At 45.0% G+C, this 288,358-nt stretch overlaps 4 protein-coding genes across 9 annotated transcripts; 3 read left to right on the top strand and 1 right to left on the bottom strand.

Annotated features, from left to right (window-relative positions):
* The first annotated feature begins 46,662 nt into the window (after positions 1-46,662).
* On the top strand, positions 46,663-50,940 carry LOC148442953 (natterin-4-like). The gene is made up of 2 exons (XM_088463476.1): positions 46,663-46,774; positions 49,844-50,940. Exons 1-2 carry the CDS (start codon positions 46,663-46,665, stop codon positions 50,938-50,940), a joined length of 1,209 nt encoding a protein of 402 aa, XP_088319602.1.
* A 33,244-nt stretch (positions 50,941-84,184) lies between these two features.
* LOC148442951 (protein transport protein Sec23A) lies at positions 84,185-225,395 on the bottom strand. Of its 3 annotated transcripts, none has more exons than XM_088463468.1 (20): positions 225,199-225,395; positions 207,014-207,255; positions 200,474-200,531; positions 198,700-198,786; positions 180,822-181,058; positions 180,046-180,125; positions 177,052-177,196; positions 169,434-169,592; positions 160,532-160,647; positions 156,345-156,468; positions 155,647-155,727; positions 147,974-148,063; positions 111,429-111,535; positions 109,785-109,938; positions 107,782-107,859; positions 106,047-106,208; positions 98,069-98,155; positions 97,785-97,940; positions 86,195-86,260; positions 84,185-85,371 (listed from the first exon to the last, which is right to left on the bottom strand). In XM_088463468.1, the coding sequence occupies exons 2-20, from the start codon at positions 207,232-207,234 to the stop codon at positions 85,282-85,284; spliced, it is 2,298 nt and encodes a 765-aa protein (XP_088319594.1). In that variant the 5' UTR covers positions 207,235-207,255; positions 225,199-225,395; the 3' UTR covers positions 84,185-85,281. The 3 variants fall into 3 exon arrangements, with proteins under 3 accessions (XP_088319594.1, XP_088319595.1, XP_088319596.1); XM_088463469.1 differs by lacking the exon at positions 225,199-225,395 and adding an exon at positions 225,057-225,077; XM_088463470.1 differs by lacking the exon at positions 225,199-225,395 and adding an exon at positions 220,654-220,672.
* LOC148442952 (adenosine receptor A3-like) lies at positions 128,487-144,389 on the top strand. 2 transcript variants are annotated; one of them, XR_015875769.1, is made up of 4 exons: positions 128,487-129,225; positions 137,051-137,204; positions 142,348-142,790; positions 143,804-144,389. XR_015875769.1 is itself a non-coding variant. In XM_088463475.1 (3 exons), exons 1-3 carry the CDS (start codon positions 128,532-128,534, stop codon positions 142,508-142,510), a joined length of 1,011 nt encoding a protein of 336 aa, XP_088319601.1. In that variant the 5' UTR covers positions 128,487-128,531; the 3' UTR covers positions 142,511-144,389. The 2 variants fall into 2 exon arrangements, 1 of the variants encoding a protein (XP_088319601.1); XM_088463475.1 differs by having other exon boundaries at positions 142,348-144,389.
* An 8,627-nt stretch (positions 225,396-234,022) lies between the features above and the next one.
* On the top strand, positions 234,023-266,710 carry LOC148442950 (gem-associated protein 2). 3 transcript variants are annotated; one of them, XM_088463471.1, is made up of 11 exons: positions 234,023-234,218; positions 234,728-234,812; positions 237,412-237,501; positions 238,753-238,812; positions 240,476-240,592; positions 241,027-241,071; positions 241,153-241,221; positions 241,312-241,422; positions 242,260-242,318; positions 242,789-242,878; positions 243,166-244,078. In XM_088463471.1, exons 1-11 carry the CDS (start codon positions 234,097-234,099, stop codon positions 243,209-243,211), a joined length of 894 nt encoding a protein of 297 aa, XP_088319597.1. In that variant the 5' UTR covers positions 234,023-234,096; the 3' UTR covers positions 243,212-244,078. The 3 variants fall into 3 exon arrangements, with proteins under 3 accessions (XP_088319597.1, XP_088319599.1, XP_088319598.1); XM_088463473.1 differs by lacking the exons at positions 242,789-242,878; positions 243,166-244,078 and adding an exon at positions 265,277-266,710; XM_088463472.1 differs by lacking the exon at positions 242,789-242,878 and having other exon boundaries at positions 234,024-234,218.
* Positions 266,711-288,358: the final 21,648 nt, after the last annotated feature.

Here is a 288,358-nt window from a genome sequence, read left to right as displayed (position 1 = left end):
AAGTGGAACATTATCCTTTAACAAAGTCCACAGAGGTTACTATTCGGCCATTGCTTACCAAGCATTCTTTTCTTTTGGCGGCTGCTGCTCCTACTAACCTGCTGGGTAGAGGCTTATTATGTAAGATGGGATGTGTTATATATTGCACCCCTGATGGTGTATTTTTAGATATCCCTGAGAGAGTTGCGCACGAGGTGCGGGATATGTTGGACACTCCCCAAAGGATAATGTATCACTCTACCCGTTTAAATGAAAATCCATCCCAGGTAGATCTAATGATGTCCCAAATTCCAGATTCCCTTTGGACTAAGGATGGACAGGACACTGGATTAATGGCAAACGTAAGCTCCAAAAATTCCCCAGTACCCACTAAAACAGGAGGTAGAATTAGGGGTTTTTCCAATAATTGAACGATTATTGCAACAGGGAATTTTAGTCCGTACAGCTAGTGTAGCCAACAGTCCCCCCTTTCCAGTGAAAAAGAGTGGTGGGAGGGGTTATAGGCTGGTACAAGACCTTAGAGGTGTTAATAAGGTCGTAGAGAGCCAATTCCCAGTAGTGCCAAATCCAGCTGTCATCCTGATGCAGATCCCACCAAATGCAACCCATTTCACTGTCATTGTCCTCTGTTCTGCTTTCTTCTCTGTGCCTTTCCACCCTGACTGTCAGTATCTATTTGCATTTACATACAGAGGTGTGCAATATACATTGCACACCTCTGTATGTAAATGCGAATAGATACTGACACGGTTGCCCCAAGGATTCATAGACAGCCCCAGTATCTTTTCCCAGGCATTGCACGACTGTGTACAATCTTTTCAACCTGCAAATGGATCTGTTCTAATTCAATATGTGGATGATTTATTGCTGTGTTCTGATTCGTTTATGTCATGTTTGAATGATACTAAACTTTTGTTGCTTCATCTCTCGCATACAGGACACAAGGTGGCTAAGGACAAACTACAGCCGTGCCAATCCAGAGTAAAATATTTGGGACACTGCCTAACCCAGGGGTTAAGACATCTCACAAATGATAGAATCCAGGCCATACAGAACATGACACTGCCACAGAATCAACAGCAAATTCGTACCTTCTTGGGAATGTGTGGATACTGTAGAATGTGGATCCCAGATTTTTCTATTTTGGCCTTCCCTTTGCAGGACTTAGGACCTCATTCAGAGTCGGTCGAAGCGGCCGCACGATCGTACGGGAAAAGGGGCCGGATATGCAAATAATTCTCTCGCAAGTTGCGTCCCTAAGTTTGGATCGGTAGCTGGCCGACCAAGGGGAGGAAGAGGCCGGAATTAAAAAAAATACGCCCCCTTCTCGTACGTATTGCACGTCATCTCCGGGCATATAAGGATTAATCGAGACCATCGGGAACCATCGGAACTGGTCGTAGAGCTTAAGGTTGACTATACCCTCTCTTAAGCTCTACGATCATGTCAGTGTTAAAACCTCCCATGTCACATATGCCATGATGCTACTTTGTTAATTATGCACTCCCATAAACCGTATGCACCCCATAAAACGCCGTTCGCATAATTAGGCATGCCTGCGTTCGGATCTCCACTCCCCCGTTTTCAAGCACCTTCCCCTGTTACCACCCACAAACGCCTCAATCTGTCACTCAAACTACCGACCTGGCTGTGTTCAAGGAGAGAGAAATTTATGATCGTAGCGGATAGTTTGCGCACGCGCATTGCGAACTTTACGCATGCGCAGTATAGCGAACATCGGTGGCGTACGACCGTGCGGCCGCTTCGACCAACTCTGAATGAGGTCCTTTAGGGCCTGATTCAGAGCCGGACGCTATTTGCGGTCATTCGTTCTGAAAAAGGGGCTGGCTATTCAAATGAACCGTTTGCTCTTTGCGGTCTGTTCACGCCTCTATGTCTGAACGAGCGAACAAAACTTGCGGTCGTTTTTTGGAAAAATACGCCCCCTGGCCGCTCGTATCCTACGTCATGTCCGCTATTTATTAGATTAATCGAGTACATCGACCAGCGTATGAACTGCTCGCTATTCTTGTGGTTGGTTTTTCCTATCACAATCTTGCGAGCAGTTCTGACTATAAAATAACCCAGTGACGTGGTCAATGACGCTGCTGTATTAATTATGCACACCCTTAAAACGCCCGTTTTGACCTTTAAGCATGCCTGCGTTCTGATCTCCACTCCCCGTTTTCAAGCACCTTCCCCTGTTACCACCGACATACGCCTCATTCTATCACTCAAAATAGCAGGCATTCGCTATTTAGCGAACACACGATTTTCGGCCGCACTGACTGGTTCGCGCATGCGTATTACGATACATACGCATGCGCAGTTGGGCAAACATCGCTCAGAACGAACGAGCGGCCGCTTACGAGTGGCTCTGAATCAGGCCTTTAGTCTCTTCCTCAAAGCCTGATCGTGTAATACACACAGAGGAATCAGAACACTTTCCTTAATCTTAAAGATAGTCTGACCAAAGCACCTGCATTGGGAATACATGATTATGAGAAACCTTTTGATTTGTATGGTACGGAAGCCGATGGTTGTGCTGCAGGTGTCCTTACACAAAAACATGGTGATGCCAGTAGGCCCGTAGCATACTACAATGCCCAATTGGACACTGTGGCGAGATCACTCCCCACCTGTTTGAGAAGTGTAGCAGCTACCGCTCTATTGGTGAGTAAAAGTGAGGACGTAGTATTGGGTCATGATATGATTGTCTATACTCCCCACGCTGTATCTGCTCTGCTGAACTCTGCTCAAACCAGACACGTCTCTTCGGCTAGGTTTACCAAATGGGAACTAGCTCTAATCACACCTGCCAACATCACTGTTAAACATTGCAGCACGCTGAATCCAGCAACATATTTACCATATGTACAACATGATGTACAAAGGGTGGAAGGAGATGAGTTGCTGGCGGAGGGTGAGTTGAGCGGACATAATGATACACACGATTGTATGGAATATCTGAATCAGACCTTTACTGCTAGACCTGACATACACGACAAACCTTTAGAGAATGCAGACTTTTTACATGGATGGAAGTTGTCATAGACAAACAGACACAGGTGAATTATGTACAGGTTATGCTGTTGTAAATGACACAGACATCATAGAAGCCAAACCTCTTGGTTCTCCTCACTAAGCCAAGGTGGCAGAGTTAGTAGCACTATCTAGAGCATGTGAACTGGCAGCAGGCAATTCTGCTAACATTTACACTGACTCGAGGTACGCGTTCGGGGTGGTGCACGATTTCGGGGCTCTATGGCATCTGAGACATTTTATGACAGCAGCAGGCACACCAGTTGCACATTCCCGACACATAAAACATCTTTTAGAAGCAATCCAACTGCCCAAAGCGGTGGCAGTAATCAAGTGTAAAGCCCATACATGTGAGGATGACCCGGTGTCACTGGGTAACAACAGAGCCGATGAAGCTGCAAAATGTTTTCTCACACTGAAAAAATTATGTCTTTCTAAACAATTGATATGTTGAAATTAATTGAGATGCAAAATTTGTGTTCAATTCAGGAAAAGTCCATTTGGAAGTCCAAGAGATGTTGGCAAGAGTCCTCCGGGCTCTGGAGGGACAAGGTAAGCCAGTAGCCCCCAAGGCATATTACCCCAGCCTGGCTGAGGCAGCACACGGTCTGACTCATCTGGGAAAACAAGGTATGTGCAAGTTGGTGAGAGCATACTGGTGTGCACCAGGTTTTTCTTCACAAGCAGAAAAGATTGCAATGTCCTGTCTGACCTGCTTGAGGAAGAACATAGGGAAAGCGATCCCTACCAAACCGTCCCACATTCCACCGACTGATGGACCTTTCTAGGTGATACAAATTGATTTAATCCAATTACCACCCTGCAGGAAGTATGTATTAGTGTGCACTGATGTATTTTCTAATTGGTTGAGGCCTTCCCAGCGGCCACTAATACTGCTGCGTTTACTGACAAGAAAATAGTTCAGGAATTTGTATGCAGATATGGTATCCCTAAAATCATCGAGCGTGACAGGGGTACTCATTTCACAGGTGATGTTTTTCAAAATATGTGTAAGCTGATGGGTATTAATAACCAACTTCACACCCGCTACCGACCGCAAACCAGTGCCAAGGTAGAGAGGATGAACGGGACTATTAAAAATAAGTTAAGGAAAATCATGGCAGAGACTGGACTAGGTTGGCCAGAAGCATTACCGTTGGTCCTGCATAGTATAAGGACCACTCCCAGACCCCCTCTAAATCTGTCTCCCTTTGAAATACTGTTTGGTAGACAACCTCATTTGATTATAAGTCCACAGGAAGACTTGAAAGGTAACAACGAGGCAACGGTAAAGTATCTTATATCAATGAGTAAGCAGTTAAAACAACAGCAGCAGAAACTGAAATTGTTGTCCAATGATATGCCTGAAACTAACTGTCATGATGTTGAACCAGGAGAATATGTTATGATCAGAAATTTCTTGCGTTCAGGTTGTTTGACTGATCGGTGGGAAGGTCCGTACCAGGTGCTGCTGACAAGTACTACTTCATTGAAGGTGGCTGAGAGAGATACCTGGGTCCATTCCACTCACTGCAAAAAGGTCAATCAACCGGTGGAGAAACAAGTCGGAGACAAGGCTGATAGCGTGGACCTGTCACTCGCGAATTTGTTCCGGGAGGATTGAAAAGATTGTAGTGAGATACCTGAACTAAAAGAAATCTGCAGGTCTTGTTGTGACAATGGACGGGCCTGCTGTGTTCATTTTCATGTTCTCTTTTAGAGTGTTCATCATCCTGATCGGTTCGGGAATGTCCGGTTTCTGTGAAGGGGGACCGATTGTGGAGAGGGGAGTTGATGGCAGTGCTGATGGAGTGGAGTCAGAAGGAGTGCAATGCCAATCAGGGGAGTGTCTGACCAATCTTAGTACTGTTATTGTTAAGAGAGCTGTTATTCCGGATACTCGGGGATGGTGTGGAGGTTTATCGTCTGAAGATTCCTGTATTTGTGAGCTTTGTGGTTCCCTAGTTGATGAGAATTGTATCCAGCGGTGCCAGCCTAAATATAACCCGTACTGGGGTGGGTATCCTTTAGAGGATTATCATAGCATGGTAGGCAAAGTGTTAAATCAAACTGATTGCTGGGTGTGTTCACATGTGCCACAGGGACAGCATAATGTAGGGTTGGTGCCATTTCCGCTGAATATCACAGAAATTTTAGAATTACAGAAAGGGAAAACATGGGATGGAAAATTCCTGTCATCCAAACCACCTCATTTCAAACTCTATCAATTCCAAGTAGATAGATCACTTTTGTGTTTAAACATAACCAACCCTAATAAACCCGGGAGTTGGGAAGTGACCGGGAATAATCAGACAATGACCTTCTCACAAAGAGCTGATAATGAGTCCATAAACCATGATCTGTTACGCTCAATTAAATCTAGTAGAAAGAAAGTATGTGCAAACACTTCTGCGCTCCTATTTCCACATGTACATAACAATAAGCGTGGATTAAATGTACTAGTGAAGCCAAACAATAAAATGACATACACCATATGACAAATAACAATTAAAAGTAGTCCAATTTGAGTCTTTCTTTGTAAGATCAGGCCACCTTAATTAGAAGATGATCTACAGGTAATAATTCTTAACCTGAAATAACAGGTGTATTTCCCATATATGCAACATGTGCAGTACAATGGATAGACACAAGTAAAAGAAAGAAAAAATAGTGCAAAACCTTAAGCTAAAAGGTATGTTTTAATGAAAAAAACGCACTTACAAAAAAAGGTAAATAACCAGCATATAACAACGATCTTTGGTGGTAATGTGGCGCCAGCTCCAAAGTCCTCCTTGGATCCCCTGGATGGAATGAGGGCAGAAGATACTGGATACAGGTCCGGACTGTGTGTCTCCAATTCCAAGGTGGCAAAGAGCGATACCCACAGATACCACAACAAGCAGAGCCAAAGCTTAACGTGTATCCGACCTCAATAGGTCCATCATCAGAAGCATGGCTTACATTAACAAATTCTATCTTTAAATACCCCCTAGGTAATTACAAATCAGACTCACCTGGCGTTTTGAAACCCCGCCTTATTCCTCTGCTGTCGCAGTAGGATCAACATCACGCGGGCGTCTCGGGTCACATGACCCAACCTTCCGCGTTCCATATCATGCATTCCACCTTTAGCCCATTATCAGACTAACCACCGCTGCTGTCGCGGCGGAAGTGACGTCACATATGCGACGCAGGTCACGCAGTTTATACATCTCCTTCAGAGCCAAATTATATCAACCACCACCGCCATCGCGGGGGAAGTGACATCACATGGATACCAAAGGCCACATAATCACTATATGCGTTCCACATCCCGACATCCCCGATGTTACTGAGGCAATACAGGCAAACACTTTGCGTTCCAATGATAGGAAGTTAAATATAAAAACAGATGACGTGGGTCACACCATCAATGCGTGCGCTCCACATAATAGGTTCCCTGATCTTAGGAGTACATAGCTAGTGCAAATATACACTTCCATGTTCCAGCACTAGGAAATCAACATTTAAATAAAACAATCATAAAAATAAACAATAAAAGGTGAGTACTGTGGGTAAAAGAGAGAAAATCTTAAAAAATAAGGCACAACATAAAATATCAAAAAATGACATCAAGTGAAAAAGCAGGATTTCTTCAAGTTAAAAAACATTTTAGTTCGCACTCACTATTCAAACCTCTTAGCATTAAAGTTTTTAGTTCATAAATCCATCGCATTTCATTTCTAGAGAGCCTCCGTTCTAAATCTCTGGTCCTATTATTGGGTAAAATTAATTGGATGCCCCTAAATTTTTTAATAAAACATTCTTTACCTTTATGAAACTTTTTAAAATGAGCTGATACTGTATGAGTTTCTAGGCCTTTTCTGATGTTATATATGTGTTCTGCTAACTGAATTTTCATACACCTAGTTGTTTTACCTACATAAATGAGGCCGCATGCACATTCCAATGTGTATACCGCGTTTCTTGAATTGTAGATAATAAATTGATTAATGGTGTAATTTTTTCCACTAACAGTGAATTCTTTCAATTTACTATTTTCACTTTTAACAGTCCTACACATTAAACGCATACCACATCTCTTGGAATGCTCTGACTAATTTCAGTATCAATAATACTTCGTTCTAGATGATTTTTTAAAGATGGGGCTCTCTCATAAATAAAAATGGGGTTAGGCGGTAATTCTTTAGACAAAATAGGGTCCTGTAACAGGAGTTTCCAATTAGCTTTAAAAATCTTTTCCATATCTTTGTGGTTACTGCTATATTGGCTGATAAAGGCCCATTGAAATTTCTCACACCCATTTGGGTTTTTTTCTTTATCTTTTTCCTTCAAAAGCTTCATTCTATCTATTTTATCTATTTTTTGTCTTGCTTTCTCTAATAGTGAGGGTCTATAGCCCTTCCTCAGAAATCGTTCAGAAACCTCCTCCAATTGTTCATTACAGGTATTTGCATCAGTGCAATTCCTCTTAATCCTAGAGAACTGTCCATAAGGAATCCCATCTAACCAATTTGTATGATGCAAGCTGGAACGTTCAATAAAGCTGTTGGAATCTATTGACTTCCTCTAATTTTTCGTTTTAAAAGACCCATCTAACACATAGATACATAAATCTAAAAAATTTACTTTGGTTTTACTATAATTAAAAGTCAGCTTGATAGACATATTATTAGTATTTAAAACGTAAAAAAACTGGAGGAGGGAATGTCGTCAATAAATCTGTGCCAGGAAACCAGGTTTGCCCAATGACCAGCCTCTGGCCAAATTTGATGATCCTCCCAGTACGCCATAAATAAATTTGCGTAGCTGGGGGTGAACCTGGTACCCATAGCAGTACCGACAGTTTGTAAATAAAATGTGTCATCAAAGTAAAAATAATTATTTAGAAGAATAAATTTAATACCTTCTATAATAAAATCTTTAAGTGATTCACTCAGGTTACTAGTGCTTAAGAAGAAGGAAACAGCTGTAAGGCCTTTATCCATATCAATAATAGTATAAAGTGTACTGACGTATGCACTACATAAAAACATATCTTCCTCCCGTTTTAAGGCAGCTACTTTTTGTAAAACATCTTTAGTATCTTTCAAGTAGGCTTGAGTTTTTTGTACTAAAGGCTGCAAATGATAATCTATAAAAGATGAGAGATTAGATATCAAACTATTACAGCCAGAGATTATGGGTCGTCCGGGAGGATTATTAATATCCTTGTGGACCTTTGGTAATACTGTATGTAGATAGTGGGAACTGAAGGATTAGAAATATTAAGAAAATCAAATTATTTTTGTGTAATTGTTCCTTCTACCAAAGCTTTATCTAAAAAGACCAACAATGCTTTTTCAATTCTACTTGTAGGGTCACTTTTAAGCTTTTGATACGTGACACCATCATTTAGCTGTCTTTGAATCTCTTCTATATATTTATCTTTATCTAGCAAAACAACCCCACCGCCCTTATCGCCGGGCTTTATTACTAAATCAGAGTCTTCTTTTAAAGACTTCATAGCCAAGAACTCATTTTTAGTGAAGTTGGGGCGAATTTTACTATAATGATGTTTTCTTTTAAGCATTTCTTCCATTTCACTACATACTGTTTTATTAAAGCATTCTATGTAGCTACCTTTACAATGTACAGGATAGAATGTAGATGGAGCTCTAAATTTAGTTTCATCATTTTTTTATGGAGCTTCTATTGAAATTTCATCCTGATTCAAAAAGAAACATTTTACTGTTAGTTTCCTAACATATTTTTGAACATCTAAGAAAACATCAAAAGCATTTGGTTGGAAAGAAGGTGCAAACTTTAAACCTTTTTTCAAGATAGACTCTTCATTCTCATTTAAAACTCTCTTACTGAGATTAAAAAATTTAACATCATACACCATAATCTCCTTCACCTGAGGGATTTTTTTGGGCCGTGTATGTTTGTATTTTATACCACCTCTTTTTCCCCTACAAGTCTTTTTAAGATCTTTTTGATTTTTCTGGGGACTACTTATTAAAATCTGTATCTCTTTAGGGTTCTCGGGTCCCAATCTAAAAAATCAGAATGAGAAGTTGACGGATACTCAGTGTTTTCTTCAGATAAAGGGAGGAATTTATTTCTAGTATTTATTCCTAGAAAATTTGTACTGGGGGCAGTCTTCCATTTATCCTGTCTCCTACCACTTGCATCAGTTGAATAATTAATACCAGGATTATTCCACCTAGTGGGAGGTCGTTTATATTTATACTGAACCTTTTGAAATCTATTCATATTCGGAGTTCTCTCATAGCCCTTTTGATTCTTTTCAGAATTAAACGTTCTCTTTCTCCATGGCAACATACTGTTATTTGTATCCACATTTTTTACCTTAATTTTCTTTTCCGGTGTTTCCATTAGGCCAGTAACCTGATTCAATGGTTTAGTGAAGAGGCCAGTATCTCTTAAGTATTTTTTATGTTTATTCACCCTTAACTCCTTTGTATTCTTATAAATTTTTCTTAGAAGTTCTTTTTCTGCTATTCTAAAGTCCTCCAATTCCTTAAAAGGGCTCACTAAAGTGTGCAAAACATTTATTTCCTCATTAAGTTTAGACATAGTGTTCCTTCTCTCCTTTATAATTAAATTAACTAGGGATAATGAACATGAGTCCAAAATAAGATTCCACTCTTTTTTAAAAGATTCATCTGCAGTAAATGAGGGGGGGTTTAATTATTTTTAACCCTTTAGGAATAATTTGATCAGCATGATATCGCTCTAAGGTGATTAGTTCCCAGCACAATCTGTTCTCCTTTATCATCACAGTTTCTAGTTTTCTAAAAATACTATCTAGATCTTCATCACAAATTTCTAATGATTCATCATTTCTTGAGAAGGTTGATGATATCAAATCCTTCCTTGTTTCTCTAAATAAAAATATGTCTGCAGCACAATTTAAAAGACGGATGTAAACAAATAACTATATAGATAAAAAATGCTAATAAACAGTGCGCTGTAAAGAAATAGGTGTGCCGCTGACAGTTTGCACAACGGGATGTACATCCACAAACCCAAAGAATTGCACTAGCAAGAAAGTATGTGCAAACACTTCTGCGCTTCTATTTCCACATGTACATAACAATAAGCGTGGATTAAATGTACTAGTGAAGCCAAACAATAAAATGACATACACCATATTACAAATAACAATTAAAAGTAGTCCAATTTGAGTCTTTCTTTGTAAGATCAGTCCACCTTAATTAGAAGATGATCTACAGGTAATAATTCTTAACCTGAAACAACAGGTGTATCTCCCATATATGCAACATGTGCAGTACAATGGGTAGACACAAGAAAAAGAAAGAAAAAATAGTGCAAAACCTTAAGCTAAAAGGTATGTTTTAATGAAAAAAAGGCACTTACAAAATAAAGGTAAATAACCAGCATATAACAACAATCTTTGGTGGTAATGTGGCGCCAGCTCCAAAGTCCTCCTTGGATCCCCTGGATGGAATGAGGGCAGAAGATACTGGATACAGGTCCGGACTGTGCGTCTCCAATTCCAAGGTGGCAAAGAGCGATACCCACAGATACCACAACAAGCAAACAGAGCCAAAGCTTAGATCGTTGTTATATGCACATGTTATGCAGTACAATGGGAGATACACCTGTTGTTTCAGGTTAAGAATTATTACCTGTGGATCATCTTCTAATTAAGGTGGCCTGATCTTACAACGAAAGACTCAAATTGGACTACTTTTAATTATTATTTGTCATATGGTGAATGTCATTTTATTGTTTGGCTTCACTAGTACATTTAATCCACGCTTATTGTTATGTACATGTGAAAATAGAAGTGCAGAAGTGTTTGCACATACTTTCTTTCTACTGCAATTCTTTGGGTTTGTGGATGTACATCCCGTTGTGCAAACTGTCAGGGGCACACCTATTTCTTTACAGCGCACTGTTTATTAGCATTTTTTATCTATATAGTTATTTGTTTACATCCATCTTTTAAATTGTGCTGCAGACATGTTTTCATTTAGAGAAACAAGGAAGGATTTGATATCATCAACCTTCTCAAGAAATGATGAATCATTAGAAATTTGTGATGAAGATCTAGATAGTATTTTTAGAAAACTAGAAACTGTGATGATAAAGGAGAACAGATTGTGCTGGGAACTAATCACCTTAGAGAGATCATGCTGATCAAATTATTCCTAAAGGGTTAAAAATAATTAAACCCCCCTCATTTACTGAAGATGAATCTTTTAAAAAAGAGTGGAATCTTATTTTGGACTCATGTTCATTATCCTTAGTTAATTTAATTATAAAGGAGAGAAGGAACACTATGTCTAAACTTAATGAGGAAATAAATGTTTTGCACACTTTAGTGAGCCCTTTTAAGGAATTGGAGGACTTTAGAATAGCAGAAAAAGAACTTCTAAGAAAAATTTATAAAAATACAAAGGAGTTAAGAGAGAAAAAACATAAAAAATACTTAAGAGATACTGGCCTCTTGACTAAACCATTGAATCAGATTACTGGCCTAATGGAAACACCGGAAAAGAAAATTAAGGCCAAAAATGTGGATACAAATAACAGTATGTTGCCATGGAGAAAGAGAACGTTTAATTCTGAAAAGAATCAAAAGGGCTATGAGAGAACTCCGAATATGAATAGATTTCAAAAGGTTCAGTATAAATATAAACGACCTCCCACTAGGTGGAATAATCCTGGTATTAATTATTCAACTAATGCAAGTGGTAGGAGACAGGATAAATGGAAGACTGCCCCCAGTACACATTTTCTAGGAATAAATACTAGAAATAAATTCCTCCCTTTATCTGAAGAAAACACTGAGTATCCGTCAACTTCTCATTCTGATTTTTTAGATTGGGACCCGAGAACCCTAAAGAGATACAGATTTTAATAAGTAGTCCCCAGAAAAGTCAAAAAGATCTTAAAAAGACTTGTAGGGGAAAAAGAGGTTGTATAAAAAAAGAAACATACACACCCCGAAAAAATCCCTCAGGTGAAGGAGATTATGGTGGATGATGTTAAACTTTTTAATCTTAGTAAGAGAGTTTTAAATGAGAATGAAGATTCTATCTTGAAAAAAGGTTTAAAGTTTGCACCTTCTTTCTAACCAAATGCTTTTGATGTTTTCTTAGATATTCAATAATATGTTAGGAAACTAACAGTAAAATGTTTCTTTTTGAATCAGGATGAAATTTCAATAGAAGCTCCATAAAAAAATGATGAAACTAAATTTAGAGCTCCATCTACATTCTATCCTGTACATTGTAAAGGTAGCTACATAGAATGCTTTAATAAAACAGTATGTAGTGAAATGGAAGAAATGCTTAAAAGAAAACATCATTATAGTAAAATTCGCCCCAACCTCACTAAAAATGAGTTCTTGGCTATGAAGTCTTTAAAAGAAGACTCTGATTTAGTAATAAAGCCTGCCGATAAGGACGGTGGGGTTGTTTTGCTAGATAAAGATAAATATATAGAAGAGATTCAAAGACAGCTAAATGATGGTGTCACGTATCAAAAGCTTAAAAGTGACCCTACAAGTAGAATTGAAAAAGCATTGTTGGTCTTTTTAGATAAAGCTTTGGTAGAAGGAACAATTACACAAAAAGAATTTGATTTTCTTAATATTTCTAATCCTTCAGTTCTCACTATCTACATATTACTGAAGGTCTACAAGAATATTAATAATCCTCCCGGACGACCCATAATCTCTGGCTGTAATAGTTTGACATCTAATCTTTCATCTTTTATAGATTATCATTTGCAGCCTTTAGTACAAAAAACTCAAGCTTACTTGAAAGATACTAAAGATGTTTTACAAAAAGTAGCTGCCTTAAAATGGGAGGAAGATATGTTTTTATGTAGTGCAGACGTCAGTACACTTTATATTATTATTGATATGGATAAAGGCCTTACAGCTGTTTCCTTCTTCTTAAGCACTTGTAACCTGAGTGAATCACTTAAAGATTTTATTATAGAAGGTATTAAATTTATTCTTCTAAATAATTATTTTTACTTTGATGGCACATTTTATTTACAAACTGTCGGTACTGCTATGGGTACCAGGTTCACCCTCAGTTACGCAAATTTATTTATGGCGTACTGGGAGGATCATTAAATTTGGCCAGAGGCTGGTCATTGGGCGAACCCGGTATCCTGGCACAGATTTATTGACGACATTTTATTTGTATGGAGAGGAGATGAGAATTCCCTCCTCCAGTTTTTTAACATTTTAAATACTAATAATATGTCTATCAAGCTGACTTTTAATTATTGTAAAACCGAAGTAAATTTTTTAGATTTATGTATCTATGTGTTAGATGGGTCTTTTAAAACGAAAAATTACAGGAAGTCAATAGATTCCAACAGCTTTATTGAACGTTCCAGCTTGCATCATACAAATTGGTTAGATGGGATTCCTTATGGACAGTTCTCTAGGATTAAGAGGAATTGCACTGATGCAAGTACCTATAATGAACAATTGGAGGAGGTTTCTGAACGATTTCTGAGGAAGGGCTATAAACCCTCACTATTACAGAAAGCAAGACATAAAATAGATAGAATGGAGCTTTTGAAGGAAAAAGATAAAGAAAAAAACCCAAATGGGTGTGAGAAATTTCAGTGGGCCTTTATCAGCCAATATAGCAGTAACCATAAAGATATGGAAAAGATTTTTAAAGCTAATTGGAAACTCCTGTTACAGGACCCTATTTTGTCTAAAGAATTATCGCCTAACCCCGTTTTTATTTATAAGAGAGCTCCATCTTTAAAAAATCATCTGGTAAGAAGTAGCCTTGATACTGAAATTAGACAGAGCATTCGAACTAAAGGCTTCCACAGATGTGGTATGTGTATAATGTGTAGGACTGTTAAAAGTGAAAATAGTAAATTGAAAGAATTCACTGTTAATGGAAAAAATGACACAATTATACCATTAATCAATCATTATCAAATGATTATTATTAATCATTAATCAATTTATTACCTGCAATTCAAGTAACGTGGTATACTCATTGGAATGTGCATGTGGCTTCATTTATGTAGGTAAAACAACTAGGTGTATGAAAATTCGGTTAGCAGAACACATACATAACATCAGAAAAGGCCTAGAAACTCATACAATATCAGCTCATTTATTAAAAATTTTGGGGCATCCAATTAATTTTACCGAAAAATAGGGCCAGAGATTTAGAACGGAGGCTCTCTAGAAATGAAATGCGATGGATTTATGAACTAAAAACTTTAATGCCAAGAGGTTTGAATAGTGAGTGCGAACTAAAATGTTTTTTAACTTGATGAAATCCTACTTTTTCACTTGATGTCATTTTATGATATTTTATGTTGTGCCTTATTTTTTAAGATTTTCTCTCTTTTACCCACAGTACTCACCTTTTATTGTTTATTTTTATGATTGTTTTATTTAAATGTTGATTTCCTAGTGCTGGAACGCGGAAGTGTATATTTGCACTAGCTATGTACTCCTAAGATCAGGGAACCCATTATATGGAGCGCACGCATTGATGGTGTGACCCACGTCATCTATTTCTTATATTTTTATATTTAACTGCCTATCGTTGGAACGCGGAAGTGTTTGCCTGTATTGCCTCAGTAACATCGGGGATGTCGGGATGTGGAACGCATATAGTGATTATGTGGCCTTTGGTATCCATGTGATGTCACTTCTGCCATGACAGCGGTGGTGGTTGATATAATTTGGCTCTGAAGGAGATGTATAAACTGCGTGACCTGCATCGCATATGTGATGTCACTTCCGCCGCGACAGCAGCGGTGGTTAGTCTGATAATGGGCTAAAGGTGGAACTTATGATATGGAACGTGGAAGGTCGGGTCATGTGACCCGAGACGCCCGCATGATGTTGATCCTACTGCGACAGCAGAGGAATAAGGCGGGGTTTCAAAATGCCGGGTGAGTCTGATTTGTAATTACCTAGGGGGTATTTAAAGATAGAATTTGTTAATGTAAGCCATGCTTCTGATGAAGGACCTATTGAGATCAGAAACACGTTAAGCTTTGGCTCTGTTTGCTTGTTGTGGTATCTGTGGGTATCGCTCTTTGCCACCTTGGAATTGGAGACACACTGTCCGGACCTGTATCCAGTATTTTCTGCCCTCATTCCATCCAGGGGATCCAAGGAGGACTTTGGAGCTGGCGCCACATAACCACCAAAGATTGTTGTTATATGCTGGTTATTTACCTTTATTTTGTAAGTGCGTTTTTTTCATTAAAACATTCCTTTTAGCTTAAGGTTTTGCACTATTTTTTCTTTCTTTTTCTTGTGTCTACCCATTGTACTGCACATGTTATGCAGTACAATGGGAGATACACGTGTTATGGGAGATACACCTGTTGTTTCAGGTTAAGAATTATTACCTGTGGATCATCTTCTAATTAAGGTGGACTGATCTTAGAAAGAAAGACTCAAATTGGACTACTTTTAATTGTTATTTGTCATATGGTGTATGTCATTTTATTGTTTGGCTTCACTAGTACATTTAATCCATGCTTATTATTATGTACATGTGGAAATAGGAGCGTAGAAGTGTTTGCACATACTTTCTTTCTACTGCAATTCTTTGGGTTTGTGGATGCATATCCCGTTGTGCAAACTGTCAGCGGCACACCTATTTCTTTACAGCGCACTGTTTATTAGTATTTTTTATCTATATAGCTCAATTAAATCTACTGGGAGACATTTTAGGTACCGGTATGCATTGAGTTCCACCAAAGAAATTATTGGTAAGGTGCCAGATGGTTATTGTGCTAAAATAATACAGCCAGAAACTTGCATGTACCAGATGGAAGACCCAGAAATAGGATTGTTTGCAAGGGAAATGTGCTTAATGATAATGATGCATACCATTCCTTATGTTCTCCCTGATAATGTATATTTTATATGTGGAAGAAAAGTGTATATATGGCTCTCCCCGAATTCCGAAGGTTTGTGTTACCGGGGAAGAGTAGTCCCAGAAGTTATGACCCTCACACATGTTGAAATGCTTGGTATACATAAAAACACACTGTCACCATATCTTCACACACAATATGAACACAGAGGCAAACAAAATATGATACATGGTGACGTGCACAAAGCCACTCAGTTAATTAGTGAGACAACTGGCTTTCAAGTTTTAGTCGCATTGGATCCCACCAGGATCGCTCGGGGTACATTAAACTTTAGATATATTCAGGAACTTGCTAAATTGATAGATAATATCACCGAGATGTACGATGACACATTCAGGTATACAGGGAGAGAATTGCAAGCGTACAAGAAAGAACTGGTGCAACACAGGCTAGTGTTAAATTATTTAACTGCTGTTACTGGAAGGTATTGCATAATGTTGGCCACCCAATTTGGAGTAAAATGTTGCACCTATGTCACCAATGATACCAGCGACCCTAAGGAAGTGATAGACCGGAAGATGGATGAAATTCTGCAGCTAAAATGGGAATTTCGTAAGAACCACAATGCTTCAGTGGCTGAAGTAGAGGAGAAGATAGAAGGATGGGTTTCATGGCTGAACCCAGTGAAATGGTTCTCAGGTCTAGGGGAATGGGTCCAGGAAGTGATCGCCAGCATCGGCAAATTCTTAATCCTTATACTGATTGTCATCATAATAATTGGCATATGTGTCTGGTGTGTTCCTATTGTGTTGAAGTGTGGAAAATGTAAAAATAGAGTAAAACGAAAGACCGAAATTATGATGGTGGTCAGTATGAATATTGAGGTAAATACAGAACTGCATTACAACCCTGAACTAGGAAATACCATCATTTAATGGATTATATTTAGACATACATAGAATGTATTATTGAAATGTTATTTTAAAACACCTCAGATAATGTAAAGTCTCAAATTTCCCCTTCAAGACTGCCTTTATAGGACTGGTGTATCCCCACACCTTTCACTTGATCTTCCAAGATCCGCGGTGTGCGTATAATAGTAGTTTTATGTCCTCACTCAGAGACACATTATTGATGGATTAAGAACCACCTTATGCCATCCCATAATAACACTAAATAGTACATAAATGGAAGCCTAAATTATATATTAAAATCAGATTGTGATAGCATATTGTTCGCTATCAAAGGGTGGACTGTCAAAGCTGGATAATTGGCTGAGACAAGATCAGTTTAAAATTGGATCGCAGCGATGCCATGTTGCGACTGGCCGCAAGACGCCATCTTGGAAATGAGATCACAAGACGCCATTTTGTGAATGGCCGCCCAAGCGCCATTTTAGATAAACTCACACTTTAGTACATGTGGCGATATTACTATTAACATCATGCGATTGCATCTTTCACCATTTCTCATACACACATTAATATGCACAATTGCGCTGTTAACTAGTCGCATATTAGCAAATGCATAAGATCTTGTATGAAAACTCTGAATATTAGCTTCATGCACACGCATCTGCCCCAAGTTAACTAGCATCTTTACATCAAACCCCACATACTCACACATTACATATTCACATACAAGGTTCCATAAGCTTTAAGGTATAAGATTCAAGTATGTGCATTTATTATAATTGCTAGGAAATAAAGATTATTTCGTTATTAAGGCTTTATACGTGATAAGTAAGCCATGTTTAGTATTGTACCGATGCGTACTCTCTCAACAGCATTCCGGTAATATCGATGGAGAGATCGCAACATGCATTCTCAACTTATGGACCACAGAGACTTCAAGCAACAAAATGTACATTATATGAACAACTGTTAGGATTTGCATGAGGCGGGAAACCAGAGACCACCAGTTGTTAGAGGCTGGACTGTGTCTATTTGAACCAACCTGTTAAATGCCTTGTAACATATGCCCTCTCCTTTAGGACCAATGGTATTAGCAACAAACTTGTCTATTGTGTTGTTTATTCCTGGGGGTATAAATATGTGTGCTCTGACCCTGGGTTCCTAGTCTTCATGCTGAATGCTGAATGACGGGGGTTTCTTGCTGATCCCTACATCTGGACCAGAGAGCGCTGCGTATGTATAATTGTACTTGGATCTGTATAATTTCTCTGCACTAAGATTACATGAGGATCATAGCGTGTAATTGCTGTACTTTTACTTGAATAATACTTTGTGCTTTGGAACCACAGGTTCTAGGTCTGGAGTCTTTATTTACAGTATGACTGCGTACGCAAATTAGCGTCATCCTTAGAGGTTTATTGGCATGATATTAGAAGGTATAAGCAGGGGTATATAGAGGTTCAAAGGCAGTATCGTTATCCTTGTCCAATGAAGTGTCTATTTATTTGCCAACAAACAAGTTATTGAATTTTCCAAAGAAATTTTGTTGTCCCTAAATGTGTTATGTACAGGTTGTCTTTAGCCATATTAACCTCTTTTAATCCAGAAAATAAAGGGTTAAAGGATCTCGATGTCGGTTATTGAGTTGGGAGTAAGTAAGCTTTGCCAGTACTATTGCCTCTCTGTCACTTATATTCATTCTCATATCAGCTGAATCTACATTGCAAGGAAAGAGGAAGAACCACTTGAAGAACAGAAGTAAGTCTTGGCATTGTAGTCACTCCCTTCCTCCAGGGTGTTACACTGCTATTATTCTGGCATCACGAACAGGATAGCTGCAGAAACAAAAGCGAGGTATTGGCGGCTTTCCCTACTCCAAGATGGCCGATGAACAGCAAAATGTGATGGACAATACCCTGAAGAGCCAGTCGCAGCAGCAAGGAACCCCATGCCATTAACTATGCCATACTATTTTGGAGTACCATGGGTACCCACGTATTTAGGATACAGTTGTCATCCTGGTAGCAGTTCCCTCTGTGACTTCAAAACCAAGATGAGGTCAATGTTCAAACTTTACTACTTAGAAGAAACCCAGAAGGTAGAAGTACTCCAGGGCCAGTTACAAGGATCTGCCCTGAGAGAAGTCAATTCTTGGGTTGATGACAAGAAGGAAATGGTAGATCAAATCTTCGAGATATGATCTTCACCATATTTGAAACAAAAAAACTCTCTGAGTTAAAGATTTGCTTTTATGCCAGGAGGCAGCATATTGGTGGAACCCTATGAGATTTTGCTCTAAGCCTGCAAAAAGCTGTGAAAGCAATTCAGAATATAGACAGCTCCGAGTTCCATGAGGCTGACAAGTCGCTAATAGATCAGTTTACAGAAGGAGTGCATGGTAAAACCATTAAGACACAGCCGAAGATGCTCCGCCTTCAGAAACCCACAGACACCTTTCTGCAGTCAAAGAGATTGCCATACAAGTACTAGGGACAATCTCGCCAACAACCCCATCTAGTGGTGAGTCAAGTCCCTTGAAGCAGTGCACTCAACAGTCCAAGACAGATCCGTTAGAAGAGCTCAGCCACCAACTAACAAAGCTTACTCAAGAATTTCAGAGCTGAAAGGAGAAACAAAATGAAACCCGCAAAGGCCAGGATTATGGTCGGAGGTCTTAACAGGATTACCGCCATAGATCACCACTAATGGGATGCAGAGAAACTGACCAGTTCAACTCCCAGGGGAGACGCATTTGTTGCAGGTGTCACAAGAGTGGACACATTGAGAGGAATTGTAGAGAAGGGGAGCCTTTAAACTAAGAAGTCCCGTGGACCCAGACCAGTCCTCGGGAGACCCCACTAAACTAGGTCCAGACAAGGAGGGGTGACAGCCACGCTATGTTGGGCAGTGTCCCATGCTAAAAATCAAGATCAATGATGTATAAGTGACAGCACTACTAGACACGGGATCCCAGGTCACCACCATACAAGCCAGATTCTTCCATAGATATTGGGGTGAAGAAGAAGTCACTCCTCCACCTCCATGTTGGATGCAGCTGTTGGCCAGCGATGGCATGAGCATCCCTTGTCGGGGATATTGGGAGCCTAACATGCACATCAGAGAAGCTGTGCTTTTGCAGCAAGGGTGCATCATTACCAATGTCAGCAAAACTCAGGTTTCATCAGTGATTTTGGGAATGAACTTCCTGCAACACTCTCCAGAGGAGTTGATTGCTGCACTGAGAAGAGAGTCAGCAACATCAAGATGTCCAGAGAGGCAGAAGCTGCAGAGGATGATTAAAGTCTTGCAATCCCATCAGAGGTTCGCTGACCCACAGGAAAAAGTTGGAAAGGGCAGAGTAGCGGATCAGCACTCCATCCTCCTAAAGCCTAATTCAGAGACCATTGTGATTTGTAAGACCAAGGTTGGGTCAAATGGAGAAGATGACCATGCTCTGACAGAGGCCAACTTTAGTGCAGGATCCCCATTTGCTATCGTCACCAGAAGTGTTGTCAGGGTGAAGGTTACCATTATGAATTATTAACCCCCATGATCACCCCGTCTGATTGTATCGAAATCAGCCCATGGCCAACTTAACTTAGATCACTTTTCAAGACGTTGCTCCACTGCCGGCAACCACGAACATGAAGTTGGTGATTCCCTCAGACGATACAGGACAGCCAATTACCCCCACCTGGTGGGAAGAAATTCAAATGGGAGGTCAAAGTATCCCAACAGAACAGAAAATGGGAGCGCTTGGGGTGGTCAAAGATAATCAACAGACTTTCAATCAGCACCAAGGAGATTTTGGGTGTGTCCAAAATATCAAGCATCATATACCTACAGGGGATCATCCTCCAGTGAGAGAAAGATATTGTCCTCTAGCCCTTGCACTCCACCAGCCAGTGAAGAAGATGCTGGAAGAGATGAAGTTGACAGGAGTGATTCAAGAGAGCCATAGTCTATGGGCAGCACCGATGGTACTAGTAAAAAAGAAGGATGGCAGTCTGCGGTTTTGTGTCGATTACCGGCGACTCAATCAGATCACCCATAAGGATGCATACCCACTCCCAAGAATCGAGGAAACTAACCGCCCTGGGGGCTTATGCTTTTTTCTCCACATTAGATCTCACGAGTGGATATTGGTAGGTGCAAGTAGCCCCAGAGGACAGAGAAGACGGCCTTCACTACACCTATGGGCCTCTTTGAATTCAACCGCATGCCCTTCGGTCTGACCAATGCTCCAGGCACCTTCCAGCGTAATATGGAATACTGCTTAGGAAGTTGGAGCTACAACATGGTCTTACTGTACCTTGATGACATCATTGTTTTCTCTAAGACATATGAAGAAAATCTGAAATACCTGGATGATGCAGTTGGCAAAGTATGGCCTGAAGGTAAAACCATCAAAGTGTCATCTGCTCAAGCCAGAAGTGAAATCATTGGGTCATGTGGTGAGCACCTACGAAATAGTCCCAGACAAGGATAAAGTGAGTGCAGTAGAAGATTGGCCTTTGGGCTTTGCAGGATACTACTGTCATTTTGTTAGAGATTTTGCAAAGATTGCCAGCCCCCTTTATGAGCTGCTACGAGGGATGCCAAAGTGCCGGCGGAGCACAAATGTCCTTATAGAGTGGGGAGAACCACAGCAATTAGCCTTTGACCGATTGCGACAGGCGTTGATCGAGGCACCCCTGTTGGCCTACCCAGACTACCGACAAATGTTAATTTTGTACATAGATGCTAGTCTTGAAGGACTGGGAGCTGTGCTGGCCCAGAAGCAAGATGGACAGGAAAGAGTAATTGCTTATGCCAGCCGAGGGTTGTCACGCACAGAGATGAATGATAGCAACTACAGTGTCTTTAAGTTATAGTTCCTGGCCCTGGTCTGGACAGTGACTGAGAAGTACCGGCACTATTTAGCTGCTATGCCCATATACACTTACAGTAACCCTCTGGCACACTTGCAGACACCAAAACTGGGAGCGCTAGATCAAAGGTGGGCTTCCAGATTGCAAATTTTGACTATATAATCAAGTACCGAAGTGGTTGAGTGAACGTAAACGTGGATGCTCTATCCTGATGTCCAAATGTCATAGAAAATGAGGCAAAAGATCAATGGGAGACAGTGGAACTGGGAGGGGCTGGGCTGCACATCCTAATATTAAACATGATAATAGGTGCTACCATGCTGAGACCAGTAGTTCTACAGCAAAAAGGAGAGGGGGGGGAGGAGCAGATGCACACTATAAGCACTAAGAATACAAATGATCAAAATATCTATAATAGACTGCAATAATTAACATGGTTTTAAATGTAAGGTTTCTTAGTACATGTTTGGCGAAAGATGTTTGCCCACCTACCATGTCATGGTGAACCTTATACAGGTGGGTCCCTAACATCTCTAATACTGACACACTAATTAATTTATCAAGGACTTACCTATCATAGAGCCCATTATATGTATGTACTGCAATGCAAGGACCCATACCAGTTAAAATCACCTGGGGCAAGCAGGAAGAGTGCTAGCCCAAAGAAGGGGTCTCACCTTCAGAATGTACCTTAAATACACACACACAGGAAATGGGAGGGGCTGGGCTGCACATCCTAATATTAAACATGATAATAGGTGCTACCATGCTGAGACCAGTAGTTCTACAGCAAAAAGGAGAGGGGGGGAGGAGCAGGTGCACACTATAAGCACTAAGAATACAAATGATCAAAATATCTATAATAGACTGCAATAATTAACATGGTTTTAAATGTAAGGTTTCTTAGTACATGTTTGGCCAAAGATGTTTGCCCACCTACCACGTCACGGTGAACCTTATACAGGTGGGTCCCTAACATCTCTAATACTGACACAATTAATTTATCAAGGACTTACCTATAATAGAGCCCATTAGATGTGTGTACTGCAATGCAAGGACCCATACCAGTTAAAATCACCTGGGGCAGGCAGGAAGAGTCCTAGCCCAAAGAAGGAGTCTCACCTTCAGAATGTACCTTAAATACACACACACAGGAAATGGGAGGGGCTGGGCTGCACATCCTAATATTAAACATGATAATAGGTGCTACCATGCTGAGACCAGTAGTTCTACAGCAAAAAGGAGAGGGGGGGGAGCAGGTGCACACTATAAGCACTAAGAACTGCCCACCTTCCTCGCGGAAACTGCCAGGCAATACACTACTGCCTACCGAGTGCCCTCATTTAACAATTCTGATGGTGAACAATCCGAAGAAGAGAAAAAGATGGATTGGCTAAAGTGCCAGCGAGAGAACCCCATTCTCAGCCAACTCGCCAGGCTACTGACAGGAAAGGAATTCCTACCTCAAGCTACTAGACTCCAGGCGAAACCAGAATTGATTTAGTTGTGGCGGCAGAGGAGCCGTTTGAGGTTTGAAAGGGGGATGATAGTATGGCGAAACATACATCCTAAAACTCACACCACCATCACGCAAGTGGTTGTTCCGAGGGAACACGCAAAGCAATTGTTTGCGGCCTATCACGGGCGATCAGGACACTTCGGTGTCTTCAAGATCGAAAGTACATTACGACGGTGATACTACTGGGTAGGCATGAGACCAGATATCGAGAGATGGTATGAGGAGTGCCGAATCTGCAGCATCAAAAGGCAAGTGGACCCTACGCAAAAGGCACCGCTGCACCCTACCAAGAGCAGCCGACCATTGGAGCTAGTGACGCTGGATCATGTGAAGCTGGAGTACAGCAGAACTGGGAATCAGTATGCCCTAACAATCATCGACCACTATTCCAAGTATGCAGTAGTGACGCCTGTCACTGACTTGACTGCTAAAACTACAGCAGAAGGCTTGCTCAAAACATTCGTAAGACCTTATGGCTTTCCAGAGAAGATATTGACCAACAGGGGGTCAGCAATTGAATCCAAACTCTCTACCGAATTCTGGCAAATGTATCAGTGCCGAAAAGTAAAGACTACTGCATATCACCCACAAGGAAACGGATTATGCAAGAAGATTAACAAAACCATCATTGGTATGTTGAGAGCTTTTCCACTTCCTCAGAGGCTAATTTGGCTTAAGCTATTGCCTGAACTCGTGTCTCTCTACAATAACACGGAACAATGCTCTACAGGGTATACCCCCTACTACCTAATGTTCGGAAGATAGGGCAAGCTGCCCGCAGATTTACAGTATAGAGTAACATCTGAACAATTAGGAGAAGATAATCACCACAACAGTTGGGTGATTGAACATTAGCGGAGAATTCAAGAGGCCCGACAGATTGTAGAGGAGAATATGCAAATAGCTCACAGTCGTCAAGAGAACTACTATAATTGAAACGCTGGTGCAGAACCCTTGGAAATTGGAGATAGAGTGTGGCTCAAAACGAACCACCGAAGAAGTAAACTAGATGCTCAATGGGAATACACTCCATTTCTAGTTGTTGAAGCCTCACCATGGGACACTCCGAAATATGTGATCCAGCATGAAGATGGAACAGGACGAATGTTGGTCCACTGAAATCAGCTGAAAATCTGTGTCTCTGAGCCAGACGATGAAACTCTTACAGTTGTGCCTAAGCCGAGTGCAGCAGTGTCAAACTTTCTGGCGCATCCTATTGACCAATGGATATATTCATGCTCTTAAACTGGCCAGCAACTATATGCACTGCAAGCCGAACAGAACCAGCTCCTGAACTAGAAAGGGAAGAGGAGGCTGAAGTAACAGTGAGAAGGTCGGAGAGAAGCACAAGGGGCATACTCCCAGCTCGACACCGACAATAGCTAATCTGATGCAAATGTTGATCAATGTATAGAATATATTTCCTGAGTAATATGTGTATGTAATGTTTTGAAATGTTACAAGTAAGATTATGTAGGGACACATTATATTCAGAAGGCGAGAACATGTAGTACCCCAGAGCTTGAGAAATGTGTATGGGTCCCTTTAATGATCATGCAAGTTTAGCAAGCCCTTAAAACAAGACTTTTCCTGCCCCTGCTGCTCACTGATTCATGCAACTGTCAGTCAAGGAGGGATAGGCTGAGAGAGATTTGCCAGCTGAAATCTTGTGAGATCTGGAGAGAACTCCCAGGAAGCCTTTGCTGAGGAGAGCATGTGCAGAGATGTGTGAGACATGTGGTGTTGGTTATGACTAGAATAGGGGGCTGCAGGGGACCTGTGACGTCACACCCACGTGACTCGGCATGAAAGGGGGAGGGGCGGGGATACTAACGGGGGACCAAAGGTATCCCCTCTCGGGCTCGCTGCGCTCGCCACGGTTCGGACTCGGTGGCTCGCTATGCTCGCCACAAGTATTTATTCCCCCTCTATGCCCTAGTGGATGGTAACAGAGGAGTGGTCCAGCCTCCTGCAGCGGTCACGTGGTTGATACGTCACAGAGGTCCTTTAGCCATACTTGCCGACAATCTGGCTGCTCCTTCCGGGAGGGAGCAGCCAGATCGGCAGAACAGGGGGCGTGGCCGGCAAAAGGGTGCGGGTCCACACAAGCTGAGGTCGGTTTGCGGGTGTGACAGGGGCGGGGCCACGCGATCGCATCAATTTAGCCCCGCCCCCGCTACACAATGCAGAAAAAAGGCATTGCGAAGCAGGGGGCGTGGCCAAAATGACGCGAATCACGTCAGCACCCCCCTCCCGCTGCAGGGGTTTATCAGGTAATGGGGAGGGGGGTTCGGGGGATCGTCGGCAGGCGGGAGGCTTGCCTGCCTTTCCGGGGGGGCGGGAGCTGCACCCGTTTATCGGGAGGCTCCCGCCCGAATCGGGAGGGTAGGCAACCTTGCCTTTAGCCACAAAGGATCTAGCATCAACCATGTGGTGTTGGAGACAGGGGTTGTTTCTGAGGAAAAGACAAACAGGAGGCTAATTGGGAATTCCAGAGCAGTGTACTGAAAAGTTTCCCATGAGAATAAGGCATAAATGGAGGTGTTAGCTGCACTGAGGCACCTGTGATGAGTCTAACTACTAATTCCTAGATATTGTCAGAGCTCATGCAGCAGTGTGGCACTACATGCCCCAGCCAGCAAGAGGACATAAAAGCACAAGGTGTGTAGCACCAGTATGAAGATATCTCTGTTCCAGAACTGTACTTTAGACTGCACCAGACAAAAATTATGTTGTTGTTAACCCCAGCCATTTGGCGACAGTGAAGGCGAGATCAAGGATGAGCCATTTTGTTTGATGCAGATACTGTCAGAACCTTACTGTGATTTGGAAGGATAACAAAACTCAGACTGTATTAAAGTGCTATTTAACTACAAAGCAGTCATAGGGTCTCATTCAGACCCGGTCGCAAGCGGTGAGCGCTCGCAACCGGGTCAATGTTAAGGCCCTGTGCACGCTCCGGAGCTCACTACTACATTTTGTTGGCAGGGTGGCTACACAAACGGAGGCGTTCCTGACGGAACGCTTGCCGTTTTGTGGGCGGCCGCACTGACATCAGCAGTGATGTCAGTGGGGAGCTTCCTGCTCGATCAGAGCAGGAAGCTCCCTGGGGCTTGCGGCTGCCGAGACTCAACCTTAGGGTCTCGTCGCTAGCCCCGATGGTCTTGACCATCGCGACCATCAACCTGGTCGGTCGCTAAAGCTGTAGGTGGTAACCCACAGCTTAGCTAGCGACCAGTAGGCCGCACTTAAAAATAGAAGTGGCCGTCCTCATTCAGAACGAGCGCGCGCTTCTTGTGAGTGCCTCTGAATGAGGGCCATAGTGTGCAAAAGCAGTATACAGTCTTCTTCCTGCAAACCAACAAGAGTCAAGCATGTACATTCTGCCTCCTATTTAAGCAGTAAGTCAGTTAAGAAAACTTTGTGACTATTAAATATTGTCAGTTCTGTGGAACCACAGATCCCATACTGCCTGGATTGACATTTGTTTTTATATCAAAGTATTAAACCACAAAACTAATGCTGTCACAGAGAGTGTTATTCAGTGCAACTATTGTGCAATTAGTGTTCACTCTAGCTCCGGCAGCAGGCAGGGCGCTAGAGCTACAGAGGGCACTTCCATACGCGTGCCCGAAAAGGGGGCGCGGTCAATGAAAAGGGGGCATGTCTATAAGACGCGTCCCCTTTTTGTCACTCTTGGGGACGTGCCCGGCACTTGCGGACATGCCAGGCAGCCCCCAAGCGCTGCCGACAGGAAGAATATATGCCGGGCACATGCGCCCGGCGTCTATTCTCCGGCAGTGTCCGGGTCACCGCGCATTTCCCCACCCGCGGGACACTGCGAACCGCAGGCTGTGAGTGCAGGGCGCTTTTTACCCTCCTTCTGGAGGGCAGGGTGCTTTTTGCCCTCCAGAAGGAGGACAGGACACCGCACCCCGCTAAAACAGCCTAGCGGGAACACTATGCAACTTTTGTGCAGATATAGGAACATAATTTTAGGAGAAATAAGCTTTCTGCGGGATCTGCTTATTTCACCTGTTCATTAAAGGAGCTATTGTCTGTCGCCACTTAACCTTAAACCTCCAGTGAGAGACTGAGATATTGTGCGGGACTTTATTGCTACTATTGGAAAGGATACACCACAGTGACTTCCATCTTCCTAAAGGGTATTGTACCTCTACGATACAAAACTATTTGCGCACCAGGATACACTTTACCACATTGCTATTGTTTTCAGGGTTTTAACTAAGCCACGTCTGTGCTGGAAAGTAGTTCTGGAACCTGGTTGAGACACCATTGTGAGATAGCTGAAGAAATTTGCCTCTATCTAATTTAATTGCTAGGTTAGTCATTTATTGAAGTGTCAAAGTACTTGTATGTTTTAAATATATATTTCCTTGTCCATTGAAGTGTCTATTTATTTGCCAATAAACAAGTTATTGAATTGGCCAAAGAAATTTCATTGTCCATAAATGTGTTATGTACAGGTTGTCTTTAGCCATATTAACCTCTTTTGATCCAGAAAATAAAAGGTTAAAGGATCTCGATGTCGGTTTTTGAGTTGGGAGTAAGTAAGCTTTGCCAGTATTATTGCCTCTCTGTCACTTATATTCATTCTCATATCAGCTGAATCTACATTGTGAGGAAGGAGGAAGAACCGCTTGAAGAACGGAAGTAATGGAGCATACACATGGTCAGATTTGTCAGATCTGTCAGATGAACATTTGAACGATTTTACCAAAGATTTGAACGATTGAACGATTTTTGACTGCATTAAAATGAATGGAATCATCCAAGTCTGACTGCAAACACATTAGATGTCAGATATCGTTATCTGACCATCAGGAACGCGCATCGTTCATCGTCCATCGTTCAGGCATGTCAGATATGTCAGATTTTCCTTCAGATATGAACAATTGAATGATTTTTTTAAATTGTTATCGTTCAGATCTGAAGAAAAATCTGACCGTGTGACTGTGTATGCACCATAAGTCTTGGCATTGTAGTCACTCACTTCCTCCAGGGTGTTACATATGTACAGCCCAGGGTCCCAGATAAACTTAATTTACCAGTGACCACTATACCAATTGCAGTTATACTCACCAAGGGCTCTATTTATTAACATTATTTTTACTAAAATAAAGTGAAAAAGTGTGTTCTCACACCCTTTTCACATTATTTTAGTATCACCTAAAGTTACTACAGGGCAGTTGGAGTAGAATTCGTAAAATTCTACTCCAAGCCCTAATTATCACTTATTTTTAGTAAGCAGAACACATTTCCCATAATTGTAATGGGAAATGTGATCTGGCCAAGTTACTAAAAATAAATTGTTAAAAAATACCAGGGAAAGCTTTGTGATAATAATGCCACCTGGAGGTGACGTTATCCAGGGTCTTCCCCGGTTACCAGACTCCTGCTCTGCTCTAATGGCCCCAGTGATCAGCTGATACACGCTGATATACTGTAAAAAAAAGAAAAAAAATTAGTAAAAAAATAATAACTTACTGGAGTCCAGGGACCAGTGATCGGGGCTTCGGTGATGTCCTCCCTCCGGTCAGATGGTCTCCCATCCTGCACTGGGGCCCAGTCGTCGCCTGACCGGGTCCCAGTGCAGGATGGGATGTTAGCTGACCGGAGCCATAGAAGACTTCTCCGGAGCACCGATCACTGCAGGTAAGTGTGATTAAGGGAGGGGGGTCCGCGATTGCGGGGGCAGGGCTTAGCGATGGCCGGGCGGTGTATGCGCGAGCACTTCTGACTGTATATTTAGCAAAACTACCGTGATAAGTGTGCGGAGGGAATTCGCAGGGACATAGCTTTATCGCAAGCTCTGTTCCTGCAAGGGATTTTTAGTAAATCCCTGTGATATTGGCTGAATTCGCAATGCGAGTTCAGTCGGTAATATCACACTACAATCTGCATTACCAATGCGGATTGTAGTAAATAGAGCCTCAAGTGAGCATCTCACAATGCTCATCCTCTGTTGACATGAATAATATTTATGACATTGATTTGATAAGGATTGTATTTCTAGGGTAGATTTTTATCTCACGTAGATGCATTCATGTTTTCAAATAGCAGGAAGTTTTGATTATTTACAGCATTGTCATTGACTTTAAACATCTTCATTTTACAGTTCACAATTAAACCATAAACATAGGAGTAGTTGCCTACGGTGTGCAAAGTAGCTATAATTTACCCATGGTTGCACCTCACAGGCCAGTACTGTTGGGCGGCCCACAGTTCCATAGAGCAAAAACACTTATAACCACAGTTGGACTGGCCCACAGTGGTACAGGGGAAATCCCCGGTTAGCCCCACTGCTGGGGGCCCACCCCCTCCTCTAAGTGTAATGTTGCAGACTGGACACTGAATTGTACATTGTTACTGTATTAGAGGGTCAGTTACCTTGTGGAACAGAACCACTGATAAACATTATTTCTTAATTTGCTTCTATAGAAACTGCACCAAGATTTGCCTAACACAGTGATTTTCAACCTTTTTCAACCCAGGGCACACTACACAAGTTTTTAAAATTGCGAGGCACACCATCCTTTTTTTTTTGTGCTCCCCACAGGAAACAAAGGCCACATTGCCCCCCACAGAAAAAGTAACCCATGGCTAGCCCCCACAGAAACAAAAAAAGTCAACACATTGCTCCCCACTAAAAAATAAAACATGGCTGGCCCCCACAGAAACAAACAAAAAAATACACATTGCTCAACATTAAAAAATAAAACATGGCTGGCCCCCACAGAAACAAAAAAGCCATCTCATTGCTCCCCACTAAAACATGGTTGGCCCCCACAGAAAAAAACATAACACATTGCTCCCCACTAAAAAATAATATATGGCTGGCCCCCACAGAGACAAACAAAAAAATACACATTGCTCAACATTAAAAAATAAAACATGGCTGGCCCCCACAGAGACAAACAAAAAAAACCACATTGCTCACGACTAAAACATAAAACATGGCTGGTCCTCACAGACAAAGAAAAAAAAAATACACATTGCTCCCCACTAAAAAAAATAATCATTGGCTGACCCCCACAGAAAATTATCATGCACATTGGTCAACCTTGTCATTCACACATTACAGCAGGCTAATGTGCAGAAGGGTTTCCAGGCAGGCGGGAGATAGAGAGAGAGAGCAAGCTAGCTGGCTGGTGGAGTGGGCGGGAGGGCAGTGGCCAATGTGGCATGCATGACCTGCGATGTCACGCCACCGCGTCTTGGTAGCTCACGGCCCAGGCATGCCTGAGTCTCCCAGAGGAGCTCAGCGGCCTGGGTTGCAGTACTGTAAAATGTGGGCGGCGGCTCTGACCGCCGCGGCACACTTCACGACCGGCCGTGGCACACTAGTGTGCAGCGGCACAATGGTTGAAAACCTCTGACCTAATAGTTAGGCAGGCAACTGTGGTGGCTGGCCACACCCTCTCTGGTGGATGGCCAAAACCTTTATGCATAGGTCCCTATCACTGCATTCCCCCGGTGGGCAGCGCTTGTTCCCCTTCTGGACCTCTTACCTCAGTCCGCAGCGGTCCAGAGGCAGGGAGTTCGGGTGGGGTGAGCTGCTCTGTGCTGGTTGGCCCGGGCGTGGTTGCAGTGGATGCTGCTTGGAGATGTCATTTCCGAACGCCACTGAAGCCGGCCAATCTGATGCATGCGGCACGATCCAGGTCAACCCTGCAAACTACCTGAGTTGGATCCTTGCGGCCCTGGACTCGGGTGGATCCATTTACACTGACGAAAATCCTGGGTTGATGCACGTGAACGCGCATCAACCCAGGATTTTCAGGTCAGTGTAAAAGGGATATTACTTAAGATGGGTACACACTATGCCATGTGACAAGTGATGCAACGGTCGTCCCACTTTCACTAAGTCCCAGAATACATGATATAGAGCCAGGCCCGGCTCCTGACACTGTCAGTGCAGCCGCACAGGGGCGCCGGGACCGGCTGATGAATATCCCGCCCTCCACCCACCTGATGCAGGTATAATTTTATGGTCAGGGAAGGACGTAGGGACACCTAGCGCCGGCCCTGTATAGAGCGTATATACTATGTCGGGTGATCGTACCTAATTAATTATTTCTCCTGTACACATTATGCAATCATTATGTAGATCACTGGCAAACATGGCTTAAATGAAATAATTGGCAGTATTAGGGCACAGGCAGGGGAAATAGTGAAAACACCATTTGTTTTCTTTGCAGTATTGCTTTGTGTCGGCTGAGTTTTGGTTATACCTGCTATACCTACATTGCTTTGCTTTGCTTACAAAATGATTTCATCGCTATGGATGCTTATCACTTTCAAGCTGTGGCTTCATGCTTCTTGATAGTCTGAAGGCTCCAAAGAGAAGGACTCGTAGGAGGATCTGCTGGACCAAAGAGTGACTGCTGCAGACAGATTTATCACACATTCCCCAGGAGATTCATAATAACAATTTTGATGACTACCGGAATTTTCTGAGAATGGATGATGCCACCTGCCAGGAGTTGCTTCATCTGGTCACTCCACATGTTGAGAGGCAAGATACCTTTATAAGAAGAGGCATTCCTGCTGAGGAGAGACTGGAGGCAACGCTAAGCTTTCTGACTATAGGGAAGTCTTTGGCTGATCTAAACTTTGTTTTCCTAATCTCACCGCAAGCTTTGGGACACATCATTCCAAAGACTTGCAAAGCCATTGTACATGCTTAAATAACAATACTTAAAGAAAAGTAAAAAGGAGTCTGTTTTGTCATTGCAAACATCTTTTTTTATTACAAATAGATAATAAAGTGCAAAATATTAAAAAGGACATTAAAAAAGTGCAAAATATAAATTTATATGAACAGCATTTCTAAAAACATACATGAAAAATGCAGAACAATATAAACCAAAAATAAATTCCATCAGATTACGGGTTAGATACATAATGCATCATGCCACAGTAGATGGCACTGTGAGTGGGTGTTGAGGCACTATTTATAAAAGGTGTAGACTGGTTAGGTTACCAAAGCTCAGTGCTGTGCGGTGAGGTCAATGACTGGGGACTCGGCACACATGGAGATGGGTCTAAGTGCTGGGAGCCTGTCTCACCCCCTACTCACTGTAACTCTCCCCTTACAACACTACGCTTCAGTGTCCATTGATTGTCCTACCTGTATCACTGTGTCTTCTCTTTCTGTTGCTGACTGAACTCCGATCTCTATACACTGCAGTGCACTTCCTTGTCACATGACACATCCAAGGTGCCCATCAGTGCTCAAGGCACGCCCCCCACACAAAGGCATGCCTCTGTTAGCTCTCTTTCTGTGCAGCTTAATGCCTGTGGTGTGGCCCCGCCCCCAGCTCTGCAAGCAGTTTGTGACTATACAGAAGCGAGGCTCAGCTGTTGCTGCTTCATCTCCTATCTCCCTCCAGTCCCAGGGAGCTCCACAAAGCTGGTGAATGTTTACTATAAAAATGATTACTATAAACAAAGAAGATGTTTATAAGTTATAAGTATTTTTGTTGTATTATTCTAATCATTTTATATCAAATCTCAGCCTACCCTGACTGCACGTCCCTGCCAAAGCTGTATTGGGTATGCAGCTGTTGTTGGCGTTCTGAGGGAGGGTGTGTTGGCTTAATTGTATGTTGCGTAGACCTCAAAGATATTTGTAACATCTCCTGACTGAACTTGTCAAGCAGCCCACCTATACCCTTTGCTATTGTGCCACTTAGCGTGCCCCCCTCTGCTCCATACACAGCATTTTAAAAGAGATGTTAGTACCAAAAGTATCCCACACATCTGGAGCCCTGCGCAATACATCATAAGCCGTGGTTAGGACTTGGCCTGTGAATGCGTAAATTGCATCTGTACGCAGACATTGGCATTTTGGTGTCTTCCATAGTGGCACTGGCACCTCTGCTGCTGGACTTTCGCAATCCACCTGCTGGCTAGACACATTAGGTTCTGTAGAAGCTTCGATAGGTGGTTCAGATGTTGCATTAAAATAGGTGGATGATAAATAAATATGACATTAATATATTTTGTAAAGTATAATTGATATGTTGATGTGATGCTTAAAAAATAAATGAAATTTTTTTCCCTTGTTGCCTTTTTTCCCTAGTATGAGGCTTTTGCTAAAGCCATACCCCCAAAGGACACTCACCAAAGAAATTGTTAATTATCGGGTATCAAGAGCAAGGCAGGTTGTAGAGAACGCTTTTGGAATTTTGAGCAATAGATTCTGCATATTTCATACTGCTGCCATCAATCTGCGTACGTACAAAACTGATTGGTTGGTAAAGACATGCTGTGTTTTGCACAACTTCCTACGTCATAAAAGCCCAAGCCAAAGGACTACTTCCACAGTTAGGTCAGATCTGTAGGAGCATGAAGAGAAAATGGACAGATGGACACCATCTGCAAGTGTAAAGCAGTCTCGGGAGCAAAACCTGACCTATTTTAATGGTATGGGGGCACTGTCATGGCAAGATGACTGTGTTCAATAATTATATAGTTATTTATTTGTTTCTCCAACTAATTGGTGTTTTAGTTTGATGATGTTTTGTGTTTTTCCCTTATGGTATCAGTGATGCTACTGTCTTCCTCCTGATCATCATCCTGATCTTCTCCCAGTCCATCTAGTGAGCTTATAGATGGCCTCTGTGCAGGGGCATATCTATAATGGGTGCAGGGTGTGCGGTGCACGCGGGCCCCTAGGTCTAAGGGGGTTCCAACACTGCACACCCTGCACCCAAATATTCAATACTTACCTCTGCAGAGTCCCACATTAGCGGTAGCAGCGCTTTACAAATCAATGGAAAAATGGAGCAGTGGCCATTTTTCTGGCGTTTTGCACATGCGCAGTAGGGAAATCACTGGAAATTGACTACCCTGTCATTTCCCCGGTGTCCTGCGCATGCATAGTAGACTCTGGTACAGCACTAGAATCTACTAGTGCCCGGAGTCTGCTGATGAGCTCAGTGTGCTGCTGGCCGCCGGCTAGAAATGACACACACTGAACATGGGCCCCCTCCTCTTATAATACGCCCATGCCTCTGAGCCTCCTTGTCCAGTATAACAGTCAGCAAATCATAGTAACATAGACTTGGCACATAGATGTTAACAGCTCCCACACTGGCTCTCCTGGATGCCTTGACTTAAATTTTGGATCTTCTGCATTGGCCACACTGTTCAAGGGTTTGCTGGTGGTAACCAGGTCCCCATAGCTGCAGTACTTTTATTTGTTTATTGGAATATTCCTTTGAATGTACCCCTCACAAACATACATTCTGCCTGTACACATGAAGAAACTTCTTCACAAATCCATTATTCCTTTTCATGGACGTTAACAACTGATTCAATAGTGCACGCAGGTGCCTTACCCATTCTGCGCACGTGCAGAATGATTATGCGATCCCGCTCGCAGACTGGCAGCAGACTATCAGTGATTAACAGTCTGCTGCCGTTGTGGGCGGAGGGGTGGCGATGGCCTCTGTTTCCTGAAAACAGAGGTGTATCACCACCATTGGGGGGGAGGGAAGAGGTCAGGATCTCCGTCGGCTGATGGAGATTTCCTGGCCTCTTCCTCTCAACTGCAGCGGCTGGCTGCGTGACCCCATGGGTCACCTTGGCCAGTCCAAGTTAAGCAGATTATCCGATGCTGCATTGGACAACACAGCTCGGATGTAATGCACAGGAGGCATGATGCCTTCTGCTGCGTTACCATATCTGCAAAGATCGTAATTGCAATGCTGCCTTCGTGCCGTTTTGCAATTGCGATCCTTGCAGAGAGGCCCAATGTACATAAAAAAACTGAATATTACACATTTTAACACAACCAACAGATCATAATGATAAAAATTGTTGATGTTGTATTAGCTGTGGTTTCTTATTGTTTTATTTCATATAATTTATCTAGATAGCTTCAACATATTGCCAAACAGTGTAAAATACAGTATTACAACCAGTAGCGCCTACCTTTAGAATTAAGGGGGGCTGCAATAGCCTATCTACTGCTGGTTGCACATGGTATCAATCACCTTAAGCTATGGCATAAAGTTTACGGGCGGGATGTACTAAGTATTGCTTCTGCAATGCGGTACATACCCCCTGTCTTCGGGTATATATCACGGTTCATTACTGTGGTATGTACCAAGACTATTGCAAAGGACAGCTGTCCTTTGCGATGGTTCCGTTCAGAGGGACTTCCGGGTTTAACACCTAGAAGTCCTTCTGGCATCTTTCTGCGCAAATGCAGAAGGAAGTGGGCCACGGTGGGTGATGGGAGGGATCCGATCGAACCCCTCCCAAGGGGGAGCATCCCGATAAGAAGCCCATAGGCTTCTATTGGATAACACCACCTTGCATCTTCTGATCTGCTGTATATGCACGGCAGATGAGAAGATATCTTTAGCGATTCTTTAGCAATTTCGTACAAATTAAGTAGTATGTATGCCCAACCCAGTATGTACGCCCATATATTGTTAACAACTTAATGACTAAACGATGTAAGATATATCGTTGCGTCATTTGGAGGATTGTATAGTCTGTACACACTATATCATTTGTTTTGGGGATGAAGGGAAATCAGGACGATCATCTCGTCATTTGCACATCATCTAGTGTGTACCCAGCCTTAAGCTGGGTACACACTGGAGAGATGTGTACCCGGATGATATGGTGGCCAACAGGCCGACATACCGTATCTACGGTACACATCAGAATTATGTAATGAATGTCGGAATGATCCCTCGTTCCGACCTTCATTACCTTGCACGTTGCAGCACGTCCGACCATGCATGGTTAACGACTATGGGAGCACGAAGATTGGCCGTACACGCTGAACAATCTGCCGATATGACGTTCCGATGCACCCAGAAATTACATATTGGGCCGATATCGCTCAAGTGTGTACCCAACTTAAGCCTTTAAAGGGTATCATGTTATTTCCACTTTTTTTCTAACTTTTCTTGAAATTTTGCAGCTGCTAAATTCAGCGTCAAATATGCACTTTTAGTAATATAACCCCAACACTAAATACATTTTATAGGTTAAAAAAAAGTGGCTTAACAAAAACTAAAATATTTATTTTCATAGATCCATTTATTTAGAGCTTTCACCAGCTTTTAGAAGATGACACCCACCAATTTAGTAATGTCACCAAGATGGCAAAATATTCTGGGGGAGTAGATTACATACAGGATACAGTATGATTGTCATTTCAGTAAAAACACAAATATAATAAATAATCTGGAGTGTACGGAGATCAGAAGCAGTGTCCAGATGCCTCCAAAACAACTCAAAGCATGACATTACCCACAATTGGTAGTACATTTTATAAGTAAATAACTTTCTAAGCATTAACGATGTTCTGGAGTGAAACCAAATCACTGACATTCACTGAAAACTGCTGCAACTGAAGACACTGCCCACAACAAGCTACAAGAGGGAGAGGAGTGCAGGTGATGTCTTCACAGGAAAGTTTGGCCCAATATATTTTGTGGTTGTGTGTATAAACCACACGTTGCGCATCACATCGTTCATTGCATCGTCCCAATTGACATGCAGCACAGCAGATGTTATATCGTGATGAACGATGCCCAGGAAGAGTGGATTGGGCATACACTCTATACAATGAGTACAACATATCGTTCCAATTCCCATCAGTGCATAGGACAGTGGTTCCCAAACTGTGCACTACGGCAACCTGGGGTGCCTCGGGACACTTGCAGGGGTGCCTCAGGTTGGTGGTCCAGCAACAAATCAAATTATTTATGGTCAATGTAATGTACAGTAAATATGTGGACAAACAGAAGCTGAAACCTGTCCACCACCACATAAATGAACCTAACGATGACAGGTAAGCACAATTTACTTCACTTTACTACTTTATTACACTTTTTTCTGAATTTCTCAGTAACAAACTATTGGCCTAGGGGTTCCATGAAAACAATGCTGATACTCTAGGGCGCTGTGATTCAAAAAAGTTTGGGAACCACTGGCATAGGAGTATGTGTAACTGGTGTAGGGAAATGTTTATATAGTTTTTCTCTCTACTCTTAGTCCTCTTAGACAAAAAAATAAACAAATATATATAATCAATAACCTTAATTAGAACAAATTTCAGAGGTAATTTTGACTGTGGTTAGATGTGTTGCTGGATAATAATAGCATTAGAGGAATAATCATTATATTATTATTATTTATTATACAACATACCCAATAAACAGAAAGATTTTATTGTTACAGTTTTCCTTCCATACACTCTTCACTATCTCTTTTCAAAAAATATTTTGCTGCTTGGTTTTAGGTATAATTGTTATACTGTACACTTTATTTAACTAATAAAAGTTATATTTTAATAAGTATTGCATCACTTACAGACATATTTTTGTTTGCTGGTTTTCTAAAATCAAGGAGCCAGGATGAAAGTGTAGGAGCCAGACCACCGTCCCCCCCAAAAAAAAAACAGGAGTGAGGAGCACAGCTCTATGTGTTATGCAATTGTTATACATACTATACTAGTCCACAAAATGGTCACAGTTGAATGGATACAGTAAAATGGAGGCCCCCTCACTGCTCTGCACAGCTCCCCTGCTCCACCCCCACCCTCCAGTAATAATGAACCACATTTCACATAAAATAATGATGCCAGAAAGCACAACAAAACCTCCTCCCCTCATGGTCACACCATAGACCCTACTACCGGAGAGCTCTATGCAGCCGGAAAAAGGAGACAGCAGACAGCCGGGAAGTACAGGAGGATCAGCGTAGACTGGGACAGACAGCAGGGATCAGATCAGGCCGGGACGGACACAGGCACAGCAGTCACCACAGACGACACTCAGCACATGCACTCCTGTGCATGATCTGAACACTGCAATTCTATAGGCACAAATCTCCGCCGGAGCTAATGAGGATCTTCTTCCTCCCTCACTGCAAAATCTTGTAGCCAGCCAGCAAAATCTGGTAGCCATGGCGACCTGGCCCCTGGGAGTTGTCGAGCCCTGATATAGGGGTTAATTTGAAAAGAGTGATATCAAGGAAAACTACTAGTGCGATAGATCTCTTTTTCTCCTATGATACCAAAACAAGCTGCCTGTATTAAACTCTTTTCTACCCTGTAACCAAATTGTAGCAAAGATAAAATAGAAAGGACCATTGCTTGGCGCTAATGGGAAATATGTATAATAACAAACATATTGTCATAACCAGGTGTTCCTTACCGGTAAGTCTGCGGTCTTTGCCCATTAGGGCGCTCTGGTGTGGGCCTTCCGGTGCTGGAGTATGGAGACTGGCACGGGGTACATTTGGTGGCTCCTTGTTGGTAGGCCGTGCCAGCATGGGAGTGATGCGCAGCGTTTCCACGCTGCAGTTCTATGGGCGCCTCCATCTTGTATTGGGCCATGTTTCCTAGGGAACCAATCCCCTAAAGGTCAGCTGTTCTGTCCGGCCAATCGCGCTCTGCTGCTGGGGATTTTGGGGAGTTCACAGATCCCTTACTTTGCCAGTGCAACGTGTATCAGCCGAGTCTGTTCACATTTATCTGAGCTCCTCTATGCAGCTGACTTCGGTTCTGCCTAGCTCCCTGACAGTTTCAGGTACCCTCAGGATTCCCAGCACCTACCAGCAACTCCTCCTCCCGCTACTGTTGTATTCCCACTCACCAGCCAGACTACCTTCTTACCGCATCGATGCCTGTCTAGTTTGTTTCCCTCTGGACATACCTAAACATTATCACTCCACTCCAGTTACCTTCATTCCGGATTTTATTATTTGCTGTTGGACTTATTATTTGACTTTGACCCATCTCCACTTTTGCCCTGGACTTGGTTCATTCATGTCTACCATTCCATTCATTAAACAACCCAAGTTTTTCTACAGTTCTGATTCTGTGTCCCCTCCTGTATCCATCCCAGGTCCACAAGAAAACCAACCCCTAACACATATACAGTATAAACATAAGTAAAAATAAAATGTCTGCCTTATATACAGGGGCGTCTTAAGAGAGGAGGGGGCCCATGTGCACTCCCCGTGCAGGGCTCGTCCTCTCTCCCGACTGACTGGCCAGCCACCGGAGCATTTGTAGACTCCGGGACCTAGAGTGTGCCCGAAGTCTACTGCGCATGCGCAGAACACTGGAAAAATGGCCGCGGTGGCCATTTTCTGGTGTTCTGAGCAGCGCTGACACCGGACGCGGGACCACGGACAGGTAAGTTTAAAATAATATGGGTGCACGGTGTGCGGTGTGAGCCCCCTGGACCCGGGTTCCCGTGTTCCCCCGCACACACTGCACCCATTATAGATACGCCACTGCTTATATAGTTCTAAGACGGAGGCAGATATAAGTTTGATGCAGAATGTTCATATCACTGGCAAATGCAGAATTCCTAGACGGGAGTTTCAAAATACTTGATTTTAAAGCAAGTGTGTCCAGTCCGCTATATTATACGTCATAGAAGAGACATGCAGTCAGGGTCAGCAGGGGAGGCAGAGCCTCCTGAGATTTGATATAAAAATGATTAGAATAATACAAAGAAGATACTTAGAACTTATAAACATCTTCTTTGATTATTGTAATCATTTTTATAGTTAACAACACTCACCAGCTTTGTGGAGCTCTCTGGGACTGCAGGGAGACGAGAGATGAGGCAGCAACAGCTCAGCCTCACTTCTGTATTTATCTTGTTGTTCCTAGACTATACAGTCTCTATGGTTCTCATACCAGCCTATTGATTCTCTCATTAATTGTCCAATATCTTGAGGCAAGACAAATAAAAGCAGAAATTAGGGCTTATGAAGGGAACCATAGTTGACTGTTGTTTCGAGGGTGACTGCTAGATATATCACTCTTTCTCCTCAACAATTGGTAGTAGAATGAGCAGCAGAGTTTGTATGCAGCATCTGTTATCCCCTACTGTTTCCTTTCTCTTCACCTTCTCATTGAATTCAGTGCTTTGAATCAGAAATAATTATCATAAGGTGCGCTGTTTACTTTATCTTGCATCTCAGTAGACTCTGGTGCTGTTATTCTACATGTTTTATGTTGTATTGTGTGACATGTCTTATGCTGCCCATCGACTAGGCGATTATACCTAGCGATAGAGCGATAACGACTGTCGTTATCGCTCCACCGCTTGGTAATCGCCCGCAAATCAGGCAGTAAAAGGTTAAAAACGACCAGCGATGCGTGCGCCCGCTGGTCGTTTTTAACATCAATCATCGCCCGAACATGACGATCAACCTGACGACCGCCGTCAGGTTGCCATGTTCGGGGATGATTGAGCTGCATACGCTGAACGTCTGAACATTCAGTGTATGCAGTTCACCCCGCGGGTGACAACGGCGTCGTAATCGTGCCGCACCCCCCGCATCATTAAATGGATGGGCAGCATTAGTCTTTATATTTCGCCATTAAGTAATCTGGGTTATTGTAATCTTGATTCCTTATATAAATATATATATATGTAGTATGACACTGTCCTTTTACCCTTTGTCATAGGACTATGGGGCCTATTCATCATACCAAAACTTTCTCTGGAGGTAATTAGGTTTAGAACTCGCATGGAGTTCTATCTAATTTACCAGAGGAATTCATCATTCCTCCATAACTATCTATTTAGAAAAGCTGTCATTTTTGCGATGACCGCTTTTCGGGAAATAGATAGTTATCCCTCTCTACACTAACTTACCGCAGCTGGAAACAGTGCTGCGCATGCACCGTTACATCTGTAAAACCAGCGCATGCGCAGCACTGCCTAAAGCTGTAGTCATTTAGTGTCCCCCCCCTCCGCTCACCTGCCCCCATCCCCCCCGCTCACCCCCCTCCACCCCGTCCAGCACTTATCTGCCTGCGCAGCAGCCTCCGGCTCTGTCTGCTATGCTGTCACGTGTTCTCCCAGCAGAGCACAGTACTGTTTAGAAGATTTAAAAGAAAAAAGACCATCGCGGCCATCTTTTTGGACGCTCGTATATGCTGTGGGTGGTCACCCACAGCTATACGAGCGTCCAGGAGGACACTCCATTTTAATGGAGGAGGGCCCTGATTCAAAGCGAGCGCTCTGGTCAGAGCGTCCGGCTCTGAATCAGGCCCAATGTCAGCATAGCAGACGGAGCCAGAGGAGAGACCAGAGCGCCGGAGGGAGACGCCGCGGACCTGCCCAGCTGGAAGCAGGTGTTACCTACTATACGCCACCTCACAGTGGCGGATAGTAACACCATCAAATTTCCGAAAATACATAATTTTCGGAATTTGATGAATACCATAATTTACATATCCCCATACTAATGTACTAATGTATGGGGAGTGTGGAAAATAACCCAGAGGGACTTAGCAAGGAGATTTCTGTGACATCACCTGTGCTAAGTGTGTTCATGAATACTAAAATAACGTTAATTAAGGAAAATGGACCCTGAGGCATTTGTGTAAGTTAATTTTAAGTGGTTATTTCTATATATTAAAAGTTATGTTTTAACCTACATATTTCTGAACTGAACTATAAATGCGTGCATCCACTAGCCGATAAAATGAACGATTGAATGATAACGATATCGTTCAGTGCTGACACCCTCCCTCATCCCCGAACCTGCACAACCTGACGATATTGTCAGGTTGGACAGCAGGTTCGGGCGATGAGCGACGTCTTAAACGACCAGTGGGAGTGTGTATTGCTGGTCATTGACAGCATATCCATTGGCCGATATAATGAACGATAACGATATTGTTCAGTCGTTCATTTTATCTGCTAGTAGATATGCATCTTAAGAGTGCACCCTTCAAGAGTTCTTGTGTTTGGTCCCTCTTTAAACCAACACCCCTTTTTACCTCAACATGTTCTTTGGTCTCATGTTAATGTTTTGTAGGGGGATTACATTTATAATGGTCAATACTAAGCTCAGAAATAAATCACAGTGCACATAAAAACAGAGAGCTGTAAAATACTAAATATGTATTTATGTGTATTACACAATATTGTGTAAAAAAATAAAACACTGTAATGTAATTCTGCCTGGTATACAATAAAATGGTAATAAAATAATACAGGAAGTCATATAATCATTTTATTATCAATATCAATAAGATAAGAGTATCAGGAAGTTCAATATGATTCAACATCATAAATCAGCAATTTTTGATTGGTTAATAATGGACAATTTTGAATATATAAGGAACACAGATTACAGCAGATTAGGACTAAGAAAAGGCATCAGAATCTGTTGTAACTGTCAGTGGAAAGGTAAGATGTTATTATATGTCATTTACAGTATTTGTACAGTTATTTCTTGAGTGGCAAATCTTAGTACATCAGACTTTCATTTACTCCTTGTCTTTCATAAAAGTTTTTTATTTTCATTCATTTAATTCCATTATATAAACTACCAGCAAAGTTTTAGAACATCCCAGTTTTTCCAAATATATGTCTCAAAAGAGTCATAGAATTGTTTTGTTTAACAGAATTTTATCTACATTTTTGACTTCTCAAAGTAGCCACTTTATGTAGATATAATCCCTCAACACATTTCTCGTATTCTTTCTACAATGGAAATCAAATATTGTTTGGGAAGTTCCTAGAAATGTGTTGAACTTGTTGGTAGCTTTGCTTTTATCCTTTTGTCAAGTTCATCCCAAACCTGCTTGGTGGGATGCAGGTCTGGGGACGGTGCTGGCCATGTTCTATTATTCGAAGGTAGTCCACATATTGCCTGGGGGTATGTTTTTGGTCATTATCTTGCTTTAGGATTAATTTTTGACAAGCTAGTCGTAGATCAGAGTGTATTGTATGATGCTGCCAGTCATTCAGGAACCAGCAGAAGAGCCTTAGACCATCACACTTCCTTCTCCATGTTTGACAGTTGATGTTATAGGAGTTTATTTAGTAAGCTTATTGAGTGTTTTACTATTAAAAGCATTGCCCTTTTAAATGTTGGGTTGAAAGAAGCTGAGAAGTGGCGGCTTGTAAAATAGTAACCATTCTTTCACCTACCCAACGGTGTACAAAGATTTTAAAATAATATTCATCGTTCCATAAGACCATCTTCCAGTCTTCAGCAGACCAATGGCGGTGTTGCTTTTTCATTGCTGCAGAACAACTCCATTACTGAAGGAGGCCACTTTATTATAACTCTAAAAAAAATAATTTTTCAGTTTCTCCTCACCTAAACTTTTTTTTTTAAACCTCTAACAGTTACCTTTGTATCATTATCAGTTATTCACTCGACTTGCTTAAATTTCGATAAAAACTGGAAAAATTGGGGTGTGTATAGTGTATATTCAGGGCTAATAAAAAACAGGGAGAGCTTGTGGCAGCTTTATACAAATAGTAACTTGTTTTCAATAAGCCACAGGTCTAAAGGCCCCTACACACTACAAGATATTGTTAACTATTAGGCCGATTCTGATACATTGGAACAACAAATCGTTCAAATCGTGCAGTGTGTATGCACTACATTGTGCAGTGTGCGATCCTGTGCGGTCGTCAGTCGCATCGTCTGATCTTTTGTACATGCAGTCCAATCAGACAATGTGGCTGATGACCCCATGCAGTGCTATTCAGCAGGTGCCGGGATATCGGGTGGTCGGGCACCGGATCGTCCAGTGTGTATGGACCGCCGGATATGTCGGCCCGTCGGCGGAGAGGTCATGTATTGCATCGCTGAGTAGTAGGTCATTTAGTGTGTACCCAGCTTAAGACATAACTTATTTATTGATATACAATGGTTTACAAAATTATTCAACCCATTAAAAGTCAACAGGTCTCTATTGTTTTACAAATGACACACAGATTGTTCCAGACAGTATTTTTATATTGAACCTCTAGCCTATTAAAGTAAATTTTCAAACTCATAATTAATTATTTGTCTGCAGATTTTATTTTAATAAATAAAAACTGAAAAATGCAGCTTGTTTAAGTATTAAACCCCTGTGCTGTGGAAGCACCAAGTTTACACAGATGAAAGATATTGCCCTAACAATTGGCTGTCATTTAGCCTCTACTTGTGAATCATTCTAAGAAACTTAAAGACACAGGGTATTGAGATCATCTCTTCACCTTGACAAAGGGGCATCTGAGCCCTGAAACGTCGGAAGTCATGTTTTTGATGTAACAATACAAGTTTGGTTCATTGGAAGTACACCGAGTGCCGCTGCTTGCTTGGGGATAAGTGGTATATATATATATATATATATATATGTGTGTGTGTGTGTGTCCTATGTAATATATGAATATGCTATACTATAACAGTATTTGTGTGTGTGCCAGGATAGGAGAGAGGAGGAATCAGGGTTATCATTAAACCAACCCCCCTAAATGAAAAGTCTAGGTCTGCCACTGGCAGCAGCCCCAACCCTCATATAAGAGGGTAGGAGCCACTGCTGATCCTAGCAGTGAAGTACAGGGTGGCAGCATCATATTTCGAGAATGGTTTTCATCATTGGGGACTTGGCATTTTGTTATAATTGAAAGCCCCATGGATAGTGCAAAATACAGGCAGATACTGTAAGGCAACCTGCTTAAGTCTGCTAGAGAACTACTGTTCGGGAGAAAGTTAAACTTTCAGCATGATCCCAAGCATATGGTCAAAGCAACGCTAGTGTGGTTGAACAACAAAAAGGTGAATGTTTTACAATGGCCAGACCACAGCCCAGATCTCAAACCAAATGAGAATGTGCAGCACTGTTTGAAAACTGCAGTCCACAAATGTCATCCAACCATCTTAGCACTGTATAGCGGGGGAGGGGAGGCATCATGAAGAGATTCCATCACTACGACCCCCCTTACCTCCGTACAGCCCACCTATGCCGGAGGAGGGGACAGGAAAGTGGGCAAGTATGATGTATACACAACTCTTGTACAGTATATTCTCATCCTTTTATAATGAATTTAAGTAAAAAAATGAATTGTGCACAGCAGACTTAAGTTTATATCTACTATATTATTATCATCATTTATTTATGTGGTGCCACAAGTGTTCCGCAGTGCCTTACAAAGTAACCAGCGGCTTACAATACAATACAAAACGAAGCAGGACACGGACATGGATATTAAACACAGCTATATTAGCGACCTTTACTCCCACAAAAGCAGCCAAGTGTTAGTTGCCCTAGTGGGGAGTAACAGATAAATGAAAATACAGTAGGGAGAAGCACAAAAGGGGAGAGGGCCCTGCTCAAAAGAGCTTACATTCTAAAAGGACATTACGCCGGCCTCTGTGTGTGAAGGACATTATGCCAGCCTCTGTGTGTGAAGAACATTACGCCGGCCTCTGTGTGTGAAGGACTTTATGCCAGCCTCTGTGTATGAAGGACATTATGCCAGCCTCTGTGTGTGAAGAACATTACGCTAGCCTCTGTGTGTGAAGGACATTACGCCAGCCTCTGTGTGTGAAGGACATTACGCCAGCCTCTGTGTGTGAAGGACATTACGCCAGCCTCTGTGTGTGAAGGACATTACGCCAGCCTCTGTGTGTGAAGGACATTACGCCAGCCTCTGTGTGTGAAGGACATTATGCCGGCCTCTGTGTGTGAAGGACATTACCCCGGCCTCTGTGTGTGAAGAATATTACGCCGGCCTCTGTGTGTGAAGAATATTACACCAGCCTCTGTGTGTGAAGGACATTACGCCGGCCTCTGTGTCTGAAGGACATTATGCCAGCCTCTGTGTGTGAAGGACATTATGCCAGCATCTGTGTTTGAAGGGCATTATGCCAGCCTCTGTGTGTGAAATAGTTTGTTGTTCAGCTACATACTGTAGAAAATGCATACCATATCAACAATCTCACTTGCTGTCAGTGTACTGTGGGCCTGATTCAGACCCGCTCGCAAGCGCATTGCGCTCGAAAGCGCATTGCACTCGCAAGCGGGGCGATTGTGGGCCAGAGCGCATGCGCGGTGTGCGCAAGCCCTGGAGCGAGTGCAAAAAGCACTCGCTCCGGTGCTCACAACAAACGGGGCGGCTGTCGATGTTGATCGACAGCTCGTCCCGTTTTGTAAGCAGGGAGGGGGGTGGCTGGGCAAACGGAGGCGTTCCTGCAGGAACGCCTGCAGTTTGTGGGCGGCCCTACTGACATCACTCGTGATGTCAGTAGGTGGACTTCCTGCTCTGTTAGAGCAGGAAGTCCACTGGGGCTTGCGGCAACGAGACCCTACCACAAGGGTCTCGTCGCAATCTCGATGATCGCGATGGTCTTGACCATCGCGACCATCACCTGGCCGCTCGCATGAGCAACTAAACAACAAGCGGCCACCCTGATTCAGAGCGAGCGCTTGCTTTTTGCGAGCGGCTCTGAATCAGGCCCTGTATTCCTTATTTTATGGATCAACTTGTATTTTAGGTTTAGTGGCCCTCTATTTTTCAAAGTTTCACCACATGTCTGATTGTGATTTCCATTCAAACCATCCAGGTATTGAAATAATATATCTATTTCTCACACATACTGTATGTCCTATGTTTTCTCCCTACAGATGAAGGTCACCTGGGTGTGTCTCTTTTTATCTATCATCTGGACACTGGGGTTGGTTAATGCAATGGATTTTCCACCAAGTAATGCCAAAGAGGAAGAAAAAACACCTCCAGGTATCTAATAATATATGTTGTTCTCCTTGCAGGTGAATCTATTGTTTTCTGGGTGCCCAATAAAGCAAATCAATTGTTGTTCCATTTGGGCCCCTGTGCTGTGTGTGCGTGCCCAAAAGCCCGTATAGCAGCTAATCCCATCTGAAGTCCTGCTTTGGATGACCAAACTCCCGTTGATCTCTATGTTGACCAGGCCCAGCTCCAGACACATTCTGTCAATGCGGCTGCACAGGGGCGCCTGATCTGTCAGAACAAAATCCCTGCCCTCCACCTACCTGCTGTAGGTATAATTTTATGGTCAGGGGGAGGACGCAGGGAAGGAGCATGCGGAGACACCTAGCACTGGCCCTGATGTTGACCTCTGTTCACCACTTGCTTACCTGCTTCTGTGGTGTGTAGGGTGTGTCCGGTCTTCTTGCCCTCGCTCTCTACCAGGTACCAGGAGTGTTGGTGGCTTCGCTAGGGACTTTGGGCCTGATTCAGACCCGCTCGCTAAGATGCATATTCTTGCTGCTGCCGATGGTATGCATTGTGCGCATGCATTGTATCTCAGTGCGCGTGCGCATACATTAGCAATAGTTTACAATGCATTAGCTCGCTGCGCATTGACAGCCCAGCAGAGTGAGTGACAGGGGAAGCCGCTTGTAGGTGGTAACAGGGGATGGCCATTAAAAATGGAGTGGAGGTGCAAACGCAGGTGTACCTGAGTATCTCAACAGCGTTTTAGAGGTGTGTATAATTAAAAGACAGCATCATAGTACATGTCACTTGGCTTGTTTTTACACTGAAGTGCACGCATCGCTTGCTGCAGGGTATGGTCATCCTCAAGCGGTGTGATCGCATCCGATGTACCGATGGTTGCATACACTTCCTGAAAATGACATGCACATGTGGGCGTCTTAAAACAGGCTGGTGGGTGTCTGCATACACTATGTGATCTCTTTCTAAGAAATACTGGGCGTGCTAATGCATTGCTGTGCGGTAGCAATGCCTATGCAATTTGCATACACATCGTGCGAGCGATCGCATCTAGCCAGCGGCTCTGAATCAGCCCCTTTGATCTTACCTGTTGTTAGGTCTCAGTTCAAGTATTCAAGTATTCCGGTGTGTGCAGCCGCACAAGCCGGCGTGGTGCCACAGTGACCTGCCGATGTTCACAAGACGTCTCAGTCTCGTAGGATTTTGCTTGTGTGTTTAATTCCGACGCCCATCTGTATGTGTACCGCTTTAAAGAGTTTATTTTGAGATTCTTAAGTATATTACAATGAATTTGACGCACCTCCTGGCCTTCCTCAGGGAGCAAAGCCGTAACTCTTTTTAGTGTCTTGCGCCAGAGAGAGCTTTGCCCCCCGCCCCATTTTTTAAGTAGGGACACAAGATAGTGCACCTGAAAAAGGACCTTGGCTTCATGGAGAAGGGCCAGGGAAGAGATAGGGGAGGCCAGGAGATGCTGGGGATGAAAGAAGAGGAAGCTACAAGTGAGAATGATAATAAACAGGAAAATTGGAAGGGCCAAACAGCGCCCCCTGCCTTGTGGTGTCCTGTGCCATGACACAGGTCGCACTACCCTAGTTACGGCCCTGTCAGAGAGTCACATACAGATAGCCGTCCGAATTGAACCACCGAGCCAAATCCAGTGAGTTTGAGATCCAGAAGTCTCGTGAACATTGGCAAGTCACTGTGACACCACGCCTGTATATGCAGCGGCTACACACGGGAGTCACAATATTTTTCCAAGCAGCTGCAGCATTAGCAAATTATCACACAGCAGCTGCGTATGGGTTTCAAAGATTGACAGTTAAAGTGATTTGTTGGTACATTATCTCTCACTACATTATTTCTCTCCAATGCTTGTTACATCTCCCCCTTGGTATATAGACATCAATCAACTAATAAGATCATATCTGATTGTAAAAAGTTCGTAAGTTAAAATTGGTTGTTTCAGAGATAATGGCTTTTCTTCTTCTCTGCTTGGATTATGAAAGAATATTGGTTCTTTCATCACATTTTAATAGTTGTGTATGAAGGGTCAATATTACAGTATTGGATTGTGCGTATGTAGCTAGCCTATATCCCAAATAATGAAAGCATTTGTTTTAAAACTCAGGCTCTGATTCAGACCCGGACGCTCTGAAGCAGGGCTGTCCTTCCTACTTTTTGGAGCGGCCTCCTGGCCGCTCGTATAGCTGTGGGTGACCACCTACAGCTATAGCAAGCATCCAAAATGATGGTCGCGATGGTCAAGACCATCGCGACCATCTGGCTTGCGACGAGACCCTTGCAGTAGGGTCTCGCTGCCGTAAGCCCTGGAGTGCTTTTGGCTCTATCATAGCCAAAAGCACTCCCACTGACATCACTAGTGATGTCAGTGGGGCCGCTCCCAGACGGTAGGCGTTCCCATGGGAACCACGCCCCCGGCACGTCCACCAAAGGGGGCGTGCTGTCTGGGCAGCCACGCCCCCGGCACGTCCACCAAAGGGGGCGTGCTGTCAATCACCATCGACAGCACGCCCCCTTTGGTGTGAGACCCATAACGACGGCTTGGCCTGGGCAGCCACGCCCCTGGCACGTCCACCAAAGGGGGCGTGCTGCCAATCACCATCGACAGCACGCCCCCTTTGGTGCGAGACCCATAACGACGGCTTGGCCGTCGTTATTCGGGTCTCGCGCATGCGCGCGACTGAGCCGCCTCCGTCGTGCGCATGCGCATTTGGGCAACATCAACCCGCTCGCGAGCGGGTCTGAATCAGGCCCTCAGTTCAAAAGGCATCTATTTGTACTTATAAATCTGGTCACCCACAGGGCTGATTTAGGGAAATGTTCTATATCCAAACGTGTGACATATACAGATAGCCAAATTGTTCAGGGAATTATCATCTATGAAGAATTGTTTTTTTTCAGCCATAGTAAAAGACGTGCTATGTAGAGACTATTGTAGCAATAGCACAATCTCCATAAGTTAGTTTGATATGTTCTACTACCAAGATGTTGTGCTAATATATCATACTATCAATCTTATTAGATGTCTTGAGAAAATTTAATTAATTTGGTTTTTGTTTCCATGTACAGATGCCACTGAAAAAAACAATAATGTGCTACCAGCTGATCCGAAACAACATAATGTTGATTTGTCCAAAATCACACCTGACAAACAAGAAGCTGAAACGGTGGAGAGACCTTTTCTTATGGACACTCGTCAGCTTATATTTAATGACTATGTGAGTCTTAAGTGGGTGGACTGGATGGGTTCCATCCCCAGTGGTGCTGTCTCCATATACAATGAGTATGCACGACGCACTGATTATGTTTGTTCTGTACAGGCGTGTGCCACAGGATTCTATAGCTCTAGTAAGAGCTCCTATTGTTACTATTCTGATGAGGGAAAAGAATACCGCACATCCTCCTTTAAAATCCTTGTAAATGTTGGAAACTTTGAGGTCCTACAGTGGCTGCCTGGTTCTTATGGCTCTATCCCTCCTAACCCAGTTTTCAGGTGCTCAGGAATGTATGTTGGGAAAAACAAATATGGCCTAGGAAAAGTAATCCCATCTTATAGCGTTCTCTCTTTGCCTTTTAATGGTTATGAGTACACTTATGATTATTATGATGCTCTTAACTTGTATACAAACTACCCCACTCAAACAATAACCGGTGTATCATACACTACTAGCCAGGCTTCCTACTATCGTGAGGCGGTTCAGGTCTTGGCATCATTGAAGGTGATTAATAATGTATGTAGTAAATTATCTAAATCTGTGAGCTTGAGCAAGACAACACTACTTGAGAAATATTGGAACATTGACCGCCCAACATACGGAGGTGTGTCTACTACATTCACAGGCAGCATACCCTCATTATCAGGGACTTCTATAAGTTTACCGGGTTCTAGGGAAATTGAGTGGCAAGAAGGATCTCCCTTTACAGAATCCCGCATACATTCATTGAGTTTATTAGTGACTGTAAACCCAAATGAAGAGTGCGAGGTAGTGCTGCAGGGCAGAACCATACATACAACAATGCCATTCACAAGTTCTCTCACCCGCTATTACCAGAATGGAGAGAAACGTTCAATCAGCATCACAGGTATATTTTCTAATATACAAACCGATGAAGTGTCTATTGCCCTAGGGCAGTGTAAGCGTATCCCCAATGCTGCACCTTGTTAGTGTAATAGTGTTTGCCCATCCATCACATCAAGGTGAACCCCATCAGATGGGTCCCTAAAATCCCTAATTACTAACATATTATATCAATTTATCTAGGACTTACCTATAATAGTGCTCATTCTAATGTGTAGACATTAAAATCATCTAAGGGCAGCTGAGTGGGGTGCTATTACCAAACAGAATGAGTCTCAACTTTCAAGTGTTCTTTATATTCATAAATACAGAGGAAATTGTGGTGCTGGTGGTGAAGGAGGGGGGGGAGGGTGTACTACACACCTTGATTTTAAACATAATAAGAGGAGCTACCATGCTGACACTTGTAGTCAGCATGGTAGCTCCTCTTATTATAACCATTACCAACCATTATGGTAAACTCTACAATCAACATGGAGTCCATGTTAATTGTAGTGCTTATCATAATTGTTTTAACTATCAGTGTTCTTAATGCTTAGAATGTGCACCTGCATTTTGTTTTTCTTGCATGGCACTACAAGTCACAGCATGGTAGCACCCATGGGTGGTTCAAGAGAGTAGAGGCCGTACTAACCCTCCGTGTGGGTCATATCCCCTCTCTTGCCAGCACATGTCTTCAGTAGACATACATTAGTATGTAGTCCAAGCCCCCTCCCCCCCCTTTCCTAGTGTAATAATTTGCAATTACATGCACTTTTTCACAATCATACACTTTTAATTCTCTGTATATTCATTAGGTCTCTTTCCTGTGCTAAGAATCCTACAAGCTATGTGGCTAACTCCATGGGCCATATTCAATTAGCAAGAAAGACTGCCCATGGCTTCACGGGATGTTTCTCTGTTTATTTCTGCTTGCATGGAGGTTTGATTCGAATTAACTTCAGACTGCGCTAATATAGCTCTTATTGTGAGAAAGCAGAATCTACATACATACAAAGAACAGTCATGGCTCTGTTAGCTAAAAATATATATATAAATTTTTATTATATAATTATAAATCAAGTTAATCTGCATGGAGGTTTCAGCAGAAACCAGCTCTCCCTAACTGCACAAATGAGCACAGAAGGAGCTACGGCCTCTAATTGAATCTGGCCCTGTATCTGTTTCAGTGGCAGCTCCAGAGGTGGGGCTGCATGCAGTACAAAATTTAAATAGGGGATCCACACCAACTGCCTTCCAAATGCTGCCAAACATCGCCGGCCAGAAGTCACTGGCAGTTGGTGCGGTTCCCCCTATTTGAATTTTGAACTGCTGCAGCCCCACCTCTGGAGCCACCACTAACCTGTTTTGTCTCCTGTTGAATCTAAACATATGATGGTCTTTTTCTAACTACTGGCTATAGCCATAATGATGTATTTGTTGAATCATTATATTATTACGTTGTTTTCAAACATCTAGGAGGAGCTGTATCGAACCTTCTGAAGATGTTAAGTGGAGAAGTTATCCATAGTAGCCAGATACCGCACTATGGGGGAGATGTATTAACGGCAAAAATGCGGTAAAACCCCCGAAAATTCAGTTTTCGGGGGTTTTACCGCATTTCCCGTATGTATTAAGCAGGAGAATGCGCTGCATTCTGCTGCTTCACGTTGCTAGGTAACGCCACCTTCAGGTGGCGTTACCCAATAGAAGCCTATGGGCTTCTTAGCGCAACGCTCGGGGCTGGGAGGGATCCGGACGGATCCCTCCCATGAGCCCCCGCGGCCTGCGTCCTTCTGCGCATGCGCAGAAGGACTTCTGGGTGTTAAACCCGGAAGTCCCTCTGCCCGGCAGCATCGCAAAGGACAGCTCTCATCGAGAGAGCTGTTCTTTGCGATATTCTTGGTACATGCCGCGGTAATTAACCGCGGTATGTACGCGAAGTCGGGGGAGATGTACCGCATCGGCGATGTCACCGATGATACATCTCCCCCTATAGGTCTACATGAAAAAGGTCAACAATGTCTAGATAGATACCAGATTTTAGACAGACAGTAGGTCGACAGGAACAAAAGGTCAACAAGGACAAAAGGTCGAAACACTAAATGTCGACATGGAAGAAGGTTGACAGATACAACTGGTCGGCAGGGTCAACAGGTCGACAAGGTCAAAATATCTACATGAAAATGGTTGACACACAAATGGTCAACACTTTTTTTTAGGGTTACATTTAGGCACTTACCGGAGGGTTAGGGTTAGGCACTTAACCTTAGGCACCAGGAGGGAGGGTTAGTATTAGACACTTACCCCAACGGTTAGGCACCAGGAGGGAGGGTTAGTATTAGATATTTACTGGAGGGTTAGGCACTAGAAGGGACGGTTAGGGTCAGGCACCTACCCCGATGGTAGGGTTAGGCACCAGGTGATGGGATAGGGTTAAGCACCAAGAGGAGGGTTAGGGTGAAGATTAGGGAAAACGAAAAAATCATGTGTTGACCATTTCTGTGTCGACTGTTTTCATGTCGACCTCTTGACACTGTTGACCATTTGTACTTAACAAACTTTAATGTGTCGACCTTTTGTTCCTGTCTACCTTTTGTCCCTGTCTGTCTAACATCTGGTATCTATCTAGACATTGTCAACCTTTTTCATGTAGATCCACACCCATTGCAGCCAATCAGCTTCTAGTAATCATTTTATAGAATGTACTACATAAAATATTATCTGGAAGCTGATTGGTTGCTATGGGGATCTTCTCCACTTGTGCTCTTCAGAAAATTAGAAACATCTCCCCCTTTGACTTGCAATCATATGACTATATTAACTATATGATGGTTTAATCAGAGAGAACTTTTTTGACTGTCAAATTACACTCTGTCAGTGAAATAATTCCCAGCATATGCTGTGCTATAATAAAGATGCTTCCTGATCATTTACAAGGTATGGTGTACATTCTTACTCATGTGTGTGTGTAGGTTGACACAATGAGGTAACTCGTTCATAAATGAGGCCCTATGTTACATAGCAGCACATAGAGGCCCCACCACCACCTCTAATTCCATTTTGCTGCTCAGCCAGTGACTCCCCCTCTGCTATCTTCCACTGGCTGGACTGAATATGTATGAGCATCAATGTGACTGACTTCCACTTATCTGCCTGCCTGCTCTGCATTTTGCACAGACAGGGGCCATGTAGTACAGGAGTAGTAGCGACTAGCAAGTAAAGAGATAAGTGATCAGATGTCCAGATCTTCATCTGCCGTGACTCATTCCTCATTTTGTGCAACCAGCCCACACCTTGTTTCATAAAAATACCCTTAAATGGGGGGGCGTGGCCTGACAAGCGTGGAGAGTGGACGCACTTTGGAGCAACTCCTGCCTGACACTCAGAAATACACCCTTTCTGACCACCTGGAAGCCTGCTGATGCTCCTGAACTATACCCTTGTTTATACACAACTGGGGGGCTTAGTCCATGGAGTCGGGGGGCACTTTTAAGTGCCTTTGTGGACTGTGGCCTAATCACCCCTCTCAAGCCGGGACCTCGATTTGAGACTGCATGTGGCGGGGGCCCTTCACTAGCCCACGACATGGAGTGCACTGGGACTGGATTCCTGCCCTCCCCTCCCATCCTGTGAGTACCTGCTTACCTGCACTCCTGCGGGAGCTGTGCACACTGGCTGCTTCCACATGTGCTGGTCATTCCTGTAACAGCTGCCTCACCCCCAGTGGCATCCTCCTCCTGGGTCTGACCACACAAGTGGCTGACCTCCTGTGGCTTCACTGCTGCTCCACTGCTGCCTGGTGCAGGGGTGGATTTACCACTAGGCAACCTAAGCGGTTGCCTAGGGCCCAGCAGGTCCCATGGGGCCCTTGGACAGGCTCCCCTGAAATCTGGCCCTGGAGAGAACCTGGCCCTGCTGCACTGCAGCAGGCAGTATAGTAGTAGCCACTAGCCACCGAACAGGGGAGGAGGAAGGAGGAGATGGGGAAGAGGAGGCGGAGTTACAGGCCAGGGCAGGGTATGAGTAAATTGGACTCACATTATTGTGGCGGGGCCGGGTGCCACGATCGGAGCTTAGCTTCTGTGTTCGGAGGAGCAGGAGCCCGCTGTGACATCTTTTACCCACATGCGGCAATAAAGTTTTTTTAAAGTTTTTTATATATATTGGCACAGCGCATGTGACTTCATGACGTCACATGCCCTGATGCCTTGCAGAGACTGCTGGAGAGAGGAACTGTGGAAGAGGAGCATCAGGAAGACCCTGAGTATGGTAAGTGAGGCTGCTGCTGCACGGGGTGGAACAGGAGCTGCAGTGTTAAATAGCAGGGGAATATAGGGAGTCAGGCAGATAGGAAGTGAAGGGAGCAAGGAGGAGCACAGCTTGAAGAAGGACAAGGAAGCAGCCACTTTCCTCCCAGCACTAGCGGGTGTTGCAGGGGCCAGCCGCCATTTGACTGCAGCCAGTAGCAGCTGAGGGAAACTCCAGCGGGGTCACAAGACCGCAGAGACAGACAAGATAATAGGAAAAAGCACCGCCGGGTCACTCCACACCCTGAATTTGGAAGCTAAACTGTCTCAACAGGTTCACCACAGGTAAGGGCACTTAACCAGAAAAGTAGCTGGCATAGAAGTGTGTGTGTGTGTGCTGTGGGGGGTCTCAAAGGCTCAGGCATGCCCTCTGTGCAGGAATCACATACAACAATAACCGAATACTCTATCCTGTGTTCTATTACTGTTGTATATGACTATCTAGTTACCATGGTGATTGCTGGGCCAGATTAAGAGGAAGGGGGAGGGGGGGTGGTGGTACACAGGAATTTCCCCAGAGGTTAGATGATGTCAAAGATATTGAAGTTCGCAAGCTGGGCTGAAGGACTTCTGATGTCACAAACATTTGACCCACGATGGCAAGGGGAGGGGTAATGTCAGTGGGCTAGCAGTTTTACTATGGTAGTGGATAGATCCCTTTCAGTATTTGTACCCTGACGTCATCAGTTACTGTCCAACGTCATTCCCTACTATCTACGTGGACATAGCGTGGTGAGTGAACAAATTTCTTCTTTTGGTGGCCTTTATGGGCCCTCGCTCCACGTCACTTCCAAGTACAAATACTGAAGGGTATCTATATACTACCATTTTACTATCCACCTGTTACCTCTGTCCTGTCCCTGTCATATCTCTCTCCTGTCCCCTCTGTTCTATCCTGGCCCTGCCCCCCCGTCCTTTCCCAGTCCCCTCTGTCATGGCCCTTTCTATCCTGGCCCTATTGCCTCTTTCCTGGCCCTGTCACACCTATCTCATGTCCTCTCTGTTCTATCCTGGCCCTGTCACCCCTGTTCTTTCCATGTCCCCATTGTCCTAGATCTGTCATCTCTGTCCTGGCCCTGTCCCCTTTGTCCTGTCCCTGTCACCTCTATCCTGTCCTATCAGGGGCGTAACTAGGTATTTAAAGGCCCCATAGCAATAGTTTGTAAGGGCCCCTATGTACCACCCAATAGTGAAAAATTTATATAACACCTGTAATTTTGACAAGGAAGATGGGCCCCCCTCAGCTTTGGGCCCCATAGCAGCTGCACCCCTATGGTAGTTACACTCATGCTCTCCCTGTCAATGCTGTCCTGGACCTGTCACATCTGCCTTGCCCCTCTGTCCTGGTCCTATCACCTCTGTCCTGGCCCTATCACCTCTTTCATGTCCCTCTCACCTCTGTCCTGAACCTGCACCCCTCTCTACTGTCCCTCTGTTCTGTCCTGGTCCTGTCTCCCCTGCCCCCACTATCCCGTTCCTGTCACCTCTGTCCTGTCCCTTTCACTTCTGTCCTGTCCCTGTCAGCTCTGTGCTGTGGGTTAGAAAGTTAGGGGGTATCTAGAGAATAGCAAAGTACTTGGGGGTCATTCAGAGATGTACACAAACCGGATGGTTTGCATACATCCCCGATGGTAGGTCGCTTATGCATGTTTCAAACCCGTTCCCTGATATGCCAGTGTTGCAGCTGCATTAGCATAAAGTCAGATGCAACTGCAGCAAAAGATGCAAGGAAGGTCTTTGCTGCCTCCTACTCAGAATCAGGCCATATGAGAAGGCAGTATCCCACCCCCTCAACAGACTCTCTCCATTTAGGGCTGCTTCCAAAAATTTCCCAGGCTGGTTTTCCATCCCAATCCACCCTGAGAATTATGCCAATAACCTGCATTTCCTCTTCTACTAAATCTATTTTCAGTGTGTATCTGGGAGCTACTATCCTTTTTTTATCTGCATCCCTCTACTCATGCTGCCTATCTATGTACTGCTAATGCCAGCAGATGTACTGTAAGGGGAGAAAGATGCTGTGCTGTGAGGGGAGGGGGATCTGTGCTGTGAGGGGAGGGGGGGTCTGTGCTGTGAGGGGAGGAGTGGGTCTGTGCTGTGAGGGAATAGGGGTCTGATGCCGAAGGGTCTATGCTGTGAGGGGAGTTGTGTTCTGTGCTGTTATGGAGAGAGGGGTGCTGTGAGACAGGCATTGAAGGGGCAGTATGTTGTCTTGTGAAGGGGCAGTATGTTTTGCTGTAAGGTGGGCAGTAACTGGGTTAGTGTTTGTGCTGTGGGGGGCTCAGGGCCTGATTCAGAGCCGGACGCTATTTGCGCTCGCTCGTTCAGAAAAAGGGGCCGGCTATTTAAATTGAGCGCTCGCTCTTTGCGGTCTGTTGACGCCTCTATGTCTGCGAATGAAACATGCACTCGCAATTTTGTAAAGACGCCCCATGGCCGCTCGCATCCTACGTCATCTCCGCTATTTATTTGATTAATCGAGTACATCGAAAGGTGTCTGAACTGCTCGCAGTGCTTGTGGTTGGATTTTCCTACCGCAATCATGCGAACAGTTCAGGCTAAAAAACAACCAAGTGACGTGGTCGATGACGCTGCTTTATTAATTATGCACACCCTTAAAACGCCCGTTTTGACCGTTTGCCACGCCTGCATTCGGATCTCAACTCCCCGTTTTCAAGCACCTTCCCCTGTTACCATCCACAAATGCCTCATCCTGTCACTCAAATTAGCAGGCACTCGCTATTTTGCGAGCGCCCGATTTCTGACCGCAATGACTGGTTTGCGCATGCGCATTACGACCCATACGTATGCGCAGTTGTGCGAACATCGTTTGGAGCGAACAAGCGGCTCTGAATCAGGCCCTCAGTGTGCAATGGGGAGGCATGAGTGAGCTGGTATTGAGGTCAGTGTGCTGAGTGAGTGATTGCTGTGAGAGGACAGTGAGTCAGTGTTATATGGAATGTACTGGAAGTGAGAGCAATAGAGGGGGCAATCAGTGGGACCAAAATTTAGAAAGCTTAGCGAAAGTTAACAAAAATCAAGTGTATTATACATATATAGCCGACATTTCAAGGCTGTGGTGGATCTTTTCTTCAAAGTGCTGTACAGGGACATGAATCAGGAATGAAAATCTAATGCTATGGATTGCTCGAGGGAGGGGGGGGCAAAACCGGTATCTTGACTAGGGCCATATGAGGTCTAAATGGTGGGAGCTGATTACTCCGGCTGGTTCTCCATGCGGCTCCCCTCACCCCAGTGACACTTGGGCCGTTGGCTGGTCCACTCCCAATGTCCCTCACTCCAGCAGCCTATACTGCAGCCTCCTGCTGACCTTGTGGAGCCCATTTTTTCTGCCCAGCTAGCAGTGATGAGCCCAATGTTGGGTTACTTTTGGGTTACTTTTATTTTATTTAATGTGCTGTCGCAGCTGACATCCTCTGCAGCCCACCACCCTACAGCATACCTCCCAACTGTCCCGCATTCAACGGGACAGTCCGTTTTTTTGGGGACTGTCCCGCTGTCCCACCCATGGGCCACAGTGGCCCGTGGTGGTGGGGAGTTGGGGGAAGCATACCCCGCTGCTCTGCATAGCAGAGCAGCAGGTATGCAAAGCGAGAATAGATGCTGTGCGCATGCGCACAGCATCTATTCACAGCACGGGGGGGCAGTCTAGCATCTCAGAGATGCTGGGCACGCCCCTTGCTGATGTAAATGGGGAAGTGCTGCTAGGCCACACCCCCTTTCATACAGGCCACTCCCCTTTTCTGGAATGCACGCTGATGTCCCGATTGGATATCTGCAAATGTTGGGAGGTATGCTACAGGGGTCTTGATTGAAGGTGCCACTATGCTGCAGTTTTGCAGGTTTGTTCCCCTATTGTATTGTAGGGTAAACAAAACAACACACAAAACAGAAAGAAAACAACAACAGAGGACAAATAAGAAGTTAGGGGGAAAAAAAAAGATGTGCCTCAACTTGCTGCTATAACCAGATTGATAGCATTTATTACTGAAGTTCTAGCTCCCTCTTGTGTTGTTGTAACTTCTCTACATGTAAAATTACATCACTTTAAAGAAACATTCTTACTAAAGTGTTATAACTCCATACCCTATTTGTCCTTTCTGAAACCCTTTTCTATTACTATTGGAGAGCATCCTCTCCTCTCAAAAGGGCAGAGTAAAATGTTACACTAGCTGCTGCAGGGTTCCCTCTAGCCATCCCTCCATTCTTACGGGACTGTTTAGCCCACTCAGCCACATTTGATACCTTTGCACCTTGCCTAGGGCACCCTAAACACCAGTTTTCATGGCCCCTGGGAGTCTATTTACCGGCCACTTTACTTTAACCATCGCGCTCATCTCTCACCGATGGTGAATCACCCTAACTGTTATGAACAGATCCAATACATGAGCTAAGAAACCAGCAAGTGGCGACATCGCTCAACATTTCAAATCCTTCTTCCCCCTCATTTCCACTTCAAGATAAAGATGGACCCTCTTCCCCTGCCCTCTCTACCAAGGATGATATCCTAGCCCTAAGGTCACTAATCACTGACTTTAAAGAATCCTTGGGGACCAAACTTGACAAGGCAGTTTCATCTATTAAATCGGATATTTCCTCCTTGACCTCTAGAACGTCTAAACTGGAATCTCGTCAGGACATTCTCCACAAAGCTCAGACTGAGACCCACAGAGACTTGGATTATATAGCTAAAAACTTTATGATCTTCGCACAAAAAATGAAGATCTTTAAAATCGTGAAAGGAGAAATAATCTCCGTATTTGCAATGTACTTGAATCAATAACTTCAGACTCTTTGGAACCCTACCTACATAAGATATTCTCTTTTATTCTCCCTGACTTGGGCTCTCATCAAGTACCTCTGGAATGGGCACATCGAGCACTCAGACCTAAACCTCGAGAGGGTGATCCTCCGAGAGATGTCATTATAAGATTTCTCAGCTTTAAAGACAAAGAATCCATCCTATCCCCAATCCGTGGCAAGCCTCATATCCTATACGAGAATACCAACTTCAGTTCTATCAGGACCTTGCACCTACCACAATTATTAAACTGAGAGAGCTCAGAGATCTGACAAGGGCCCTATGTGATCATGGAATTCAATACCGTTGGAGGTTCCCCTTTAAACTTATTATTGATCTTCACGGTAAAACGATTATTATCCGAGATCCTAGAGAGGGTAAAGATTTACTGACTCACCTTGAAGAATCCGGACCTCCTCCTCATTCAACTAATGACAACAATTGAATTTCTCCTTTATCGAAAATGAGCACACACCTGTCTAATAGGTTTTGTTGTCTTTTACGATTCCTATCCAATCATACCTATTACTATTTCGGATCTCTGATTTACACCCTTATATCAACACTCAAGAAGATTCATATCCTTTTTCACTAATATAGATTCTTATCATTGCGGAATTTACATGCTATGATGTTTTTGTTTTCTCGCCTGTATATTGTTGTTTATCCACAGGTTATTCATCAGTCATTCACCATTTATTCTAGGAGATGTTCATAGGTTTTTCAATGTTAACCTGGCTTCTATTTATAACCAATATCTCGTTTTCTTGTTCTTGACATCCTCATTTTTGGAATTTATACACTAATTATATATTTCTTCTAATATTATATTGGCCTTACAATACACTTATTTTATTCAGAAAACACCCAGAGGGTTTCAATTTAATTTTGTTTAGATTTATTTTGATTGAGTCATTTAATACTCTACATACTAAAAACTTTTCCTTTGTCTTCCTTTTACTTTTCTAGAGGTTATAGGAGCTAAATCTCTTAAACCTTTCTGGACTCTAAGGGCCTGATTCAGAGCCATTCGTAAGCGGACGCTCGTTCGCTCCGAGCGATGTTTGCACATCTGCGCATGCGTATGGGTCGTAATGCGCGTGCGCCAACCAGTTACTGCGGTCGGAAATCGTGTGTTCGCAAAATAGCGAGTGCCTGCTAATTTGCGTGACAGGATGAGGCGTTTGTGGGTGGTAACAGGGGAAGGTGCTTGAAAACGGGGAGTGGAGATCCGAACGCAGGCGTGCCAAACGGTCAAAACGGGCGTTTTAAGGGTGTGCATAATTAATAAAGCAGCGTCATCGACCACGTCACTTGGTTGTGTCTTAGCCTGAACTGTTCGCATGATTGCGGTAGGAAAATCCAACCACATGCAAAGCGAGCAGTTTAGACGCCTTTCGATGTACTCGATTAATCTAATAAATAGTGGAGATGATGTATAATGCGAACGGCCATGGGGCGTGTTTACATAATAGCGGGCGCATGTTTCGTTCGCTCACTCATAGAGGCGTCAACAGACCGCAAAGAGCGAGCGCTCAATTTAAATATCCGGCCCCTTTTTCTGAACAAGCGAGCGCAAATAGCGTCCGGCTCTGAATCAGGCCCTAAGGTCCTAACTTCCGTGTGTGTTATCCTCCACTGGACTCGGGGATTCTACATCTTCTTTTTCTTTCCTCACCTCTTTTTTCCCCTCCCCTACCCTTTAAGCGAGTCGGGATACTACGTTAAATCCACTAAGATGCCTCTGACCTTTGCTTCCATGAATGTCAAAGGTCTCAATACCCCCCAGAAGCATTGATTGCTATTTTGCTCCATCCGTAGTCTTAAAGCTGGAAATGTATTCTTACAAGAAATCCACTTTCATGCCTCTTCCCACCCGTCCCTTCAATCTAAGCATTTCTCTAGTGTGTTTTACTCTTCCAGCCCGACTAAACATAATGGCATAGCTATACTGATTAACAACAAACTTCCCTTTGTTCATAACTCTGTCTTTACCAACTCAGACGGCAAGTTCATTATTGTGACTGGTAAATTGGGACACTTAGATCTGACGATAGCTAATAACTAACACAGGCCAAATTTTTTTCTTCAACTCATTCTTTTCAGCTCTAAATAAATGACGGAAGGGTTATCTCATAGTAGTCGGGGACTTTAATGCTGTTCTCAATCCAGACCTAGATAAATCTCACTCTCCACCAAACACACCAACTTACTAAATCTCTTAATAAACACCTACGAGAATCGGGACTCTTCCACACTTAGCATGCATTTAACCCCTCCTCCCGTGATTATACTTTTTTTTCCTCCCCTCATCAAACCTATTCCAGTATTTATCTGTTCTTTGTTGTACTCAACTTTCTGGACACTTAATCGATTCTTCTATTGTACCTAATACATGGTCGACCACTCTATCCTCACAACTACTTTTGATCTCCTAGAAACTCCTACGTCTAAACATTCTTGGCGTTTAAATGAAACATTTCAGAAGATACCACAATTTCAAGATAAAATTAGATCCGCATTGGCTGAATATTTTTCCATTAATGCAGCAAATTCCCTCTGTTCACCTTTAGTTTGGGAAGCCCATAAATCAGTCAGACACATAATTTGCTATGCTTCTTATAGAAATAAGAGGAATAAACTTCAATTAGCTCATTTGACTGAGGAAGTTCAGCGTTTAGAAGCTTCCCACAAAACCAATACTTCTCCTCTTCTCTATAAAAAACTTACATCAGCTAAAATGATCTTAATGCCCTCTTGTCTGAAAAAAACGAGAAATCCCTCCGCTGGCTTAATCAGCGTTTCTATGAAAAAAGTAATAAGGTGGACACACTACTGGCCAACAGATTAAAATCTCAGAAAGCGAAGTCTGCCATTCAGGCCCTCAGAGATGAGAATGGTGACTCTCAATATGACCCAGTTGCCATAAATACTATTTTTAAGACCTATTATAACCAATTACACAGCCTTTCAGATTCAGCCGATACGGACCCTAATGTCGATCCTCAAACTGTAGATCACTTATCCTCCTCTGGTCTTCCCTGTAATGATCCACAAATACAGGGAACACTTGAGGAAACCAGTAATGCCCTGAAAACACAAAAACCATCTAAAGCACCCGGCCTTGATGGATTCCCAATATCCTACTACAAAACGTTCCAAGCCTCTCTAATCCCACAATTTACTGAGATGTTCAACCAGATTCTGAATGGTGAAACTTTTCACCCCTCTACTACCAGAGCTACCATCACGGTCATTCCCAAACCAGGTAAGGATCCTCTCATCACCTCTAATTATCGACCTATCTCACTACTCAATGCACATTTTTTTTTTTTGCTAAGATCCTTGCATATAAGCTCAACCCCCTGCTACCCAACCTTATCCACCTTGACCAGGTGGGCTCTGTTCCGTCCAGGCAAGCACTCGATAATAAAAGACGTACAGTGGATATTATTCACTATAAATAATCATCAACTTCCCTCTCTTGTGCTTGCTCTGGACGCGGAGAAAGCCTTTGATAGGGTCTCCTGGTCATTTATGATGCGCACGCTTACTGCTTTTAGTCTCAGGGGTATATTTTTACAAGCCATTAAATCCCTTCACTTTAACCAAACTGCCTCTGTTCTTGCTGGGGGAATACTCTCAGATCCTTTTTCTATAACCAACGGTACAGTGGTGTAACTAGGGTATTTGGAGACCCCCCCCCCCCGATGTGCGCGCGCGTGTCAAAAAAAATGAGCGTGGTCACTTAAAAATGGGGCTTGTCAACATGACACACCCCTTTATTTTCAAACTGAACATTCCTATCCATATGCACCTTAACCCCAGTAGTACCCCTTATACAGTACCCCCAGTAGTGGTCCCTCTTATACAGCCCCCAATTAGTTCCCGTTACTCAGTACCCTCAGTAGTGGCCCCCCAAATGCAGTGCCCCATGTAGTGTTCCCCCTTATGCAGTGTCCCCAGTAGCAGTCCCCACAATGCAGTGTGCCCAGTAGCGGTATCCCCTTATGCAGTGCCCTTTATATGGTGCCCCCAGTAGTAGTCCCCCCCTATGCAGTGCCCTTTTATATAGTGCCCCCAGCAGCAGTCCCCCCCATGCAGTTTTCCCAGTAGTGGTCTCCTTATGCAGGCACCCTGTAGTGATCCCCCCAGCGCCCCTAGCAGTAAGCCCCTTATATAGTGCCCCCAGCAGTAGTGTCCCCCCCTCCCATGCAGTGCCCCCAGTAGTGGTCCCCCTGATGCAGGCTCCCAGTAGTGACCCCCCCCTATCCAGTGGTCCCTGTAGTGGCCCTTCCTATTATTGCCCCCAGTAGTGGTCCCCCGAGTGCAGCACCTCTAGTAATAGGCCCCTTTTATAATGCCCCCAGTGGTAGTCCCCCCCAAGTAGTAGTCCCCAGTAGAGTAGCCCCCCCCAGTAGAGGTCCTCCCAATGGCGCCCCCAGTAGTAGCCACATCTCCCCCAGTAGAGGTCCCCCCAGTAGTAGCAACCCCCCTCCCCCGTTGTGCAGATAGGTTAAAAAATAAATATATATAAAAATATACTTACCTGATTCTACGCTGCTCCTGCTCCTGGCGCGCTCAGCATTATGGGACAGACGTCATGACGTCAGTCCCATTACCCACTGCAGGAGCCGGACGGAAGTCCGGCTCTTGCAGTGGGTGCTGCAGCAATCAATGAGAGTCTATCTGACTCTCATTGGCTGCTGTTTAACACACGTATCGCCGCCAGTGCTGGCGGCGATGCGTGTGTTATGCACAGCCTGAGCCCGCCTCCTAGCGCTATTGGGCAAGCGCTCAGGGGGAGGGAACGGGCTCAGGCGTGCAGCACAGGACCGGTGCTGGAAGCCTAGCGCCGGTCCTGTGCAAATGTGTAGCGCTGACCGCACTCATTGCAGTCGGCGCTACACTGGCTAACTAGGGCAGGCGGGCCGGTACCGTGGCCGGCGGCGCCCCCCCGCGCCGCTGGTCCAACGGCGCCCAGGGCACGAACCCCGCTCGCCCTGCCCTAGTTACGCCACTGCAACGGTACCAGACAAGGATGCCCAGACAAGGATGTACGTATATCTATATCTATATACAGTGTAGTAACTAGGGTATTTGGTGCCCAGGGAAAAATTTTAAATGGAGCGGCCCCCATGTGCGCGTGCCGAAAAAGTGGGCACTTGCCACAAGGGGGTAGTCACTGAAATGGGGGCATGTCAACTTGACACACCACCATTTCTCATCACTCAGGAAACATTCCTTTCCATTCCATATGTACCTTAATGCTCCCAGTAGCAGTGCCCCTCTTGCAATCACCACTGTTGTAGTGCCCCTTATGCAATGTCCCCAGTAGCAGTGCCCCATTTAGTAATGTCCCAGTAGTGCCCCCTTATACAGTGCCCCCAGTAGTGCCTCTTATACAGTGCCCCCAGTAGTGGTTCCCCCTATGTAGTGCCCCCAGTAATATTCCCCCTATGCAGTGCCCCATATACAGTGCCCCCAGTAGTGCCCCTTACACAGTGCCCCCAGTAGGACCCCCCATGCAGTGCCCCCAGTAGTGGCCAACCTTATACAGTGCCCCCAGTAGTGGTCCATCTTATTCAGTGCCCCTTATGCAATGCCCCCAGTAGTGCACCCTTATACAGTGCCCCCAGTAGTGCTCCCCCCTATGCAGTGCCCCCAGTAGTGGTCCCTCCTATGCAGTGCTCCCATTAGTGGTCCTCCTTATACAGTGCCCCAGTAGTGGTCCCCGTATGCAGTGCCCCCAGTAGTGGTCACCTTATGCAGTGCCCCTAATACAGTGCCCCCAGTAGTGATACATGCACCCAGCCAGTAGTGCCCACTACATAATACATAGACACAGACATACACATACACAAACACTTACCTGAATCCCCACTCCTTCGCCGGCACCATCCACTCCTCCGTCCTCAAGCTCGGCACTATGGGAGAGATGTCATGACATCTTTCCCATCACCCACTGTGGGAGCCGGACTCTCATTGGCTGCTAAAACACACATACCACCACCGGGTAGTAAGAGTGTACTACCCATCGCCGGCAGCGGTGTGTGTTACTGTGTAGTGAGGACCATACTCACTGCGGTCCCCACTACACTGACTTTATCGGACCTGGACCATGGCCGACGGTGCCTCGGAGAATGACAGAACCCACAAGGTTTCCTGCATTATAGCTATGATTGGCTAAAGGTGCGTATCCACTAGCAGATAGTGGTACGACAGTACGATTACAACATTATCATCATACAGTCATTCCTCTTCCCCTGCAGTGCCTACTGTATACTGAACTATATGTCATTCAGTGTAAGCACCGTCCCTCATCCCTGAACATGGTCAATCTGTCATTATTGGCAGATTGACCAGCATGTTCAGGTGATGATTGATGTCGGAAACGACCAGCAGGAGGGCGCATCGCTGTCCATTTTCGACATTTTCATGCCCGATTAATGAGCGATTGAATGATAACAATATAATTATCATTCAATCACTCAATTTAATTGTCAAGTAGATATGCACCATAAGAGTCAGAACGCTCTTAGCTCTAAGAGCCACTTAGCTCTGAGAGACCCAGCATTATTACATGCAATTACCACTGTTCCAGCATCCTACACCGCTACCCACAAGCTGTGTACAGTCAACGGCTGGTGATTTGTATCACAGCCTGATACGCTATTTGCAAATCGATTATTGCAGCGCAAAAGTGACGATAAAAGAAACAGACTTTTCTCTCTTGTCCCTGGATTCTAATCAGTGCTCCTTAGATCACACAAAAACGGATATTCGGTTTCACAACACAGAGTACAAAACAGGTTTTAAACAGATTGCGTTCTTACCCGTATGTGACGCGTGTCCACTCTTTGTCGAGGAATCGTAATCCAGTCGCTTTGAGTAATTTCCGGTAGTGTGACTCAAGCACGAGCCCCCATCTATTGATTCCTAATAGTCGCTAGTCACTATTTAGTGCTGCAAGTCGCTTAAGAAAGAATTGCTTTCCAGTCCAATCGTGTGGTTCCAATGCACAAAAAGTTATTTATGTAAAAGGGGGTTACACGATGAAAGATTTAACAATTAGAGTAAAAAGCAATTAATAAGTACAAGCCGATACATACGCATGCGCACTGGTCCCAGTATACAGTCATCAATCCAGAAGTCTGTGGTCCCAAGAAGATGTCTGAACACTGGGATCGGGACACAGATTTCAGAGTTAACAAAGGGACTAGTTGACAGGTTTCCATTGGTTCTTGCTTCTGGATAATCTGGTCATTGGTCGGTTCATACGGTGTCATCACGTTCATGGCTCAGTCCTCCAATGGTCTCTTTGTGTAGCTTCCCACCGAACAACTGGTTAAAACTAGCCACAACACTGCATATAAGTAATAACATTCTAAGCAATAACTCCCTATCATCCATAACTAGCGGACACATGATGTGACTTCTTTGCCGATAGATACGGATGTCTGCAAATAAACAGAGGTTTAGTATGATACCAAACATAACATGTCCACTATATTCTAAACCTTAGATCTCGTTTAAGTACATATTACATCAAAATTATTAACAAACAAAACCTTTAATAACTCTGATTATTAACTATAGTGTGTGGGAACCATTTTATATGTATGCATTCGCATATGTGCGTCTGTATATTGAAATAGCAAATGTAAGTATGTATGTATGTGAATACGCGTACGAGCGTCTAAGTGTATGTATATATATATATATATATATGTGTGTGTGTGCGTGTTATGTGCGTCAGTGTATGTGTTGTGGATTTGCAGGTGTGCTCATTGTATTGCACGACGCAAAGTAGCATCCTGGTAACACATCGTCAGACTATAAATGACTATATCGTCAGATAATAATTGCAAGCGATCATATCCAATTATTTGACTTTGACACAATATATATTGTAGTATGGTTTAGTTGGTGTGTATACAATATTCCATATTGGATGTAAAGCAAGCTCCAGATCGGGCTGTCAGTAAATTTCCAGACTAGGGTACACAGTAGAACCTGGGGCATCCCCCAACGGCTTAGCCGGTCTACTCACGTTCCCTCTGCCAGCTGTATTCCGTATTCGGGGAATGATTAATCCACAATAGTTGCTTCCATTACTCGCACTGAATACGTTTTAGGTGTGGTGAGAGTGTAGCTCCTGGTGCTGGTATATTACAGTCACACTCCTTGTTAGATGCCTGGTGATTGTCAAATTGAGCCAGCACAGAAGCACAAATAACTGCAAACCCCTACAGCTGTCCCTACCTTAACCACTGTGTAGCTGGTGATTTTGCCCAGTGCTATTCTTGGACTGTGTATTTGGACAAGGAAAGTCCACTTTTATTGTTCCTGAAATCCAGCTTCGTCGCCGCGGGTCGTGCGGCTGCCTCTGACTCCAACAGGAGTTTGCATGTATTTGTGCTTCTGTGCCAGCTCAATTTGACAAAATTTCCACTGCATTTCAGCCCTGCCACAAAAGGACCAACTGACATTATGTTGGTGAGAGTGTTGACGAGGACAAGGCTGGAGATCACTCTGTCATGCTGATTGAGTTCAAATAACAGACTGGAAGCATTAAAAGGAGGGTGAAGCTTGAAATCATTGTTCTTCCTCTGTTAACCATGGTTACCTGCAAGGAAACACGTGCAGTCATTATTGCTTTGCACAAAAAAGGCTTCACAGGCAAGGATATTGCTGCTACAGTAGTAAGATTGCACCTAAATCAACCAATTATCGGATCATCAAGAACTTCAAGGAGTGAGGTTCAATAGTTGTGAAGAATGCTTCAGGGCATACAAGAATGTCCAGCATCTCCTAAAGTTGATTCAGCTGCGGGATCGGGGCACCATCAGAGCAGAGCTTGCTCAGGAATGGCAGCAGGCAGGTGTGAGTGCATCTTCACGCACAGTGAGGCAAAGACTTTTGGAGGATGGCCTGATGTCAAGAAGGGCAGCAAAGAAGCCACTTTTCTCCAGGAAAAACATCAGGGACAGACTGATATTCTGCAACAGGTACAGGGATTGGACTGCTGAGGACTAGTGTAAAGTTATTTTCTCTGATGAATCCCCTTTCAGAGTGTTTGGGGCATCTGGAAAAATGCTTGTCTGGAGAAGGAAAGGTAAGCGTTACCATCAGTCCTGTCTCATGCTAACAGTAAAGCATCCTGAGACCATTCATGTGTGGGGTTGCTTCTCAGCCAAGTGTGTGGGTTCACTCACAATTTTGCCTAAGCACACAGCCATGAATAAAGAATGGTACCAAAACATCCTCCAAGAGCAACTTCTCCCAACCATCCAAGAACAGTTTGGTGACAAACATTACCTTTTCCAGCATGATGGAGCACTTTGCCATAAGGCAAAAGTGATAACTAAGTGGCTGGGGGAACAAAACATTTAAATTTTGGGTCCATGGCCAGGAAACTCCTCAGATCTTAATCCCATTGAGAACTTGTGGTCAATCCTCAAGAGGCAGGTGGACATTCAAAAAACCCACAAATTCTGACAAACTCCAAGCATTGACTAGGTAAGAATGAGCGTCCATCAGTCAATATGTGGCACAGAAGTTGATTGACAGCATGCCAGGGCGAATTGCAAATGTCTTGAAAAAGAAGGGTCAACACTGCAAATATTGACTCTTTGTATAAACTTACTGTAATTGTCAGCAAAAGTCTTTGACATTTATGAAATGTGTGTAATTTTACTTCAGTATAACATAGTAACATCTGACAAAATGGTCTAAAAACACAGAAGCAGCCAACTTTGTGAAAATCAATGCTTGTGTCATTCTCAAATTTGTTGGCCATGGCTGTACATTGTAAAGACTTGTACAATAAATATAATAATAATGACAAGAAGAAAACAAAGAATGATTCTTCCTCAGTCATTTGAGAAAGACAAATACAGACATAAAAACCAACAACAATTATAACATTTAGTTCACAAACTATAACAATATGTTCATAGCAAATGATGAATGGGATGTGTCATCCACCTCCTGAAGTGTAAATAAAAAATATACATAGAAGCTTTTGCTCCTATACATCAATAGGGGGGAGGGTCTCCCTCTAACATTTTCATCCCATACCAAGATGTTAGGCGTAAGCAATCATGAATCTTTCTCTGCATCGTAGTAGGCAAAGTTCCTATATAACTCTCTGTCGAAGCTGGATTATTGGCTGAGACAAGATCAGTTTAAAATTGAATCACAGCGATGCCATTTTGCGAATGACAGCTAGACTCCATTTTAGAAACAAGAATCTGCAAGACGCCATTTTGCGACCAGCGCCATTTTTAAGTTACAACTCACCAGCTAAGTACAGATGGCAATGTTTTTGATAATCTACCAAGGGCAACTGGAAGAACAGCCCCTGAGAAAAAGTAAATAGAATAGACAATGCACCTGAATACTGTGAGTGTTTTACATACAAATTGGGAATCCCTGTATGTAAACAAGTATAGTTGTGGCAATTGTAATATAACCCAGGCATTGATCTACACAATTGAATTTGTCTGAATCCTAAACAGGTTTTAGTCCCACACCCAGACAGAATTGCCCCAGCTTCACAGCTCTGGGTAACACATTTGCATTACAGTTTGAAACTGTAAATAAGGAATGAGATGTGTGTTTGTGTGTGTATATATGTATATATGTATGTATGCACATATATATGTATATGTGTATGGAATCTCATGCATGAACACCGCACATTACGCACAGTTGAGCTGCTAACATGATGCCCAGTAGCGAATGCACAATATCCTGCATGCGAACGCTGTTTATTAGCTGCATGCGTGCACATCTGCCCCAAATCAGATAAACCTAACTAGCGTCTTTTCCCATATTCCTAATACTTACATAATGCACACTTACACAAAAGGTTCCATATCTATAAAGTAAAAGATTCAAGTTTTATTCATTTATTACAAATGCTGTGAAATAAAGATTATTTTGGTATCTAAGGTTTAATACATGATAAGTAAGCAGTGTTTGATATTATACTGATCCACACTTTATCCACAGCTTCCTAGTATCAACGGTGTGAAGATCGGAACATGCGTTTGCAACTTATGGACCTTAAAGACATAAAGAACCAAAATGTATTTTTGTGCATGCAGGGGAAATAGAGGAGGCAACAAGCTGTTAGAGGCTGTTCTGTGTCCATTTGAATCAACCTGTTAAATGCTCTGTAACAGATGCGTCCCCCTTGGGAACCAATGGCATCAGCAACAAGCCTTTCTATTGTGTTGTCTATTTCTGGGGGGGTATAAATATGTGTGCTCCAACACGGGGTCTTAGTCTTCGTGCTGAATGCTGATTGACGAGGGGTTTCTTGCTGATGCCTAACATCTGGTCCGAAAGCGCTGCGTATGTATACTGTACTTGGGTCTGTATAATGCCTTTGCGCCGAATTGTGTCTGGATCAATAGTGTGTAACTGACTGTACTTTTACTTGAATAATACTTGTGCTTTGGAACCACAGATTTCAGGTCTGAAGTCTTTATTTACTGTATGACTGCGTACGCAAATTAGCGTCATCCTTAGAAGGTATAGGCAGGATATTAGAAGGTATAGGAAGGAGTGTATAGAGTTTCTAATATAGATTCCTTATCTCCCAGACATAAAAAAAAACACCCACTCGTTTCTCTTTCTCAAACATGGTCTCTACCCAGTCCATCCGAAATATATGGTAAAGTGTTTCTCTATATAGATTAAATATAGGAGGACCTGAGTTGACCCAATTCTGAAGTATGGTTTTCTTGGCTGTAGAGCTTATAGCCAACAAAAGCTTTTTGCCACCCTTAGTGACTCCTTGAGAATTAGGGGGAAATCCAAATATAGCCCATTCTGGTGTGAAGGGAACATAATTAATCAGCATACTCTCTGCGTCTTATTTCACCTTCAGCCAAAATCCTCTAATTATTGGGCAATCCCAGAGGGAATAATCCAAGTCTTCCCCTTGATTATGACATGTAGGACAGCAATATACGATGAAGACAGTCCCATAAGGTATTGTCTATTGGGAGAGATATAAGTTATGTGGATCACAGTTCTTGATACATACTCGAAGGAAAAAGCTTGCAGGCAAGATTAAGAAATCGTAAAAGGTCCTGGGTGGAAAGAGTAGGAAAGAGCACAAGCCACTGTCTCATTCCTGACTGAGAGGCAGTGTGATCGATAGGAGTTTCCAGTGACACATAGTAATAGGATATAAGCCTTCCTACCCACAGGAAGTGGGTATCGAGTCTCCCCATTGTGGAACAGATCAACCTGGACCCAACAACATACCCACTGACTTGTCTGCATTTATCGTCAGTCCTGAGACATTGCCATAAGCCCTAATTTTATTCATAATAAGCGGTAAAGAGCTCTGAGGATTGCCAGCATAAAGTAATAAATCATAGGCAAAAGCTGGCATTTTCACCTCCTTTGAGCCTATTCGAAACCCGTGAAAGGTCGGCCAGGTTTGGAGGATCCTCAATAGAGGATCCAAAGCCAAACTGAAAAGTAATGAAGAGAGCAGACAGCCCTGGTGTGTCCCTCTATGCATACATAGTTTATCTCCCCTTAATCTGTTGATTAATAATGAAGTGTATATAGACAAAAATGTTGTCCACTTTAATGGTTACATTGTTACAACGCATTAAGAGACTCCTTGCAGGTTCTTACACTAATGCTGGGTGCTCCGGTGACTGATTGGGATATTGTGGATTTCAGCACACAGACTTTTTACTCCAGTGTGAGCCCCTAAACTGAGGATGCTCCATCATTACATCAGGTGGGCGCTCATTGATATACACGGGAAGCATAATTCACAGAGAAACTGTCATTCCCACCATCGCTACACTGGGATCTTTACCGGTGGTTGATATCTGCATTGGTGGTGAGCTGAATATACAGTGGGGAGATCGAGTATAACACGTGGACCTGGGTGCATTGCTAATTTAATTGTCCAGTATATATTGGAATACTTACCTTCATTTAATGTAAAGTGGATTTCCCTCTACCTAACGGAGCATTTGAGCTAAAGTGGACAGTATTTTGTTACATGGACAATTTTGTCTTTATATATTTATATTTCTTGGCCATATTGAGTGGTTTTTATTATGGTGTTTAAGGGATAATGTATGTTTGTCAAAATATGCCTTATTAAATTATTGTGTAATTATTCTTATCAGCGCTCCCTATGTACTATTATGTGTTTTTGATACATTTTTAGTATTTCCAGAATACTGGCTAATAATAATAATTGTTATTGCGCCTAATACCGATAGGTTTTAATAATGAAGTGGTTGGGGAATTGTAAAAAAATGAAATTAGCCTAATAAAGTCAGAATCAAATGTTCTATGTTCTAGAGTAAAAAATAAGTGGGTCCACAGTACCGTATCAAACGTTTTATGTGTATCCAAACTCAACAACATATTGTCTGGCTGTGAGGATTGCATTGAAGCCACCGTTGCTGCAATTGCAGAGCGAATAGCCCATACTGAATGTCTCCCAGTTACAAAACCCAGCTGGTGATCTGTAATGGGACACAGCAAAATTGTTTGCAGATGATTAGCCATAACTTTGGATAATATTTTGAAAACCACATTCAGTAATGTGATTGGCCTATATGAACCTAATAGTTGAGAATCTTTTCCTGGCTCAGGTAACAAAATAGTATGCGATTCATTAAAAGTAGGATAATGAGGAGAGTCTTTATATATTGTTAAAGTTTGTGCAAAGCCGGAAAAATGTTGTCATGTAATATTTTGAAGTAATCACCAGATAGTCCATCGGGACCTGGTGCTGTTCTGGAAGTGAGGGAAATATGAAAAAGAATTCTAGTTGATGAATAAACAGCAACTAGTCCTTGCGCTAATCTCACAAGCAGAAAATACACTTTTGAGCTGCTAGTCCAAATTAGCCAGTACCACTTGGCTTAAGTAGATGACCACACAAAAAACTAAAGAGTAGGACTGCGCTATAGTTATCTGGTAATAAACACCTACATATCGTTTGTTTGAATAAAATACTTCAAGGCTTCTCAAAAACTAATTATACAGATTTATTCACAACCCATGATATACATAATTAAAAACACATAAAAACAAAAAACACATATTAAACATATTGAATATGTGTTTTTTGTTTTTATCTGTTTTTAATGGGTGCTAGTCTGCCATGGGCGAGACATAGATGCCAACAAAGTATGCCGCAAATGTCATGGAATTTCCTCCCTGAGCGAACGATATACAGTAAGCTTCAGATTCTCTTTTCTTCCTGGCCACATAACCAATGACGTGACCCCCTCGAAGACTCCCAGAATAACAAAGGCGAATCCCAGTGTTCAATGTTATCGTCAACAAATTCTGGCCATCGTGCATTTAGGAATGATTTGAAGTCTTCAGAAGAAGCCAGATAAGATAGGAATCTCCAAAGACGATCCACAGAGGGGGCATGAGGAAGTTCAGCACTAAAAATACCAGAGCGAGATCTGAAATTATAATATCAAGCAACTTAAACTTAAGGAGATTGTTGAACAAGGAATCAGAAATCAACAAGTAATCTAACCTCGAGAAGGAGCGATGGACTCCCGAGTAAAAAGTGTAAAATTTGTCTGATGGGTTAATCAATCTCCAAGGGTCTGATATCTAAAGGGCCTCTGTAAAATTCTGAAAAATGCTCCATAAGGGTGAGTGTTGTCGAGGTGCTGGTGGAAATTTGTCTATGAGGGGGTCTGCTACTGTGTTAAAGTCCCCCCCCCAACTACTATTGGGAAGTTATCCCGTTGTATAAAAATTTGGAGCAACGATTTAAAAAAAGGATGAAGTGTCCACATTGGGTGCATATATGTTGACCAAAGTGTAATTTGTACCATGCATGGTCACATCTAAGATTACAAATCTCCCACCTGAGTCAATGACTTGATTTATAATAGTGACAGGAAGAGATCTGCTAAATATTATGGCAACGCCCCTAGACTTGGTCCGATAAGAAGCCGTGACACACTTACCCAGCCAAGGAGCCCAAAGGGAAGAATTGCCTAATTTCCAATGCGTCTCTTGCATGAAAATCACATCAGGGTGTAATTTTTTTCTATGAGTAACTATACGTTTGTTTAGTAGGACTATTAGCTACGCCCACATTCCATGACACCAACTGTAAATTAATCGGAGAGTTAAAAATAGTATTTGGACATGACAACATGGCTAACCCACCCCTCCAAGGGGTCTCAGAGACCTAGCAGACATTGCATACAGTAAAGTAAGACTATGGGAAAAAATATTGACAATTCCATTTAAACAAGAAAAAAACTAAAGAAAAAAACATCCATGAGACGAGAAACACAATAGCCATGTACATAAAACACAGTATAAATGCAAAATTTTGCTTAATTTCATCACTTTTTCCAACTTTCCTATACTAGTACCAAAAGAAACTAAGGCCCGTCATAACTGCTTGAGGACACAAAGCAACTACAACTAAGGGCAGTGCATTACACAGCTCCGACGACAGCACAGGCTGAAAACAGCCTGCTCTGCTCAGTGTATGATCCGGGGGCTGTGTCAGTGTCACACTGAATAGGGAGAGTGTACAGCCAGCTCCCTGCAACCTGCTGCTTGCAGGACTGACCGGAGGACTGACTAAGTACATAGGAACCGCACCCCCCCCCCGACGACCAATCCTCCGCCAACCAATCCCCCCTTCTACTTTTGCCGAAATGGGGGCGGAGCCAACATGACAGCGCAAGGGGGTGGGGCCTAATGAATGTAGCAGCAGCTGCATAGAATGTGAGTTTACTATGCGTATATGTATGTGTTTAAGTGTATATATGTGTTAATGTATACTGTATACAGTACTGTATGTGTTAGTGTGTGTGTATGTGTTATTGTATATACAGTATGTGTTAAGTGTGTGTATACTGTGCATGTGTTAGTATGTATGTGTTAATGTGTATATACAGTATGTGTTAGTGTGTATACTGTACATGTGTGTTAGTGTGTATGTTATAGAAAGCATATACTGTATGTTTGCTACATATGTATTATACGTGTGTGCGTGTTTAACGTGTGGCGGGGGAAGGGGTAAGCTCCATGTGGCTTGGTGGGGGCAAAAAAGGAAAAAAGGAATCCTGGCGCCTAGCCAACCTAGCACTTATGGATACAACCAATATGTTTGCTGCAGCTATCTGTTGTATATAAGGGGATCGCCAACCCTTATTGAAAGATACAATTGTAAAATAGCAAAAATAACAGATAGCGCTGCAATCAATAGGATAATCCACACAATAATTTTAATATGTAATATACATGTTTATTAATACAATATTTAAAATAAAAATTGGCCAATATTGAAGAGAAAAAAAAACAATTATAAAAAATGGACAAACATTGTATGCAATATTCCACTTGTTCTAATTGACAATGAATATAAACTAATCTCTTATAAAAACACCATTAACATGGTACCATCAATTAGTAGCTATATACTCCACACATGCAGAGACTGCACATTGAAAATGAGCATATATGTTTTAGATAATCAATAATTACTGGTCATGCTTTTTTATGCAGGGCTGTATAAAATTCCAAGGTTAATGCTGCTTTTTTGTGATTATAGAGAGAAAAAAAACAAACATACAGTCCAGCACTTGGATTGTTAGCACACTAAGGTGCAAGTCTCAATAATTCAGTTGTTCGAATGATTGACACATTAATAAAAACATACGTTTCAGTACTTATATGGTTAACACGCTGTAGTGTAAATCTCAGAATTCCATCCTCTTTGTTTTTTTTTAAAAGCCCATATCAAGCATTTGAGATAATTATCACACTGAGGTACAGATCACCATATTAAATGAAGGTATGCAGTCCAGCGCTTTGGTGGTTAACACACTGTGGTGCAGATATCAAAGTTCAATCCTCTCAGTGTTTTTTTTTTTTTTTTTTAGCACATATCCATGTTATAATATTCACTAGATACAGATCTCAGAATTTAATCCTCTTAGTAGTTGCTATAACACATATCAAGCACTGAGATGGTTATCACACTGAAGTACAGATCAACATATTAAATAAAAGCATGAAGTCCAGCACTTAGATGGTTAACACACTGTGATGTAGATATCAGAGTTCAATCCTCTTAATGGCTTTTTTAGCACATATCCATGTGATAATACTCACCCCCACAACTTGGTTGCCCCAGGGCCCCCACAAGCCTTAATCCTGCCCTGCGGAGAGTGTCATCCCTTCACAGTGGCAGTCTGTGCGCTACTGACACTGTGCAGGGAAACGTTACAGCCTCCGTCCTACACCGCTGCTATACTGCCCCCCGCACAGAGGGCAGCAGGGATGGCTCCTGCTGCCTTCGGGCAGAGGAAGAAGGGAAGCAGGGAGATGGCTGGGGAAGGGGGGAGCAGGGAGATGGTTGGGAGAGCAGGGAGATGGCTTCTTCTGCCCCTGCACAAAGGGGAGGATGGCTAGGACAGGAAGGGGTTGCAGGGAGATGGCTGGGGGAGGGGGGAGCAGGGAGATGGCTGGGGGGAGGGGGGAGATGGCTGGGGGAGGGGGGAGCAGGGAGATGGCTGCTGATACTAAAACTGTGTATTCACAGTCACATAGTGAATACATAAATATATACAATGTGGCCAGAAAAAAAACTGTAAAGGGGAGGCGTTGGGACAAGAAAGGGGAGGTGCCAATAGAGGAAAGAGGAGTCATAACTAATCATCAAATCGCCCCCCCCTAAAAGAACAGTCTAGATCTGCCCGAGCCGAGGCAAGTGTGATTGCGTGCAGTCATAGCACCCTTTATGTAAAACACAGGTTTCTTAGCATGCCACACCCACGTCTCGAACTCTCAACCTCAAGTACTACAAGGAGCTGTTTATTCTACACATTCTATAGGCCCCCATACACAGTGCGATATAGCAGCCGATCCAACGGATTGGTACGATATCGCTGCTATATCGTAGTGTGTGTGGGCATGATATCGGCCAGTGTGCGCTCCCGTTGGATCGTACATCGCTCCTCCTGATCTGTCTACATGTTCAGTTGATCTGGGAATGCGATGTACGATCCCATACAGCACTATGCAGGGTGTGGAGATGCCAGTATATTGGGCGGTCGGCCACTCGATCACTCTGTGAGTGGGGACTGCCCGATTTGTTGGCCGTTGGATCGCAAGGTGGATTTCGCCTAAAGTATACTGTATGAAGGTTGTGATTGTTAAGTTTGAAACCATTGCAGCTAAGCAGATCTATGTAGTGTGTGGCTGCAAACTACTGTACATAAATCTGCTTAGCTGCAATGGCTTAAACTGACCATTACAACTAGCTTCATATACAGATGTGTCCTCATACATCTAGCCTCAATACGCCACGCAGCGTGACTTGCCTGGCATGAGTGAGCCGCCTACTCCCGTTCTACTCTGCTAGCAACGGGCATCTATTTTCGCCAAAAATGCATCTAAGCTGCAATGTGACTAGGTTACATCAGTAGACTGTGCTGATTAATTTATTTTGTGACATTTGTATATCTGTAAGTTTGTGTTCTAAACACCCAGAGGAATCTCCAAGAGACCCTTAGGGTAGCAAACCAGGTTAATATGATGGGTGTCCTCGATGTATAGAAGGCGGAGTGTAGCAATATAGCCGAACTTAAAAGTGGCTGAGAACTACAGGGCTAGCACTGAGTGTTGGTGAAGACCCAGACCAGAGGCATGGAGTCTAACCCGCCAGTGGTTTTCGCCAGGGACCCCCACAAGGAAGTATGGACTTTGCGGTGTCCGATGGGCAGATCGATGCCCCCTGGCTGGGTCACTCAGTACTAGCACAGAGACAGGAAATAAGGCAGGTACGGAGTAGTGTGAAGAACACTAGGTGGAGTTAGCGAAACCAGCAGTACAGGATACGAATCTGGAGATTCCAGCTACTGAAGATTCCAGCTGGAGGATGGTAGAACCAGCAATGCAGGATATGAATCTGGATTGTAACAGGCCAGCTAATCAGGATTCTAGCTGGAGGATGGCAAACCAGCAACGTAGAATAGGAATCAGGGTGTAGCAGGCCTGCTACTCGGATGCAGGTCCTGGAACCAACAGGACTTCTGATGGGCAGAGGAACACAGGCACCAGGAACAAGGGACCAGGGGCTCACGTGGCAAGCAAGAGCTATAACTGGCAGGGTCAGACAGGGCTAACTGCAAGATAAGGCGAACAGGAGCCAATCAGGTGACCAGTCCAGACAAGACCCCCTTGATGAACAATCCTGTGCAGCTGGAGCTCTGCAAGTCACACCCAGCGGTTTGCCAGACATCCAGGTTGCCTAGCGTTGCCTCCTGCCGGTAGCCCAGTGACGTCTCGGTCACCTAGCAATCACCGCGACAGACAAGCTGTGGCGGCTCGTAACAGTTTGTATATGAACCACAACGAATCTTGGAATGAAAAAGCTGGGGCTGTTACACATATAGATTGAAAGCTTGCGAGCAGGGCCCTCTTACCTTTATGTCTGTCTCTTACAACTCAGTCTTGTTCTATTAATGTTGTTTCAAATTTTAAAACACAACGGAATATGCTGCGCTATATACGAAACAGTTAATAAATAATAAATTGTAGCACTTTGTATACAGATTCAGAGACTCTTTTGCACTCAAATAAACAAGTATCACATATAAATTTAATCAGCACAGACTGCTGATGCTTCCTATTCACATCACATTGTGACTTAGGGCCATATTCAATTGCCGGCGAAAATCCGTTTTCAGTGAGAAAGTTTCGCCTGGCGGAAAGTTTCCGTACCTATTCAATTGCAAAGACTCTTCGCCTAAGCGGAAAGTCAATACATTCAGATAGGCAGAAAAGATTTGCCTCTGAATGGAGGCGGTAAAAAGTTCAGTTTTGGGGTTTTGAGGTGCAACGTTGCAACGTGTCCCAAAGGTTAACTGTGTCAATTTGAAAAAAAAAAAAAAACTTCAGAACACCCAAAAAAAAGTACTTTAGTTTTGGGGGCGCAAAATATCAAAGATGGGGGACACATTTAAAATCTAGCGAAATAGACTCCAGGGGGTCCCCCGAGTATGCCACAGGTGTTATTTTGATTGCAAGTGCTTAAGGCTGTTGGATTTTTCAAAATTTTTTAAACTTCATTTTAGCATATTTTAAAGTTGCTATCCCCCATTTTCAGGTACCCCAAATTTGCTGGCACTACTTATTTTCATCCAAATGCCACTTCACCACTTGTACAAAGACGGTAATACGGACGTATTGAGAGCATTTAAGTACCATAAATACCTTCAGCGGTGCAATTCGAGGGTACCCATAGTGATCACCCATGTCAGTGCATCTTTTGGGGGGTGTCAGGCTGATCTCCCCATTTTTGACAGGACTTTCTGCCTGTCCAAGTTTCGCTGGGTCCCATTTTCGCGTCCATTGCAATAGGGAGAATAGAGTGGACGAGCGCGATACTTTTCCAGAGCCCAAACCAGCGATGTAGGCGGAAAGTACACGAGGCAAAAAGTCCGAGACTTTTCGCCAGCAATTGAATACAGGCCTTTCTGGAGAAAAAAAAATAAAAAAAGACGCCCAGCGCTAGCAGAGTCTCATGGGACTTGGCGTACCATAAAGGGCTTTTTAGCGTGACTGCAGCAAAGATGTATAAAGTCATATCTGTAGTTAGATTTATCAGGCTTCCTATGCAGGAGCAAAATTACTACATGTGTTAGTTTACTGACTGTGGTATATGAGGTTGTAAGTTTGAATACTGTCATGCTCAGAAATCTGTGTTTTAAATACAGGGGGAGGTAACTGAAGATGCACATATCTAATGTATGGGTACTGCCCCACCCCCAATACATTAGTAGAACATCAGCCATTGCACAGACGGGGAAGACTCCTCCTCTCAGAAATGAAATTGGTCCGTCAAGGGGGTGGGGTTGCTAAGTACTCAACCCTCTCTGTGTGCACCTCTGCATAATTAGTACGTCTTTGTTTATTTATTAAATATATAACTAATGCTGGCCATACACGCTACAATTATCGGGGCGATCCGCCTGATATCGGCGGATCGCCCCGATAATTGTAGCGTGTGCGGGCGACCGAGGGTTAAATATTGCTCAGTCGGGCATGCAGGATTGTCCAGCATGGCCGTCCGATGCGATATTTACCCGGTAACTGTCGGCCGCATCGGGCAGTGTATGCCCAGCGCGGCCGACGGACAGACATTTCCAGTGTTCCTTCCTACGGAAGGAACAGGGAAATGTCTCCGCCCCCGGGGGCGGATGTCGGGCTATACACCGTGAGATTTCTCTCACAGTGTATGCCGGCGACATCTGCGGTTGGCAGCCGGCCAGATAAAATGTCTGTCGGTCTGACAGACATTTTATCTGGCCGTGTATGCCCAGCATTAGTGGTACAATCATGTAGATGAGGAGTTATATTATAATCATATTAAAAATTACTATTTATTTTTCAATATACAGGTAAGAGGACATTTAGGAAATGTTGATCGTAACATAAGAACATTGCATTTGATTATTAATAAAACATTTTACAGACGCACTATAAAAACATTTATGAAAGGTACATCTACTCAACTTAGTTAAGTGTTACTGATCATAGATCGAGATGGTGTCCTCTAACGTAAAAGAATAACTGCAAGAATGTTTAAAAAATGTTGTGCATTGTTTTTGCATTAAATAAACCTTTTTATATTGTTATTACAAATTGTAGTATGCAAATTATTTATTGTAATTTTCAGGCATTACATTTAGAAAAATGAAAACAAACCATATAAATCCCCTAATTTCCTCCTAAATAGCTTTTCTTTGTGTGGAACACCTCCTGTCCTCCTTACCTCTCCCATATTTGTCCCATCCTCTCACACTTCTTCATGGCTCTCCCATCCCCTTTTTTTTTTTTTTCATTTTTCCAAAACAATTTTTATTAAGACAAATAGAAAAATATAGATATACAGAACATCGAACTGTACAAGCAAATAGAAATAAACCAGAACAAGGGAGGAGCAATATCAAGCAAAAACAACATTGTAATATATGACTGGTCAGAAGTAACCAACTATTAGGCTCCAGAAAAACTCAATACGCAGCATGAATGTGGTGTATAGCTCAATTGGGGACGATAGCAACTGAAAACAAACAAACAAATAAAAAAGGGGGGGGAGGCGGTGAGCAAGAAATCTGAACACCACCTTCCCTCTTATAGAAAAATTGCACTATGGGTACCTAATGGTGACTATATTGCTAGCTGTTACTGTTTGCTGTATTTTATAGGACTATTACCTTTCTCTTTTCAGTTTATTATTACCTTGCATTTGTGATGCCTAATGTGCAAGAACAAAAACAAAAAGTTTTCTCGATTTTTTTCCCCCTAAAGTAGCAGAAATCATTGCCCCAACATGTTAGTGCCTAGTTCCTGCTGGCATGCAGATATCAGATTAGTGTCCTTTCTCTATCACTTAAGCAACTTCAATAGATCTTTTTTTATTTCCAGCACTAATACAGTAGCTCTAATGGAAATAGGTTCTAATGTTTATAGGTTTATGTTTTTATTTATATATTTTTTCCTGTAAGGTGTTGAATACCTTTTGCATAACTTTAAATATATTTCTTAATTTTTTTGTAAATAGTTCTACTTCAAATATTTCCGCAGATTAAAATCATAACGGTCGTGTAAAAACAAATATTATTAAATCTCTAATTGTAAATCACTTTGTTAGGTGGTGGCTGCAATATAACAAACTGATGAGGAGAGAGTTCTTTCCGAAAATACGATTTGCTGTAGTTCCCAGACTTTCTCTTCCTATGTAATTTACACTGAAAATACAGTAAAAGCACTCTGACTTCCATTAAAGCTTTACAACATTAAAATAGAACAGTTTTAATAAGACACTTTAAATATATTACAGTGGTGACAATTTTTATTACGACGACGACATGGAAAGGTAAGGATACCACACACTGCAAAATGGAGGTGCATTGCAGATCAGTCACTTTATTCAAGTTGTTGAAAACACAGAAATGAAGCACATTATATGGATCTAAGATCTTAGGGTGACAGTAAAACTGCATCCATGAGACACGGGCTACCTGTAGCGCTCAGCAGTACAAGAGCTAACAAAATAACCTTACCTATAAACACTTTAAATATTACAGGTCTTGGTCTGGAGAACAAGACTGGGTCACAGCGATGTAGTTTAAAAAACTGACTGGTACAGAACAAAACTTTGCTGCAAGTGCATCTCTTATTCTAAATAGGCAGCAACAAGGCTAAAATATGAAATGTAAACAGTTCTGAGCTATAGGAGCTCCACAAACAGCCCCAAAGGTTAATATGTAATGTGTAGGTTATGCTACTGAAACACTGCAAGCAGGGCATAGAATCCATTTATTGACATTCCTGGAAAAAAAATCCTCAGAAATAGACTATATTAGTATTTATATGAAAAAAAGATATATATATATGAACACAACAATTACATGCAGAGAAATAAAATAATGAGATAACTTTAATGAATACAGACTTGTGTTTAGATATTTGTTGTATAAGATGGGAAGACTCTGTGCTGTTTGGGCTATATGAGAGAAACAATATGTCAGTTGTACATTAGCATACTGTACATGTATGAAAAATGTTCCACAGGAGCTGTCAAGGTGAAGTTGCCAGGGCCGGCTCAAGTGCCCTGGTCATGTCCCATGACCCTCTCAGGCACTGTTCCATCTATGCCCCCTTACATTATGAGTAGTGCACCACTTACTACTCTTGTGAGATGGGGAGTGCAGGCTAGATTAACAATGGGGCGGATGGGACTACAGCTCCAGGCCTCCACATAAAAATAGGCCTATCTTCATGACAGCATGATGATGCCCAGCTGACTAGCTGGCTACAGGTCAGTCCTATTTTCTTTACCAAATAATCAAATTTTTCAACTTGCACATATTTAGGGACACAGTGGGGTTGATTGTGTAAGAGGTGTACATGTCCACGGGGCACTTACCACAGCTCCTCCGAATCTCACAGTAGGCCCATGATAATTTTCAGCCCCAGGCAATAGGACCCTTAGGCCAGCTCTGGGAGAATGTGGCACTCGGCCATGACATCATAACTCAGAGCCACACCCCTTGCCTTTAATCGGCATGGAGACCCATCAGACAGGTGCATTCCTCTCACCTGCTGGCGCTCGGTGTGAGGGCACGGCGGGGAAAATAATAACACTATCACCTAATCAGACAGAATTAAATTTTTTTATTTTGACTATAAATTGTTTGTTTTTTGCTTCAACACCTTCTCTGTATCGCTACTTGGGGAACAGTTTTCATAAATTGTGTGTTTCTGTAGGAAGTGTTACACTAAAAGGGTGCTGATTTTATAGGCTTTGGAGAGTTATATCTCCCACACAGAAGGTGGGAAACACAGCGCTGGATTTGCCCATGTGGCCAGACTATATACCCCTGTAGTTGTCTATAAATGCCCTGTGCTACATGGAGAGAATGGGCTAAATGTAATAGGTTCCGATCTTCAGCCGCTGCCGGGATTTATGTGAGTCTTCCCGTAGTGTAAAGGCTAAACCAAGCTGGTATAGCCTTTAAAATGGTTGCTACTTTAAAAATACGGGGAGACTCGCATAAATCTCTGCAGTGGGTAAAACATCGGAACCTATTACATTTAGCCCCATGTGTGAAATATGCAGTATGATTTAATTAACCCATTTTTATTTTTTAGCATACGCTCCTTGGTGCCAATGTACAAAATCCATGTCAGTTAACTCTTAATAACTGTAGTGTAGATGACAGTTTTACGTACCCTGTGGGATTCTAGGGGCTGGCATAAATTGAATCATTTACAAGACAAAGACTCTCACATCATTCGCTAGTAAGCTATAGTTACATGCAGTAACTATAAACTGCTTATACATCTATTTTTATATTCCCTCTTTCTGCTTTTAGTCACTGCTGGTGGAAACAACTTAGAGAGACCTCCATACATCTCAGCTGTAACCACATTCTAGGTCACAGCTTGTGAGTGTTTAACAACTGGACAAAAACATTTAGGAATAAAAAACAGCAGCTTTGTTCTTTTTGCTCATTTGGAATTTGCTCAGTGTCAATTACCCATTTTCATAAAGTGTATTTTACAAATATCTATCAGAGGCTACAGTCAGGAGAGTGTAGGCAGCAAGTGCACAGAACACAGTAGGGCTGAGCCATCAATGTGCCTTCTTCCTAGGCCCTTGTGCAGCATCGGGTTGGAACCAGGCCAGTGATGGTGGATCCTATGAGCAGATGCTTCTGTGTGTAGTGTCCATTCCAACAGTTCTTGGTTTTAGGCAGCGCTGGACACTGCTAATTTCTTCAGATGATCCATGAAAACTTGTAGACTGACATCATCAGTGAGAATGGGGGCGCCGGACTCCTACATAAGAGTTTCAAAGTGTTTATATTTTATATTAAAATGGACTAATCATGGTAAAGCACACACAGGACATCAGAGCAGTGTCAGATTCGGTTGCTAGCCTGCTTACATTTTCTATCTAACTTAAAATCTGTATTGCCACTTACGGCAAAAATACAGATTATGTTAGCGCCGCTATTTAAAAATCCAGGGATCCATTTGGATACCTGATGAAATACCCACACTTCTGTGGGAAAAAGGATTTTCTGCACTCTCTCTGTGAAATGCATTGGCCTCAGACACGCACAATAGTTTGTCATTGCCTGATATTGGAAATACTATCTGGAAATAGTTTCTAAAATGACGCAGACACTGCAGTACCTATAGCAGGCTATAGAAACATGCTAAACTGTAAAAATACAGAGACAGCAAAATAAATCAGTGATTTCCCTGGGGTATGCCTGTAGGAGGAGGAAGCACTGATCACTTCTTTCTCCTGCAAGAACAGGCCCCTAATATGAAGCCTGGGCAAGAAATAAGGATAATTCTATTGCTGATAAGTTAGACAGGAATTAGGAGGTCTGAGTTAAATCTTTTGACAGTCTGAATTCTAAGCTAAATCTGTTTATGTCATCAATATGTAGAATGGAAGCTATGACGGAATATGCTGATGTTATATGAGTAACTGCTAATAATAACTGGCTTTCTGCCAGACCTCATCTTGAAAGTTGTTACAAAACCTGTTAGTAAAAAGAACTGCATAGAATCCTTTAAATGTTATTGTCACAGAAACTAACAATTCTTTTAAAGATCAGTGCAGGTAAAGACATCTAATGACACTGACCTGTCCCCAGCTGTACATGTTGTTATGGGTCTGGGAAGGATTCACCTTTGACAGCAGGAAGCGAGCCTAGGAAACAAACTAAAATCAGCAACTGTTCCCATTATAATTTCTCAATTTTCTTAGTAGATGTAGATATTAACAGAGAGAGCGTTCAGAACACATACTGGCACTTCTAAAAAATAGGAGCAGCCGAAGTGATATCAGGTTCTACCCTAGAACAGAAATAATACATAAAAATTTGTGTAGGTAGCACTAAATGGCGCTGTCACTTATACAAAATATATGTTAAATACATAAAAGTGGATAATAGAAGTTGACCGTAGATGGATGACAAGGCATAAAACCAGTCAGTAATGCTGAGTACACACTAGACTATGTGTATGCTCAGCGACGGCACGATATATGAGGTGGTCTGTACACACTGCACAATCTGGTGTACGACCGCTCGGTATGTCGTTCCCACGCTGTATCCAGAACCATGGTGATGGTGCCAGATCTTCAGATTGGCCTGCACTGCATGCAGATTTGAAGGTGTGACGAGCGACACACGGTAGTGCGCGACAGTGCGTACACACTGGATAAAGTGGATGATCTGTCGTTCCTATTCGTACCAAAGCAACAAATCATCCAGAATGTGTACAACAGTGTATTTGCGTCACAACCATGAAAGTTATATATTACAAAACACAAAATAACTACAGGTTGAGTCTCCCATATCCAAATATTCCGAAATACGCAATATTTTTAGCATGACTGAGATAATGAAACCTTTGCTGTTTGATGGTTCAATGTACACAAACTTTGTTTAAGGCACAAATTATTACAAATATAGTATAAATGACCTATAGGCTGTGTGTATAAAGTGTATATGAAACATAAATGAACTTCATGTATGTACAAACTTTGTTTGAGCCACAAAATTATTGAAAATGTTGTATAAATCACCTGCAAGATGTGTGTATAAGGTGTATATGAATCATAAATGCATTCTGTGTGTATATTTGGGCCCTATTCCTAAGATATTTCAATATGGTATGCAATTATTCCAAAATACGGAATATTCCGATTTCCAAAATACCCCTGGTCCCAAGCATTTTGGATATGGGAGACTCAACCTGTACTCCAAAAAGGTTCGGACAAGGGTCTTTAGGCTTTCAAGGTATCACCCCTTAAGTATTCTGCTTACTTTCAAGCAAGTTTCAAAACGCAATATAATATAATTCTGTTGGATAGGTGGCCACTTGCTTCCAGGGGAAGAAACCTCTCTGCAGCTCATCTAATTAGATAATAATAAAGTCTTCATGAGTTTTACCGCTGACATCTGCACGGATTCTCTTCACCTGCACCTTCAGCACTTTCTGGAAACTAAGTAAGGAGGATCCAGAGACTCCCAACAACTAATATCATCACTCCCTTAAAGTGACAATCTGGTACAGTCCACTCTGCATATTTTATACATTTATTATTATTATTGTCACGTATTCTGCTGGAGAAACGTGCTAAATTGTGCACCCAAATGTGGAACAAGATGAATATTTTGTAGAACAGTTTTGAAGGTTTAACTCCTCTCTATCTCTGACATTTACAAGGTATATATCTAACTCCATGGAGAGATTTTATCACATGAGTTTGTACCCATCTCACTCCACGTAGAGCCTTTATTGTAGGCAACATTGATATGGCACAAACGTTCACTCCTTAGAGTGTACTTTCCATCACATTTAGGATTATCTAAGCCCAACTGCAATATACTGTACTGTAAGCACACACCATTTTTGGCAAAAAAACTCATCTTACATATATGGTAACCCGCCCTCTCTGGGTGACAACCCGCCTTCTATTGACCACGGAAATGTCTCAGGAGCGCTGTGAGAATGCTCCTGCCAGTACAGGGGATGCTCAGACTCTTAGTAATACATGTGAACATTTACACCCACCCATATGATGGCCAACTGCATGCTAGAAAGTAAAAAGGTGGCTCTGAAAGATACTAACTACTGTATATGAGAAAGTTGACAAATACTCTGCAAAGGGCATTTATCATGCATGATGTGAAATCAAGCATTTACAAACGTTACTTTCTGTGCATCTCAATATATATGAGGAACATCTAATAAATGCGGTATTAGGTAGGATATGCTATTCCCTTATTACTGCATTGAATTTTATTAATCATATAGTTTTCTTCCTATTATGCAATTCTGCACATTTAAATATTGTAGCACAGGCTGCATATTACTATGTTATCTGTGTCTGTGCACATTCAGAGCAAGAGAACACAGCCACAATAAGATTTAGCAATCTCTTTAATGTGTTCGCTGTGTAGATCGGTATGTGCATGGAGTACTTAGCATGTGCCGCGTCGGACAATTATTGACACTTGTGCAGATCCAAATAACAGCAATGACATTCCTTAAAAAATATATTTAACAGTAAAACCAAAAGACAAAAAAATCAGTTAGTGCAAACCAGCCACTATAAGATTGATGGAGTCAGATGTGCGTAATTAAAAAATAAAAACATTTATTGCTTACATACATGCACAGAGGCCTGAGAGAGCTGCATAGGATTGCCCTGAGACTGTAATATATGTCTGCACTCAGTAGGTGGGAGCTGTATAATACCACTGAAAGCGGACTTGGCTAGTAATGAGTACACAAGTCGACTGACTGATTTACAAACTGCCAGTCTGGCGATTTTCTCAGCCTGCTAGACCCAGTACAGATATATGGGAATTGTAAAAGAGGCAGTAACTTAATCCTTTCATGTAACGTGGTACTTAAATCTGGATACTATTTTAAACCAGAATCCACGGAAAACAAGAGATATGGTAAGAACTTACCTTTGTTATCTCTGTTTCTACGAAGTCCATAGGGTCCACAGGGTTGACCTTGGGGTATAGGTTGGGAACCAAATCCGGGCACCACGCAGTTAAAGCTTTTAGCTCCCAGGATGCACTTGGGTCCACTCTCCCTATAACCCCGCCCCCCAGCCAGAGGCACCTCAGTTTGTAAGTAGCCAAAGGCCGGAGGAGGAGAGAAAAAGAGAGAGAAAACTGGAACACTCTAGAACCATACTCACAGAAAAGGAGACGGGAAACCGGTGACCAGTAACACAGCCCATATGAAGCCAGGTGCGTCAGGGCGGGCGCCCTGTGGACCCTATGGACTTCGTAGAAACAGAGATAACAAAGGTAAGTTCTTACCATATCTCTTGTTTTCTACTTCAGGGTCCATAGGGGGTCCACAGGGTTGACCTTGGGGATGTCCCAAAGCAGTTCAACCAAGGGTGGGGACGCTCCTGTGCTGAGAGGAGAATCCGTCGCCAAAAAGGAAGCATCCTGAGAGGCAAAGGAAACCAATGCCTAGAACCTTAAAAAGGTATGGACAGAAGACCACGTGGACACCTAGTAAGGCAAAACAGCTGAGGCGCCACAACGAGCCGCCCATGAGGGTTACATGGCCCGAGAAAAAACAAGCCTCAACGACAGAAATGCCCACCCATGGGTAGGCCCCTGAGGAAGACATACGAGGCCATCCAGCCAACATTTCATTATAGGCCGGCCATCGTTTCCTGTGAAAACCAGAAACCGCAGACCACCAATAAGGAGTCCGATTACCATAAGGAACTTGAACGGATCACATAAAGCCAAAGAGGCCGGACCACAGTCAATGAGGCCACACCAGCCAAGAGGACTGGGGACTGAATGGCCGTACCATAAGTTCCAGAATAATATGGAACCTAAAAACCACTCTAAGAAGAAACACAGGGCGAGAGCAACTCACACCCTGACATGATGCCCTCCAGAAGAGGGAGCCACATGAGAACGCTCCTAATTCAGACACTCTCCTGGTTGACTTAAACACCCTGAGAGAGAGAGAGAGAGAGTTAAACAATAGACCATGTAATGGCTATCACAACCAGCGGTTCCATTGACTGTCCCCGGAGGGAACAAAGAACCACTACTAACTCCCCAGTAGTCCCTAGGGAGGACAAGTGGAGGCATAATCCAGAAAACACTCCAAAGGATGAACTGGATACCAGAGCGGAGCAATTCCATATCTTAACCATACCGACAGTGTAGAGATCCGCACTGTCAGGAAGGCCAGGCCAAGGGTGAAACCCAAGCCAGCCGGAAGGAATGCCAGAATATCTGGAAATCCTGGACACCGGAGGATCGTATCGACAGGTACGATACCATAAGAATTATGTATGCCACAGTCCGTGGCAGATCCCAGCAAAGTCTGGCCTATCTGCTCTAAACATCTCAATGAAGACAGAGCCAGGGAAGCCCTAGGACCACAGTGGGGGCGCAGTCAAAGATAAACGATCCAGGTCCAGGGAAAAACAAGGACCCTGAGACAACAGGTCCAGATAGTGAAGCAGTAGGAACGGAGCATCGATAAGGAGACTCCGAAAATCTTAGTACCAGTGATGTCTGGGACGAACTGGAGCCCCCAGAAGGAAAGCCCCTCCGTCTCGAATTAAACTTCTGAAGACCTCGAGGAAGAAGGGAGACCGGAGGACACAGGTACACAAAGTGGAAGGACCACTTCACTGACAAAGAGTCACTGAAGGTAGCTTCAGTACTCCTAGAGCTGGACTGTAACACCGGTAATGTGTGATCGAGTCAGAAGGCCATGAGGATCAATCCCCTCAGGGAGGCCCCCTCTGCTCACCAGGAGTTGAAACCTCTCTTGGAGAAGAGACTAGTCCCCGGGATGCACGTTGTGACGGCTGAGGAAGCCCGCTTCCCAATGGAGAGCTCCGGGAATAAACACTGCAGAGTTGGCTAGGAGAAGACCCTTGGACTATGTCAGAATGGATGACATTCCTGACATTGCCACCCAACTACCAGTGTTACCTAGATGGAAGCCACTGTTGTGACACTGTCGGACTGAACCTATTCAGGTTTACCGTGACATATGGGTTAGGCCAGAGTGAAGGTCCAAGACAGCCTAAAGTATCAACAAGTTAAGTGGCAGGGAAGAAGCGACAGACGTCAACTGCCCCGAAACGAATGCGGACCAGACACTGTCTGTAGCAAAGAACACCCTGGACGAGATGGCCATAGCCACCCGGACAGAGACCAACTCGCCTCCGGAGAAAGTATCATCGTTCGAACAGCGATCCGATGGAAAAAACTCGATCCATCCGGAGGAGAGTCAATTATGGCAAGGCCTGGAATGGAACTGAGCACATTCCACCATACCAAAAGGTAGACACTCTGGTAGACCGCGCATCACAAAGAGTAATGACATATGTCGACTGCGTAGATATCCGGACACTCCAAGTTGAAGAGTGGAGATCTTGTCTTACGCCAGAAAAATTCTCAGATTCTGAGAATCCAGCAGTGCTCCCAGATGAAGAAAACCCTGTGAGGGATGCAAGGAGGACTTTTTCTCCGTTGACTAATTATCTGTGCCGAGAAGAAGCCACGGTTATCCTGACCTGGCGGTAAAGTACCTTGGTGATCCTGCTAAAAGCAGGAGACCGTCCAGAGAAAGGAGCATTCGGATACACTGAACAGGTGAACTGTCAGAAAATCCATAAGGCTGGTAAACCCCGGTGGAGTTGAGGACAGTCCCAAAAGGCAGAGCCCGAAACTTACAAGTGTTGCTGTGGCACAGCAAACCTGAACCCATGCTGATGAGAGGGCTCTGTATGTACTCGTAGGTAGGTATCCTGAATACTCAGATATAGCATAAAATCCCCAGGTTCCAAACGTCGGATGATGGAGCATGGACGATTCCACCTGAGTCCAGGCACCGTTGGAATCTGATTCAGGGATTTGAGACAGAGTATAGGCAAATGAGGACCTGTCGGTCACTGCCCCAGAAAGAAAGAAGAACAACCAGTCCCTCACTGAGATAGTGAGGTTGGCCGAAATAGCTCTGCTTACCACAAAGACTGTATAGCTTTCTGGGATTGTAAGGCCCTGATCAGGTCTGAAGAAGGGCCCGTGTAACAATGCCTGTGAGGAGGCCGCCTGAGCAATGAGAGGTCGTTGAGAATCAGTACCTCACTCTGGAATTCCCCAGATGTAGACCTGTCCCGTCAGGCTGAGGGTATATCCTCAGGTGTAGAAACAGGGTCGTCCGGAAGTCCAGGACTGCTCGGTACTGGATATGGTGGCCCCCATGGAGGCCGACAGCCTAGGAAAAAACAGGCCTTTAGGCTGACCCTGAGGACAAAAAGACTTAACAGAGTTAGTTCGAATGTAGTGGGAGTAGCTAAAGACGGTATCTCCCCATTAGTGATACTGCCAATGATGCAACGATCTTGTCAAGGTCAGGACCAAACAAGATCTTCCCCATGGAAGGAGTCTGCACCTCTGCTTTCCCATAACGCAGCCATAGGGTATTGCGGCGGATACAGTCGCCGCCGAAACCCTGAAAGTTAGAAGACCGGCATCCAATGTAGGTAATCCCACATATGACCACTGCATATTTTATGAGAGCGGCAAAAGATATTTGAACCCCAGACGTGTTGGAGGGGGAAAACGTCACAAAAGCATCACCATGCGATGGCCATGGTAGGACGGGCAACAGGCCCTGAAAACGAGTACATCGATTTCAGGCAAAGTTACCACCTACGGATCCGTAAAATCCGTCCAGGCCGGGATGGGAGGCGTATTAATACCTGTAACCCGACGATTAACATACAAATCCATCCCAGAAGGGGATTTCCATTACTTGTGAGGACCCCCAGGGAATGGGAAACAGGAGGCCTTTGTGACTCCTCATATCTGGCGACAGCCAGACTCCCGCTATGAGATACACCCGCTGGGCAGAAAACGGGAGATGTATGATACAGGTGCAGGATCGACATTCTCTATATCCAGAATGAACCTGGCCACCAGCCCCAAAGCAGAGATAATAATACTTGAAATCGGCTCCCCACATGTGAGAGGGAAAGAGCCGAATACACCATCCAGTTCACGGCAGAGCCACTGGGAAGTAACCACAGGTCGTATATCACGCCAATTAGTATTTCGTATAAAATGACATCCACCAGGGTGGCCGTTGTGGTAATCCCTGCAAGGGGAATGACAGACCGATGTGGTATCGGAGGTAATTCATGTACTGTGAAAAACGCTGGCGGGGAGCGATAGTCTGTTGCACAGGGGTAAATTGCAAGAAATTGCGAGATACCCCGAGTTCAAAAGGGCAGTATGGTGAAGTAACTCCAAGCGAGTAACGACAATGGGGCCCGCCCGGCGATCCTCAAAGGAGAGAATCCTGAGAAATAAACCACCCTTTAAGGGGGTCGTGCAAGGGGCCCGGCACCAGATGGTGCCGCATACATAAACCTTTCTGAGTTAAAATCCTCCGCACTACTACCTGCAGGCTATGACTTGCAGGATAGCAATAATGGGTGCAGTATCGTGTGCAATCTCCTGGTCAGATATATCTGACTATCTTGACGGAAATATTAAGCAGCGCCATACCGGTCCTGACTGACGCTAAGATTAGCTGCAGGGACCCATTATCAGCGTATGCAACTCACAGTTCCATCTAAAATATGGCAACGTGCAGCACGCAACAGTATGTGACAAACCTCACAGATATTAACAAGTATATATATGTGAGGTCTCAGAACCACCCCAGGCACACCTGTATTAGGGCAGATAAAGAAAAGGGATAGATATACACTGACAGGTGAGAGAAAAAGCAGACAGTCAGCACTAGCAAAAGTCACATACAATGCAGAAAAATATATATACATACATTTGCATGACATATAATATACTGCACAATGTCGCTACATTCAACTGCCCAGATTCAGTGTCTGGGAAGGCTATAGCGCTGTGTACACTCACCCAAAATGGCCAGGTACGCAGGGGGACTGGGCTCACTGTCATCCTAAGAGTTCTGCAGCACCACAGAGAGAAAATGGCCACTGGAGACCTCAGAAGAAGCGTGGCCCGCGGAGGAAGCAGCTCAGCGACGCCAGACTGTAGCATTGAAAGGCGCGCTGAGCTGAGGGGAGGAGCCGCTAGACAGGGAAGGCTTCCTCCCCTGGCTAGCAATTAACCCCCCGGGATGCCGGCTCCCGCTATAATCCCTGGTGGGCTGTGGACACGCGGGGTATGCCTCCAAGGAGGGGGAGCCCGCCGCCACCGCTGGTGCCTCCGGTCTGTCCCCAGAGACCGGAGGCATAAGGCTGCATGTACACGCGGGTCACCGCAAGCGGTGACAACGCGACTTACCTGTCCCCGTCGATCCAGCAGCAGCCCAGGGATTCTTCCAGAGCCCGGCTAGTACAGACTCTGGGGTCCCGCTGCGATCCCCAGATCTGTACTGGCGTCGCAGCGCCGGCGGGGTGTAGGAGCGGCAGCTTAGACGTCCATTGGACAGTCTGATGCTGCCGCTCTGAAGAGTAGTAAAAAATAATAAAAAAACTTTTAAAATAGATTTTAAGCTTAGGGGCTGCTAAGCAGCCCCCCTGCAGTAACAGTGACTCGACTCCGGCCGGGCACCAACTTAAACTGAGGTGCCTCTGGCTGGGGGGCGGGGTTATAGGGAGAGTGGACCCAAGTGCATCCTGGGAGCTAAAAGCTTTAACTGCGTGGTGCCCGGATTTGGTTCCCAACCTATACCCCAAGGTCAACCCTGTGGACCTCCTATGGACCCTGAAGTAGAAATACTAGTATCTGACTAGCGGGACTATACTAACATATCCTATTCATTCACAGGAGGAGTAACAATTTTTACTAATTCAGAAGATGAAGTATATAAAGTACTGATGGTGATTCTGTATAATTATGCAAGCTTGCTAGTTATTTTAATGTTGTATAAGTATGTACGTAAGCAACATATGTTTTTATTCTTTAATTATGCACATCTGACTCCATCAATCTTATAGTGCCTGGTTTGCGCTACCTGAATTTTTTCCGTTTCATTTGGTTGGTTTATTTGGTGGTGACACAGACACCTCCTAGTTGGGAGTGCTGCACACCTACCTGTGTACAATGAGCTGATAATTATTTAGCATATTTGTATGGGATTGGCGCTTATTTTACTGTTACTATATTTAACAAGCATGCCAGTCCTCGCACTATTGCACACCATTTCATATACAGATACAATATTTCTAGATTAGGGAGTTACAAATCTAGCATCACTCAATTTGCACATATGCTCCCCAGCAGTGCATACCTACTGCAGGCACGATCAGGCTGCATACAGTAGTTACTCGGGATCCATACTAGTAAGGTGTCATTGCTACACTCCCTATGGTTCAGCCCTTAACAGTACACTAAAGCCAAAAGTCATGGGACAGCAGTATGCAAAGGTAATGGTAGGTTGCATCACTATACGGTGACATCTTGGAAATGCCCAGACCTGCATCAGTTGTAATTTGACATCTTGTGTGTCAGTTTGAACACCTTCTAGGCTGCTCATGGCAAGGTGACGTGAATTAGCGGAGTTTGAACGGTGCGTGATAGTGCGTGCATGAAAGATTGGACATTTAATTTCCGAAGTTTTGCGGACACTCAACATTCCTTAATCTACAGTGTCACGTGTGTACTGGGAACAACTCATTGAAGGCAAGACTACCCACCGTGGACAGTGCAGTGGCTAAATACTGGTGCTTAATTATCATCTGGCCAGAATAGTCCGTGGTAACAGACAAGTGATACTGGCTCAAATCACATTCATATGCAGGTCATTGCAGCATTCTTTAGCTTCAATGGGATACTGGAGCAGAAGACCCACCAGAGTGTCCATGTTAACACTACGACACTGGGGACACAGTGCCTCACCTGCGCTTGTGACCTCGCTAATTGGACCTTGGAGGACTGGCAACATGTGGCGTTGTCCGATGAGACACAATTTCAGTTGTTTGAGGCTGATGGTAGGGTTTGGGTATGGCACAGACACCATGAGGCCATGGACCCCAGTTGTCAAGAACGCACCATAGAGGGTGGTGGTTGTTCCATAATGGTGTGGGGTGTGTTACTGTGGCATGGGTTGGGTCCGCTGGTCTTCCATAATACATCATTGACCGGCAACCGCTAAGTTGCATTGCTTGATGACCATTTGCAGCCCTTCATAGACCCCCACAATGATAGAATATTCCAGCAGGATAATGCATTGTGTCATCGGTCCCACGTTATCTAGAATTGTTTTGAGGAGCATACCGTAGAGTTCCGTTGAATGGTGTGGCCAACACGTTTGCCTGACATGAACAAAATCGAGCATTTATGGGATTTGGTGGAGAGGTCAATTCGCACACTACACCTACAAATATCAGGGAGCTGTGGGAAGCGATCCAGACAGCATGGGTCAACATCTCTCCAGAGGTCTTCCATCCAACTGCGGAATCGATGCCACATCGAGTTGCTGCACTTCCCAGGCTAGAGGGGATACTAGGCATCTATCCCATGACTCTTGGAACTTCAGTGTATATCGATCACCATTAATCAGAGCATCTGCTCAGTATGAACAATATATCACAACTGAACACGCGTGTAACAATGCAAATGTATCCGGACGACTTGTCGATGTTCAGAAGGTTGACAGTCAGAATGTCTACATGGTCATTAGGTCGACAATCAATATATAGACATGCATTTAGGTTGACATGGTTAAAATGTCAACATGTTCACACCAAAATGTCTACATATGTTTTTTTTGTTGATTTTAGGGTTCGGGCTAGGGTTAGAGTTAGGTTCAGGGGTTAGATAACAAACAAAAACATATGCTGTCAACATGTTAAATATCGACATTCTGAACGTGTCGTCATTGTAATCATGTCAACCTTAATACACGTCTTTACATATTGTCGAGCTATTGACCATGTCCACATTCTGAATGTCGACCTTCTCATTGTGGACAAGTAATACCACACCCTTTTGTCCAGCTTACCGAAAACACTAGGGGGTATACTGTGCAACCCTCAAAGCTGGAAATAACCCCATTAATATACCTTCATCCTTTGATTTGGCTCATATAATCCCACCCCTCAAGACTAAACCTCGTTTTATTACTATGAGTGCAAGTAGGTGCATCCACACCAACACCAGCAAGGAACAACCCTTACATGCCAATGTTCCATCAGATATTAACAAATGTTGTGTCCTTGCAGATGCTGCCATCTTGACTCTGCAAATCCGCTCGGCCACTTGTAAAAATGCTGCATGTGTGTAAATATGGGTGTGCAATGTCAACTTCATAAACTACCTTTAGTTTAGAACGATAAAAGCTTTGCACGTGCATATAAAAGAACATTTATTAAAGACAACCTGTTAAAAGGATCTGCAGTCCCATTGTATATATACATTGCATAGTGCCTTATGCACAATACATTAAAACAAATGATGTTCTGCAGATCCCTCCTAAGCCACAGATCCCTCACATCACCAGTGCCGGAGGAGAAAGCAAGAAGAGTAACTCCTCCCAAGGGAAACGGCGCCACAGCCAACACCAGGGCTCTATTCCGTGTATTAAAATAAATGGGAATCCAGAACCTGGTCACATGCTCACTTTGCAGGAGTAATAATGTCATCCCAAAATATTATATGATAGTAAAGAAAATATAAAACATTTCTATCGTATCCCACTCCTTATTTTTGTTTACTCACTTGGCTCCCTCCATGCTCAGTGTCTACGTAACGAGGCATCGGGAAACGAGAGTGAAGAATCTCCTGCCCATCATCCACGGGGGCTTGTAACAAGTGTCGGAAATTGTCATACTCAGGCATGTCCTGGTAGCCCGCCTTCCGCCACTGTGCAATAGTCTATAAATTAAACATCCACAATTACTATTTGCATTGATTTAACCACAAACTGGCACAATAAAGATGGAGATCTGAAATATATGAGAGAATGTTATTTTAATATGCAGTGTGGTTCTGGACATACTCACCTCACCAAGATAAATAAGAATCTGGAAAAATGTGTCCATCAGGAGGATCCTATCTGGGAGAATGCTGCTGCTATCTAATAATACCGGCTGCAAAACAAAAAGTATGAATGGGTGTTCATTTAATTAGACACTTTCTTTTATCAAAATGCCCACAGGCCTGATTCAGAGAATCACACAATGCCCATCGCTGCTGTGGTCCCGCACGCAGCGGACTTTGGAAAATATACGAATGACTCAGTCGCCATCTTGTGCACAGACACGCCCATTTCCGGCGTCTCACATCCGCTACCTATGAACAAAAGTGAAGACATTGGTCGCACATGGAACCTCTGGGTAAGCCTATGCGGTCTCAGAATGAGCGCCTCAGCTAAGACGCTGGGACCTCTCCAGTTGTACGAATTTGCAAAGGCTCACTAGGGCTCATCCTGTAAACGGTCCCGACCTGCCTGTGTTTTTCTAGCCACCCCACGTTACTTCCCCCAAACGCTGACTACGGAATGGGTATGATATACCGCCGGCCGCATGGCCGGCGGTTCGATTCCCATCAGCGGCAGCCCGGCAGGAGCAGAGTGCGACGCAGCGGAAGCCCGACAGCGCTGGAAATCCCGATCGTGGATAGGTAAGTATCCACTAACCTAACCTAACCCCCCTAACCCTCCTTAGGGGTGCCTAACCCTAACTTCCCCCCCAAGTGCCTAACCCTAATCCCCCCTCTAAGTGCCTAACCCTAACCACCCCCTTCCCCGCTGCCTCAACCTAAGTCCCCCGGGGGGGGTGCCTAACCCTAAGTCCCCTCCGGGGTTGCCTAACCCTAACCCTCCCTCCCCCTAGCCTAACCCTAACCCTCCTGGGGGGGGTGCCTAACCCTAAGTCCCCCCGGGAGCCCTAAACCTAACCCTCCCCACCCGCGGCTGTCCGCTTGCGGCACCCGGCATCACTACGATCGTGATGCCAGGCGCCGGTCTCCCGGCGTCGGGGAAATGCGGGCGTCTACATCTAGACGCCCGGCATTTCACCCTTGCCAGGATAAGACAGTCGGGAAGCCGGCTGCCGGTATATAGGCAGTCGGCTTCCCGATTGCTTCCCCTGATTACCTGTGACTCACATAGCGAATAAATCGTCTCTGCGACTGTCTTCGCTAACCAATCACTGTGCATGCGTAACGAAGCTTTGACGCATGCGCACTGCTAAAAAAAAAAAAGAATCGCTCCACTGCATCCAACATCGACACTGCGTGCAACTCTGACTCAGGACCATTTTCATGTGATCATTTGCTCTATGTACATCCATTTTTAAACTTTAATTTTATGACTTTATGAGCTTTTATATTGATGTTACCTCTATTTAGTAGATTCAATTAGCAGGGGGTTGCACCGCAGGGGCCTCTGCTGTTGGATAAAGGGCTGGGGCTATTTAATTAAAGGCCCGCCATCAACCTGTGATTGGCTCCAATGTAGCATGTAACTCTGATTTCGGCCTGCACCCTCCTGAGGTGCGAGCAAAAATCTGTATTACGTGACCGAGCTAGTCGTGGGCTTCTAATTAAATAGCTCCGGGCACTTTATGCAGAGGCCACATGTACAACCCACTGCTAAATTAATCTCTCCTATGTCTCTTTCATAACTACTAAACTAAAACATTTATGTTAATTGTTTAAATCACCATAAGAGGGCAGTTAGCACATGTAGGATATATGTATGTATTTACAGCCACAGAAAGTATATAGGGATCTATTCAACATCAGTATCAACACAATGCTTTTCTTTTTCTCAACATCTTTCTCTGATATTCCCTCTGTGAAATTTTCATCCACATCCAACCAGTGGAAGGCCCAGAACAGGCTCCCCAGGTCAAAGCTCTGCCCAGCGTACACCAACGGGAGGTCCGACCGGGACCTCAGTCCCCTATTATATCTTCTGGGATCCAATGTTACCACTCTGAGAAGTTTCTGTCCAAATTATGTGATGTTGTCCAAATCCATCCAGTGGAAGGCCCAGAACATGCTCCCTAGGTCAAAGTTCTGCCTGGCGCACTCCGCCATGAGGTCCAACTGGGACCCCAACCACTCTATTAGGCATCCCAGACAAATTGCCACCCCTCTGTGAGGTTTTTATCTTAATCGATACAGTGGAAGGCCCAGAACAAGCTCCCCAGCTCAAAGTTCTGCCCAGCGTACACCAACGGGACCTCAACCCCCTAGTATGTCTTATGGGATCCATGTTACCACTCTGAAGATTTCGTCCAAATGGGTCAAAGTTCTGCCCAGCATACACCAATGGTCTGACCGGGACCCTAACCCCCCTAAAACCTGGACCACCTCGCATTTGTTTCATCCCAATCGGTGCTGGGGTGTCCAAATGCTTAACAAGTAAACAAACCGACGAATTATATTATATATGTACATATATCTATACAGAGAGTTATGGTGAAACTTACCCATGTTAACTCTCTTTCTTCGAAGTCCATAGGGTCCACAGGGAGACAATGGGGTGTAGGTCGTACTTGGAGGACCGGACACCAACCGCAAAGCATTCTCCTGTCCCAGGATGCTCCAGTCCTTCCCCCTATACCCCGTCCACAGTCTGAGGACATCTCAGTTTTGTTAACAAGCACAAGGCAGGAGCAGGATCGGAAAGAAGGAAGACTGGTACACTGAAGAATCGCACTCTCACACAGAGAAGGAAACAAGTGACCAAGAGAAACAACCCATAGAAGCCAGGTGTGTCACGGTGGGTGCCCTGTGGACCCTATGGACTTCGAAGAAAGAGAGTTAACAAAGGTAAGCTTTAGGATGTCCCAAATAAGTTGTTTAAGGGCATCCTGAGCTGAGAGGAGCACCCGGCACCCTGAGAGGCAAATGTACCAAAGGCATAGAACCAAAGAAAAGTGTGGACCGAACACCACGTAGCCACCTTGCATAGTTGTTTGGCAGACTGCCCACGAGGGACCCAGAGAGCGAGTAGAATGAGCAGATACTGTAGCTGGCACAGGAAGGCCAGTCTGCGGGTAAGCCTGTGAGATAGTCATGCAAAGCCATCTGACCACAGTCTGTTTGTTTGCTGGCTATCCCTTCTTGTGGAATCCATATAGGACAAAGAGGGAGTCCAATTTCCTTATGGAACTAGTATGGTCCACGTAGATCTTCAGAACACGGACCACATCCAAAGATGCCTCACCTGCTCGAGAGGTCTGGTGATTGAAAGGCCGGAATCACAAATTCTTTATAAAGGTGGAAACAAGTGACCACCTTGCAAAGAAAGCCGGGGCACGTTCTAAGAACAGCCCTGTCCGTATGACAGATTACAAAAGGGGAGCGACAGGAAAGCGCCTCTAAATCCGATACCCTACGTCAGATGCTATAGCCAGAAGAAACAGTCTTTGCGGTGAGCAATTTGACATCTACTGAATCCAGGGGTTCGAATGGAGGTTCCTGAAGTGTGTGGAGAACCACTTACAAATCCCACAGAGCCACAGGAGGGGCAAAGGAAGGTTGTATACATAGAACACCTTGCAGGAAGGTGTGAACATCCGGTAGAGGAGCAATTCTGTGCTGGACCAGATGGACAGAGCAGAGACTTGCTCTTTCAGAGAGGCTAGGCGGAGTCCGAGATCCAATCCAGCTTGAAGAAAGGCAAAGATTCTAGAAGCTCTAAAGACCTGAGGGTCATAGTCTCTAGTAGCAGACCACTTGAAATATGTATGCCACACCAGGTAATAAATCCTGGCAGAGGGCGGTTTATGCGCTCTGAGCATGGTCTGGAGCACGGAGCTGGAAAACCCTTTAGACCTTTGGAGGGATGTGGCCAATAGTGCTGTATAACCTGGCTCCTAGGAGATGTATACAGGGAACCCGGACCCAGCGTTTCCAGAGACCTGATGCAGAAAATAGCTGCCCCGAGTCTCTGAGGGACAGAGGGTGAGGGAGGAGCAGCAAGACCACACTGGAATGGCGCCCTGAGCTGGGGGAGGGGCTGCAGGGAGAACGCCTTCTCCCCTATGCTGACGTCAACCACCGGGTCCCTGGCCGTAGTAATGTCCCCTTCACCAGTATATTATACCATGCTGGACTAGTGGAGTCCCAGACAAACCAGTGTCCGCATCAGTGCCTTGGTCTGTTTCCCAAGACCGGAGGTAAGACTGTGCATAGATGCGGGTCCCCGCCTTTCGTGTCCCCTGAGTCCCGGCTGCAGTCTGGGATCCGAGGAGCTCTTCTAGCTACGTCCCCTCGGAGCCCCGCTGAGAGTACCTAGCCGAGGGCTGGAGCCGTGAAGGGGTGATGGAGCAGCAGTGCAGACGTCTAAAGGACTATCTAGCGCTGCTTGCTCTATTATGAAAACAGTTTAATAAAAATAAATCCTAAAAATAAAGCTTGGGCTGCTTAATAGCAGCCCCACTGTTCTAACGGAGAGCTCCTGCCAGACACCAGCGAAACAGAGTTGCCCTCAGGCTGTGGACGGGATATAATGGAAGGACCGGAGCATCCTGGGACAGGAAAAAACTTTGTTGTTGGTGTCCGGTCCTCCAAGTACCACCTACACCCCAATGTCTCCCTGCGGTGCCCTATGGACCCTGAAGAAGAGATGTAGATTAACATTTGAAAAAGCAAGAGATCATAAAACTTAATACAGTTTGTTTTATATCAAGAAAGTTTGACTGTCTGAATATTATAGTAGCTCCTTATATAACTGCAGCTCTCTGTATATAACTGCATTGACTGAATGTAACGGCAGCTGTCTCTATTTGACTGCAGGTTTCTGTATACAACTGGGGCTAACTGTAGCATATAATGTGAACTGGGGGCACAGCATGGCATAATATTGTTAATTGGGTGAACAGTGTGGCATATATTGTGAATTGGGGGCACAATGTGGCATTTATTGATTTGGGGCACAGCGTGGCCTATATTGTGAATTTTGAATATATTTCTTACTATGTTCCTCTGTGGAATGCTCTATAAAGGAGCGTAGTAGGGTTTTTAACATTTTAAGATTTGTTTTTTTTACTTCCATCTCTTCTCCATTATATTTCTACTAGTAAAGGAAATAGTCACACCGCCTCCATCTCTGTAAACTGGTCCGCCCCAATCTACTTCCATCTCTGTCCTGCTCAGACCCCCCTCCACCCACTTGCTGTCTGCTGCGCCCACCCCCAACGTCCCGTGGCTATACTTACCTAATCCCTTCACAGCGGTTCCTCTCCGTCTAGGGTCTGTTCCAAGCAGTGGGAGCAGTTGGAGGGTTGGCGCAACCGTACTGTGCATAACACATGTATCGCTTCCTAGAGCTAAATCTCCAAGTTAGCTTTGTCTCCATAATGTATTGTCAATACCTTATAAATGAACATTAGCCTTTAAATAGGACTTGTTGTAGAGGAAATCTGGTGTGCTTAAAAAATGCTTCCCCTTAGAAAATCAGTAGCCTCAATCCTACTTGTACTACTCCATTAGTAAATGTTACTAGTGCCTACTTTTATTTTTTTAACACCAAATACTACTTTATCCTACAATATTATTATAATACAAAACAAAAGAAAGGGTCTCGTCTACATCTATAAATAAACAGTAAAATCCAATACACCTCAGTAATGCAAATGATTATACAATGAGTCCTTTGATACCCTCAAATTGTGATCAGCATGTCTGAGGTGACCAGGAATTAAATATTGACTGGAAGCAGAAGTTTGTCCTACCATTATATTTTGCTTCATTATAACTGCGGTCAGTGTGTTGGGAATCAGAAATGCACAGAGAAATGTTGCTCTCACGTTTATCAATGACCAACGTAATAACCACAGGCACCTAGAGATGCCACTGCTGGCTCCTGCTGAGCCTGAGGTTATACATTCCTGCAATTAACATTACAGGAAAGCAAAGCCCTGCATCATTAAACAGCACATTAGTGGTTTTAGACTATGTAGCATATTAGTCACAGATAGAAGGTAAATATTTAACAGCATCCCCATCTGAGTGAGTGCTCTGGATAATTACAAGACACAGGTTACGACATAGAGCGAGAGAGAAAGTGCGTGCGAGAGAGAAAGAGAGAGAGATTTCTCCTGATGCACTTTCTTTAATGTGGACACAAGTTGGTTTAAATACCAAAAAGTGAAGTCTCTCATCCCTATTCTCCTGCACCTCCACCACTGACATAGCTCAACAGGCTGCTCAGGTATGAGAGTGGTCTCCAACAATAGAGGGGGAAATAAAACTAAACATCCTTGACCAATCAAAGCTCTATTTCAGCAGCATAGGAGGACATGGTGGACTGCATGTATGCCTTTGTTTTGCACCAGTGAACTAGTTACTCCCTCAGTGCACAGGAAGGTGCACGACTTCAATGCCCTCAGGAGAGGCTTCCACATATTTCACAACATCCAGCCATTTGATGTGCTCCTTTCATTAAATAACATTTGTTCTTTTTTTCCTTTAAAATACAATTCTTAAAGTAGTTCCTTTAAAATAAAATTCTTAAAGTAGTCATGCCCAAATCTGCCCCTATATATTGAGCTGTATTGGACTCTGTATTAAGCTGCTTGTACAGGGAGTGATAAGACTACACTGGCCGATATATTGGCCGATCAATTGATCGGCCGATATATTGGTCGATCAATTGATTGGCCAATATATTGTGCCCCCGTCAGCCAGTGTGTACAGATGATATGTCTGTGAATGACGTCATTCACAGACAAATCGCATTGGCTGTGCTGCACAGCCGATGAAAAGATATGTCTGCAGACATATCTGTCCATCGGCAAGTGTGTACGGGTGATCAGCCGATCGCCCGTACACAGGGGCGCCGAGAGGGGGACCCGGGTCCGGAACCACTTCCCATCCCTCTTAGGTCACAGCAGCCCAGCACACGCTGCTGTGTGCTGGGTTGCACTGGTAGACTGTCCGAGGCTGCTAAAGCAGCAGCCGGGGAGTCTCCTGTGCCAAGGGGGGGGGCGATCACGCTGATCGCGCCCCCCATTGGCTGTGCGCCGGACTGAGGGGCACACAGCGCCCCCTTCCCCAGTGCCGCGCCTCAAATGTTTTTCTTTTTCCCCCGTAGGGGGTGTGGCCACGAGTTCTGTAAATAGACCACGCCCCCTACCCGCCCCCAGGATGGCCCGACTCGCTTCAGCATGCAGATGATGGTCGTTCAGTGTGTATGAACGACCATTATCTGCAGATATATCGCTATAGTGTGTACCCATCTTACGCCAGCAATCATTCTCCCAGGCTTTCCCCAAATAATAACAAACACCCTTGTATGAAGCTGTGTAGCTAACTGCAGTAGATATCTGAAAGCACATTTGGGTACGTTCTCTATTACTGTGCATATTAATGTATAGTAATAACTCAAAAAATGTGCATAGTTTGAATTTTATGAGCAATGTAAGGAAGAGATCTATTCTCTCCTCACAGCTGCTCCTCATGTTTTCTGCATTCTCCCACTACATATACATGTGTGACTCCATGTAGTCTAACAGAGGAAGTGAATTCTCTGCACAGATTATCTAAATAATTATCTTTGGGGCTGATTCCAAGTCAGACGCTTCTGCAAGTGCAAGTGCCTATCCGGCCCAGTGTTCTAATGTCTGCAGACGCAATCATCACACTGGTATCAGCACTTACACCAGCCCCATACTATGTGCAAGAGATCAGTCAGGAACAGACGTCTCTTCCCCGGATGCATTCATTTAGGATCACACAGAGCTTTGTATGCACGCCCACAACACCCACATCAGAAATAGCTGCTCAGTCTATCTTGATATTTGCTGCCCAGAAACGTCTATTTCATTGTATTCTCCATTCACACAAGATGCGAAAATGCATGCACCTACTAGCGACTGTGGACATATTGTACGGAGCACGCACACACCATGTTTTGCGATTCAGATACATGTGCAGTCAATTCGAAATTGGGAGCTGCATCCAACTGAGAATCACCCTTTTTATAACGAAGTTGTCATTTTCAATTAATATATCATTCCATACCTCTGGGGGGCCACTGAACGAATAGGAGTAAAGGATGGGCTGTATCATTATAAGAGACTGGGTTAGATCTTGACGCATAAAGTGATGCCTGTAATAGGAGCTCTCATCAGGACTGTTGTTAAACACCTGCAGGAACGGAGATCTCCTCAAATGGAACATAAACTAGAAAATACAGAACAACAAGACACTTCCTTAGCTATGTACTATTATTTGTCATCATTTGTAAAAAAACAAACAGAGAAATCTCAGTTTTGCTTTAATTTTAACAACACCAAATATAAAAGCATTCAACACCATTGTTAATGTTTCAATATAAATAAAACAAGGTTTAAGCAAGCAGGGGTGCCGAGGAGAAGAAGCAGGTGCAAGTGACCCCGGCCTCTGTAGGGGCCCAGGAGTACAGGGGAGGCATAAACTCTGGTGCCCAATGTTCAGCATTACTGGGCATAGCCACGTCACATACTGTATAGTGGCCAGACTCCCCGGTACCCGGGCCCACCCGATGACTCAGCAGCCCTGTAGGCAAGTGCTAATTGTTACACTTATTACCATTTGCCTAAACATTTTTTTGTACAGTACACACAATTTCTCTCTTTTTTTTTTCCCTTGGATCCTCCTGTGCCGGAGAGAATATCTTTGCCTGGAGCTGGTGTGAGAAGCTTCTCGTTTATTGTCCTAGCTGCGAGTACAAGGAATGCATATGCAATATTTGAACAATGACTAATTTTTCTACCTTGCGCCAGTCCGAGCTCCAGAGGCCCGGGTCATTTGTGCCTGCCCCTCCTTTAGACTGTAAGCTCATGGAGCAGGACCCTCTTCCCTCGTGCTTTTCCTTCCCTCACTTATACCATCATCTCCTCCCCACTGCCTACAATGGTACCAAACCTGTGGGTTCTGCTGCCCTGCTGCTTATTTGGGTCTTCTGACTGCTGGTGCAGTAATGTCTATAAACCATGTCCATGTCCTCCAATGTTCTGTACTGTAACTCACTTTCTTTTTTTATTTTGTTCAATTTGTTTGTTAATGTACTTTGTGAGGCGCTGCGGACCCCTTGTGGTTCTATATAAATAAAGGATAATAATAATCTGCCTCTAGTTGTTCTATGGTCAATAGACATTATTTTATGGCGACAAAGTTAGCAGTATTAAAAAAAGAGACACAAAAGTTCAACCATTTTTTATATAATCAAGCAGAGTCTATAAAGAAGAATGTGCTAATTTATCCTCAACAGTAGTAAATTTTTGTCTTCTTACCTCATAAATCATATGAATTACATGAATCGATCTCCCTAACAATGTATTCTAGAGCATACAGCAGGAGAAACCATTTCTTGTAAGAAAGGCCTTCAATCCAATTGTACATCCAGTAAGAGAATTGGCCATCACCACCTCCCTCGTTATCACTACCTACAATGGCGTTCATACCAAGCGGTTGTCCCTGGTTATCCCCCTGCACTGACGGTAAGACATATATACTGTATTTCTTGCTTTATGTTGCATATTAATTTTTCTCTCTTTGTATGGACGGATTGCTAGTTCCATCTCTCTTTGCTGGGCCTCATCTATAAATGACCCTGCCTATAGCTAACTTGCTGACTTTTCCTGGTGTACAGTCATCTTCATGGCTTCCACAGGGTTGCTGCTCAATGGATCTATTAGCCTTTTGTAAAAATGCTACTGAAGGGAAGGATCTCACATTTATATGGCTTGCTGTGTGTAGATAATACAATACGTACCTGGGGGTACAGAGAGAACATTTCTGAAAACCTGAAGGAGTTGGGGTCATCCTTGTGATATTCTCCAAACTTCTGACACTATAAAAAGAGAGATCACGTTAGTCTAAAATACAGGATGAACCAATCAGAAAAACCATTATGCACATACAACAATCACAGATAAATAAGAGATTGTTCACAAATAATGAGATAATGTAATGCTGGGTAGACACTGGCAGATAAATTGGCCGATCAATTGATAGGCCAATATATCTTGTGCCCATTGGCAGTGTGTACAGGCGATATGTCTGTGTACGACGTCATTCACAGACAGCACAGCTGATGACCTATATATCTGCAGATATATTGGGGCATCGATCTGTGTGTACGGGCGGTCAGACGTCCGCCCGTACAATTGCAGCAGAGGCCGCGGGGAGGGGGGCGCAACATGCCCCCCGGCCAGCGGGACCAGTGTCCAGAAGACTTTGGTCAGTGTGTATGAAGAACCATCATCTGCACATATATCGGATAAGTGTGTATCCAGCTTAAGATATGTTTGCTGAATGCAAGGATCGTTATTACATACTATCCAATTATTTGTGAGCGGTTATGTTAAATGCTATTCAATCACCTAATAATTCGATTTTCAACATGTGAAGAGCAAATCTGTTGTGAATAAAACCAACTTATATCTTAAAATCAGCTTCTCACAATAACATAAAATAAATGTGTTACTGAGAAGGTCAATAAATGATCTTTATTAATAAGAAACAAAAAATAATCTTTCAGCAACTTCTCTATTTGATGAAATGATGATCACAGTCTTGCAGTTTTACATAATCAATACACATTTATGCATGCAATAAAAACGCCACTTGCAGCCTGTACACAAAAACTCCAGTTAATATTATCAATTTATTATATGTCAGCATTGCCATTATATTACCATAGATCTACTGTGTATAATTTCAAATATGTATTTATGTTTCCTCTCTGTCCTGTAAACTGTATGCTTTAAAAATGGCTGAATGAAATGAAATGGCTGAATGAAAATATCAGAATATTAGGGAACTTCATTGGGCGCACTGTCATTTGCGAAAGCTGAAGCTGCATGTACAGGTAATGCTGCAAATTCTAGCATCATGTGGGAATGCTAGGTACACACAGTAAATATCAATAGCACTATTTGGTCTAATTATCATTTATAGCTAGAGTTTCACCATATAGGTTGTACAAGTGATGCAACCTTACCTGTCAGAATGGTGTGTGACCTTGATGTTACAGATACTGGCTGTGAAACACTAGATTCATGAGCATATTGCAGTCACCATTAAGCTGGGTACACACATGAGCAACGAGCATTCGTACCAACATCAGAACGAATGCCCTTGAATGAGCATTGCCCGTACATACTGGAAAGAGTTAATGAAAGACGGAACGATCATTGTTCCATCCTTCATTAACTTACTATAGGTCGCTAGCGATATCGCTAGGTTTGATATGCAGCACATCAAAGCTAGCGACCATTGCTAGCGACTGCGGGAGTGCGCAATCGCCCGTATACACTGAGCGATGTAGCTGATTTGCCGTTACGGAATGTCATATCGGGCCGACATCGCTCCAGTGTGTGCCCAGCTTTAGTTCAGACTTTCAATAGTCTTCTTCTTTTTTTTTTGATAACAGGGGTTCCAGGAGAGGGAACGGCGAGATTGTGCATATACAAAATGGAAGATCTCTTAATATTTATTGTTGCTCTATGATTCATGCCTAACTCTTCGGGTGCAAAGGAATCTGACTAGTATTCAGCAAAAATAGAAAAAAAATTCTATACCCAGCCCCCACAGGTAATTACGGTTTAACTCATCATAGACAGAATACTCCCCATAAAGTAATGCTTATGTCATAAAATAAACCTGCACATAACAATAACAATACATAACAATCTAAGACTTGGAAAGATCTTGCTGGTTTTATTCATAGATTTTTTACTAATTTCTCCAACCACTCTCCCAATAATATCTCACCAGTCGGATGAGCTGCCGGTCCAGCCACCTCAAGACATCTGGACCTTCCTCTGTCTCCGCTCTATAAACAGCCAATCTGGCCATGAGAATAGCAGATGCTTCCTGATCAAAAGAAGCTGCAATGTTCTGTATCTGAGTCTGAGCATCAGCCCAGCTGGAAATAATAATAAAAACATAAGGCTTATCTGACTGATATAAACAATGTTATGTGTGTGCACAAACTAGCTGTAAAACCATTGAGTCAAAAAACTTTGAAGGTCTTGGTGCCCATCGACTAGTAGATCAGGGTAAGATGGCACGATTACGACATTGTAATTGTGCCGCTGTTCCCCTAGGGGGTGCAGTGCCTACACTGAACGATTGATCGTTCAGTTTAGGCACATCAATCATCCCAGAACATGGCCAATCTGTCGTTATCGGCAGATTGGCCTGCATTTTCGGCCAATGATTGATGTCGGAAACGACCAGCGGGAGTGCGCATCGCTGGTTATTTCCGACATTTAAATGCACGATTTGCGGACGATTACTGAGCGATTGTACGATTATGATGTCGTAATCGTGCAATCGGCTAGTGGATGGGCACCTTTAATCAGAGAGAGAAACTAATAAGAGTGAACAAAAATCCAACCAAATAATTAGCTTCACATTTTAGTTCTATACAGTACTCTGCATGCTTGGGCAACTATGATTCAATACAAAATGGTCACTTAGTTCCATTATTTGGTGACTTTCCCCCCATCTGATCTGATGTCTGCAATGTGCTTTTACATTACTCAGCAAAAAACTAATGTGGCCGTAACACAAACCACTTACAGAATTATCTTCCTTCCAAAAACATTTGCTTACTAAAACATTTCCTTTTCTGACCCATTATGTTGCTGGGACTAATATAATTTGTCATTGGCTATGGACTAAATGGTACTCTGCAACTACAGTACACTATCACTGTATTCATCTCATCTTTACTGTATTATGTGCCCCATTTCCCTTACTTTCACTAATCTATACCCATACCGATTAAAATATATCAAATGACGCTAACAAGTCTCATCTACATCTATCCAGGGTAATTTGATATTGGCTTGTTTTTTTCTATTGCAAATACAAGAAAATGCAACCAATTCATGTTTTAAAAAGTTCAGTAAAATGAAAGCATGCATACTGCAAATTGTATCACATTAGATAACACAGGGAAATGTGAGATTAGGGTGATCATAATCCTCAAAGCAGCCACTTTCCCAATTAGCGTCTCATCCCATCTGACTGGTTTGTGCATTTCTCCATCATTGTGAATTACTATGGGAATTGCTTATTTGTTTTTCAATAAATCACCTGCATGTATATATTCCTAATATACAAACTGTAGTTTCATATTTTTGCTATACCAACTTGATAAAGTATGATTTCATTTACCAGCTAATTATGGGAGCAGCTGGGGACTCCAGGGAGAACAGACAAGGTAAGCTGGGGCTTGCTGTGACATGCTATAGCAGAGGGTCAGACTGGTCATACCAGTGCAGGATGAGAAGGTGGAAAAGGTCTCATATCTACTCAGTGACAAGTATAACACTGACAGTAAGGTCAAACATTCTCTTCATTCTCCCTGACCACTGTGTCTATAAAACAGCTGCTGCAGCATCTTACTTTCTTGCGATTGTGGTTACACGGATCCGCTTCTGTCCGCTTGAGTGCTGATACTGTGTCACAAACTGGATTGCACCTCGTCCCCCTTGTGGGATGGGAGCATTGTGCTGCACAATTAAGAGGAAAGAAGTGTTAATTACATCTGTCAAATGACCAATTTAGGATTTATCAGACAGCTTGTAAACACCAACGGCTATATCTCTTATAGTTGTTTTCACAATTGCATACTGATAAAACCATGTCACAGCATTACAATTCAATAGGTTCCCCATCACTGAGCCATTGAGAATCTAGACGTTCTCACTTCCTTTGGGTGCCAGGAGATCAACTGGAAACATTGCTATGAGGTGGAGGATGACGAAACAACAGAGACAACTAGATACAGTAGACAAGGTATACAAAAGTACATACTGTACCCATGCCATTACTTTGTAGTGATAAATGGAGCATTTATTATTTGTATAGTCAAATTGTTTACTACCTAAATACAGACATGGCTGCATCTTGCTAAACATTCCCAGGTTGTACAAAATATATAATCCATAATCTGCAATGCTCGGGACATGGGGTTTTATTTTTCACACATAAGACACTAGTACAGGCCTGGCCGACCTGTGTCTCTCCAGACATTTCCCCCATGCTTCGGTCTCGACTACCTTCTCTCCTCGCAGTGGGAGCCCTCAATATAATACACACTGTTATTTATTTACAGGATGGAGTCGGCATCCTGGCGTGCGGAATGCCGGCGGTCCAAATACCGACGCTGAAATCCCGACAGGATGAGATCCCGGCACCAGTATCCCGACCGTCAGCATTCCGAAGATAAGTATCGGGGTGTTATAGGGAGGTTAGCGTTAGCTAGTGGGGTTAGGGTTAGGTATTAGGGGGAGGGTTAGAGTTAGGAACCAGGGAGGGATTGTTAGGATTAGGGTGCGGGGAGGGGGAATGTTAGGTTTAGGCACTAGGGGGGAGGATAGGTTTAAGCACCGGGGAGGGGGTCTTAGGTTTAGGGTCTTAGGTTTAGCAAACACCGGCTTCCTTCCCCCCGGTCTTGGAACCCGCTACTGCCCGCAGAGGACAGCCATCTTGCTGCACCCAAGTGAAGCCACAGTTATTACACCTGCTGAAGGCACCTACTGAGGCTGCGCAAGGAATTGAATCTTCCTATCTCTATAATGGTGCAATTGTGAGGTAATAGTTTAAAAACTGTAACTTTCTCTATTACCCCAAAAGGCCCAACCTGGAACAATAGCTTTTTTTGCCCTGAAATTTGGCAGGCAGCACCACGCGACAGGTTTACCCACCCATGCCAAATTTCAGCTCGAAAACCTCCTATAGCTTTTGAGGTGTAGCCCCTTAAACACCATGCCCCCCCTCCGGAATTCTCTATGGAGATTTCCGTTTTTCTCGATTCAGCCTTAATATAAAGGCACAACTGTGCCCTAATAATATATAGGGAAGAGGGTACCTTTGAGGGCACTAAAACACTATCATTTGTACAACAATCGTATAAAATACACTGATCTTAATACCAATCAATATGTATAAAAACTCAAGAGAAGATGATCACCCAACAAATGGCCAATGCCAAAATGAAATCAAATAATGATTTATTTTATAAAATTCACAGATCATAGAATACAGCTTATATAAAATATAATATTGTTGTGATGCCACTAATAGGAAGACGCCGTATATATCTTTTTTCAGGCTTTTCCAAAAGACATTTTGAATAGCGGTAATGACGTATAGGGTTTTATATTCAACGTGATTACAGTTATTACAAATGTACCCTCTTCCCTATAAACATTTTACATTTGGCTCCCACTAACAGGGGGTCCCCCTCCAATGTGCAGCTGATATAAATAACAGGCGCAAAAACGGTTTATCTGCTTCAATCTATATATATATATATATATATATATATATATATAAATGGGGCACTCACCAGATTTCTTCATGCATATAAAAGTTGCTGTTTATTACTCACATATTATTAAAGGTGCTATAATGCTCAAACGTTTTCGGTTAGGTTATTTGGGCATCTGTACATGCTGTGTTGTGTTGGTTGTGCTTCCTGATGAAGGGCTCTGCTGAGTCCGAAAACGTTTGAGCATTATAGCACCTTTAACAATATGTGAGTAATAAACAGCAACTTTTATATGCATGAAGAAACCTGGTGAGTGTGACATTTTTTTGTTTCTATGGTTTTATCTACGCAAGTGGACTTGGGAGACACCCAAGTGATTGCTTATTTTATTGAAGATGTGAGTGCGGCCTCACTTTGGACTTTGGATATATATATATACATATATATATATATATAGTGACACAGTCGGGATAGGGGTCCCTCTCCTGGGTAGATGGACCCCCTCTTTACACACACAGCAGCCGGAGAAACAGGACACAATTATGGGGTTCTCATGCAAGCTTGTCGGAGCCAGTCTTTATTGTACTGGACACATAAATAAAACAAAACACAAACAAAATCCTAGCCCGACTGGGCTCTAACTAGACAGCAGGTTCCCCCACTAACAGAAGACTAAATAAGTTCACGTCCACAGTATTTACAGGTGGTATCAGTGTCTCAGAGCAAACTAGCCTGCGGGCCTGCCCTCCCAGGTATGAGACACTCAGCTATAACAAAGCCCAGCTTATCTGAGCCACTTTCAGGTGCAAGCCCTAATGAGCCTGCTACCAGTCTGAAAGGCCCAACACCTGGAGTGGCCTGTGGATGGAGCCCTTCCTCTCCTCACATCCACACCCCCAAGACCCATTCTGGCCTTTCACTAAAGCCGACATTTCTAGTCTGTTTTTCCAAACAGACTTCTCCTGGGGTTTTTTAAAACACATAGGACAGGAATTTGGGACAGACATAGAAGCCATTCAAAACTGTTCCAGTGCTTCTATCACATATCCACGCCTTTGTTTCGACCTGTGTGGCGGAACAACTGCAGCCCCCAAGCAATGAACGCGTGATAAAGCGTCTGCATTGGCCAGCTGGCTTCCTGGCCTGTGTTCTACCGAAAATTTAAAGTTCTGTAATGCCAAGAACCACCTTGTTATTCTCCCATTGGTCTCCTTGTTCTCTGACATCCACTTCAATGGGGCATGATCAGTGATCAGCCTGAATTTCCTTCCCAGCAAATAGTACCTGAGAGTTTCCAACAATCATTTTATGGCCAATGCTTCCTTCTCAACTGTTTCTCTCATGTACATTTTAATTTCCTGCTTAGGTAAAAAATATGGTGTTCCTCACCTTCCTTGCTCTGGGACAGGACCACTCCTATACCTACTTCTGACACACCAGTTTGCACAACAAACTCCCTGTCAAAATCAGGAGTCATCAGAACTGGTTGGGAACACAACACTATTTTCAACTCCCGAAAAGCCTTCTCTGTTTCAGGACTCCATTCCACCATGACTTTCTGTTTGCATTTGGTAAGGTCAATCAGTGGGACTGCAATGGTGGCAAAATTGGCTATTAACCTCCTATAATACCCAGTAATCCCTAAGAAGGCTCTCACCTGCTTCTTATTCAGGTGTCGTGGCCAGTTTTGTATTGCCTCAATTTTATTAAGCTGTGGCTTTATCAAACCTCTGCCAATGGTGTATCCAAGATACTTTACTTCTTCCATCCCTAGACAACACTTTTTTGAGTTGGCTGTCAAACCTGCCTTATAAATGGAGTCCAACACTGCTTGTACTCTGGGCAAGTGAGACTGCCAGTCAGGACTATGAATGATCACATCATCTACATAAGCAGCGGCATACTGTCTATGGGGCCTTAGAATCCTATCCATCATTCTTTGGAAGGTAGCAGGTGCCCCATATAGCTCAAAGGGCAACATCTTGTATTGGAACAACCCCTCTGGTGCAGAAAAAGCTGTCTTTTCTTTGGCATTCTCAGTTAACGGCACATGCCAATACCCTTTGGTTAAGTCAAGAGTGGTTAAATATCTGGCTGTCCCCAGCCTTTCAATTAGTTCATCCACCCTAGGCATTGGGTAGGCATCGAACTTTGGCACATTGCTCAATTTCCGGAAGTCATTGCAGAAATGCACACTCCCGTCTGGCTTTGGAATAAGCACAATGGGACTTGACCACTCACTATGTGCTTCTTCAATTACATCCAACTCTAACATTTTTTTATTTCTTTCAATACTGATTCTCTTTGGACTTCTGGTAACCTATAGGGCTTTAGGTTAACCTTAACCCCTGGGTCAGTGATTATGTCATGCTTAATGACCATGGTTTTTCCTGGTATGTCAGAAAACAGCACCCTATTTCTGATAAGAAATTCCTTAACTTCCTTCTGTTGAACCGCCAACAGGGTTTTTGCCACTGTCACTTCGGGAACCAAGGGCCCTGGGTTTACTGGAGGGGCTCGGACGGCTGACAGAGCTGCTCTATCCTTCCAGGGTTTTATAAGGTTTACATGGTATATCTGTTCTGGCTTTCTTTTCCCCGGCTGGTACTTTAAAATGAACCTGTCCCACTTTTTCTAAAATTTGAAAGGGTCCTTGCCACTTAGCCAAGAGTTTACTTTCTACTGTGGGAACCAACACCAATACTCTGTCCCCAGGAGCAAAGACGCATAACCGAACATTGCGATTGTATACACTCTGCTGTGCCTGTTGGGCCTGTTCCAAGTGCTCCATCACTATCGGCACCACAGTAGCAATTCTTTCCTGCATTTGGGAAATATGCTCAATAACAGTTTTATACGGACTAGACTTCCCCTCCCATGTCTCTTTGGCAATGTCTAGTAACTCCCTTGGGTGTCTCCCATATAACAAATCGAAAGGTGAAAACCCGGTGGAGGATTGAGGTACCTCTCTTATGGCCAACAACAAATAAGGCAACAAGTAATCCCAATCTCTACCATCCTTTTCGACTACTTTTCTTAGCATATGTTTTAACGTCTTGTTAAACCTCTACACCAACCCATCGGTTTGGGGGTGAAAGACCGAAATTCTTAACTGATCGATTTTGAACAGGCGGCACAACTCTTTCATGACTTTTGACATAAATGGGGTACCTTGGTCAGTCAGTATTTCCCTAGGTATTCCCAACCTGCTAAAGACATGGACTAGCTCTCTAGCAATGGTCTTGGTTGACATATTGCGCAACGGTATCGCTTCTGGGTACCTGGTAGCATAATCCATTATCACCAGAATATATTGATGGCCTCGGGCAGATTTCATTAAGGGTCCAACCAAATCCATTGCTATTCTTTCAAATGGTACTTCAATTATGGGTAATGGGACTAGTGGATATTTAAAATTTGGCCTTTGAGCATGATACTGACATTCAGGGCAAGGTGAACAATAGTCAGATAACTCTTTATGGACCCCGGGCCAGAAAAACCTCATCAAAATTCACTCAGAGGCTTTCTCTACCCCTAGGTGGCCTGTCATTATATGACCATGGGCCAGATCTAACACTGTTCTTCTGCATGCTTTGGGAACTATTAATTGTTCCACAATATCTTCCACCTTCTTAGTCACCTGATACAAGAAGTCCTGACATACTGCCATGTGAGGATATGACAAAGGACTATCGGGGTCTATGGGTTTACCATCGATCACCTTGACATTCTCCCTGGCTTTTACCAGAGTAGGGTCATTTAACTGCTCCACGGCAAAGACCTCTCTTCTGACCTCTAAATCAGGCAGACGATCAACTGGCTCAACAACACTTCCCACCTCAGTGGGAGGCACATCAGTTGGCGAGCCACCATCACGCTCGGCATTCTCTAGTTCGCCAATCATACTAGAAAAAGGGAACATCTCTGACTCTGAAGAAACTTCCTCTGCTACTACACCAGTAACCTTCTCAAATGGGACAGGGTGATTTACCTTTGTGAAAACTCGGCTTTCCCACAACTTACAGAAGTGAGCAAAGTCTCTCCCCAATATTGCATCATACATTAAGCCATGTACCAAACCCACAGAGACTATCGCGGAACCACATGGTGTCTCGATGTTCACTTCTGCAGTAATATAATACCGAGTTTCCCCATATATGCAGGTCAAACCAACAGTGTTCCCCTTATGCTTCAGGGGGTTCACCAGTTCAGCTTTCATAAGTGTAACCAGGCTACCAGAATCTAACAGCGCCTCTACTCGGTTGCCTTCTACAGTGAGTACACACATGTGTATCTGTCTCAGGCTGCCGGTCAGCAATACAGGCTGGCTGTGCAAAGAAAACCCCCCTGCGGTTGACATGAGCAGTATCACATTGCATAGGTTCAGAAGTAAGTGGACAATTAGCCGCAATATGGCCGAAACCACCACATCAGAAACACTGAATCACATTATTATCTAGTCTTTTATGGGGCAGGAACCTTCCTGGCCTGGCGGGCCTATCTCCAGGTTTCACACCCTCAGTCTTAAGTACATTCCATCGTCCAGCACCCTTCTCCCCTGTTAAAGTCTTACCCGTGTCAATGGGAGTTCGCCGATGCGCCATCGGGGCTCGGTGGGGCAGACTCAACAGCTCCTCAGCCGCCACATACCTCGCCACCAGTTCAACTAACTGGTCTACGGACTTAGGATCTGCATGGCTCACCCACTTGCGCAGATATGCAGGTAGCGATCGCAGATACCGGTCCATGACGATCTGTGGTCCTGTCAGTGTCTCGGGCTGTAGCCATTTTGTGGTTAGATGGACGAGGTCATGCATATGTGAGCGTGGAGGCTTTTCCATTTGGAATTCCCAACGGTGGACTCGGGCACGAACAAACGAGGTGACCCCCAAGCGAGTTAGTATCTCCGGTTTTAGATTTTCATAGTCCTTTGCATCAGCCAGGCATAAATCATAGTAGGCCTTTTGTGGTTCCCCAGCCAGGAAGGGTGCCACAAGACTTGCCCACTGTTTCTTGGGCCAACTCTCCCTTTCTGCGGTTCTCTCAAATGCTGTGAGATACGCCTCCACATCATCACTTGGAGTCATCTTCTGTAAAAAATGACTGGCGCGTATGGAACGAGTGTGGGTTGGAGGGTCAGTGGATGCATTTCCAGACCGGGCTACCAAGTGTTGTACTACCTCTTTTAAGGCCTGGCGGATTTCCTCGATAGTGACTTGTTGTTGGCTCTGGGCTGTCTCCAAGGCCAACAGTTGCACATTAGTGGATTCCTGCTGAACTATGGTAGCTTCCTGCTGAAGTATGTTTGTTTCCTGCTGAGCTGCCGTAGCTTGGAGCAAGGCCTTAACATGTCCTCCATGTTTTCTTTAGGTGCAGGTTGGAAGCTGAATCTGGCTTCTCTAAGCATCTGCTGACGCCACCTTCATGGGTTCCACAATTACGTGTCTGTTCCTTTAAATATTAAAGGAAAAATGTTTTCCTTGCTGCAATTTCAGTATGTGCTTGCCCACATTCTCCACCAATTGTGACACAGTTGGGATAGGGGTTCCTCTCCCGGGTAGATGGACTCCCTTTTTACACATACAGCAGCCGGAGAAACAGGACACAATTCTGGGGTTCTCATTGAAGCTGGTCGGAGCCAGTCTTTATTGTACTGGACACATAAAGCACAAACAAAATCCTAGACGTCTGGGCTCTAACTAGACAGCAGGTTCCCTCACTAACAGAAGACTAAATAAGTTCACGTTCACAGTACTTACAGGTGGTATCACACAGTGTCTCAGAGCAACTTGCCTGCGGGCCTGCCCACCCAAGTATGAGACACTCAGCTATAACAAAACCCAGCTTATCTGAGCCACTTTCAGGTGCAAGCCCTAACGAGCCTGCTACCAGGCTGAAAGGCCCAACACCTAGAGTGGCCTGAGGATGGAGCCCTCCCTCTCCTCACATCCATACCCCCAGGACCCATTCCGGCTTTTCGCTAAAGCCAACATTTCTAGTCTGTTTTTCCAAACAGACTTCTCCTGGGGGTTTTAAAACACATAGGACAGGAATCTGGGTCAGACATAGAATACATTCAAAACTGTTCCAGTGCTTCTATCACAATATATATAAGTCTGAAGGGACAATATAATTCTGATGCGCCTGGAGTGCTGCAGGGATGCTCAGGGAAGGCACTCCACCATCAACATCTTTGCTAAGTTTTCCTCGCCCCCATAGAGAGAGACAGGCAAATGAACAAAGTTCGATAAAGAGTTCAGCTGGCAATTGAATCCTTTTCTCCAGATTTTAGAAGTATTAGAAATCAAACCTAGAACTAGGAGTTGCTTTGTCAGGAGTCCTCAAGTCATTAGCTGCCTATCCATTCTGCTGCATCATCAGACATCTGAAGAACAATCACTCAAAGCTTCTGCTCAACCAAATCCACAATCCATGTTAACAGTCAAATTATTAAATAATTACTTGGATAAGTCAGGTAGCTGGAATCGGTATGTAATACCGCCAGACCTAAGCCCGGCAGATACAATCCCGACACCGGAAGGCCAGCAGATGAAGGTCCCGAACCCTAACCTCCCCTCAGGAATGCCTAAACCTTACCCCCCCCTGTTTCTAGCCTAGCCCTAACCCTCCCGGGGGAGTGCCTAACCCTAAGTCCCCCCGGGAGTCCCTAAACCTAACCCTCCCTCCCCGCGGCTAAGCGCTCCCGACGCCCGGTTTACCTACGTTTGTTATGCCGGGCATCGGGATTTCGACGTGGGGCTAATGATAGGCGTTAGGCGCCTATCTTTAGTCCCATGCCGGGCTTTCACTGTCGGGATTTCGCTGGCATCCTGACTACATCCCAGGTAGCAATGAATTTTATTGTAATCCACAAAATATAAACAAAGAGGAGAATCGTAAATTATTCCTCTGTTACCTAGTGAAAACCATGCTTATTAGAAGGTTCTAAATTTATTTTTGTGATATGACAACTAGTTTATACCTAACTGACCTATCCATCAGTTAATAAGATAGGATCTGTGGGATCAGAAAAGAGAAGTGGTCATCCCTCCGATGGATCATTACCCATCAGAGTGAGCAACAATTTTGGAGGGGATATCTAGAAGATATCATTAGTCCCGGGAGGGACATCAGTAATAAAATTAAAGGACGAGAGGTATCAGTAACTTATCAATAGAAAACGAACATCCAGCACCAAGTTACTAAGTGTAAATAATATTTACACGAGGAATGTGTTCTTTTGGTTTTTCGCTATAGAATAAAGTTTTATATTTATATAGGTGCAATTCAGGTGCCACCTACTGATTTGAGAATATATGCATGATTGATGCAAGGAAAATAGGGAATCATAGACTGAGTATTACTATAAATTCACTGGATTATACATCACATGTAGCACAGTGCAGGTTATATCATCACGTGTGGTTTTCACATATACCCATGACGTGTTTTCAATTGTTGTTATGCAGGCAACGTAAATACTGCATCACATATTTATAAATAAGGACAACGCATAGCTTTGTTTTTAAACTTTATTTCCTTCACATTAATTTCATTCTTTATCACTCTATAGCTTTATAATAGCTATTAATTTTATATTACGCTTTATGTGACCCTATTTTAAGGGTATACAATAATAACATACAAATGTCGAAAAAGAGAGAGCAATAAGTAGAACCCTTATTTTTGATTTAGAAGGCCTGTGTTTTTAAAGTATACCCAGTAAAGATTTGATTTTATTATTCTTTATTAGGGATTGAGTGCTCCCAATTAATGACCGATTCACTTTTTTCCGAGCATCAATTATATGTATCAGTAACTTAGTTATGGACTTGCTAATTAAGGTAATTAAAATGTTCTGTGAAAAGGAGACATTGGATTCATACAGGACTCAAAAGGGGAAAAAAATGATTCCCCAAAAACTGATTTATTATACTTTATACATGTATTAATGTTCATCAAGTTAACAATTGAACGTGAATTTGGTCTTGCAGTTGTGGGACATTTGAGATATTTGGGCAAATATGGACATCAAATTGATCATTTGTGTACAGAAGCCCCTGGGGCATTAAAGGTTGCCCATCTTCCTTCCTCATGGTCAAGGCTTCTTTTAATATGCAGCACAAGCAAAGTCAGGGCGTTGCATCACTGAGAATAAATCAAAGAGCAGCAGCAGCTCGGCCGGGGACCGCGAAGACGAGCAGAAGACGAAAAGAAGAAAGGACAAGAGATGATCAAGTAATACAGAAGCCAAAAGAGAGGGAGGAAGATCGCACATAAAATGGCACAAATAGAAAAATTAGAAGGTAGAGTAGCAAAACTGCACTAATTCATTACGAATATTATATGGGTGGTATGCTCAAGAAGAAAATGACACCCATCCGATAAAGAAACCAATATCAAAGTGTACTGGAGATTGACAAACTACATCAAATAAGTAAAAAAAATGTTGGGGGTGGGGTGAGAAAATGGCACAAGATCAATTGAAATAGAGAGGGGAAGGGGAGGGGTGGACTAAAATGGCACAAGATCAATAAAAAAATATATAAGGAAGATGGAGGAGAAAAAAAATTTACTCTTTTCTTACTGTCGCACAGACTGGCTGCATCTACTTGTTCTTTACAAGTCATATGGCCCTCATGCAAATGGAGCTGTCCTTGCGTGACCCTTATGGCTGCTAGTTTGAGACCCCTGAACTACACTGATATATAATTAATATAAATCATACAATGCACTTAAAAAGTCCAAAACAAAGCTGATGTTGTCTGAGGAAGCACCCTCCTGTATAAAGTGATAACATGTACTGCCCAGTATTGCCTATTGAACAATTTTTTTTTTTTTTTAAATCCTTCCTTTATATATGGTATTTACAGACGTTAGGATAATCTTAGATTTACTTTATACATGTACTACATGAATATATCACAAAAAGCATAAATTGTCAAAGTTTATTATGTGTTAACAATAGTACCACTGGTTAAAATTGCGTTAACTATTAGAAAAACACAATTAAATGGCCCTTACAGTGAAGTATTCTGTTGATGTGCGCTGCACAAAGGCCGGTTCTTTTCTTTCTCTTGTATTTATGAGAGTGAAGTAAACTGTGTAAGTGCTCTAGGGAGGTGCATGATTCAGACACAATACTCCTCACTCACGGTGATGTACAGTTTTTAACACTCATTTAAACACAATTTCTGCTTGAAAACCAACCTCACACACTAAAATATTATATATATATATATATATATACACACACACACACACACACACACACACACACACACACACACACACACACACACACACACACAGTGCCTTACAAAATTATTCACCCCCTTTGCATTTTTCAAGTTTTGTTGACTCACTGCCTGTAATTAAAATGGATTGGTTGAAGGTGTGCATCATTTCATTCACAGAACATGCCTACATCTGTGAAGTTGTGTTTTTTTTATATTGTGAATCAAACAACATTTAGGACAACATAACAGAAAACTTCAGCATGCATAACTATTCACCAACTTAAAGTCAGTACTTTGTCAAGCCACCTTTTGCAGCAATTACAGCTGCAAGTCGCAAGGGATAAGTCTGTATGAGCTTGCCACATCTTGTCTTGCCCCTTGGATTTTTGCCCATTCCTCAAGGCAAAACTGCTCCAGCTCCTTCATGTTGGATGGTTTCCGCTTGTGAACAGCAATCTTCAAGTCTGACCACAGATTCTCAATTGAATTGAGATCTGGGCTTTGACTAGGCCATTCCAACACATTTAAATGTTTCCCCTTAAACTACTCGAGTGTTGCTTTAGCAGTATGCTTCGGGTCATTGTCCTGCTGGAAGGTGAACCTCCGTCCCAGGCTCAAATCACAGGCAGACTGAAACAGGTTTTGCTCAAGAATATCCCTGTATTTAGCACCATCCATCTTTCCCTCGACTTGAATCAGTTTCCCAGTCCCTGCTGCTGAAAAACATCCCCACAGCATGATGCTGCCACCACCATGTTTCACTGTGGTGATGGTGTTCTTGGGGTGATGGGATGTGTTGGGTTTGAGCAAGACATAGCGTTTTCCTTGGTGGCCGAAAAGTTAAATTTTAGTCTTATCTGATCAGAGCACCTTCCTCCATACATTTGGGGAGTTGCCCACATACCTTTTGGCAAACTCAAATCGTGTCTTCTTATTTTTATCACTAAGTAATGGCTTTTTTCTGGCCACTCTTCCATAAAGCCCAGCTCTATGGAGTGTACGGCTTATTGTGGTCACATGCACAGATACAGTAGTCTTTGCTGTGGAACTCTGCAGCTCCTTCAGGGTTACCTTTGGTCTCTGTGCTGCCTCTCTGATTAATGCCCTCCTTGCCCGGTCTGTGAGTTTTGGTGGGTGGCCCTCTCTTGGCAGGTTGTTTGATGATGATGGATTTGATGGTGCTCCAGGGGATCATCAAAGATTTGGATATTTTTTTATAACCCAACCCAGAATTGTACTTCTCAACAACTTTGTCCCTGACTTGTTTGGAGAGCTCCTTGGTCTTCATGGTGTGATGCCTCTTGCTTAGTGGTGAAAAAGGTGTGTTTATACTGATAGATCATGTGACACTTAGATTTCACACAGGTGGACCTTATTTCACTAATTATGTGACTTCTGAAGGTAATTGCTAGCACCAGAACTTTTGAGGGACTTCATAGCAAAGGGGGTGATTACATAAGCAAATGCCAATTGTAAGAATTTTATTTATAAAGATTATTTTTTATATATACTTGTCTCATTTCACTTCACCAAATTAGAATATTTTGTGCAGATCCATCACATAAAATTCAGATAAAAAATAAATAAAAAAAATCACAGGTTGTAATGTAACAAAAAAGGTAAAAAGCCAAGGGGGTGAATACTTTTGCAAGGCACTGTGTATGTGTGTATATATATCTATCTATAATATATATATATATATATATATATATATATACACACACACACACATATAAGTATATATATATATATATATATACACACACACACATACATACACGTGTGTATATATATATATATATATATATATATATATATTATTTTTCTTATTTTTTATTTTTTTTCTAGGTACTGTGAGTCCTGGAGATACAATTTCATAGTGTTTGCTCTCTTAATATTCGTCTTCCCATCCCTTAGCCACAATTACATTTGAGACTTTAAATACACTCCCAGGAAGATTGCCTCTGCCTCTCACTAATTAACAGAGCTCAAATTAAATTGACAGGCATCAGATATAATCAGTGTAATAAAACATCATGTGAGATTTACAGTCACATTTCATGTTGCTACACTACAAGTTGCAGCTCCATCTACAGTGGGGAGGAAATTGACTATGAGATGCACAGCAATAAAAACATTACAAGCAGGCGTAATACTTTGTTTGAGTTTGTGTCTCTAGGGCTTAGATACTTCTGTGTCTCTGTCAGCTAGTGAACGCTGGCTAAAACAGGATGCTGCAAGTCATATGATTACTGATCCATACACTTCCACTATACAACTGCCCACCCAAGTGCAGGCTACGATCAACATACAAAACCTGCAGCACCCCTCCAGCTGCTCCAGCACTAGAAGAATTCTGCTTTGAACCTCTTGCATGGAACACGCTAGATAACTGGGACGTTGGTGGTGTCACCAGGTATGTTCTTATGTACATGTCTCATTTAATCTTTTAAGTGTACTTTAGCGTCAAATGATCTCTTTAACCGGCTATGTAAATTTTTTGCCTAAAATGTGTCACATTTAGACCGTAAACATAACACATACCTAAAATTATTCTTGAAAGGAAATTGTGAACAGTTTCTAAAAATAATTAAGACAGTCGTCTAGATATGTTCCCACTATTTAACTGCATAATTTATTAAAATACATCTTTGTTCAGATTTGAAATAGTTTGTTGTTTTTACCTAATGTAATGTAAAGTAAAGATTTGTCCACTAACCACATCCAGAGATGTGTGAGAGTAAGCATGTAGAGATTCATCTACAACAGGGGTTTTTAAACTACAGCTCGCCCTTGTCCATTTAGAGCAGTTACCCAAGATTCTGTCTAATGAAATCTATTGTATATTACTAATAAAACAATTATTAATTATGGCTATTGTTATTGTTTAGTGAATGTCAACAATTTAAAATTAATTATTTAAAGTAATAATTGTACATTGAAATAAAAAAATACCACTTGTGACATTTAAAAAAAACAATAACTAATGATTAATCATATACTCAAAAATCTTACAAACAAAATTGGATCCTGACTGCAAATATAGCACATAAAGAACAGTTTTCTTAAACCCTCACAAAAAACAGCATTTTTCTAATTGTTCATGTTGTAGAACATGGGGTAAAGAAATACAGGACACTAAATTTAAGTCAGCAAATCAGATAAAGGGGTAATTTTACTAGTGAGAGTTTTCAGAAGTGGAGATGTTGCCCATAGCAACCAATCAGATTCTAACTATTATCTTCTAGAAGGTGCCAGTTAAATGTTAAGTAGAATCTGATTGGTTGTTATGGGCAACATCTCACTTTAGCAAACATACCCCATAGTGTGGCTGCAAATCAAGACACGGTGAAGAGTGCCAGCAGAACACTGTATCTTCAGCGATATTTGACATTGCTGTATTGATCAGTAATCTGAGATGAGATGTCCTTTTGCTGTCAGATGTATGCATATGGAAAGCTTCTACCTGCGACAGATAGTCTTTTAAGGCAGAAGCGTCATATGATGGACGGGTCTGGCCTCCTGAGGGGTTCTGCTATAGTTATGATCTTTGTATTTTTGTGAGACATTTACAATGCAAAGAATAAGACTAAATGATTACATTGAAATACTTTAGTACTTATGACATGTAACCATCTGCAGTGTTTATATTACATAATCTCAGCCACCATAAACTCTAAGTGGATGATGCATAGTGAGTACAATGCCAGTTTGTATAGAGCATCCTGTGGGATCTTGCACAGAGTACGCGCACAGCTGCAGCAACGCTGACCATAACATATTTGACATCTATTACACCTAACGACCGGAAAGGCAGAACGGGGGTTTGACGGGGTGTTCTCACGTAGACAAGATCAGTAAGGGTGTGTTCACGAAAATGAGGGCCCATGTAGACCAGCAATTATGTGCCTATTAGAAGGTGTATCATTGCGTACAGAGGTGCTGACGTTAGGGCCGGTGAGGCAAACACACGGTGACTGGGGGGTGGCTTTCTCTTGGGCCTGGTATGGAAGTGTCAGTGAACACTGTTGCATTCTCAAGCACAGAGCGCAGCCACAGAGGCCATAAGCTGGTGCAAGTGTTGATGGTGAATGTGATGGTGCGCCAATGGTGGAGTGTTTGGAACCACAGGCGGATTTGTACTGCCCACAGGGTATTGAAAGTGGGCGTCTGAGTGCTTGCACAGTTCGGTGCACCTCTGAATCAGGCCCAATAACTCATATTGGTTAATAACCCATGTACTAATAAATGTTAATTAAAAAAAAATATATAAATCACTTGTAACATTAACATCCAACATATTTACACTGTGTCATTCATATTTTAACTACAATAATACTTTACTTAATAATTGCATCAAACGGTAACAATAATGAATTAAATTTGCATTAAAAGTAAAATTATGCATGTTGTCCAACAATTATTTATTAACTTTGCTCTTTTAAATTTCATTAGCTCAGCCTAAAGGCTCCCATACACGGTGCGAGGCGACAGGGGATCAGTCGTCCCACATATCGGGTGGTCGGCACACACGGTGCGATTGGGTGGCCGCCCGCTCGATATGCCGGCTCCCCCCTCCCTCACCTGTATAGCGATCCATGGGATCGCACATCACATCCCCTGATCAATTGGTCCAGCAGAAAGATCAGGGGGTGCGATGTACGACCCCACGGGAGCGCGCTCGGCCCGACATCAGATCCATACATGGTGCGATATAGCAGGCAAATTGCACCAATCAGTCGGATCGTCTGCTTTATCGCCCCGTGTATGGGGGCCTTTAGCAAACACATCCAACTGTACAGGTAATAGATGGTACTGAGTGTGTATACAAAATATAGACCCGTATTCAATTAGATGCAAAAAGCCGAGATCCGCGAAAAGTATCGCCGATTGCGACTTTTCGCCTGTCTGAAAAGTATCGCCGTATTCAACTGCAAACATTTTGCATACACGAAAACGCAATGCAATGTAATAGGCGAAAAAGATTCGCCTCTGAATAGGTGGCGATAAAAAGTGCAAAATCGCTATTTTGGGGTGCAAAGGTGGGGAAACCACTCAGCACCCTTGGGACAGCCACCCAAAGGATAACTGCGTTAAAAAAAAAAAAAAAAAAAAAAAAAAGGGAGGAACGCCCCAAAAAACACTTTGAAAAAAAGGGGGTGAAAAAGTGCAAAGTGGGGATACAAACTTAAAAACTAGCGAATAGACTTTTGGGGGGTCTGTATGGGTGAAGTGTTTTTTGGATAGCAGGTGCTTGCTTCAGGAGCGTTTTTCCCTTTTTTTTAAACTTGACTTTAGCGACTTTAAACCATGCTTGCACCCATTTTCAAGTACCCCAAATTTGACAGGACTACTTATTTTAACAAAAAAAAACTGCTTAATGCTATTCTTCACTGCAAAGACGCTAATTAGAAGAAATTGACACACCTTAAGTACCCCATATAGCTTTATTAGGGGTATTATTAGTGATCCCCAATGTTAGTGCATCTTTTAGGGGGTGTCAGGCTGATTTCCCCAAGTGTGACAGAACTTTTCACCTGGTTTGCATTCGACGTGCTGCGATTTCGCGTGTTTTGGAATTGAATACGGTGAATAGCGGGACGCGCACGATAAGTTTCCGCCGCAAAAATACGCGATATAGGCGAAAAGTCCAGCATGCAAAAAAGTATCGCGGGTGCGAAACTAATTGAATACGGGCCACAGTCTGAGCTGGTATTATTTTATAAAGTAGATAGTTAGTTCCCTCAGACGCACATCCATGTATTACAAATAATACATAATTATGATTTACATTTTTTTTTTGGTGCAATTAAGGCAACACGTTTTACATGACAAGAAAAGAACAGGTATTGCCTGAATTTTTTTCTACATACTGTTAATTTAATATTGAAGGCTTTCTGAACTACTTTGCAGCAGACAGGCGGGATGGTGACCAGATGTGGACACAAAGCCTGCAAAATAGAAACTTAAACAGCCTCCCTCATCCTGCAGAAGATGCTGCCCGAGCTGCCTGTCTATGCCACGCTGATGATCACCACAAGTGTTGGTGCTGTGGGAGCAAACCTCACCCTGCTTTTATTATTCATGTCACACTTAAAACTGCGCACAGATAGCTGGGCCCTAACACTGAACCTGAGCTTGTGTGACATGATTTTTGGACTGTGTGTTATCCCAGTTGCTATCTACAGCTGCCTACTAGAAGGAGGCATCTTCTCCAATGATGGCATCCCCTGCAAAATGCTGGGATTCTTGGCCGTTTTGCTTCAGTTGGCTTCATTAAACTCTCTGGTGTGGGCAACTGTGGACAAGTTTACAGAGATCTGCTTTCCTCTACGCTATGCTCAAATGATCACCAAGAAGAGGATTTGGATAATCTTGGTATTCATGTGGATTTATGTAATAGCTGTGGCTGCTCTACCTTTCCTAGGTTTTGGCGAATACCGCTTCAGCAAAGATGTCTACATGTGCTTGCCTTCATTCAACTCATCCGACACAGCCTATGGTGTGATGCTGATGAGTGGAGGTGTTCTTGCCCCAATTTTAGCCATCTGTGTACTGTACATCGCCATTATTCACATTGCCAGGAATCAAGCAAAGAGAGGAACCTTTGTGTGCAATGATCAACACTGTTACTACGTACCCATCCGGTCTTATTTTAGGAACACTCTCATCCTCATCGTGTCTGCGTGTAAGTATCAAATCTATTCATTTGTAGTATAATGCCCCCCAAAACAGGAAGGGAAGAGATGGGTAGCAAAAAGGAATGATATAAAATGAATCAGTGGTTGCTCACAAAACATGGTTCATACACATACAGTAACTAAAGGGGTTTTAAGAGCTGTACATTTGGACTAAGGCAGCACAAATCACCCAGTTGCAGATAAGACCTATTTCTACAGTAAAGTGCATGAATTTCTGGACAAGCTTGCCCCACCCAATTGAAGGAGTTGGGCCAGACGAAGGGCATTCCTTGCCAAGTGTGGACAGTGTGCATGGTAAGGGCAGAAACAAGAGTTTATTTTGAGATATGGGATTATGGAAATGAGAATGCTGGGTGCAGGGGAATTTCCTGCTTTACACAATATGCACAGCCTTATCCTATATTTCATTCTATGCTTCTATGCTAAGGTACCTTGTCGAAATATAATGGTATGGAAAATTATAATTATGAGTAATCATTGAGTCTAAATGGAGTAGTATTTTAGAAGAATGATTTAATTAAAAAAAATATATAAAATGAACCCTAAAGCGTTAGATGATTATATTTCTATTGTATCCACCCTACTTTTAATATCGCATCCTCAAGCCTGCAATGCTATGCACAGAATTATTACTTTGCGGACCATGAAGTTTAGCTTGAAATGGTCTTATTAACCAGGCACACTAACACATCTAAATAAACTTTCAGCTAATTGCACCAGTATATAAATGTTCACAATAACTGTATATAAAGTATATAAAATTTATAAAATATATAACAGCCTAACATGTCATTTTTAAAAAAAATTGTTTCAGCAATAGACAATGAATCAAGCTATATTTTGTAAACATCAAACATGAACCGCCTAGAAAAAATCCCACACTCATATAAATTGTAGCGACTCCGAAGAGGAGAAAAAAAACCCTCTTTAGGCTATTTAAAACTTCAACTCTGTGTGTAAAAGTGCCCATCCACTAGACGATTAAGTTGAACGATTACAATCGTTCAATCGTTTGCAAATGTGTCCAAAACGACCAGCGATGCGCGTGCCCACTGGTCGTTTAGACATCTATCATCTTGCAAACATGCTAGACAACCTGACGATATCGTCAGGTTCAGCATGTTTCCAGATGATTGATGTGCCTGCACTGAACGTCTGCTCATTCAGTGCAGGCTCATCACAGACTGATAAACAACTGCACGAATACAATGTCATAATCGTGCAGTCGTTTTCAGATCTTTAAGTGGATGGGCACCATAACTCGATCATCCAATTGAAACTTCATAGCAGAAAAAGAAGTAAAAGTTCCAATCAATCATATAAGTAATTGCAATCTGTAACTTGGATCTTTTCCTCTCGATTTCTTTAAAGGGCCACCGAGGTTAGTGGCAGAATGAAAATTATGCAATTTTTAAACAATCAGTCCGTAGCTTTAGCCGCAATGATGTTAATTAGCACATATACTGTGGTTAGACAGAGGGAGAAGATTTAAGTAGTATTAAAGTATTGTTCTGCAATGCTATCCCAAAAAAGTTATTCAGCAGGTTCAAAGCACAGGCATGGATGTTAGTAGCAGTAGAGGGAGAGTGTTAGGCAATAAAGACGCACTTGTTTAGGGCTACCTGTTGCAGTTCAAACCTCAATCCCTCATATGTCCTCCGTTTGCTGGCTAATTTAGCAGGGCACTGCGCCCTACCCGATTTTAATAGGGCAAAATGTGCCCTGCCCATTTAGCAGCATCCCACTAAAACAGGTTGCCCTGTGCCTTCCCCACCAGCAAGTCATAGTGGGTAAGGTGACCAATCACCGCCGGGTGAATAGACACCGTGCGCAAGAGCACGGCATCTATTCGCCGTGAGGGGAGAGCCCAGCACCTCTGTAAGTTGCTGGGCACACCCCTCTGGGAAGATTCCTGATGGTAGGTGGAAAGTGGAGAAGTTGTTTGTGGCCGTATCCTTTCTGTATAGTTCATTGAGCACAAATCCTTCTTCATTCACATATACTGTAGGTATAATTAAAAAAATGGCAATCCGTTTGCTTATGGCATGGGTTAACTTAATATTGAGGTCATTGACATTTAGAGTTTGAATAAATTTCAACAAGTCTTATTCAGTACCCTGCCTGCCAAATCATCAAGATGTCATCTATATACCTCAGCCTAGTTATTATTTGGCTGGTATATTCCTCGTTTGCCTCACTGAAAAAGTACTCCCTCTCCCACCACCCGAGGAACAGGTTGGCATATATGGGTGCACAGGCCGCGCCCATCGCTGTTCCTAAGACTTGGAGAAAGAATTTATCCCCAAAAGGAAAATAGTTCCTATGTAGGACAAAGTTCAGAAGTTCCAACAGAAACTCTCTGAAGTTATCAGCATCTTCGGTTTGTAGAAAGTATCTCAAAGCTCTCATACCTTCATCATGGCCAATGCTTGTGTACTCTAAGTCCAGGGTGACCAGATATTGATTATCATTAATTTGGACGTTATGGATCTTCTTCAATCTTATTTTACTGTGATTGCTGCAACATTGAATTAAGTATTGACACTACTAATATAACCCATACTGCTAAGCAATATTTTCACCTGCTTCTCATCTATTTTAATTGAACTCTGTTTTCTGTTTATATTATGTCGGTTTGAATATTTTAGAATAAATAAAAAAAGTGAAGTTTTAAATAGATATATAAAGAGTGCCCACCAAAAACGAGAGTTTTCTTCTTCCGTTTCTGTCTTGTCAATATATACAGATGTAGCAAACTAAGTCACATTTTACTAATCACATTCCATTGAAATAAATAGCATGTGAATCATTTAATATCAAGTTACTATTTGGTATGTGTGTGTGCATATATATATATATATATATATACACAAAAAAGGAGAAAAGCTCTCCGTGGTAGGGGAGTATTGAAATGTAAGAATGTGTATGTGACTCTGTATAAGAACTAAATATTGATATTTTAATGGTGGTGGTATTTTATATGTGGTCTTTTATGTGGATAAATGGATTGAAACAGGTGGGCAATAACTTGAGGGTAGTCAGCGATATAGTCCAAAGGTAAGAACACACAATAACTTATGTGATTGAAACCGTCAGTCCATCTGGCTGTAACAGGTGGGCAAAAACTGTCGGCTGGATGTTAAAAAAAGAGAAAATGATGTGATGGGAGCCTTATTGTGTACCGGAACCTGAGGAAGTCCCAAATAGGGATGAAACGCGTTGGGACATTACTGACACTTGTTAAAGATTTATGTGATTTGCCACCATACAATTGTGTGGTAGCTATTTTAGTGTACTCTTTTATTTTCAATTAAAACAATTATTTTTAGTTATATTATGGCTTATTCATGTGCTATATGATTATGGGCCCCTCACTCACATTCACCTAACTGATCGGGACGCAAGGAGGAGTCAGACCAGCAGACATCTACGCTGGGTAAGTTTCCACCTACCTATCACTACAATAGAGAGTCGCAAGACATCCTGATACTGTGCTTCCTTATTCTCGAGGTGGCGTTGCTTACAGAGGAGGTGGCACCTACAGCACACAGTTTCCATCATCTCGCAAGGTTCCCACTACAACACCCAGCCTACAGTTTTTGCCCACCTGTATTGGTCAGTTATATTGACATTATCTAATTCAAGTGTACTAGGATACATGGTCCCGGGTTCCGGTACACAATAAGGCTCCCATCACATCATTTTCTGTTTTTTAACATCCAGCCGACAGTTTTTGCCCACCTGTTACAGCCAGATGGATTGACGGTTTCAATCACATAAGTTATTGTGTGCTCTTACCTTTGGACTATATCGCTGACTACCTTCAACTTCCAGCCTCAAGTTATTGCCCACCTGTTTCAATCCATTTATCCACATAAAAGACCACATATAAAATACCACCACCATCAAAATATCAATATTTAGTTCTTATTCAGAGTCACATACACATTCTTACATTTCAATACTCCCCTACCACGGAGCGCTTTTCTCCTTTTTTGTATTTATTGCTATTAGGGTAGGTCAGGACACCTCCCGAGTAAGCAGCTAGTGGTAACATTGCCCTTTTCTGTGAGCGCTGACTGTTATTTCTTGTGTGATTTAATATATATATATATTTCTTTTTTTATTCACATATATATGCATATTATACTGTATTTATATGTATCTATATATATATATATATATATATATATATATATACACACATATATTGTAAATATACATATAAATGCATTTGAGAAACAGGTTCCTGGGGATCCAATAATTATTATCGCTACTGTAAAAAAAGTAATATGGTCACTGTGATAAGATATTTAATTAATTTTGGCTCCTAACTAAATTATTATTATTGCCCTCATAATTACTAAGTAAATGTTGTATCCCTTCTGTTCTAACAGGCAAGATAGTGTTTCAGCAATCTCATCTAGCAGAACCATGTCTACCAAATTTTTTTTTCTGGAAGTTTTGCCAAAACCTTAAACAGTTTGCCGTACTCTGCATGTGGTTTATAAACCATTGCACATCACTAGTAAATTCTGAACTTTGGAGCTGAAAACCGCTGACAATGCGTGGACATTTGTAAATTGCACTTAAAAAAAGCACTTTAGTAAATGTACTCCTTATTGTTAAGAAAACTTCAATGAATATAATAACCTGCTTAGGTCTTATCTGAGCCTTTATTCTGTTCTGCTCTTATTTACAGTATTTATTTTTGGAAAATGCATGACCTGTACACTTTGTTACCTTAGGTCTTTAGAATACAATGATTTTATAGTTAGCATTCATTTAGTCATTTGGAATGTCCATGAAACTTATGAGTGGATCCTAATGGATCATGATATATTATCTATCTGTACGTACATATTCTTTCCACTCAAGTTTCAGGTCTCTCGCCAAGTAGACATGTACATACGTTTTTTCTATTTAGGTTATACCTAATCCCTTAATATAATATTTTGAGTTTTTAAATTAAAAATAAAGCTAAAAAAAAATAAATGTAAAATATGTTAAGGGGTTACAATATCATGTTTATATAAGGCTCATATACGCATTAATATATAAAAAATAAATAAAAAATACATGATAATTTTACAAACAAAATATACATTAAAAGCATATAAAAAAGAAATCTGTAATTATAAAAACATAACTGATATGCAGCGCACGTTATAAAAACATATTTATATTGCCAATATGGAATAAATGTTTTTTTTTTTTAAAAACAAAAGCAAATAACAGCTTGTTGTAATGCCGGGAGTAGAGGCGGGGGACCATGCAATGCCAAACTGATCTCTTTAGCCCTTGCGCCTGATTTTGGGCTTTACAGTGCGCTACTGACCCCATCGCAATCATCATGCTCTTCTTAAATGAATCAGTATGTAAAGCCGGCTGTCGGGATGCCTCCTGTCACAATACCAACAGCGGCATCCCGATGGTTGGTATCTGGGCAGGGGTAGGGTAAGTATACTTACCCTCCTCCCTTCACCACCTAACCCTCCCTTCTTGTAGCCTAACCCTAACCCTCCCCACCCCGCACCTTAATGCTCCCGGTTAGTGCCTAAACCTAACCCTCCCCCTTTAGAGCCTTCCCCCCCCCGGTGGTGCCTAACCCTAACTCTCCCTACCCGCCCCCCCAAATAAATTTTTTTTTGCTAAACTCTAAATGCGCCCCGGACTTACCTCGTTCGGGCTGGCGTCCTTCTGCGTTCCGGTGTTGGGACTAAGATAGGCATCGGAATTTTGATGCCCATCTTAAGTCCTGTGTCAGACTTTTAGCGTTGTGAGTGAGTCCGGCGGCATCACGGCCACCGGTCTCATAACTACATCCCTTTCTTAGCATGTGGGGGAACCAGCTAACAGTGACACAACAAGCCAGGCTTCATAGCTCATATCTCACTTCCTCACATGTTCAGAAGAACTGTATGGGTCCTTGGGAGGGGGTGCTGGTAAGGTATTTAGAGTTGGTAGATTTGGGGGGGGTGAAGGGGAGCGGTGACTGAATTAACTTGAGCACCCCCAATCCTTTTAAAAAGTTGGCTCCTAACAACACAATAAATTACAACTGATGGCTCATAGTTCTGTTATTAAAATCCCCTGTAGTCTAGGGGTCCAGGCTTCAGGGAAGGCACAACCACGCCCGCAAGATGGGTATGCACAGTCTTTTCATTGGGAGGCACAGCATGTAAACAGTGTTCAGGTATTCCCAATTGGGCATGACCACGCCCTTAGTATTTATTATGTCGGGGTGGACCTGTTCACATGACTACACAATATCACAGGTGTTGGTGGATTTGCAGCGATTCCTCTGTCCAGTTTACCACAGATAACTGAAACCTCCGTGAGATGAGATTTAGAATTACTACCATGAAATCTGAAGCAGTAGTCCCCTAGACGTTGTACTGTGCGTGCTCTGTCACAATACAACTTAACAGGGAGGGGTCAAGAGCCGATTTAAAAATAATCTCCATTAGAGGAACAAATAACTGGCATTCTACCACAACAATTAATTGTGCTGGGGACGTTTCATAAATACTTCATAAACTATGGAAACTTTTAACCAAATGCTCAGATGTCTTTGACTGTACAAAACAATATTTATAACACAAAATGGAAGGTCAAATTTTTCCACAATATTTTAATACTTAAGATACATTCAGAGAGAGAAACAAACGAGCAGCAGGATTCTTCAAATACAATTTCTAATTTTTGACCACAGGATAAAGATAGAATTAATTCACAAAATAAAATGTTTATGAAACAGTATACTGGGCTCTGAGAGGCTTTTTTTCCATAGTAAGTTCATCACACGCCAAGAATATTCATTTCTGCTGTTCTAGAAAAACAGACTATTTCCGTCCTGTGTCTTTAACTCCTTCTTTACTTAAGGGATCAGTAATGTATAAAAATGTGAGATGGATATATATACATACATATATAAACAGTCCATATATGTCGGCACTCCCATATACAAGTTGTACTGTCGTGGTGCCAGTCTAATAAAACAGCATGCAGAGTATTCCAATACAGCGGCACTCGTCGCTCCTTTTAATATACTGTACACAACACCAGCAATCCAGCTTTTCAACGTTTCAGGTTGATGTATCCTGATGGGTTGAAATAAACCGTAAAAGTTGAAAAGCTGGATTGGTGTTGTTGTGTATATTAAAAGGACCGACGAGTGTCTAGAAGGATTGATGCTGTTTTGAAGGCAAAGGGTGGTCACACCAAACATTGATATGATTTAGATTTCTCTTCTGTTCATTTACTTTCAATTTTGTTAATTGATAAAAATAAACAATTAACACTTCTAATTTTGAAAGCATTCTTACTTGCAGAATCTTTTCCACACCTGCCTAAAACTTTTGCACAATATTGTGTGTATACATATCTATATATATATATATATATATATATATATATATATATATATCTGTCTCTCTCTCTATAGATATATATATATATATATATATATGGAACGAGAGATTGAGACGTTGACTCTATGATGATCTCCGTGTATTTATTCTGGATTCCCTGAGTGCCACACCATTTGACTTCCATATATATATTAAATAGCCTTTTAATATCTAAAAACGTTTACTTCCGTCACAGTAACAGAGTGGGTGAGGGGTGCTTAGCTGACTATGCCTATTTCAATTCTATGCATTTTGTTTTTTATTAACTGGTTAACAGATTATACAATATTAAACTCCATTCAATAATGAAATGATGCTAGATTACAATATATTAATATCACATTTAAATGTATATCATGCGAGTTGTATTTAATTCTTAATTCTGATCTATTACTTCTAGTTTATCTGCTGGTTTGTTGGATTCCATCAATAACAATTAGTTTCTATGAAATTTTTCATGCTCACGATGTACCCGTAATAGCGAAAATGGCTACTACTTGGTTAGTAGTACTGACTCCTGGTGTAAACCCATGGGTTAACTCCCTGTCACAAAGGTGGGTAGGATTATGAAATTAATGTACTTTGTCTTTGCGTTTCCTTGCTGTTTCTTATATATCATGCAGAGGCTAATGTAAGAATCTAGACTATACACGACATTGCTGAATGTCTTAAAGATCCATTTATTTTACACAGTGAAATGTGATTTATTTATTGGGGGCAGGGGGTTCGGGGGAAAATATTCCCCAAAACACTGCATTCAATAAACAGATCTTTAAGGCTGGTTACCCACTGGCATTGCATGTAATAGTGCATGTACAGTAAAGCTATGCATTATATATGTGGTTAACAAGTGATGATATGCGCATGACATGTTTGCATGCATTTACAATTGCATCTAGACACAAGCACAACAGAGAAAGCTCAGTCATTTAAGCAGAGGTTTCCAGCAAGGATGTAGTCAGAATGTAGATCCATGAAATTAGGGTTAGTTCGCAATAAGGGTTAAGCTAAAAGGGGTTCTGGCATTCACAGTTTTGACATTGTAAAAATGACAACATTATGTCAGTATCTATATTGTGAATGTCGACATTCTGAACATATATCAATATCCTGAATGGCTACATTCAGACCATGTCAACATTATCATGCCGACATTTCATACCACACATTTGCAGTGGTTAGAAGCTGAATTGAAACTAAACGGCGACAAGTTATTCCCCACCCAGCCTCTGCACTAAACAGCCTCGTCTGGTTCCCACTACTGCAGCAATAGCAACCAGAAGGATCCCTCCTTCCCACTAGCCAGTAATGAAAATGTGTCCTTCCAAAAACAAAGATCAGTTCAGACTTAATAGAACACACAGAGGATATGCACAAATGTGAGAAGTATGAAGAGCACGCAATATAAAATTATGCAAAGTAAGGGATGACTCCCACACAGGGGCGTCAATGTGTGCAGCGCATACGGGCCCCTGAGTCCAGGGGTCCCCCCACGCTGCACACCCTTAGTCTTATACTTACCTGTCCGAAGTGAAGCAAAAAATTACTGGAAAAATGGTGGAGAGAGGAGGGGGCCCGTCTGCACTGAGTCTGCACATGGGCACCCTCCTCTCTTAAAACGTTCCTGCTCCCACAGTACCAACATAATGGATAAATAAGTAAAGTAAATTGGGAAAATGTTATCAATGAGCCACCAGTTTGATAAACTCCTTAAAGGTGCCCTTTGGGTGAAGTCATAAGTGAGCAAAGAAACGTATAAGTATAGATTTGATAAACTCATGCTACCCCCAAGTAGGCAAGTACACCATACCTCCACAGAGATAAATAGGCAGTGCAGTGGCTTGCTGAATGCACCAAAATGAAACAAGCAGCAACCAAAAGATATAACTGAAACTCAAAAGCATGCAACGATGTATGGGCACATAACATTCAATTAATCTTATATGATATGCATTGCACTTCTGATAAAAAAACGAAGCAATGGGAAGTGCATAACTAGCCAGTTATTTATCTAGCACACACATATTCCGCAGCGCTTTACAGAGTATATTTGGCCATTCACATTAGTCCCTGCCCCAGTGGAGCTTACAGTCTATATTCCCTACCACATGTACACACGCGTACACACTATGGTTCATTTTTGTTGGGAGCTAATTAGCTTACCAGTATATTTTTTTAGAATGTGGGAGGAAACCGGAGCACCCTGAGGAAACCCCTGCAGGTACAGAAAAAATATACAAATACAGTCAGGTGCATAAATATTGGGACATTGATAGAATTTTCATATTTTGGCCTCTATTCACCACCACAATGACTTTGAAATGAAACAAACAAGATGTGCTTTAACTGCAGACTTTCAGATTTAATTTCAGGGTAATTACATTCAAATCAGGTGAACGGTGTAGGAATTACAACGGTTTCTATATGTGCCTCCCGCTTTTTAAGGGTCCAAAAGTAATGGGACAAACTAAACAATCCTAAATCTAACTTTCACTTTGTAATACTTTGTTGCAAATCCCTTGCAGGCAATTACAGCCTGAAGTCTGGAACGCACAGACATCACCAGATGCTGGGTTTCATCCCTGGTGATGCTCTGCCAGGCCTCTACTGCAAATGTCTTCAGTTACTGCTTGTTCTTGGGGCATTTTCTGCCAGGCCTCTACTGCAAATGTCTTCAGTTCCTGCTTGTTCTTGGGGCATCATCCCACCAGGGATGAAACCCAGATGCTGGGTTTCATCCCTGGTAATGCTCTGCCAGGCCTCTACTGCAAATGTCTTCAGTTCCTGCTTGTTCTTGGGGCATCATCCCACCAGGGATGAAACCCAGATGCTGGGTTTCATCCCTGGTAATGCTCTGCCAGGCCTCTACTGCAAATGTCTTCAGTTCCTGCTTGTTCTTGGGGCATTTTCCCTTCAGTTTTGTCTTCATCAAGTGAAATGCATGCTCAATCGGATTCAGGTCAGGGGATTGACTTGGCCATTGCATAACATTCCACTTTTTAGCCTTAAAAAACTCTTTGGTTGCTTTTGCACTTTGATTCGGGTCATTGTCCTTCTGCACTGTGAAGCGCCGTCCAATGAGTTCTGAAGCATTTGACTGAATATGAGCATATAATATTGCCTGAAACACTTCAGAATTCATTCTGCTGCTTTTGTTAGCAGTCACATCATCAATAAATACAAGGGAATCAGTTCCATTGGCAACCATACATGCCCACGCCACCACCATGCTTCACTGATGAGGTGGTATGTTTTGGATCATGAGCAGTTCCTTTCCTTCTCCATAGTCTTCTCTTGCCATCATTCTGGTACAAGTTGATCTTTGTCTCATCTGTCCATAGGATGATGTTCCAGAACTGTAATGGCTTTTTAAGATGTTGTTTGGCAAACTCTAATCTGGTCTTCATGTTTTGTGGCTCACCAATTGTTTACATCTTGTGGTGAACCCTCTATATTCACTCTTGTGAAGTCTTCTCTTGATTGTTGACTTTGACACATATACACCTACCTCCTGGAGAGTGTTCTTGATTTGGCCAACTGTTGTGAAGGGGTTTTTCTTTACCAGGGAAATAATTCTTCTGTCATCCACCACAGTTGTTTTCCGTGGTCTTCTGGATCTTTTGGTGTTGCTGAGCTCTCCAGTACGTTCTTTCTTTTTAAGAATGTTCCAAACAGTTGATTTGGCCACACGTAATGTTTTTGCTATCTCTCTGAGAAATCGGTATGAAATACCGCCGGCCCCGGCAGTGACAGCCCGATAAATGCAGAGATCCCGGCAGTGGAAGCCTGACAGTGCTGGAAATCCCGATCGTGGATAGGTAAGTACTTCTCCTTAGGGGTGCCTAACCCTAACCACCCCCCAAAGTGCCTAACCCCCCCCTTCCCCGCTGCCTAAACCTAAGTCCCACGGGGGGGTGCCTAACCCTAACCCTCCCTCCCCCTAGCCTGACCCTAACCCTCCCGGGGGGATGCCTAAGCCTAAGTCCCCCCCAGGTGCCCTAAACCTATCCCTCCCCCAGCGGCTGTCCACTCACGGCGCCCGGCATCCCTTCGATCAGGATGCCGGGCGCCTGTCTCCCGGCGTCGGGAAAGTGTCAGGCGTCTACATCTAGACGCCTAGATGCCCGGCATTTCATCCCTCGCCGAGATGTGACAGTCGGGAAGCCGGCATTAAGGCAGCCGGCTTCCCGATTGTATACCCTCTCTGATGGGTTTGTTTTGATTTTTCAGCCTAATGATGGCTTGCTTCACTGATAGTGACAGCTCTTTGGATCTCATATTGAGAGTCGACAGCAACTGATTCCAAATGCAAATGTCACACCTAGAATCAACTCCAGACCTTTTACCTGCTTAATTGATAATGAAATAACGAGGGAATAGCCCACAACTGTCTATGAAATAGCTGTTGAGTTGATAGTCCCATTACTTTTGGCCCCTTAAAAAGCGGGAGGCACATATAGAAACCGTTGTAATTTCTACACCGTTCACCTGATTTGGATGTAATTACCTTCAAATTAAATCTGAAAGTCTGCAGTTAAAGCACATCTTGTTTGTTTCATTTCAAAGCCATTGTGGTGGTGAATACAGGCCAAAATATGAAAATTCTGTCAATGTCCCAATATTTATGCACCTGACTGTATGTGCTGCAAACTGGGATACTAATCCAGTTATGCCAAACACACATTACTCTTTGCTTCCAATGTTAAGAGGGAATTAGTATGAAAGACCGCCGCACGTCAGCCCGGCGGCTCAAATCCCAGCGCTGGCTGCCCGATGGGTGAAAATGCTGACAGCGAGGTAAGTCTCCTATTCCTACCCCTCTCCCCCCCCCCCCCGCTAACCCTCCCTTAGGGGTGCCTAACCCTAACCTCCTACCCCCCCAGTGCCTAACCCTAACCTCCCCAGTTAGTGCCTAAACCTAATCCCCCTCCCCGCACCCTAAACCTAACCTCCCCCCCTAGTGCCTAAACCTAACATCCCCTTCCCCTAGAATAACCCTAACCTTCCCCGGGGGTGCCTAACCCAAACCTCCCCCATGGGTGCCTAAACCTAATCCCCCCTCCCCGCACCCTAAACTTAACCCTCCCGGGGGGGTGCATAACCCTAACCCGTCCTCTAGTGCCTAAACCTAACCCCACCTTTCCCTAGCCTAAGCCTAACCCTAACCTTCCCCGGGGTGCTAAACCCTAAGCCCCCCCAGGGGTTCCTGAACCTAAGCCCCCCATTCCCGGCAACGTGTATACTTACCCCCGGCAGAGGATGATTAATTATGTTAAATCCCTTGCCGGGATTCCAGTGTCGGGATTGAGACCGGCAGCCATGCGCCCACAGGTCTCATAACTATATCCCGTTAAGAGTAACTTATAATGAAGATTATGTCAGCTGGAAGCTACACATCATTCAAATAAAAGATAAATAGGATGCCTAAAGCCAAACAATTTGAGTAAAAAATAGTGACCAAAGAAACTACTGCACTTTCCTTATTGGTGCACAGACAATGGTAGGAGAAGGAGCCTCAAAAAAGTGATGCGAGGCAGTGGCGTAACTAGGGTCTTCGGATCCCAGGGCAAGTTTAAAATTTACAGAGAGTATTTGGCCATACACACACACTCATACATACACACCTCTTTCACACAAATAAAGACAAAATTTGAGCGTCTGTATTAAAGTAATAAATTGTTTTGTTTGTTACTGAAGGAAATATAGGAAAGCCCTCCGGGAGAGCTGGCGGAAACTTAAAATAGTCTTTCAGGACATGGGTTTAAGTTCAGAGCCTCCGAGTGAGAATGAGAGGCATTCAAGCATACAGTCCCATCAATGCCTGCCTGGACAGAACACAGTGGCTCCAGTTCAAACATGAATAGTGAAGAGAATGTCTTATAATACACAGATCACCAGACGAGGAGGTAATAGACAAAATACTTGCCATGTATGGTATTACCAAAGACTGTAAATATTTTCACTAACTCAAAACTTTTAATGCATCCCCAAAACTTCCAGCCTATGGTACAACAAAACTGGGAAGATACATAAATCGGAATTGTGCAAAAGCAAAACAAATGTCCAAAGAGTCAGGACAGGAAGCCATAGATGGGCACAAGAATTACATAGTGAGGATTAATCTCACTATAAACTAAAAGGTACAAGTGCAATGTCAATATTGTACATGGTTTCTGAAAAGAAATGTATTTATTTATTAGGTTATTTATATACCGCACACATATGCCGTAGCACTTTACAGAGAATATTTAGCCATTCACATGAACACACACACAGTATGTTTTTGGATTGTGAAAAAAAAGGGAGTATCCAAAGGAAAAACATGCAACATACATGAAGAGAACATACAAATGCCACACAGAAAGCTCCCTGGGTAGAATTAAACCAATGACCCCAGGGCTATCAGGCAGTAAAACTATCCACTGTGATGCCCTATGATTAAATAAAGCTATGATTAAATGCAAGCAAAGCCACTAATGAAACCCCAACCCCTACTCCATGCACACGTATACCAAACAAGCCCCCACCGATGGTGCGCTTACATTGTATAGCTGTGACATTGTATAAAACTTTTCAGAACTGACTAGAGTAGCAATTTGGGAATGCTTTCATGTATAGACTATTGATGGCTACTGAGTGAATGTCTCGACACATTGACTCGATTCTTGTAGATGTTCGAATGATTTGAGTCATGAAAAGTTGGTGTGTGGAGACATGATACTGCAGCAGCCTCTCTCCCAACACGCTGGCACTGCATTCACTGACTGCACTGGGCTGAGGATGACCAGCCCTGCTAAAGGCACTCAGAGGGGAATACTCCCTGCATTGCACAACACTGGGATGCGACAGCTGGGCAGCTAACCCTTTCCCTGCCAGTCTTACCGGGGGTGAGGGTGCTCAGACACCACCTAGGGAAACCAGAGCAACCCATCACTTTGGGCGGCTGTTCTAACCGAGAGGAACCCATTTAACCCTCTCACCAGGCTCATTTACACACACCTACCTCGGCTGCTCCCCATCTACCCTATACACTGGCAGAGGTCCCGGCACACCCCAATCACTACCAACATAACACTGAATCAGCACTATGTTAGTATATTATCAACAATCAATGCATATGTCCACTACTTGTAACGAGAAACACTGTTTGCAGTACATAACCACAGTTGTCAGCTACCACGCAGCACAGCGAACTAACACCGCAGCCCCCCTACCAGATGCACTGCACATCGCGGCCGACCCACTCCCGGATCACAAGCCGGCATTGGAACTCAAGTGCTGCAAACGTGCAATGGATTAATCGCGACCCACACAGTCAGTCCTGGCAGTCTGCATTCCCAGAAGAGCCGTGCGCCAAGACACTGTCTCACGCCACTCCGCTGAGCTGAGTCACATGGCTCTAATCAGTTCAATGTCTCGCTTTGCCCATCGCTAGTACAGACTAAAGTTGACAAGAGTGAATGTTGTACATCACTGGAGATCCAAGTATAAAAGTTAGGATAAGGTTTTTTTTTTCTTTTACGACTTTGTGGAAAAAAATTATTTATTGTGTATCTCAGGTAAACAACAATTATGTGCGCTGCCTTTGTTACTGACCTGTTGAATTTAACACATAGTTACAATGATATATAATACACGTGTGTATCTCTGAAACTGACAGGGAAATCCCCTAAGCATCTTGCTACATTTGTATCTGTTTGTATTTGAGTGCAATTATTGTACATCACTGTAGAAGTTGTTGGTGCTTCAGAAATAAATCACAGACCTTATTTGCTTCCTCCTTCCTTGTCGATTCATCATACTAAATTTCAGATCACAACCTGTGCTGACAAGTTACTTCCTGCACGAGTGATCCTTCATGAAATATGTACAACCCACTACTAACCTCTCAGAAAGGTAACCATTTCCAATAACTAATGTGTAACATACCACATAACATGGTACATTGATACATTTATTTAGATTTCATTTAAAAACAATATACATTTTTCATGAATAAAGTAATGACATAATTGTGTGTGCGTTATAAAACAACGATTCCCATTCTGCTACGTTACATAATGAGGCATATATAAAAATTTAAAAAAAAGGACACAGGTCTATGAAGTTATAGGTTATTATTGTGTTGATCCAGAAAGCTAAAACAAAACCCCCATTGTGCCCTGCTGTCATATTAGCTTTACAAAAGGGAAAATAATAGTTCCTGACAAGATATAAATTGGATAAATATACCACGTCCATTAGTTATATATATAATGCATTAGGAGAAAGAAATCAAAACCATATTTACATTTTCCTACTGAATTTTCCACATCCCACCTCATGTGGTAAGGATTCCCACCCGTACTCATGTGGTAAGGATTCCTACCCGTACTCATGTGGTAAGGATTCCCACCCGTACTCATGTGGTAAGGATTCCCACCCGTACTCATGTGGTAAGGATTCCCACCCGTACTCATGTGGTAAGGATTCCCACCCGTACTCATGTGGTAAGGATTCCCACCCGTACTCATGTGGCAAGGATTCCCACCCGTACTCATGTGGTAAGGATTCCCACCCGTACTCATGTGGTAAGGATTCCCACCCGTACTCATGTGGTAAGGATTCCCACCCGTACTCATGTGGTAAGGATTCCCACCCATACTCATGTGGTAAGCGTTACCGCTCTTAGTGTACAGAGCCCCTTCTATGCTGATGGTAAAAGTGCATTTTATTTCAAAGTGATGACCATTGTTCTTGATGTGATCCTTGGTATGGAATGTGTCATCTACTGTATGTTTATTCCCCTTGTTCTTGTCTTCCCTTATTACGTCTTACTAATGTTGGGTACACACTGGCAGATATATTAGCCGATTATTTGAACGGCCAATATATTTTGTGCCCTTCGGCCAGTGTGTACCAGTGATATGTCTGTGAATGATGTCATTACCAGACATATCGCATCGGCTGTGCTGCACATCCAATGGCAGATATATCTGCAGACATATCTGTCCATCGTGCTGTGTGTATGGGCGGTCGGCTTGCAGTGGAGGCTGCAAGGAAGGAGTCGCGCCGCAACCCCCGGCCAGCGGGACCCACACCCAGATGACAGTTGTTCAGTGTGTATGAACAACCATCATCTGCAGCTGTATCTTTATTTAAAGGTACATTTGTTGCTGCTTTCATTATTAACAACATTAGTATAGACCACCTGACTGACAAACTTCAACAACCTCTGACTGAATTTACATTGTGAAGATACCATGGGAATACAGGGCCTGATTCAGATCCACTCGCGAGCGGCTGTCCGCTCGCAAGTGGGTCGATGGTGCGCATGCGCGAGACGCGACGAGCGAAGGACTTTCCTTCGCTCGTTGTGTCTGATCAAAGGGGGCGTGCTGTCGATGTTGATTGACAGCACGCCCCCTTTGGTGGGCGTGCCTGCCAGACGGAGACGTTCCCAAGGGAACGCCTACCGTCAGAAGCCGGCCCCACTGACATCACTAGTGAAGTCAGTGGAAGTGATTTTGGCTCTGATAGAGCCAAAATCACTCCTGGCCTTGCGGTTGAGAAACTCAACCGCAGGCTCCTGCTCGCACTGGCGATGATCAAGACCATCGCGACCATCATCCTGCACGCTCGTATAGGCTGTGGGTGGTGACCCACAGCTATACGAGCGTCCAGGAGGACGCTCCATATTTATGGAGGTGGGCCATGATTCAGAGCCTGCGCTCTGGTCAGAGCGTCCGGCTCTGAATCAGGGCCACAGTTCTTACTTTTCCAAGTCATCACTAGTCAACAGTATAAAAGACAAGTTCATCTTAACTTATTCATTTTATACTATTTTTTTACAATGGTACTTTACCTACTATAAGAAGCTCCTGCAGTTCTAATAATCATTTATTATATTGTAAAACTTAAACGTTAATTTACAAAGAGAAATGGCTGGAGAATGAATTTCAGTGAAATAATAGAGAGACAGTGTTCCACATTTAAGACATGTCCTGGAAGTGCAGCACAAAACCACTTCTATTGCATTGATGCGCTAAATTGATCCGCATAGCACAGACCTGGAGAGAAGCATTTACGCAAACATCACACCCAAAGCCCAACATCATCCCACCCCAAAACCAGCCCTCTCAATAAACCCTTCAATTTTTATCCTAAAAAGATTTCAGTTTAGCCTCATTTACAGTTTAAATATATAATAAAATTACTGGGACTGCCTCTTTCACATGTTTAACTTTAGCGTGTTTGAAGACTTGTTTTACATTGGGCAAACTTCACGCACTTCTCTGAAAACTATAGGAAAAGACAATGTTCGCCAAACTCACATGGCACATTATGAGGAATACCCTCACTCCACCCAAACCTCCTATTGTCAGCTGTAACTATCTGCTACTCCAAAAACTCCACCTTGAACCTTGACATAAAAAACCAAAACATTCATGAAATACCACAATTTTAGGCACCAGAATAACAAAATGAGCAGTAAAATCTAGTTTATTCTCAGGAAATTTTGTCCGGAAAGCAAAAGGGACACATGAAACAGAACTTAAGGAATAACCTAAGTAAATAAGTTATACAAGCACTAAAACTGGCCACACGCGGTTCACCCCATATCCAATTTGATAACACGCGAGAGAAGCAGTAAAAAAAAAAGCTTGGCAACACGGGTCATTACATCTAGTAACATATACATACATATATAAAACATATATACAGACATGGCAAAGAAAGCCATAAAGGACATACATTAGACTCATGTAAATACGGGTACAGTACGTGACGTATGCTTCAAAGGTGCTCAGAAGCAGTCTAAGTGATACAGCTCAATGACCGTGCCACTCTTCTTTCTCCCGGGTGCTTTAGAAGGAAATGTGCTCCTGCCCACGCCCATGATATAGTGGTGTCTGACCGCCAATATCACTGCCAAGTTTGCGCCCCGAATGCTGTGCAAATCTTTGTTTTGTGGGTATATTTGTGAGCTCAATTTTAATGGATGCTATAAAACAATCTGATAAGTTTTGATTACATAACATCTTGGTATGTAGGCAGTGGCACTGGTATGGTGAATGGCCCTCACGGATGTGTGTTGTCAAAGATATCACAGTATTTCTTCTAATTCCATCTTTTGGTTCTCTTTTGGGTGGATTTTATGGAGAAGATTAGTACAAGCAGCAGATCTGTATCAATTAGACTGGTATTTAATGAGCATCTTTGTAGTATACGTCTGGCACGCAATTTACATGAATCTAAAATATGTCCATTGACAATCTAAACAGGAATACACTATTGGGTGCCAAAGTACGATTACCCTGTATACATACATACATAAGCTTACCTGATTTACCACCTCAAAATACACTGCCAGAGTTGTGGCAGGACTGAGGCCACATACTTTCCATTGACATGTCCCACCCGTACCAATTTCCTGTGGAAACAGATGACATTATTGTACTGAAAGACTCATTAGTTAGATAAAAAGGATAATAGATAAGGTGCCATTGTCAGCTAAAAGGACAATATTTCTGTATCCCAGAAAAGTGCTACTAAAGCCTTTTGCTTTCCAAGCAGCACAATCTCCATATAATATCCGCTGAAATGTTCAAACTCAAATTAAGATAGATGAGGCACATTACCGGTCCCTGCACTCACACAGCCTAATAGCATTCCTAATTTACTGCTTAATTGCAGTTAAGACCTTTAGCCTGTACCTCGGGAATGTGCTGCCATAAGTTAAATAGACAACAGCACAAAATATTCAGCATACAAGAAAAAACAATGTTTTATATATATAAAAAAAATAATAAAAAAAAAGGTTTTATTTGAAAAATAGGAGATATGGTAAGAACTTACCCTTGTTATCTCTATTTCTACAAAGTCCATAGGGTTCCACAGGATACCTTGGGGGTATAGGTGATGACGTCAGGCATCGGGCACCATAGAGTTAAGTTTTCAGCCTCCCAGGATGCACTAGGGTCCCCCTCCTATACCCCGCCCCCGAGCCAAGGCATCTCAGTTACGTACCAAGCCATAGGCCGGAGGAGGAGAAGGAAGAGAGAGAAAAAAGATCTGGACACACACAAGAATCACATTCTCACCAGAGGGAGACGGAAAAACCAGTGACCAGAGTAAAGCCCATCTGCAGCACAGGTGCGACAGGGTGGGAGTCCTGTGGAACCCTATGGACTTTGTAGAAATAGAGATAACAAAGGTAAGTTCTTACCATATCTCCTATTTTCTACATCAGGGTCCATAGGGTATCCACAGGATACCTTGGGGATGTCCCAAAACAGTATCCTTTAAGGGTGGGGACGCTCCTGTGCTGAAAGGAGAATCCGCCGCCCGAAGGAAGCATCCTGAGAGGCAAAGGTGTCAAACGCGTAATACCTCACAAAGGCATGGACCGAGGACCATGTGGCAGCCTTGCAGATCTGGACTGCAGAGGCACCACGTCGAGCAGCCCACGAAGGACCCACAGACATAGTGGAATGAGCTCTCACAGAGGAAGGAACCGGAAGGCCTTCATGAAGATAAGCTTCTGAAATGGCCATACGAATCCAGCCTGCCAAAGTCTGCTTTGAAGCAGGCCAACCCTTTTTACGGAAGCCATAGAGGACAAACAAGGCGTCTGACTTCCTAAACGAAGAAGTGCGGTCAACATAAATCCTTAAGGCCCGCACAACATCCAAAGTGGTCTCACCCACTGAAAGATCAGGTGAGTTAAAAGCCGGCACAACGATTTCCTCGTTGATGTGGAAACTCGAAACAACTTTGGGAAGGAAACCAGGATGAGTGCGCAGCACTGCCCTGTTCCTATGAAAAATCAGAAAAGGAGTCTACAGGAGAGAGCCCCTAAGTCAGAAACACGTCTGGCCGAGGCAATGGCCAGAAGGAAAATAGTTTTAGCTGTCAGCCATTTGAGGTCCACTGAGCCCAGTGGTTCAAACGGCGGTCCCTGGAGAGCCCTCAGGACCACAGCTAAATCCCAAGGCGTCACCAGTGGAACAAAAGGTGGCTGAATTCTGAGAACACCTTACATAAAGGTGCGCACATCAGGGATTGCAGCAATCCTACGATGGAACCAGACGGACAGGGCAGACACCTGCACCTTCAGAGACGCAAGGCGAAGCCCATGGTCCAGTCCCGCCTGTAGGAAAGCTAATACTCTAGACAGACGGAACTCCCGAGGAGCATAACCTCTCGGCCGACACCACTGGAAGAACGTATGCCACACACGATGGTATATCCTTGCAGAGGATGGTTTCCGAGCCCTTAGCATTGTTTGCACTACAGAGCTGGAAAACCCCCTGGACCTTAACATGGCCGTCTCAACAGCCACGCCATCAAAGACAGCCGAGTCAGGTCCGGGTGAAGACAAGGACCCTGTGACAGGAGGTCCGGACGTAACGGCAACCGCAGAGGATTGTCCACGGACAGTCCCTGGAGGTCTGAGAACCAGTGCTATCAACAGGAGCGTCCCTCCTTCCTGTTTGAATTTCCAGATTACCCGTGGAAGAAGGGAAAACGGAGGAAACAGATAAGCAAACCGGAACGTCCACCAGACGGACAGAGTATCCACCAGAGACGCCTTTTCGTCTCTTGTGCGAGACCCGTACACCGGCAACTTGTTGTTGTGCCGTGACGCCATGAGGTCGATCTCTGGAAGACCCCACCTGTCCACCAGAAGTTGAAAGACGTCCTGGTGCAGAGACCATTCCCCCGGATGAACGTCCTGGCGACAGAGAAAGTCCGCCTCCCAGTTTAGGACTCCCGGGATGAAGACTGCTGATATGGCCGGGAGATTGCGCTCCACCCAAACCAGGATTCGGGACACCTCTACGAGAGCCGCCCGACTTCGGGTTCCTCCTTGCCGATTTATGTAGGCCACGGTGGTAGCATTGTCTGACTGGACCTGCACTGGGTGACCTTGGAGAACCCGATGTGCCTGCTGGAGAGCACTGAATACCGCGCGGAGCTCCAAGATGTTTATTGGAAGCTCTGTTTCCGCCCGAGTCCACCTGCCCTGGAACAAGTGTGGACCCGTGACTGCTCCCCAGCCTCGCAGACTGGCGTCCGTTGTCAACAGGACCCAATTCGCCACCCAGAACGGACGACCCCTGTTGTCTGCAACCACCAGGCTAGGGACAGGCGAACCTCCGGAGTGAGCACCATCGTTTGGGATTTTAGACTCCGAGGCAGTCCATTCCATTTGGACAGGATCAATTGCTGCAGAAGTCTGGAGTGAAACTGGGCATATTCCACCATGTCGAATACCGACACCATGGATCCCAGTAACCTCATCGCCGAGTGCAGAGACACACGACGATTCTGCAGACAACTGCGCACCCTCAACTGCAAGGCAGAGATCTTTTCCCCCGTCACAAAGATCCTTTGCTGTCCAGAGTCCAATAAGGCTCCGAGGTGCAGAATCCTCTGAGGCGGGATCAGGGTGGACTTCTGCCAGTTTATCAACCAGCCGTGCCATTGCAGTACCGCAATGGTCAGGTCCAAGTGGCGGAGAAGGAGCTCTGGAGATCCTGCCACCAACAGAAGGTCGTCCAAGTACAGTAACATGCGGACTCCCTGCAGCCGCAGGGAAGCCGCCATGACCACCATCACCTTGGTGAATACACGTGGTGCTGTCGCCAGCCCAAAAGGTAACGCCCGGAACTGAAAGTGGTCGTTGTGGATTGCAAACCTGAGGAACTGTTGATGGCGTAAAAGAATAGGGACATGCAGGTAAGCGTCCTGTATGTCCATCGACACCATGTAATCCCCAGGTTCCAGCGCCAGAATGATGGACCGTAGGGTCTCCATCCGAAACCTCGGCACCCACAAAGACTTGTTGAATGCTTTGAGGTTGAGGATTGGACGATACGACCCATTGGGTTTCTGCACCAAAAACAGATTGAAATAGAAACCCTGGCCCCTCTGGAAGAATGGAACAGGCACTATAACTCCAGCCTGGAGCTAGTGTGCAAAACCTTCCGCAGTTCCACGGCTTTGTTCCGGTCTGATGGAAGACCCGTGGTGAAGAATCGAGACGGGGGCCTGTGCCGAAAGGAGAGGGCGTACCCGTGAGAAACCACCTCGAGAACCCAAGTGTCTGTCGTGGTAACCGACCAACACTGGGCGAACTGCAACAGGCGGCCTCCCACTTTGGGATCCCCCAAAGGGAGGCCCGGACCGTCAGGCCGCAGGCTTGTCATCGGGCTTAGGGGCCGGACGTCTGGTACTCCAGGCCTGTTTCCGGGGCTTGGCCGATTTTTTGGGGCCAGCCTGTCTGGGAAAAGACTGCGTCTTAGGCCTACCCTGGGCCCTGTAAGGCCGAAAGGACGACGTACCTGAACCAGAAAGAACCGCAGCAGGCGGAAGACATGCCGATTTGGCTGCCGCCAGCGTGGCTACGATTTTGTCCAGATCCGGACCAAAGAAGACTTCTCCATTGAAAGGCAAAGCTTCCAAGCCCTTCTTGGAATCAGCGTCCACCTTCCAAGATCGCAACCATAAGGTGCGACGAGCAGCGACAGCCGCCGAAGAAATCCGAGACGCCAGGGTACTGATATCCAAGGCCGCCTCATTGATATAAGTGGCCAAGTCCCGGAGATTGCCTATCAACTCGGTCTGTTCAGCTAAACAGTCGGAATCGAAAGATGCCTCCAAATTATCAGCCCAGCGCTCCATAGCACTGGCTACCCAACAAATAGCCATAGCCGGCCTAGCTGCCCCCCCCACAAGGGAATAAATGGACTTTAGGCAAATCGCTACCTTACGGTCCGTAGCATCCTTCAAGGAAGACATGGAGGGCATGGGCAATGTGGCACTGCGGACTAGGCGTGTCACATGGGAATCCACCTGTGGAGGGGATTCCCACTTAGAAAAATAATTATCTGCAAACGAATAAGCCACTGCCAAGAGCCTCTGAGGCTGATATCGTTTGCCCGGATGTTTCCACGCCTCCTCTAAATGGTCCACTAACTGACCCGAAAGAGGAAATCCTTAATATTCTTAAAAAAGGCATATTTAGATTTTGACACCGGAGGATTTTCATCCTCAATCACTAAAGCTGTGCGGACTGCCCGAAAAAGTTCAGGAATATAAACCTTGGACCTAGCGTCCGACTCTTTAGTACGGAGAGGTTCCTGGTCCGAAAGATCCAGAATCTCCCCATCATCAGACGTCACGTCGTCATCCTCATAAGGAGCGGACAGAGACGCCATCGATCCGATCGCTTATGCGGCCTCAACACAGACTCCCCTTGTAACACGTCCGACAAGTGCTGTACAGAACTTGTCAGAGAATTAACCCACTCAGGCTCCTGAGAGACTTGGGGAGGGGAAATAGGGAGACTGTGGGGTACCATCAATTGTCTCGGGAAACCCTGCATGGGTGACGACACCACCGACTGCTGGGACAAACCCATCTGTGAGAACGCAGGCTGCGGAGCTAACTGGCCCATGAGGGTTGAAAGCGCTTTGGCGAAACAAGCCCAGGGCGGCTCCTGTACCGAGGCCGTGACAGTAATTGGCCGAGCCAATAAATAACACTGCCGACATAGCCCCTCCGCGCTATCTTCCCCCTCCGCTATAGGTACCTTGCACGTAGTACACAAAAGCTGGAGAGGAAAGTCACTCTCAGACATGATGGCAAGTATGTGACCCCTCTCACTGATACTCGTAGTATAGTGTGAGACCACCCTGCAATCACTGCACCGCAAGGGCTTTAGCAGAAAAAGATCAGGGACAGTGAAAAGGCTGACAGTAGAAAATGAAAGTACAGGCAGCAGCGCTAGCAGAAGTCACATACAATGCAAAGAAAATCAATTCCTGCACTAACAGCGCTGATAATCAACTACACAGACACAGAGCCTGGTAGGACACAGCGCTGCATACACAGACCTGAACCAAACGGAGGAGAGGTATGCCGGGGGACCCAGACCGCGATGCCACCGCTTCCAAGCTTCCAGCAGCGTTCACCATGCGCTTGTAAAGATGGCCACCGAGGAGCATAGAGGCCTCTGGGAGGAGCGCTGCCACAGGGCCAGTCAGCACAGTGCAGAGAGGGATGTGTGCAGCGGGGGAGGCGCCGGCTGTGCTACAGGGAAGGCGTGCTCCCCTGGCATGCAATTAACCCCTGGGACGCCGCAGCGCTACCGCTCAACCGCGGTCCGCTGTCCCAGGGGGGTAGTGGAAGCGCAGGTTAGGTACCTGGCTCCACGTTGCAGCCAGTCCCCAGGGAGCCCCCTGCCTGGGGACTCTGGACCATGTTTCAGCAGGGTCCCACCGCGGGATCCCGCTGCTTACCTGCTGCCCCCTTGGATCCGGCCATGGCCCCAAACATCTGGGGTCACCGCTAGCTGTGACCCCAGATGCTTACCAGCATCCCCGGATCGGTACCGGCGTTCTGGTACCGGCGGGGGTGTAGGGAAGACAGCATGGACGTCAGCACTGACTGTCCATGCTGTACTTCCAGATGTGCAGCCACAGCTGCATTGAAGAAACTTCAGGGGCTATTCTTAGCCCCCTTCTAACAGGTGCATCCGACTCCAGCTGGGCACCAAACGAAACTGAGATGCCTTGGCTCGGGGGCGGGGTATAGGAAGGGGACCCTAGTGCATCCTGGGAGGCTGAAAACTTAACTCTATGGTGCCCGATGCCTGACGTCATCACCTATACCCCCAAGGTATCCTGTGGATACCCTATGGATGTAGAAAATGTGGTATTTTAAAACAATTAGTAGTCCAACAAAAGCTCCTTATTGAATACCCTCGTATTTATGTTTTCTTTAGAATATATACAGTCTAGGACAGAGGCTCCCAAACGCCACCATTACAGTGCAGGTTTTAAGGATATCCATGTTTGAGCCCAGATGTTTAAATCAAATTGACTAAGGTACTAATTAAGTCACCAGTGCTCAAGCATGGATACCCTTCAAACCTGAACTGTAATGGTGGAGTTTAGAAATCACTAGCCTAGGGAATGGATTACTTCATTTGCAGAAATAATAAAAAAAAATTAAATGAAAATAACACCAAGAGTCATATGAAAACCACAAGCATCAGAGGTCATAATTTTTTTTTTTTTGGTGAAAAATGTAATGGTAAGTGGAAGATACATTGTTAACAGTAACTTCAGTCTTTTAATTACTGGCCTCCTGTACTTTAATCCCCCTCACCCTACTCAAACATACTGAGCTTTTGATAGTGCCCCTTCCCTTGTATGCATGCAACAGACACCTGCATTAGGGGAGGAGCATCGACAACAGTGGTGCCTGTCAGTGAAAGACCAGCTTGGGGCTTTGGGATGCTACATGGATCTGGCATGCCACTCAATGATAGACTTCAAGTGAAGTTCCTCTTTTAATGGTGATATCAGACAACTTAAAGATATAGGCGGAACTCAATTCGGTTGTATGCCTGCAAGTGCCTCCAGATCAGTTGGGCCAAAGCAACTTGCATCCAATAACTTCATAAATGTTTGCCTAACACCCATAATAGGCTAATGAAGCATAGTCAGACACCATGATGTGATGTCTGGCAGCAAATTGCACTGAGCTGAATTCCCTCCACCATGTTACAAGGGGATCATGGTTCCCATTATTGGTTGTAGAACATAAAGTGAAAGACGTAGCATACTAGTAACACTGATCTCACACCACAAACACAATAAAAAAAAGAGAGGTCATGAAGTTTTTTAGTGACTTTCAATAATGAAATACCTTACTTTTTACAAAGCATTAGCAGCATGGTCTGAAAGACCTCATACAACACAGTCTACATACAATACAAATGAACTATACTGCACCCAGCATCAGCGCGCCAGCTGAGCAAAGTTAAAAGAAGTAATCGCATGTCAGAAAATGTGTGCGCATGTCAAATGGCTTATATTACTTTTTGGCCAATCAGAAAGGCATTTACTAAACTTTACTATTAATGACTGTGGGAACGAGAGAAGCTGACCGAAAGTTGGTTGCATTACATTTTGGCAGTAACACAATACCCTTAAAACTCACGTTTTCGGAAACACAGGGTCCCTTAGCATTCAGTGATACACAGGGTCCAATTGCACCGGAAATCTTTATCTCCCTGGAAGTCTTCAGAACACATGAAAAAGTACAAGAAAAATAATATGTAAACAAACATCAATGACAGAATATCTCTATGAGCAGCAATTATGTATAATCTTCTCAAGTAACAGTAGTACTGTACAATGGAACCAATGTGCTTATGTTAGGTTTTTTTTTTTTAATAATAATAATAAAAAAAAACCTCTCATACGTTTAACATTTTCATACACTGCCAGAATGTATAAGTTTCCAATATAAGGTTTGGTGTAAGCTCAATGGAAGTATCTCACTGTTGTCATTTTGTGTATTGTGCATTTACCATTTCGTCAGTGTGTAAAACCATCATACTGGTGTTGGAGAATCAGAGCTTTAAAGAACCATACGCACTGGAGCATTACCCAGGTGGGTGACCTACTGAAGCTAAATAATAGTATTAGATAACCTATTTCAGTACAGGACACATATACGTTAATAGTACTCTCAGATGTGGGTCCTAACTTGGATACAGTAAGAGGGAAGAAATAACATGAATCTTTACCATCCCAGTGTCTTATGATTTATGCCAGTATAGATACATACACGTTGCTAAACCAGAAACAGAGATTCTAATCACATACACAGATCAGTTTAGTCCAACTAGTTACCTTAATTTCCAGAGTTCCACCAAACGCCATCTTGAAGTTGCCCTGTGTGTCTTTAGTAAAAACTCTTTGAAACGTCTGTTTGAAGAGAGATGTGTTGAAAGAATCTCCCATCACGATGTAACCACTGTATAAATTAAAAACAATATAAACACTATATATGAGCTGGGGATTGGTAATCTTAACAGTGCATATAGGTAAACAATTCCTAATACAAAGTTAGATGATGCACCCTTTAGTCTGCTTCCTGGCAATTCCTCCTGTCAGTATCAGCATTACAATGAGCCATGCCTGTAGTACAGTCATTTTTTACATTCCTTACACTCTGGAACCATTCAGCATGAAATGGTGTCTTTTTGCATACTGAAAAACACTTTTAAGAAACAAACACCTAGACGCCACTGTTCATGGGTTCTAGATATCCTAACAAAGTTATACATAAATGGGATCTGAAGCCGGTCAGACAGCTGATAGAACAGTCATCACTGTAACCTGTGTATAAATCATTGATATAATTAATATTGAATAAGGGCTTTAATTGATATTCAAGCATAGACATCTAAGTGTAAGAGTGTAAGTATGCTGCCACATTACATTAAGCTTAACGTGTATCTAGATACATTTAAACAGTATCTTGGTGTGGCCACTTACTAGATACATGGATGATGATCACTGTTTAAAGTGTACAATAGATAAAAACAAATGTGGACATCCCATGCGTCACCAGCTTTAATAGCCTGGACTGGCAACAGCTAATATGGAGGGTCAATATGGAAAGTTTCATATTCATACTACTGCTTGCAATCACTTAGATCAGCTGTTTTTAAAAAACATATGGAATCCATTTCCATCTAGCAAGCTATATATTGTTACTTACATTTCTGCCTCATTGAATATATCTCTGTTAGCAAATATTTAGATTTAATGACAAAAGTGACGATGGCAGCCGTGTATTATAAACACTAAGTGTGTTATAACACGAAGTGTAATTTATGTAATAGTTAAAAAACAGTTGAACAAACATTGAACAACATCTACGACAAGGTAATTACAAAATCATTCCTTAACAGTAGCTTGTGTTGTATATTTTTTAATGTTTTGAAAAAATGTATCAAAAACTTCTATTAATGATCTCCCTCCATGGAATCATCTCTAAGACTACTACATCCTTTACTCTCCCTGCATCCCATCCTTCTGTACATATTGCTGCCTCATTACTTTTCTCTCCTCTTACAAACACACATGAGCTTTTAAATTATCTATACACTGACAATAACATCCACAACCTCTTGCCATAAAAATCATTCAGGCAAATCCCACAAATATATTTATATCTCTCTCCTGTTGCTTCTATTAGCTGGTGACATATCACCAAATCCAGGCCCGACCCACATGCCACATCCACAGCAAACTATAAATCCAGCTAACCTCATAAACATTGCGTGCCTCCCTTCACCCTCCAAGTCACTAAAATGTCTGTCTGTAACAAACTAACATCCATCCATGACCTCTTTAGATCAACTAACCTCAACCTTCTGGCAATAACAGAAACATGGCTCACACAATCAGACACTGTCTCCCCTGCTGCACTTTCACATGGTAACCTACACTTCTCACACACCTCCAGGCCTGGTAATTGTAAAGGAGGTGGGCTAGGAATATTACTATCCCAATCTTTCACATTCACAGTTCTCCCACAGGTACCTTCACTTACATTTACATCATTTGAAGTAGATTCTATCAGGACTTTCACCCCTTTCTCTCTGCGAATTGCTGTTATCTATCGCCCACCTGGGCCACCTCAACAGATTCTGGAACATTTTTCAACCTGGCTCCCTCACTACCTATCCTCAGACATCTCCACCATCATTATGGGTGATTTCAATATCCCCATTGACAGTCCACAATCTTCTCATGCCTCCAAACTACTCTCTCTAACCTCCTCTCTTGGCCTCTCCCAATGGACTGACTCCTCTATGCATAAGGAGGGCCACTGCCTTGATCTTGTATTCACCTGACTATGTTCAGTTTCTGATTTCACTAATGCTCCTTTCCCTCTCTCAGATCTCAACCTTATCACCTGCACACTTTCCTCCATTACATCAACCTCAATGTCAGTGAAATCAACCAAACCTCCTAAAACCCGCAGGAATATTAATGCAATTAACTTTCAACAACTATCTACCTCTCTACAACAACGACTCTCACTTCTCCTGAGACTGCTGTATCATACCTAAACCAGATTCTAGAAAAAGCCCTCGATGAAGTAGCTCCAGCTACCCATCACACACCACGTAGACTTAGACGTCAACCATGGCATTCTAACTTAACAAGGCATCTACAAAACTCTCATGTAAAGTAGAACGTCAGTGGCAAAAGTCTCGTATTCCATGTGACTTCCTCACATATAAGACTATCTACAACTCTTATCGTACTGCTCTGGACCCTGCCAAACAAACATATTTTCAATCTCTTATCTCTGCTCAAGCCTCTAACCCCAAGCGACTTTTTAATACATTTAAACTGCTTCTAACCCCTCCCTCACCCAAGCCACCTGCTACTATCTGTGCGCATGATCTTGCTTCCTATTTTAAGGAAAAGATTGATAATATCCGAATTGAAATGGTATGTTCTTCCTCAGCTAGTGACCTGCTCAATTCCCTACCTGAACCCTCTGGCACATTCTCTTCATTTGACCTCACAAACGAAGATGATGTATCTACACTCTTATCATCCTCCTACTCTACTACCTCTCCTCTATATCCTATACCCTCACAAATCAGTAAAACTCTGTCTCCTGTGCTCATCCCAACCCTAACTAAAATCTGTAATCTCTCTCTCTCTACTGGCAACTTTCCACCACTGTTCAAGCATGCAATGATTACTCCCATTCTGAAAAAACTAAATTTTGACCCTAACACTCTCTCAAATTACTGTCCTATCTCCCAGCTCCCATGCCCCTACAAGCTACTGGAGAGACTTGTCTATACTCGCCTCACACAGTTTAATACCCACAACTTATTGGACCCACTTTAGTCTGGCTTTCATTCCCAGCACTCCACAGAGACAGCACTGACTAAGGTAGTAAATGATCTGGTCACTGCCAAGGCTAAAGGCCATTACTCACTCCTAATTCTTCTAGATCTCTCTGCTGCTGTCATCCTTGACTCTGACCTGTCCTTTGTTCCCCACATTCAATCTGTCTCAAAATCATGTTACATACATCTAAAAAACATATCCAATAAGACTAATCTCTAGTGTTCAATACTTTAAGCGTTCCCTGAAAACTCACCTCTTCAGACAAGCTTATCAGATTCCAGAATCGACCACATAACCTTCATAGCTTCCATGTCTTATTACATCCCCTCTCACAGTCCACCCATAACCTCACACATTGTCTTTCTTTCACATACACCTGACATTTGGCAGACATTCCTGTGTGACTGGATCATGCAGCCCACCAAGAAACTCTGCATTCTGCCTGGACCAAATTGCAATATATATAGCACCTATCCTTGTGCATCAATGCCTATTTCCCTATAGATTGTAAGCTTGCAAGCAGGGCCCTCTTACCTCTATGTCTGTCTGTTATTACGCTGTTTTGTTCTATAAATGTTTCCAATTGTAAAGCGCAAAGGAATATGCTGCGCTATATAAGAAACTGTTAATAAATAAATAAGGTTCCTGCACAAATGCACTAACCAGCAAGCCACACTGCTCACCTATAACAGGGAGAATAGATCAGTACAGAAAAATGTCTACCTCTTGTCGATGTGCTTTGTACCTATAACCAATATTAAAAGCTCTAAGAGGAGGCTTGTGCGGTCATTAGTCTGCCAAACTCACTAGGATAAATAAGCATTACAGAGTTTAGATGGAGCTCCTCTAAAACAGGTGTTTTCTCACTCCTGACCTACCAATTTCATCCTGCCCTCATTGTTGCAATGTATTAAAGGAGACTGGCATTATACAAAGTGATTTACAGTGTATTGTAGAATAATCTGTCAGAGGTCTACAAATGAACCATATTTGTAATGTATGAATTAAATACTCTATAATGTAGTGGAATATAAATGCCACCTATTTTTTTTTTATTTATTTTTTTTAAAAAGCATCAATCTACACAGCTAACATCTTCTACAAGCAAAAACAGGTTATTGTTACCACCAACATGTCTATCTGTTTCTTACCCTGTATAGTTTGGACAGCATTTCATTTCCAAGAGTCCAGTCTGATCTAATGCACAGGCATAGATGTCAATCACGTGACCGGAAGCGGCTGCACGATTTGCAAGAGCTTCAAAATGCTGTCAAGGAAAGATATAAGGTTTTTTTAATGCTAAAAATATAATAATGTATATTTTACAAATACACATAAATTAGGTCTTATTGCTATGAATGTAACTGTTTAATTGGTCAATATTAGAACTTAACGACATGAAAAGCATGTTCCCAAACTATCACTGAGGCTTCAGGAGCATTAAATATATGCAAGCCAAAACACAGATGCAAAAAGTGATGCTTTTATTGAACAGGATTTAAGCACAAATTAAAATTCTGCCACTCCAGCTGATCTGCTGGAGTGTCCCCCATAAGATGAAAAAGAAAAAAGTTATGCATATGCAATTTACAAATACAGTGGGTAAAATAAGTAGACCAAAACTGAACTCTTTGGATGCCATAATACACACCATGTTTGAAGGCGAAATGGCACTGCACATCACCCCAAAAACACCATACCAACAGTGAAGTTTGGAGGTGGGAACATCATGTTGTGGGGCTGATTTTCAGCATACAGTAATGGCATACTTCATGTGATTGACGGAAAGATGAATGGAAAAATGTACTTAGACATTCTTGCTAAAAATCTGCTGCCATCTACCAGGATGCTGAAGATTTAAAGAGGGTGGACATTTCAGCAAGACCATGATCCCAAACACACAGCCAAAGACACTCTCAATTGCCCAGCCAATCACCTGACTTGAATCCAATTGAAAATCTATGGAAAGAACTAAAGATCAGAGTTCATAGAAGAAGCCCACTGAACCTTCAATATATGAAGACTGTTTGTGTGGAAGAATGGGCCAAAATCACACCTGAGCAATGCATGCGACTAGTTTCTCCATACAGGAGGTGTCTTGAAGCTGTCATTACCAACAAAGGCTTTTGTATGAAGGATACATAAATTTCAGTAAGTGTGTTCAATACTTTTTCCCTGTGTCATTTCACATAACTTAATTTATGGACATCTATGGTTTGATTTCTTTGCAGTGTGGATTGCATGGGCTGTTGCTGATATTTGGTGAAAATGTCATTAAAATATCCCCATTACAAATATATTTACTGGAAAAAATGTTGATGTGTTCAATATTTATTTTACCTGCTGTATGTCTAAACATTTTAGAAGCTTATCAGAAAAGAAGATTTGATTTTACATATTTTAAATCCTTTAAGTACTCCATTAGGGAACAATTGATACTATGGGGTATAGGGTGAAGTGACCGGAGCTTGGGCACTTTAAATTTACTCAAACAACACCCTCTAATCCCCTAATGGCTGGCAGGGTTATTATTATTTTTCTAACAAAGAACCTTGACTACAGAATATGCGTAGAAAAACCCTATCTAGAAAAACTATGAAAGAATCACAGTAACACAAAGGAGGGCAGCAAATGTCCCCCAAAAGACAGAGAAAAAGATTTACGCAAGTACAAAAACCCAATTTTTCACGCATCCAAATGGGAGACACTTCTATGGTGACATCCCAAAATTGTCACTAAATTATGGTACATTAATAAGTTGCAGGGAACAGCAATATTGGCATCTTTGGACGGAATGGGTATGAAATACCGCCTTTCGATTCCCGTCAGCGGCAGCCCGACATGAGCAGAGTTCGAAGCAGCAGAAGCCCGACAGCGCTGGAAATCCCGATCGTGGATAGGGGAGTATCTACTAACCTAACCCTCCTTAGGGGTGCCTAACCCTAACTTCCCCACCAAGTGCCTAACCCTAATCCCCCCTCTAAGTGCCTAACCCTAACCACCCTCTTCCCCGCTGCCTAAACCTAAGTCCCCCGGGGGGGGGTGCCTAACCCTAAGTCCGCCCCCGGGGGTGCCTAACCCTAACCCTCCCTCCCCCTAGCCTAACCTTAACCCTCCTGGGGGGGTGCCTAACCCTAAGTCCCCCCCGGGAGCCCTAAACCTAACCCTCCCCCCCCCGCGGCTCTCCGCTCGCGACGCCCGGCATCACTACGATCGGGATGGCGGGCGCTGGTCTCCCAGCGTCGGGGAAATGCGGGCGTCTACATCTAGACGCCCGGCATTTCACCCTTGCTGGGATATTGCATACCCTTTGGACACCTAAGTATTACATGTGTAGAATGTTGTAAAGGTGTGCACCAGATGGATGGCTGCTCAGCAGGAGCTTCAACCTTCAGGAGGCTCACACTGACCTGGTGGAATATGTCCTCACATTCTCAGGTATAGACTGTCTTGCCCTAATATAAGGCAGCTTCTCTTGTGGCTATTCTAAAGAACCAAAAGGTAATGGACATTCTAGAAAATGGAGAGAACCCTCTTCTGGAGATTTATCACAAACTAAAACTGGATCACAATATGATGGAACTTAGAACCAAATCTTCTTTTCAGCCAAATGCCCTATACTCATGAAAGCAGTAGAGACAGGCAACAGGAAGGCAGTCGTCTAGGTATGTGCACTATTCCCTCTGGGTCAAAAGGAGAGGGCTGTGAGGCTGTCAGCAACAGGGTGACATTACAAAGAGCTATTGGGATTTATTATGCAATTCAGGTTAAAAAACAAATACGTTTCTCTGTAGAAACAGTCGCAACTGGTCCAAACATAAGGAACAGGAAATCCCATTGCTTTATACCAGGTGATATAGATCCTCCAAATGCTGTGATAAGTTTGGGCCAAAACAGTCTTTAAAACCACGAGAATGGTCTGAACCAAAATGTAAAAAAAAAAACCTCTTATCTCTATGTATTATAGCTTCAAAGCCACCCAATGTAAACCGTGGTAATGAAAGGGGCCCTATCTAAAAAGATCTGGTCTTGGAGGCAGCTGCCATGTTGGACCCTCTGCCATGTTTATAATGACTGTGTACTAAGACCTTCCGGACTAGCCCAGGGCTACAAAAATTACCCAAACGCATCTGTTTTTACCATTTTTTTTTTAGTTCCCAGAAGAATTGCTAACAGTGGTAACAGGCAGATCAAGATTGAAGAACCAACATAGCGTCTATCACAGTGGTCAGGGAACAGGGGTAAATTACCCCACATGGGGTAAAAATGAAATTCCTGGGGGTAATGGACGGACAGCCGGGCATGCATATGCAAGCCCGGCTGTACCGCTGGGAGGCTCTAAGCCGGACGCTCGCTGAGATGTTATTACCAGCGGGCACCCGGCTCCTTCCCTGCAGTGCCACGTTAGCCGGAGGCTGGAGTTCTCTTCTGAACTCCAGCTTCCACCTCTCTCCATGCGCACTATGGGAGAGACGTCATGCCTAACCCTCCAGGAGGGGTGCCTAACCCTAAGCCCCTTCCGCGGGATCCCCTAAATTAACCCACCCACCCCCGCGGCTGTCAGCGCCCGCCGGGCAGCTTACCTTCGTTCGGGATACCGGGTGCCGGGTTCCGGGCGCAGGGATAATGATAGGTGTCGGGATTTCGACGCCTATCATTAGACCCCTGCCAGGATTGCACAGTCGGGAAGCCGGCGGTCGGCATTTCGACCGTCGGCTTCCTGAATGCATCCCAACCCAAGAACTCACAAAAAAAAAAAAACACTTCCCTGCAGGTGATGTCAGATGGGGAGCAGAAAGAGCTGTTGATTGATGCTTCCTAAGAGGGCCACCATGTCCATTCTTGTGGGCTTGCCAAGTAGGAACCACACCAGGATTGCTGTAAGAATGGTGCCTCCCACAGGGCCAAGTACTGAGGGATAGCATCCATCCGAAGGATGTCCCCCCCTTACCCATACAGTGCCTAGTGAGGTGCGGCTATGGTTGACTGCCCCCTCCTCAACCACCCACCCCAGTACCAGGCACCCTGCTCCTACTAGATCCCAGCCTCTTTACCTAACTTCTGCACGTCCAAAGAGCAGCCCAGTGCCAGTCCGTGGACTATAGTGGCAGTGACCGGGTCCCTGACAAAGTGGTCTGTAGGTAAAAGATATTGCCGATCTCTGCACTTTCATAGCGACGACTGAGGGACACCAATTAAAAGTTCAAAAAGTAAATAAAGAAAAAATATCAAAACAAGAATAAAACAATGGCCCAGCTCTGGTGTGCAAGTTTTCCCACGTAGTAAATTTCCTGTCAGCAACTCATTGAGGTCAGCTAATGTTTGTCAGAAATGGGTGATAAAAAGACAACAGCACCTCCAACGTAAATACAATGTCACAGTCTAGGCTGCCCAAGACATGGGAACTTTTTTGCAAACAACCCTACATTCTCCTATTGCGCATGCATTACACAGAGTGTACACACAGAGGCGCTGTTGCAATTGAGCGGCACAGTATCAGAAATGTCTTGGAAAAGAGGTGTTCGGGAGGGAGGTGGGGGAGGAGTGACGCACAGAGACGATCCAACTTTAGGGTGTGTCAAGGGCGTGTCACTGAGGTGTCTGCGTACATAGACACTCAATCGTTCGTATTGGAAGCCATACTCAGACGGTAAGTCTGCACCTGTCATAGAGCTGGTGCAAATTTGGATGGTGTGACTGATGGTGGCATCTGAAGACAAACCTGGCGGTATTACAACGTGTACAGATGCTCACAGTGGGTGTCTTAGGGCCTGATTCAGAGCCGCCCGTAAGCGGCCGCTCGTTCGCTCCGAGCGATGTTCGCACAACTGCGCATGTGTATGGGTTGTAGTACGCATGCGCGGACCAGTCATTGCGGTCGGAAATTGCGTGCTCACAAAATAGTGAATGCCTGCTAATTTGAGTGACAGGATGAGGCGTTTGTGGGTGGTAACAGGGGAAGGAGCTTGAAAACGGGGAGTGGAAATCGGCACGCAGGCGTGCCAAACGGTCAAAACGGGCGTTTTAAGGGTGTGCATAATTAACAAAGCGGCGTCATCGACCACGTCACTTGGTTGTCTTTTAGCCTGAACTGCTCGCATGATTGCGGTAGGAAAATCCAACCACAAGAATAGCGAGCAGTTCATTCGCCTTTCGATGTACTCGATTAATCTAATAAATAGCGGAGATGACGTAGGATGCGAGCGGCCAGGGGGCGTTTTATAAAAAATACGAAGTCTACGAAGTCCATAGGGTTCCACAGGATACCTTGGGGTATAGGTGTGACGTCAGTCGCCGGGCACCATAGAGTTAAGCTTTTCAGCCTCCCAGGATGCACTAGGGTCCCCCTCCTATACCCCGCCCCCGAGCCAAAGCACCTCAGTTAGTTATCAAGCCATAGGCCGGAGGAGAAGGAAGAGAGAGAAAAAAGATCTGGACACATACAAGAATCACACTCTCACCAGAGGGTGACGGAAAACTGGTGACCAGAGCAAAGCCCATCTGCAGCACAGGTGCGACAGGGCGGGAGTCCTGTGGAACCCTATGGACTTCGTAGAAATAGAGATAACAAGGGTAAGTTCTTACCATATCTCATATTTTCTATTTCAGGGTCCATAGGGTATCCACAGGATACCTTGGGGATGTCCCAAAGCAGTATCCTTTAAGGGTGGGGACGCTCCTGTGCAGAAAGGAGAATCCGCCGCCCGAAGGAAGCATCCTGACCACGTAGCAGCCGTGCAGATCTGGACTGCAGAGGCACCACGTCGAGCTGCCCACGAAGGACCCACAGACCTAGTGGAATGAGCCTTCAGAGAAGGAGGAACCGGTAGGCCTTCATGAAGATAAGCTTCAGAAATAGCCATACGGATCCAGGCTGCCAAAGTTTGCTTTGAAGCAGGCCAACCCTTTTTACGGAAGCCATAGAGGACAAACAAAGCATCCGACTTCCTAAACGAAGAAGTGCGGTCAACATAAGTCCTTAAGGCCCGCACTACATCCAAAGAGGCCTCACCCACGGAAAGACCCAGTGAGTTAAAGGCCGGAACAACGATTTCCTCGTTAACATGAAACTGGGAAACAACTTTGGGAAGAAACTCGGGCCGAGTGCGGAGCACTGCCCTGTTCCCATGAAAAACCAAAAAAGGGGGTTTACAAGAAAGAGCCCCTAAATCAGAAACACGTCTGGCCGAAGCAATAGCCAGAAGGAAAACAGTCTTAGCTGTTAGCCATTTAAGATCCACTGAGCCCAGTGGTTCAAACGGCGGTCCTTGGAGAGCCCTCAGGACCACAGCCAAATCCCAAGGCGCCACAGGTGGAACAAAGGGCGGCTGAATGCGGAGAACACCTTGCATAAAGGTGCGTACATCCGGGATTGTAGCAATCCTACGGTGAAACCAGACAGATAGGGCCGAAACCTGTACCTTCAAAGAAGCAAGGCGAAGCCCATGATCTAGTCCCGCTTGCAGGAAGGCGAGAATCCGAGACAGACGAAACTCCCGCGGTGCATAACCTCTCGGTCGACACCACTGGAAGAACGTATGCCACACGCGATGGTATATCCTCGCTGAAGACGGTTTCCGAGCTCGCAACATGGTACGCACTACAGAGCTGGAAAACCCCCGGGACCTCAGCATGGCCGTCTCAACAGCCACGCCGTTAAAGACAGCCGAGTCAGGTCCGGGTGAAGACAAGGACCCTGTGACAGAAGGTCCGGTCGTAGCGGCAACCGCAGAGGACTGTCCACGGATAGACCCTGAAGGTCTGAGAACCAGTGCCGTCTGGGCCACGCGGGAGCTATCAACAGGAGCGCCCCTCCTTCCTGTTTGAATTTCCGGATTACCCGTGGAAGAAGGGAGACCGGAGGGAACAGGTATGCGAACCGGAACGTCCACCGGGTGGACAGAGCATCCACCAGAGACGCCCCTTCGTCTCTTGTGCGAGACCCGTACACCGGCAACTTGTTGTTGTGCCGGGAAGCCATGAGGTCGATCTCTGGAAGACCCCATCTGTCCACCAGCAGTTGAAAAACGTTCAGGTGCAGGGACCATTCCCCCGGATGAACGTCCTGACGACTTAGAAAGTCCGCCTCCCAATTTAGCACTCCCGGGATGAAGACCGCTGATATGGCCGGAAGATTGCGCTCCGCCCAAACCAGGATCCGAGAGACCTCTACGAGAGCCGCCCGACTGCGAGTTCCTCCTTGCCTGTACCGGTGCTGTAACCGTAAGCGGCCGCGCCATGGACAAACACTGCCGGCAAAGGCCCTCCGCACTACCCTCCCCCTCCGCTAACGGTACTTTACACGTAGTACACTGTAGCCGGAGAGGAAACTCACTTTCAGACATGATGGCACCAAGTATGTGACCCCTCTCACCAATTATACAGTAAATAGGCGAGAGACCACCCTGCAGCACCGCACCGCAAGGGCTTAGCAGAAAGAACAGGGACAGAATAAAGCTGACAGTTTAAAAGAAAAGTTACAGGCAGCAGCGCTAGCACAGTCACATACAATGCAAAGAAAATCAATTCCTGCACTAACAGCGCTGATCACTCAACTACGCAGACACAGGGCCTGGTAGGACACAGCGCTGCATACACAGACCTGACCACAGCGGAGGAGAGGTATGCAGGGGGACCCAAGACCACGATGCTTCCTTCCAGGCTTCCAGCAGCGTTCACCATGCGTTCAGAAGAAGATGGCCGCCGAGGAGCAGAGAGGAGGCTGGCCTGGGGGAGGAGCGCTGCCACAGGACCAGTCGGCAGCGTGCAGAGAGGGCTGTGTGCAGCGGGTGAGGCGCCGGCTGTGAGACAGGGAAGGCGCGCTCCCCTGGCATGCATTTAAGCCCTGGGACGCCGCAGAGCTACCGCTCTGCTGCGGTCCGCTGTCTCAGGGGGTAGTGGAAGCGCAGGTTGGTCGCCTGGCTCCACGCTGCAGCCAGTCCCCAGGGAGCCCCCTGCCTGGGGACTTAGGACCATGTGACCAGCGGGGACCCACCGCGGGACCCCGCTGCTTACCTTTGTCCCCCTTGAATCCGGCCATGGTCCGGAACATCTGGGGTCACCGCTAGCTGTGACCCCAGATGCTCACCAGCATCCCCGGATCGGTACCGGCGTTCTGGTAACGGCGGGGGTGTAGGGAAGACAGCATGGACGTCAGGACTGACTGTCCATGCTGTACATCCAGATGTGCAGCCACAGCTGCATAGAAGAAAGCTTCAGGGGCTCTTCTAGCCCCCACTCCGACAGGTGCACCCGACTCCGGCCGGGCACCAAACTAAACTGAGGTGCCTTGGCTCGGGGGCGGGGTATAGGAGGGGGACCCTAGTGCATCCTGGGAGGCTGAAAAGCTTAACTCTATGGTGCCCGGCGACTGACGTCACACCTATAACCCAAGGTATCCTGTGGATACCCTATGGACCCTGAAGTAGAAAATAGCGAGCGCATGTTTTGTTCGCTCGCTCAGACATAGAGGCGTCAACAGACCGCAAAGAGCGAGCGCTCAATTTAAATAGCCGGCCCCTTTTTCTGACCGAGCGAGCGCAAATAGCGTCCGGCTCTGAATCAGGCCCTTAGTCCTTGCACATTCACAAGCACAGATGTACACAGGGGAAGGGAAGGGCTTTGTGGTGGCATTTGCAGCCATGTACACATTTGAATCAGGCCCAATGCCCCATACCATGGGAACTTGTTGAATACTGCATAATAATAATAGGGCGATTCTTTCCTGAAGCATTTATTGGTTGTGCATTTTGTAATCCACTTTAAAAAGATACTCCTGGCTAATAATCCCATAGTAAATAGAGTCCTGTGTGTTATTTTCTCCTTCACATTATTGTAATCTGTATTGTTTATCTCACATATCTCCTATTATTAGTAGAGGTACTTACACCTACACATTTCACCATCCCACAACCTTTACATTTAGAAAGCTAAAAACATTTGTTTCTCAAAATCACTTTAGAAATAATCTAGATACTAAACTTCTATGTTGTCGACAGATGGGTGCTCTGTGACAAGTCCCAAAATAGAGAGAGAGAGATAAGTAATCCTCACCTTTGTAGCTTTCTTTACATATTTTGCATTGTCCTTTTCAATGTCATGCCAGGAACGGATGGGAATCTTCAGCTCATCACCGACAACCATTCCAGGTCCTTGTGTGGCTGGTCCTCCAATAAACATCAATATCCTAGCTCCAGTGTTAGGAAATGTGCACTGCATATAAAACATGATGTAAAGAGGGTATATTACATTCTCTCCTAGGGCGGAATTCAATTGATTACGCGGCCCGCATCTCCCGTGTAAAGTGACAGGAGATCGTGGGCCGCTATTCAATTGCTGCCGTTTTTCGCGCTGACCGCGCCCATAGAGGTCAGGTTTAGCCGTGTAAAGCAGCTAAACCCGACCAAAGTGCTGGGCGTGACCGCGAAAAGTGATATTTGGGCGCCCAAACAGGTCACTTTTCGCACATGTCAGCTGTTATCCCCCTGAGGCTGCGAGCGGAAATGTAGTGCTGGAAGCTGCTCGCGCCCGACAGGAGCAAGAATTGAATAGCTCCATCTGGCGCGATAGGGGCTGGAATCAATTGAATTCCGCCCCTAGTGTCTTACTTCAGCTAATGTGTTTTTCCAGCTGGAAGGCACTGTTCAGAAGCTATCATACCGTCTTGGGTATATTCTGGGCCCTGGGTATATCGGCTACAGGAAACCAGTTCTCTTAACAGCAAGCTGCATTCTGTGTAAGTACTGTCACACCACTGGCAAGCTCTATGAATTGGCATTTAGGAATCAAGTGGGCCAGTGTGCAACAGTAAGTCTTAGGCCAGCACCACAAATGGATCACAAGTGTGTGTGTGTAATTGGAGGGGGGGTCTACGAGTTACTGGCTCATGTGCACTGCGCACCCAAACCCATAGCAGAAACCCGTGGAACTATGTATATTTTGCTTGCTCTGTAAATATCTTTGGGAGACACTGGCAATATAATAGTAATAATGTATTACATAATAAAAGGTATTATTTTAAACCGTAACTAAAAAGTTTTCAGATTATTATTACTATGTATTTTATGTTTCACATCTCCGCCTCCTGTCATCCCACCTCATTGCACACATACTACACCACCGGTAGCTTTATAGTCACCAAAGACGGCTTTGTTATTAATAATTGGATGTCGACAATGCTAGTGACTAACAATAGTAACCCACACTATGCCCACCAATTCTTATTCCACTATCTCCTGTATTATGTGTTCCACACACCTCATAGATTGTCAGTTCAAGGAACAGTGCTGCTTAATGTCAGAACTTTAAAAATAAAAAGCTCATAATAATATATATATATTCTTTAACATGTCATATGAGCCATATAATTTAAAGTATGGCCATACATACAATAGTGCATAGAGTATACAGAACATGGATGCCCCATTCATTATTTCTATGCATCTATAAGATCACTTACATTACAGGCATGTACATAAATGTGTATGGTGCATCAGGGTAAAAGTAGACATGCATGCTTGCACTGCACTTACATAGATATCATAGCAAATTGAAAAAAAAAGCAGTCACATAAAACAGAATATTACATATCCAAGAGCTGTTGATACGGGTTCAGTATATTTTGTCAACATTAACCATGTCAACACTGATGAAATGTTGACATGGTCAGAATGTCGACAATGGGGGGAATTCAATTAGCCCCGATAATTTTTCTACGGATAAAAAGGAGAGTTATGGTAAAACTTACCTTTGTTAACTCTCTTTCTTCGAAGTCCACAGGGTCCACAGGAAGACATTGGGGTGTAGGTGGAACCTTGAGGACCTGACACCAACAGCAAAGCTTTTCAATCCCAGGATGCTCTGGTCCTTCCCCTTAAACCCCAGCCACAGCCGGAGGGCACTTTAGTTTTGTTAACAAGCCCCAGGCAGGAGCAGGATAGGAGAGAAGGAAGACTGGTACACTGAGAAATCACACAGAGAAGGAAACAAGTGACCAGAGAAGAAACCCATAGAAGCCAGGTGCTTCAGGGCAGGTGCCCTGTGGACCCTATGGACTTCGAAGAAAGAGTTAACAAGGGTTAAGTTTTACCATAACTCTCCTTTTCTTCTTCAGGGTCCATAGGGCTCCACAGGGAGACATTGGGGATGTTCCAAAGCAGTTGTTCAAGGGTGGGGATGCTCCGGAGCTGAGAGGAGAACTTTGCCCCCGAAGGAAGCATCCTAAGAGGCAAATGTATCAAAGGCATAAAACCTAGGAACGGTATGGACAGAAGACCAGGTGGCCGCCTTGCATAGCTGTTCAGCTGAGGCGCCACGCCAGGCTTCCCACGAGGGACCCACAGAGCGAGTAGAATGAGCAGATACTGTAGCTAGCACAGGAAGGCCAGTCTGCGTGCAAGCCTGTGAGATAGTCATGCGAATCCATATGGCCAGAGTCTGTTTGTTAGCTGGCCATCCCTTCTTGTGGAATCCATATAGGACAAAGAGGGAGTCCGATTTCCTGATGGAAGTAGTGTGGTCCACGTAGATCTTTAGAACACAGAACACATCCAAAGAGGCTTCACCTGCCGAGTGGTCTGGTGATTAAAAGGCCGGAACCACGATTTCCTAATTCAGATGGTAGCGGAAACCACCTTGACAAGGAAGCCTGGGTGTGTGTGAAGAACAGCCCTGCCCTGATGATATATTAAAAAGGGGGAGCAACATGAAAGCGCCCCTAAATCCGATACTCTACGGGCAGATGCTATAGCCAGAAGAAACTTAGCAGTGATCCACTTGACAACCACTGATTCCAGGGGTTCGAATGGAGGTTCCTGAAGTGCTTGGAGCACCACTGATAAACCCCATGGAGCCACAAGAGGGACAAAAGGAGGTTGTATACGTAGAACACCTTGCATGAAGGTGTGACCATCCGGTATAGTAGCAATTCTGCATTGAAACCAGATAGACAAAGCGGAGACCTGCACTTTCAGAGATGCTAGGCGTAGGCCTAGATCCAATCCAGCCTCAAGAAAGGCAAGAAATCGAGAAACCTTAAAGAATTGCGGCTCTGTTTCTTGGAGCACACCACTGGAAATATGTATGCCAAATTCTGTGGTAAATCCTGGCTGAAGCTGGTTTACGTGCTCTGAGCATGGTCTGGACCACAGAGCTGGAGAAACACTTAGCCGTTAGGAGGGATTGCTCAAGAGCCAAGCCGTTAAAAACAGACGAGCTAGGTCCGGATGTAGACGTAGACTTGTAGAGGATGTTGAAGAGGAATGTCTATGGAGAGCCTTCGAAAATCGGGCGTGCCAATGACGTCTGGGCCAATATAGAGCTTTGAATAGGACTGTGCCCCCGGCTCCTGTTGGAACTTTCAAAGCACTCGAGGAAGCAAGGATATTAGAGGGAAGAGATATGCCAAATGGAAGTTCCATTTCACTGACAATGCGTCTATGAAGGCCGGGTCTGGGTCCTTTGTTCTGGCTCCATAAATTGGAAGCTTGTTGTTGTGTCTTGAGGCCATGAGATCCACTTCCGGAATACCCCATTTGTCCACTAGAAGCTGAAAGACTTCTGGGTGTAGAGACCATTCTCCTGCATGCATGTCATGACGGCTGAGGAAATCCGCTTCCCAATTGAGAATCCCCGGGATGAACACTGTGGAGATGGCTGGGAGACTGCGTTCGGCCCATGTGAGAATGCGGGACACTTCTGTCCTTGCTGACTGACTTTGTGGCGTTGTCGGACTGTACTTGTACTGGCCTATTTTTCAGAATATTCTGAACCAGAGTGAGAGCTTTGTAGATGGCTCGAAGTTTCAGGATGTTGATTGGCAACACTGCCTCGACTGGGGACCATCGGCCCTGTAAGGAGTGCTGGCCGGTTACTGCGCCCCACCCTCAGAGGCTTGCGTCCGTGGTGAGGAGAGCCCAGTCCGGGATCCAAAAGGGATGACCCTTGTTCAAATGGGAAGTCTGTAGCCACCAGGATAGGGACAGGCAAACCTCTGGGGGGAGGCCCATCGTCTGAGATTTGAGCAGATGGGGTAGCCCGCTCCACATGGAGAGTATCAGGTGTTGTAGGGGCCTGGAGTGAAACTGGGCAAACTCCACCATGTTGAAGGTGGACACCATTGATCCCAATGCCTGCATTACAGAGTGAATTGACACTCGGCAATTGTGTAGCAGTCTGCGTACTTTGAGCTGGATTGCTGAAATCTTGTCCGCTGTTAGGAAGAGTCTCTGAACTCGAGAGTCCAGGAGGGCTCCCAAATGTACCATACCATCCTTTGAGAGGGAGTTAGGGAAGATTTTTTTCCAGTTGATCAGTCAACCGTGCATTTGAAGAAAGGCAAATTGCAGATGGCGGTGAAGAGTCTCTGGAGAGCTGACCAACAGCAAGAGATCATCCAAGCATGGGAGAAGTCTGATCCCTTGACGACGAAGAGAGGCTGCCGTAACTGCCATGATTTTGGTAAAGACCCAGGGGGATGCATTGAAAGGCCGAACGGCAGAGCCCAAAATTGGTAATGTTGCTGTAGTATAGCAAACCGGAGATATTGTTGATAAGGCGCTATAGGTACATGTTTTAACCAGTCGTGTTACATCATGAGCATCCACTGCTGAGGGAACTTCCCATTTAGTACAATGAGTAGCTGGAAGAGGGTAAAAGAAACTAAACCATTTTAGAATTTCAAACCTTTTACCGGGTATATTCCAAGCTTCACTCATGTGACCAGATAGCTGGTCAGAGTGATGAAATTCTGGTAAAACTACTTTTTGTCGCTTAAAAAGTGCGTGCTTTTTCTTAGGAGCGGATTCATCCTCTTCTATTTGTAAAATAGCTTTTACAGCTCTCACAAAAGCAGGTATATTTTAGAAGGTAGCTCCTCTTCGCCAGAGACGGAGTCAGAGTGTGAGAGGTCTGCGTTTTCTGCCTCCCCAGATGATATATGAGAGTCAGATAACTGTGTGGACTGGGAAGACAACACAGCACGTTCAATAGGCTTAGTAGGTAAAAGCTTTTCTATTTGCAGCATTTGCTGAAAAACCATAGAGGTATTAGCCAAACTCTGTAGTAAGGTAGACAGTACGTCTACCCATGGGGGAGGCAAAGGCTTTGCAGGGTGTACCTACTGTGGCCATCCCACAGGGGGAGCTACCACGGGGACTGTTATGTGATCCGCATGTTTTGCCAGCATCTGTGAAAAGGCGGATCCTGAGGGAGAAACACCGGGGTTGAGGTGCCTGGAGCTGTGTAACAATTAGTACAGAGACCATCCTGAATGATGTCCTCTGGGGCTAAGCCCGCTGAGCAGGACTTACAAGACACCAAAGTAGGAGCAGCAGCATCAGGTTGCTTGTTACTCTTTCCTCTGCCAGCCATAGCCACAAGAATAATAAAATACAGTGCAGTGAACACCCTGCAGTATATGTAATATGGCACAGTGCAGTGTGTTACCGCACTATATAGTATGTGATAGCCCTCACAATTATAAAGGAGATGTGAGGTACCTTAGTATGTTCAGGATATAGTAGGATAAAAACAAAGGTATAAGATTATAAGATGACAGTATGGAAAGTAGAGATTAGCACTAGCACAAGTAACATACAAACGCAGAAATCGTTACATGTCTGCAATGGGCACTAAAATCAACTACATAGACTGCAGTGGCTGGTAGGATATAGCACTGTATGACATTGGCCGAGGGAGAGGTATACAGGAAGACTGGAGCCAGCGTTCCCGGAGACTTGCTTGCATAAAATGGCTGCCGTGCATCTCTGAGGGGGCAGAGGGAGAGGGAGGAACAGACCAGGGAACACCAGGACCGCAGTGGAACGGCATCCTAGGCTGGGGGAGGGGCTGCAGTGAGAGTGCCTTCTCCCCTTGCTGACGTTAACCACCGGGTCCCCTGGCCTCTACATATGCCCTGCGCCAGTGTCCACATCAGCACCTCTGGTCTGTCTACTAATACTGGAGGTAAGACTGCGTACGGGATTCCGCCTTACCTGTACCCTGAATTCCAGACTGCAGTCTGGGGTCCGGGGAGCCTGCTAGCTAGACCCCGTCGGAGCCCCGCCAGGAGTACCTAGCACAGGCTTGGTGTCATGGAGCCGCGGAGGGGTGATGGGGTGGCAGCACAGACGTCCCGAGGACAGTCTGGTGCTGCGCGCCCGTTATAGTGGAAGTAGAAAATAAAAGATATCATAAGATAAAAGCCTGGGCTGCTTAATGCAGCCCTCTGTTATAATGGTGGTCCAGCTCCTGCCGGACACCAACGAAACTGAGGTGCCCACAGGCTGTGGGCGGGGTATAGGGGGAAGGACTGGAGCTTCCTGCGTTTGAAAAGCATTGCTGTTGGTGTCCGGTCCTCCAGGTCCCACCTCCACCTCAATGTCTGCCTGTGGAACCCTATGGACCCTGAAAAAGAAACAGGACTTACTGCATTTTTTTTTTACCTTCGGCCAATTCAATTAAAACCTGTTTTATCCGCCCAAAAAATTACCTGTTTTCTGGTGAATACACATAGGATCCGTGATAAGTTCACTGACCTATGTGTTTTCAACACATGCTATCCGATAACAGGGTTGATATAATTTAAAGCAGTATTCTCAAACCCAGTCCTCGGATAAGTGCATGTTCTCCATATCACTTTGCTGGAGCACAGGGGTATTCATTACTGAATGACACATTTTAAAAGATTCACACGTGATGTTAATTATCTCACTCATGATTCTGTGAGGAGACCCAGAAAACATGCACTGTTAGTGAGTTCCAAGGACTGGATAGGAGAAGCACTGCTTTAGAGCAACCCAGGGGTAGATGTATTATGTGTCGATATTGGCGCTGATACCGCTTCTCCCACATGTATTATTGAGGGGTTTGACAGTAAATAACAGGGCGATATGCGCCCCTGTCATTATCGACGCTGCTATCTATAAAATAGCAGTGCCGATAAGCGGGACTATGTATGAACAGTCAGTGGAACTGACCATTCCGACATGTGCGGCTATCGATATCGACAGCTGTAGATGTCGCTGCCCTACTACCACAGCTAGGACAGCAACCTCCCTGCTGCGATGGCTGCCGGCTCCGGGGGCTGCACGCGGGATCTCGCAATGCTTGCAAGATCCCGCGCATGCCCAGTGAAGCCGGCCGGGAGTGACACACAGCACTAGGCAGGGATCGCCGGATGGGGGAGTTTTCACTCCCCCACTCCGGCAGATAAGATGTTAATACATCTCATCGTTTGTGCTTCCTGCTTCGCATTGGTAATGAGGCGAAGCATGAATAAATTTACCCCCAGTCACTTTCAGAAAACGGTACATAAAGTGTACACAAAAAATAGACAAAAGTGGAAACTTAAAACTAACACAAAGTATACACGATTTAATAATCTAAAAAAATATTAACAGCCTACTGCAGCTTGTCACTTGCAAGGAAACTTGGCCATTGGCGTTTTTACATTTTATATTATATTATTACCATTCAATAATGCAATCACACAAACTGATGGTACCCAGTGAATATGCAGCTAGGGACAATGACTAGGCCTGAAAAGTTATAAAGTATGGAGAATAGTGTAATTTCTAAAGAGTTCACAAAACACCCTGCAAATAGGAGACCATTGTGCGGAAATATTTAGGTTTTATAACAGTCCAACCAGACTACAGCACTCTATTGTTACCTCAAGAAGTCCAACAGCAATGGAAAGGGCGGCGCCTGATGATCTCAGGGGCCTCTTGCCCTGCGGGACGGGCCATGGATCTCGTTGAAGCTCTCCTAAAAGGTCGGTAAGGTTCATATCAATGTTCTGCACTGGCTGCAAAAATCTGTTAGGATAAAAAAAAGAGGTCAAAGAATAATGAGCATGACGGAAGTTCACTCCGATGCTCAGGAGTAGCCTAAATAACACTACAAAGGTAAGCAAACAGGACAGAATATATGAATAGTATAATAAGAATGCTACTACTACAGATGAAGGATGGTAGATTTAATGGAAATGCAGGAAAAATTTTGTAAATTTGTATATTAACCTCTCAACTGAGGTGGTAGAAAGTCCACAGAAAGTCCTATTTAGAAGAGAAATAATAATCTCACAGAAACTGAATTTTGTTTCTCCCCCACCCACACAAAATTTATAAGTACCTTATCTGGTATGCTGTTTGGAGGAATGTTTTCTGATTTAATCCACCAGAGGGCGCCTCCAGTTTATCTTTATTCATTATCATATTGATTATAAACGGAGAGCAACGGGACTTTCAGCTGGACGCCACCCTTTTATCTCTGAGTAATGCTTATGGACTTCCTTATTTTTGGTCAATACATGCTTTGCAACAGTGCCAAGTGATTTATATATCATGCGTCAGGGATTTTATACACCCAGATAGACACTCTTACTCGTGCATATGATGCAGCCTAGATTGTAAGCTTGCGATCAGGGCCCTCTTACCCTTATGTATGTCTGTCTGTCTTTTACAACCCAGTATAATGTTAATGTTGATTCAAATTGTAAAGCGCGACGAAATTTGCTGCGCTATATAAGAAACTTGTTAATAAATAAATAAATAAATAATAAATATCACACTTTCAATAAACACCATCTAATATGCTTATAAAACAGATATCAACACAATAGGTATAAAGTGGATACTGGTGCTTCATTTAACAGAGATACTTAAAATTTGTTGTAGCAAATGATCTCAATATCAGATATAAGTGTTGATGATTTTTCTTCCGTATACTCTCCGTACACATAAAAAGGAAACAACGACTGATTGTGTAGTATGTCCAATACGCTGATAACACCTATAGGGTTCGATCCAAATAGCCGCGATGATCTGTTGATAGTGTCTCCACCCATCACAACGTGTAAGAGAACGCACCTCACTTACATAACCATATGTTCTAAAGTGTCCATAAAGGTATCTTTAAGTTCTATCACCAACATATACAGTATATGCATACACCATGGATATATTATTGTACCCCACTCACAATGTGAGCGTCAGATATCCGTATATAAAAGTATCATTATGTTCCAACTTCTTTAATTCTCATAGGTCATAATGTGTAAAAGACCCACAGCCGTTTCACCACGAGGAATACGCAGCTGAAGCTCTCATAAAGGTTTCTTTATAGAGTATCACCATTCCTCGTCTCTTTTTTTATATAGCATAGTACTCAAGAAAAAGATTGCGTTGGTGGAGTAGAGGCTGGACTACGTTACAGGAGCAACCTAGATCTGAGCAAGCAACACACCTGTGAGTGCAACAGTCCAGGCTTACCATTCTAGCACCAGGTTAATATTGCTTGCCCTTTATATGCTCTCTGGAATTTTTTTATTGATGTACAATTTATTTATTGATGTACAGTCTTTTAGTGATTTCTGTATCTTATTAAATATATTGTTTTACCGACACCCACTGATTGGGAATTATTTTACCCGTTTATACATATACTTGGGAGTACTATGCTATACAAAAAAAGAGATGAGGAATGGTGATACTCTATAAAGAAACCTTTATGAGATCTTTAGCTGCGTATTCCTTGTGAGTAAGGGTATGCGCTATAAATATTCCCTGTTGTAAAACGGCTGTAGGTCTTTTACACATTATGACCTATAAAAAGAAGTTGGAACATAAAGATACCTTTATATACGGGTATCTGACGCTCACATTGTGAGAGGGGTACGATAATATATCCATGATGTATGCATATATACGTTGGTGATAGAACTTAAAGATGCCTTTATGGACACTTTAGAACATATGGTTATGTAAGTGAGGTGCGTTCTCTTACACGTTGTGATGGGTGGAGACACTATCAACACTGTTCCATCTAATTAAGCACAAAGGGTGTAATCAGTGTATTGGACATACTACACCATCAGTCTTCTTGTTTCCTTTTTAGGTGTACGGAGAATATATACGGAAGAAAATGAAGAAAAATCATCGTCTACAAAGACACTTATATATGATATTGAGATCATTACAACAAAAATGAAGTATCGCTATTAAATGAAATGCCAGTATCCACTTTCTACATATTGTGTTGATTTTATACACCCGTCAACCACTTTTCCACTATCTAAAAGAGGTAACTTATAAACGGTTAAAAATACATAAATACAAAGTATATCTGCATAAAAGAGTCCGGACACCTCGTCCAGCAGATATGAGAATTACCACTTCCAGGCAGTGCAGACGAGAGCCACGCTGGGCCCAGGTGACAGGGGCATGGCCTCATTGAGGGAGGCGTGGTCACGCCCCCTTAGAAAAAAATAAATATTATTTCAGCGGCGCTGCGCACTGTGGAGGGGGGTGCTGTGTGCCCCTCAGCCCAGCGCGCAGCCAATGGGGGCTCGATCAGCATGATCACTCCCCCCATAGGCATAGGAGACTGCTCTGGCTGCTGCTTTAGCAGCCACGAGCAGTCTCCCAGTGCAGCCCAGCACACAGCAGCGTGAGCTGGGCTGCTGTGACTTAAGAGGGAGGGGGAGCGGTACCGGTCCCGGGCCCCCGCCTAGCCCCTGCAGCAAGACCGGGCCCGGGTGATTTGTACCCGCTCCCCCCTCCTCTCGGCGCCCCTGCTTCCAGGATTACTGTAACTGGAGTACAAATCTGCTAACTGCTTCTCAATGTGCTGTACACTGCTTTAGTCACCAGAATACTACACATACCTATTTGAAGGAGGAGGTTGCTGAACTTGTGGCCCACGTCCTGTCTGAGCAGCCGGAGCTTTTGTAAGTGACAACATTTCCTAAAATGGAACATTGAACTATTTACAACCCAGGTATACAAGGTAAAAGTAACAGTCTCACAACAGATCAGCACAATTGAAACTAAGCATCTGGAACTGTATTTTTAAGTTTTAAATTGAAAGTGTATTAAGACTGGATTAACTGTGTGCTTGAGGTGTGTTACAGTAGAGCCCTTTGTAGCACCACAGTGGTGCATACACAAGTTATTTATTTGATTAGGAGTGATTATTACTCTACCCGCACATGCTGAGATGTTGCAGCTGACATAGGTAAAGTGGCCCAAACTAGGCCTGAAACAACTGCCATGTCCTATAACTATCTGAGAAATGAATGAACAGGAAGGTAAACGTGGCCAGAAAATAACCTGCAGGTGACCGCTATAGGCCTGTGAGTGTGGTTCTCTCAAACAAAATAATAGGCCCCAATCATGACCAGAAGTTGTCCAGACATTTGGCCTGAGAGGCTGAAATGACAAATTTCATTCAATTTTGGCATCTATGTGTGTGGCCAAAATGAAGACGATCGTATCATTAGTGCCGAGCAGCCAGATGGCTCAACGTATGGTTAGCTTTACATGTTCAATACCCTAGATCAAATCTGCTCCGAGTCATGGAAATGCAATGTGACAAAGGCTAAAGGTAAATATGATGAAAACCCCCAGTTTTAAGGAACAGTTTCTGACTTCTGTAACTCACCTGTAGTTGTTTTGCTGTCAGATCTTTGGTTCCACGGAAAACGTAGCTCTTAGAAATGCCCTCACAGCCCAGTTCATGTACATGCACCATCCGCCCAAAGGTGATGAGCCCCACCAATGCTGTTGGAGGCAGGAGGCTGAGAGACATTTGCATTGACTCCTTCAGAGCTTGAAGGTCTTCATCCTCCATGCAAGTGTCCACAACATACAGAAAGATAAGCGGCATCTGAGGACCTCGCTGTGGGCATAAGGCAAAATGACATATGTAAAAGAACATCAGCTCCTCCAAATGTTTTAACCCATAGTAAGCAAGTATTCGTTTCCATAGATTCTGTTAGATGCTTTAAGATGAAAACAGTAAATGTTGAATGAATGCAAGATATTGCCAGCAGTCGTGCACAGAAGCAAGCATGATCACAGATTACAGCACATTGGGGTAGATGTATGATAGCGGCACTTACCGTGCCACTATAACGCTTCCCGCTTCGCCTCTTTACCGAGGCGCAGCAGGAAGCACTACCGATGAGAACATCTCATCGGCCGGAGAGGGGGAGCGTTAACTCCCCCCTCCGGCGCTACCCTCTAGAGACAGCAGCGCATCAGCCTAGTGCTGATGCGCTGTGTCTCTGTCCTGGCCGGCTCCACTGAGCATGCGCGGGATCTCGCAAGTATCGCGAGATCCCCGCGTGCAGCCCTGGAGCCGACAGCAGCCCCAGCAGGGACAGCGCTGTCTCTGCTGTGGGGATAGGCTAGCGCCAGGCTGGAGCTGTCGATAACAACAGCTGCAGCCGGCCGAACGGTCATGCGGTATGACCGTTTGTACATGGCCCTGCTGCTCGGTGCTGCTATCTTGTAGATAGCAGCGCCAATAATGACAGGGGTCGCATAGCGTCCCTATCATTTACCGCCCAGACCCCCGATCATACATCGGGGAGAAGCGGTATCAGCGCACATAACGTGCGCTGATACCGCTTCTAGGCTTCGTACATCTCCCCCATTGTGTGGAACGGTCTATGAATTGTACACATTGTTGCATTTGTGCATGGGGCACTTTCAAGCGAGATATCTATTTTGTGGTTTTGGACAGGAAAAAAAATATGAGATATGGTAAGAACTTACCCTTGTTATCTCTATTTCTACGAAGTCCATAGGGTTCCACAGGATACCTTGGGGTATAGGTGTGACGTCAGTCGCAGGGCACCAAAGAGTTAAGCTTTCAGCCTCCCAGGATGCACTAGGTCCCCCTCCTATACCCCGCCCCCGGGCCAAGGCACCTCAGTTAGTTACCAAGCCATAGGCCGGAGGAGGAGAAGGAAGAGAGAGAACAAAGATCTGGACACATACAAGAATCACATTCTCACCAGAGGGAGACGGAAAACCGGTGACCAGAGCAAAGCCCATCTGCAGCACAGGTGCGACAGGGCGGGAGTCCTGTGGAACCCTATGGACTTCGTAGAAATAGAGATAACAAGGGTAAGTTCTTACCATATCTCATATTTTCTACTTCAGGGTCCATAGGGTATCCACAGGATACCTTGGGGATGTCCCAAAGCAGTATCCTTTAAGGGTGGGGACGCTCCTGTGCAGAAAGGAGAATCCGCCGCCCGAAGGAAGCATCCTGAGAGGCGAAGGTGTCAAACCTGTAATACCTCACGAAGGTATGGACAGAAGACCACGTAGCAGCCTTGCAGATCTGAACTGCCGAGGCACCACGTCGAGCTGCCCACGAAGGACCCACAGACCTAGTGGAATGAGCCTTCAGAGAAGGAGGGACCGGTAGGCCTTCATGAAGATAAGCTTCAGAAATAGCCATACGGATCCAGGCTGCCAAAGTTTGCTTTGAAGCAGGCCAACCCTTTTTACAGAAGCCATAGAGGACAACAAAGCGTCCGACTTCCTAAACAAAGAAGTGCGGTCAACATATGTCCTTAAGGCCCGCACAACATCCAAAGAGGCCTCACCCACGGAAAGACCCGGTGAGTTAAAGGCCGGAACAACTATTTCCTCGTTAACATGAAACTGGGAAACAACTTTGGGAAGAAACTTGGGCCGAGTGCGGAGCACTGCCCTGTTCCCATGAAAAACCAAGAAAGGGGGTCTACAAGAAAGAGCCCCTAACTCAGAAACACGTCTGGCTGAAGCAACGGCCAGAAGGAAAACAGTCTTAGCTGTTAGCCATTTAATATCCACTGAGCCCAGTGGTTCAAACGGCGGTCCTTGGAGAGCCCTCAGGACCACAGCCAAATCCCAAGGCGCCACAGGTGGAACAAAGGGCGGCTGAATACGGAGAACACCTTGCATAAAGGTGCGCACATCCGGGATTGTAGCAATCCTACGGTGAAACCAGACAGATAGGGCCGAAACCTGTACCTTCAAAGAAGCAAGGCGAAGCCCATGATCTAGTCCCGCTTGCAGGAAGGCGAGAATCCGAGACAGACGAAACTCCCGCGGTGCATAACCTCTCGGTCGACACCACTGGAAGAACATATGCCACACGCGATGGTATATCCTCGCGGAAGACGGTTTCCGAGCTCGTAACATGGTACGCACCACAGAGCTGGAAAACCCCCAGGACCTCAGCATGGCCGTCTCAACAGCCACGCCGCCAAAGACAGCCGAGTCAGGTCCGGGTGAAGACAAGGACCCTGAGACAGAAGGTCCGGTCGTAGCGGCAACCGCAGAGGACTGTCCACGGACAGACCCTGAAGGTCTGAGAACCAGTGCCGTCTGGGCCACGCGGGAGCTATCAACAGGAGCGTCCCTCCTTCCTGTTTGAATTTCCGGATTACCCGTGGAAGAAGGGAGACCGGAGGGAACAGGTATGCGAACCTGAACGTCCACCGGACGGACAGAGCATCCACCAGAGACGCCCCTTCGTCTCTTGTGCGAGACCCGTACACCGGCAACTTGTTGTTGTGCCGGGACGCCATGAGGTCGATTTCTGGAAGACCCCACCTGTCCACCAGTAGTTGAAAAACGTCCGGGTGCAGGGACCATTCCCCTGGATGAACGTCCTGGCGACTTAGAAAGTCCGCCTCCCAATTTAGCACTCCCGGGATGAAGACCGCTGATATGGCCGGAAGATTGCGCTCCGCCCAAACCAGGATCCGAGAGACCTCTACGAGAGCCGCCCGACTGCGAGTTCCTCCTTGCCTGTTTATGTAGGCCACGGTGGTAGCATTGTCCGACTGGACCTGCACCGGGTGACCCTGGAGAAACCGCTGTGCCTGCAGGAGAGCATTGAAGACCGCACGGAGTTCCAAGATATTTATTGGAAGCTCCGCTTCTGTCGGTGTCCACCTGCCCTGGAACAAGTGTGGACCCGAAACTGCTCCCCAGCCCCGAAGACTGGCGTCCGTTGTCAACAGGACCCAATTTGGAACCCAGAACGGACGTCCCTTGTTGAGGTGGGTCGTCTTTAACCACCACGCAAGGGACAGGCGAACCTCCGGGGTGAGCACAATCGTCTGGAACTTCAGAGACTGAGGCAGCCCGTTCCACTTGGACAGGATCAGGTGCTGCAGAGGTCTGGAGTGAAACTGGGCGTATTCCACCATGTCGAACACCGACACCATGGAGCCCAGTAACCTCATCGCCGAGTGTAAGGACACCCGGCGGCTGTGCAGACAACTGCGCACCCTTGACTGTAAAGCAGAGATCTTGTCCTCCGTCACGAAGATCCTTTGCTGTCCCGAGTCCAATAAGGCTCCAAGATGCAGAATCCTCCGAGACGGGATTAGAGTGGACTTCTGCCAGTTGATTAGCCAGCCGTGCCATTGCAGCAGTGCAATGGTCAGGTCCAAGTGGTGTAACAGGAGCTCTGGAGATCCTGCCACCAATAACAGGTCGTCCAAGTACGGCAACATGCGGACTCCTTGCAGCCGCAGAGAAGCCGCCATGACCGCCATAGCGTCCTGTAAGTTCAATGACACCATGTAGTCCCCAGGTTCCAGCGCCAGAATGATGGACCGTAGGGTCTCCATCCGAAACTTCGGGACCCGCAAAGACTTGTTGAGTGCTTTGAGGTTGAGAATCGGACGATATGACCCATTGGGTTTCTGTACCAAAAATAGATTTGAATAGAAACCCTGGCCCCTCTGGGAGAATGGAACAGGCACTATAACTCCAGCCTGGAGCATAGTGTGCAATACCTTCCGCAGCTCCGTAGCCTTGTTCCGGTCTGATGGTAGACCCGTGGTGAAGAATCGAGCCGGGGGTCTGTGCCGGAAGGAGAGGGCGTACCCGTGAGAGACCACCTCCAGAACCCAAGTGTCTGTCGTAGTGAACGACCAACACCGGGAGAACTGCAGCAGGCGGCCTCCCACCCTGGGATCCCCCAAGGGGAGACCCGGACCGTCAGGCCGCAGGCTTGTCATCTGGCTTGGGGGCCGGACGTCTGGTACTCCATGCCTGTTTCCGGGGCTTGACCGATTTCTTAGGGCCAGCCTGTCGAGGAAACGACTGTGGTTTGGGCCTGCCCTGGGCCCTAGATGACCGAAAGGACGATGGTCCAGAACCAGAAGGAGCAGCGGCCGACGGGAGACAAGCAGATTTGGCTGCCGCCAGCGTGGCCACAATCTTATCCAGATCCGGACCGAAGAGAACTTCTCCGGTAAACGGCAACGCTTCCAGACCTTTCTTGGATCTGCGTCCGCCTTCCAGGATCGCAGCCACAAGGTGCGACGAGCAGCTACCGCTGCTGAAGAAATTCTAGACACCAGAGTACTAATGTCTAGAGCCGCCTCGTTGATGTAGGTGGCCGAATCACGGAGATTGCCAATCAACTCCGCCTGTTCGGCCGGACAGTCGGATTCAAAAGAAGCCTCTAATGAATCCGCCCAGCGCTCCATCGCTCTGGCAACCCAGCAAATGGCCATAGCCGGCCGTGCTGCCCCCCCTGCAAGGGAATAAGCGGACTTCAGGCAGATTTCTACCTTGCGGTCCGTAGCATCCTTAAGGGAGGACATGGATGGCATCGGCAATGTGGCACTACGGACAAGACGGGTCACGTGAGAATCCACCTGTGGAGGGGATTCACACTTAGCAAAATAATTATCCGCGAACGGATAAGCCACCGCCAGGCGTCTCTGCGGCTGGTATCTTTTGCCAGGTTGTTTCCACGCCTCCTCTAAATGGTCCACCAACTGACCCGAAAGAGGAAAGACTGTGGCATCGCCCTTCACATCTTTGAAAAAGGCATACTTAGATTTAGCCGCTGGGGGAACTTCGTCCTCAATCACCAAGGCTGTGCGGACCGCCCGAATAAGTCCAGGAATATATACTTTGGACTTAGCATCAGCGTCCTTAGTATGGAAAGGTTCCTGATCGTAAGGATCCAGAATCTCCCCATCATCAGACGTCCCTTCGTCATCCTCATAAGGAGCGGACAGAGACGCCACCGGCCTTTTATGAGGCCGCATCACAGACTCCCCTTGCAACACATCCGACAAGTGCTGTACAGAACTCGTCAGGGAGTTAACCCACGCTGGCTCCTGAGAACCCGGGAGCGGGGAAATAGGGAGACTGTGGGGTACCACCAATTGTCGTGGGAACCCCTGCATGGGTGACGACACCACAGACTGCTGGGACAAACCCATCGGAGTAAACGCGGGCTGCGGAGCTAACTGGCCCACTAAAGCTGTTAACGCCTGAGCGAAACAAGCCCAGGGCGGCTCCTGTACCGGTGCTGTAACCGTAATAGGCCGCGCCATGGACAAACACTGCCGGCAAAGGCCCTCCGCGCTACCCTCCCCCTCCGCTAACGGTACTTTGCACGTGGTACACTGTAGCCGGAGGGGAAAATCACTTTCAGACATGATGGCACCACGTATGTGACCTCTCTCACCAATTAAGTATTAAATAGGCGAGAGACCACCCTGCAGCACCGCACCGCAAGGGCTTTAGCAGAAAGAACAGGGACAGTAATAAAGCTGACAGTTTAGAGAAGAAAAGTTACAGGCAGCGCTAGCACAGTCACATACAATGCAGAGAAATAACAATTCCTGCACTAACAGCGCTGATCACTCAACTACACAGACACAGGGCCTGGTAGGACACAGCGCTGCATACACAGACCTGAGCCACAGCGGAGGAGAGGTATGCGGGGGGACCCAGACCACGATGCTTCCTTCCAGACTTCCAGCAGCGTTCACCATGCGTTGCAGAGAAGATGGCCGCCGAGGAGCAGAGAGAAGCTGGCCTGGGGGAGGAGCGCTGACACAGGACCAGTCAGCACAGTGCAGAGAGGGCTGTGTGCAGCGGGGGAGGCGCCGGCTGTGAGACAGGGAAGGCGCGCTCCCCTGGCATGCATTTAACCCCTGGGACGCCGCAGCGCTACCGCTCTGCTGCGGTCCGCTGTCCCAGGGGGTAGTGGAAGCGCAGGTTGGTCGCCTGGCTCCACGCTGCAGCCAGTCCCCAGGGAGCCCCCTGCCTGGGGACTTAGGACCATGTGATCAGCGGGGACCCACCGCGGAACCCCGCTGCTTACCTCTGTCCCCCTTGAATCCGGCCATGGTCCGGAACATCTGGGGTCACCGCTAGCTGTGACCCCAGACGCCCACCAGCATCCCCGGATCAGTACCGGCGTTCTGGTACCGGCGGGGTGTAGGGAAGACAGCATGGACGTCAGGACTGACTGTCCATGCTGTTCATCCAGATGTGCAGCCACAGCTGCATGAAGAAAAAGCTTCAGGGGCTCTTCTAGCCCCCACTCCAACAGGTGCACCCGACTCCGGCCGGGCACCAAACTAAACTGAGGTGCCTTGGCCCGGGGGCGGGGTATAGGAGGGGGACCTAGTGCATCCTGGGAGGCTGAAAGCTTAACTCTTTGGTGCCCTGCGACTGACGTCACACCTATACCCCAAGGTATCCTGTGGATACCCTATGGACCCTGAAGTAGAAATATTTCCCCATAAGACTTCACTTAAGTCTGGCGATTAGAGTGTGGACATGAGACCCAGGGTAGAGAGGGACCTGCTGCTGAGAGTTTAAAATTTAGGAGAGAGTAATGCTGAAACAATACAGGGCCTAAGGGACAGGATGGCAGGTGGTAGTGTGCTGGGGGAACGGTATTATGCGAGGAAAGCAGGGTTGGCTGGTTTAAGGCACCCTGGTTTTAACCAAATGTTGTAGAGTAATAGAGAAGTGTCCATTCTACTTATCTGTGAGTAATCATTGGTCACTTTAAAAAGAGGGCAGTCTCAGGACCTGATTCAGCAATGCACACTAGTGCACTGCTGAACGTAGATTCCGAATGTTTGGGAATCGTCGCAGGCACCAGATCCGTTCAGCACATGTGCAGGACCAGTCTGTGAGTCCGCTTGCAAACTGGCAGCAGACTGTCAGTGAGGCGGTGTCGCCACCGTTGGGGGAGGGGGAAGGAGGCCAGGATCTCTTGGCCCCTTCCTCTAAACTGCGGCGGACGACTGTGGGACCCTATGGGTCACCGCAGCCGGCCGATGGTACGCAGATTAACGAACAATGCAGCTCGGTTAAATAATGCACAGGGGGCGTGATGCCTCCTGTGCATTACCATATCTGCAAAGGATCGCAATTGCAAAGGGGCCTGAGTGTAGCTTTGCAATTATGATCCTTACAGAAAGGCCATCAGAGCGCAGAGGGCGTAAATCCCATCGTAGGGTATCAATGAGGAAGTGAAACAAGTGGATTAAGGGTTTGTACACAAGTCTCCAAAGCACTTTGGAAGAGATAGGGGAAGAGATAGGGTTTTTTGAGGATAGGAAAGATGAACAGATTTTTGAATAAGGAAGAGAACGCGCCCAAGGAGAAGGAAAGGTTGAAAAGTTAGGCAAGCAGTGGGGGTGAAGGAACAAAGAAGTTGGGAGGGAAAAGAGTCAAAGGGATGGGTTGAGGGAGAAAAGGAAGAGAGAGTAGGGGGAAGGCTGTTACAAAAATACAGAAATTCAAATATCTCAAAAATCTTTAATCACAACCAAACAAAAAAAAATGTACAAACAAAACAGTATTCTTCCTTCTATTTACAGTCAGGTCCATAAATATTGGGACATTGACAGAATTTTCAGATTTTGGCCTCTATTCACCACCACAATGGCTTTAAAATTAATAAAACAAGATGTGCTTTAACTGCAGACTTTCAGATTTAATTTGAGGGTAATTACATCCAAATCGGGTGAATGGTGTAGGAATTACAACGGTTTCAATATGTGCCTCCCACTTTTTAAGGGGCCAAAAGTAATGGGACTATCAACTCAAAAGCTATTTCATGGACAGGTGTGGGTTATTCCCTCGTTATTTCATTATCAATTAAGCAGGTAAAAGGTCTGGAGTTGATTCTAGGTGTGACATTTGCATTTGGAATCAGTTGATGTTGACTCTCAATATGAGATCCAAAGAGCTGTCACTATCAGTGAAGCAAGCCATCATTAGGCTGAAAAATCAAAACAAACCCATCAGAGAGATAGCAAAAACATTAGGTGTGGCCAAATCAACTGTTTGGAACATTCTTAAAAAGAAAGAACACACCGGAGAGCTCAGCAACACCAAAAGACCCGGAAGACCACGGAAAGCAACTGTGGTGGATGACAGAGGAATAATTTCCCTGGTGAAGAAAAATCCCTTCACAACAGTTGGCCAAATCAAGAACACTCTCCAGGAGGTAGATGTATATGTGTCAAAGTCAACAATCAAGAGAAGACTTCACAAGAGTGAATATAGAGGGTTTACCACAAGATGCAAACCATTGGTGAGCCACAAAAACAGGAAGACCAGATTAGAGTTTGCCAAACAACATCTAAAACAGCCATTACAGTTCTGGAACAACATCCTATGGACAGATTAGACAAAGATCAACTTGTACCAGAGTGATGGGAAGAGAAGAGTACAGAGAAGGAAAGGAACTGCTCATGATCCAAAACATACCACCTCATCAGTGAAGCATGGTGGTGGTAGTGTCATGGCATGGGTATTTCTGGCTGCCAATGGAACTGGTTCCCTTGTATTTATTGATGATGTGACTGCTGACAAAAGCAGCAGAATGAATTCTGAAGTGTTTCGGGCAATATTATATGCTTATATTCAGTCAAATGCTTCAGAACTCATTGGACGGTACTTCACAGTGCAGATGGACAATCACCCGAAGCATACTGCAAAAGCAACCAAAGAGTTTGTTAAGGCTAAAAAGTGGAATGTTATGCAATGGCCAAGTCAATCCCCTGACCTGAATCCGTTTGAGCATGCATTTCACTTGATGAAGACAAAACTGAAGGGAAAATGCCCCAAGAACAAGCAGGAACTGAAGACATTTGCAGTAGAGGCCTGGCAGAGCATCACCAGGGATGAAACCCAGCGTCTGGTGATGTCTATGCGTTCCAGACTTCAGGCTGTAATTGCCTGCAAAGGATTTGCAACAAAGTAATAAAAAGTGAATGTTAGATTTAGGATTGTTTAGTTTGTCCCATTACTTTTGGCCCCTTAAAAAGTGGGAGGCACATATAGAAACCGTTGTAATTCCTACACCGTTCACCTGATTTGGATGTAATTACCCTCAAATTAAATCTGAAAGTCTGCAGTTAAATCACATCTTGTTTGTTTCATTTCAAATCCATTGTGGTGGTGAATAGAGGCCAAAATATGAAAATTCTGTCAATGTTCCAATATTTATGGACCTGACTGTATATTGGGTGTAAGTTACATCCAATAATTATTATTAACAATGAAAAACATGTTTTTCGGAACAAATATAATCGTTACAATCTGCCTCCGACAGAGTTGGGGCAAATTGTTACTGATAAAAACAGGATTTTGGTACTTACCGATAAATCCCTTTCTCCGATTCCATAGGGGACACTCGAGGCTTCAAGACAGTGGGGGTATAGACAGTGCTAAGTGGGAGCTGGCACTTTAAATTTTAAGACGCGGGACTAGCTCCTCCCCCTCTATACACCCCTACAAGCCCAGTCTTAGAAAACTTTGCCCTAGGGGAGCTGAGAAAAAACAAACGGAAGAGGAGGAGGCGTAGCAAGTACACAGAACATATAAAAAGATTGAAATAACAGTAAAACCAGAGAAATCAAACAGTTCTCTTTAACAGTCATAACATAACATAACATGACCACAACCCCGGCAGGAAGGAACAGCGCAGGGTGAGCCTCCAGTGTCCCCTATGGAATCGGAGAAAGGGATTTATCGGTAAGTACCAAAATCCTGTTTTCTCCTTCATCCACAAGGGGACACTGGAGGCTTCAAGACAGTGGGCACGTCCCAGAGCTCCCATTACAGGCGGGAAAGCGCTGAGAACCCTGCAAAACAGACCGGCCATACTGCGCTGCAGAGGCCGCAAACATGTCAAATCTATGAAAAAGAATAAAAGTATGCCGGCCAGACCAAGTAGCCGCCCGGCAGAGTAACTCCAAGGAAAACCCCGCTGCAGCTGCCCACGAGGAACCCACTGGGCGAGAGGAATGCGCTGTAATAAAAGACGGAGGCTCCCTAGATGATGACATATATGCCTGTCTGAAAGTCAGACAAATCCAGCGGGCCAGCAAATGTTTGGAGGCTGGCTAGTCAGGACAAACAGCATCATACAAAACAAACAGAATAAAACAGCATCATACAAAACAAATAGAATGTCTGTTCTATGTATGGCTGCCGTCCTCTCCACATAGATACGAAGAGCCCCAATAACATCCAAAGATCTTGAGGAAAGTGAATCCTGTGGAAGAACCGGTACCACAATAGGTTGGTTGATGTAGAAAACCGAAACCACCTTTGGAAGAAAATCCATTTCATACGGAGTTCCGCTCAGTCCTCATGAAATACCAAGTACGGAGGACGACAGGATAGAGCTCTCAGTTCTGACACCCTCCTGGCTTAGGCCAGTGTGAGAAGAAGTGTTACCTTCCACAAAAGGTATTTTAACTCCACAGACTCCAAAGGTTCGAACAGAGATGATTGTAATGGCAAATTATATAGTATGTACACATATAAGAACACAAAAATAGGATACACTTTTGTTGAGTGCATGGTTAGATATGGTAATGCTGAGTTTGTATTGGCAATAATGACCGAAGATGGGTGTTAAGAAGAATATTGTGTTCTTTATTATATTCTTTGTAATGGAGTCACAATGCTCCAGTATCATGCGCACATACGGAACCTCAAGGTGATTTGGGCTGCGAGTGGCTAAAATAAAGTTCCGAGTTTGAGTGGAATGAAAAAAGAAGATTGGGGGATGAAAAAATTAATTGAAAACAAATGAACTGGGTGAAGTTTATAAGGCTTAGTCAATGTTTTGTGGTGATAGGCGAGGTGTGTGGGTCATGTCTGGTGGGGCGGCGTCCATATCCCCCAGGTGCACTAAACTCACCATCAAGCGTCCTTTGTGTCCACCTCCTGGGGGACTCCGGTTGACGGATCGACGACTGTGTTCCTGAAGTCCTGTGTCCCTCTTTGATGCAGCGCACCGTCCGTGCGCTGCTGGGAAGAACGCTCCACCCTGCCTGGATGCGAGACTTCTGGGTCCCGCGATCTCCGGGCTCAGCGTGCTGGGCAGTGGCTCAACTCAGAAGGGGAACTGAGGAGACTTCTGGAGATGGAGTGTGGCGTGTATTGTTACAAATGTCCAACGCGTTTCAGCCTCCTAAGAGGCCTTTGTCAGATAATTGTAAGAAAGAAAGGACAAGATCCAAGTGCCATGGAGACCTAAGAGGAACAAAGGGTGGTTGTATCCCTATCACACCTTGCAGATAAATGTGCACCTCAGGCCAGCTTCTTCTGGCAGAAAACCATCAGAGATGAAATTTGAACTTTCAGAGGACCCAAATGCAGGCCGGCTGAGAAACCTGTTTACAGAAAAAAAACAAAAAAACAGAAAGCAAGCCATGTTGAATTCTGTAGGAGGAGACCCTCTCCAATCACACCATGAAACATAAGCCTTTCAAATATGGTGGTAATGTTTTGAAGTAACTTTCTGCCAGGCTCAAAGCATAGTAGGGATTACCCTGGATGGGATCCCTTTACCTTTTAAGATGGTCCTTTCAACAGCTACGCCTACAACGTAGGCGCCTTAAGTCTGGATAGACTAAAGGACACTGTAATAAGAGATCTTCTCTCAGAGGAAGGAGCAACGGATCAACAATCAGCAGATGTTGAAGGTTGGAATACCAAGCTCTACGAGACCAATTTGGAGTCCACCAATAAAACCATGGACTGCTCCCTCTTGATGCTTTGTAGAATCCAAGTAAGAAGAGGAAACAGAGTGAACAGATGGAGAAAATTGCAACTACCACGGCGTTGACAGTGCGTGCACTGCCACTACCTCTGGATCTCTCAACTGAGAGCAGTAGAGAGGCAGTTGATGGTTTCAGTCTGGATGCCATGAGGTAGACCTGCAGAAGACCCCACCGTTAGACAAGCTGTGAAAAAACGGAGGATGTAGTGAACATTCTCCTGTATGCACATCCTGCCGGCTGAGGTATTCTGCCTCCCAATTATCGACGCCTGGAATGTAGATTGCAGAACATGTCATTGCAAACTTTTCTGCCCAAATTAGAATCCCGCTTACTTCTTTCATAGCAGCCCAACTTCTGGTGCCGCCTTTCTGTTTATGCATGCCACTGTCGTGGCACTGTCCGACTGGACCCTGACAACTCAGCCCCGCGACAGGTGAACTGCTGACTGAATAGTGTAGAACACTGTCCTTAATTCCAATATGGTTATCGGCAGACTCACTTCCTGTGATGTCCAGCGGCCTTGGAAGTGATGTTCCTGAATCACAGCCCCCCAGCCTCTCGCAATCGCGCCAGAGGTGAGAAGAGTCCAATCCCACAATCCAAATCTTTTTCCCTCCATTAGGTGTACCAAGTTCAACCACCAGAGAAGGGATATGCGAGTTCTGGAAATTAACCTTACATGTTGTTGAAGGAAAAGATGGGACTCTGTCCATTGTGTGGGGAGGTGAAAACTTTCTGGAGTGAAAATGTCCGTAAGGAATGGCCTCGAATGCCGCAACCATCTACCCCAGGAGTCGAATGCAAACGTGTACCGGTACCTGACGATGTCGAAGGACCGTCCTCACCATCTCCTGAATGGAAGTTGCCTTTTTTCTAAGGGAGGAACACCCGCTGACCTAATATGTCCATGAGCATTTTCAGAAACTGTAGCCTCTGCGTCAAGTGCAGATGAGACCTGGGAAAGTTCATGATCCACCCATGACGAATGAGAAGGCTGTGAGACACTGATGTTCTGTAGTAATTTGTCCCTGGAATGGGCCTTCAGCAGGAGATCGTCCAGGTAAGGGATAATAGTGATCCCTTGTTTCCGAAGGAAACTCATTATCACAGCGATGACCTTTGTGAATACCCTGGGGGCTGATAATAAGCCTGAAGGGTAAGCCCTGAACCTGGAAATGTGAGTTCCGAACTGCGATTCTTAGAAACGCCTGTGAGACGGCCAGATAGGGATGCTTAAGTAGGCGTCCCTGATATTTAGAGATACCATGAATACGCCTTCTTTTAGGTCCACCATCACCGACTGAAGGGACTTCATCTCTAACTTGGAAATCCTTAGGTAGGGATTGAGATCCTTCAAGTTCAGACTAGATCTGACCAAGCCGACTGACTTTGGAACCACGAAGAGACTAGAGTGAAAAACCCTTTCCGATCTGATTTTTGGGAATGTGGACCACCACTCTCGTGGATAGAAGCTTGTCTATTGCTTCTTGAAATAAGACACTCCTGTCGTTGGAAACTGGTAAACCTGTGGTAAAAAACAGAGGTGGAGGTCATACTTCCCAAAGATGCGCTCCCACTCTGGAGACTCCCAGGTGAGATGGAAGCAGTCATGCACTAAGCTTGGTAGTGGAAGTAACCTCATGTTGAACAGATGTTATTGCGGCTCCGCCACGTCCTCTGGAACCACTGGAAGTCGATGGTCTGCCTCTGAAGCCACCATCTGAACGCCCCAGAGCACGAGAGGACAGAAACAAGGGTCCCTAGTAAGATCATCTAGGGGGAGGAGCCGTAGACGGAAGATAAGTGGATTAACCCCCAGTATCTTGAGAAATCCATTTATCTAGGTGCACTGCAAGTAATACACTTTCCGTGAATGGAAGTGCTTCCACAGCTTTCTTTGATTCTGAATCTGCCTGCCATTGCTTAAGCCACAGCGCTCTAGGAGCGAAAATTGCCTCCTGGAGGCGATATAGTAAACGTCTTTGGACGCTTCTTCAAAGTAAGACACAGCTTCACCTATATGCTTAGCTAACTGTATAAGCTCCTCCACTGGCAGCTTATCTCTCATCAAGTCATCGAAAAGCCTTGCCCAAAGCTCAATTGCTTTGGTGGTCTAGCAGATTACAATAGCAGGACACAGTATCACACCTGCAGCTGTATAAATGGACTTGAGAGTATTTTTCAATCTCCTGTCTGATGTGTCTTTCAAAGACGTGGCCTCTTCTGCTATCTGTAGGAAAGAATAAAAAGATAATAACCGCCGGGACATCTGAAAATATTTAATCAAGTTGTTCCCAAGCTGACATCAGGAAAGAATCCAGCTCTTCTGAAACTGGAAATGCAATAGCTTGTCTTTGTTTCTTTAGAAAGACTGTCGAGCAGGACTCGTGTCCTCCTTTCATCTGCAATACCTGACGGATTGCAGAAAATAAAGGCTCTATCCCATCTGACACTGCTTAGTGGTACGGGAAAGAGCCATGGTGGATGTAGCTAAGGACCTCCCTTATGCTGTTAGAGCCGCTGCCTGGAAGCCCCTCTATCTTTGCGAGAAGCCTCCAGCTCAGCAGAGTCTGGGACACAATGGATGTAATCTGACATCCCTGAAGCTTGTTGTTCAGGATTGCAATCTTTACAGGGAGAACACACAAACTCCACACACCCAGGGCTGCAGTTGGAACTGAACCCACGACCCCAGCGCTGCGAGGCAGCAATGCCAACCACCACACCGTCCATGTCACACAATAGGGATTAGATGACTGTTCCTTGTGCAAACTTTTTCTGCATGATTGCATGAAATAACCTTTGAGACACCTTTTAGAGCCTCATGATACATACAGACCCCACACAAAGAACAGTAAAGTGTAGCGAAAAAGGTCAAAAGAAGAAACTGGGATAAAGAGAGGCAGTAGAGAGCCACACTTGCCCTAATAGCGCTCCTAGCAGTGCCAGAAAACGCTAGGCATAGAAGGAAGTAACCACTGATACTAAAATAGTAACAAACTTCTGTAATGGCCGCCAGCAGACTTCGATAGAAAGCTGGGTCCGCTGGGAGGAAGGAGCAGGACTCCGCCCCCTCGTTATGGCGCTTAATTTTAACTATAAACGCGCTTTCTGTATAGAGCTGTGTGCTCAACATGTTGAACCATAGCTAGACATATTGTAATGTCTGCCGCTTGGCTGCCCCTTTAGTCGGAGCAGCCTGCTGCTGAATGCATCGCCCTTATAGATCTTAACTGGGCTACCCCGCTAGTCGGGGAGCTAGGGAATACTCACGGAGCTGCTGTGCTGCAGACGGCGACATGACTGATGGGGGCCGGTATGCGCGCTGCAAGCAGTGGCATGTGGAACCCCCCTTTTATGGAGACGGTGGTCTCAGTAGTCAGGGACCCCAGGAGAACTGCGTGCAGTTGCAAGCGGGTCCCCCCGGCAGCTCCATCGTTGCAGCCAGGCAGTGCAGCTGCTGCCTGTTTGTCCTCATATGAATTTTCTTTACTTGAGCGCAGTAGCGCTCTAACTATTTAAAAACCCTGAGGAGGAGTGTGAAAACAACCAGCTCCTCTCGGGCACAAACTAAGATTGGGCTTGCAGAGGGGTATAAAGCTAGGAGCTAGTCACACTTCTTAAAATTTAAAGTGCCAGCTCCCACTTAGCACCGTCTATACCCCCACTGTCTTGAAGCCTCCAGTGGATGAAGGAGAAATAATCTATACAAAATCTTAACATAAAAGGCGTTCATTAGAAAACTTTGTATGTTTATCACAAAATCACATTTGCCATATATTTGGTCTGATGACAATGACAGACATCACTCATTGTCTTCACTGCTAGTTTCTGATTCGCAATTAGTGCAAGTAAATGCTACTGCATCACCTCTTATGCAAGCAAAATGAGCCCAACCTTCACATGCAACACACTGGACACACTCCTGGCCAGGTTTCGACAGACTCTTAGCACACATTATACAGAAACACTCGTCTTCAGTACTCCATGATGTTTGGCTACTTTATTTTTTTTAGATTTTGGTGTCATCTTCTTAGTCTTTTTATTTTTGCCTCATTCCAGAGTAAAGATTTCTCAACTTTCTGTAGTTTTCCTCTTTTTAATTTCTTATATTTGCCTCTACTTCTAGCTGGTCTTTAATGTGAGTAACAACTTGCCTCTGATGTTGTGTAACAACTAGCCCCAAGTGACTTCAGAAAATCAAGATGGCCATAGTTAAATTTCCATGCTTCAATTCACGATTATAACAATGATAATAAATACACCAATGGTCTGTGATTCTAACAAAATGAAGGATAAACCCTTACCTTTAACAGTCCAGCCAAGATATAACTTCAAATCTAAGTGAAAATTATTACTTTGCAACAAGAAAAACAAGTTTGTTTTGGTACCTATTGCATAAAACACGTCTGCCTCAGAGCTGTTTCGTTGAACACTGACAAACTTGTTCCCAGTCGCACGAACCACGGCGCGACGTGGTCGTGGTTTTAGAGTCATTGTAACAACTTGCCTCTGTAACAACTAGCCGCGCTTTCCCCTAAGGCTATTACCTCTTAAGGGTCGTACACAATAGACGATAAAAGTGAACAATAACGATATCGTTCAACAATATATCGTTCATATCGTCCAGTGTGCATGCCCTGAACAATCGACGATATGCGCTCCCACGGGACGATAACAATATCCCCCGTCGACTGAACATACACCTCAATCTGGGGATATTGTTAAAGATGCAGCATGGCCCCGCTCAGCCCCCCACCCCGGCGTTGTGGCCGACAACGGCAAGTGTGTATACACTTACCAATGTCGGCACCCACACCGGGTCCGCTGCTGCCGATATCAGCTTATACACACATGTATGAACCATTATTCTGTAATGGGAGAAAGTGGATAAGGGAGTGAAGGAGAAGGTGGATGTAAAGGTGCGATTGAACGATTACAACATCGTAATCATTCAATAATCGCTTATAATCGTGCAGTATAATGTCAAAAACGACCAGCAACGCCTGCTCCCGCTGGTTGTTTTCGACAACAATCATCGCCTGAACATGCTGGTCAATCTGCCGATAACGACAGTGTTGGGCATGTTCGGGGATGAGGGAGGGTGCCTGCACTGAGCAACATATCGTTCAGTGTAGGCACATTATCCCACTGAACCTTAAGTGCTGGATCTGAGGAGTGGAGATTTATTGATGGATAGTGTTTATGTAAAGTAGGCAAAGTAAAGTGCATTGATGGAACAGAGAAAAGGTGAGGGTGGATGGTTGTGGTACGTAGAGAAGCAAGTTGGTACATAAAGTAGGTTTAGTTGGCAAGAGAGAGGGGATACTTTTGTAGAGGAGGAATCATTGAAGCTAGAAATTCTCATTTGGCACTTACTTATTCTTCAGCCAAAGTGGAGTAATGAATTTAGAAATAATGAATACAAATGACAGGGTAGTAACAGAAAGACGGGAAAGGCTTTAAACGAGCCCCAGTGGACAAGACACAGAGACAAGACATTGTTCAGGTAATGGGAAATATACTAAGCTGAAGGAAGAAGGTGCAGACAGTCTAATGAGGTGCTCAATGGCTGTTGGGGGAGATTAAGTTAGACGAACAGTGACAAATGTTGAAATACTGATGTAGCAGGCTACATCACTAAACAATGTGAGGAAGGATCTATGTTACCTGGACCACGTATTCAATGCTGGAAAACTGTGGCAGGAGTTCTGCAGGCTGGTTCATTTCTGAGATGCCGGCATATGTGGGAGGAAACTGAAAGAGAAAATATTTATAGCATGTTGGTGTGGCCAACCCATAAAATATCTAAGAAAGTGAAAAGTATTAGAACAAAATGTTAAAAAATTCAACTAAAATTATAAATATAAAATTACTAACCACTGTGAATTGTAGAAAGTGGTCTCTTTATGCAATTATATTATTTCTAACAATATTTGCAGTCTCATTATAGAGTGTAAGTTGAAATAAGAGTGAGAATCTAGCACTTGTAAAAATAATCAGAAGGTACAATGCATGAGCATCTCCCAATCATCCTGGAAGTACTATACACAGAAAACGGAGTTGCAGATGCACTATGCGATCATTACTGTTCACATTTAAATGTATTTTGTAATTAAATATAATTTCAGAAGTAGTTAGTATATCAGTGGCCACAATGATACGGGCCTGCCCACCATCGTCAAGGTCACCTCTTTGAGCAGGTCCCTAACACTCTTACAAAATACATTTAAATGTGAACAGTAATGATTGCATAGTGCATCTGCAACTCTGTTTTCTGTGTATATTACTTTAAAATCTCAGCCTGATGGCACCTTTCATTACTATTAGGGTGTGCAGTCTAGAGCCCCTCCCTACATCCTGGAAGTATGTCAGTTATCTGACCTGGGAATAACAACTTGCTTCCTGAGAATGGGATTCATCTACCTACTACGGCCCTAACTGTGTGGAGTTTGTATATTCTCCCTGTGCTTGTGTGGGTTTCCTCCAGGTGCTCCATTTTCCTCCCACACTCCAAACCTATACTGGTAGGTTAAATTGGCTCCCAGCAAATTAACCCTAGTGTGTATGTGTGTGTGCATGTGATAGGGAATATAGATTGTAAGACTGATGTGAATGGTAAAATATTCTCTGTAAAGCGCTGCGGAATATGTGTGCGCTATATAAAAAACTGGTAATAAATAAATAATCTGAGGACATACAATTTGGAAAAGTAATGCTGGTCATACACTAGTATGATTGCACGATTTTAGACGCATCATACAATAAATCGTGTGGAAGTCCTGTAGTATTTAGGTAGGATACGATCCGATGCGCGCTCCCTCCGCTCTTAAAATGTATGATATGATCAGATGTGCAGCCCATATTATCTATCATAATCATATGCAGATCGTGCCGTGTATTTGTGCATGTGATGCATTGTGCGTCCGACCGGCATCATTTCAGTGACATTTTGAAGAAGTGTGTGTTCTTTCAATGACCTTCCCTCCTAAACTGCAGATCGATCGTATCGTGAGATCGTATGCACATTGTGTCTCAATCGTGTGGCCGGGACCTACTGGGAGCTGCCGGGGAAATCGTAAGAAGAATCTCATCTTATGCTGGTCGTACTAGTGTATGGCCAGCATAAGACAGAACTGATTATCAGCCATTAAAGAAAGATAATTAGAAAGCTGACAAGCTTTATTCTGATGCAAATTCTGAGAAAACCTTATATATGGCTCAGTTGAAATAACCTGCTATTTCTTTTCATTCTCACTTTATATATTCCATTTCTCATATCACAATGTATTCTCATTCACTGACAGGTCAAGGCCTTTATAACCTGTGTATAATAGCATAACGATAGTACAATGCGGGTGGAGTAGAAATGCCACTTGAACATGTCATTAAACCAATTGAGCTATTACCATCGTTACTGTGTCATTACCAGCATTTCTCTCACCTGATTTCGCTGGTAACAGAAGTTGCAAGCCCAGAGTTTTGCACGATAATCCACTTGACTGGAAAACAAGCAGAAATCACATAAGCACAAAAAGAAATGTAATTATAAAGCTAGAAAACCTAAAATACATATTCATTGGAAAAGGCATTGTTTAATATAGAAAATTTGTATAAATTAATGTGTATACTAATAGGGTCAAATATAATAGGGTGAGAGTTTAGAAAAAGTTTAGCAGTAAACTCACGCGTTTTAAACTTTCGTGGACACTACGACTCGTGGGTGGGGACAGCTCTTTCAGTGGGGCACCGACAAAAGTGCAGGGTGCATTTCAGAAACTTCAAATTGGGCAAGGCGTGGTGCCCCACTGAAACAGCCTAGCGGGAACACTACTGAATGTTGACTGTCAGGTGCTGTGTTGATTCAAAGGACTAGCAAGACCAAGAACCAGCATTTTGAGGCATTGTATAAAGTTATATGGGGTGCCGCGAGTGGATGTCCTAGACCAAATCAAATTATTTATGATCAATGTGATAGGCAAAACCAGTGCTTTTGGCTGCCAATCATAAAACATGTAGACAGGCAGAAGAGCAGCTCTGTCCACCCCCACATAACTGAACCTAAGGATGACAATTTATTAAATTTTTTATTTTTTCTGAATTTCTCAATAAGGAACTTTCGGCCTAGGGTTGCCGTGAAAAAAATGCTGATACGCTGAGTCAAAAAAGTTTGGAAACCACCGAGTTATAGAATATTTTATCATAAGCAATTATAACAACATTGCCTAATACTACCTATTGTTCCACAGCTGCCATTAGTACCTATATGCTGAACCACTTGGATCCCGGGAATAGGACCTACGTGGTTGTAGCAATATGATGGGGATGTACAGGGGTAAACTGCATCTAGGGTGAAGTTCTCCTGTAACTACTGTACTTTTAAATGTCCGTGATACCTAATTTAAAATGAATTCCCTATCCTGAGAGGAGATTACATGTAACCTCATTATCTACCACAATGCAAGCGTTGTCATCAGTTTTCTGTCACTTCAGGTAATAAATATGTTTAGTTCTACCTGTGACTACATAATTGTGAGCACTATTACTAGCCATTTCATGTTACTAGCCATTTCATACACCAGGACATCACATCCCACCAGACCCTCAGCATCCCACCTCCTCCTTTCCCAGAGCACTCCTCCCCAACCATCTTACCAACTCTGACATCTTTCTCCCCTGTATTTGGAGAGGAAGTCATGGCCTGATCCGGTCCTCCCCCCTTCCCGTCTCCTCCGCTACATCTCTCCTGTTCCCATCTTGCCTACCTCTTCAATCTCTCCCTCACATCAGGCAATGTCTCTTCTGCATTTATCTCCCCCATTCTTAAAAACCCTACCCTTGATCCTAACACTCTCTCCAACTACCGCCCCATCTCTCTCCTCCCTTTTGCCTACAAACTCCAGGAGCGTATTGTTTACAACCACCATACCGCCTTTCTTTCCCCCCACTCCCTTCCTGACCAATTTCAGTCTGGCTTCCATCCTCTCCACTCCACTGAAAATTCCTCACAAAAATTAGTAATGACCTCCTTCTGCCAAATCCAAGGGTCACTACTCTCTATTCATTCTTCTCGACCTCTCTGCTGCTTTTGACACTGTGGACCACCCTCTCCTCCTGACAATTCTTCACTCCCTTGGTCTGTGGTATACTATCCTCCTACCTCTCTGACCATTCCGTCTGTCTCCTCTCATGTCTCTTGGTAAGTCTACAACTTGGACAAAGCAAAAATAATAGATATCTTATGGACTTACAGAGTTGCCAAAGTTCTATGTAAACATAGAAAAAAAAAGAAAAGTCTTTTTTCCACATATTGTTAGTTTTCTGTAGTGGACTTATCCATACCAATATCTTTGAATTGCCGCAGCATGGAGTAAAAATATAAATGTCCAATGCACGGTCTTAAAAGTGCACAAAAGTGCTAAGAGAACCATTCGCACAGTTGTTGTCTATCAGAACACAGATAAAGTGCTTTAGGTATGCCACTTTGCCATGTTTAAAGAATGTTAGTACTTAGTACTCCTAGTGGTATATTTACTATAAAATCAATGAAAATTTACAAAAACCAATCAACATCTGTGTTGTGTTTCTGGGGCTAGATCACAAGTTTACTATCAGACAGTTTTTGATGTTTAAGTATTAGTACATGTGTGATTTAGCCCCAGAAACACAACACTGATGATGATTGATTTTCATGGATTTAAAATGGATCAAAATCAATTAAAATCGCTCTGGCGAATCGGCACTATCCCCAACCCTCCATTAGATGACCCACAAACAGCACCTTCGGCAAGCTAGAGGTCCCACAAATTATCAGGGTTAGATTAAAGGGGGAAAACATTGGATGATGGGAGGAATGGAGTACAGAGGGTTGACGGAAGTAACATGGAGAGAGAGAGTAGGAGAAGAGAACAGAATTAAATCTACAAACAGTAGCTAGCGACCCGGCCAATGACAGGTCTAAAATACTAGTCAAATATGACAAACACCCAAACAACACTTGAAAAAAACTATTAGGACTAAATTACACCTACCCACTGTTAATACACTTTACATGGCTAATTAGGACATGAAAACTGCTTTAACATGAACAGTTGCGCATGGGTTTGTTAGCACAATTACTCTAAATATTTTATGCAGGGTTTCAAATTTTAGAATATGGGACAATCTATTTCTCATACATTAACGTGAACAACCAGTACAATAGATTGTATTGGAAAAAACACCAACACATGAAATGTGCATGGTAGATGTAAAAGTAAAACGCGTCGGAGGTATGCATTAGTAATCGTGCATTTTGCCAGTAAATCCAAGGAAATGTATACACAAGGTTACTATCTTGCTAACACTCTCAGCCTAGGCTAAAGCAGATATGAAAACCAAAGATTATGCAGGAATACAAGTGCTTGATATGCACAAAATAAGGGGCTGAGGATCACCCACACATAATCTCAATAGATTGTGTATTACAAATTTAGACTTTCAAGGCAAAAGAAAAAAACTCAAGCTAACAAGCAAAATACATAAGAGTGCAGAAAAGCATTTACAGAAAAGAATCCAAAAGACAACAAATTAAAAGCAACTCGATAGTAAATGTACTGTTAACAATCAATCTCAAATAGACAGGTTTGCTACAAGTAAAATATTGCTGTAATAATAATAAAATAAATGAAAACATAAAAAAAAGATATAAAAATAGTAGAATTTTCTAGAAACACAAAAATAAACCACTGTGTAGTTCGTTGGGAGAACAAATTTCCCACTTAGGATGGATGAAACATGTTGCAAGTGCAAACGGTGGGTACATTTTCTTGCTGTCCCGAATAGGAAGCTTTGATAAAGAATCAGTCAGTCAGTGATCATCTGGAATAGATCACTGTGCAGCTTATTCCCTGGATAGTATGAATCTCTCAAAACCTTGCTGTGCATTGGGCAGCACTGCTCCTGACGAATACTGGAAATACTAGCCCCTAAATATAGATGGCCACCGGGGGGGAAATTATACTGAGGTTTTAATCTTCACAAATATTGTCATGTACTGTACTTGTAATTCCAGAGTGAGCTAATTGTCAGTTGTAACGTATACAGCATTACAGGATGTAGTCAGCATCGCAACAGTCAGGATACCGGTGGTCACAATAATGACAGCAGCATCCCGACTGTCAGAATCCCGATAAGATTGCAGAGGTAAATATTAGGGGGAGGGTTAGGCTGCAGAACGGGAGGCTTACGGTTAGGCTGCAGGATGGGTGGTTTAAGGTTAGAATACAAAACTTGGTCGGGATTCTGACTTTCAGGATACCGCTGTCAGTATTCTGACAGCCAGCATCCCGATCGTTAGAATGCTTATTATGTGGGATCACAGATCTTTAGTCCTGTCATTTTAAGGGCTACAAGATTCTATGCTGATCTCAAAATTTTACCTTGCTTGGATACAAGAAATATATTGCATATGAGAACTACACCATATTCATTTCACTTTGTAATACTACAGAATTGAGAACGCAGGGAAATATATCCACTATTTAGACACCTGTCATCAATCTAAGTTGGGGACTTGTTCTCCTAATGAACTATATAGGCATAGAGGGGTATTCAATATGAAACGTTAACCTCGCAGTCGAAGATTTCGCCGCACATCGGAGCTTTTGCCGGCGAAAAAGTATCGCGTGCGCTCCCCCTTATCCCGTATTCAATATGAAATCGCCGAAAACGGGACCCGGCGATACTTGGATCGGCGAAAACAAATGGGAATTTTTTGGACAAAATTGTAGGACCCCCCTAAAGATGTCCAGACCTCGGGGTTCACTAAGGGTACCCCCGATTTTGCCTGCAGAAGAAAGTCTGTTTTTTAAATAGCTGCGGCAGGTGTTTTTTTCCCGACTTTGAAGAAGTGATGCAGAAGAGCATTTAGCTTTTTTTTTTTCGTTTTTAAAAGTGGTCCCATCAAATTTGGGGTATATGAAAATAGGTGCTAGCATATTTTTAAGTTATGTTTTAAAAATTCTGCAAAAATGCACCTGCCGCTTTGCGCAATGAAAAAAACACCTGCCACATACTTAGGGACCCCACCAGAATTAATTTCATTAGTTTGGCATTTTTTTTTCCTTTTTTTATATTTTCACAACAATTTTTTTTTTTTAGGGTGTCCCGATTTTTTTTTTAAACCAATTTTTTTTAACATTTCCTTTAAGGGGACATTCCCAAGAGTACAGGCTATTTTTTATAAGCCTGCACCCCCAAACCCCAATTCTGCACTTTTTTTCACTTGCTGTAGTGAATTGAAAAATTATCCCTGTTTTTTTAAAAATGACCCTTGACCACAATAACGAATAAAATCGGAAATTTTCGGGAAATATGCCTGGGACCCCCCTAAAGATGTCCAGACATGGGGGATCACTATGGGTACCCCTATTTTTGCCTGCAAAAGAAAGTCTGGTTTTTACATAGCTTTGGCAGGTGTTTTTTCCTGCCGCAGCTGTTAGAAACCCCGAGTTCCTTCAGTAGTTAAAAATGGGGGTACCCATAGTGATCCCCCATGTCTACACATCTTTAAGGGGGTCCCTAGAATATTTCCTTAAAATTCCCGTTTTTGTTGAACCTGTAAAAAAAAGTAGTAAAAAATAAAAAAAAAAAATGACATAAGCCCCCCTACAAAAGCCAACTATTTATTTTACAGTGAAATTACAGGTGCCGCATGTCTGCTGGCACTTGTAGTTCCACAAGTGCAAAATGGCAGACATGCTGGCACTTGTAGTTCCACTGTAAAGTACAATAGTGTGACATTATTTGGCCCCCCTATTACCCCCATACCCACCGCTCCAGGGGTATGGGGATGAGTCCCAGGCTTCAGCGTAAGCCTGTGGTGCTCGGGAGAGGGGGGGGCCTTTTTTGGGGGGTCCCCGACTCCCCCGAGATCAACGGCTTGCGCTGACCGACTTGGGGTGTAATGCTTTGGCCTAGACCCCTGGTGATTGGGTCTCCGGGACTGTGGCATTACACCCCGGTCGGTTGGGTCTGGTATTAAATACAAGGGGCACCCCACGTCTTTTTTGCCCCCTATATTTAAAACCAGCATTAGTCCCTGCAGCCTGGTGTTGGTTTCTAAAATACGGTGGAACCCTACACATTTTGTTCCCCGTATTTTTAGAAACCACCATTGGCTGGCAAGCCTGGAGCTGGTTTGGCTTTTGGGGAGGGACCTTATGTAATTTTTTTTGTCAATTTTTGCTACTTTTTTTACAGGTTCAACAAAAACGGGAATTTTCGGGAAATATTCTAGGGACCCCCCTAAAGATGTGTAGATATGGGGGATCACTATGGGTACCCCCATTTTTAACTACTGAAGGAAGTCGGGGTTTCTAATAGCCGCAAGTGCATAAATGCGACTTTGAAGATAGTGATGCAGAAGAGCATTTAGAATTTTTTTGGGGGAAAAATAACTATGCCCAGCAAATTTGGGGTACTTGAAAATGGGGGACAGCATATTTTAAAGTTGCTAAAGTGACTTGAAAAAAATCATGAAAAACTCACCTGCCGCAAGCAGCTGCAATGAAAAAACCACCTGGGGCATACTTGGGGACCCCCCCCAGAGTCAAGTTTGCTATTTTTTAACTTTGTCCCCGAACATTTTTTTTTTTGGCCCCCAAATTCAAAGTGCTTTTTTTGGGGTGTCTCGACAAAAGATCGTTTCAAGGGGTCATTCTGAAGGGTGCAGGCTATTTTTTTTAAAGCCTGCACCCCTAAACCCCAATTCTGCACTTTTTTTCGCCACCTATTTCGAACCTGAGAAAAGACTTTGAAATTGAATACGGTGTAAAACCAAAACCTCCGAAAATTACGTCATCGGTGCGAAAACATCGCTCCATATTGAATACCCCTCTTAGAGTCCCGAGCGGTTTAGTTTTGTGTTTCCAGGAGTCGCTGCTGTTTTTATATTTTTCATGTTTTGATTTTACACTGGATCTAAAATATCAGGGACACTTACCACAGGGGATTGAGAACAGCCCGGCAGGTGGTTCTGCTACACAGGACAGGCTCATATTGTATAGGAGGCAGATCAGGCCTCTCTTTTAACGGAGTGAAGAGGGAGGCTACTGGGACCACCATTCTTGTGGCCTCCAAACGACTAGATGGCCAAACGTTCCAGCTGAAGCGGACCCCATCCCTGTCTTCATTCTGCTGAATAAACTCCAGAAACGTTGCCATGGTCAGTTGTTCACATGCAACCTAAAACAAACAGGTACAAAGTCACTGCCATCTGAGTAAAACTTTATAAGACTAATAGAAAGTGCACTGCAAAATCATATGGTTTTATTTGTAGCCAATTCTTACACTTGCCCTGACGCATCGTTTAAACCTTTGTGAGATAAGAGATTAGAAGTTTTTTTAGATTATAAAAAACAAAATAAAGATTTATTCACCAAAAAAACGCTAATATGAAGAATTAATGTGTGAATAAAAAGCACACACCATGGTTCAGTAGCCTGTAGAAACACATTTGGCAGCAATAACATAAAGTTCTAATAATGTTTTGCTATGTTTAATGTCTCTTACACAGTATCGGTGGAAATGTTCTATTACTCCTTACTACACAGCTATCCTAGTCATTAAATAGATGTAACGACATTTAAATTGATAAATAATTAATTAATGAATTAGTGAAAACATAAAAATTATCAGCAGAAAACGTCAAAGTGCTAGTGCAATTGAAAGGTATCCTTAGGTGGGTATCAAAAAAACTAAATCAGTAAACATGTATGTGCGAGCATGAACAATAACTATTGTCATACCATCCAATATTGATTCCACTAGTGACCAATACAAAGTGCAAAGTGCTAATATTCCACTAGTGCATAGATAAAGATACACATGAGTCACAAAAGATATTGTGAAGCTGATCCTCTTACGCAAGTAAAATAACATCACATTAATATAAATAAACACATTGTTGTTAGATAGAACACATTGTTATTTGATAAAACATGAAAAAGTATAGAAGGCGAAAATGAAAACAAATGTAGACATAAATGTCATCAATTAATCATCGATTAATTGATGACATTTATGTCTACATTTGTTTTAAGAGGATCAGCTTCACAATATCTTTTGTGACTCATGTGTACCTTTGACGTTTTCTGCTGCTAATTTTTATGTCAACACGTTTGTATCATTTTGATTATATGTAATCACTAATTAATTATGTATCAATTTAAATGTCGTTACATCTATTTAATGACTAGGATATCTTTCTTATGGACGTTTTGATTGCACTAAGCACTTTTGACGTCTCCTGCTGCTAAATTTGTATATAAATATACTGTTATACCTTTCTGACCAAGTTTAATTATTAATTATTCACTGTCTTTCTATTTGATGATTACATGATGTATCTGAGCTTTATCCTGTTTTAATTTATCGAAATAAAAGTTAATTCTTATTATTTATGTGATACAGGGCTCTATTTACTACAATCCGCATATTGAATTCAGATTGTAGTGTGATATTAACGACTGAATTCACATTGCGAATTCAGGCAATATCACAGGGATTTAATACAAATCCCTTGCAGGGACAGAGCTTGCGATAAAGCTCTGTCCCTGCGAATCCCCTTCGGAGCCTTATTACGGTATTTTCGCAAAAAATATCGTGATTAAGTGCCCGCACATGCGCCGACCGGTCACCGCTGCTACCCCCCCAGCGCTAAGCCCCGCCCCTGGTGCTAAGCCCCGCCCCCGCGATTGCAGACCCCCCGCGACCCCCCTCTCCCTTAATTACACTTACCTGAATGCTCCGGGACTCCGGTGATGTTCTCCATTCCTCCAGTCAGGTGATCTCCCATACTGCACTGGGGCCCGATCACCTGATGACCAGGCAGCAGTAACTATGGGAGACCAGCTGACCAGAGGGGAGTCATCACCGGAGGCCTGATCACCGGTCCCTGGAGTCAGGTAAGTACATTTTTTTTTTTACTATTTTTTTTTTTTTTTCTTTAATCAGCTTGCGGTCTGTTTAGACCACACAGCTGATTACTGGGACTGGCTCCCGGCTCTGCTCTCCTCGGTAGAGCAGGGCAGGAGTCCGGTAACCGGGGGAGACCCTAGATAACGCCACTTCCAGGTGGCAATATTATCACAGGGCTTTCCCCGATATTTTATCACAATTTATTTTTAGAAACTCTGGGCCTGATTCAGAGCCGGATGCTATTTGCGGACGCTCGTTCAGAAAAAGGGGATGGCTATTTAAATTGAGCGCTCGCTCTTTGCGGTCTGTTGACGCCTCTATGTCTGAGCGAGCGAGCGAACGAAACATGCGCTCGCTATTTTGTAAAGACGTCCCTTGGCCACTCGCATCATACGTCATCTCCGCTATTTATTTGACTAATCGAGTACATCGAAAGGCGTATGAACTGCTCGCTATTCTTGTGGTAGTATTTTCCTACCGCAATCATGCGAGCAGTTCAGGCTAAAAGACAACCAAGTGACGTGGTCGATGACGCTGCTTTGTTAATTATGCACACCCTTAAAACACCCGTTTTGACCGTTTGGCACGCCTGCGTTCGGATCTCCACTCCCTGTTTTCAAGCACCTTCCCCTGTTATCACCCAGAAACGCCTCATCCTGACACTCAAATTAGCGGGCATTCGCTATTTTGCGAGCACACGATTTCCGACCGCACTGACTGGTTGGCGCATGCGCATTACAACCCATACGCATGCGCAGATGTGCGAACATCACTCGGAGCGAACGAGCAGCCGCTTACGAGCGGCTCTGAATCAGGCCCTCTGGTCGGATCACATTTCCCATTACAGTTATGGGAAATGCGATCTGCTTTACTAAAAATAAGTAATACTTAGGGGTTGGAGTAGAATTTTACGAATTCTACTCCAACTGCCCTGTAATAACTATAGGTGGTACTAAAATAATTTGACTTTATTTTAGTCAAAATAATGTTAATAAATAGAGCCCACAGTGTGTCATCTACAGACTGCACCTGTTTCTCTGAGATTATTGCAGATCTCATATTAACACAAACCTGAATGCTCTAGCCTGAACTGCAAAAGTGTCTCCTTTCATATAGAGGTGGGAACACTTCTTCATGACCAAATAATAAAGTACACCTGATAAGCAGTATTTGACTATAATCATTTTATTTATTAAATCATGGGGCAGATTCTATTAGTGGGCTGCACTCTACCTGACAATTACAGTATTTCCTCCATCACTTGCTTCTGTATGAAATCAATGAAGAAATCCTATCTTAAATCGCGGTCACTTACTACAACTTTACTACCTGAACAGCTGCCAGCACTTAAGCCTCCAATTTCTGAGGGAACCTCGCAACTAACTGACCCCCCCCCCCCTCCCTTCATGGCATGTGCTAACTAACTTTTCACACATGACTGATATTGGCCTATTTCTGTTGAAGAAATAATGACAAAGTAAAGGTAGCAGCAGGGCTGTATTTACTTCTAAGCACATGCTTTTTTCATGTTAGAATCTATTTTGAGCTATCACAAGGAATAAGGGGCCTGATTCAGACCCACTCGCGAGCGGCTGTCCGCTCGCAAGTGGGTCGATGTTATGGACTGAGCATGCGCACGACGGAGGGAGCTCCGTCGTGCGCATGCGCCATACGCGACGAGCGAAGGAAAGTCCTTCGCTCGTTGTGTCCGATCAAAGGGGGCGTGCTGTCAATGTTGATTGACAGCACGCCCCCTTTGGTGGGCGTGCCGGGGGCGTGCCTCCCTGACGGGGGCGTGCGCCAGACGCGACGAGCGAAGGAAAGTCCTTCGCTCGTTGTGTCCGATCAAAGGGGGCGTGCTGTCAATGTTGATTGACAGCACGCCCCCTTTGGTGGGCGTGCCGGGGGCGTGCCTCCCTTACGGGGGCGTTCCCACGGGAACGCCTCCCGTCAAAAGCCGGCCCACTGACATCACTAGTGATGTCAGTGGGAGTGATTTTGGCTCTGATAGAGCCAAAATCACTCCGGAGCTTGCGGTTGAAAACCTCAACCGCAGGCTCCGGCTCGCAATTTCGATGGTCGCGATGGTCACGACCATCGCGGCCATCACAATGCATGCTCGTATAGCCTGTGGGTGGTGACCCACAGCTATACGAGCGTCTAGGAGAACGCTCCATTTTCATGGAGCCCGGCCCTCATTCAGAGCGTGCGCTCTGCTCAGAGCGTACGGCTCTGAATGAGGGCCAAGGTGTACTTTGTTTTGCACATGACTTTATATCAGTAGCCCTTTAAGCTAGGTACGCACTATGTTATTTTTTTGATCGAACCAATAATTGGGACAGTTTTTCGACAAAATCACGGTCCCAATATCTGTGCTACACACTATACAATTTAAATGAAATACCTGGAGAATTTCACTTTGAATTTGAATATGTCCGCCCACAAGGATGGTGAGGTACTCAGGAAAAAGCATAGGCAATATGGGATTTTCGTTCTTGACCAACAGATCGTATAATCGAAGGAATGCGTTTGTGGGTGTTTTTTAGCCATTTTATCAGTGAAACAATGAAACGATCGTTCATACACACTGTACAATAAATGAGGCCCATCACCCAATTATTGGCAAATCTGCCCAAAAATGTATAGTGCATACATAGCTAAAGCCTATGTCAGTGGTTCTCAACTGCAGTCCTCAAGTAGCCCCAACAAGTCGTATTTTCAGGATTTTTGTCTGTGAAAAGAGGTGGGCTAATTATCGTCCCAGCAAAATAGATTAATTCACCTGTGCATGATTAAAGAAATCCAGAAAACTTGACCTATTGGGGGTACTTAAGGAATGGAGATAAGAACCACTGGCCTATGTCTAGAGGCCCCTAAGTATCTGCAATGTACTGGGGTAATGCCCTGATCCCCAGATGCCGGGGCATTGGTGAAATCCAACATGTTGGATTTTCCTGATTTGCCGATCCCGACCAAAATATTAGCTCGGGATCAGCAAATCAGGGATTTTTAACATGCGAAGATTGATGGCAGCTGATTGGCAGTTCTGACCAGCAGATCAGAGATTCTGGTCAGATCAAGGGAAATCGACGAAGAGGCCGTCAGATTTTTGGGGGCCTTTAAATTGCTCATTCACACAGTTTTTGCTTTTTATAATCATATAATTTGATTAGTTTACAAGATATAATAAAAAGTAACCAATGAATAATGACAAAAATCATGAAGATAGGGGTACCATCAGAAAATGGATGTACAAATTAGAAAGTCAAGCTATGCAACAAATACAATAATAAACAATGACAATAACCCCGCATAAACCAGATGATTACCCCATAAGAAGGGGGGGCGAGAGAGAAGTAGAGAGTAGCGAGAAGCTGAAGGAATAACAGGGGGCTAGACTGAATGAGTGAGAAGGGTGGGAGAGTTATGATGAGAAAAACTAGGAAGCAGCAGGGTATAGAAGAGGTAGGGAAAATAAACAGAGGTAGGAGTAATGGTGGAACAGGAAGGGGGGGGCAGATTGAAGCAAGACGAGGGGGGGGGGTCAGGTTATGAGAAGAAAATCACCCTGTTAGGTGAGACCGGGGAGATTTTTGTTGTGTTATACAGTGCCTTGCAAAAGTATTCACCCCCCTTGGCTTTTTACCTTTTGTGTTACATTACAACCTGTAATTTATTATTTTAATCTGAATTTTGTGTGATGGATCTGCACAAAAATGAGAGATATGGTAAGAACTTACCTTTGTTATCTCTCTTTCTTCGAAGTCCATAGGGTCCACAGGGTTGACCTTGGGGTATAGCTGGATCTGGATCCATGGGTACCACGCAGTTAAAGCTTTTGCTGCTCCCAGGATCCACTGGGTCCATCCTCCTCTAGGCCCCGCCCCGAGCCACAGGCACCTCAGTTGGTAAGTAGCCAAGGCCGGAGGGGGAAAAAGCGAGAAGGAAGACTGGAACACACAAGAACCATACTCACAGAAAGGGAGACGGAAAACCAGTGACCAGCCACACAGCCCATATGAAGCCAGGTGCGTCAGGGTGGGCGCCCTGTAGACCCTATGGACTTTGAAGAAAGAGAGATAACAAAGGTAAGTTCTTACCATATTTCTCATTTTCTTCTTCAGGGTCCATAGGGGGTCCACAGGGTTGACCTTGGGGATGTCCCAAAGCAGTCCAACTAAGGGCGGGGACGCTCCTGTGCTGAAAGGAGAATCCGGCGCCCGAAGGAAGCATCCTGAGAGGCGAAGGTGGCAAAAGCATAGAACTGTAAAAAGGTCTGGATGGAAGACCACGTGGCCGCCTTACACAGCTGAACAGCCGAAGCGCCACGGCTAGCTGCCCACGAAGGGCCTACAGACAGAGTAAAATGAGCCTTAATAGAGGCTGGAACAGGCAAACCCTCCCGTGTATAAGCCTCACAAATAACCAAACGAAGCCAACGGGCTATAGTTTGTTTTTTGGCAGGCCAACCCCTCCTGTGAAAACCAAAAGAGGACGAACAAGGAATCCGACTTCCGAATGGAACTAGTAAACCCTGAGAGCACAGACCACATCCAAGGAAGCCTCACCACCCGAGAGATCAAGATTGAAAGGCCGGCACAACAATTTCCTGATTAATGTGGAACTTAGAAACCACCTTAGAAAGAAAAGAGGGACGAGTGCGAAGCACTGCCCTGTCCTGGTGAAAAATCATAAAAGGAGGACGACAGGAAAGCGCCCCCAATTCTGACACCCTCCTGGCTGAAGCAATTGCCAGGAGAAAAACAGTCTTAACAGTTAACCACTTGAGTTCCAACGACTCAAGCAGTTCGAATGGAGGACCCTATAGGGCCCGAAGCACCACACCACCGCCAAATCCCAGGAGCCACTGGTGGAACAAAGGGAGGCTGAATCCTGAGAACACCCTGGAAAAGGTGTGGACATCTGGCAGTGTAGCTATCCTATGCTGAAACCACACAGATAGTGCAGACACATGAACTTTCAAAGAAGCGAGGCGTAAGCCTAAATCCAAACCAGACTGGAGGAACGCCAAAATCATAGAAACACGAAAACACCTGAGGATCGTAGTTTCTAGACTCATACCACTGAAAATAAGTATGCCTCACTCTGTGGTAAATTCTGCCGGAAGCAGGCTTGTGCGCCTGCAGCATCATGCTGATGACTGAGCTGGAAAAACCCCGGGACCTTAAGATGGATGTCTCAAGAGCCACGCCGTCAAACACAGATGACCCAGATCCGGGTAAAGGCAGGGACCCTGAGATAACAGGTCCCGACTTTGAGGCAGAGTGACCGGAGCGTCGATGGAGATGCTCCGAAGATCGGAGTACCAAGGACGTCTGGGCCAAGCCGGAGCCACCAGCAGAAGCGTGCCGCCGTCCTGTTTGAATTTCCGAAGGGCCCGAGGGAGCAAGGATATCGGAGGGAATAGATACGCCAGCTGAAAGGTCCATTTCACTGACAGCGTGTCCACCAGGCTTGCGCCGGCATCTCTTGTCCTGGACCCGTACACGGGTAACTTGTGATTGTGACGGGAGGCCATGAGGTCCGCCCCCGGCAGTCCCCACCTGTCCACGAGTAGCTGAAATACCTCTGGGTGAAGCGACCATTCCCTTGGATGCACGTCGTGATGGCTGAGGAAGTCTGCCTCCCAATTGAGGACTCCTGGAATGAAGACTGCCGAGATGGCCGGAAGGTAGCACTCCGCCCAAGAAAGGATGCGTGACACCTCTGACATCGTTCCCCCTTGACGGTTGATGTACACCACTGTGGTGGCGTTGTTGGACTGAACTTGCACGGCCCTTCCTTGAAGAGCATGACCGGACAATTGGAAGGCCCTGTACACGTCCCAAAGTTCCAGAATGTTGATAGGAAGAACCGCTTCCTCCGCAGTCCAACGGCCCTGAAGTGGAAGTGGACCCGTCACTGCACCCCAACCCCGGAGACTGGCATCTGTCGTGAGCAGAACCCAGTCCGGGATCCAAAAGGGGCGACCCTTGGTGAGAGGAGATGTCTGAATCCACCAAGCCAGTGACATGCGCAACTCCAGAGACAACACCAGCATCTGAGACCGGATCCGGTGTGGTAACCCGTTCCATTTGGATAGAATCAGTCCCTGCAGGGGCCTGGAATGGAACTGGGCATATTCCACTATGTCGAACGCCGACATCATGGAACCCAGAACCCTCATTGTCGAGTGAACCAACACCTGGGAACTCCTCAGGCAACTGCTCACTCGTAGTTGTAGGGAGGAAATCTTTTCTGGAGTCAGAAAGATCCTTTGCTGATAAGAGTCCAGAAGGGCTCCCAAATGAACCATCTTTTGTGACTGAATCAGGGAGGACTTTTTCCAGTTTATCAGCCACCCGTGCACTTGCAGACAAGCGATCATCAAGTGCAGATGTTGTAGAAGTACCTCCGGAGAGCCTGCCAGCAATAGGAGGTTGTCCAGATACGGCAGAAGCCATAACAGCCATAATTTTGGTGAACACCCTTGGAGCCATGGAAAGACCAAAGGGCAGAGCCTGAAATTGGAAGAGATGCTGGCGTATAGCAAACCTCAGATACCACTGGTGTGAAGGTGCTATAGGAACATGGAGGTAGGCGTCCTGGATGTCCAGGGAGACCATATAATCCCCCCGGTTCCATAGCCAGAATGATGGAATGCAAATTTTCCATCCTGAATTTGGGCACTCTGAGGAACTTGTTCAGCGACTTCAGGTTGAGGATAGGCCGATGAGACCCATTGGGTTTCGAAACCAGAAAGAGTAGAGTAGTAACCCGTCCCGCGTTGAGAAAGCGGAACAGGAACAATGACCCCTGCTTTCAGCAAGGACTCTATGGCTACCTGAACCTTGGTCTTGTCCTGAGAAAGACTCATGCATGAAGAACTGTTGGAGGGGTCTGTGACGAAAGGAAAGGACGTACCCGAGAGACCACTTCTCGTACCCAAGCATCCGTGGTGGTATTGCACCAGCACTGGGCGAATTGAAGAAGTCGGCCTCTTACTCTGGGATCCCCCAGAGAGAAGCCCATCTCATCAGGCTGAAGGCTTAGCCTCTGGCTTGGAAGCAGCGCGTCTAGTACTCCATGCCTGCTTCTTTGGTTTAGGGGCGGCCTTGGTTGACGACTGTCTCAGGAAGGACTGACCCTCGACCCTTGGACTTCCCTTGAGTACGAAAGGACCGAAAGCCTAGGTACTAGCCTTAGAAGGCGCAGCCACCGATGGCAGAAAAACAGACTTAGACTTTGCCAGGGTGTCAACAATTTTGTCCAGGTATGGGCCGAACAAAATCTCCCATTAAAGAGTAAGGCCTCCAGGCCTTTCTTGGAATCCGCATCTGCTCTCCAAGAACGGAGCCACAAAGACCGTCGAGCAGACATCGCTGCCGCCAATACTCTGGAAGTCAGAAGACTGGCACCAAAGACGGTTCTCCAATACAGGAAGCGGCATCCCTCATCTGTCCCACTAAAGCTCTCTGAACCTCCGGAGTTTCCTCAAGAAAAGTATTTTCCAGTACATTGGCCCAGCTCTCAATGGCTTTAGCCACCCAAGAGATGGCCATGGACGGATGGGCCACCGCCCCTGAGAGAGAATAAATTGATTTTAAACAAGTATCCCACTTTCCTGTCTGTAGGATCCTTTAGGGATGAAATGGAAGGCATAGGCAAGGTAGCACTCTTGATCAAGCGAGTAACGTGAGAATCCACCAGAGGCGGGGTTTCCCACTATTTGCAATGACTTGCAGGAAACGGATAACTAGATGCCAAACGTTTTTGCGGCTGGAACCTTTTACTAGGCGACTGCCAGGCCTCCGCCATATGATCAGTCAGCTGGTCAAATAGAGGAAAAACAGCCAAAGTCACTTTTGGTGCTTAAAATTTGGATACATGGATTTAGGGGCCAGTGCTCCATCCTCTATATCAAGGATGGACCGCACCGTCCTCACCAATGCCGACAAAGTAATGGAAGATTTCGTTTCCACTTCCCGGACAGGGGAATCCGAGTCAGAGTCCTCAGGCAATTCCCCCTCATCTGAGGACGCATCCGAGTCTGATAGTTGCACAGACTGGGATGACATAACAGGGCGTTTAGATGCCTTGTGAGGCTTGTCACTCCGTAGCATAGTTTGAAAGGCTGAAGAAGAGGCTGCCAAACTCTGGACTGAACTGGAGAACACATCCACCCATGGTGGTTGACCCACCTGCGGGAGATCCTGAAGGGAATGATGGACTGCTGTGTCACCAAAGACTGAATATACATAGGTAACCCCGTATATGGATTAACAGTCTGAGGCCCAGGGGGAGACTGCAATATATGTGGTATACCCTGAGAAGGGGGGATGGCTGTTTGGGGTAATTCCCTATGGGGGAGAGCGTTCGAGACCACCAGACGGTCCGCGATGGAAGCCAGCACCTAAGAAAACACTGCCCAATGGAGGGTCCTGTCCCGAATTTGGGGAGGTTAGAGCTGCCGCTGTAATCCATGGTGGTCTAGAGGACCTGCGGGGTATGCCTCCATGGAGTGGGAGCCCGCCGCCACAGCTTATCCAAATCTTTGATGATCCCCCGGAGCACCATCAAATCCATCATCATCATCAAATGGAAAGAACATGGAACCACAACAAACCTGCCAAGAGAGGGCGGTCCACCAAAACTCACAGACCGGGCAAGGAGGGCATTAATCAGAGAGGTAGCACAGAGACCAAAGGTAACCCTGAAGGAGCTGCAGAGTTCCACAGCAAAGACTACTGTATCTGTGCATGTGACCACAATAAGCCGTACACTCCAGAGAGCTGGGCTTTATGGAAGAGTGGCCAGAAAAAATCCATTACTTAATGATAAAAATAAGAAGACACGATTTGAGTTTGCCAAAAGGCATGTGGGCGACTCCCCAAATGTATGGAGGAAAGTGTTCTGGTCAAATGAGACTAAAATTGAACTTTTTGGCCACCAAGGAAAAATGCTATGGCTCAAACCCAACACATCCCATCACCCCAAGAACACCATCCCCACAATGAAACATGGTGGTGGAAGCATCATGCTGTGGGGATGTTTTTCAGCAGCAGGGACTGGGAAACTGATTTGAGTCGAGGGAAAGATGGATGGTGCTAAATACAGGGATTTTCTTGATCAAAACCTGTTTCAGTGCCTGTGATTTGAGACTGGGACGGAGGTTCACCTTCCAGCAGGACAATGACCCGAAGCATACTGCTAAAGCAACACTCGAGTGGTTTAAGGGGAAACATTTAAAATGTGTTGGAATGGCCTAGTCAAAGCCCAGATCTCAATCCAATTGAGAATCTGTGGTCAGACTTGAAGATTGCTGTTCACATCCAACATGAAGGAGCTGGAGCAGTTGTGCCTTGGAAAAAATGGGCAAAAATCCCAGGGGCAAGATGTGGCAAGCCCATAGAGACTTATCCAAAGCGACGTGCAGCTGTAATTGCCACAAAAGGTGGTTCGACAAAGTACAGACTTTAGGGGGGTGAATAGTTATGCACGCTGAAGTTTTCTACTATGTTGTCCTAAATGTTGTTTGATTCACAATATTAAAAAAAAAACACAACTTCACAGTTGTGAATGAAATGATGCACACCTTCAAACAATCAATTTTAACTCCACCCCCGTTTAAATGCAAGGGTGTGTGAATACTTTTGCAAGGTACTGTAAGTACTAGTGGGACCAAACCGAGTGATATATTCCATCTTCATACACAGTTTTAATGACTAACGTGTGTGTTTAACAGAACAGCACAAGAGAATATGGTGGTGTTATATTTAGATATGTTAATAAATAAAGCATATGGTCTAACCAAAGAAATGATGACAAGCACCAACATTGTAAGAATAACTAATTATATACTATAAACATTATTATAGTTTTTGTAGAAAAATAAAACTATGGTGCAGCATAACTAAATCTGAGTCCACACATATACATTCAGCAAGTTCATGGTCCATTTATGTAGCTAATATGCATTAAAAGTACTATCAGTGCAGCCCCTACATTAGTATCCATCCATCAGCTTGGGGATCTGAGAATAACAACTTGGGTCAGCAGCAGGAGTTTAGTGCCAGACAGGCCAGCATCTGAATCAGGCTTAGTGCCAGGGAAGCCAGCAACAACTTAAAGCTTAATGACAGCCTAAATAGCAGCATCACTGGGTTTAGTACCAGGCACACCAGCGACAGGATCAGGTAGGGATGGACATCGATGATTTACAACCATCAATGGTCTATGACTAATGGCAAGTATTTATATCATAAATGGCGGCACCCAAAAGAGATGAAACATTGGCAGAGGCAGTCCGATGTCTGCGCATAAGCAGCACTCAACTATCAATGGTTAAACTACCAATGTTTTCTACCGATGCTTTAAACCACCAGGGGTGGGGAACCTTTTTTCTGCCGAGGACCATTTTGATAGATATATATATATATATGTATACATACATACACAAATTTTTTTGTGGACGCGGTGGGGACGAGGCCACAATCGCCGGTGATTACAGTAAAGCCCAGAGAATCCTGACAATGCACCAGGGAGCTGTAAGGGCAGCGGTGTGACCATCTGAAGCGTCCTAAGGATGCTCCAGGCGGCACTGCTGCATAGATTCTGGCTGCATGGTGCCATTCTAGGCACCCTGCTAGCCAGATGAGGCTAGCAGAAAATGCTGAGGGCCAGACCAAATGGTTCCGCGGGCCTTATATGGCCCCCGGGCCTGAGGTTGCCCATCCCTGATTTAAACCAATCACACATCGATTTTACAGGATTCCATGGCCATTACTAGGTTCAGGTATAGCGGCAACCAGGCCAGTAGTGGAACCTTGTTTAGTGACAGCCAGGACAGTAGCGAAATCCCATTCAGATGCCAAAGCTCCACAGTAGAAGGCTGTATAATCATAATATAATTTATGTAATCAGCATGTGCTGGGCTGATATAATGCATGGGCAGCATAGTCATAGAAGAATCCATATAAGTATCCATTATCAAAGCAACCACCGGCAGACATTGTTAAGCACCACTCTTTGCATATTATACACTATTGCATATTTCATGACCGGTTTGGATTTCATATTTATGAACTGGAGATATTGACCGACGCTCCAATATGTGAAAGAGGTTCATGTGTTCCAGACTATATTCTATGTAAATCATATTATACAGCGCTATAAATACATGTAATTATTCTCTGTGCAGCAATGCAGGTTTTTGGAGTTTGGTTCCAAAGGCTTAAACAATTCTCTGATGACGTAAACCACTTTAAGCCTAGTATCACCCTCTTCTGCTGCATATCCTTCACTCCCTTGGTCTATGTGACACTTCTCTCTCCTGGCTGTCCTCTTACCTCTCGGACCGTTCTTTCTCTGTTTTCTCTCATGACTCCTCCTCCCCCCTCACAGCCTCTTACAGTGGGTGTTCCCCAAGGTTCTGTTCTTGGACCTCTCCTATTCTCTCTATACGTCCTAACTAGGTAAACTCATACGCTTTTCTGACCTCCATTATCATCTCTATGCTGATGATACTATCTTTCCTCACCTGATCTTTCCCCCTCTCTACTGACTCATATCTCCAACTGTCTCTCTGTTATTTCTTCCTGGATGTCCCAGCGATTTCTCAAACTTAATATGTCTAAGACTGAGTGTTATGGAAAAGTGTCTCACCAGATAAGGCAGGAAAACTTGGTTTGTAGAGTTGCCTGCCAGGAGGGCAGGATTTCTTGGCTAGATGAGTTGCCTGCCAGGAGGGCAGGATTTCGTGGCTAGATGAGTTGCCTGCCAGGAGGGCAGGATTTCTTGGCTAGATGGGTTGCCTGCCGGGAGGACAGGATTTCTTGGCTAGATGAGTTGCCTGCCAGGAGGGCAGGATTTCTTGGCTAGATGAGTTGCCTGCCAGGAGGGCAGGATTTCTTGACTAGATGAGTTGCCTGCCAGGAGGGCAGGATAACTTGGCTAGATGATTTGCCTGCCAGGAGGGCAGGATAACTTGGCTAGATGAGTTGCCTGCCAGGAGGGCAGGATAACAAGGCTGAAAATAGTTCAGGTGTAAATGTACAGTTTGATTACACACAGTAGGACTGAGAAAACTGTAGCTGCTGATTATACAGAGGAAGCACGGACCCAAAGGCTTGGGCCTGCATACACTGAGCACAGCATGAGGATGGTGAATAGTTGAGGTGTAAATGTACAGTTTGATTACACACAGTAGGGCTGAGAAAGCTGTATCTGCTGATTATACAGAGGAAGCACGGACCCAAAGGCTTGGGCCTGCATACACTGAACACAGCATGTGGATGGTGAAAACAGACAGCAAGCTAACAGCATTCAGAGCAGAGTGGAACAACAGTCTTGAATAATTGAGCTACCTGCTGAAGCCTGGAAGGCAGCATGGAGGGAGACAGAGAGTGGTAAATAGAAGCGGCGGCTGAAGTGTAGACAATCACGGAGGATAGCTGGAACAACCAGACCGAGCTGTAGGAGGAAACTCTATAACCGACGAGGGGGAATGAATCTGGAAGCTACAAATAGGAGGAGCAGCCAATCAGCAGCATATGGAGTATGAGTCACTCTCTGCAGTATCCCCGATGCTTGGTAATCAGCGGAACCGGATTCTGAGTCAGTATAGGTCCCGAGCCGGTGGGAAACAAGCCGCTGCCACAGCTTGTGACACTGAGCTGATCGTCTTCCCACCCTCCCACATAACCTCATTTCCCACTATTTCTTTATCAATACAGGGCTTGACACATTTTTCTAAAATCTAGGAGCCAGGATGACATAGTAGGAGACAGACCACCGCCCCCCCCAAAAAAATTACAGGAGTAATGAGCACAGCTGTGTGTGTTATGCACCTGTTATACACACTATACTAGTCCTCAAAATGGTCACAATTGAATGGATACAGTAAAATGGAGGCCCTCTCACTGCTCTGCACAGCTCCCCTGCTCTACCTTCCAGTAATAATGGACCACATTTCACATAAAACAATGGTGCCAGAAAGTACAACAAAACCCCGCTCCCCTCATGGTCACACCACTATCCCTCTGAAGCCGCTCCGCAATCCCTGGCCACGCATAGACCCTACTACCGGAGAGCTCTTTGCAGCCGGAGATAAGAGACAGTAGACAGCCGGGGACGTACAGGAGGATCAGCGTAGACTGGGACAGACAGCAGGGATCAGAGCAGGCCAGGATGGAGAGAAGTAGCCAGCGCAGGCCGGGACAGACACAGGCACAGCAGTCACCGCAGGCGATACTCAGCATATGCACTCCTGTGCATGATATGAACACCGCAATACTATAGGCATGAATCTCTGCCGAAGCTGATGAGGATCTGCTTCCTCCCTCACTGCAAAATCTGGTAGCCAGGCAGCAAAATCTGGTCGCCATGGCGACCTGGCCCCCGGGATTTGTCAAGCCCTGTAGCAATAGATGGCATAACTATTTCATCTAGTCCCAAAGTGCGTTGTCTTGGAGTCATCCTGGACTCTTCCCTCTCCTTCAAACCACAAATTCAGAACCTCTCACAGTCTTGTCGTTTCCATCTCAAGATTATTTCCAAGATCAGACCCTTTCTTACCCAGGATGGCACCAAAACCCTCATACATTCACTGGTCATCTCCAGATTGGACTACTGTAACCTCCTCTAATCTGGCCTCCCCAAATCCCATCTCTCTCCTCTCCAGCCTGTCCTCAATGCTGCTACTAGTGCTAGGCTCACCTTCCTCTCCAAGTGCTCTACAGCTGCCTCCCCTTCCAGAATCCAATTCAAGATTCTCACACTCACTTACAAAGCCCTCACCCATTCCTCTCCCATTTACGTCTCTGATCTCTCCCTTCACTCTTCTGTCCGCCCTGTTCGTTCACTTAATAAATGCCACCTTTCATGCCAATTAATTACTTCCTCCCACTCCCGCCTTCAATATTTTGCCCGTGCTGCTCCCCACCTTTGGAACTCCCTTTCTCTCTCCATCAGACTCTGCACCGCTCTACAATCATTCAAACAAGCTCTTAAGACCCACTACTTCATTAAAGCCTTCCAGTTATCATCCTAACTTGCTGCTACAACTTACTTCCTACCCGCCTACCCCATCTGTGTCACTCCTGTTTGTCTGTCCCTCCCTTTTAGAATGTAAGCTCTTACGAACAGGGCCCTCTACCCTCTTGTGCTTCTCCTTACTGTATTTTAATTTATCTCTTACTCCCCACTAGGGCAACTAACACTCAGCTGCTTATGTGGGTGTAAAGGTCGCTAATATAGCTATGTTTATTATCCATGTCCTGCTTTGTATTGTATTGTAAGTCACTGGTTACTTATTTATATACTTTGTAAGGTGCTGTGGAACACTTGTGGCGCCATATAAATGATGATAATAATAATAATCATAAGATCCCTCTCCCACAACCTCCAGCTAGCTCCTAGATCTGAAAGTCTGACACTGTACTCATGGGCGGTGTAAGATTCCTTGGAGGAGTCTTTCACTCCTCCAATATGCCAGGGATGTAACTAGCAGGATAGCCGTGATCACTACCGCTGGGCCAGCAAGTTATCTTTAGTACATGGAAGGGACATAGCAGTACCGCGACTATCAATACATATGATAATTGTGATAGTAATTTTTATAAATAGTGATGGTAATATAGGAATTTGATGTTTTAGTAATAGTCAGACTGGGTGGTTTTGTTTTGATTAATCCTGTTATGTACACATGCCTAGGTGGGTCTTGCCCTGATATTCAGGAGAACCCATTCTAAGGCATTAGTACAATAATTTTATTTAATAGATACACCATTGAGGATGCTATTTAAAAAGCATACCAATGCCCATTCACTGACATAACTATAATATAGTCTAGTTGGAAAAAAATCACATTAATAAATGTCAACTACCAATATACATACTGTACATCGCTTGTGCAATTTCCATGGGTGGTAAGCACTCATGGGAAAATGGATGAATGCTTCATAACATGAATGTGACACCCAAACCCCCACCATGTGCAGTCAAGATATTTCATCAGGGGGTAGAAATACCTTCTAAAACTAAAGTCGAACATTCCTTCCTAGGCTGTATAATCGTAAGATCAGAATAACACAGGTTAAGTATCGTTTTATACTCATGACTAGTTACATTTTGGCTAAATAGCTGGGGTTTGCACAAGGGCGACTACATTTTTATGTGGGAATTTACTTCCCTGGCTAAGGACCCTACTTTCAGCAATAATGCCCATGGTTATCCACAGCTCCTGGGCGCGATGCAACTGTCAGGTCGCTACTAACTCTGAAGTACTACTTAATCCGCAATAATTGCAGCCTCGGTGCTACTCACTTAGCACGAGAACTAAATTCCTGCATAGGAAATGAATTGCTCACAAAGTACATTAAAGAAACTATGGGTGGATTTTATTTTATTTTTAACACATATTGCATATATATCACAGCAGAAAAATGTGAAAGTCGGTCTGGTCATGAAAGAGGTGGGTGGGGACCTTTCCAGTCATCAAACGGTTAAGAAGAAAACATCTATCAACCTGCAGTAAAGCAACCTGCAATGTAAACAGCAAAAGAACATAGAAAATGCTGCTGCTAAGGAGAATGAAACCTGTATAATTAGCGCCTTAGCAACATCCCAGCAATTCATAACTCCCTGTAAAATTAACTATCTGTAAAATTGTTCCCCTGGGTATAAGAACCTGGAGGGCAGTTTGCATGAGTGCAATAACAAAACTATACACACGCCTCACTTTCCTCCTTTTGCATTACTATATGCCATTAATGACAAGAACTTTATGCTTCAAACCTCAAAAAAAAAACACACACTATAAAATATAAGATACCAGACAAAAGGGTCAACCCAAAAGTAGAAAATACAGCAAACCCAGTGAGTGTGTAAGTTCCCAGGACGGGGAAAGTCCTGGTGAGGAGGCAAGTAGAACCGTTACTTGAGAACAAGGAGGAAAAGTTTATTTTTGTGAATGAGGAGTCAGCCGGGGAGACAACAGGACCCAGCCACCTATGCCTCACACTCAGCCATGTATGTGGCAGCAGCAGGTCTGTTACCCACCAGGTTACCTTCCACAGTAATCCATAATCATTCCCTCCTGTGACTGCCACTCAGCCCGAGGAGCTCACACTCACTCTACTCAAACTGCCCACCACACACTGCCTGCTTATGTGCCCACTTACAGCACAGGGAGTGAGCACTGGCACTCACCTCTCTACCTCCAGCCCAGCAGTTCTCTATCACTACACTCCTCGCCGGTGTCTGCTGCCCCTAGTGCCCCGGCCCCCGCCTGACGTCACAAGATGGCGGCGCCCTGTGCCACGTCAAGGAGCTGGGAATAGCCAGAGACTGACAGCTGGCTATAGACACCGAGCAGCAGAGACATGAGTCAGGGCCGCTGCAGACGCTCTATAACACAGCCCCCAGCTACGCATACAGCACAGGGGCCCGGGCGTGCCTGTACATGCAGCATCTCCTCCTAGTACTACACCCCTGTGCTTCCACCACTCACTAATGCTGATAGCTCGTGCTGGGACTTGTAGTACCACAGTATTCAAGAACCCAGCGGTAAAACCTTTTGCACACAGGCGCATTATTACACCTAAGTATATAACCAGAATTATCATAGCGGACATTAACAGACACTCTGCTCATATTTATTATAGACCCTCCTGTGCCCCTACTACAGCCAACTAGTCACTAGTATCCACACACAGCGCTCTCCTATTACAGCCAACAAGATGCCATCTGTCCAGCAACGACGAACAGAGCAGCATCCTCAGACAAACAGCTGCACTACTACTACTGTGATCATGTGACAGCTTTCCATGTCCAGCCTATAGCCCGCCCATATCCACCCGAAGCTCCGCCTCCTCTGTACAAGCTCCGTCTTCTCTGTACAAGCTCCCAGGTTCGCGATTCCTGAGTTTTTTACTATTCCAAGAATCAGAGCTGGCCCTAGCCAATTTGGTGCCCTAGGCAAAATTTTGACTGGTGCCTCCTACCCCTACACTATATATATATATATATATATATATATATATATATATATGTATATATATATATATTTACATACACACATATATATACATATATACATACATAGTAATGCCCCTGTAGTAGTGCCCATATATAGTAGTAAAACCCCATGGTAGTACTCCTATAGTAGTACCCATATACAATAGTAATCAGGGGCGCTGAGAGGGGGGGGGAGCGGGTACAGATTACCCGGGCCCGGGCTTCCTGAGGGGCCCGTGGGGGCCTGGGTCAAGCGCCACCCCCCCCCCTCACAGCAGCCCAGCACACAGCGTGTGCTGAGCCGCAGTTGGAGACTGCTCGTGGCTGCAGACGCACCCACGCTGCAGCCGCAGCAGTCTCCTGTGCGGGGGAGCGATCACACTGATCGCGCCCCCCCCTGGCTTTGCGCGCAAATCTTTTCTTTTTTTTTTCTCGGGAAAAGGGGGCGTGGCCACACCTACCGTGATTAGGCCACGCCCCCTATTACCGAGGCCCGCCATGGCTCTTGGCGGGCCTGGTAGTAATACCCCCATAGCAGTGGCGTAACTAGGGTCTTTGGAGCTCAGGGCAAGAAGAACGGCGCACCCCACAAACACACACACAGACAGACAAGGGAAAAATATTTGCATGCCTAAGGCGCGCGGCAAAAAATGGGCACAGTCAAATAACAGAAGGGGCGTGGTCACTTTAAATGGGGCGTGCAAGCATGACATGACACCCATTTCTCGTCACTCTGTGAACTTTCCTTTCCATATGCACCTTACCTACATGGCTGTTTTTCACAATGTGGAAACGTACCTTCCCTGGAAGACGGCATCTTCAGTCGGTATTCACTATTCATGTAGGTCACATCGTCCGGATGATGCCTGTTTGTGTAGGAATATTAATAAGGTCATCATCATACAACAGCGGTTCACCTAGATGTGTGCCCCTTGTGTAATTTCCTGCCACCTGTGTCTCTCAGCCACACCATCTCCCCCTGAGTCGTCTGTTAGCACACCATCGCTTCCCCCTCCTGCATCGACTCTCAGTCACGCCATCATCTGCCCCCCCCCTCCCCCCACATCATATGTCGGTACTTGCACACTGTCGTAATCAAGTACTGTCCAATGTCATTCCCTAATATCCACGTGGCCACAGAGGGGGCATAAAAACCTGTGGCGAGTGAACAAATTTCTTCTTTTTGTGGACTGTATAGGCATGGTACTGTACTTCCATCGTCACTGCACGTCACTCCCAGGTACAAATACTGAAGGGGATCTATACACTACCCTGTGTATTTGATGGACACAGACACATACACACACACTGACACAGATACACACACGCACGCTGACACAGATGTACCCACTCCGACACAGGCGCACCCACTCCGACACAGACGCAACCACGCTGACACAGACGCACCCACGCTGACATATACGCACACACGCTGACATAGATGCACCCACAGATGCACCCACGCTGACACAGATGCATCCACAATGACACAAATGCACCCATGCTGACACAGACGCACCCACGCTGACAGACGCACCCACGCTGACACAGACGCACCCACGCTGACAGACGCACCCACACTGACAGACGCACACGCTGACAGATGCACCCACGCTGACAGACGCACCCACGCTGACTCAGACGCACCCACGCTGACACAGACGGACCCACACTGACAGACACACCCACGCTGACAGACGCAGCCATGCTGACACAGATACACCACCCACGCTGACTCAGACGCACCCACACTGACACACGTACCCACACTGACACAGACGCACCCACGCTGACACGCACACGCTGACAGACGCACCCACACTGACAGACGCACACGCTGACAGACGCACCCACACTGACAGACGCACCCACGCTGACAGACGCACACGCTGACAGACGCACCCACGCTGACTCAGAGGCACCCACGCTGACACAGACGGACCCACGCTGACACAGACGGACCCACGCTGACAGACGCAGCCATGCTGACACAGATACACCACCCACGCTGACTCAGACGCACCCACACTGACACATACGCACCCACGCTGACAAACGCACACGCGGACAGACGCACCCACGCTGACACAGACGCACCCACACTGACAGATGCACACGCTGACAGACGCACCCACGCTGACAGACACACCCACGCTGACACAGACGGACCCACGCTGACACAGACGGACCCAAGCTGACAGACGCACCCACACTGACACAGACGCACCCATGCTGACACAGATACACCAACCACGCTGACTCTGACGCACCCACACTGACAGACGTACCCACACTGACACATATGCACCCACGCTGACAGACGCACCCACGCTGACACAGACGCACCCACGCTGACACGCACACGCTGACAGACGCACCCACGCTGACAGACGCACCCACGCTGACAGACGCACACGCTGACAGACGCACCCACGCTGACTCAGACGCACCCACGCTGACACAGACGGACCCACACTGACAGACGCAGCCATGCTGACACAGATACACCACCCACGATGACTCAGACGCACCCACACTGACACACGTACCCACACTGACACATACGCACCCACGCTGACAAACGCACACGCTGACAGACGCACCCACGCTGACAGACGCACACGCTGACAGACGCACCCACGCTGACACAGACGGACCCAAGCTGACAGACGTACCCACGCTGATACAGACGCACCCACGCTGACACAGACGGACCCAAGCTGACAGACGCACCCACGCTGACACAGACGCACCCATGCTGACAGACGCACACGCTGACAGACGCACCCACGCTGATAGACGCACCCACGCTGACTCAGACGCACCCACGCTGACACAGACGGACCCACGCTGACAGACGCAGCCATGCTGACACAGATACACCACCCACGCTGACTCAGACGCACCCACACTGACACATACGCACCCACGCTGACAAACGCACACGCTGACACAGACGCACCCACGCTGACAGACGCACACGCTGACAGACGCACCCACGCTGACAGACGCACCCACGCTGACTCAGACGCACCCACGCTGACACAGACAGACCCACGCTGACACAGACGGACCCACGCTGACACAGACGCACCCATGCTGACACAGATACACCAACCACGCTGACTCTGACGCACCCACACTGACACAGACGGACCCACACTGACAGACACACCCACGCTGACAGACGCAGCCATGCTGACACAGATACACCACCCACGCTGACTCAGACGCACCCACACTGACACACGTACCCACACTGACACAGACGCACCCACGCTGACACGCACACGCTGACAGACGCACCCACACTGACAGACGCACACGCTGACAGACGCACCCACACTGACAGACGCACCCACGCTGACAGACGCACACGCTGACAGACGCACCCACGCTGACTCAGACGCACCCACGCTGACACAGACGGACCCACGCTGACACAGACGGACCCACGCTGACAGACGCAGCCATGCTGACACAGATACACCACCCACGCTGACTCAGACGCACCCACACTGACACATACGCACCCACGCTGACAAACGCACACGCGGACAGACGCACCCACGCTGACACAGACGCACCCACACTGACAGATGCACACGCTGACAGACGCACCCACGCTGACAGACACACCCACGCTGACACAGACGGACCCAAGCTGACAGACGCACCCACACTGACACAGACGCACCCATGCTGACACAGATACACCAACCACGCTGACTCTGACGCACCCACACTGACAGACGTACCCACACTGACACATATGCACCCACGCTGACACAGACGGACCCACGCTGACACAGACGGACCCAAGCTGACAGACGCACCCACGCTGACACAGACGCACCCATGCTGACACAGATATACCAACCACGCTCACTCTGACGCACCCACACTGACAGACGTACCCACGCTGACACATATGCACCCACGCTGACACAGACGCACCCACGCTGACACAGACGCACCCACGCTGACAGACGTACCCACGCTGACACAGATGCACCCACGCTGACAGATGCACACGCTGACAGACGCACCCACGCTGACTCAGACGCACCCACGCTGACACAGACGCACCCACGCTGACTCAGACGCACCCACACTGACACACGTACCCACACTGACACATACGCACCCACGCTGACACAGGCGCACCCATGCTGACACAGATATACCAACCACGCTGACTCTGACGCACCCACACTGACAGACGTACCCACGCTGACACATATGCACCCACGCTGACACAGACGCACCCACGCTGACACAGAAGCACCCACGCTGACAGACGTACCCACGCTGACACAGATGCACCCACGCTGACAGATGCACACGCTGACAGACGCACCCACGCTGACACAGACGCACCCACGCTGACTCAGACACACCCACGCTGACACAGACGCACACACGCTGACACAGACGCACACACGCTGACACAGATGTACACACGCTGACAGATACACACACGCTGACACATATGCACACGTGCTGACTCAGACGCGCACACACTGACACATATGCAGACAGAGACACACACACGCTGACACATATGCACCACACAGAAACATGGGGGGGGAGAGCGGAGAGCGGGCGGTGCAGGTATGATGCAGTAGAGCCGTCGGATGCCCCTGGGATTCCAGTCGCCCCTAGGCATTTGCTTATAATGCCTATGCCTAGGGCCGGCTCTGCCAGGAATAAAAGTTTAATAAGGAAAAAAATAAAATTTTAAAGAGAAATGCCCTGGCCTACCTCCACGCAGGGAGACTGCTCATGTGCCGCACGTGGGTGGCTATCATTCTCCCGCGTGCTGCAGCGCAGGACCTGAACCTGCGTTGGCGGCGTCCCAGACGCAGGACTAAGGCACGCACCACCGTGCCAGCCAATAGCTTGTGGCAGCTCTGAGACCATTGAAGCTCAGATTCCTTTACGGTAATGTCTAAATCCCCTTCACGAGAGGACCCTGACGTCATCAGCCAGTGTCCAGCGTCATTCCCTGCCATCCAAGTGGGCATAGAGGGGGAATGTAGCCATGTAGCGAGCCACCGTGCCTAAAGCGTGGCGAGCGCAGTGAGCCCGCGATGGTAAAACAAAATTGTTTAAGTGGGCACATAGTTCTTTTTTTGCTGGCTGTCATGTGCTGGAACTGCACTTCCGCCCTCACTCACGTCACTTCCAGGTCCCTGGCACGAAGGGGAAATACAGCCAACCTTTCCTTTTCGGCACGATGCTAGACATTGTGCAGCAGCGCCACCTCGTGGACAGATGCTGGAAGCACCTTTTATAACATAAATAAACAAACGTCCATTTTTTCACGAGGCTGAAGTTGGCTTCTTATTCGTGCTCCAGCCTCTTATTCACTTCTTATTCAGAAAATGTTATATTAAAACATTTGGTACTTGTGTACTTTATGGACTCATTGCAGAGAGAACCTAATGCATACTTCCCAACTTTTATTCTCTCCGAAGAGAAACACTTTGCCCGAAAAGGGGGTGGGGCTTTGATGAAAGGGGTGTAGCCTCTGAAATGGGGCGGAGCCTCATGGCAACCCCCGTTTATGGCACTATAGGGGGCGTGCCTAGCACTCTCCGATATGCTGGGCAGCCCCAGGCTCTCCTTACATAGGTGAACAGATAGATTGTGCATGCGCACGGCATCTGCTCACCTTCTGGACACACGCTGCTCTGCAGCGGTATGTGCTCTCCCAACTTCCAGCCCGCGGGTGGGACAGCGGGACAGTCCCAGAAAAACAGGACTGTTCCGCTAAATGCCGGACAGTTGGGAGGTATGCCAATGAATGTTTAAAATGGTACTTGTTTTCTTTACATACACAAGTACTGAAAGTTGTCCCCACCTAAAGAAGAAAGTTGTCCCTTCGCGAGCTTGCTGCGCTCGCCACAAGGTTATATTCCCCCTTTCTGCCCACTTGGATGGCAGGGAATGATGCTGGACACTGGCTGATGACGTCAGGGTCCTCTCCGTGAAGGGGATTTAGACATTACCATGATGGATAATAATGAGGGTTCTCTCTGCAATGAGTCCGTAAAGTACACAAGTACCAAACATTTAAATATAGTTAGAACACTAAGTTAACACTATGGGAACAAAGAATTGTGTCCCATACACAGATTTCAATTGTATTTTTCCTGGCTCAATAAGATTTGGGGCATAAATAGGGCATTAAAGTGGCACAGGCACCACATTTTGTCATTTTGAATAAGCTGTACTTGTGCAGGGGTTAACCAGCCTCGGTCAACAAGTTTCACTTGGAACCCACAGAGGGTGGTCACATACATATAACCCACTAGCAAATGGCAAAAGGGTTATATGTATGTGACCACCCTCTGTGGGTTCCAAGTGTACTGTTTGTTGACCGAGGCTAGTTAACCCCTGCACAACTACAGCTTCTTATTCAAAATGACAAAATGTGGTGCCTGTGCCCGCTTTACTGCCCTACTCATGCCAAAATCCTTGTTGGTCAAGGCAAATGGCAAGTGGGTCATATGTACCTGACCACCCTCTGAGTTTCAAGTGTAAAATTTGATGACCGAAGCTAGTTAACCCCTGCACAACTAAAAGTTCTTATTCACAATGACAAAATGTGTTGCTTGTGCCCGTTTCACTGCCCTATTCATGCCAAAATCCTTATTGTGCCAGGAAAATAACAATTGAAAACTGTGTAAGGGACACAATTCTTTGTTTACATAGTGTTAGTTTAGTGATCTAATTTTATTTAAATATTTTAATATAATAGTTTCTGAATAAGAAGCTGGAAAATGAATAAGAAGTGAATAAGAAGCTGGCCGAATAAAAAGACAACTTCAGCCTCGTCCCTGAGCAAGTCTTAAGGGGCCTATCCATTAGCAGATAAATTGAACGATATATCGTTCAAGTTATTTGTTAATGGATAGGCCCTGAACGATGACAGATGCGCACTCCCGCCGCCAATAAATTGAATCTTTCATCTCTCCAACATGTTGGACAATAATCGCATATAGCTGTATGATATTAGAAATATCTGGCAGTTTATATGCGGTAAACGACGAATGACGAAAGATATTAGCAGCAGCTACAGAGCGCTGCAGAGGAAAAGATCCACTCCCTGAATGATGTCATGTGATATCGTTCGTTTGCCAAAATCTGTCATGTACATGACAGATATCGTTCAGCACAGCCACCGGAATTTTCAAGGGCTATCTTTTGTCTTTCATCACTCAGAAATACATCTGCTAATGGATAGGCCCCTTTACACTTCCAAGTGATCGTATAGATCAGGGATGGGGAACCTCAGTATAAGGCCCCCGGAATCATTTGGTCTGGCCCTCTGAACTTTTTTATGCTAGCCTCATCTTAATGGTATCTTGCAGCCAGATTCTATGCAGCAGTACTGCCTGGAGCATCCTTATGATGCTTCAGACGGTCACACTGCTGCCCTTACAGCTCCCTGGAGCATCCTCAGGATGCTCCGGGCATTGCTGTGGTCTGCACCGGGCCCACAAATAATGTTATAGATATCAAAATGGCCCTCAGCAGAAAAAAGGTTCCCCACCCCTGGTATAGATAGCAGAACTGAAGACCTTTTTTTTTTTCTTTATTTAACTGACTGGGCTATATACCCTTCAGGGTGCCAGCCCCCATCTGTACAACCCTAGAGCACTTAAAGCTGCCTCCTCCCATGTTCACCCTCAGCAGTCTGCACAAATCAGAATAAGGGGTAAATTTACTAAGATGGGAGTTCTATTAAGAAGTGATGTTGCCCATAGCAACCAATCAGATTCTACTTTTCATTGATCTAGCACCTTCTAGAAGATAATACCTGGAATCTCATTGGGTGCTATGGGCAACATCACTTCTTAATAGAACGCCCATCTTAGTAAATTTACCCTTAAGAGTCACCCAGTGTCATGTCAAACCGGCTTGCGAGCTGTATATATAGGCTTCAGTCGGTGACATGTGATCTCACTAGCCACTAAGAAGTAATTTGAAGAGCGACCAATGAGAGGTACTGTTACATGGTGCGTTCCACTCTTAAAGTCCTGCTGTGCGGTCCAACCAGCGCCGGTGGTGACGCTGCTGAGCATGGACTCCGGCCCGGAGGAGCTGATGCCACGGCTGCTGCCGGTGGGTGACTGCGACCTTCCCATGGACTACGATCCTACAGCCCCCCCTCGGACCCCGCAGGAGTATCTCAGACGAGTCCAGTAAGTGATAAGCTCCACGTTGCTGCGGCATTGGGACCTGTGCTGCTGCTGCCGCCCGCTACTCTGCTGTGGGGACAGGAGAGAACTCTGGATCTGCTGCAGGAGAGCACATAGTGGCTGCATGGTGCTGGGCATTCCTTATGCGGCACCACGGTTATGTTGTACGTGTGCGCGATGCATCATGCAGCTGCCACTGAGTATATGCAGCTCCAGGAGACCGCATTGCCATGCATTCCTCAGCCATCAGTGTACTCGGGTTTCTCTCTAATGGGGTTAGACTTCCATGTTGTTGCCCTGTGTACATGCATCTACCACACGTGCCAAGATACATGTCCTCTGCTTTATCTATTTCACTTTTCAATGCAGCAGCTTCAGACACTGGAGTCATTTGCTTTTGGATGCACTTTTTTTGTTTAACATTTACTTATATAGTGACATTATATTCTCTGGTTCTTTATAGTTTGGTTGTTAACTGTCTTTTTGTTTTGGTTTTTCCCTTCTGCTTCCAGGATTGAAGCTGCACGGTGCCCAGATGTCGTCATTGCACAGATTGATCCTAAAAAATTGAGAAAGAAGCAGACAGTCAGTATAGCAGTGAGTAACAATCTAGCTCTCCTGTTATTATCCTGCTGTCTCACTGCCACACATGGATTATTCCAAAAGCCTCTAAAGTAGGAGAGTTGAAGTACTTTCATTTTGGGGTTGAAAAAGTCCAAAGTTGGGGGACAAACTTTAAAAACTAGCGAAATAGACTCCAGGAGGGCCCCCCAAGTATGCCCCCAGGTGTTTTTAAGTTTGCAGGTGGTTGCGGCAGGTGGATTTTTAATGTGGGGTTTTTGTTTTTTTGTTTTTTTTAAACTTCACTTTAGCAACTTTACAATATGCTAGCACCCATTTTTGTGTACCCCAAATTTGCTGGGACTACTTATTTTCTGAAAAAAAACCTGCTAAATGCTATTCTTCGCCACTACAAAGACGCTAATTAACAGCTGTTTAGAGCATTTAAGTACCCCAAATACCTTCTGCAGGCCTATTCGGGGGTATCTATAGTGATCCCCAATGTCAGTGCATCTTTTGGGTGGTGGTAGGCTGATTTCCCCAAATCTGACAGGACTTTTCGCCAGGTCGGAATTCCCTGGCTCCCGTTTTAGCCGATTTCTAATTGAATGCAGGAACGAGCGCAAACTAGTCGCCGAAAAGTTCAGCATGAGAAAAGTACGGGACTTTTAGTTCCTAATTGAATATACCCCAAAAGCTCTAATACTCTAGAACAGTGATTCCCAACCACCTGTGCTCAATTATGGCTATCCTTAAAACCTGGACTAATAGTGTACCTTGAGGACTGTGGTTGGAAACCCCTGCTGTAGAATGTAGGTAGATTGTTAAATGTAGTTAAAAAATAAGTTTGCATTAGAGCCATTAAAAATCGGGTTACATCCTAAGGATCATCCATCTGAAATGTATAGTAGGAGGACTCTGAAATGGGTACCCCACAATATGCCCTTATTTGTTATGGCTCTATAGGTGCAATCTTATTTAAAGGGGAATAAACAAAACTTGGACTGATAGCGCTTTGCCTTATCCATGCTACAGTATAAATTTCTAACATTTTTAGGTTTTAGTTATATCTACTTCATTGAGGCTTCCAGTCAAAAAGATTTTTGGACAGGCTTTTGTTAACTTGTTGCTTTCCACCTTTTGCAGCACTGTAACTTCTGATGTGATCTTTCAGGCTGTGACTTTTGAACTATTAAAAGGCAACCTGTTTCTATGGGGTCACTTCAATTAGCAGCGAGTTGGGTTCTGCAAGCCACTTTCACAGCAAATTTGCACCGCAAATTGCAGTTCATTTCCGAATTCGCATTGCAAGTTTACAGGGTTTTTATGTGCACCCCCTGACACCTGAAAAATGTCAGGACACGAGCAGAACCCATCCAATGTTGGTTTACCCCTCCAAATGAATAATAATGCGCTTGGATGGGTTTAAACAACATATTTTGGCCAATAAATGTGTTTTCCCGGTGATTTTCTCTAAAAAAGCTCAATGGGTTAAATTATGTGGGACAGGTATGAGGAGGTATTGTATTGATGGGAAAGGGCTTTTTGAACTTGCAAATGGGGTTTAAGAGTGTTTTTCCCAACTTCTTATAAACTTTTATTAAAACACAGCCAAAATCCTCTTTACAGACCTTTTTCTATGCCCTAAAATACTCTTAAGAATTGCTGAAAAACGCTTGCTGACTTTTCCACTGTTAATTTGACAACTTTTAAGTTGTTTTAACTTCAGTGCATTCTTTATGTCCAATAACAGCCATCTATATGGTCCTGCTATCCCAGTTGCCACTCTCTTGGGTCCAGAAGGATTGCAACACTTCATGCACTTCTGCTAGGTCACTTTCTGTAGAAAAGTCGTGCTACCTCACCATTTCTAATTGAATATTTCATTTTTTTGGTGGGTGTGTTGTATGTGAGTTTTTAATTGTGTTGACCCTAATGTGTGAACAAGGTACAAAAGGAGCCCTTGGCTACACAGTTTTGTCCGATAGGAAAGTAATGCTTGTTTAATATGAGTGAGCTGTTGAACGCTAAGCCTGCATGAAATTCATATTAAATGAGTTTAAATTCTAGTTACACTATTTTAATAGAACTCTTGTAAATAATTCCTATGCTCTACCATTTTTGGGGGGGGGGTATAGAAGTTGAGACCAGGGCAGAAAATGTGGCTAAATGTTCTTGGATAATATTATGGCTTAAGTTTTTGTAGAAAAGAAATGTGTGCCTTTTTATATAACGTATAAGCCAGAGGATCCCAGACTCCATCCTCAAGGCACCCTAATGTTCCAGATTTTAAAGATAACCATGCTTTGGCACAGGTAACTTAATTAGTACGTCAGTCAATTTGATCTAACCATGTGTGCTTAACCATAGATATCCTTAAAACCTGGACTGGTTATACCAGAGGTTCCCAAACTGTCCAAGGCACCCTATGTCAAATTCCTCGCTCTTCCTCATAATGTCGTATACTTTGATTTAACTTTGCTACAAGCAAAGTGCTTGCATGAAAAGCTTAAAGGATGAATACATTCAGTATTGAAATAAATACCAAAGGCACTGGTGCAATTATGCACACCAGCGATACATAGTAGTTGAAACATTTATTGTGCACTTCTACTAAAGCTTGCTGTTGTCTTAGCTTTCAGGGTGCCAACCTGCTCCTGAAGGTTATTCACCAAGTCCCCGCTGGCAGCAACAGCAGGTGGCGCAGTTCTCTGCTGTGCGACAGGTAACGAAGAAATGTAAAACTATATTTGTAATGTGTATCTGCTGTGAGTTTGTCTTGCTTTCTGGTGCTGATAGGAATGCAAAATGTAATAGAGCGTTGTCTTCATTTTAGATTACCATTCATGTTTTACTTCAGGCATAATTGTCTATTTTTTTTTTAATTTATTTTTTTAATCAGGACTGAAACTATATAAAACTTAATGACAACTCTCTTATAAAACAAAACCATTAATTTAGGGCAGAGATTCCTGAAAGCCGTAAAAGAAACGGGCAGTGTTAAGTCTTCTGCTTAGACTTTTGGCCATTGTGTGACTAAATCTAATACTTTGTTTTTGCCTATCTTACCTTAGATCAGCGTTTCCCAACCTTTTTAGGGGAATCCAATAGTTTTTTTTCACACCCGATCTCCCGTTTAAAGTGACTGTAGATCTGGGGGAGATATTCAATTGTTTTTGACGCCCATGATTTTTTGCGTATGTCGTGCCAAAATAGACCAGTTTAGCGGCGTTAGGAGGCTAAACCTGTCTAAAGTCCTGGTGCCCAAGACGAGTACTTTTCACTAATTTCTGAGGCAGCAAGTAGCAATCATAGTATCAAACCCGTCAACAGATAAAAATTGAATAGCTGCCATCGGGCATGTAATACTGCTCGGGCGATGCCCCTAGCTCTACAAGTTCTGTGGCATGAGACTGCGTCTGTCGGGCAGTGAGTTAGTGATTTCACTGTATCTGAGGAAGAGCCATGTTTGTTGCCTGCTGATGCAGCTGTGCTGGTCAGTGTCTTGCGCGACTTGCAAGCTCTGCACCCTCGCAGTTGTCACACCTGGAATATGTGTTGATTTCCAGACATGTACTGTCAGGGATTACCAACCGTCAGGATTTGACAGTCTGGCAGAAGTCCAGACTATCTGTTTCTCGTTGTGCCAAGTACTCTGGCAGAACCCCATTTGAGAATCTCTGCATTAGATTACGCAAGATGTAATTTAATTCCACCCAATGTCACAATTTTATAAACCAATGTTTTGGGCCATTTAATGTCCATAAAACATGGTTTTCTCTGTCGTGTGAAAACGGCAATTTTGCTCAGAGAACATGGTGTACTATGTGGCAAACTTGGGCAATACTGCAGGAGTCTACACAAAGACCACTGCATGTAGGATAAAGACCTTACCTACATTTTAAAACTATTTTATTCCATAGATCACTTTGGGATTGCATGTGTAAAAGCCGTGCATACAATGTTTCCTTTGCAGAGTCTCAACAAGCACAGGAGCCACTGGAGATCCCAACCGCTAGATAGCAATGTAACAATGGTGAGTATTGCAGAAACTAAAAGTAACAAAGTTTAATCCATAAATGTTAACTGCAACAATAAAAGTAATCCCTTATAGCTGGCCTGGTACTGTATTGTGAGTTGCTTGCATTCCGATGCCATCACAACTGCACATGGCCTCATGCAAAGTATAAACATATAGTGGTGGTAGGAGCTAATGCTACTTCTCTACTGAAAGGAATTTTTGTCTGGTTTTCCAGTAAAGGAAATCCTACTACTTCTGTTATCTGCAACTATCCTGTGATAAAGAACCATTACATGCCATAGATCCGGTTAGGAAATTAGATCAGATTTTTATTTCCTGTAGGAGCCATCAAGGACCTGCTCCATCTAAACTCCTGCAAGATGCATTAAGGGTGTCATTGTGCAGGCTTACAAGGGGGTTGGATGTGATGTGTCGGAAGTAATAAAGATCCTTCTACAGGATTGATAGTGACCACATGGGCATGAAAGGGCATAGTCTCAAGTGCTCAACCAAGTGTGTAGGTGTAAGCTCTAATAAGCCATATCCTCAATTACATTGTCTTTAAAATTATTTTACTAAACTAATTTTTAATCGGGTGTGGCACCTGAACTTCAGGTTACAACATGCAGGTAGTATACCAATAACTCAATAGTAGCGGTGAGGCGTGGATAAAAAAGGCAGATGGAAGCGATAGGATGAAGAAGGAAAAACTGTATACTCCAGAGCGGGTTAAATGCATTACTAGTGACAATGATGTGGTAAGGGACAGTCTGAATGAATTGTGGGGTTACATGCAGTATCCTGATTCTTGGGTGTTAGTGGTCCCAGGTGTTTGTGCAGCAGCTGGCATGCTTGTTGATGTGTTTGAAACTGGTGCCCGGTAAAAGTGATGTTTCACTGGCCGTACTGGAGTAAGCACCCCCATGACGCTGCAGTGTGCACGTTGTGACTGCCATATAGTTGAAAAGGAAATGGTAACATGATTACAGTTAAGTTTTTAGCGTCCTTCAGGCACTCCATAGTAGCCGGGTTTTCCCACCTGTGTTCTAGTACTGGTCCCCTCCCCCACCTCCTGAATCCTCCCCTGGAAAAAAAATTGGGCTGTTTCCTATAAGGACTATCCTTCTACTAGTGCATGGGCTGGTCAGCAGAAAGCTGGACACTGTTGGAGCACTGTTTTCAACTCTCAGTTTAAAAAAACTAAAACTACTGTAAAGACTAAAATGTGACCCATTTGGTGTATGTTACCCGGGCCTAATGTTTTTTGCTGGCCACAGCTGATATCATATAATTGGCCTAATATCACATGTTGTGCATGGCCAATAAACTGCAGTCCCCTCTTCTCTTTTTTTTTTTTTTTTTAAGGGGATCACATAAGCTAATATGCAACAGATTTTAAAGTGTCTATTTGATCCCCTCTTATTAGTAATCAGAACATGCACAAAATGTACAGGAACAATGGTACTCTATATATACTTTATTTATATAAACTTATGTTTTCACTAAACGTCTACTTTTCTTTATTTGTTAAGTGATAAAACCACATTCCTCCTATATAGACCAAAAACTAACAGATTGCGTTCAACCAAAGTGTCTGTGTGTGTGTGTGTGTGTGTCTGTGTGTGTGTGTGTGTCTGTCTGTGTTTTTACAATGAAACCTCTTTAAATTTCTGTACAGCCAAGCACAGAGGATGAGGAGAGTTGGAAGAAGTTCTGTCTGGGCGAGCGGTTATATTCTGACCTGGCTGCGGCTCTGAATGCTGAAAACCAAAACCCTGGAATTGATTATATAAAGGTATATCTAGAAAAACGATCTGTTTATAAATATGCAAGGCTTTAGTACTTTTTGTGGCAGTTTGTGTAATGTAGAATAATGTAAAAAACAACCTGCACCAAACCTGCCAACACATCGGTGCAGATTCTATTCCTAGCGATGTACGGTATAACCTGTCATTTTCCCACGCAGCCCTATGGGAATACAAGGCCAAATGCACAAGGTTGCAACGTGCTGCTGTCTCCAGCTGTCCAATACCATTTTACTTTGAGTATTATTTGACTGTTAGCAGTGGCTGCGTTAAAATACTGGGGAGAATTACTTATCTTCTAGGGCTGGACACCTTTTTTTTGCCAGGTTTGACCTTTATGCTGCATTTTATTCTAGTGGAAAATGTCAGTACTACAGCCTTTTACATTTAGACGGCTTTTCTGTTGTGTTTTCTCCAATAACAGGTTGGATTCCCACCTTTGCTGAGTATCGTAAGCCGAATGAGTCAGGTGAGACGAGTTATGTCCTACTATGTGCATGAAATGCAGTCCGGTATGCTATATAATAACCTGTCTTCCCCTATTTCTTAGGCAACCGTTACGACTGTACTGGAGTACCTTGTAAACTGGTTTGAAGAGCGAGACTTCACTCCAGAATTGGTATTAATAATATAGTGGAACATGTAGTATTATGTAGGTCTTTAATTCATCAGATGGGGTCATCATCTTACGTCTGGCTTCTAATCTCAGGGTCGGTGGCTATATGCATTGCTCGCTTGTCTGGAGAAACCGCTGCTACCGGAGGCTCATTCCCTTATCAGGCAGTTGGCTCGCAGGTGCTCACAAGTCAGAGCAGAGGTGGTAAGTTCAGCTGGAATTTCTTTTCCTGGCCTGAAAGAAATGAGACGGGACACAGACTCCAGCACTCAGAATCCATGTTCACATTAAACACTACTTTCGGGTTAGCTGCCAACACGTGTAGGGAAATATAGCCCAGAATTATAGGGGGTTTGTCTAGTCTTATTCCCTGAGGTTGCAACAATAATTGCTGCCCAAGACAGCTGCTTCATTATGGCCAAAGCATGCAGATGATTCTGGTAGCGCCGTACTGCCAGAAAAGATCATGGTGCATAGATATTCTCAAAGACGATGCCTACTAAGCCAAAAGTATCTTGGTATGGTTTTCTAAATATCTCTAGGTTGGAAAGGAAGTTTGTTTCCTATCACTTAGACATTGTACTTCTCTTCTTGCAGGAGTGTATGGGTGGGGGGTTTGAAACTTGACTCCTTGAAGATTCTGATAGCAAGTTTTTGCACGTGCAGCTTCCGTATTACTTATGTTATTTGCCAGGCTTACATTGGGGGTATGATAGCATGTTTCTGAAAAATGTTATGCCACATCCTAACAGATCGGTCTGTGTCACCTTGTATGCTATGTGTACCTTATTGGGGTTCTCATTCCTGTGGTTGGACAAGCCCTTTTCTGTCACTGGAGTGTGTTAGAAAAATAATTAAGTTCCTGGCAAACTCTGAGGTATGGAGGAGGAAGTGCTCATGCTCCATTATGGCACCTCTGTACCCCCAGTATTCCCCATTTGTTTTTGTTTTTTATTCTGTTATGAAGGTGTGCTGCTGTCCATATTTTGTTATACTGTGATATTTTATGATGTGACTAAATTGTGGAATTGTTCTGTGCAGGACCACAAGGAAGACGAGAGAGTATCTGCACTAAACTTGTTCATCTGTCTTGTTGGCAGGTAATCACTTGTAAAATGAATCATTGATGCTAGAACATATTTCCAACGTAACTTTTTTTTATCCTTCCCTTTTGTGACATTTTTGTTTCTGAAGAGAAAGTGAGGGTTTTTCGGCCAAGCAACACAATTTGAGTTTACCGCCCAACTTCCCCAATTTTTGTTGGAACTGTCCCGCGTTGAAAACAGCCAGAGCCCAAGTGGGTGTTCTGTCCAAGGCTGTGTTTGTATGGATGAGTGACGTGGCATATTTTTGCATGATTCTGTGCCTGTCAAAATACTGCATCCAAGCTTTGTTTTTACCACCATACTGCATAACTTTGTTTTGCTGTACATTAGTAACCCTTTATTCTGCCTGATTAAATGGTCAGTGGTCACTTTTCACAATTGTGATTAATGCTGTTATAAAGACTGAGACATTGAGAACTTGCTGTATTTTTTTTATTCTTCTGTTTTTTAAATTACTATTTCAACACTGTACAGCTGCAGGCACCCATGGAACTGATTAACCCTGCGACAGTGGCAGATCCTGCCAGTACCTCTACTTTGCCACTCTGCTGTGTGTAGGTTCAAGGGCCATTGAGGTTCCTATGCGTTAATACCCAGTTATGTAAATATCTGGGGGGCTGGCAATATATATCTAGCAAATTGGTTGTACTTCTCCAGCACATGGGTGGTTGTATGTTTGCAATGCATGAATGCCAACTGATGGGGTATGCCCTATGCATACATGGTCCTTATTCCTAACCACCTATTAGTAAATGGATGGCTGAATTGTGCTGCATCATTTCAGCCATTGTCTGTCATAAAACTGTTTGTTTTTTTGTTTTGTTTTTTTGTGCATATCTAGGTACTTTGAGCAACGAGATTTGGCTGATTCCAATGACCCTTTTTGATGTAAAGAGACTGACTGTCTCTCCTTCCCCTGCACACAGCAATACCTGTCAAATCATAGTCTCCCTCCATCAGCGGTGCACCAACCATCTTTTTCTGTTCAAACCTTGACTGTGGGGAGAGAAGTGGCAACTTAATGCCCTTCACTGCTTAAGCAGCCTGCAAGGCATTGAAGGGTTAAATCCATTTACAATTGCACGTGACTCTTCCCGGCACATGGCAGTAAATGAGCATCTGATTTCTGGTTTAGGTTCCAAAGTGAGTTTATATTTTAGGATTATTTTTTTTTTTTGCATCTATTGGCCAAAGTTAGAGTGAATTAAGTGCCTAAAGGGTTTTGGGAACACTATGTTCATATTTTTAAACCCCCTGTCTTCTGCCAGCAGGACCTGCATGGTATCCCTGCTGGGACTGTTGTAGTTGAAGCAGCCTGTAGCATGGAAAACTGTGAAACTGCTAATGTTGGACACTTGTATTGCTCAGTTTGTCTTACTGTAGTGTGCACTTATGACTCTGCCTCTGCAAACTAAGTGTTACGGAAAGCTGAGAATTTTGCGTATGTAAGGTAACCTCGAATTTGGGATAATTTAAAATTAATAGAATGTGTAATTTGCAGTCTTCCTTCCCCTTTTAATGATGATGAGCTTCCTACGCTTATATTCATATTTTTTTATTTTATTTTTTTTATCATTACTGTAATACTTAGTCACCATTGAAAAAAAAATAAGGTGGACTTTTTCCTATAGGCTAAATTAAGTTGTTTAAAACCTTTTTCATATGCTTTGGTTGCAGAGGTAATTGCAGAATATGTTATATTTTATCAAATGTGTATGTTTTATTGTCTTTATATAAAGATTTTCTTTTTATTACTATCTTGTTAATTGTACATTATTGTAGGTGAGATGTTTTAACAATTACTGGCCATAACCTATATTGACGTATCCTCATAGGAGGGGGGGATTTAATTTACCCACGGTAAATTACCATGAGTAACAATGGGAGGTAGCCTCGGGCTTTAACAACCAGGGATATTCAATTAGCCTCGCTAATTCGCCCGATAACATGTTCATTTAATGGGCGTTAACATAGCTATTGGGTATTGACACATAATCTGTAAAAAGTTCAGAGATTTGTGCATTCTGACTGTTATCACCCAATAACAGCAGTTCTCGTGGATTCCTTTTCAGGTCTCGTGAGACCCGAAAAGAAATCCCTGTTTAGTAGCCCACTGCTCTCAATCAGTCTGCTGCTAATTTAATCTCCCCCAATTTGTGCTTTTGTTTAAATCTACTACAACCAAGGTAATTTAGTGGTCCATGCGTGCACACTTATGATCTGTGCCCATATCGGATCACCATTTTTGGAATGTTGTTGGCTGCAATTAAATTTTGGGAAGCATCAAAAAAAAAGTTGAAGACTGATCCTCTTGACCATTAAATGCCACTGCTCCAGCAAGTGGAACCTGTAGGCTTTGTTTTACCTTGCCAGTAAGGTAGGGAAAAAAAAAAATCTATATGTACATACACACTTTTCAAAGGTTCCTGCAGGCTCTAAACTTAAAAGTGGGATCTAGCTATGTCTTTTAGTCTGCGGTCATTCATGTCAATGCTAAAGAGTGTTTGTTTTTTTTTTTTAAAGGACAAGATTGCCTCTCTATGGGTTATACTTTATTTTAGCCACATCCAATTTGACTCTTAAATCATTCTAACTTGCATTTTCCTATATGATGTCAGAATGCATACTGACTGCAACATGGCTCATTATACATACTCCATATGTTTGTGCAATAAAACGAGTGCCTCTCTACCATAGTTCCAAGTGATAACCCGCAGCTGCATGTTGCTCAGAATTGCATTTACCCCTTTAAGCAATCACTGTGGCTAGGATTTGGATTGGAGAAATATGAACCAGTAAACTGAGTTGTCCTTCTAGAACTATATCCAACACTCTTAACCCTCAGTGGTTGGCCTTCAAGACAGTAAACTGTTTTATGTTTTGCCACGGAAACTTGGAGAGGTCGCGATGGAAGCCTAGGAAGAAGGGGAGTGATCTTTTGCTGAAGTAGGTGTTCAAATAACTTCTGTCTGTAAAGATACAATAACTCTCAATTGCTAAGAAAAAGAGGAGATATGGTAAGAACTTACCTTTGCTATCGCCCTTTCTACGAGTTCCTTGGGGTCCACAGGTGACCTTGGATGTATAGGTGATGACATAGGCATCAGGCACCATGCAGTTAACTTCTTTCCCCCAGGATCCACTGGTCCCCCTCCATACCACGCCACCCAGCCAGGGCATTACTCTGTTTAGTAGCAAGCCAGAGGCCGGAGGAGGGTACTGTATGAGAGAAGGAAGCCTGGAACATACAAGAATCACATTCTCGCTAGGAAGGAGACAGACTGTAGACCAGGCAACACCCTAGTTACTGTACAGGGTGCAAGGGTGGGTGCCCTGTGGACCCTAAGGACCTCATAGAAAGGGAGATAACAAAGGTAAGTTCTTACCATATCTCCTCTTTTCTTCTACGGGTTCCTTAGGGTCCACAGGTGACCTTGGGGATGTCCCAAAGCAGTTCCCCTTAAGTGTGGGTACGCTCCTATACAGAAAGAAGGACCCACCGCCCAAAGGAAGCATCCTGAGAGGTGAAGGTATCAAATGAATAATACCTCACAAAGGTCTGGACTGAAGACCAGGTGGCCGCCTTACAAAGCTGTATAGCCGAGGCACCACGCCGAGCTGCCTACGAACCTCGTAGAATGAGTAGATATAGAAGCCAGAGCTGGAAGGCCCTCCCTAGAGTAGGCCTCCGAAATAGTCAGACAAAGCCATCATGCCAAAGTCTGCTTTGTGGCAGGCCAGCCCCTTTTATGGAACCCAAAAAGGGAGTCTGACTTTCTATATGACCGAGAACGGTCCACATCCAAAGAGGCCTCACCTGCTGAAAGACACAGCCCAAGAAAAGCCGGAACCACAATTTCCTCATTAATGTGGAAACTTGTCACCACCTTAGGAAGGAAACCAGGGTGAGTACGAAGTACTGCCCTGTCCTGGTGGAACACCAGATATGGAGAGCTACACGAAAGGGCCCCCAAATCTGACACTTGTCTAGCCGAAGCAATGGCCAGAAGGAAGACTGTCTTAAACGTAAGCCGTTTCAAATCCACTGATTCCAGTGGTTCAAAAGGCGGGCCCTGCAAGACTCGAAGAACAACCGCCAAATCCCAAGGCTCCACCGGAGGCACAAAGGGAGCTGAATCCACAGCACACCTTGTAAAAAGGTGCACGCATCCTGCAGAGTCGCAATCAGTCTCTGAAACCGCACAGACAGGGCTGAGACTTGTACCTTCTGTGAAGCCAGGCGGAGTTCTAGGTCCAGGCCTGCCTGGAGGAAAGCCAGTATCCTGGAAATCCTAAACCTCCGAGGATCATATCCTTTAGGGGTGCACCACTAAAAGTAGGAGTGCCACACTCTGTGGTAAATCCTGGCCGAGGCTGGCTTGCGTGCACTCATCAAGGTATTAACCGCCACACCAGAGAAGCCCTTTGACCTTAAGATGGAAGCCTCAAGAGCCAAGCTGTCAAAGCCAAGTGACCCAGATCCGGGTGAAGACAGGGACCCTGTGACAACAGGTCCCGATATTGAGGTAACAACCACTGAGTGTCTATCGACACTCTGAAGGTCTGAGTACCAGTGCCTCTGTGGCCACACTGGAGCCACCAGCAGCAGCCTGCCTCCTTCCTGCTTGAACTTTCTGAGTACGCGAGGAGGAAGGGACACCGGAGGAAAGAGGTACGCAAACCGCAAGGTCCACCTGACCGACAGAGCATCTACTTGTAGAGCGCCTGCGTCTCTTGTCCTTGATCTGTACACTGGTAGCTTGAAATTGTGTCGGGAGGCCATTGGGTCCACGTCCGGAAGACCCCATCTGTCCACCACGAGTTGAAACACTTCCTGGTGAAGAGACTACTCCCCTGGATGGACGTCGTGACGGCTGAGGAAGTCCTTTTCCCAATTGAGGACTCCAGGTATGAACACTGCCGATATGGCTGGCAGATGGCCTTCTGCCCATGTCAGGATGCATGACACTTTTCGCATGGCCGCCTGACTTCCAGTTCCTCCCTGGTGGTTGATGTACGCCAACGTCGTGGCATTGTCTGACTGCACCTGCACAGGACTTCCTTGTAGAATGTGTTTTGATCTTGTGAGAGCCAGGAAGACTGCCCTTAGTTCCAATATATTGATTGGTAGGACAGTTTCCTCCAGCGTCCACCGACCCTGAAAGGAGTGGGGACCTGACACTGCTCCCCAACCCCGTAGACTGGCATCCATTGTCAGTAGGGTCCAGTCCGGTATCCAAAAGGGGCGGCACTGGGTGAGATGCTGAGTTTGCAGCCATCAAGCCAGAGACAACCTGACTTCCGGGGAGAGCACAATTGTCTGTGCCTTCAATTTCTGAGGTGAACTGTCCCATCGGGCAAGGATCAATGTCTGTAGAGGTCTCGAATGAAATTGCACATACTCCACCATGTCAAATGTTGACACCATCGACCCCTGCTACTGCATTGCTGCATGCACAGAGACTCGGCAACTGTGGAGACATCTGCGTACCCGTGTCTGCAACCCCGAGATCTTATCTGATGTCCGGAAGATGCTTTGCTGCTGTTAGTCGCAGAAGATGCTGCATCTAGCAGCTCTATTGGACTGAGTTAGGAACCACTTGTCCCAATTTATGACCCATCCATATGACTGAAGCACCGGGCTAGTCATCCTGGAGGTGATGGAGAAGTACCGCTGGAGATCCTGCCAGGAGCAACAGATCGTCCAGATGTGGTATTAGGCGGATCTCCTGCAGCCGCAGATGGGACGCCATTACTGCCATAATTTTTGTAAATACCAGATGGGCCGTGGATAGGCCAAAGGGTAACGCCTACAACTGGAAGTATTGCTGTTGAACAGCAAATCTGAGAAACCGTTGATGCGAAGCCGCAATCTGGATATGCAGATAGGCATCCCAGATGTCCAGGGACATCATGAAATCCCCCGGTTCCATAGTCAGTATGATAGTGCGTAGCGTCTCCATCCGGAAACGAGGAACCTGTTTAGGCACTTGAGGTTCAGGATAGGGCGCTAGGTCCTATTGGGCTTTTGCACCAAAAACAAGTTGGAATAAAACCACATGCCCCGCTGGGGCTCTGGTACTGGGACAATCACTCCTGCCTTGTGCAGGGAACATACCGCTTCCTGTATCAATAAGGCTTTTATCCTTGTTGGAGACGTCCGAGTGGAAGAATTGGTGAGGGGATTGGCTGCGGAACGAGAGGGCATAACCCCGAGAGACCACCTCTTACCCAGGCATCTGTTGTGGTTTGATGCCAGTACTGGCCAAACTGAAGAAGTTTGCCTCCCACTGTGGGGGCCCCCAGAGGGAGGCCCATCTCATCATGCTGTGAACTTGTCGTCCGGCTTAGAAGCTGGACACCTTGTACTCCAAGCTTGCTTTTTGGGTCTGCCAGTCTTCCTGACAGCCGTCTGCGTGGGAAATGACTGGCTTTTAAGCTTAAGCTCTGTAGGGCCGAAAGGATGGAGGTGGGGACCGAGGCTGATGGCAGACGAGCCAACTTGGCCGCTGCTAAAGTGTCCACGATCTTGTCCAGATCTGGGCCAAACAATACTTTCCCGTTTGTAGGGTAAAACTTCCAGTTCCTTCTTAGAGTCCGGATCCGCCCTCTAGGACTGGAGCCATAAGGACCTGCACGCTGTGACAGCCGCGGCTGACACTCTGGAGGATAACAAACTGTCATCCAGAGCTGCCTCATTCATGTAGGTAGCCGAGTCACGTATCTTGCCCACCAGGGACAACTGGTCATCTGAAGCATCAGGAGACAGGGACTCCTCCAACAGATCTGCCCAGGATTCCACGGCCCTAGCCACCCAAGAGATAGTCATAGACTGTGTGGCCACTGCTCCTGATAAGGAGTAAATGGACTTGAGGCAGTTTTCCACCTTCCGGTCAGTTGAGTCCTTTTAAAGACGCAATGGAAGGCATAGGTAAGGTCGCACTTCAGGCTAAGCGTGTTACATGGGAGTACACTACAGGAGGTGAAACTAATTTCTTGAAGTACTCCTCAGGAAAGGGGTATGCATTGACCAGACGCTTTTGCGCCTGGAACCGCCTCGCCTGAGCCTTTCCTGCCTCCTCCAGATGATCCACTAACTGATCTGACAGAGGGAAAATGGCTGTAAAACCTTTAACCCTCTTAAACAAGGGGTGTTTAGATTTAACAGCCGTAGGGGCATCTTCCTCCTCAATGACCAACACCTCTTTTACTGCTCGGACCAGGCCCGGAACGTAAACACTGGACTTGTGCTGCTCATCCCTTGGGGCTAGTTCCGAGTCAAACTCTGGAAGCACCCCATCGTCCTCTGATGACTTGTCATCCTCGTCCACATAGGGATGGCGAGGAGACACAGATGGCCTTTTTGCCAGCACCCTAGGGATCCTAGATAGTGAGTCAGGGTCAGAGCCCACAGACAGGTTGACCTGAGACCCCTGGGGTACATTAACCACCTGCGGTGCCAACTGGATCTGTGGCATAGGAGCCAGAATGAGCGGATGCTGTGAAGACCCCACATGGGGGATCACAGGGGGCACAGTCATGCGAACCATAAGCGTCTGCAGTGCCTGAGCAAAGCACGTCCACAGGTGTTCTTGCGCAGTCCCAAGGACCTGGAGGGACATAACACCTGCCGAATAAACCCTCACGCAGCACATCAGTCTCCCCAATGCCCGAAGCACAACGCGCACAAGACTGCAAGGCGGGGATAGATACCTGTGTATTATCCTCACTGCTGGACATGATGAAAGGATAGATCGATATCTGTGTGTGTCTTTGTGACCTAACCAGACCTGGACAGCAAGTCAGAGTTAAACGGAAAAATAGTGTACAGCAATATTTATAGTAGAAAGTAACACATTCAAATCACACAGACACATTCAGATGCTAGCAAACGGTCACAAATAATGCAGGAGAAAAACTCTGCACTACCTGGCACTTTAAATCAACCTTAAAGTCATTGAAGACTGAAAGGGGTTAATAAAAAGTGCTGCAAATCAACTTCAAAACCCAAGGTGTAACGAAGGCTGCAACTACATACCAGACCTGGTATTCAAAGTATGTAGGGGGACACAGGACACCAGCTACTCACCGCTGCCTGGGAGCTGAAAATGGCCACCAAACGCTTGCTGGGGAGTGGTGCCTGTAAGAGAAGTCCACGTCAGCATGGTCTGAGACCGGAGCAAAGGCGCGCTGTGGGGGGGAAGGGGCCAGCTGCTATGCAGTCGTGCCATCTCCCCGGCCTAAGAACAGCCGGGGAAGCCAGGCCCTTCCTCCAGAGCCCGGCGGTTTACTTGTCCCTGGTGGTCTAGAGGATGCCGCTCCCTGCCAAGACTCGCGGCTCTGTGCCTGGACGCGGCTCCGGTGGCGGAGGGGGGTGGTGGTGGTGTAGGAGCGAGGGTCCTGACTTCCGCTGGACTGTCAGGGCCGTCCGCTCAATCCCGCTGACTCCAGTCAGCAGAAATGTCAATGTTCAGGTGCTCTTCTGATAGCCCCCCTGCAAAGAACCCGGTGCTCCCCCAACCACTCCGGCCGGGGCACCACACTAAACTGAGTAATGCCCTGGCTGGGAGGCGGAGTATGGAGGGGGACCAGTGCATTCTGGGGCCTTCCAGCTCTGGCTTCTATATCTACTCATTCTACGAGGTCTGTGGCCCCTTCGTAGGCAGCTCGGCGTGGTGCCTCGGCTATACAGCTTTGTAAGGCGGCCACCTGGTCTTCAGTCCAGACCTTTGTGAGGTATTATTCATTTGATACCTTCACCTCTCAGGATGCTTCCTTTGGGCGGTGGGTCCTCCTTTCTGTATAGGAGCGTACCCACACTTAAGGGGAACTGCTTTGGGACATCCCCAAGGTCACCTGTGGACCCTAAGGAACCCGTAGTAGAAAAGAGGAGATATGGTAAGAACTTACCTTTGTTATCTCCCTTTCTATGAGGTCCTTAGGGTCCACAGGGCACCCACCCTTGCACCCTGTACAGTAACTAGGGTGTTGCCTGGTCTACAGTCTGTCTCCTTCCTAGCGAGAATGTGATTCTTGTATGTTCCAGGCTTCCTTCTCTCATACAGTACCCTCCTCCGGCCTCTGGCTTGCTACTAAACAGAGTAATGCCCTGGCTGGGTGGCGTGGTATGGAGGGGGACCAGTGCATCCTGGGGGAAAGAAGTTAACTGCATGGTGCCTGATGCCTATGTCATCACCTATACCCCCAAGGTCACCTGTGGACCCTAAGGAACCCGTAGTAGAAAAAATGTGAATACTGCCTACGAACTCCGAAGTGAGTTCAGAGCTACACTTCCGACCTATCCAGTGACACTTTAACATCTGACATAATAAAGTGCAGCAAAGCACAGAAAGGGCAATAATCAATATAAAGAATTTGCACAAGTAAGTGAGGCTTTGGAGCCTCTGCTCAGGTATCTGTTTCTGATGCTTTAAAGATGCTGAAAAACCAAAGGTCGGTACTCTTACGCAGGTCACTATTAGCGAGTACAGACCAGAGGATCTTTTTTAGAATAAGTCTTCCCTTAATAAGCACCTTGCTATGCTACAGATAAAGGCAGCAAACTGAGAAAAGTGATTACCTGGAGAACAGACTTCTCTAACCATCTAAGGGCCGTATTCAATTAGGTGCATAAAGCCGTGATTGGCGCAAAAGTATTGCCGATTGCGGCTTTTCGCCAGGCAGAAACTATTCGCCGTTTCAATTGCAAATACTTTTCGCTTATGCGGAAAGTCAATGCAATGTAATAAGCTAAATAGTTTCGCCTATAAATACCCGGCGGAAAAAAGTGCAGAACTGTGGTTTTGGGGTGCAAAGGTGCGGAAACCACTTTGGACAGCCCCCCAAAGGAAAACTGTCAAAAAACATTAAAAAAAAAAAGGAACACTCCAAAAAAGCACTTTGAAAATAGGTGGCAAAGTACAAAGTGGGGGTACAAATGCAAAAACTAGCAAAATAAACTTTTGGGGGCCTGCAAGTATGGAGGAGGGTTCTTCCCCAACCCCAATTTTTTTTTTTTTTTTATTGCAGGTGTTTGCTGAAGGTGCGTTTTTTTGTAGTACTTAAAACTTGACTTTAGCGATTTCTAACTATGCTTGCACCTATTTTCAAGTACCCCAAATTTGACAGGACTACTTATTTTCACAAAAAAAAACTACTTAATGCTTTTCTTCACCACTTGCGCAAAGCCGCTATATTGGAGCAATTGACAGCACTTGAGTACCCCAATAGCTTCAGTAGGGCTAATCCGGGACATCTACATTAATCCCCAATGTTAGTGCCTCTTTTGGGGGATGTCAGGCTGATTTCCCCAATTCTGCCAACACTTTTCGCCTGTTAAGAGTTTCGCCGGGATGTGTTTTTTGCGTCCTTTGAAATAGAATACGGCGAATAGCGGGGGCGCGCATAAGTTTCCGCGGCTAAAACACTCGAAGTCGGCAAAGTGCAGCATGTGATAAAAGTATCGTGGGTGCAAAACTAATTGAATATGGCCCTAAGGCTGATTGGCTTAGAAGATAGAAATTCCATAAGATTACTTGCGTTTCTCAAAGTAGTTACAAAATAATCTTAATATTTTAGAGTATATGGGAAATATTCCTGGACTGCACACCCTGAAATAAATTCTATATATATATGTATATGTGACCGCGCTGAGCGGCAAAGTATGTGGGTCCCAGGGACCCGGCGCTTTAAAAAAAATGGGGTCCTACCTGACCATTTCTGGGTCCCATCATAATTTATGCTTTAGAGCTCCCCATATGCCCCTCAGACGTCCCCACATGCCACCACACTTTCTCACATACCACTAGAATGCCCGACTGATACCCCCAATTGACCTCTGTACAAAACTGATTTTGACTGCAGTCCCCATTGACATTAATGGGGACTGCAGTCTGCTGCGGTAGTTAGCCTTCTGCAGGAGATGTCTGTGAAATCTTCTGCATTTGACTGTTCTTACAATTACGTAGAAACTGTAGTTTCTGAATACATTTTTTAAAAACCGGGAACAGGAGTAGGAGGCGGGGAGCCGGGAACAGGAGTAGGAGGCAGGGAGCCGGGAACAGGAGTAGGAGGCGGGGAACAGGAAGATTCGGGGAGTCAGATTATAGGTGAGGGGAACTGGAGACCGGAGAAGTAGGCAGCAACTGAAGGAAGGGTCTGTGATGTGGAGGGGAGCAACATACAGGAGAAGGAGGGTAGCTAGGGACAGGAAGAGTAGGCAGGGAAGTGAGAAGGGTCTGGGTGCCACCGGGTATTGGAGGTGGAGGGGTAGGCAGGAGTAAGGGTTAATTTTATTTCCCCTTCATCCTAAGGACCTGGACTTGATGTGGAGTGAGGGCGGAAGTGCAGTTCCAGGCCCTCACAGTGCTATGTTGTCTCATCTGGAGTATCTGGCCACCGATAGAGATTTGTACCCTCATGGACTCACTTCACTTGCCACAGGCTTCTATTCGGTTACAGCTAGATCCCCTTCAGTTTCCGTACCCTGACATCATCAGCTACTGTCCAATGTCATTCCCTACCATCCAAGTGGGCATAGAGGGGGAATATCATTTTGTGATGAGTGTAGCGAGGGGACAAGTTTCTTTTTTAGTGAACTGTGTGGGCAGGGAACCGCACTTCTGCCCTCACCCAAGTCACTTCCAGGTACAAATACAGAAGGGGAATTATACCTTTCCATTTCTACTCCCCCTCTATGCAAACATGGCTAGTAACTGATGAGGTCAGGGTTACTGGGTGCCACCGGATATTAGAAGGTTGAGAGGAGCTGCAGACAGGACGTGGAGGGGGGTAGGCAGGGACAAGAGAAGGAACTGGGTGCCACTGGGTATTAGAAGGGGAGAGGAGCTGCAGACATGATGAGGTGGAGAGGAGCTGGGGATGAGTAAGCAGAGACGGGCTGCTTGTCACCATGTGGAGGGGAGGCAGGGATTAGAGGCAGAAAGCCGGGGACTGCTGGGGCCATTCAGAGCAGGTGCCCGGCTGGCTATTGACTGAAACGGTCACTGAATGAATGTCCTCAGAATGCAGGCAGGGGGGATGGGGTGGGGCCTCGCGTCTGCATTCACTTCTAGCTGACAGCGGTACATCTGTTACCCTTCCTCCCCCCCCGCACAACACTTAGCCCACGCGCAGTGCTACCTGCTTTAGGGTGCCATGTGTCGTCTTAAGTCGGGGGCTGGGCTGCTGTCCTCTTTACACCAGAGGAGGGAGGGGGGCGGACCACAGTCTTTTAAATGCAGAGGGAGAAGAGGACCTGAGTCGTCTTCACGCCGAGGGGGGAGACGAGGCAGCCCAAGTCTTCATCGTGCCGGGGGAGGGGAGGCGGCCAGCTGTCTTCTGCACGCCGAGGGGGAAGGAGGGGAGGAGGCCCACAGTTTTCTTCACGACGGGGCAGTCCGCTCAGAGGCAAGCTGAGTGAGCTGCAGCATCAAGCAGTGTATAATAGCTGGCTCCACCTCCTTTCTGATGTCTCCCCTGCAGCCGGGCCGGGGGAGACAGCAATCATGTTACCAGGAGCTGGGGAGTGGCCGGCAGCGGAGCGCGTCCCCGGGGACTCACCCATTCTGAAAAGTGAGTTCCCGGGCCTCATTAGTGGGTAAAATAAGCACTACAGCGCGTATTTGCGAACAGTGTGTGTGTGTATGTATATATTAATATAATATAATGGGAGGTACATACTAGGATTCAAATCCAGAGCGCAGGACACCCCCAAACTGGCCCAGCCAAGCCGCCCCAGGGCACCGCCATAGTAAGAAATGTGCAGTGTAAAAGAGTGTATGGCGGTGCCCTGGGGCGGCTTAGCTGGGCAAGTTTGGGGGGGTACTGCGCTCTGGATTTGAATCCTAGTATGTTAGGGACCTTACCCTAAAGAGGTTATCTGGATATGGTGGGTAGGCCCAAAACCTTGGCCAAGATTATGCTAAAAGCCTCTATTGATTGCAAAATGTTATTGCATTTATATATTATCAATAATTTGGAGTTGTGCACCAGCGATTTCTGTTTTTGTGCCTACAATTAGTCTCATCAGGTAGCACCTCCCATATATAATATATATATATATATATAATTTCTACTTCAGGGTCCATAGGGTATCCACAGGATACCTTCGGGTATAGGTGTGACGTCAGTCGCTGGGCACCATAGAGTTAAGCTTTTCAGCCTCCCAGGATGCACTAGGGTCCCCCTCCTATACCCCGCCCCCGAGCCAAGGCACCCCAGTTTAGTTTGGTGCCCGGCCGGCGTCGGGTGCACCTGTCGGAGTGGGGGGCTAGAAGAGCCCCTGAAGCTTTCTTCAGTGCAGCTGTGGCTGCACATCTGGATGTACAGCATGGATAGTCAGTCCTGACGTCCATGCTGTCTTCCCTACACCCCCGCCGGTACCAGAACGCCGGTACCGATCCGGGGATGCTGGTGAGCATCTGGGGTCACAGCTAGCGGTGACCCCAGATGTTCCGGACCATGGCCGGATCCAAGGGGGACAAAGGTAAGCAGCGGGGTCCCGCGGTGGGTCCCCGCTGGTCACATGGTCCTAAGTCCCCAGGCAGGGGGCTCCCTGGGGACTGGCTGCAGCGTGGAGCCAGGCGACCAACCTGCGCTTCCACTACCCCCTGGGACAGCGGACCACAGCAGAGCGGTAGCGCTGCGGCGTCCCAGGGGTTAAATGCATGCCAGGGGAGCGCGCCTTCCCTGTCTCACAGCCGGCGTCCCCCCCCCCGCTGCACACAGCCCTCTCTGCATGCTGCCGACTGGTCCTGTGGCAGCGCTCCTCCCCCAGGCCAGCCTCCTCTCTGCTCCTCGGCGGCCATCTTCTCCAGAACGCATGGTGAACGCTGCTGGAAGCGCTGGACGGAAGCATCGTGGTCTGGGTCCCCCCGCATACCTCTCCTCCGCTGTGGCTCAGGTCTGTGTATGCAGCGCTGTGTCCTACCAGGCCCTGTGTCTGTGTAGTTGAGTGATCAGCGCTGTTAGTGCAGGAATTGTTATTTCTCTGCATTGTATGTGACTGTGCAAGCGCTGCCTGTAACTTTTCTTCTAAACTGTCAGCTTTATTACTGTCCCTGTTCTTTCTGCTAAAGCCCTTGCGGTGCGGTGCTGCAGGGTGGTCTCTCGCCTATTTAATACTTAATTGGTGAGAGAGGTCACATACGTGGTGCCATCATGTCTGAAAGTGATTTTCCCCTCCGGCTACAGTGTACCACGTGCAAAGTACCGTTAGCGGAGGGGGAGGGTAGCGCGGAGGGCCTTTGCCGGCAGTGTTTGTCCATGGCGCGGCCTATTACGGTTACAGCACCGGTACAGGAGCCACCCTGGGCTTGTTTCGCTCAGGCGTTAACAGCTTTAGTGGGCCAGTTGGCTCCGCAGCCCGCGTTTACTCCGATGGGTTTGTCCCAGCAGTCTGTGGTGTCGTCACCCATGCAGGGGTTCCCACGACAATTGGTGGTACCCCACAGTCTCCCTATTTCCCCGCTCCCGGGTTCTCAGGAGCCAGCGTGGGTTAACTCCCTGACGAGTTCTGTACAGCACTTGTCGGATGTGTTGCAAGGGGAGTCTGTGATGCGGCCTCATAAAAGGCCGGTGGCGTCTCTGTCCGCTCCTTATGAGGATGACGAAGGGACGTCTGATGATGGGGAGATTCTGGATCCTTACGATCAGGAACCTCTCCATACTAAGGACGCTGATGCTAAGTCCAAAGTATATATTCCTGGACTTATTCGGGCGGTCCGCACAGCCTTGGTGATTGAGGACGAAGTTCCCCCAGCGGCTAAATCTAAGTATGCCTTTTTCAAAGATGTGAAGGGCGATGCCACAGTCTTTCCTCTTTCGGGTCAGTTGGTGGACCATTTAGAGGAGGCGTGGAAACAACCTGGCAAAAGATACCAGCCGCAGAGACGCCTGGCGGTGGCTTATCCGTTCGCGGATAATTATTTTGCTAAGTGTGAATCCCCTCCACAGGTGGATTCTCACGTGACCCGTCTTGTCCGTAGTGCCACATTGCCGATGCCATCCATGTCCTCCCTTAAGGATGCTACGGACCGCAAGGTAGAAATCTGCCTGAAGTCCGCTTATTCCCTTGCAGGGGGGGCAGCACGGCCAGCTATGGCCATTTGCTGGGTTGCCAGAGCGATGGAGCGCTGGGCGGATTCATTAGAGGCTTCTTTTGAATCCGACTGTCCGGCCGAACAGGCGGAGTTGATTGGCAATCTCCGTGATTTGGCCACCTACATCAACGAGGCGGCTCTAGACATTAGTACTCTGGTGTCTAGAATTTCTTCAGCAGCGGTAGCTGCTCGTCGCACCTTGTGGCTGCGATCCTGGAAGGCGGACGCAGATTCCAAGAAAGGTCTGGAAGCATTGCCGTTTACCGGAGAAGTTCTCTTCGGTCCGGATCTGGATAAGATTGTGGCCACGCTGGCGGCAGCCAAATCTGCTTGTCTCCCGTCGGCCGCTGCTCCTTCTGGTTCGGGACCATCGTCCTTTCTGTCATCTAGGGCCCAGGGCAGGCCCAAACCACAGTCGTTTCCTCGACAGGCTGGCCCTAAGAAATCGGTCAAGCCCCGGAAGGAGGCATGGAGTACCAGACGTCCGGCCCCCAAGCCAGATGACAAGCCTGCGGCCTGACGGTCCGGGCCTCCCTTTGGGGGATCCCAGGGTGGGAGGCCGCCTGCTACAGTTCGCCCAGTGTTGGTCGACCACTACGACAGACACTTGGGTTCTGGAGGTGGTTTCCCACGGATACGCCCTCTCCTTCCGGCACAGACCCCCGGCTCGCTTCTTCACCACGGGTCTACCATCAGACCGGAACAAGGTTACGGAGCTGCCTAAGGTATTGCACACTATGCTCCAGGCTGGAGTTATAGTGCCTGTTCCATTCTCCCAGAGGGGCCAGGGTTTCTATTCAAATCTATTTTTGGTACAGAAACCCAATGGGTCATATCGTCCGATTCTCAACCTCAAAGCAATCAACAAGTCTTTGCGGGTCCCGAAGTTTCGGATGGAGACCCTACGGTCCATCATTTTGGCGCTGGAACCTGGGGACTACATGGTGTCATTGGACATACAGGACGCTTACCTGCATGTCCCTATTCTTTTGCGCCATCAACAGTTCCTCAGGTTTGCAATCCGCAGCGACCACTTCCAGTTTCGGGCGTTACCTTTTGGCCTGGCAACAGCACCACGTGTTTTCACCAAGGTGATGGCGGTCATGGCGGCTTCTCTGCGGCTGCAGGGAGTCTGCATGTTGCCGTATTTGGACGACCTGTTATTGGTGGCAGGATCTCCAGAGCTCCTGTTACGCCACTTGGACCTGACCATTGCACTGCTGCAACGGCACGGCTGGCTAATCAACTGGCAGAAGTCCACTCTAATCCCGTCTCGGAGGATTCTGCATCTTGGAGCCTTATTGGACTCGGGACAGCAAAGGATCTTCGTGACGGAGGACAAGATCTCTGCTTTACAGTCAAGGGTGCGCAGTTGCCTGCACAGCCGCCGGGTGTCCTTACACTCGGCGATGAGGTTACTGGGCTCCATGGTGTCGGTGTTCGACATGGTGGAATACGACCAGTTTCACTCCAGACCTCTGCAGCACCTGATCCTGTCCAAGTGGAACGGGCTGCCTCAGTCTCTGAAGTCCCAGACGATTGTGCTCACCCAGGAGGTTCGCCTGTCCCTTGCGTGGTGGTTACAGACGACCCACCTCAACAAGGGACGTCCGTTCTGGGTTCCAAATTGGGTCCTGTTGACAACGGACGCCAGTCTTCGGGGCTGGGGAGCAATTTCGGGTCCACACTTGTTCCAGGGCAGGTGGACGCCGACCGAAGCGGAGCTTCCAATAAATATCTTGGAACTCTGTGCGGTCTTCAATGCTCTCCAGCAGGCACAGCGGTTTCTCCAGGGTCGCCCGGTGCAGGTCCAGTCGGACAACGCTACCACCATGGCCTACATAAACAGGCAAGGAGGAACTCGCAGTCGGGCGGCTCTCGTAGAGGTCTCTCGGATCCTGGTTTGGGCGGAGCGCAATCTTCCGGCCATATCAGCGGTCTTCATCCCGGGAGTGCTAAATTGGGAGGCGGACTTTCTAAGTCGCCAGGACGTTCATCCGGGGGAATGGTCCCTGCACCCGGACGTTTTTCAACTACTGGTGGACAGGTGGGGTCTTCCAGAAATCGACCTCATGGCGTCCCGGCACAACAACAAGTTGCCGGTGTACGGGTCTCGCACAAGAGACGAAGGGGCGTCTCTGGTGGATGCTCTGTCCGTCCGCTGGACGTTCCAGTTCGCATACCTGTTCCCTCCGGTCTCCCTTCTTCCACGGGTTATCCGGAAATTCAAACAGGAAGGAGGGACGCTCCTGTTGATAGCTCCCGCGTGGCCCAGACGGCACTGGTTCTCAGACCTTCAGGGTCTGTCCGTGGACAGTCCTCTGCGGTTGCCGCTACGACCGGACCTTCTGTCTCAGGGTCCTTGCCTTCACCCGGACCTGACTCGGCTGTCTTTGACGGCGTGGCTGTTGAGACGGCCATGCTGAGGTCCCGGGGGTTTTCCAGCTCTGTGGTGCGTACCATGTTACGAGCTCGGAAACCGTCTTCCGCGAGGATATACCATCGCGTGTGGCATACGTTCTTCCAGTGGTGTCGACCGAGAGGTTATGCACCGCGGGAGTTTCGTCTGTCTCGGATTCTCGCCTTCCTGCAAGCGGGACTAGATCATGGGCTTCGCCTTGCTTCTTTGAAGGTACAGGTTTCGGCCCTATCTGTCTGGTTTCACCGTAGGATTGCTACAATCCCGGATGTGCGCACCTTTATGCAGGGTGTTCTCCGCATTCAGCCGCCCTTTGTTCCACCTGTAGCGCCTTGGGATTTGGCTGTGGTCCTGAGGGCTCTCCAAGGACCGCCGTTTGAACCACTGGGCTCAGTGGATCTTAAATGGCTAACAGCTAAGACTGTTTTCCTTCTGGCCATTGCTTCGGCCAGACGTGTTTCTGAGTTAGGGGCTCTTTCTTGTAGACCCCCTTTCTTGGTTTTTCATGGGAACAGGGCAGTGCTCCGCACTCGGCCCGAGTTTCTTCCCAAAGTTGTTTCCCAGTTTCATGTTAACGAGGAAATAGTTGTTCCGGCCTTTAACTCACCGGGTCTTTCCGTGGGTGAGGCCTCTTTGGATGTTGTGCGGGCCTTAAGGACTTATGTTGACCGCACTTCTTCGTTTAGGAAGTCGGACGCTTTGTTTGTCCTCTATGGCTTCCGTAAAAAGGGTTGGCCTGCTTCAAAGCAAACTTTGGCAGCCTGGATCCGTATGGCTATTTCTGAAGCTTATCTTCATGAAGGCCTACCGGTCCCTCCTTCTCTGAAGGCTCATTCCACTAGGTCTGTGGGTCCTTCGTGGGCAGCTCGACGTGGTGCCTCGGCAGTTCAGATCTGCAAGGCTGCTACGTGGTCCTCTGTCCATACCTTCGTGAGGTATTACAGGTTTGACACCTTCGCCTCTCAGGATGCTTCCTTCGGGCGGCGGATTCTCCTTTCTGCACAGGAGCGTCCCCACCCTTAAAGGATACTGCTTTGGGACATCCCCAAGGTATCCTGTGGATACCCTATGGACCCTGAAGTAGAAAATATGAGATATGGTAAGAACTTACCCTTGTTATCTCTATTTCTACGAAGTCCATAGGGTTCCACAGGACTCCCGCCCTGTCGCACCTGTGCTGCAGATGGGCTTTGCTCTGGTCACCGGTTTTCCGTCTCCCTCTGGTGAGAATGTGATTCTTGTATGTGTCCAGATCTTTTTTCTCTCTCTTCCTTCTCCTCCTCCGGCCTATGGCTTGATAACTAACTGAGGTGCCTTGGCTCGGGGGCGGGGTATAGGAGGGGGACCCTAGTGCATCCTGGGAGGCTGAAAAGCTTAACTCTATGGTGCCCAGCGACTGACGTCACACCTATACCCCAAGGTATCCTGTGGAACCCTATGGACTTCGTAGAAATAGAGATAACAAGGGTAAGTTCTTACCATATCTCATAATATATATATATATATATGAGATATAGATGCAAAGATGGACAGCACTCCCTCGTTGATATGTCTTAATGCCAGGTGCCTTCCCAAGTAACCCGGATAACACAGGCAACATATGCACAATATGAAGTAGGCGGCACTCCGGTCAATAAATTTCTCCACACACGGTAATGAAGATCAAAGTTTCGAGGGTACTTTATTCCCTCGTCATCAGGATAAACACACATACTAAAAGCTCACCTTAAATACCCGCCACCTACACCATGTGCGGCGCCAGCTTACGCGGAAACAGGAAGCCGCACCTCAGTGACGTCATCACCCGTTACCCCAGCAACCGCTCTGTGCATGACATATAAAAAAAATGTGTATACATCAATAACAGCGCAATGCAGTATCATAGGGAAATAATCAAAACAGAGTGATTCTTACAATCGGGCAATACATCCTTAATAACACATCTCATAAAATGCACTTGCACCAAAAATACTAACACACATGCCACGAATTTAAAGCAGTCAGAATAATGCCCTCAGCTGACCCGTACTGCTAATAAGCTCTCCAATCAAGATTAAATTCCTTTTCTTTGTAACAGATAGAAATACAAAACACTACCTATGTAAAACAATGAAGACCCAAGCTTTCATTCAGGCCACGAGGAGATAAGGTTTCTAGTCTATGGATCCAACGGGTTTCACACCGTAACAGTCTCGCTGCACGGTCACCCTTACGCAAAGTTTCAGGGACATGGTCAATCAAAATAAATTTCAAAGTAGCCAGACCATGGCCGGCAGCCAGAAAATGTCTAGCAACCGGCTTGTCACTATTATTCACTAGAGCCGCCTTAATCGCAAACCGATGTAGGGTCATTCTCTCGCGAATAGTACGTTCCGTCTTGCCCACATAACTCAGTCCACAAGGACAGGTTATGAGGTAGACAACGAACTTCGTGAGGCAGGACAGTCTGTCGAATTTAAATTTTGGCTCCACTATGTGGATGACTAAAATATTTGCCGGTTTGCATATACCTGCAAGTCAGGCAATTTAAGCATCTATAGCAGCCCATTTGTAATGATAAAAAATTTGAAATACTACCAGAACTGCCACCAGGCTCAGAAATATCAGCACGCATGACATGATCCCTAATACTACGTCCTCTGGTATAGCAAGACATGACGCTGGTCTCTTGCAAACCCAGATTGTCATCAGATTGAACAATAGGCCAAAGTTTCTTGGATACGCTATTAATCTTATTACTAAATGGATTAAAATGATTAACCCAAGGTATATATTTCTTTTTGTCCTGAACACGTTTACTGCTTAATAATGACTCACGTGGAATGGCCATAGCCCTCTGTTTGGACTTGACCAATGATTCATAAACATAACCACGGGCCAAAAAATCCTGTATCATTTTGTCAATGTGACTTTCAGCATCCAGGAAATTTATGTATATAACTTTATTTACAAATAAAGACTATAAAATCTATGTTTTTTATGTTATTAAAGAAACGATGGCATGGTCATTTGTTCAGGAAGATATTTTTTATGTTAGAGAGTTTTTTATGCAATATTTGTAAACATGTGTATTTTGTAAGTGAGGATGGCTCCTCCCAGTAATTAGGTGCATTTTATCCCACTGGGTATAAATACCCATGGGAAGAGTGGCAGACATCCAAGCCTTGAGGAAGATCAGAGTACTGATCGAAACGCGTTGGCGGTATTGGTGTTGAACAGCTATCCTGACCAGACCAGAGGAGGACGGTGCCATTTCCATCGAATATTTGGGTGCATTACTGCGGGCAGTGAGATCACTCTTATACGCACAAAAAACCACTGTATTCTGGTAGGAAGCCATCTTCACCTTTTGTGGATATTTCAGCTGTGAAGCATTGTTGTATTTTTAAAGTTATTTGGAACTCCTTCATTTGGATATATCCAATTAAAACACTTTTATTTTTTTGGAAATTTTGTCTCTTTGGTTTTTAAATGTGCCTTTTTTTCCATTTTAATATGGACATATGGAGAGCATATACCTGAATGGACTATATATGTATTAATTTGGGGTAGATCATATACACCCCTATATGTGAATTATTGTGTACTCAAGTGAATTCTTATACGTCTGCACTAGATTGTTTTCTATGTTTTATGTTCCCACATATTCATCAACATTGGAACATACATCCCACACCTATCATATAAAGTGTCCAATATAAAAAGGATTTGAGGTCCCAAGATCAGGACTTCATATTGAAGATAAGTAAATTCTATATCTTGGGTGAGCGCAGAGTGGTATTCTCCGGATTTTTGTTAGGATTGCAGTTATAGACCATGCCCCTGAGACTGAAGACTTCCCCCATGACAACATTAAATTTACATGGCATGATCAAGGTGTCATTGTTGAATTTAAAAATGCAAAAAGTGAACAAGATGTGTTTTCTGATGAAACATCCATTGCAAATGATGTTCATGGTTTACTTGCTCATTGTGAAGGAGGGGTTGGTGGGTACACACTGACTAACCACAAGGGGCATACATGCAGTACAGACACACTGACTGTGGGTTTGTGTAGTGACAAAGTTGCAGATTTTGTGTTTGGCAATGAAATTCGCATCCCAGTGTATTTCCTTACAAAGCCTTACCAGCCAAAGGCTTTGAAGCAGCTGAAAGACACATAGTTGCTAACGACAATGGCAGAAACTCTCATGCTGATTAAGGAGTTCAAAGCACTACTTGCTGGCCGAGTGAAATTTAAACCAATGTTTGAACTGTCCATATTGGATTTCTTTATGATCACAGCTCCACAGTGGTGGGAAGATTTCCAAGACAGAGAGCATTATTGGTTCATGGACTATGGTGTCGCCTGCACCCACACAGGATTGTTGTGGATTTTTGCTGAAGCAAAGCAGCTAACTTTACAAGCTGACAGCCGAAAGCCAGAAGAAGGGGCTAGTGAACTTGTTGCATCTCTGACTGTTTTCCAAGTCACTGACAAGACTGGATGCCCTGTAAGTCTTCACACTGAGAAATGGACATTTGACACAAAGTCTATAAGGGCTGCTGTCCAAAGCTGGAAGATCGACGTGGGACATGCTGATACACACACCTACAGCTTCAATGGTGTGCGCACAAGTGATCTGAGCACAGAACAACGTGTGCAATTCACCGCAAAGACAGCACTGATGGTGCTAGAACTGTTAAGCCATGACGGAGCTGACGCTGCATTCGAGCAAGCTCAAATCAAAGGGATTCCTTATATCCAAGCCATGGTTAGAGACTTTGCAAAAACCTGTTACATTTGCCAACAGCTGGAAATGTGGCTTACCCTGCTTGCTACTGATAAAGGCCTCATATACTGTGAAATGACTGCACGAGTCTGGCAATTTGAATTCATCGTTTGCCACCAAGAAGATGGAGGACGAGTGTTGTACTGTACAGCTACAGAACACTGTAATTCAGGAGTGAAGTTCTCTCAAGCAGAGTGATACAAGATGAGAGACTTTCCTGAACATGTGACACAGACTGATTTGTTGATATTATGGGATGTCTGAGAAGATTCAAGCAGACAAAGACGCCCATTTTACAGAAACATGGAGTGTATTGGGTTTTCTATGCTTCATACCATTCACAAAACTGACATCAGTATGATTGAATGAGTGAATGTGTTGTTTAGGAAACAGGAATGTTCATATATATACAATGTTGGGTGTTTAGAGCAGGCTGTATACAGTACATATATATTTTGTTAACCGGAGGGTGGTAAAAGGTTGAACTTTTAAGTAAGATATCTGGTGCACAGACACAAACACTTATGATAAGGTTGTTGTTAAGAAATGTTTAGTAGGAAGAGAAATAGAGACAGGTGTAATAGATAATTGCAGCAGGATAAGTAAATGCTTATTTTGTGTTGTTGTTATGGTTTATCTCACACTGTTTCTTTGTCTAAGCCAACAGATTGATGATCGTCGCTGGAGGTGAGAGAACGTCGCTGGAGGTGTGTCTAAGATGGCGATGACCTGAGAGTGATTTCTTATACAGGAGAGAGTCCAGGAAGACAAAAGAGTTATAAGATCTGACAGCACAACCATTACATACATCTATGTGTATTCTGCAAGACTGAACTTGTGCCTTATATTGGTTGGATCCACACTCACCAATATTCTCAAGACTTTTTCAAGATGTCATTTAACTGAACTGAACTTTGCTTTACTTTACTGTATTATCTCATAAGTAACATATATTTGATATGATCATATGTATTATTCACTGTGTTATTAGAATATTCACATGATATAAAGGAATATATATGTAGAGAGTTAGAAATGAAACAAGAAGTTCAGTGATGCTTATTGCCAGGGTTCTGCAATACAGCCAGAGTGGTCAAGTCCTGAATGGAAATGCTGCTTTAGTGATTTTATATTACTTGTTATATGTAATCATAGTACTAACCTTGTTATATTATATGTTGTTACATAGTGTGTTAGGATAAGTAGTGAAAGTACAATGGAGGTTTAGATTATGCAATGGGGATCATGTTCCTTATATTTGATATGTATAAATTAGGGTGGAATGTAATCAGTGGGATAAATAGTTAATTTCTACATAGCCATATAAGTAACACACACCTATACCCCTTACTAGGCCTCTTTGAGGTTTGAAAAGAGATTGTACTATAGTTGCAGTCTTTGCATAGAGTGGTCAGAAATGACCTTTTGGGGTCAAATAAGCCATAATTTGAGGGGCCTACTCTACCTGTCATTTCTATTGCAACTATAAGTATAATGAGCCATTCATAGCCTACATGTTCTTATCAGTTAGCTACATTCCATTGTAAAGCGGTGTAGAGATGCTAAGCATTATGGGTAATTAGCAGTGATGTCCAGTCTCTACACACAAAGGAGCCTTGAAATAGAGTTCATCTCCAGACAGTAGGATACGTCATTAATGTATTTCTTTGTCTGGTAGTATATCTTAGTGCTTACGGAGCATGTGCAAGAGAGATGAGTTTGATCAATGCTATGCTGGACCAATGAGTGCTTGATACCTAGCACTGTATGTAATTGATATGGGCTTAATATCCGGCAAGCCAACACCCCATTTTAGGGTATATAAACCAGAGGTACACAAAGGACCCATTAGCTCATGTATGGACCTAAGACTCTGCAGTAGAGGTGCCTGCAATGTAAATTGAATTATCTGGGCGTTGGAAAACGAGGGCTCCCCAGAGAGAAGATAAGATGAAGTACATCTTATGCTGAAGATGATGAATTACCGGTGTCATCGGAATACATAGACAAAAGTTGAGTATACTGTATACTTTGTATGTTGTTTGTTTATTGTTTGTTACTTGTAAATAAAGTGTGTTCATTTGTACTCACTCATATTGGTCACGTGTGTACTATTTCATTTCGATCAGAACGAAACCCACCGTTATGCAATATATATATGTGTGTGTGTGTGTATATGTATGTGTATATATATATATATATATAATTAAAAATTTTTTTTAAGGGTGTGCAATCCAGGAATCCTTCCCATATATTCCATTTAATGTGCTTTATTGAACACCTGAGGGAAAGGAGATGCCCTCAGTCTGGATTAGCACCCCTACCTTATTGGTTTAAAAGCATGGAGTCTGGTAATGTATATGCACTCTAGTATTGGGCACAATTCTAGGTAAGTCCTACAAGTTATATACTGTAGTGCAACCTTGGTTCATTTTTGGGGCGTGGGTCCCCCTGGATTACTTTGGTTGATCTGTTTCAGGGCACCGCATTATAACACATTTTTCTTTTATAACACATTTTAACCCTCCACTGTTTGTTTATTATAAATGTACTTCACTTTTTTATTTTCATTTTTTATATGCAGCTGTGGCTGCTCTTAACTATCTTTTACACTGCACTTTTTCTTACTATGGCGGTGCCCTGGGGCGGCTTGGCTGGGCCAGTTTGGGGGTGTCCCGCGCTCTGGATTTGAATCATAGTATATCAGGGACTTACCCTAAAGAGGTTACCTGGATATGGCGGGTAGGCCCAAAACTTTTGCCAAGATTATGCTAAAAACCTCTATTGATTGCAAAATGTTTTTGCATTTATATATTATCAATAATTTGGAGTTGTGCACCTGAGATTTGTCTGTTTTTGTGCCTAATATTTCAGAGTATCATGACCCAGTGGTAGTGCTCAAATACCTGCATCCCGTATCATAGGAAACAGAAAATAAACAGGAATCTGTTCTCAGATGTCTGACCTGTAATACTAAAGGCCCCCATACAATGTGCGAATTGTTAACTAACTGATGTTTGTGCCAACAAATGGAACTATTGTACAAACGAGCCGATATAGATGTCGCTAACTATTTCAAATCGTTACCGATATATTGTTTGCAGCAAACCACCTCCTGATGCATCAGCTGGAATGTCAATAGGGGAGGGCTTATCTAGGGGCTATAAAAGGCAGCCTCCATTTTAGGTCTGTGCACACTCTGCTCTGTGACTAGTGAGGCTAGGTTTTATACCTACTGTACATTGCTATTGTGCTCTGCTTTGTTTTGCCTGGCTCAACAAAGTGGGTTTTTCTGCATTCTATTCTGTGGTGATGGATTCCTATAGCTATAAGCTTCGGCTAGCCTATGGATATTTGAAGCTGAAAGGTGATGATGCTGGAGAGAGGAGGATGCGGTCCTGCTGGACCAAGGAGTGGCTGATGAGTAGGGAGACTTGCTCCCATATACACCTGCTGATGGAGATTATGGAGAACAACCCGCAACTACGTATGGATGATGCCACCTTCCAGGAGTTGCTGCATATGGGGACCCTCTATATCCGAAAGCAGGATGCGAAGCTAGGGTGGGCCATCCCTGTTGAGGAGAGGCTGATCTCCAACCTGAGGTACCTGGCTGCAGGAAGGTCTTTTGAAGACCTGACGTTTGGGACCCTCATTTCCCCCCCTAGGCATTGGGGCGCATCATCCTGGACACCAGTGAAGGCATTGTCAATGTCCTGAAGTTCCACTATAAGGTGAGTAAAAACACCACATTTTTCTGGTGACTGTTTAAAAGAAAAAAACGTCCAAAAACAACCAACATGGCTGTATATATCTATTTAACTTGGGAACCAATATGCCAGTATATTTGAACTTAAAAGCAAACCCACATGGCTGCTTTTTAATGTGTAAGCCAACATGGTTTAAAATGTATAAAAAGTGTAACATCAACACGTTTTATCTGTACAAATAGCTATGCAGCTCTATGGTATACGGTGTCAGATGGTGGATTGAATAGGTCAAGAAATACATGGCGCCAGTCCAGATTGAAGACATGACATTCAACAATCTGTCTTTACGCCATGTGTTTAGTGACAGTGTCCAATCTGCGTCACTGTATACCATGCAGTAGCTATTGGGAGAAATAAAACTTGTTGATATTTTAATACTGAAATGATTAAATGTAATTTTAATTTAAAAACTGAGGTGGCTCCTCGTCCTCCGCCGACATGACTCTGTAGAGACCTAGGAGGATGTGGAGGGGTAAGTGGGATGGGGTTGGACCCATTAGTGGTGTGGGCTGGTAGCAGGTTGCCATGGGATGTGGAGGACCCAAAAGTAGGATGGGGCTGCACAGTTGGCAGGGGCTCATCGATCAGCCTTGTGGTGCTGCCCATTTGTTTCCATTTCCCCCAAATCACTATCCTAAATGATCTGCTCAGCATGGATCTGTTGGTCTTGCTCCATAGCCCGCAAACTGCTGACAATATGTGCGCCCAGATTGTTGAACATGTCTGGGGTTTTTTTTTTGTAGGGCCTGCACAACTTGCTGCAAAGTGCAGATAGCTGCGCCTGGGTCTTGCGACGATACAGTCTGCGCTTCGAAACAGGCTGACTGAAATCACTCTCACTTTTGCTTCTTGGTGGCATTTGAGGGCTACAGCTGAGGTCGAGGTCAGGTGTTAGACTGGTGGAGGAGAGAGAGAAAAGATTAATGTTAACATCATGTTTTCTAATTTCTATGTATTTGTTTATTCTAGTTGCCAACAATGGTGGAGGAGTGGCAAACCATTGCTGAGGAATTTGATCGCAGGTGGATTTTTCCAAACTGCGGGGGAGCAATCGATGGGAAGCATAGCCACATAACCCCACCTGCCAATAGTGGATCCTTTTCTTACAATTACAAGGGGTTTTTAGTATAGTTCTCATGGCGGTGGTGAACGCCAACTATGAGATTCTTTGTTGATGTAGGCAAAAATGGCCGTGCTTCTCATGGAGGGTCATTTAAACCCTCTTCTGAGAGAGACTTAACTCCAACCATCTGAATTTGCCAACTACAGCAGAAACAAAGCACGGCCTTAACTGTATTTTTGTCACTGGTGAGGCATTTGCTCTACACGAACACTTGCTGAAGCTGTACACGCAAAGGGACCTGACTAAAGAAAAGCGCATATATAACTACAGGCTAGCCAGGGTACGGAGGATAGTTGAAAATGCCTTTTGCACTCTGAGCAACCGGCAATTAATCTGCGTGTGGACAAAATGGATTCAGTCATCTTGGCCTGCTTTGTCATCCACAATTTCCTGAGGAGAAAAAAAACAACAACTAGCCAACAGAGGATATCAGACTCTGCCTCAGCTATGCCAGACGACCCAGCCCATACACAGAAGACAGTACAAATGCACTCTGTGTCCCCACTTGCAATTTTGGAGACAACCGGGAATGCGTGAGCTAAACGGGTCAGGGAGCAATACCTGGCCTACTTTAATGGAGTGGGGGACACTATCCTAAATTTATCCGTTAATTTAATTTGGACAATTGTGGACTAATGAACATTTAAAAAACATTTGGCGTTTGTACTATGGCCCTCATTCAGAGCCGTACGCTCTGAGCAGAGCGCACGCTCTGAATGAGGGCCATCCTCCATAATTATGGAGCGTCCTCCTGGACGCTCGTATAGCTGTGGGTCACCACCCACAGCCTGTACGAGCGTGCAGTTTGATGGCCGCGATGGTCTTGACCATTGTGACCATCGCCACTGCGAGCCGGAGCCTGCGGTTGAGTTTTTCAACCGCAAGGCCCGGGGTGATTTTGGCTCTATCAGAGCCAAAATCACTCCCACTGACATCACTAGTGATGTCAGTGGGCCGGCTTCTGACGGTAGGCGTTCCCTTGGGAACGCCCCCGTCAGGGAGGCACGCCCACCAAAGGGGGCGTGCTGTCAATCAACATCGACAGCACGCCCCCTTTGATCAGACACAACGAGCGAAGTCCTTCGCTCGTCGCGTCTGGCGCATGCGCACGACGGAGCTCGGGCCGTCGTGCGCAGTGCAAAACATTGACCCACTTGTTTTGCACTGCGAGTGGGTCTGAATCAGGCCCAATGTCTGTACTTACCACATCCAAAGAGGACGGTTGATCCATTCCAGGGTTGTCCTCTTCCTGCTCCTATGGGACACTCCACCATGAGTGTTTTGGAGGCTCTCTGTGGCTCCTGCTCATGGATGAATTTCAGCAGGTTGAAATACCACAAGGTACTGATATAAACATAGTCTGCCCCCGCTCCTGAGGCCCGCGACTCCTGCTGCTTTTTGTATTCCTTGACATAGACCATATGGAGGTTTTGTATTTTGGACTTAACGCACTTTGGACAAGCCTCGTGGTGGTACAGCAAGCTGTAGGCAGAGCTGGCCCTAACCAATTTGGTCCCCTAGGCAAGATTTTGGATGGTGCCCCTTAGCAGACAATCCCACAACACTACACTCTGCAGACACTCGACCCCACCTCTTCATACATACTCTTCCTCCCTTTAGGAATCTGGCAGAGGGCATAAAATTGTGATTAATTTGCCATTTTATATATCTATTACATCTCTCTCTATAGATACATATATAGCTACATGCACACACACTGATCCAGCTGCCCATCTTCCAGCACCCCTGGCCTCATCTAGTACCACTTTCCCAGCACAGCACCCCTGGCCTCATCCAGCACCCCACATCCAGACTAGCTCCCCTGGCCTCATTATGCACACCTTATCCAGCTGTTAGCACCCCTTTCCCAGCACAGCACCCCTCATCCATATCATGCAGAGTGCGTCACAGTGAGGACATATCATGCAGAGTGCGTCACAGTGCGGGACATATAATGCAGAGTGTATCATAGTGCGGGACATATAATGCAGAGAGCGCAGCAGTGAGAGCCGTATAATGCAGAATGCGTTGCAGTGAGACCTAATGCAGAGAGTGCAGCAGTGAGAGCCATATAATGCAGTGTCACAGTGAGAGCCATATAATGCAGAGAGCGTCACAGTGAGGGCCATATAATGCAGAGAGTGCAGCAGTGAGAGCCGTATAATGCAGAATGCGTTGCAGTGAGACCTAATGCAGAGAGTGCAGCAGTGAGAGCCATATAATGCAGAATGCGCTGCAGTGAGACATATAATGCAGAGAGTGCAGCAGTGAGAGCCATATAGTGCAGAGAGCGTAGCAGTGAGGACCATATAATGTGGAGTGCGTCACAGTGAGGACCATAGAGTGCAGCAGTGATGGCCATAAAACACAGAGAACAGTGATCAGTGACCCACATATAACTTATAACACAGATAATCTAAACACACCCCTTACACACATACACATAAAATTAATACACCCCCCCACACACACTACATTAATATACCACGACCACCCCACCACAGAAAGTAAAACACACTCCAACTCCCCCTTCCCAGAAAAAAAACAAATACACCCCTCCCCATTGCATACCTGATACCATCCCCCTAGATGACCCTAGCACTTGCCTGTCCTGGAAGAGGATGTGTGGTCCCTGCTGGGGCTGGGCTTCATAGCACAGGATAGTAGAAGAGCCTGAGAGATGATGACAGAGAAGAGACTGGAGAGGAAGGGGCGGGGACCCGGAGTTAGGGAGCGGGGTCTCAGGCAGGGAAAACATTGTGAATGTAGAATAGACAGGGGGCGGAGACCCGAGATTAGGGGGCATGGTCTCGGGTAGGGAAACGAGTGGGCATGTATGTAGTATAGACGGGAGGGGACGGGGACTCGGGGGAGGGGATGTTCTCAGGCATAGTGACAGTCTGGTCAGAGCCCCCTCCTTCTCCAGCCACAGTCAGACTGCCCGAGGCTAGCCGCAGCACAGAGTACTGTAATTAGGAGTCAGTGTGTGTGACTCATTAGTGCTGCAGGCCCCTTCATTGACGCGGGACCCAGTGCATTGCACCTGCTACACCACTAACAGTTCTGAGCCGCGGGATGCCCCTTAGCTGGAATGCCTATGCCTAGGGCCGGCTCTGGCTGTAGGTGACCAGGTCGTCAATGGCAGCAGCTTTTTTCTACTATAATCCTTTTGTTTTGATCTTCCAAAGGCATACATGGCTGCGATAACACTCCAGAAACCCAGTGATATATTGGCGCTCTCTTGCACTGGTCATTTCTGTTGGTATACAGAACAATAACTGTATTAATAGTGTGAATGTTTTACCAGTTTGATTGTTTTTAAAAGTTTGTGTTTTACATTTTTTTTTTTTTTACACTGTGTCTATGTATTTTCATATACATTTATCTGCACCATGGAGTGTACTTTATAATAAAAAAAATTTGGACAACTTGCTTTGTGCCACACTGGCATAACATTGCCTGGGACAGTGGCTATATTGGGGGTGCTGTGGATATTAACCATTGATGGACCAGTATATTGGTGACATTGGTGCTGTAGTGGATATTGGTAGCAGGGTGTACATTGGTGTTGTAGTAGAATACATTGTGTACAGGTGATGTATACACTCACTAATCAAGAAAAGCTAAAGCTCCACAGACTATCACGCTGCTCTCTTCGTCCACGTCTTCTGTGACAAAATGAAGGAAGGGGAGGGGCCAGGGATTTGTCAACACATCGTACATTGCATCATTCATCAAGCAAAACACTGAACGATGTGTGTCATATCGTGCACGATAGGTCGAAATCTTTCTGCAGGTTCAGTTGATCAATGATGCAGATACACGACACCAGGGACGCGTATTGTAATCATCCAGAAAACGCCACTCTTTACACGATTGGTGGTTGCGATTAATCAAAAATGGCCAAGTTGTGTAAAAAAAAAAAAATCGCAGTGTATGGGGACCTTTAATCTGTTCTTCAAAGATACCATCTCATAAGGTGACTTTTAGCCACCCAAGCCGATGCCAGGACTGGACGAGAGAGAGCCCCTGCATTCACATAAATGGTTTTTAAGAAATTCTCCAGTTTCCATTCACCAGGGGAGAAGACTTCCACTTACTTCCTTTTGTAGTCTTTATTTCTGGACATTCAGTGAGTTGCAGAAACTGCCACACACACACTAATCAGAGAAGGTATGGATAGCAAAAAGGGTCTTAAGGTAGTGTCTGTCTGTGTATGTATATATGTGTATATATATCTATATATCCACTACTATTGTAATATGCTGTACTTACCCCTGCAAGGGATGTCTCTCAGTGACCGGTAACGACAGGTACAGACACACAAGTAAAGTACATTTATTCATAGGCACACAGTCCTCTCAATGAGGATAACTGGGCTAAATAAGCTCAACAAACCAATCGAAACAGCAGGAAGGAGCAGTGAGTTAAGCGCAGCTGCTGGGAGCAGACAGGAGCCCAGCTTCTCTCTCCAACGCTGGGGTAGGCAATGCTGTAAAATGGCTGCTCAGTGTCAGAGAGAAGGGAGGATCTGCCTGGGGCTTACTGGCTGCATAGGAAAAGCGTTCCCCAGGGGTCGGGGAGGGGCAAACAGGGAAGCGCCAGCCTCCCCATCTGTCATAACCATCAGGGAACATGGCCACCGCTGCTATGAAGCAGCCCCTGCTCCATATAGTAATCCTTGGTTGTCTAGTGGGTAGTGAGATTAGACCGGGAGACAGCACTGCCTGAGGTCTCCTGCTCCGGCGGTGACAGACGTGAAACCTTTCCTCCCTGCATGCAGGCTGTGGCTTCGGATGTGTAGGAGTCTGCGGCCAAAGTAACTAATCCAGTCGTCAGTGCTGTGGCCACCAGCGCTGGAGCTGCGGTGGGGCAGTTGTGGATACTGCAAAGTAAGAATGCTTTCAAATATAGAAGTGTTAATAGTTATTTGATAAAAGTAAACAAAAAGCAAAGTGAATGAACAGAAGAGAAATCTAAATCAGAACAATATTTGGTGTGACCACCCTTTGCCTTCAAACCAGCATCAATTCTCCTAGGTACACTTGCACACAGTTTTTGAAAGAACTCGGCAGGGAGGTTGTTCCAAACATCTTGGAGAACTAAGCACAGATCTTCTGTGGATGTAGGCTTGCTCAAATCCTTTTTTCTACTTCAGGGTCCATAGGGTATCCACAGGATACCTTGGGGTATAGGTATGACGTCAGTCGCAGGGCACCAAAGAGTTAAGCATTCAGCCTCCCAGGATGCACTAGGTCCCCCTCCTATACCCCGCCCCCGGGCCAAGGCACCTCAGTTTAGTTTGGTGCCCGGCCGGAGTCGGGTGCACCTGTTGGAGTGGGGGCTAGAAGAGCCCCTGAAGCTTTTTCTTCATGCAGCTGTGGCTGCACATCTGGATGAACAGCATGGACAGTCAGTCCTGACGTCCATGCTGTCTTCCCTACACCCCGCCGGTACCAGAACGCCGGTACTGATCCGGGGATGCTGGTGGGCGTCTGGGGTCACAGCTAGCGGTGACCCCAGATGCTCCGGACCATGGCCGGATTCAAGGGGGACAGAGGTAAGCAGCGGGGTCCCGCGGTGGGTCCCCGCTGATCACATGGTCCTAAGTCCCCAGGCAGGGGGCTCCCTGGGGACTGGCTGCAGCGTGGAGCCAGGCGACCAACCTGCGCTTCCACTACCCCCTGGGACAGCGGACCGCAGCAGAGCGGTAGCGCTGCGGCGTCCCAGGGGTTAAATGCATGCCAGGGGAGCGCGCCTTCCCTGTCTCACAGCCGGCGCCTCCCCCGCTGCACACAGCCCTCTCTGCACTGTGCTGACTGGTCCTGTGTCAGCGCTCCTCCCCCAGGCCAGCTTCTCTCTGCTCCTCGGCGGCCATCTTCTCTGCAACGCATGGTGAACGCTGCTGGAAGTCTGGAAGGAAGCATCGTGGTCTGGGTCCCCCCGCATACCTCTCCTCCGCTGTGGCTCAGGTCTGTGTATGCAGCGCTGTGTCCTACCAGGCCCTGTGTCTGTGTAGTTGAGTGATCAGCGCTGTTAGTGCAGGAATTGTTATTTCTCTGCATTGTATGTGACTGTGCTAGCGCTGCCTGTAACTTTTCTTCTCTAAACTGTCAGCTTTATTACTGTCCCTGTTCTTTCTGCTAAAGCCCTTGCGGTGCGGTGCTGCAGGGTGGTCTCTCGCCTATTTAATACTTAATTGGTGAGAGAGGTCACATACGTGGTGCCATCATGTCTGAAAGTGATTTTCCCCTCTGGCTACAGTGTACCACGTGCAAAGTACCGTTAGCGGAGGGGGAGGGTAGCGCGGAGGGCCTTTGCCGGCAGTGTTTGTCCATGGCGCGGCCTATTACGGTTACAGCACCGGTACAGGAGCCGCCCTGGGCTTGTTTCGCTCAGGCGTTAACAGCTTTAGTGGGCCAGTTAGCTCCGCAGCCCGCGTTTACTCCGATGGGTTTGTCCCAGCAGTCTGTGGTGTCGTCACCCATGCAGGGGTTCCCACGACAATTGGTGGTACCCCACAGTTTCCCTATTTCCCCGCTCCTGGGTTCTCAGGAGCCAGCGTGGGTTAACTCCCTGACGAGTTCTGTACAGCACTTGTCGGATGTGTTGCAAGGGGAGTCTGTGATGCGGCCTCATAAAAGGCCGGTGGCGTCTCTGTCCGCTCCTTATGAGGATGACGAAGGGACGTCTGATGATGGGGAGATTCTGGATCCTTACGATCAGGAACCTTTCCATACTAAGGACGCTGATGCTAAGTCCAAAGTATATATTCCTGGACTTATTCGGGCGGTCCGCACAGCCTTGGTGATTGAGGACGAAGTTCCCCCAGCGGCTAAATCTAAGTATGCCTTTTTCAAAGATGTGAAGGGCGATGCCACAGTCTTTCCTCTTTCGGGTCAGTTGGTGGACCATTTAGAGGAGGCGTGGAAACAACCTGGCAAAAGATACCAGCCGCAGAGACGCCTGGCGGTGGCTTATCCGTTCGCGGATAATTATTTTGCTAAGTGTGAATCCCCTCCACAGGTGGATTCTCACGTGACCCGTCTTGTCCGTAGTGCCACATTGCCGATGCCATCCATGTCCTCCCTTAAGGATGCTACGGACCGCAAGGTAGAAATCTGCCTGAAGTCCGCTTATTCCCTTGCAGGGGGGGCAGCACGGCCGGCTATGGCCATTTGCTGGGTTGCCAGAGCGATGGAGCGCTGGGCGGATTCATTAGAGGCTTCTTTTGAATCCGACTGTCCGGCCGAACAGGCGGAGTTGATTGGCAATCTCCGTGATTCGGCCACCTACATCAACGAGGCGGCTCTAGACATTAGTACTCTGGTGTCTAGAATTTCTTCAGCAGCGGTAGCTGCTCGTCGCACCTTGTGGCTGCGATCCTGGAAGGCGGACGCAGATCCAAGAAAGGTCTGGAAGCATTGCCGTTTACCGGAGAAGTTCTCTTCGGTCCGGATCTGGATAAGATTGTGGCCACGCTGGCGGCAGCCAAATCTGCTTGTCTCCCGTCGGCCGCTGCTCCTTCTGGTTCTGGACCATCGTCCTTTCGGTCATCTAGGGCCCAGGGCAGGCCCAAACCACAGTCGTTTCCTCGACAGGCTGGCCCTAAGAAATTGGTCAAGCCCCGGAAACAGGCATGGAGTACCAGACGTCCGGCCCCCAAGCCAGATGACAAGCCTGCGGCCTGACGGTCCGGGTCTCCCCTTGGGGGATCCCAGGGTTGGAGGCCGCCTGCTGCAGTTCTCCCGGTGTTGGTCGTTCACTACGACAGACACTTGGGTTCTGGAGGTGGTCTCTCACGGGTACGCCCTCTCCTTCCGGCACAGACCCCCGGCTCGATTCTTCACCACGGGTCTACCATCAGACCGGAACAAGGCTACAGAGCTGCGGAAGGTATTGCACACTATGCTCCAGGCTGGAGTTATAGTGCCTGTTCCATTCTCCCAGAGGGGCCAGGGTTTCTATTCAAATCTATTTTTGGTACAGAAACCCAATGGGTCATATCGTCCGATTCTCAACCTCAAAGCACTCAACAAGTCTTTGCGGGTCCCGAAGTTTCGGATGGAGACCCTACGGTCCATCATTCTGGCGCTGGAACCTGGGGACTACATGGTGTCATTGGACATACATGACGCTATGGCGGTCATGGCGGCTTCTCTGCGGCTGCAAGGAGTCCGCATGTTGCCGTACTTGGACGACCTGTTATTGGTGGCAGGATCTCCAGAGCTCCTGTTACACCACTTGGACCTGACCATTGCACTGCTGCAACGGCACGGCTGGCTAATCAACTGGCAGAAGTCCACTCTAATCCCGTCTCGGAGGATTCTGCATCTTGGAGCCTTATTGGACTCGGGACAGCAAAGGATCTTCGTGACGGAGGACAAGATCTCTGCTTTACAGTCAAGGGTGCGCAGTTGTCTGCACAGCCGCCGGGTGTCCTTACACTCGGCGATGAGGTTACTGGGCTCCATGGTGTCGGTGTTCGACATGGTGGAATACGCCCAGTTTCACTCCAGACCTCTGCAGCACCTGATCCTGTCCAAGTGGAACGGGCTGCCTCAGTCTCTGAAGTTCCAGACGATTGTGCTCACCCCGGAGGTTCGCCTGTCCCTTGCGTGGTGGTTAAAGACGACCCACCTCAACAAGGGACGTCCGTTCTGGGTTCCAAATTGGGTCCTGTTGACAACGGACGCCAGTCTTCGGGGCTGGGGAGCAGTTTCGGGTCCACACTTGTTCCAGGGCAGGTGGACACCGACAGAAGCGGAGCTTCCAATAAATATCTTGGAACTCCGTGCGGTCTTCAATGCTCTCCTGCAGGCACAGCGGTTTCTCCAGGGTCACCCGGTGCAGGTCCAGTCGGACAATGCTACCACCGTGGCCTACATAAACAGGCAAGGAGGAACTCGCAGTCGGGCGGCTCTCGTAGAGGTCTCTCGGATCCTGGTTTGGGCGGAGCGCAATCTTCCGGCCATATCAGCGGTCTTCATCCCGGGAGTGCTAAATTGGGAGGCGGACTTTCTAAGTCGCCAGGACGTTCATCCAGGGGAATGGTCCCTGCACCCGGACGTTTTTCAACTACTGGTGGACAGGTGGGGTCTTCCAGAAATCGACCTCATGGCGTCCCGGCACAACAACAAGTTGCCGGTGTACGGGTCTCGCACAAGAGACGAAGGGGCGTCTCTGGTGGATGCTCTGTCCGTCCGGTGGACGTTCAGGTTCGCATACCTGTTCCCTCCGGTCTCCCTTCTTCCACGGGTAATCCGGAAATTCAAACAGGAAGGAGGGACGCTCCTGTTGATAGCTCCCGCGTGGCCCAGACGGCACTGGTTCTCAGACCTTCAGGGTCTGTCCGTGGACAGTCCTCTGCGGTTGCCGCTACGACCGGACCTTCTGTCTCAGGGTCCTTGTCTTCACCCGGACCTGACTCGGCTGTCTTTGGCGGCGTGGCTGTTGAGACGGCCATGCTGAGGTCCTGGGGGTTTTCCAGCTCTGTGGTGCGTACCATGTTACGAGCTCGGAAACCGTCTTCCGCGAGGATATACCATCGCGTGTGGCATACGTTCTTCCAGTGGTGTCGACCGAGAGGTTATGCACCGCGGGAGTTTCGTCTGTCTCGGATTCTCGCCTTCCTGCAAGCGGGACTAGATCATGGGCTTCGCCTTGCTTCTTTGAAGGTACAGGTTTCGGCCCTATCTGTCTGGTTTCACCGTAAGATTGCTACAATCCCGGATGTGCGCACCTTTATGCAAGGTGTTCTCCGTATTCAGCCGCCCTTTGTTCCACCTGTGGCGCCTTGGGATTTGGCTGTGGTCCTGAGGGCTCTCCAAGGACCGCCGTTTGAACCACTGGGCTCAGTGGATATTAAATGTCTAACAGCTAAGACTGTTTTCCTTCTGGCCGTTGCTTCAGCCAGACGTGTTTCTGAGTTAGGGGCTCTTTCTTGTAGACCCCCTTTCTTGGTTTTTCATGGGAACAGGGCAGTGCTCCGCACTCGGCCCGAGTTTCTTCCCAAAGTTGTTTCCCAGTTTCATGTTAACGAGGAAATAGTTGTTCCGGCCTTTAACTCACCGGGTCTTTCCGTGGGTGAGGCCTCTTTGGATGTTGTGCGGGCCTTAAGGACTTATGTTGACCGCACTTCTTTGTTTAGGAAGTCGGACGCTTTGTTGTCCTCTATGGCTTCTGTAAAAAGGGTTGGCCTGCTTCAAAGCAAACTTTGGCAGCCTGGATCCGTATGGCTATTTCTGAAGCTTATCTTCATGAAGGCCTACCGGTCCCTCCTTCTCTGAAGGCTCATTCCACTAGGTCTGTGGGTCCTTCGTGGGCAGCTCGACGTGGTGCCTCGGCAGTTCAGATCTGCAAGGCTGCTACGTGGTCTTCTGTCCATACCTTCGTGAGGTATTACAGGTTTGACACCTTCGCCTCTCAGGATGCTTCCTTCGGGCGGCGGATTCTCCTTTCTGCACAGGAGCGTCCCCACCCTTAAAGGATACTGCTTTGGGACATCCCCAAGGTATCCTGTGGATACCCTATGGACCCTGAAGTAGAAAATATGAGATATGGTAAGAACTTACCCTTGTTATCTCTATTTCTACGAAGTCCATAGGGTTCCACAGGACTCCCGCCCTGTCGCACCTGTGCTGCAGATGGGCTTTGCTCTGGTCACCGGTTTTCCGTCTCCCTCTGGTGAGAATGTGATTCTTGTATGTGTCCAGATCTTTGTTCTCTCTCTTCCTTCTCCTCCTCCGGCCTATGGCTTGGTAACTAACTGAGGTGCCTTGGCCCGGGGGCGGGGTATAGGAGGGGGACCTAGTGCATCCTGGGAGGCTGAAAGCTTAACTCTTTGGTGCCCTGCGACTGACGTCACACCTATACCCCAAGGTATCCTGTGGAACCCTATGGACTTCGTAGAAATAGAGATAACAAGGGTAAGTTCTTACCATATCTCATATTCTCTTCATGTAATGCCAGACTCGTTGTTGAGATCAGGGCTCTGTAGGGGCCACATTATCACATCCAGGACTCCTTGTTCTTCTTTACGCTGAGGATAGTTCTTAATGACATTGGCTGTATGTTTGGGGTCATTGGCTCCAAATTTATTCTGCAGCAGGGAAATCAGACTCCACCCTGATGGTATTGCATGATGGATAAGTACCTGCCTGTATTTCTCAGCATTGAGGACACCATTAATCCTGACCAAATTCCCAACTCCATTTGCTGAGATGCAACCCCAAACTTGCAAGGAATCTCCACCATGCTTCACTGTTTCCTGCAGAAACTCATTCACTTAATTGCATTTTGTTAATTGATAAAAATAAACTAACACTTCTATTTTTGAAAGTATTCTTACTTTGCAGCATTTTGTCCTCACTTGCCTAAACCTTTTGCACAGTAATATACAAGTGTCCCATACCAAATTAATCAGTGCAGTCTCATGCAGCTGTAAGATGTATTTTCGGAATAAAAAGATGTTCGGCACAAGCTGAGTCGCATAGGAACAAGCATGCCGAGAAAGGCTGTTTGGAGCGACTGTAAGAGGACACATCTGTACCTGAGCAATATATGCACCAGTAAAAGTACAAATACTTAACCTATTACACTCTTAAAACTTTAAAAGCACAGGCTGCAGTGTGGAAGTGAGCCAGAACCTCACCAGTATAGTGAAGTCCCTTTCTAAGGTCATGTGTCTCCTGTCAGTGGATAACTTAAAAAGCACACTGCAGTCCTTCTACCATCACAACTTTAATCATGAGCTCTTGCCGAAGAGCACTGGGACTAGGTAAGCCCCTTTTAAGGAGAGTTTTAATGGAGTGTGTGGATTTTTTGGGGTATTATTTACTCCTTTTATTACTCTTGTGAAGCCAGCTGGAGGCAAGAGCGCCCACAAGTCACAACACCATGGTCATCCAAAGGGAACTTAGTGCAAAGGAACCTTACCGGTAAGGCAACCTACTGTATTATATATAGACAGCATCTTTAGCGGGATGCTGCTTATCTTAAGACTTAGGGGCCTATTCATCAACACTAGAATAACGGTTTTAAAGGACATTTTCCTTAATTACCATTTTTTAAGGATTTATTAACACACTTAACATCATGAATATCTCACACGTGACACAACAGATCGAGGAATGTTGGATGTCCAAACAACTTCGGAAAAGAAATGTCACATCCGTCGAGCACCCACTACAATGCCCTGTTCAAACTCCAATAATTCACATTGCCTTGCCATGAGCAGCCTAGCCAGTGTTCAAACTGAGTCACGAGATGTCAAATAATAACTGATGCAGGTCTGGGCATTTCCAAGACGTCACAATACTGTGGCACCACCTACCATTACATACTACTGTCCCATGACTTTTGACACTTCACTGTATTTTTTTTATATAAAAAAAGGTTGTTTCAATCTATTCTGTCAATATAAGACCTGTTATTTTTAATACTTCTTAAGAAAAAGTTAGTAATTTCTAAAAACAGGCACTCCCCTTACTTTTGTACATCACCATATATGTGGACTGTAAAATAAAACACAATCAGGATATTGTGATAATATTTACAAAATGTCCCTAAGACTAAGAAAATCTTGGTGGAGCCCTCTATTTATCTTGCATAAAAGCCAAAACCAGTGACACAATTTCTTTAATTTGTTTAAAGAGGGCTTACTGAATATGCAAAGGATGGGGAGAACTAGATTTTGAAGTGTGGTGACCGGGGATATGGTCCATTTTGTGCCAGTGAGTCCCTTGCAACTTTCTTTGGACCTTGACTAGCCATTGAGTTATGAGTTGGGAGAACTGGTAGATGGATCCAATTTTACACTGTAGTAGTTAAGGGGTAAATTACCTAAATGTTGATTTTGGCTTATTAGTGTATTTATAGGTGAGTTTAAGTCGATTTTGCAAGTCAGGGATTTACTAAAGGCAAAATAGACTATAAAATCGGGATGTAGTAAAATCTTCATCCTGTCGGGCATCTGCAGTTGGGAAACAGCTGCCGGCATTTCAATACCATTCCATAAAATCACCTATAAAACCGAATTTCGCCCAAAATCGACCATCGCCTAAACATATTATTTTTTTTTTTATTAAATTTGCAAAAATCTCAAAAATAACTTTTTACACGTTGTCATTATGGGGTATTGTGTGTAGAATTTTGAGGACAAAATGAATTTATTCCATTTTGGAATAAGGCTGTAACATAACAAAATGTGGAAAAAGTGAAGCGCTGTGAATACTTTCTGGAGGCACTGTATATATTTCTTTTAATTTTTTTAAATGTTGTGGGGTTCCCCCCTAAATCCATAACCAGCGTTGGACCTTTTAGCTTGGTTTGGCCCTGGAAAATCAGGTGGAAAACCGGCATTGGGTTCCCCCTTTTGTCCACAACAAAAAGTGAATGTTCGCGGACGTGGCTTGCCTATGGGACAGAGAGGACGTTCTTCCTGAAGTGCTCCCTAATACCACTCCACTCCCTGCCTAAAACGGGGCTCCCCTGGATTTACTTCCACGGAGGACTTCCCTCCCAACTCTGCACTGTTGAGTGCTCTGCGGGTGTGGAGTCCCAGACCTGCCAGGCGCCCATTCTCATCGTGGCCTAGTGCTGCACCTAAAGCCGGGGACTAAAGTCCGGAACCGGAAGTCCCACGGACCTCCGACAGGCACTTCGGGAGAAGCTCCTGCACATACCTGCGGCACGGCCGCTTCATTGAGACTGCTGCCGGGAGTAGCTGGGAGTCGTTACTGGGTCCCCTTTGAGCTATCCTCACCGTTGACCAGGTATTTGACCCCCGCTGCTGCACCCGTGGACGCCATTTTGGATTGCGTTTCCTGGCTCCCGACTCCCTTATATCTGTCTCCCACACTCTCAACGGCCTCCAGTGACTGCAGTGGATGACCTGATGGCTGGCCCGGGGTCTCTCCACTCTACCTCTGGCTCCCTCACTTTTACAACTGTCATTTCAGTATAAAGTGCCATTCAGACAGGCGCCATCTTGGATCTTCAACTCTCCTACAGTGATTCTTGCCATAACTGTGGCATACTTGCTACTACCACACCACTATTTGGAAACCATCCCTACCATTTCTACAAGCTTTGCTGGTTTCTATATTAATACAGTGGTCATGTGATCTACGCTCAACTGCCCAGTCTACCTGCTGCCCTTCATACCCTTCCTTCCCCACCCCCTACCTATGGGTGTTAATTCTGCTAGCATCTGGGAGTGAAAAAGGAGCTGTGTGTTCTAATTTCTCCATCTGTACTGTTTGGCTGTAGGTGTATTTGATTCTTCATGATCTCTATTTGTGACACTCCCTGTGGCTGATACAATATATTGCTCTACAAAGAACCATCTGCCTCTATGTTCTCATGGCTTTGATTTTTCTATAATATGACTATTATCCCACCACCTTAGCTGATACACACCAGATCTTGCATTCTCACCTTTCCAGCAATTCCCCAGGTGCACATTATCACATTGTGATTATCTTCAGGCATCATGCCGCCTAACAAAAATAATAAATTGACCATAGGTATCCCTCCGGTGAGTTAAAAAAAAAAAAAAAAAACTCCAACTATGTCTCACCTGTCAGCGAGTGGCTCTACTCAGTCTTCACGTCCACGAATACAACAGGATAAGGCTGCTTCTCCTACCACAGCTTCACCCACGGATGCTTCTCTAGATGACGCCTCCATGGACGAGCCTATCACAGTGAGACGGATGTTACCACTTCTTGGTGATCTTAAGAAAGACATCACAACGGAGCTGACTTCTACTGTTAGGGAGTTGAAGCATGATGACGCTGAATTGGGCGGCCACACGGATCTCCTTAAAAATAAGATGGGAGAGGTGGTCGCATCTCATAACGATCTAATATCTGCTCATGAAACTACTCAAGCGGAACTTTCTGTACTTTGGGATAAATTGGCTGATCTGGAGGACAGGTATCGATTCCTGCCTGTCTATACCTTCTAATAATTGTTGCTATTTAGTGTAATGAGTCGCACAAGAAATAAATACCTTTAGACTTTGAGTGTGGTTCCAATGCAGTTTACAGAGCCCACATATATACTCTTTACAGGGATAGGCAATACAATAGAACAGTTTGGCATGATTCCATTGGTTCTTCTTCCTGGTTCTTCTGTTACAGTATAGTTCATAGGTCAGTTCGAAAAGACACAAACCAGCCTCCAACAGCCCTTTGTGTCCTTTTTCCCGCTGCATGCTATACTAAGCTGGTAACATTACAGAGTACATTTTAATGTTTTAACTCTCTATAATCCATAGTTTGCAGACACATGTTGCGATCTTCTCACCGATGATACCGGAAATCTGTTGAGACACAGTGGATCAGTACAACACCAAACACTGTCTGCTTACCATGTACTAAACCTTAGATATCAAATAGCCTTTATTTCACATTAATAATAACTGAATAAACCTTGAATATTACACTTTAATGCTAGGGAACCTTTTATGTAAGTGTGCAGTGTGTAAATATTGGGGAATTGAGAAAAGACGCTAGTTAGCGCTGTGCGACTACGTGTTTGTGGAGTGCACCATGGTACGTTTTTTTTTGCAGGGATAATCATTTTATATGTTTTAGTGACTGTATTTATGTGGTGAGGACTTTTAACTTCTTTCTATTGCGTGAGAATCGCACAACACTAAATAATAGCATCGCCGTATGTTCTTATAATGGGCGAGATTCACTAAAATGGCGCTGGGTGGCCAGTCGCAAAATGACGTCTCATTGCCATTCGCAAAATGGCGTTGCCTCGATCTAATTTTAAACCGATCCTGTCTCAGCCAATTATCCAGCTTCAACAGTCCATCCTTTGATAGCAAACAACATGCTATCATACTCTGATTTTAAAATGTAGGCTTACATTATGACATATTATTTCATGTTAATTTATGGGATGGCACAAGGTGGTTGTTAATCCATCAATAATGTGTCTCTAGGAAGGGACATAAAACTACCCTTATACGCACATCGCGGATCTTGGCAGATCATGGGAAAGATGTGGGGATGCATCAATCCTATAAAGGAAGTCTTGAGGGGGAATAGGGACTTATATTATTTAAGATGTTTTAAAATAACATTTTAAAAACACATTTTTATGCATGTCTAAATCTTATAGATCATATGATGGTACCTTCTAGTTCAGGGTTGTAATGCAGTCCTACATTTACCTCAGTATTCAAATTGTTACTACTGACCACCATCATAATTTCATTCTTCCGGTTTACCTTATTTTTACATTTTCCACATTTCAACACAGTAGGAACACACCGGACACATATGCCAATTACTATGATGACAACCAGTATGAGGATCAGGAGTTTACCTATGCTTGCGATCATTTCCTGGACTCACTCTCCTAGACCTGAGAACCATTTCACTGGGTTCAACCAAGAAACCCATTCCTCTACCTTCTCCTCTACTTCAGCCACTGAAGCATTATGGTTCTTCCGAAATTCCCATTTTAACTGCAGAATATCATCCATCTTCCGGTCTATTACCTCCTTGGGATCGCTGGTGTCGTTTGTAATGTAAGTGCAACACTTTACTCCAAATTGGGTGGCCAAAGTTACGCAATACCCTCCAGTGACAGCTGTTAAATAGTTTAACACTAGTCTATGTTGCACCAGTTCTTTCTTGTACGCTTGCAACTTCCTACCTGTATACCTGAATGTGTCATCATACATCTCAGTGATATTATCTATTAATTAGCAAGATCTTGGATATATCTAAAATTTAGTGTACCCCTAGCGATCCTGGTGGGGTCCAATGCTACCAAAACTTGAAAGCCAGTTGTCTCACTAATTAACTGTGTGGCTTTATGCACGTCACCAGGTATATTTCTTTTGTCTGTGTTCATACTGTGTGTGAAGATATGGTGATGGTGTGTTTTTAAGAATACCAAGCATTTCACCATGTGTAAGGGTCATAACCTCTGGGACTACTCTTCCCAGGTAACACAAACCTTCGGAACTCGGAGAGAGCCACTTATATGCTTTCCTTCCACATATAAAATATACATCGGGGCGAACATAAGGAATAGTATGCATCATAATCATCAAACACATTTCCCTCACAAATGATCCTATCTCAGGTTCTCCCATCTGGCTAATACATGTTTCTGGTTGTATAACCTTAGCACAGTACCCTTCTGATATTCTACCAATCATTTCTTTGGTGTTACTTAGTGTATATTATACCAGAGGTGTCTTCCACCTGACCTAATTTTGCATAACAGTTCATAATTCATAGGCTCACGGTCAGCTCTTTGTGAGAAGGTCATAGTCTGGTTATTCCCAGTCACCTCCCAACTTCCTGGTTCATTGGAGTTGGTGATATTTAAACATGTTTTATCTGCCTGGTACTGGTGGAGTTTAAAATGGGGTGGTTTGGTATTAAGAAATTTTCCATCCAGTGTCTTCCCTTTTTGTAATTCTAAAATTTCAGAGACATTTAATGGGAATGGCACTAATCCTACATTATGCTGTCCTTGGGGCACGTGAGAGCACACCCAACAGTCGGTTTGGTTCAAAATTTTGCCCACCATGGTGTGATAATCCTCTAAAGGATACCTTCCCCAATACTGGTTATACTTTGGTTGGCACTGTTGGATGCATCTCTCGGTGACTACGGACCCACAGAACTCACACATGCAATAATCCTCAGACGATACACCTTCACACTGTCTCCGAGTATCCAGAATAGCAGATCTCTTAACAATTACTGTACTAAGATTGGTAAAACACTCCCCTGATTGGCATAGCACTCCTCCTCTCGACTCCACTCCATCAATACTGCCATTTGCTCCCATCTCCTCAATCGGTCCCCCGTCACAGAAACCAAAAATCCCCGAACAAACCAGGATGATGGAAACTCTGGAAGAGAATATAAAAATTGTCGAAGCTGTTTTAGTGGCTGAGACAGAATCAGTGTAAAATTAGCTTGGAGCGACGCCATCTTGTGAATGGAAACCAGACTCCATCTTAAAAATAAGAATTTGCACAACGCCATTTTAAGTTACAACTCACGAGCTAAGTACAGATGGCAATGTTTTGGTAATCCCTTTAGAAGCCATGACAGGCCCATTCTGGGGACAACCTTGCATAGTAATATACCAAAACAAACACATTATCAGTTAGCAACTAGAAAAACAGCTTCCTGAGAATAGGAATTAGAAAAAAACAATACACCAGGAACTGTGGGTGTTTTTGCATGTAAAGGGAGAGACCCCACATGTGGACAGGAGTAGCTGTGGCAATTGTAATATGGCCCAGACACTTTAATTTGACTGAATGAACAATGGTAAGAAATCTGCTCTTTTAAACTCACTTTCAGACAGGCTGGCACCAGCACCGTTGGGGGTCTCCACTCTGTTTGAGAGTGAAGCTCTCTGCCCATAACACATTTGCATTGCAGTTTAAAAAAATGTTAGTAAGAAATGATATATATATATATATATATATTAAATCCATCAAATAAAATCACATGCATAAACATCGCACATTATGCAGTTGCGCTGTTAACATGACGCACATTAGCGAATGCACAATATCCTGCATGCGAACGCTGTTTATTAGCTGCATGCGTGCACATCTGCCCCAAATCAGATAAACCTAACTAGCGTCTTTTCCCAAACCCCTAATACTTACATAATGCACACTCACTTAAAAGGTTCCATAGCTTTAAAGTATAAGATCTAAGTTGTATTCATTTATTACAAATGCTGTGAAATAAAGGCTATTTTGCTATCTAAGGTTTAATACGTGATAAGTAAGCCATGTTTGGTATTATAGTGATCTGCACTTTCTCCACAGCTTTCCGGTATCAT

This window comes from Taudactylus pleione, unplaced genomic scaffold (assembly GCF_031769625.1).
Source record: "Taudactylus pleione unplaced genomic scaffold, aTauple2 ptg001381l, whole genome shotgun sequence".
Lineage (NCBI taxonomy): Eukaryota > Metazoa > Chordata > Amphibia > Anura > Myobatrachidae > Taudactylus > Taudactylus pleione.
This window is presented reverse-complemented; position numbering and strand designations above follow the sequence as displayed.

Excerpts from the sequence above, each read along its gene's own strand:
- LOC148442953 (XM_088463476.1), top strand. The coding sequence starts at position 46,663 with ATGAAGGTCACCTGGGTGTGTCTCTTTTTATCTATCATCTGGACACTG. Across the intron at positions 46,775-49,843 it reads GGAAGAAAAAACACCTCCAG|ATGCCACTGAAAAAAACAAT; the intron begins GTATCTAATAAT and ends TTCCATGTACAG.
- LOC148442952 (XM_088463475.1), top strand. The coding sequence starts at position 128,532 with ATGCTGCCCGAGCTGCCTGTCTATGCCACGCTGATGATCACCACAAGT. Across the intron at positions 129,226-137,050 it reads CATCCTCATCGTGTCTGCGT|TTTATCTGCTGGTTTGTTGG; the intron begins GTAAGTATCAAA and ends TATTACTTCTAG. Across the intron at positions 137,205-142,347 it reads GTTAACTCCCTGTCACAAAG|GAAATATAGGAAAGCCCTCC; the intron begins GTGGGTAGGATT and ends TTGTTACTGAAG.
- LOC148442951 (XM_088463468.1), bottom strand. The coding sequence starts at position 207,234 with ATGGCAACGTTTCTGGAGTTTATTCAGCAGAATGAAGACAGGGATGGG. Across the intron at positions 148,064-155,646 it reads GACCCTGTGTTTCCGAAAAC|GAAATTGGTACGGGTGGGAC; the intron begins GTGAGTTTTAAG and ends CTGTTTCCACAG. Across the intron at positions 106,209-107,781 it reads TGTTCTCTCTGTACCCCCAG|TTTATGTTCCATTTGAGGAG; the intron begins GTACGTATTGTA and ends TGTATTTTCTAG.
- LOC148442950 (XM_088463471.1), top strand. The coding sequence starts at position 234,097 with ATGGACTCCGGCCCGGAGGAGCTGATGCCACGGCTGCTGCCGGTGGGT. Across the intron at positions 238,813-240,475 it reads TAGATAGCAATGTAACAATG|CCAAGCACAGAGGATGAGGA; the intron begins GTGAGTATTGCA and ends ATTTCTGTACAG. Across the intron at positions 240,593-241,026 it reads CTGGAATTGATTATATAAAG|GTTGGATTCCCACCTTTGCT; the intron begins GTATATCTAGAA and ends CTCCAATAACAG.